Source organism: Ctenopharyngodon idella, chromosome 23 (assembly GCF_019924925.1).
Source record: "Ctenopharyngodon idella isolate HZGC_01 chromosome 23, HZGC01, whole genome shotgun sequence".
Lineage (NCBI taxonomy): Eukaryota > Metazoa > Chordata > Actinopteri > Cypriniformes > Xenocyprididae > Ctenopharyngodon > Ctenopharyngodon idella.
In genome coordinates this window covers 6709825-6953617 of record NC_067242.1, presented here as the reverse complement: position 1 = coordinate 6953617, position 243793 = coordinate 6709825, and the positions used below count along the sequence as shown (strand labels likewise).

At 35.6% G+C, this 243793-nt stretch overlaps 9 protein-coding genes, 10 long non-coding RNA genes and 5 gene segments (V, D, J or C); 11 read left to right on the top strand and 13 right to left on the bottom strand.

Annotated features, from left to right (window-relative positions):
• Positions 1-543: 543 nt before the first annotated feature.
• On the top strand, positions 544-26824 carry LOC127506036 (katanin-interacting protein). Of its 3 annotated transcripts, none has more exons than XM_051882139.1 (27): positions 544-634; positions 3672-3757; positions 5375-5568; positions 5651-5748; positions 5898-5999; positions 6965-7057; positions 7213-7432; positions 7908-8036; positions 8306-8472; positions 8591-8676; positions 9521-9608; positions 11184-11372; positions 11468-11605; positions 13428-14328; positions 15555-16277; positions 16759-16967; positions 17916-17994; positions 19176-19353; positions 19454-19619; positions 20007-20200; positions 20292-20356; positions 20569-20679; positions 21184-21323; positions 23499-23600; positions 24640-24800; positions 25672-25757; positions 25913-26824. In XM_051882139.1, exons 1-27 carry the CDS (start codon positions 623-625, stop codon positions 25969-25971), a joined length of 4776 nt encoding a protein of 1591 aa, XP_051738099.1. In that variant the 5' UTR covers positions 544-622; the 3' UTR covers positions 25972-26824. The 3 variants fall into 3 exon arrangements, with proteins under 3 accessions (XP_051738099.1, XP_051738098.1, XP_051738101.1); XM_051882138.1 differs by having other exon boundaries at positions 11163-11372; XM_051882141.1 differs by lacking the exons at positions 544-634; positions 3672-3757; positions 5375-5568 and having other exon boundaries at positions 5677-5748; positions 5835-5999; positions 11163-11372.
• A 310-nt stretch (positions 26825-27134) lies between these two features.
• On the bottom strand, positions 27135-30345 carry LOC127506073 (cytochrome c oxidase subunit 6B1). The gene is made up of 4 exons (XM_051882213.1): positions 30097-30345; positions 29346-29467; positions 27495-27595; positions 27135-27399 (listed from the first exon to the last, which is right to left on the bottom strand). The coding sequence occupies exons 2-4, from the start codon at positions 29449-29451 to the stop codon at positions 27346-27348; spliced, it is 261 nt and encodes an 86-aa protein (XP_051738173.1). The 5' UTR covers positions 29452-29467; positions 30097-30345; the 3' UTR covers positions 27135-27345.
• Positions 30346-33238: 2893 nt separating this feature from the next.
• Positions 33239-48158, bottom strand: fam234a (family with sequence similarity 234 member A). 4 transcript variants are annotated; one of them, XM_051882180.1, is made up of 12 exons: positions 48082-48158; positions 42420-42691; positions 42237-42344; positions 40994-41176; positions 39258-39403; positions 39032-39161; positions 38820-38946; positions 38585-38725; positions 38420-38501; positions 36552-36692; positions 36379-36466; positions 33239-34882 (listed from the first exon to the last, which is right to left on the bottom strand). In XM_051882180.1, exons 2-12 carry the CDS (start codon positions 42664-42666, stop codon positions 34644-34646), a joined length of 1632 nt encoding a protein of 543 aa, XP_051738140.1. In that variant the 5' UTR covers positions 42667-42691; positions 48082-48158; the 3' UTR covers positions 33239-34643. The 4 variants fall into 4 exon arrangements, with proteins under 4 accessions (XP_051738140.1, XP_051738143.1, XP_051738141.1 ...); XM_051882183.1 differs by having other exon boundaries at positions 48098-48128; XM_051882181.1 differs by having other exon boundaries at positions 47980-48100.
• Positions 48159-48628: 470 nt separating this feature from the next.
• luc7l (LUC7-like (S. cerevisiae)) lies at positions 48629-56910 on the top strand. 4 transcript variants are annotated; one of them, XM_051882199.1, is made up of 12 exons: positions 48667-48853; positions 49818-49884; positions 50142-50222; positions 52165-52259; positions 52345-52443; positions 52528-52638; positions 53893-54036; positions 54189-54365; positions 54448-54536; positions 54958-54987; positions 55865-56029; positions 56198-56910. In XM_051882199.1, exons 5-12 carry the CDS (start codon positions 52348-52350, stop codon positions 56319-56321), a joined length of 936 nt encoding a protein of 311 aa, XP_051738159.1. In that variant the 5' UTR covers positions 48667-48853; positions 49818-49884; positions 50142-50222; positions 52165-52259; positions 52345-52347; the 3' UTR covers positions 56322-56910. The 4 variants fall into 4 exon arrangements, with proteins under 4 accessions (XP_051738157.1, XP_051738156.1, XP_051738158.1 ...); XM_051882196.1 differs by lacking the exon at positions 50142-50222 and having other exon boundaries at positions 48648-48853; XM_051882198.1 differs by having other exon boundaries at positions 48660-48853; positions 49818-50222.
• A 668-nt stretch (positions 56911-57578) lies between these two features.
• Positions 57579-64956, top strand: stub1 (STIP1 homology and U-Box containing protein 1). The gene is given in 9 exon segments (XM_051882203.1): positions 57579-57846; positions 58282-58508; positions 59036-59234; positions 61109-61274; positions 61351-61429; positions 61520-61576; positions 61732-61848; positions 63907-64000; positions 64003-64956. Coding segments are annotated over 8 exon segments (855 nt in total). The 5' UTR covers positions 57579-57846; positions 58282-58394; the 3' UTR covers positions 64032-64956.
• A 3472-nt stretch (positions 64957-68428) lies between these two features.
• LOC127506492 (Ig lambda-3 chain C region-like) lies at positions 68429-90084 on the top strand. The segment is given in 3 exon segments: positions 68429-68470; positions 68557-68605; positions 89630-90084. Coding segments are annotated over 3 exon segments (408 nt in total).
• Positions 72660-76438, bottom strand: LOC127506076 (immunoglobulin kappa variable 1-8-like). The segment is given in 3 exon segments: positions 72660-73050; positions 76159-76264; positions 76375-76438. Coding segments are annotated over 3 exon segments (402 nt in total).
• Positions 77401-81890, bottom strand: LOC127506075 (Ig kappa chain V region 3381-like). The segment is given in 2 exon segments: positions 77401-78780; positions 81817-81890. Coding segments are annotated over 2 exon segments (378 nt in total).
• Positions 78318-81535, top strand: LOC127506096 (uncharacterized). The gene is made up of 2 exons (XR_007927904.1): positions 78318-78442; positions 81360-81535. It is a non-coding gene; the product is annotated as an uncharacterized LOC127506096 (long non-coding RNA).
• On the bottom strand, positions 87400-88397 carry LOC127506083 (uncharacterized). The gene is made up of 2 exons (XR_007927887.1): positions 87950-88397; positions 87400-87860 (listed from the first exon to the last, which is right to left on the bottom strand). It is a non-coding gene; the product is annotated as an uncharacterized LOC127506083 (long non-coding RNA).
• Positions 90085-92385: 2301 nt separating the features above from the next.
• Positions 92386-95024, top strand: LOC127506095 (uncharacterized). Its single transcript, XR_007927903.1, has 2 exons — positions 92386-93119; positions 94689-95024. It is a non-coding gene; the product is annotated as an uncharacterized LOC127506095 (long non-coding RNA).
• A 431-nt stretch (positions 95025-95455) lies between these two features.
• On the top strand, positions 95456-122438 carry LOC127506491 (Ig lambda-3 chain C region-like). The segment is given in 3 exon segments: positions 95456-95515; positions 120713-120764; positions 121984-122438. Coding segments are annotated over 3 exon segments (429 nt in total).
• LOC127506079 (uncharacterized) lies at positions 95522-97228 on the top strand. Its single transcript, XR_007927881.1, has 2 exons — positions 95522-95887; positions 97118-97228. It is a non-coding gene; the product is annotated as an uncharacterized LOC127506079 (long non-coding RNA).
• LOC127506077 (Ig kappa chain V region 3547-like) lies at positions 97880-102301 on the bottom strand. The segment is given in 3 exon segments: positions 97880-98439; positions 101946-102042; positions 102132-102301. Coding segments are annotated over 3 exon segments (393 nt in total).
• Positions 98448-101568, bottom strand: LOC127506082 (uncharacterized). Its single transcript, XR_007927886.1, has 3 exons — positions 101554-101568; positions 98641-101206; positions 98448-98530 (listed from the first exon to the last, which is right to left on the bottom strand). It is a non-coding gene; the product is annotated as an uncharacterized LOC127506082 (long non-coding RNA).
• zgc:153659 (uncharacterized protein LOC751695 homolog) lies at positions 102646-104098 on the top strand. The gene is given in 3 exon segments (XM_051882212.1): positions 102646-102890; positions 103148-103732; positions 103735-104098. Coding segments are annotated over 2 exon segments (438 nt in total). The 5' UTR covers positions 102646-102890; positions 103148-103404; the 3' UTR covers positions 103845-104098.
• Positions 105358-110762, bottom strand: LOC127506094 (uncharacterized). Its single transcript, XR_007927902.1, has 2 exons — positions 109886-110762; positions 105358-106537 (listed from the first exon to the last, which is right to left on the bottom strand). It is a non-coding gene; the product is annotated as an uncharacterized LOC127506094 (long non-coding RNA).
• On the top strand, positions 106689-108546 carry LOC127506087 (uncharacterized). The gene is made up of 3 exons (XR_007927897.1): positions 106689-107074; positions 107187-107370; positions 108318-108546. It is a non-coding gene; the product is annotated as an uncharacterized LOC127506087 (long non-coding RNA).
• Positions 112009-112794, bottom strand: LOC127506101 (uncharacterized). Its single transcript, XR_007927910.1, has 2 exons — positions 112486-112794; positions 112009-112381 (listed from the first exon to the last, which is right to left on the bottom strand). It is a non-coding gene; the product is annotated as an uncharacterized LOC127506101 (long non-coding RNA).
• Positions 112860-120484, bottom strand: LOC127506081 (uncharacterized). 4 transcript variants are annotated; one of them, XR_007927884.1, is made up of 4 exons: positions 119988-120473; positions 118790-119898; positions 113247-113410; positions 112860-113157 (listed from the first exon to the last, which is right to left on the bottom strand). It is a non-coding gene; the product is annotated as an uncharacterized LOC127506081 (long non-coding RNA). The 4 variants fall into 4 exon arrangements; XR_007927885.1 differs by lacking the exon at positions 118790-119898 and having other exon boundaries at positions 113247-114685; positions 119988-120484; XR_007927882.1 differs by lacking the exons at positions 118790-119898; positions 119988-120473 and adding an exon at positions 114775-115012 and having other exon boundaries at positions 113247-114685.
• On the bottom strand, positions 116556-117460 carry LOC127506090 (uncharacterized). The gene is made up of 2 exons (XR_007927899.1): positions 117190-117460; positions 116556-117079 (listed from the first exon to the last, which is right to left on the bottom strand). It is a non-coding gene; the product is annotated as an uncharacterized LOC127506090 (long non-coding RNA).
• A 4490-nt stretch (positions 122439-126928) lies between the features above and the next one.
• Positions 126929-155627, top strand: LOC127506437 (receptor-type tyrosine-protein phosphatase eta). 2 transcript variants are annotated; one of them, XM_051882922.1, is made up of 10 exons: positions 126929-128491; positions 130959-131765; positions 134131-134388; positions 136871-137143; positions 152935-153216; positions 153926-154189; positions 154301-154567; positions 154729-154826; positions 155125-155220; positions 155332-155627. In XM_051882922.1, the coding sequence occupies exons 1-9, from the start codon at positions 128461-128463 to the stop codon at positions 155206-155208; spliced, it is 2364 nt and encodes a 787-aa protein (XP_051738882.1). In that variant the 5' UTR covers positions 126929-128460; the 3' UTR covers positions 155209-155220; positions 155332-155627. The 2 variants fall into 2 exon arrangements, with proteins under 2 accessions (XP_051738882.1, XP_051738883.1); XM_051882923.1 differs by lacking the exons at positions 152935-153216; positions 153926-154189; positions 154301-154567; ... (1 more) ...; positions 155125-155220; positions 155332-155627 and adding exons at positions 137339-137620; positions 138810-139067; positions 139168-139434; positions 139607-139704; positions 139951-140726 and having other exon boundaries at positions 126931-128491.
• Positions 155628-160526: 4899 nt separating this feature from the next.
• Positions 160527-191973, bottom strand: gfod1 (glucose-fructose oxidoreductase domain containing 1). Its single transcript, XM_051882049.1, is given in 4 exon segments — positions 160527-165548; positions 165550-166169; positions 189608-189686; positions 189688-191973. Coding segments are annotated over 4 exon segments (1257 nt in total). The 5' UTR covers positions 189943-191973; the 3' UTR covers positions 160527-165245.
• Positions 191974-193011: 1038 nt separating this feature from the next.
• The window catches only part of slc12a7b (solute carrier family 12 member 7b), a 67999-nt gene continuing 17217 nt past the window's right edge, over positions 193012-243793 (bottom strand). For 3 of the 7 annotated variants that reach the window (XM_051882035.1, XM_051882037.1, XM_051882038.1), the window contains exons 2-26: positions 226162-226256; positions 225221-225352; positions 222402-222548; positions 221011-221065; positions 220675-220805; positions 218919-219160; positions 217739-217950; positions 216063-216227; positions 214750-214848; positions 214508-214565; positions 213910-214084; positions 212812-212930; positions 212637-212735; positions 210911-211030; positions 210665-210769; positions 207864-208032; positions 206458-206653; positions 206120-206286; positions 205900-206031; positions 204286-204393; positions 203691-203807; positions 202099-202274; positions 200424-200438; positions 198766-198899; positions 193012-197351 (exon numbers count right to left, since the gene is read on the bottom strand). In XM_051882035.1, the coding sequence (XP_051737995.1) occupies positions 197260-197351; positions 198766-198899; positions 200424-200438; positions 202099-202274; positions 203691-203807; positions 204286-204393; positions 205900-206031; positions 206120-206286; positions 206458-206653; positions 207864-208032; positions 210665-210769; positions 210911-211030; positions 212637-212735; positions 212812-212930; positions 213910-214084; positions 214508-214565; positions 214750-214848; positions 216063-216227; positions 217739-217950; positions 218919-219160; positions 220675-220805; positions 221011-221065; positions 222402-222548; positions 225221-225352; positions 226162-226256 (3260 nt within the window). In that variant the 3' untranslated portion in view covers positions 193012-197259. The remainder of the gene's footprint in view (positions 197352-198765; positions 198900-200423; positions 200439-202098; positions 202275-203690; positions 203808-204285; positions 204394-205899; positions 206032-206119; positions 206287-206457; positions 206654-207863; positions 208033-210664; positions 210770-210910; positions 211031-212636; positions 212736-212811; positions 212931-213909; positions 214085-214507; positions 214566-214749; positions 214849-216062; positions 216228-217738; positions 217951-218918; positions 219161-220674; positions 220806-221010; positions 221066-222401; positions 222549-225220; positions 225353-226161; positions 226257-243793) is intronic. The other 4 variants (XM_051882039.1, XM_051882041.1, XM_051882036.1 and 1 more) reach the window with 3 other exon arrangements.

Here is a 243793-nt window from a genome sequence, read left to right as displayed (position 1 = left end):
CATGTTATTTCAGGAATATTATTTTATTTGGTAATTAATTCATAAATAGTTTTTTCTGTGTCCTTGATTATATCCATCATGTTAGTATTTTGTTAAATCTATTTAAATAACAAAAGCCATTTCCTTTACGACATCTCCCTCCAGGAAGTGGAGGGAAAGCAACAAAAACAGTGAGTATTTTCAATGGATTTGATGAATTCTGTGGTATTTTTGGTAATTAATAGTGTAATTAATAATTAAATAGTATTTCAATATTTTTTAAAACTTTGGCGTTATATCCAATGTAAAGTCTATCCAAAAAGACAGTAAAAAAAACTATTTTCATTTGATGTACTACAGAATGTACATTTATCAAAACGGACAGTTGCGTTATTATTGAACAAGCAGTTTATATTGGCCTCAGTTGTGAGGGCGGATCTTCTAATGAGAGGGCGTATTGTGATTGGGCAGCGTCTCCGCTTCTGTGCTGTGATTGGTCAGTTACAAGCCCGCTGCAGTTGTGTGGGCGGGGTCTGTGTTCAGAGGACGCGCTGTGATTGGTCAGCGTCTCCTGGTTACAAGCCCTCACTGAACTCAACAACACAGACGCTCTAGCAAACAGAAGGGCGATTTCAGCTGAGAAATGTCATGGACTGTAAGTTGACAGCTTTTATTATCCAACTTGTTTATTTCAGGATGTTTATAAATGCATACCAGAGTGAATATGATATTTTTTGGCGTACAGTTTAATGGCGGAGAGGGTTTGCGTGTGCTGTTAGCAGAGAGGCTAGTTTTCCTCATGTGAACATCTGTATAACATCTGATCTGATCGGTATATGTGTTTGATAAATCTGTATAACTGATATAAGTCTAGGTTAGCTTTTGGAATACAGTATTTGATTCAGGTTCCATAATAAGCTTTGGAATCTGGTAAAAACAAAAGCTTTACATTGACAAAGCATTATTAAACATTACAGGTCTTTATATACACATACAGTACACACAATCAATAGAGGTAATAGAGTATTTAAAGTCATATAGTGTTAATTAGTAACTCTTCCATCTATGTAGTGTTAACTAGTGTCTTTTTTCTCTAGTATGGTTGAAATCTGTGCTGTTTGATTTCTTTTAGCAGTTTCTGCCTTATTGTTTACATTTTATTTCCATACAGGAACACTGTGTACTGAAAATAAAACTGAAAATAATAAACCAAAACTAAAACCATTTAAAATAAATAAACGTTAACAGAAATAAAATAGAAAAAAACTTAAAATTATTTTATTTCAGCTAACTGCCAAGGCAGGATTTCTCATTTTCAACTAGTTGATTTATTAAAAAAAATAAAACTAAAAAAAATAAAATAAAAATAAAACTATATAGAAATAAAAAAATAAAAAAAAACTATTAAAAATGACAAAACTCACAACAAAATTGCTACAACTTTAGCTAAAATGAAAAAAAAAGAAAAGAAAAAAAAATACATATATATATATATATATATATATATATATATAATTTTTATTAGTTTTTTTTCAAAAGTAGATATAGTTTTATTTTTATATATATATATATATATATATATATATATATAATATAATATAATATATAAACAATAATAGTATTTCAGTGATGATAAAATGCTAAAATAATACTGTTATTTCTGATTTATTTATAATAATTTGTTCTCTGACAGTTCGATCTAGTTATCATATTATATATTGTGTTATTAAATTATAGTGCTATTGTGTCAGGCTGAGATCTTTTAATGTGAGCCAATTTTGACGTGATGCACACATGTGTTTCAATAAATAATAATAATAATTTAATTTCCTTTGAAAAGGTCAGCTACAAAACAAGGTATTTAAAATAAATTCTTATTGTAGCTTTCCTGCTCAAAATATATTATTTATGCTAAAATCATGGTGATTCAGCACATGTTTGGTCAGATAGATCTGTTACAGTATGAGTACAGTGATTTTTACACTGATTTTACACTGCTGAATTGTGATTTGACGTGTCATGTGCAGTGGACAGCTGACAGAAACACACGAGCTGTGTATTGAAATAATGTTCTTTTCAATCAAAATCAAATCTCCTTGGTTTGTTGATTTAAATCTAATTTACGCTCTGTTTCCTTCTTTTCCCTGTCTTTTCCTTCTTCTCTTCTTGCTTCACTCTCGTCTCTAGTGTCCAGATGCTGTGATTGAAAAACAGTGCAGATTCTGTAAGAGTCATCATCTGTCTTTCTTCTTTCATGTCTGTCTCTCACGTCTTTTCTTGCTGGTTGCATGAAACAACATGCAGCATGACCAGTTCATGCTGATTCTATTTTAAATGAATCGTTCATCTCAGTCTCAAACTCATGGGTTATTGGTTTGATTCAGTCAAAACAAATCACTTACTGAATCAGTTGAAACGGTTTTTGACTTGCTTGAAACACATCAGTATTGATAGTTGTGGCGTGTAGTCATGGATATTGTAATATATCAGTGTTTTGTTTAACATATAATTGTGGGTTTGCTTCCTCAAACACTGCAAAAATAATTTTCTTACTTAGTAGTTTTGTCTTGTTTTTCATTACAAATATTGAATAATTCTTACATCAATATAAGAAGAAAAATGTCTTAACATATTAAGTCTTGTTTTCTGAAAAAAAATGTTTTAAAATTGAGTGAGTTTATGCTTAAAAAGAAAAAAAAATCTGCCAATGGGGTAAGAAAAATAATCGTTTCATTTTGAATAAGGTTGATTTTTCTGAACTCACTGGCAGATATTCATGGAAGCTTGTTTCCGCCACTGAATAAAAAATAAAAAAGGTAATTGCGACTTTTTATCTCACAATTCTGACTTTTTTTCTCGCAGTCGCGAGTTATAATGTCAGAATTGTGATATAAACTCACAAATGCGAGTTATAAAGTCCAATTTTGAGGAAACAAAGACTGACTTTTTTCTCAGAATTGAAGATTATCTTGCAATTCTGACTTTATAACTCGCAATTGCGTGTTACAAAGTCAGAATTGCAAAATATTAACTTAAATTCTGAGGGAAAAAAAGTCAGAATTGCAAAATATAAACTTAAATTCTGAGGAAAAAAAAGTCAGAATTGCAAAAAAAAGTCAGAATTGCGAGATAAACTTGCATTTCTCAGAAAGAAAGTCAGATTTGCGGCTTTATATCAGGCAATTCTGACTTTATAACACGCAATTGCGAGTTTATATCTCACACTAGTGAGAAAAGATGTCAGAATTGCGAGATATAAACTTGCACTTCTGAGAAAAAAAGTCAGAACCGTGAGCTAAAAAGTCGCAATTATCCTTTTTTTTATTCCGTGGCAGAAACAAGCTTCCATAGATATTTGTTCTTATTTTAAGCCTAAACTCTGAAAAAAATTTTCAGAAAACAAAACTCAATATCTGAAGTCATTTTGCATCTCAAGTAAATGTATCTTGATTTAAGAGTGTTTAGATATATTTATAATGGAAAACAAGACAAAAATACTGCGGAAGAAAATCTTTTTTGCAGTAAAAATACTAAAATAATCGTTAAATGAAACCAGAATCATTCCCATCCTAACTCTCCTCTTTCTGTCACATCTGTCTCTCTTATATATCACAAGCTCTTTGATCATCAAGCATGTCAGATTTTGCTCATTATCATACGTTGAGTCTGACTGAGAGTTTGTGTGTCTGCAGGAGCTCAAGAGGAGCAGGGGAGGAAAGCTGTCCTCCGCTGAGGAGAAGCTGGATGAATATTTAATCAACCTGCAGCACAAAAACAGGTTTGATGACACACCCGAACGCAAATGTACAAACACAGGTCAGATAACGCAAAAATAGGTTAACTGCATGAGCTCAGGTTGAGCGATATGGCTTCAATTACAAGCACAGCAGGAATCACACGCAGACACCGCTCGTGCATGTGAGGTTCTACAAGACTGGACGTGCTAATGAGCGGCTCTGATTGGCTGAAAACCTGCTGGAGTGAAACTCTAACTGGCCGTGGAAATTTGTAACGTTAAGTGACGTGTAGTCTTTGAACTCAGCTGCTAGTGAATATCTGACTGTCAGTGAGACCAAATCTTGCCTTTCTCCAGAACACGCATGATTCAGAGAGCCCGATTCTCTGCTGGGCCACTTTCAGATCTCAGCTTGTGTACTGGAGATGTCTGAATGATAAAAATGACTAATATTATTAGATTCATTACTAATACTGCTCTCTATTGTTTTTCTGCTTGTCTAGTTTGGCCAGTTATTCAGATTTCTGCTTGGTCTGCTGACATTTTCACTTGTCCTAACACCAAAAATGATACATTTAAATGTTTAATTTTATATCTAAGTTTACATTTAAATGTATAATTTTACATGCATTATTTAATATTTATTTTAAAATGTAAATATTATTAATTATTATTATTACATATGTTTTTACATATAATTTTTTCTCTCAAATGTTAAGGGTTTTTACCAAATAAATTTGGAAGAGAATTATGTGGTTGTTATAATTATACAGGAAATGCCCAAATATCAATAAATTCATAAAGTCTTTTGCTGGAAAAATGATGGCATGCATGACAAAACATTACAGATTGGTTTGTAATTTTTTGACAAAACCTCAACTGTTTTTTTTTTTAAAGGAAATTGATGGTTTTATTTGATCAAAAAGTGGCAATAAAAACATTTATAATGTTACATAAATTTTCTATTTCAAATAAATGCTGTTCTTTTGAACTTTCTATTCATCAAATAATCCTGAAAAAATAATTTTCCACAAAAATATGAAGCAGCACAACTGTTTTTAACATTGATAATAATCATAAATGTTTCTTGAGCAGCAAATCAGCATATTAGAATGATTTCTGAAGGATCATGTGACACTGAAGACTGGAGTAATGATGCTGAAAATTCAGCTTTGATCACTGGAATAAATTAGAGTTTACAATATATTCACACAGAAAACAGGTAATTGAAATTGTAATAATATTTCAAAATTTTCATGCATTTTCAAACATTTTTGATTGGCAGTGTAGCTGATAATTTAAAAACTTGACTTGCAGAAATTACTTTCAAATGTCACAAAAAACAAATGTTTGAGGCATAAAATCACATACATGTCATCAAAAATGTAAGATTTATTGCAGATCCAGTAGAGACAGGTGACGATAGATGGCCAGCTGGTTAAATGTAGTGTGAAATGCCTGAATAATTACATTAATAAACTTAAGTTAAAATAGAATAACATTTTAGACCCATCAGACCTGACCAATTAGAAACAATGTCTAGGACACTAAAGCACATCCACTGTTTAAGAACCCCTATTTTCCTGCCATTCTAACTTCTTCCACTCAAAAAAAATGTCGGACGATCAGCCAGTTTCATTGTTTAATTTTCCCTCTCAGGGCGTTGAGAAGACTGCAGAGGAAGGACCCCCGGCAGACGGAGTTGGAGCTTTTAGAGCAGGGTTTCAATCTGTACATCAACGGCGCTCATGTCAGCACCGCTAATGCGCCTCACAACAGCCGATCCAGCAGGAAAACTGCGCAGCCTCTAGCAGCGGCCCATCCGCCGACCCAAAGAAACACACGCACTGCAGGTAAACACTCACCCCACACTGATGAATGAGCGGAGGCTTCCTGTGACCTGCCGATTGAGATAAAGTGTCCGTGTTTACACAGATTCCTCCAGAGAGAGTGCAGAGAAGTGTTCAGTAGACCGACAGAAACCGAGGAGCCACACGGCACCTGAGAAAACACAGAGACGGCGATGGGTGCAGGTAATGGCTTGATTAGTGCTGTTTACTGATGCATCACTGTTACTATTAGTGATTTGAACAAACCTCAAACACTCATCCCACTCTAGATGTGCTACATTTTTCCTTCGCTTTCCTGGCACTGCATTTTAACTGCATGCACATTACTGTAGGAATCTGTGTACATCTGCACTGAGAAAGGAAGTAAAGCGAAGATTTCACCAGAGCACAGATACTCCGATGACTTTGAGCCGTACGAGAGCGTGGAAATGGAGGTGAGAATATGTGTGTGTGCCTATGATTATTCCAGTTTTCATCTCGGAAATAATGCTGCATACATAATTACATAATTACAAATTCTAAGCTTTGACTTCCAGCCTTAAAACAGCTAAAATGAGATATTCTTCAATATTCTGTGGTGACTTAATATAGTCAAGTATTTTCCTGTCATTATTGATGTAATTAATTATTTATTAATTCGAAGACATGAACAACTCTTAGTATATAGTAGTGGCCAAAAGTGATGTCCGGCCTAGGAAAATTGACATCTTCACCCTTTATTCAAATATTATTATAATATATTATTATTAAAGGTTTTGCAAACATATTGTGTAGTTTGGTGAATATTGTTTTATTTGTGACAGTGCAATAAAACGTGCTAAATTGTGTGGACATAATTTTCAGCCAGGCTGTCATACAAAGAAATTATGAAAAACAAGAGAGAACCAATGAAATATTAATAACTGATTATGTTGTAGTCAATGTATGCTTTTTTATTTTATTTTTTAGCTGTAGTTTTGTCAGATATATACCTTAACCAAATTTAGTGTTTTGTTCTTCCCTCATATAAAATATATATATATATATATATATAATATATTAAAAACAAATACCCCCTTCAGACATCACTTATGGCCACTACTGTATGTAGTAATTATGGTAATTCTGTCATGCAGCAGCACAAATATGGTAGTTTTGCATTTGTAATCAACAAATAATGAGCATCTGAAGAAAGACATGTGTTATTAGTGCATTGCATTGTGGGATACCATGTGCTCTGGTACATTTTGGCAAAAGTAGTGTGTTATTATATAGAAAACAAGCATACATTGTCCATTATACATACTACACAATTCTATCTTTCAAAAATATCAGGTCATATGCCATTCTGAACATTTTTCCATTTGTAAAAGCATTTTTCAATTTTTAATGTTGTATTCACCCTGTGTTCCTCTCTCAGTCTGCTCATGAAAGCAGTAAAGTGTCACATTCACTCGGTCAGAGGTCACGCGGTGAGCCGGACAGAGTTCTTCTGAATGCTGACCAGGTCAAGGTCAGTAGCAGATGTCACACACTCAGCCTTTTACCTTATACATGTTTCTCTTAAAAGGATAGTTCAGCCAAAAATGAATATTCTGTCATTATTGATATTGTTTTGTTGTGCTCTGTCTGCCTACACAATGCTTGACTAGTGTTTGTGTGTTTTAGGCACTGCGGCGCAGCCTGGAGGTGAGCGTCCGTCGCAGCAGTCGAGACTCGGCCGGAGAGGAGTCGGAGGAGGAATGGATCGAGGAACAGATCGAGAGAGAGGAGAGCAGCGACAGCCTCCCTGACCTCACACTTCCTGTCCAACCCACAAGCCAGCCATTTAGCAAGCAGCTTGGGCATGGTGACCTCATCATGCTGGAATTTGGCCCCTCGTCACAAGGTAATGATTTCTGACAGCGATCTCAGTGTAATTTTTCTTATATGCTTTAATATATATATATATATATATATATATATATATATAAAATTATTAAACAAAACAAGAAATATTACTGTTGTAATAATTATGTAATAATATAGTATTATTAAAACAGTAATATTTCTTGTTTTGTTTAATGATTATTTAATATTTAATATTTAAATTTATTTTGATATGTAATCATAACATTTTGGCCAAATGCAAAGCCCTACAAAAAACCTTAAAAAAAGTTCTTTAAAAAAGTTAAATTGCAATATTTATCCCCCCAAAAAATTGTAATTAGTTTTTTTCCCCCAAATTGTACGGCCCTAGTTTTGTTCTTGATTCCTGATAGACCAGACAAGTGTCTAACCTCTCTTCAAGTGAACTAACCCTCAAAACGAAGTTGTTAACCCAGTGGAAATAGTCCATATTTTCAATGAGTTTTTGTGTGCAGGTGGACGAAAGATCGAACACTCTCTCTCAGCTAAAAGAAAGGACAACATGGAGTCGTTCATCCCTACCAAACCAGTCACCGTGAGGAGACAGACCGAGAGAGCGTGTGAAAGCAGACAGGCGATGTCACGTAAGCACCACTCACACTTACTCATCAGTATATGCTTGCAAACATTAACAAATTATAGTGAAATATCAACATAAGGTGTGGGCCGCATTGCAGAAAACAGAGTCAGAGAAGTTTAGATGAAATATTATTCATCCAGTGATACAAATTATTAATAAAATGTAATTTAAATGGACTATTTTATCAAATATTTATGGTTTATTAAAGTTTAATAACATGTTAATGCTTAACCACTGGAGTCAATGCACAGAATATGATTTGTTTTCTTGTAGGGGCGTGCAGTCGTGTCGAGCGCCCCCTGTCTGCGGCTCGTAAGGTGCAGGAGGAGAGAGATTCAGACGAGACGGCTGCCGGAGTGTTTCAGGCCCTGCAGAGAGAAAACACACCGCTGCAAACACACCGGCAGAAAGGACAGGAGAGGAGTACGGCCCACACGCCGGTAGAGCTTCACTCACAGCACATTACTCTAAAATGCCTTGTCATATTCAGATGTAAACGATAGATTATATAGCCTAATTAAGATGACAGTGTGAAATGTCTGTCTGCATGTTTTTAAGGAGGAGGAGGAGGAAGATGATGATGATGATGACGATCAGTATCGGGTTACCAGAGCTATGCGGAGAATCGCTCTCATGGAACCCAGGTATACATTCCTCAAGCATACATAACAGACATCAGTATTGTCAAACTAGTCAAGCTTTAAGTTAGTTAAAGGGATAGTTCACCCAAAAATGAAAATTCTATCATCATTTACTCACCCTCAAGTTGTTCCAAACCTGTATAAATTTCTTTGGTCTGTTCAACACAAATGTAGATATTTTGAAGAAAGTTTGCAACTAGGCTGCTTTAGGCCCATTCACTTCCATAGTAGAAAAAAAATACTATGGAAGTCAATGGTGCCCCAAAACAGTTCAGTTTCCCACATTCTTCAAAATATCTTCCTTTGTGTTCAGCAGAACAAAGAAATTTGTACAGGTTTGGAACAACATGAGGGAGAGTTTTCATTTTTGGGTGAACTATCCCTTTAAGCTACTTTAAGTAACAAAATGCAGCTATATTACTAATTTGAAACTATTTAGGCGGGCAATATCTGGTGGCATGATTAAAAATAGCCAGAGCATGGCGTCTCAATATGTGTGACTGACAACATTAAATTTAACTATCATTCAAAAGTTTGGTAAGATTTTTAATGTTTTTGAAAGAAGTCTCTTCTGCTCACCAAGGCTGCATTTATTTGATCAAAAATACAGTAAAAACAGTAATAAAGTGAAATATTATTACAATTTAAAATAACTGTTTTGAATATATTTAAAAATATAATTTATTTCTGTGATTCAAAGCTGAATTTTCAGCATCATTATTCCAGTCTTCAGTGTCATGTGATTCTTCAGAAATCATTCTAAAATGGTGATTTTTGCTGCTCAAGAATCAAGTACAGCATTTATTTGAAATATAATCTTTTGTAACATTATAAATGTCTCTCTCAGGCAGCAGAAGTGTTTGTTAAAGGCTCTCGAGAAGATCGATGCTGACGATCAGTCTGATCTCACTGACAGCAGCAGCTTCACTCTCCCTGTGAGTATATCTGGTATCTGATTTAATATCTCAATATTTAGTATATTTAATATTTGGACCATGGTAATTGTTCTACCTGTATTGACCAAATTCAAAATTGTTATTAACGTAATTTACGTCAGGCAGTTATATGATCTTAGAAGTCCAGGCTTATCACATCAGAGATGGCAGAGAGAACAGTGACTCGCCGCCGGTTTTCAGTGAATTGTTCATTCCAGTGTGTGTTTCGCTTTAAAACACGAGCTCTGTCATATTCTGTCATTGTTTCTGAAGAGTGCGTGCCCTCAGGCATCTTACTGTGTGAAATACAGACTGAAAAGAGCATCAAAACATCCCACCGCTGTATGGACAGATGATACACAAACTACGATTCTTGGCTGGATAAAGCAAACCAGTGTCTTGCTAGTAAAGTTTTGATGGATGGGGGTTGTAATCAAGGTAAAGACGATTATAGTGATGTACAGGAATCGTACAGTAAACACGCGTTATTGATGCGCATACAAACCGTGTATGTGCGCTCTCGACGCACAGATCGCACATTGCATTTACGCACAGACACATTTCAGTACGTTCACGTTGTTTCCACACACATTCAGGATAATGTTTTTATCTGTCATGCGTATGTTGCTGTGTTTAGTAATTCTGAATGGAGCAGTGTACCGTAGAAGGTATATGCAGTCAGGTCAAGGCGGTTGGTTTAGGGTTTTTTTTTTCCATGTGGTTCTGTTCGGTATTGCAACTTGACTTGTTTGAACTGTAAACAAGCTGTTTGCTGTTGCACTGTACACATACTATACACTGTGAATTCTGAATGTTTTTTTCTTGGGTGTTTTGGTGTGCATAAATTTTTGAATTATATGGACTCGTATCATTTGGTTATTTGGTGTCATTTTGGAGTCTCCAAGTGTCCCTTTTGGAAAGACACCTAATTTTTCCTTTAAAAAAAGCTTGCAGAAATACAGTTTTGTTAGAATCACCTTTCAATCTGATAGTTTACTTTGCTGGATATAGCAAATGATGACAAAATAAACGCGTTAAACAAGAGAAATGATGTATGATTAATTTTACAGTAAGTATCGCACAAAATGGTGCGATCAATCATGATTAAAAACGTGATATTTTGACAGCCCTAATATATATCTATATCGTCCAGTCCTAATTATATAAATAATTTTATAGAAATATATATCTTTATTTAACTTTAATAAAAATTTAAAAGGTGTTTTTTTTTTTTTTTATCCCCCTCCCCCCAAAACCAATTGTTACAAATTAAATACAAATTTTTACTGCAAAATCAACAGTTAAAAAAATTACCACTTATTGTTTTTTTTTTTACTAAATGAAAACACAATTAGCATTTAAAATTATATTTACTTAAAGATACCAATATAAAAACATAAAACACAAAACATAAAAAAAATTATACAAAAAGTGCAATCTTCCTGTTAAAATGAAAGTATTCACAAGCGTGTAGAAGAACGAAACTCCAGCGTTTTGAGTAGTAATTGAGTCTTACGTTGAGTTCGAATTGTACGTTCTTTATTTCCATGACAGCAGAAGGACGTATCTCTGCAGGTGACGCCCACTCTTTATGTTACCATGGAGATCTTGTCCAACTGGGGTCACCCGGGTCAGGTCGGGCTCACAGAAGTTCAGTTCTTCTGCCCACAAAACCAAAAACTCTACGTGTCGCCGCATGACCTGGACATTCGAAACACGGACCAGCCTGGGAATCTCGCCTCCCTTGTCAACGGGAAAACTAAAGTGAGAATTCATGTACTTTACTACTGTAGCCCACTAATTAATAATAATTGATGCAAGAAATTAGCATGTATTCTATATCTGTTCTATGCGTTTAGACCACAAAAGAGCGTCACATGTGGACCTGTCCATTCCACCCGCCGGTCCAGCTGTATTTTATCATCAGGAATGTGGAACGATCTCCAGACTTCAACATCTCTCGGATCAAAATTTGGAATTATAACCACAGCATTAATGTAAGTACAGCCGAAAGTACAAACACCCAGAGCAGGACGATAAAACACTGGAACAGAAAGCAAGAGCAGCACGTCCTTCAATCCAAACGATTAATTCAGTCTTTATCAGCAAGAATGTTTGCTGACATTCTGCACTTAGAAAACACATGGTCATCAGGGAGCCAGCTAGTGTTCATTTCGTCAGCCATTTTGTGTCTTAGTCTTAGCTCTGTGTCAAATGTACTCTTTAGTTTTTGTCATATTTGGTCAACCTTTTTCTGTTGACTAAATGTCTGGCCCTTTTAATCACTATTATTTTGCTCAATAATAATTGTTGTTGTATTAGTCTACATTCCTAGTCTACAAGCATTACTATCACTATCATTCATAGTTAGAGTTTGAGGTTTGTTCAAATAACTAATCCTAAATATTAGACTTTGGCACATCCATCCATTCATCCGCCCATACATTCATCCGCCCATTCATCCACCCACCCATCCACCCATCCATCCATCCATTCATCCATCCATTCATCCACACCCACTCATTCATCCATTCATCCACCCATTCATCCATTCATCCACCCATTCATCCATTCATCCACCCACCCATTCAACCATTCATCCATCCACCCACCCATTCATCCATCCATCCACCCATCCATCCATCCATTCATTCATTCATCCATCCATCCATCCATCCATCCATCCGCCCACCCACCCATTCAACCATTCATCCTTCCATCCATCCATCCATCCATCCATCCATCCACCTATCCATCCATCCACCCATCCACCCATTCAACCATTCATCCACCCATTCAACCATTCATCCACCCACCCACCCATTCAACCATTCATCCATCCATCCATCCATCCATCCACCCATCCACCCATTCAACCATTCATCCACCCACCCACCCATTCAACCATTCATCCATCCACCCACCCATCCATCCACCCATCCACCCATCCATCCATTCATCCATCCATCCATCCATCCATCCATCCATCTACCCATCCACCCATCCATTCATCCATTCAAGTGGAAATCTTACCCTGCCAAATGAGGGCGTTTGAGAGAGAAACCTTGGGAAAAACTTGTCAAAAGCATGCTAAGGTGTTCTGAGTGCTTGTTAAGCTGTTGCTATGCAGTTGCTAGGGTGTTACTAGGGTGTTCTGGATGATTGTTTACTGGTCTGAGTCAAAAGAGTCTTTCAGTGTGTGTCTGTGGGATTTTTTTACCCGTTTTATTGTTCAACAAATAATGAAGATTTATTGTGTTCTGTTGTACTATTGTAAGATATTAATTCATACACAAAAAAAGAGTGTGTGTGTGTGTGTGTGTATGTAGAACAGTTGGAGATTAGCCATAGGGATTAGCTGAGTTTAGCTCCCCCACTCCAGTGCTCCGTCAGTCTGATCACGTCTACGGCACAGAAATGAAGCTTCAATGAAGCTCTTTTCACGTTCATTGATGTACAGATCCCCAGAGACTCAACGGTAGGGTGTGACTTGTATCCTTGTGTGAGTGTTGCTGTCATATTCCTGATGTATAGATGACCTTCCTGGAGCTCTTTGATTTCTTTCCTAGTCTACAGTATTTAGTGTTCGCTAAGTCAGCCATCACTATTACTATCACTTAGAGCTAGAGCATCTATCCATTTTCATCCATCCATCCATCCATCCATCCACATTAATTATTAAAGTCTAACAAACATGTGGAATGCATTTTCTTCTCCAGTAATGGTGTAAATATCATGATAATTATCTATAAATTCTATGCACATTGGTAACACTCACATTTAGGGATCCATTTGAATATTCATGTGTTTTCCCGACAGGATCTGGACGTAGGCGCTCGGCATGTTCGCTTGTATGTGAACAGCACTCTGGTTTTCGAGGGTCAGTTGGAGAAGGGTTGTGGTAACCAGGTCTTTGACTACAGCACCTCCATTGAACTCCAGGAACCACATCTCCCAGAGTGCACCTCTCCAAGCCCTGTCTCCTCAGGACACAGTCTGCAAGACTGCAGCCCACATGACCATGAGCCTCAGGAGTCAAATGCTGATTTCCTAATAGTAGAATCAAGCCAGGACAAATCAGACAGTGCCAATAAGCTAGTTAACCCTGGCAGCTGTGTGACGGCAATGCAAAGAGACTCTCTAGAAAGAGACTCGCCCCCTTTAGATCTCTCTTTACCCTCTGACCGGAAGGCCGGGATTCCACATGTGGAGGCGATGAAGACGGTGACCACGCAGCCATCCTCCAGTCGGATCCCACATTGGCTCCAGCCTGCAAATCGGAGCACAATGGATGAAGCCGAAGGGTCTCAGGAGCGAGAGCGACCTCCGTGGCTCCAACAGCAGAGTATATCCGAACACAAATCCAAACACTCAGTGCTACCTGAAATCTCGTGCAACCCTGTGCGTGCCTGCAAAGAGGCCTCGAGCCACAAGGGGACGCAGAGGACAGAGTCTGGTGAATTCAGCTCTGATTCGTTGGATTTGGACCCCGATTTGGGGCTGAATTATAGGTTAATGGCCAAACATGAGAGGGACCTGAGCATGGAGACAGAACAAGAATCACATATAGAGCAACACTTGAGTGATCGGTTGGACCAGGATTTGGATCTGTGGGATGAGCGGTTTGGGAGGGCGGAGCGACCCATCAGTGGCAGGAGAGGTTCAGCACGATCTATAAACAAAACACAACCGGACCGCAGCAGTGACTTCACCGCAACAGGTGCATTTCTCAAACTACACCAAAGCTACATCTGTATGCTACATATGCATTAGTCTCCTAGAGTAGTATGCAAGATTAGGGTTTGTGCTTCACAAATCATGCAGTGACTGGTGGATGGGTTTGTGGGCTGGACGATAAATTTATAATTGATCAAATAAATCTGCAATATTGATAATACAATTTTGAGTCATCTTTAGCCTATATTAAGACAGTCAGGTGTGCGTCACTAAATGTGCATGCAAGTCGGCACGTCTCAGGGTGAATAAGCGGTGCAGTTTCGTCTACTTATATTTCATCAAAATAAAAGTCTGCTTAATTATACCTTTAAGTACTGAGTAAAAATAATTAACTGCATGTACTTAATATAGGTTTAGGGTTAATTATGCACATTTTCTAGTTATTACTACAATAACTACATGTAACATGTAACAATGACACTAAAATACTGTTATGGAATATCATACAACCAAGATATTTTTTTCATCCATTTTATTTTCATCCGTTTTAATTGATACAGTATGCAAGTTATGTTGTGCAGCACCTTATTTGACCAAAAAATTCAGTTTTGTTTTGAATGAATTATTATATCTTCATTTAAATTGTTTTAAAAGATTGATTAAATTCTTAAAGTTTTATGACTTAATTTTATTTTTGATGATGAATTTGTATTAAATCATAAAACAGAATTTGGGGGGTGGGGCCTAAATTAAAAGGTAGCTATTCTGTTGTGTTTTTGTTATGTTTACATTAATTATATAGAGCTCTAACAATGTGGAATGCATTTTCTTCTCTAGTAATTATATGAAATTAACATTGTAATAACTATCAATAACTAATGAAATGGAAAAAAAATATTGATATTGACATTTTTGTAGAAAAATGTTGAGGAATGTTAGTTAGAAGCTTCTACAGCTTTACATATATATATATATATAATATATATATATATATTATAATAAACTGGTTTTATGGTGCACTTTATTCCAAAGATGAAAATATCTTTGTCTTTGTAATGTTTATAAATCCCACCCTTTAAATATATGTATATGTTTCACTTGGAAGTATGTCAGAAAACTAAATAAACAGTGCATACTAGAAATATGCAAATTGGAATGCAGCCAATCATAACTTCCTCGTGGATTTATGCACCTTTTTATGGCTAATGATTAGTCTTTCTGTACATTTATGACTGTTTTTTGTTCATCTGTTTGTTCTTGTTGCCGTAGAGGAAAGCAGCCCAGCATCCGGCCGTAACAGAAGACTCAAACCTCATTGGTGCGAACCGGATGACCCGTTAATGGAATCCTGGGACTCATTAACAAAGTTTAACCAGTGTCAGCGAGGGCGAATCTCCAACATGGGGTTGGAGGGCGATATTTTTGATGAGTTTGTTCAGCGCCAGTCCCGCCCGACACCCGTCTCCACCCGACGCTCCTCTGCACCAGCACAGCCTGATTTTGACGACCCTGAAGATGACCCTCGTGACCCTGATGAGGACTTTGAGATCCCGGTTCTCCCGCAAGGTCGCCACCTCGTCGTTAACATCCTATCCACGTGGGGCGACCGTCACTACGTCGGCCTCAACGGTATTGAGATCTTTTCCTCCACCGGTGAGCCGCTTAAACCGGTCCACATCACCGCTGACCCGCCTGATATCAACATCCTGCCGGCCTACGGGAAAGACCCACGTGTCGTTACCAACCTGATAGATGGCGTACACCGGACACAGGACGACATGCACCTCTGGCTGGCTCCGTTCACCCCGGGCCGCAGGCACATTATTGCAGTGGATCTGGGAGTGAAATGTTGCCTGGCAATGATCCGTGTTTGGAATTACAACAAGTCCAGAATACACTCGTTCAGAGGAGTAAGAGAAATGGAAATGTTTCTTGATGGACGTTGCATATTCCGAGGGGAGATCGCCAAAGCTTCTGGAACGCTCTCAGGAGGTATGGACAAAAAGATAATTGAAAGCAAAATGTTTGCAGATGAATTGCATTCCTGTAGCTCAAACAGAAGATTTGGCACTAGGAACAGCAAGGCCATGGGTTCAATTCCCAGAGAATGCATGAGCTGGTAAAATGAATATTTTGAATATAAATGTATGTAGTCACTCGGTGTGCAAGCATATGCTTCTAACATTATTTATATATTTATATATTTCTAATCTCGTGTCACCATTGCCCTTCGCAAAGTCCAAGCCTATTCAAGTCCATTCCTGATGTAATGCCAAATTTAGCATTTTAATGAATAGTATTTTTTACTATTTTGTCTTAGAGTCATAATAGAGTTATACTTCTATTTTGGCTGTGTTTAAAGTATCATATGGTGAGATCAGTATCGTGTGTCGAACCATATCGTGACATGAGTGTATTGTTTCACCCCTAATAAATGTAAACATGAACTTCATCTTGGTTTTGTTTTCTTCAGCACTGGATCAGTTCGGAGATACTATCCTGTTCACCACGGATGATGACATCCTGGAGGCCATGGCGCAGTTTGATGACACATTTGGGGGCGAGATGGAGATGGGCGGGCCGAGCGTCGAGGAAGAGGAGCTGCAGCGGCCACGAACGGCTGACGGTGAAGGAGAAGAGAGACCCTTCACACAGGCCGGGTTCAGGATGGAGGATACGCCGGTGTGTATCATATTACTTATGTAACATTTACACTATCGTTCAAAAGTTTGGAGGTTTTTTTTTTTTTTTACATTTGTTTAGCAAGGATGCATTAAATTAACCAAAAGTGACAGTAAAGATAAATAAAATGCTGTTCTTTTGAACTTTCTACTCATCAAAGAATCTTGAAGAAAAATTATAATAATCATAAATGTTTCTTGAGCAGCAAATCATCATATTAGAATGATTTCTGAAGGGTCATGTGACAGAGTAATGATGTAATGATGCTGAAAATTCAGCTTTGATCACAGTAATAAATTATATTTGAAAATATATTCACATAGAAAGCAGTTATTTTAAATTGTAGTAATATTTCACAATATTACAGTTTTTACTGTATTTTTGATCAAATAAATGCAGCCGTGGTGAGAATAAAAGACTATTTTCATAAACATTAAAAAATCTTACCAACCCCAAACTTTTGAACAATGGAGTATACAGTAACATTTATTGAAACCAAACTGTAAAAATGGCTTGTTTATAAAGTGATATGACAATTTAATCATAACCACGTTTAATCGAAACTCACTATAATTTTACTGTAAAAAATCAGTAATAATTTCACATTCTAAGAGGTTAGTGTGTCAAAAAGATCTTTTATAAGTGTGCCTGCAAGATGTAATCATTTTTCCAGAATTTCTGTGAAAAATCCATCAAAATTACAATGAAGCATAACTGAGGTTATTTACAAATAGAAGTTTTGAAGGTACAGGAACAAAAACAACCTTATCCTAAGAGTCAGAGACAGGAATGGCCTTGGACATAAAGATGCAATTGTTGCATGAATACCAAATACATGACATTTATGAATGGAGAAAATAAAATGTAGTATAAAAATAAAATAAATACCGTTTTAAATGCAGAATATATAAATGACACCATTAACATTTCAATTGTGTTTTGCTTCAGATGGATCTGGACCACATCCCTGCAGCTGAATCATGTGCTGATGCTGCAGAGCAGACAACTGGACTTCACACTGGCAGCAGTGAGTGAGGATCAGTGAATCACAATAATAAAGCACGAAATCCCTCACACAATGTCCTTCGAGAAAAAATCTACAAAAGTCTTTATTCAGGGGCCATAAAAATACAAAAGTGCTCAGTGCAAAGACAAAACATTTTCACATATCACATCATTAAAAATATAATGATGTAGAAATATAAAAACAAAATATATATATATATATATAGTGAAACCAAAAATTATTCAGACATTTTTGATATTTTTGATATATTTTTACTAGTGGGTACAGGACACTATAGTTCATTTATGTAAGTGAGGAGAGCAAAATAAAGTAAACTGTGACATATTATACCCAAAAATTCTTCATACAGTGGACTACCAGTAAAATGTATAAAAATTTGGAACCAAAAATGATTCAGACACTTTGACCTGACCATGTTTTGCTTAAGTGTTATCTGACATAATTAAGATTAATTTTTTCTGACAGTTTAACTCTGAGATCTTGTCATATTTTATTACCATTTTTTTAAACTAAAGTGAATAAACAAATATAATCCTCAAAATTAATTAAATGTATGTATGCATACACAAATTTAAAGAAAAATATGTATTTCAAAGTACATATAAGTACACTTTTGCACTTTTTTATGGCCTCTGGATAATAAATTTTGGAGCTTTTTTGACTGTATTCTTGTGTGCGGATCTTTTATCGTTGTGATCTTGGATTTATTTTTTGGATTTACGCACCACCAGAAACTGTAATAGTATTGTTTTTTGGACTGTGACCCGGCGCTACGCTTTTCCGTCTTTTCAAAGTACAACATTAAAAGTCCCCTCACACTTATAAAAGTATAACTGCTTTATATATAATATACGGTAATTAGAAAACACAAGATCAGAAACATGATTAGAAGAATTAACATTCAAAAGCTCTCAAGAGTATACATAAGAAATCATAAAAGGTTTCTCAAAACATCACAAAATAAATCATAAAATCAGTGGATGACTAAAGATCTGTAGGTTAACAAAAACATAATTTTCCCAAGTATGTTTTTCATGATCTATCTGGTGATATTAATTGTGCCGTGTTTATTTTCTGCATTTATGTCATGTAAAGCTGCTTTGGAATGATGTGTTTCATGAAAAGCACTTTACAAATAAATGTGAATTGAGTTGAACACTTAAACTCTGATGTGTTTGTAGTTCTGCAGGTGAATCTGATGTCGTCGTGGGGTGACCCTCACTATGTGGGATTGACGGGGTTAGAGGTCGTTGGTAAGGGCGGTGAGAGTATTGCTCTCGATGTCTCTATGGTAACAGCCTCACCCCGTGACCTCAATGACCTCCCTGAGTACAGCAATGACCTTCGAACTCTGGACAAGTCAGTGAATCTCCCCTTTCTCTCGCAGATGCGTTCTGTATATCACAATTAAAACGGAAAGTACTTGTGATTTAAACCCTTTTTTTTCCCTCTCTCTCAGGTTGTTTGATGGGATGAATATCACGACCGATGATAAACACATGTGGCTGATTCCCTTCACATCCGGCTCTGATCATACGCTCACCGTGAGGTTCGATCAGCCGCAGACGATCGCCGGATTCAGAATATGGAACTACAACAAATCACCTGAAGACTCTTACAGAGGGGTGAGAATAAAATCTGGGATTTGTTATTCAAGCAAGTTGTGGTACATTGTTCTGAAATGTGCAATTCAAGATTGTTTCAGCAGCTGTGTGAACTAGCTAGTGTTTTTAAAGGATCCCTATTATGTTATTTTAAAGGTTCCTAATTCTTACTGTGAGAAAGTATGTCAAACACATATCCACAGGGGGATGTAAAGTCTGAGACCACTTATTTTTGTATTTTAATTACAAATGCATATTCCGCATAACAATTTGTATTGAAAATTTACATTTTTTACTTTCACAAACAGCTATATTACACAATACATGAAAGTTAACATCTGAAAAAGCATAATAGTGGCACTTTAAGCACACAAACACACACATCACGTGCTCATGTGTGTCCTCCAGGTGAAGGTTGTGCACGTGTTCCTGGACGGAGCGTGCATCTCTCCTCTCGAGGGGTTTCTCATTCGCAAGGGTCCGGGGAATTGCCACTTCGACTTTGCACAGGAGGTTCTGTTCATAGACTACCTGCAGTCCAACATGAGCACTGCCGCCCTCACTGCCAGCAGCAAAAACACAGATGACACGCACACTCACTGGTACAGCAAGCTTTGGATATTATTACAGACATCTTTGCTTTAAAAAAAAAAAATAAGACAACTTATTCCCCAAGACAATGTGTGCTTTCAGGGGTGGGACCCGGAGAGATGAGTTGGCCAGTATGGATTATGAGGCTCCATTGAGGCCATGTGGATGTATCCTAACTTTTGCTCACTATATGATTCATTACAAATATCACTTCCTCACATTACATCTGTCCTGATGACAGTCTTTAAATGTGCTGTTGATTCAAGTGTTACAAGCAAAGTTAGTCATAAATGTATTATTTGTCATTACAAAAAGTATTTTCCATTGATCCATGCATTTGGAGTTTTGATGAGATTTTCCTTGACTGGATGTGTGTCAGTTATCTTCCAGTTGCAGTTGTTGACAACATGGGGCGACCCGTACTACATCGGCCTTAATGGACTGGAGTTCTATGACCAGAACAACCAGAAGATACCGCTCAGTGACAACAGTATCCTTATGAGCTCGTACACACGCACACACTTCTCTTCTGTTGAGCTGCTTTATTGTTGAATGAGTTCGTTTCATAACTGATGAACTGATCAACACTGAACTAATATGAGCTAAATAATGACACAGTTATCGTCTGTAGAGCTGCTGAAATTTAATTTGTTTCATAACTGATGAATTTTGGGTAACACTTTATTTTACAGTGCCCTTGTTACACATGTTACATGTACTTACTGTAGTAATAACAGTAAATTATGCATAATTACATGCAACTAACCTTAAACCAAACCTTAACCCTAGCCTTAATTATATAGTAAGTTGTTGTTAATTAATATTACTTAATAATTAACGAATTTTGCAACATTGAATATTTTCCTTTTAGCTGCTTTGCATGCTTTATATATGCATTGCTTTGCATTATATAAATGTAACTTGACACTGCTTAAGATTTAGACACTTATAACAGCTTAAATAATGTAATTTTCTTTAACAGTTTGTTGCGCAGACATCGCTGCGTTCCCCGACAGTGTGAATGTGTTAGATAACGTGTGCGGTGATGTCCGTACACCTGATAAACTGATAGATGGGATCAATAACACACATGATGGGCGACACATGTGGCTCGCTCCAGTGCTGCCTGGACTGGTGAGGACAAACTGTGTGAATCTGTGATCAGACACTCTTAGAAAGATAAAAGAGTTCAACGGGGTTCTATATAGAACTCTAGGGTTCTTGACTCAGTTTTAAAGAACGTTTTATGCTAAAAAGGTTCTATATGAGGGGAAATGTCTAAAATGAATGCATAATACTTTCGTGTTTAATGGGTTTCAATTTTTTCTAGTGATAAAGTATGTTTACAGGTCATAAAATGTAATCAAAATACAAACCCGATTCCAAAAAAGTTGGGACACTGTACAAATTGTGAATAAAAAAGGAATGCAATAATTTACAAATCTCGTAAACTTATATTTTATTCACAATAGAATATAGATAACATATCAAATGTTGAAAGTGACACATTTTGAAATGTCATGCCAAATATTAGGCTCATTTTGGATTTCATGAGAGCTACACATTCCAAAAAAGTTGGGAGAGGTAGTAATAAGAGGCCTGGAAAAGTTAAATGTACATAAGGAACAGCTGGAGGACCAATTTGCAACTTATTAGGTCAATTGGCAACATGATTGGGTATAAAAAGAGCCTCTCAGAGTGGCAGTGTCTCTCAGAAGTCAAGATGGGCAGAGGATCACCAATTCCCCCAATGCTGCGGCGAAAAATAGTGGAGCAATATCAGAAAGGAGTTTCTCAGAGAAAAATTGCAAAGAGTTTAAAGTTATCATCATCTACAGTGCATAATATCATCCAAAGATTCAGAGAATCTGAAACAATCTCTGTGCGTAAGGGTCAAGGCCGGAAAACCATACTGGATGCCCGTGATCTTCGGGACCTTAGACGGCACTGCATCACATACAGGAATGCTACTGTAATGGAAATCACAACATGGGCTCAGGAATACTTCCAGAAAACATTGTCGGTGAACACAATCCACCGTGCCATTCGCCGTTGCCGGCTAAAACTCTATAGGTCAAAAAAGAAGCCATATCTAAACATGATCCAGAAGCGCAGGCGTTTTCTCTGGGCCAAGGCTCATTTAAAATGGACTGTGGCAAAGTGGAAAACTGTTCTGTGGTCAGACGAATCAAAATTTGAAGTTCTTTTTGGAAAACTGGGACGCCATGTCATCCGGACTAAAGAGGACAAGGACAATCCAAGTTGTTATCAGCGCTCAGTTCAGAAGCCTGCATCTCTGATGGTATGGGGTTGCATGAGTGCGTGTGGCATGGGCAGCAAACACATCTGGAAAGGCACCATCAATGCTGAAAGGTATATCCAAGTTCTAGAACAACATATGCTCCCATCCAGACGTCGTCTCTATCAGGGAAGGCCTTGCATTTTCCAACATGACAGTGCCAGACCACATACTGCATCAATTACAACATCATGGCTGCGTAGAAGAAGGATCCGGGTACTGAAATGGCCAGCCTGCAGTCCAGATCTTTCACCCATAGAAAACATTTGGCGCATCATAAAGAGGACGATGCGACAAAGAAGACCTAAGACAGTTGAGCAACTAGAAGCCTGTATTAGACAAGAATGGGACAACATTCCTATTCGTAAACTTGAGCAACTTGTCTCCTCAGTCCCCAGACGTTTGCAGACTGTTATAAAAAGAAGAGGGGATGCCACACAGTGTTAAACATGGCCTTGTCCCAACTTTTTTGAGATGTGTTGATGCCATGAAATTTAAAATCAACTTATTTTTCCCTTAAAATGATACATTTTCTCAGTTTAAACATTTGATATGTCATCTATGTTGTATTCTGAATAAAATATTGAAATTTGAAACTTTCACATCATTGCATTCCTTTTTTATTCACAATTTGTACAGTGTCCCAACTTTTTTGGAATCGGGTTTGTAAATACTTGAAACAAAATTAAATAATTAAAACAAAATCCGTAAAATGATCCCATGATTTTAAGCCCTAAAAGATTCTATAGTGAATTCAGGGTGATTGGGACACTGTTCGCCATTGAGATGACTTGGAAAAAGTGTCCCAATCAACCTGAATTCACCCTATATGACAGAACCCTTTAAGGTTCTATAAAGAACCTTTTCTTCTAAGAGTGTAAATGTATTGGCTAAGCTTTACAAAACATCACATAGGAATCATCTGGAAGTTTCTGTGAATGGTGTGATTTATAGTAAAATGTGCTTGTGCCTTATTGTTACGTCCCCCTCTCTCATTTATGTCTCTTCAGGTGAACCGTGTCTATGTCATCTTTGACCAGCCAATGACTGTTTCCATGATTAAATTATGGAACTATTCCAAAACACCTCAACGAGGAGTCAAGGAATTTGGGGTAAAACACACACACACACACACACACACACACACACACACACACACACACACACACGTTTGTTTTTGTGAATTGTGGGGAGATATTTTCTATTGCTCTACACCAACCCTACACCTAAACCTACCCATCACAGGAAACTGTGCACATTTTTACTTTCTAAAAAAACACTCATTCTGTATGATTTAAAAGCCTTTTGAAAAATGGGGACATGAGGTAATGTGCTCATAAGTCACCCTCTCCTTGTAATACCTATGTCATACCCATGTCATTATACAAATTTGTGTCCTGATATGTCACAAAAACACACACACAACTCTAAAAGTTTATTTATGTGGCACTAAAGATGAGTTCAACTCTCAAAAGAAAGCAAATTGCTGTGTCATTAACATATTTTAATGCAAAATACTTTTAATATACTCTACCGTTCAAAAGTTTGGGGTCTAAGATTTTTTTAATGCTTTCGAGAGAAGTCTTTTCTGCTCACCAAGGCTGAATTACTTTGATAAAAAAAAGGTAATATTTTGAAATATTATTTCAATTTAAAATAACTGTTTTCTCCATGAATATATAGTAAACTGTAATTTATATCCTGTGATCAAAGCTGAATTTTCAGCATCATTACTCCAGTCTTCAGTGTCACATGATCCTTCAGAAATCATTCTAATATGATGATTTGCTGCTCAAGAAACATTTATGATTATTATCAATGTTGAAAACAGTTGAGCTGCTGCATATTTTTTGTGGAAACCGTAATAAAAAAAAAATCAGGATTCTTTGATGAATAGAAAGGTCAAAAGAACAGCATTTATTTGAAATAGAATCTTTTGTAACATTATAAATGCTACTTATTGTCACTTTTAATCAATTTAATGGTTCTTGCTTAATCAAAGATTCATTGCAGTATAAATGATCAGTGTGAGAACAGACCTTTACACAGAAATCTGTTTGTATGTTTGTTCATTCTGTTGTTTTTCTGTCTGTGTACAGTACTTTGTCTGTCTTGACCTGAGCTCACTGTCATGTGTGTTTGTTGATTTAGCTCCTAGTCGATGACCTGTTAGTCTATAATGGGATTTTAGAGTGTGTGAAAAGCATTTCTCGGGGAATTCTGCCAACCCTGGATCCCGTCGTTCCTTACCACACCATACTGTTCACAGACAACACGCGAATCACACACCGAGAGAAGAGCACAATTACCAGGTACAAACACAACAGTACTTTTTATGGTGCTTTTTTTGTTTTGAGTGATCTGAGGTCACATAAATAATGACAAAATGTTCATTTTTAGTTAAATTAACCCCTTCTGGGGTGTTTGAGTCATCATTGTGTAGATGCAATGTGGATCTTAAAAAAGTTCTCTATTGCATCAGGCTCTTGTAAGCTCTATTTTTAAGACTGCATGAGTTAAACACCCTCATAAATGCATTAAACACGCAGACAAACAGTTTAAGAAGAGCTCTTAATGACAAACCCAGACAGAACACACACACAACTGCTGTTGACTGACTCATTAATTGTTTGGCCTGATCGCTCTCTCTCATGCCCTGGGCATGATGCTAAACAGACCAGATGATGACTTGAGAAACTGTGCGTGCGTGTGTGTGTGTGGAAACTGTATGAGACTCTGTGATCACTCTTCATTCATCTGGCCAACAGTTTACTTTCAGGCTGCATTTTTGTTCCATGATGCATTTTGTGTTCATGTAAACAAGTGGCTCGCTGCATCCGAAATCACATACTGTATAGTAGGTACTACATTTGGTTTGAAACTTAATTTGCGGTAGTAATAAAAGTACATTTATAAAGAATGAAAGTGTGTGGTATAGATGTACTATATCCGTCATGTTGTCATTATCATGTGACCGACCTACCAATCACAAATGCTCTCCCATGGCCTCATAGTAGTGTCCATCATATACACACTTCAGAATCTCTACAGAAGACCTACTACTGTTTTATGAATACTCAGCTCACATACTGTTTTTCACCTACTATATAGTATGGAAGTATGTATATTCGGACGCAGCGCCCGTATCAGTCAAACTCATTGATGGGATGTCTGTCATTATAGCAACCATGTGGAGGACCAGGATGTGAAACTGACCAATGAGAATCAGATAATTCACCAGCACAAGAAGAAACAGACAGCTGACCCAGGTGTATATCATGTTCAACGAAGACATGCATGCACTTCTGTTGTTTTAGATTAAAGCTAATATGATGATTACCTCTTAAACCTACCATAAAAGAAAACTTTCAGTAAAAAAAATAATGTTTTAGTCTCAGAATGAATCATGAATGTTTAATTTCAGCTCTGCGGCCCAAAACCTGCATGACGGACGTACGGAAACACGGAAAGCAGCGATACTGAGAGCAAGACGGCAGGGGTTATGAAAGCAGGTTTCTTTTTCTTTTTCCCCTCTGGGAATATTTGGAAAACTCAGTGACCTCAACATAGAAACACACACTCCAAACTGTACGATAAAGCTCTAGATTTGTTTTTGCTATGATGTTGTTGTATTATACTTTAAGTGTTTTTAAAGTAAGTGTCCTTTCAACCATGTCTTGTGATTTTGGATTGAAGTTAATGCACAATGTACACCAGAACATTTCATGTCAGTTACACTTGAGATTATATGAATTTATAGCTTGTATGTCCTACAGCCATATTTGAAATATTTAAACAGACTAATTGTGTAGAAATTTCATAATATATCAGCAACATGAATTCAGATTTACACAATTTCTAAGTCTTTCACAGTTCATTCAAAACACTTTTAGAAATATTATGCAAATGCTGCCAGTTTACCTCATATTAAAGCCACTGTAAATATTATTAAATATCACATATCCCTTTATTGTTTGTCCTATTTTTGTTTTTGCTATGCAAAAGTAAATCAAGACTTGCAATTGAGAGAAAACATATAATTTTATCATTTACAGCAGTATAAACTGAGATTGAGGGCTGTAATACTTTCATAGCTACAGATTGTAATGCTGATTAATCCTAATCCTTGAGCAAACTGGACCTTCAATGGTGATTTTTCCATTAGAAACACAGTTTTCAACCTAATCTAAGTCTAGAGTGTTCTAGCAGTTGTTGTGTGGTTTGTTGATTAGAATAGGTGTGACATTGTTTTGTCACTCAAAAACTTGAGTTTAGACAAAAATGAATGGTTTATTAAATGTTACCTACATGCTTCTGACTTGCAGGATAATCCTGATCCACTGAGCCATTTATTTTGTCAACTTAAACGGGAAGTGACTGTCTGACCATCTAGTTTATAGAGCCTTTAACTCTTGAATCTTTGATGCCACTAACCTGGTGAACTTTGGCAAATCCAGTGATTTAGTTCTTCCTCAGTTCTCAGTGTATCAACACACTAATATGTACGATTGTTTGACTAGTGTTTTCTGTACAAAACAGACAGTTGTCTGGTGACTCCCATTGTTTTTTTTGGTGCAATATGCATTGGATGCCAAGCAAAACTTGTTGATGTATACAGGGACTCCATGAAGCACGCAACAACAGAATCACGTTTCAATGCCTGAGAGAATTTAATGCAGAATCTGCAACACTTTCATTTAAATAAGGAATGACATTAACAATCTGTCTCATCCTCCAGCCTGACAGGTGCATTTTTAAACGAACTTTGATAAGGCCCTGCTCGGCTGGGGTGAGACGATACCACAGACAGATGCGTTTCGGTTCCCCTGATGCAGTGTTTTGGAGACTGTGCGATCTTCAGATCTTCCCTGGGAACGTGCCGTCGTCCCTCTGAGAGTCCCATTTCTCGATCTGAGCGACACACCAAATATTGAGAGTAAATGGTCTTTATGCACAATTCTGCTGCTTATGCTTTGGACAGAAGTTGGGAGTGAGGGGATATTTACCCAGGAAAGAGGGCAGAGAGACTTGTAGACCCTCTTGTACCAGTCACATGGGGCTGTGTCCACACCTTTGGAATCCAGAGCTTTTTGGCATCGATAATAATCTATTAAAAAATAATAATTTGATTCTTTCATGTGGTCATGGTACCATGGTGAAGGCGAATCTCAAAAAAAGCATACAGCTTCCATTTAAAATGTGCTTATTTGTAATGAAAATAATAGGAAAAATGCAACAAATTTCAACAGTTCTAGGCCTCATTATCTTTATGCAAAATTTAATTTCCTTTTTTTTTCTCCTTTTGATTTTAGATTTTGATGGAAATTTTACTCGTATACACTATCGTTAAAATGTTTACAAAACATTAAAATTATTTAAAAACATAAACTATTGAAATTATTATGTTAAAAGTATTACAATTTAAAATTGTATTATATTGTATTATATTTTAAAATGTAATTTATATCCTGTGATCAAAGCTCAGTGTCACATGATCCTTCAGAAATCATTCTAATATGATGATTTGCTGCTCAAGAAACATTTCTGATTATTATTATCAGTGTTGCAAACAGTTGTGCTGCTTAATTATTTTGTGGAAACAGTGATATATTGATAGATTTTATATATATATATATATATATATATACACACACATATTAGGGCTGTCAAAGTTTGTGTTTACATAATATGTGTTTAAATCTCACAATTACGAGAAAAAAATATCTTGCAATTCTGATTATTTCTAGCAATTGTGAGTTTATACCCCGCAATTCTGACTTTATTTCTCGCAATTATGAGTTGATATAATTTATATTATAAATAAAAATATACGTTATATATAAATATAACCATTTTTTCCCTAAATACTTGCTTGTATTAAATAAATGCTTGTGTGTATATTTATATATACATAATAATTATACACAGTGCACACACATATTAGGTAAACAAACTTATTTTGGATACGATTAATCCCGATTGTTTGACAATACTAATTGTGAGATATAAACTTGTAATTGTGAGAAATAAAGTCAGAATTGCGAGTTAAAAACTCACAATTGCTAGAAATAGTCAGAATTGCGAGATATTTTTTTCTTACTTTTTTCTCACAATTGTGAGATAACTTGCAATTCTGACTCCTTTTCTCAGAACTGTGAGATAAAAACTTACAATTGCAATTTATAAAGTCCAATTCTGAGGAAAAAAAGACTTTTCTTAGAATTGTGAGTTTATATCTCACAATTCTGACTTTATAACACGCAACTTTGATGTTATATCACGCAAATTTGAGTTTATAGCTCTCAATTCTTACTTTATTTCACACAATTCTGACTTTATAACTCACAATTGCGACTTTATATCAGGCGATTCTGAGGTGGAAAAAAATCAGAATTGCTAGATCACAATTGCAATAAAATCAGAATTGTGAGATAAAAAGTTAATTAAATTAAAAAAGGCGGAAACAGCTTCTATACTTTCGAACGTAGAGTATGTTTCGAACAGAGTTTTATTAATCGTAAAAGTGTTTATAGAGTGCACATACAAGCGCTAGTGAACAAAAATCGCGTTAATCTAAGCACGTGACCATAGTAGTACGTCGCTCGAGCGCTTTCCGTTGGGATCCGAATCGACAAAACGTAAGTTGCACATTTTCTATATCATATATCACAAGTATATAACAACAAGTTTTGTTTAAAAACTCTTTTAAATACCGAAAACAATTCAAATTATTGACATAAATGTCGACCCACCTGAAACTCATTAAATAATTAGTACACTGACAATCGTGCCGCCACAGTACAAGTTTCAGCACACAGATACTCTGTATTTAATATGTCCTCCTGTATATGACTGACCCAGGTAATTCTGCCAGCAGTTTCTCGTCTGGTTCTGGTTCGGGAAGCGGGCATCGAATGGTGCCGTGCGGTACTTCTCCAGTTTCTGCTGAATGTCCTCTGCCATGACTTTCGCGCGGTCCCTTTAAGATATATGCAGATTCAGATAACTTTATTCTCATGAACAATACACTCCATCTATGACACCCTATAAAGACCAAAACGCCTGAAGATCCTCCTATAACTATCTCGATCGTAAATAAATGCATATATTCAACAACAGATGAATGATCGGTCACTCGCTGCGCAATCCAAAAGATAGGCTATTTCAGAAAAATGCCCATATATGTACATAAAGCTGCATCAGAATGTGCATTTCAGCATTAAAAAATAAAAAAACATTAGTCACGAGACTAATGTATTTATATATATATCATCTATATAATGAAAGGCCTATATAAATTACAGGAAATGCGTTCAGACAGCGTGCATATATGACAAATAGCAACGCTATATATACCTATACATTTCATTATTACAATAGCGCATCTAAGGTATTATGTTTCATTTATTATTCAATGTAAATGGATATTCGTTTTGTATTTTTAAATAAACCCGATGCTCTCGGCATTATGATCACCACACATTGGCCACACTTTCGCTTTTACAATGAGAATCAATATCTGATCTCACAGTGAATAATGTAGTTTTTTCAATAAAATGCGTTAAATTACCGCAAGCAATGAAAGCATTGTATGAAAATGTGTTTTACCTGTCTAAGGCGGCTGGCTGCTGAAAGTGACTTTTGTTCAGTGTCACACAATCCTTATCCACTTGCTTTGTGTGTGTGATAGTAAGTGCACTTGAGCGCTCGTGCAGTCCTTTACACACGGTATGGCGGACTCAGGTCACATTGAAACGACTGAGATGCGATAGGATGCGATGTACTTCACAAGACAAACACCAGGCGCCCCCATATGCTTAAATACATGTGTATTGTAAAGATACATACAGCAAATAAATGGCTTAATCATGTATTTATTGTATGTGAATTCATGTAACCTTCAGAAACACATCGTCATGTGGTCATAACCGGAAATAGCATCGTGCAGGTTAATATTTAACCAGTGGATTGATAATCAGCTGGAGATTTGTTTATGTTTGCATGGTTATTCTAAAGATCAATACCTTGACCTTTTGTCAATTCACTGGGGGTTTTATTTCAGCATCTTGTTTGCCTAAACATATATGGTTGGAATATCATTTTTGTTGTATGATACTGAAGAGATTATGTGGAGCAAAAGGTAAAAATAACATTAAAGAAGTCCATTAATAGCTAGAGCATCACATGCAGGGCCGTTTCTAGGAATTCAGGGGCCCCATACTGCTCTGGGCCTCTTAACTTTTTATAAATAAAAATGGAAAGATTTTTTGTTGGGCACACTGGACACCTTCAGTCATTCCCATCTTTAACCTCACTCTGTTAAATGGAAAGTATTTTGGCATGCAGCTCAGATGGTATTAAATGACAACACCACAATGACTGCCATATTCATACAATGCTGAGATACTTGCAAGTTAGCACAGTGAAAAGTGAGAATACTTTGGAGCATGTCCAGTAGGCTATATCATGTCATTACAATAACAATGCAATGTTTTGTTTACCATCACAACTTTTCCGTTCTCACATTCACGAGGAGATGCGTTTAATAGTCTGAGCTTACGCTAATTAGATTGAATTAAAAGTCTCGATAAACCCATCAGTGTCTCATAAACGAGCACCAGCGAAAGCTTGAAGAAATCAGTAATTAGCTTTCTGTATTTTTATCCTGAAAACACTTGCACTGTGGGTGCAGTTAACCGATACGAAGCATGTGACAGTGACCTGGCGCGCGGCGCGTGCACAGACACTAGAGCGCGTGAGCTATGCACACTTTCCTTCCGCGGGACGTGGACATGTGACACATTTTAAACATGCATGCTATGTACACGTCAGCTTTACTGACATTACTTTTTATTATAAATAACAAAATCTTCATACGTTTGAATACAGTAATGTTGTTGTATTAACTTTTATTAAATATTATTAATATAATTATTAATTGTATTCATTTATTTTTAATGGTATATAAAATGCAGTGTTGGTCGTATTCGTTATTATAGCGTATTGAATAATATAGCTTTTTTGAATAACCAAAAGAAGAAAATATTACTATGATGAAAGCTTGGCTTATGAATATTTAAAGGGTTAGTTCACCCAAAAATGAAAATTCTGTCATTAATTACTCACCCTCATGTCGTGCCACACCCGTAAGACCTTCGAAACACAAATTAAGATATTTTTGATGAAATCCGAGAGGTTTCTGACTCCAATTTAAACACCACATTTGAGGTCGAGAAAGGTACTAAAGACATTGTTAACAGTCGACGCGACTACAGTGGTTCAACCTAAGGATTAGTTCACTTTCCAATTAAAATTTCATGATAATTTACTCACGTCATCCAAGATGTTTATGTATTTCTTTCTTCAGTCGAAAAGAAATGAAGGTTTTTGAGGGAAAACATTCGCATTTTTCTCCTTATAGTGGACTTCAGTGGTCTCCAAACGGTTGAAGGTAAAAATTCTAAAGCTTCAAAGGGCTTTAAACGATACCAGACGAGGAATAAGGGTCTTATCTAGAGAAACGATCGGTCATTTTCTATTTTTTTTTTTAAATGTATATGCTTTATATAAACAAATGATCGCCTTCAAGTGGTTCCGCCAAAACAGCACTTCCGTATTCTTCAAAAAGCTTACGCTGTATGTCCTACGCCTTCCCTATTCAACTTACGGAACGAACGTGACGCCAGTTCCGTTTTTTTCCCGTAAGTTGAATAGGGAAGGTGTAGGACATACAGCGTAAGCTTTTTGAAGAATACGAAAGTGCGGTTTTGGCGGAACCACTTGAAGGCGATCATTTACTTATATAAAGTAAATACATTTTTTGAAAATGACCGATTGTTTCTCTAGATAAGACCCTTATTCCTCGTCTGGTATCGTTTAAAGCCCTTTAAAGCCTCACTGAAACTGTAATTTTTACCTTCAACCGTTTGGAGACCAGTGAAGTCCACTCTATGGAGAAAAAACCTCGAATGTTTTCCTCAAAAACCTTGATTTCTTTTCGACTGAAGAAAGAAGGACATGGACATCTTAGATGACATGGGGGTGAGTAATTTATCAGGAAATTTTAATGTTTTGAAGCGACAAGAATACTTTTTGTGCGCCAAAACAAAATAATGACTTTATTTAACAATATCTTCTCTTCTGTGTCATTCTCATATGATGTTTACATCCAGCGCTTCCAGGTCGCTGGCTCATTATTGGCCAGCTCCTGCGTCAGCATCACACGCATGCGTCGTGCTGCTCATGTGATCAGCTTTGGCCAATACTGAGCCGGCATTCGGACGTAAACACGGAAGCCTTCACAGTGCTTACTGCGTCACCTGCGTAAGGATAATGACAGGGAAGAGAAGAGATTGTTGAATGAAGTTATTTTTGTTTTGTTTTTGCACACAAAAAGTATTCTCGTCACTTCATAACATTAAGCTTGAACCACTGTCACATGACTATTTTAACAATGTCTTTACTACATCTCTGGACTTTAAATGTGGTAATTTTTCAATGGAAGATTAAAAAAAAACCTCTCGGATTCCATCAAAAACATCTTAATTTGTGTTCCGAAAGATGAACGGTGTGGAACGACATGAGGGTGAGTAATTAATGACAGACATTTAATTTTTGGGTGAACCCTTTAAGTTGGTGTGACCTAATATTCATGAGCTAAGCTTGAGCGTTTTGATTGAAGGAAATGAAATGTGTCTTAAATAACCATGAAATAAGAAATAATCCAGCATTAATGAATCAAAAACAGAAGCACTGAATGCATTCTATTTATTACACAGTGTTAACAATGCAATCAAATATAATATTCTCAATTAAAGACAGAAAACAGCAGACGTTAATTTTTTTTACCTGATCTACAGGTTTACAAAATCAAGGAACCTAAACCAATTAATAAAACTAATAATAAATCTCACTCTAATAAATACAAAGCATCAAGTTATCTGATTTATTTTAAACATGTTCATCTACTACAGCAGTATATAATCCACAGTGTTATCGTTTATTTGGCTTCTTTAGATTCATCTGGTTTTGGTGCAGCTGATCGTCCTGTTCTTCTGTGAATGTAGATGATGCACAGAAAACTGAAGACGACATAAAGCTCTGATTTTGCAACAATAAACTAAAGGTAAGATTCTGCTCATTTAAAAGAAGTGTCTTCATCCCTGCTTTAAATTAAACCCACATTTTGTAGATAAGATCCCAAACAGCAGATACTCATAACAGCACCTGTAGTGATTTTTCAGGTCCCTAGTTAAGGCACTAAATGTACAGCATTATGTGAGACATCACAGTGAGTTAACAAGAATCGCAAAGGTGCATTTTTAACAATAGCAGCAGAACACTTACAAACAAATGCACACAAACCAATTAAACCATCTAAACAAGACTCAAAGTCTTAAATAAACCCCCGTAAACTGCACTGCAAATATAATAATATTCATTTGTTTTCTCTTTTCGACAAACACAACGAAGTTAGGCTTGTTTTAGTGTTGTTTTGTGTGTATGAAACACAATGCGAACTCCTCCGCTATAGCTTTAAGCAAAACATCACTCCACTACGGCATGAAAGACTACAACGAAAACAGCACAAATGCTCTAAACATGAATCTCAGGTCCAGGTCATATTTCATACCTGAATCGTAAGAGGGAAAATTAAGTCTATTTTTAGGACAGTTATTATTTTTTTAATGGTGGCATCTAATTTCCAAGCAAATTCTTCATGACCTGGACTGTTCTATGAGATTCACCTTTATATGAAATCCCTGAAAATTCTGAATATAAACTTATCTCTTGATAGCCTTATGCAGAAATCTGAAATGCTTTACAGTAGTTTATGATTGTCATAAAGTAATACAGCATGACCCAAAAGCTTGTGTCCCTTCTAAATTAATACATTCTATTTAAATTCAATTGTATAGTATTGGGGGCAAAGCCTTGATGAGTTGGGTTAGTGTCTTGGGTCTTATTCTTAAGCACAGCTTTAATCGAGTCCAAGACTAGATCAGATTAACAGATATTCTAATTAAAATAGTCGAGACATAAGCTCTGTTTTGGATTTCAGGAGTGCAAGTTCTACATGCAGCCACTGGCTTTTGGCCTGTATGATCTTTGGATTGAAGATTAGTGTTTGAATATAAAATATATATCATTGTGTTTCAGAAAGGTGCATCACTGAAGCGCAGCCTGTAGAAAGCCTCCTTCACGGACTTCTCTGTGTCTTCAGAAATGGGTTCATCAGCTTCTACCCCCAGAACCCCGCTCTCCGACACGTCATCCTTTATCTTCCGCTTGGTCAGAATCACTGGCTCCATCTCACCTAATTCCACATGCTGCCGCCCGTCGGGTCCAGAAAGAACGAGGTAACAGGCGTGGCGACCTCGCTCCAACAGGGTTGCTAAACAAACACAGAGAGATGTTATTATTTTAACAGACCTGAATTACAACATGTTGCAATTTAGCTAAAGGTGCTGACAGTTACTTCAGCTGTTTTGCAAACCCAACACATTTTTGCCCTTCAGCAAATCCAAATGCACAAAATTTTACATTAAACAAAAATATAGCTGCAAGCAGTAATTAAGGGGCCAAGCACCAGAAGCAGAATGAGGAGCTAAAAATCAAGGCAGAACTGCACATATGAGGAAAGACATTTGGAAGTAAAATGGTTGAAAGCCCATAAATGCAATCATTTGTAATGTGACATAATTGCTTATTACTTTTATACGGTGCCAAGGAAAACTTATGCCAAGGAAAACTAACTTTACCGAGCTCTGAGAGCCCCCTAGTGGTCGGGAGCATTTCCGTTGTGTTGTGGCTCAATTTCGTTGTGTTGTGGCTTGTTTCTGTTGTGTTGTGGCTTGTTTCCATTGTGTTGTGGCTTTATTTCATTGTATTGTGAACTTATGTTTGCTTTTTTAATTTCGTTGTGTTGTGCACTACTGGGCCACCGTACTTTTGACCAACAGGTGGCGCTGACACCAAATTGATCTGGTGTGGTCAGTGTTGGGTGACAATTACACACAAAGTTTGGTGTCACTAATTAAATATATTGTGTCTATCGACATGAAATCCATAACTTTTTGATGATCTGACTTGAATTTGGTTAAAAAAAATCAAGACAAACGAAAAAGTTTGAAAAAGTAGTTTTAAAAAAAAAAAAATCTAATGGTGGACAGGAAGTGCGGCTGATTGTGGCAAAATTGGCATCTATGTTCTCGGCATGCCCCAAGGAATCTCTTAAGACCAGTTTCATTACACTATGCAAAATTAATAAAAAGCTAATAGCATTTTTGACCACAAGGTGGCGCTGTCTCTAAACTTTTTGAGTACCTTCAGTTCATGGTGGTTGTCATGACACACAAATTTGGTCTGAATATGGTAAAGCGTTGCAGAGATATAGCCTAACGTTCATTTTGGTGTGCTCTTCGTCGAATACATTCACACGTTATTCGAAAATGGTTTGACTAATCATGGTCTGAAGATGACATGGCTAAATTTTGGAAGCTACAGCCTAAGAGGAGTTTGAAAAAGTAGGTTTATTAGAGGAAAAATAATTTTGTTTTCTAGCCCTTATGGTTCAAAAATTATTAGTATAAATTTGGTGCAAATTTGGACAGTTGGTGGCGCTAGAGGGATTGGGGTAGAGACTCCAAAATTGCTGTGGTTAATGTTCAGACTATCCTCTATCTTTGTGCCAAATTTCATAACTTTTGTTCAATGGGCTGCCAATAGACTTCAAGAGTGGAAGAAGAAGAACACTAAATACAATAAGTGCCTACGCACCTTTTTTGGTGCTTGGCGTCTAATAAAGAGATGCAAGAAACCTTGACTTACATTATAAGATATAAGTAATTTTAAAAAATAAGTCTTGATGATGTTGTGAATAAGAGATACCCTTAAAAGAGAGAATGTTCTGTGCAGGATTTCTTCTTTCCAGCAACATTTGGGAGTATCGAGGATGCAGCAGGAATGATGACTGCATCTGAATATCAACAACAAACACAAACACATCAGTGTCTTATTTCTGCTGTTATGTGTATGTGTGTTTGTGTGTGTTACGCTCTTACTGTCTGGTTGCTCTGTCCCCAAAGCATGAACACTGAGTATGTGTTCAGCGTGAGGACCGATGCCGGACGAGGATTCGGAGTATCGTACAACAGATTCACCTTCCACAGGACGTCTCCAGAGTGTCCGCTGAGAACTATCACCTAAAACATGTATATAAAAGACGTCTCTTATGTTCACCAAAGCTGCATTTGTTTGATCGTAAGTACAGTAAAAAACATGAAATATTTTAACAATTTAAAATAACTGTTTTCTATTATAAAATGTAATTTATTCCTGTGATCGAAGCTGAATTTTCAGTATCATTACTCCAGTCTTCAGTGTCACATGATCCTTCAGAAATCATTCTAATATGATGATTTGCTGCTCAAGAAACATTTATGATTATTATCAGTGTTGAGAAAACTGTTGTGCTGCTTGATATTTTTGTGGAAAAGAACAGCATTTACTTTTATAACATTATAAATGTTTTCACTGTCACTAAAAGTATTAATTTCTTTAAAGAAATCTTACTGACCCCAAACTTTTGAATTGCAGTGTTCAAGTTTTTTTTTAGATATACAGTGGCAAGAAAAAGTATGTGAACCACTTGCAGAATCTGTGAAAATGTGCAAAATTTTAACAAATAAGAGAGATCATACAAAATGCATGTTATTTTTTATTTAGTACTGTCCTGAGTAAGATATTTTACATAAAAGATGTTTACATGTAATCCACAAGACAAAAAAATAGCTGAATTTATTAAAATGACCCAGTTCAGAAGTTTGTGAACCCTTGATTCTTAATACTGTGTGTGGTTACCTGGATGATCTACGACTGTTTTTTTGTTGTGTGATGGTTGTTTATGAGTCCCTTGTTTGTTCTGAGCAGTTAAACTGAGCACTGTTCTTCAGAGAAAATCTCCAGCTCCTGCAGATTCTTCAGTTTTTCAGCATCTTTTGCATATTTGAACCCTTTCCAGCAGTGACTGTATGATTTTGAGATCCGTCTTTTCACACTGAGGACAACTGAGGGACTCAAACACAACTATTAAAAAAGGTTCAAACATTCACTGATGCTTCAGAAGGAAACACGATGCATTAAGAGTCGGGGGGTGAAAACTTTTGAACAGGATGAAGAGGTCCAAATTTTTCTTATTTCACTTGAATATCATTTTTTTTCATTTAGTACTGCCCTTCGGAAGCAACAGAAAATACTTACGTTTCCCGGAAGACAAATTAAATACAATTTACCTTAATCTTCAATTTCCAAATGTTTTCACCCCCCCCATCTATTAATGCATCATGTTTTTTTCTGGAGCATCAGTGAATGTTTGAACCTTTTTTAATAGTTGTGTTTGAGTCCCTCAGTTGTCCTCAGTGTGAAAAGACGGATCTCAAAATCATTCAGTCACTGCTGGAAAGGGTTCAAATATGCAAAAGATGCTGGAAATCTGAAGAATCTGTAGGACCTGGAGATTTTTTCTGAAGAACAGAGCTCAGTTTAACTGCTCAGAACAAACAAGAGACTCATGAACAACCATCACACAACAAAAAACAGTCGTAGATGATCCAGGTAACCACACACAGTATTAAGAATCAATGGTTCACAAACTTATGAATGGGGTTATTTTAATAAATTCAGCTATTTTTTTTGTCTTGTGGATTATATGTAAACATCTTTTATGTAAAATATCTTACTCAGGACAGTACTAAATAAAAAATAACATGCATTTTGTATGATCTCTCTTATTTTGTTAAAATTACTAACATTTTCACAAATTCTGCAAGTGGTTCACATACTTTTTCTTGCCACTGTATGATTAAAACAAGGGATACCAGGTACTCATACACCTCTAATTATAATTATTAATACCAATTTGGTCACTCACTCTTTTGGTGTCATTGCCAACATCTTCCTCTATCATTATGTCTGGAATTCCATCTTTGTTGAATTGCCCAAATGTGGGTGCACTAGAAAAACACACACAGGAATGCATCAGTGTAACGCACGAAAACCTTCCACTGTTTTGTGTTGTTTGGAGTGGATACCACACCTCAGCAGAGCGCTGGTGTTGGTGGTCCATGCGATCTTCAGTTTGTCTGTGAGCAGCAGTGACACGCTGGAGTCCGTTTGGACCAGCAGTGATGGAGAACCACTGCCATGAACAACCGACACGCGCTTCAGGGAATCACACCTGCAGACAGGCGATCAGAAGGAGCCGATTATATAATGATGATTGGAAAACAAAGAAAGAGAGTGAAGAGGTTTTAGCCCACAACGCTTATTACTGATAGAGTGAGATGAGTCCAGTTTGACTGTCAGATTTTTCCTCCCAGCTTTTCTCTTTCTTCAGCGCAGATTTCAGGCCAGCCTGAGCCACCAGATATTGCAAACTGACCGCGTAGAGCCCAGTGTCTGTGGACAGAGAAACAAACTGTTGAGTTCAGGAGAATATAAAAGAGAAACAAAAAAAGAAGAGATGCTAAAACCAGCGACACACCATTGAGTAACAGCAGGTATTGAGCGCCACTGGCCGTTTTGAACGGCAGATGACCAAAAATCCCCTTCATGTCCACATCCACCCTCCCGATCTGATCACCTGACTTCCCTGAGAAAAACACTAGCTCGGTCTAAAGGAGGGAAGAGATTACCATCATCACAAAATATTCAGCAGAGGTGAGCACTAGAATGTTATTGTGTGTGTGTGTGTGTGTGTGTGTGTGTACCGGTATGGGTGTGAATGATGGAGCTTCAGGATAGTATGAAAGGATGGCAAAGTCCTCTGCTCCGTCAGCATTCAGATCCATAACGCTGATCAGCGGGAGAGTTCCATTCATCAAAGAAGAACGCGACTGCTGCCACATGATCAGACCTGATGGAGACAAAACATCTCAATGTTTACAACAAATGCACTTTGTAAGGTGGTGGTACCATGGTACTGAACGATTACCATATTCATACACTACTACTATTCAGAAATTGTGCTCGGAATTGTTTTTTTTTAATACTTAGCAAGGGCGCATTAAATTGATCAAAAGTTACACATTTATAATGTTACAAATTATTTCCATGACAAATAAGCATTCTATTCATCAAAGAATCTGTGAAAAATGTGTCACGGTTTCCACAAATATAAAGCAGCAGGACATGTTTCTTGAGCAGCAAATCATCATATTAGAATGATTTCTGAAGGATCATGTGACACTGAAGACTGGAGTAATGATGCTGAAAATTCAGCTTCGATCACAGGAATAAATTATGTTTTAAAATATATTCACATAGAAAACAGTTATTTTAAACTGTAATAATATTTCACAATATTACTATTTTTACTGTATTTTTGATCAAATAAATGCAGCCTTGGTGATCAGAAGATACCATTTTCAAACACATAAAAACAAATCGTACCGACCCCAAACTTTTTAACAGTAGTGTGTGTCATAATATTGACATGGTACTGGTTCAAATACATGGAGCCATACATATGTCCAGGGGCCTGTACCATGAAGCCGGATTAGCTGGCTAGCCAGTTAAGTTTCAGATTAGTTTGTGCCAATCCTGGGTTTTTAGGTACCATGAAAGTGACTTGGCTTTTAGCGGTGTTCATCACCATAGTAACTTACGCTTCACAGCTAACCTGCTCCGGGGCAGGTTATGTTCTGGGTAAGAGATCTCAAACCGAAATTGGACCAATCAGATGTGAGCAAAGTGACACTGACACATCCAACGCAATAAAGTCCCTCCCTCAGTTTCTCTTCCTCCAAATTAAAGGTCACTATGTAGTAAAAACAAATATTTAATGATGAAATTGTCTTGCTTTAATGATTTATATAATTATTTTATGATTTATATAATTATTATATGATCTATATTATTATTAATCCATTTCACACAAGCAATTTTAGTTTAACAATTATTAAGCATTTATTTAAAATAAATATTAATATATACAGATCATATGTAAGCTGTAGAATCAACAGATAACTCTTTAAAAATGACTACATAACCTTACATGTTTGAGTCTCTATTGCTATATATAATAAACTATATAAACACTGACAATTTTCACTTGCTCTGATAGATCAAGATAATTTCTTTTATTTGTTCTTTTTTATGGACAAGTTTCTTCTTTAGTGTAAATGCGTTTAAATTCTTCATTTTCTTCAGCAAAAGAGTTTTGAATCACGCTGGCTCTCTCGCGAGAAGTAAATCACAGTTTCTCTCTGTTGCAAGGCATGTGATTGGCTGTTTGCCACTGATGTCACGCATTCATGTGCACGTGCTCCACAAACTCAGGATCAAAGCCTGAGTTGACAGAGAAAGTTGATGATCAGCATCATGGTACCAACAAAGCCGGATTGGAGTGCTTTGGTTTTGTCAACTTGAAACTAATCCTATAACCCTGAGTTTGTTCAACTACCATCATGGTACAGGCCCCTGATCTCTGTAATAAATTCTGTACCGGACTGTTTGTCGACCGCCGTGAGATTGTCTGCGTGAGCAACCAGACATCCTGTTTCTTTACGTCCGAGCCCCTTTACGCCACACTCCACCCAATAAAATTCAGCAGCTAAAGGTCGTTTCCAAAGTGTCTTCCCATCAGTACCATCAACAGCCATTAAAACCACACACGGGATTGACAAATCTGAAAAAACAAACCATTACTTCAGGAAGCATAATACACAACATAGCAGCAGCCTTGAGTCCCTTATTAGGATTTTCCCTTATTATGACTTAAAGGGTTAGTTCACCCAAAAATGAAAATAATGTCATTAATTACTCACCCTCATGCCGTTCCACACCCGTAAGACCTTCATTCATCTTCAGAACACAAATTAAGATATTTTTGTTGAAATCCGATGGCTCTGTGAGGCCTGCATAGCCAGCAATGACATTTCCTCTCTCAAGATCCATTAATGTACTAAAAACATATTTAAATCAGTACAGTGGTTCAATATTAATATTATAAAGCGACGAGAATATTTTTGGTGCACCAAAAAAAACAAAATAACTTATATAGTGACTTATAGACTTATATAGTGATGGCCGATTTCAAAACACTGCTTCAGGAAGCTTCGGAGCGTTATGAATCAGTGTGTCGAATCAGCGGTTCGGAGTGCCAAAGTCACGTGATTTCAGCAGTTTGGTGGTTTGACACGCGATCCGAATCATGATTCGATACGCTGATTCATAACGCTCCGAAGCTTCCTGAAGCAGTGTTTTGAAATCGGCCATCACTAAATAAGTCGTTATTTTGTTTTTTTGGTGGACCAAAAATATTCTCGTCGCTTTATAATATTAATATTGAACCACTGTACTCACATGAACTGATTTAAATATGTTTTTAGTACCTTTATGGATCTTGAGAGAGGAAATGTCATTGCTGGCTATGGAGGCCTCACGGAGCCATCGGATTTAAACTAAAATATCTTAATTTGTGTTCCGAAGATTAACGAAGGTCTTACGGGTGTGGAACGGCATGAGGGTGAGGAATTAATGACATTATTTTCATTTTTGGGTGAACTAACCCTTTAAATTTGGGTCTGTTCCTCACATATAACTATACAAGCTTCTACTGAATTACTTTTAAGGTGCTTTTGTGGTGTTTTTAACATTTTTTTTAAATTATTATATAATAGATTCAGCTGTATTCTACAAAAGAAAACCAACAGCTAGTGAGTTTGTGCATGTGTGTTTAAGCTTACCTTTACTCAAACATGTGTTGCGGCTGGCATCAGCATCCTTGTACATGAAGAACACATCCAAGACTTTGTCTTCATTGGCGTCCTCAACAGACAAGAAATTATACGTGGCTGTAAGAGAGAAACACATTCAGAATCCTATCAGAAATTCATGAACATTACTACTGTATTTTTGACGTTGGTCACCTGCGGTAGGAAATGTGCGGTTCCAGGCGGGTGTGTATTGCGGCCGTACGGGGCAGGGAAGAATGAATGAAAAGGCGAAGACAACGAACAGGCACAGGAAGAGAGAGAGGAGGAATGCAGCTGTGCGCCAGCCTGTCAAGTGGGATAAGCCCAGCTTTCCTGCGCAGCTTTTCTCCTTAGACACGCCCCCTTCTGCCTCTCCACCCTTCAGAGGCTCCGCCTCAAAACCACGCCCATCATCTGCCATTTCAGACCAGCAGAACTCCACACCACTGGAAGACAGAAGCAGGTAAGGTAAGACACACACATCTGGTGATTACAAAAAAAAAGTTCAAATATTTAATCGTTTGAGAATACGAGAGCGATACAAGAAACTAGCAGAGTCGCCTGGGTCAACAGACGATTATAGAGTTATTTACACATTTATTGTCTATCACCAATGATAGAAATATTTCTTAGGTTAAAAGGCTCTCATACAGTACGAGATAACAATACACACATAACAACAATCCACAACTCACATTTCATTTTTAAAAACAAATATCTTTAAGATTTAAAAAAAAAAAAAACCCAGCAATTATGCATAATTGTATAACCCACACACAATCACTTAACCTTGTTTAAAATAGCTACTGCATTGGGCACAAAAGAATACCTGTAAGTCCTAGCCAAAGGAACTCTAATCCGGCAACCTGATGGAAGTAGCTGAAAAGCATCATAAAGAGGATGTGTACAATCTGTAATAATAGAAGCTGCTTTCCTCTTAACTGCCATATAATAAAGGTTTGAAAGGTGAAGCTGTGAGACCCCAGTAATCTTTGATGCCCTGCTTAATAATTCTTGATATTTTTTTTCTTATTTTCAGCTGAAAGTAAGCTATACCAAGAAACAATATTTAATGTCATGACTGATTCCACAAGTGACTGATACACTGTAGTCATAATGTCCTGTCTAACATTAAATCTTTTCAGCTGTCTCAGAAGAAATAAATGCGGATTAGCCTTCTTGTAGCAAAGGACAGTTGGCTGTCAATCACAGTACCCAAATATGTAAAGGATTCAACCTGTTCCACTTCCTGCCCCCCTAACCTAAGTGGTTCATAAAGTGAAGAAGAAATTTTGGATGAACTTTGGTCTTACTTATGTTCAGCTTTAGGGAACTGTCATGGAACCAGCCAACCATGGATTCAACAAATAGCCTGTATATAACCAGGGACTGCTTGTCTGTCATACAAGTCACCAAAGCCATGTCATCTGCGTATTTCAAAAGTGACATACCCTTAATTCCACACGTGATTTCATTTGTGTATATGGAAAATAGAATAGGTGACAAGTAGGGTTGCAAAGGGGTGGAAAGTTTACGGTAAATTTCCGGAAACTTTCCATGGGAACTTAACCTGGGGAATTTTGGAAATATTCCAATTTGGAAACTTAACAGGAATTTATGGGAATTAATTGGAAATTTTGGGAAGTTTATATAAATTTATAATATTTATATAAAATGTATCATATACAAACATAAATATAAACATTTTGTTTGGTCATAACATGAAATAACAGTTTTTTTTTTTCGCATTCAATTAATTCTAATTTAGTAAATATGTAAAATAAATATATATTTATTGCAGCAATTGTTATGTGTTATTTATTTCAGTATCCCAAGATCCTTCAGAAATCATTCTAATAATATGATTTGATACTCAGTTATTATCAATGTTGAAAACAGTTGTGCTGCTTAATATTTTTTTGGAACCTGTGATACTTTTTTTCAGGATTCATTGATGAATAAAAAGTTAAAAAGAACAGCATTTATTCAAAATAGAAATCTTTTCTAACAATATCACTTTAATATCACTTTTTATCAATTTCACACATCCGTGCTGAGGGGCGGAATGTTTCCGGTAAATTTCCGGAAACTTTCCGGAAACAGTTGTGCTGCTTAATATTTTTTTGGAACCTGTAATACTTTTTTCAGGATTCACTGATGAATAAAAAGTTAAAGAACTGCATTTATTTAAAATAGAAATCTTTTCTAACAATATCACTTTTTTTTTTGTTATCAATTTTACACATCCTTGCTGAATAAAAGTATTAATTTCTTTCAAAAAAAAAAAAAAAAAAGGAAAAAATTACTGACCCCAAAATTTTGAATGGTAGTGTATATTGTTACAAAAGATTTCTATTTTAAATAAATGCTGTTCTTTAAATTTTTATTCATCAAAAAATCCTAAAAAAAAGTATCACAGGTTATAAAAAATATTAAGCAGCACAACTGTTTCCAACATTGATAATTGAGTATCAAATTAACATATTAGAATGACTTCTGAAGGATCATGTGATGCTGAAAATTCAGCTTTGCATCACAGAAATAATTAATATTTTAATGTATATTAAAATAGAAAACCATTATTTTAAATTGTGGTTATATTTCACAATATTACTGTTTTTTCTGTATTTTTGATCAAATGTGCATGTTATGGGCTGGGGGAATGCACAGTACATGCAGGGGGTGTGGCCTCAATAGCCCTGCATTAAGTAGTGTGCTGTGTGAATGTCAGGGTAAAAATTCAACAGAAATTGCATTAAACCTGGTTGTTTTAACCAAAATTATATATTTTTTTTTAACTACATTTAAGTACCCTGTTATAGGCTAACCTGCAATTTTGCAAATTCCCTGTTTATTCCCATTAATTCCCGTTAATTCCCATGGAAAGTTTCCAGCTTTGAAAATTCACAGAATTTTGCAACCTTAGTGACAAGACACAACCTTGTGGAACTCCCGTATTTATAATAATACTACTAGATTTGTGGTCATACATTCTAACATATTGGGGTCTATTCATTAAAAAATCCTTAATCCATTGCACAAGAGTTAAATTAACTTGTAATCTTTGAAGACGGTCCAACAATAGATTAATATTGACTGTGTTGAAAGCAGATGTAAGATCCATAAATAATCCATAAATGTCTAGTGACAGTATCTAAAAGAGTTAGACAAGCATCTTCAACTCCCCGTTTCGACTTGTAGGCAAACTGGAGCGGGTCTAAACGCTGACCTACACTTTAACATTACCAGCACAAAAGGACATATATGAGCAAACTGAGTCATTAAGTAAGTCCAAGTTTCCCTCGCTGCTCCGGAAAAACATCTCCCAGTCAGTTGCTTCAAAACCCCCTCAGAGTTTCCACAGAGTCATTATTCCAAACCTGAATGGTCTTTGTTTGAATCTTATGTGATTTCAATCCCTGTCTGTATTTTGGCAACAATAATATTACATTATGATCTGAGAAGCCAAGGGGAGAGAGGGATTTAGAAATGTATGCACCTGGTATAATACCAAAACACTAATCCAGCGTTCTGTTCAAACGTGTTGCAACTGTAACACATTGTTCTAGCTGTGGAAGAAATGATCCAACATCACAGCTATTAAAATCTCAGAGCAAAAAGATAGGCTGATCAGCTGCTCTGGACACAGCGTTGTTATAACTGTCCGCAATACGTTCAGCTGCAAGGGCATTATCAGGGCCAGGAACATAGGCAAGAATCACAGTCACTTGAGTGAACGCATGAGGTAAATAGTAAGGTCGAAACGACATAATTTCGTAGTGTCGTGAGCAATCAGTCTCTCGCACCGTGAAATTAGTTGCCCATTTATCATTTACGGCCATGCAAAGACCGCCTCCGATAGACTTCCCTGTTTTCACAGTGTCCCGGTCATATCGTATAAAGGTAAATCCATCCAGCCTCAATGTAACATCTTCAGACAACCACGATTCAGTGAAGCAAAACAAACATGTTCTTTATCAACACGGACAATTCATCTAATTTGTTCCGTAGTGAGCGCACATTTGATAGAATAAAAGCAGGTAAAGGTAGCTTACTTCCACGTCTTCTCACCCGGTTTCTAATATCTTGTATTCCAGAGTACTGTGTACATTTACATAAACCCATTTAATCCATCAAATGTATATTTTGGCTTTTGTTCTAATCTTAAAATCAAGTTTAACGCTGCAGATAAATGTCTACACATCTACTTAAGCCCAAAATGGTATTTTAAATGATTTGTAAAATCTTAAAATGTCATTTTATTGTAAAACTACATCATAATCACTTAATTTTTTAGACTAGAGATGCACCGATACGAACATTTTGGTCGATACCGATAACCGATAATTTGTTGTATTTGAAAGCCGATAACCGATATATTGGCCGATAAATCTAAATCAACATTTTTATATAATTTTTGAGAGCCTGATTATAAAACAAAAGTCTCACCATTAAAAGCCATGCCCCAAGCACACAATTATAATGTTCTCATTATAATATCACGTAGCCTTTATGACTTGCGCTGAACATGTTGCACTCAACTGTATTTTCCTTTTTGAAGTGATTTCAATCATATTTCAAGCAATTCAAAACCATAATGGCGGACAGTGCGCATCTGAAGTGTCTCAGCTGAAGGAAATAATCTATTATTTATCAGCCAAGTTTTCTATTTGGGCCGATAACATTAAAAATGAACATATATCAGCCGATACCGATATGTTGGCCGATATATTGTGCATCCCTAATTTAGACTCTGAAAAAAATACAGAAAATTAATTTATAATTTAATACAAAATTCAGTATATTAAGCTTAATATTTGTGACTGTTACAGTCATATTTAATTTCAATCGGCACATACAGGATGTCTTTTTATTCTTCAAATATTGACCAAAAACAACATTAAAACCTTAAACACAATGACTGAAATATATTTCATATAGGTTAAAAATAAGGTTTGCATTGTTTTTCCAAGTCAGATATTTTGAGTCCAAATATGTGAAAACACACATCACTGAAGTGACTCAAAGAATTTTAAAGCATAAACCACACGGTTGTCACCGTACTTAAGGAAGCAAAAGAAGGGTAACTAATTGTGCTAGTTCACAGCTCCCTCCTACCTGAATTCAACTCTGTAAGTTCAGTGACAGCAGCCCTGATAACCATCAACATCACAATCTACTGCATCCTATGTAAACTCGTGCTCTTTTCAAACACAGCTAATCCTGTTTCCTTTCCCATCCAGAGTGTTCTGCGTCAGATAGAAGCTGTTGTTAAACATCCTAACAAAAACACAACAACAACAAAACCTCAGGCATGCTGCGGCACGCCGGTGGAACTAGAAGGGCCCGGGGCCAAACAAACACCCCCTTTCTGGAAAACTATCATTTGGATGGGGAAAAACATTTTAACCACAGTAGCAATGCACCACACACAAACTAATCACTTATACATACATAAACACACAATATAACAACATCATCTTATGCATTTTACAGATATAAAAGGTTTTTATATATGTATATGATGATTTTTAAAGCATAAAACACATCCTAAGCCTGTTGCATGGCATAAAATGACAACCACACATTAACTAAGTACAGCTTATTTAAGAGACAACTAACTCTTTTCACATTCATTAAATAAAATAGAAGGTTGTCTATCAGAAACAGACATTAACTCATGTTTTATACAGGTTAGAAGATTTGATAAGTTTGTCTTTTACATATAACTTACAATGATCTCTTTAACCTTTAATTAGCCAGCTGTACTTGTTGAACAAATAGAAACCGAGTAAATGAATTTGGAAAAACACACATTTGTCCGATCAAAACAAACCTGGTGAATGACAGACCTCTCGCTTCTCTTGTAGGTGAGCTGGTTTGACAACGACACTTCCGTGTACGGCAACTCAGCTGGGACAAAAAAAGCGATTTTATTCTAATGGATTGTTCTTGTATCTATAATATTTGCTTGAAAGACAAAAAGACAAATGTCATATGAAATCACATACTTTTTATAAAATTAATAGTATTATTAATATAATAGTACAGGTATTATTAAGTTTACACATTACACAGAAATGTAATTAATAAATGTAAATTGTGTTACACTGTCGTTTTAAAAAAAATATTTTAAAAAAATGCATTTAATAAAATAAGTTTTAAATAAATTAATTTCAACTTTTAGTTCAAACCGATCTTTGTAATTGCTGATTTAATAATTATGTTATTACTTTGTTACAAGTTTTTGTTATACATTTAAGTTGATTATTATTATTACGTAAAATCATTCATAATACATAATAATAGTAATAATAATAATAATAATAATAATAATAATATAGTATAATATACACTTGCGCTTTAAGATTGCGTAGCGCGCTCTGATTGGCCGCTCACTCATTTGAGTTCATTTGCTCGCTCGCTAGTGAAGAGTGCAGCGGAGGCGAAAGACGCAGGAGTGAAGCGTTTCGCAGATGATTTATGCTTTAATTTTTAGATTAAAACATCCATAACCCTTGTGAGGCGAGCGATTAATCGTGTCAGGATGTCGGCCCAGGCTCAGATGAGAGCTTTGCTGGATCAGCTGATGGGAACGTCGAGGGATGGTGAGTGTTAGCTGCGTGCTAACGGCTCTGAGAGGATTTCTGAAGGCCGCGCGCTCAGATTAGCCCAAACCAGAATATAATAACCAAGCCAAATATTTAAATTAACTTCTTAAGATATATATCACAGCCTTAAGGTTAGCTTAATGCAGCAGCATTTCCTCTTGAAACGCTTCAGTTTAATGTTTGTGTCCATAAAGGGGGTGTAGTGGTGTCATGGTTAGGTATGCTAAGCTAATGAAACAGCAGCCCCCTCTAATGACAAATGACACTAGTTTTTGAGAATGATTCATTTTTAGAAGAAATAGTCTTTATTCATCCTCTGATATCTGTATATGTAAACCCTATGTAATTGATAATGCTATTAACAATAGTAATATTATTATTTGTATTAGTGTTTGACAAATATGTCGTCGTAGGTAATTATTTAGCACTTTTGACTTTTTGAGCCTTTCTTGCTGTCAAAATGGCAAATATATATAAAGGTGATTTTTGGCCATTTTGACATCCTATTCAATGGGTAGTGCACATTTTCTGTTGTATAATATTTTTTGTGAATTGATTAATATTGTGGGGGGAAAAATCATGTATGCATTTATATTTTTCATCACAGGCCACCTTTTTAGTTATCAGCTACATGCATTACATTTCATTTAGTTTCCCTAAAAATGGATGCAAGCATTGAATCTGAAGGAGCACTGCCAAGAGGAAATATGGCTTTTTTCTTTTAGATTATGGGATATGATTTTGATCAGCTCAAGAGGATTTTAAGATGAGTAAACAACAGAAGGGACTTGAGCAGATGCACTTGAATTTGTTGAATTGAGTTTTACCGGCTGTAAGAAATCTCACCCTCCGTGTGAATGAAGCGACTGTCTTTGTGAATGCTGAGATGAATTCATATGCTTCCCGTACATTTGTTTCATACAGACTGAACAATTGTGGCCCCTTTATTCTATTCATTAAGGTTCAGTGTATGTTTGCCAGCCTACATCTGCAAGGGAGTTGCAGAAAAGCCTCATGTTCATCGAGCCGTGAGTCACCAATGCTTTTTAAAGCTGTTATGAATATGAAAAAACAATACTGTTTGCTTTCCAGCAGTAACTGTTTTACACATCACGCTAGTTGGTAACGTAAGAGTGAGCAGAGGGGATACGAAGCTTCTGCCCAGGCGTCTTTCCTCAAATCTGACTTAAGAAAAAAATAAAGAAATAAAGGAAAGAGAACTCAGATTCCTCGCCGACGTCTTCACTTTTATTCTTCTGTATCATTCCCAACTTCCTCATTACAGGTTTGGGCAAGAAAAGCTTTTCCCTTTAAACTTTTAGAGGCTCGGACCGCAGGAGGGGTTCTGAATGGGAGAGACCTCGCAGTGTGTATCAATTAACCTTTCACTTTAGTTTTCAATGTTTTTGTTTTTCTTTTTCAACTTGGTGAACTTGTTCAACATCTTGTATTGGTTGCTTTTAATATACACATTAGATTATCCAGCATTTCTGTATGTACTGATGAGGTATAATGCACTTAAAGTACAAGATGACTCTCTGAAACATCTTCGATCTGCTATCCCATACACTTTTGCACTCAATTGGCAGTTATAAAAGCTTAGATGCATGTAGGGCTGGGCGATATATTGAATATTCACAATATATTTGATACTTGTTTTCTCTGGCTCTATAATGTTTATTGACATCTTGAATAGTAATGCAGGGATTTTAACGGATTAGTTGACTTCAGAATTGAAATTCCCTGATAATTTACTCACCCCCATGTCATCTGAGATGTTTATGTCTCTTTCTTCAGTCGAAAAGAAATGAAGGTTTTTGAGGAAAACATTCCAGGATTTTTCTCCATATAGTGGACTTCACTGGGGTTCAACGGGTTGAAGGTTCAAATGTCAGTTTCAGTGCAGCTTCAAAGAGCTCTACACGATCCCAGACGAGGAATAAGGGTCTTATCTAGCGAAAGGATCGAATGATTATATACTTTTTAACCACGAATGCTCGTCTTGCACTGCTCTGCGATGCGCAATGCGTTACGTAATCACGTTGGAAAGGTCACGCGTGACGTAGGCGGAAGTACCGATCCAGTGTCTACAACGCGAACATGCAAAGACTAAGGCAAACGGCCTTTATAAAAAAAGGTAAAACAACGATGTCGGACGATTTTGAAGTTGGAGGAGAAAATGAGATGTTTTTCGCCCTACCGCGGTACTTCCGCCCATGTCACACGTGACCTTTCCAACGTCATTATGTAATGCGTGGCGCATCACAGCGCAGTGCAAAATGAGCATTTGTGGTTAAAGTATATCAGTTTTTAGATGGTTTCTCTAGATAAGACCCTTATTCCTCGTCTGGGATCATGTAGAGCTCTTTGAAGCTGCACTGAAACTGACATTTGGACCCGTTGGTCTCCATTGAAGTCTACTATATGGCGAAATCCTGGAATGTTTTCCTCAACCTTAATTTCTTTTCGACTGAAGAAAGAAAGACATAAACATCCTGGATGACGTGGGGGTGAGTAAATTATCAGAATTTTAATTCTGAAGTGAACTAATCCTTTGATGCTTTTATTTTAACCATTAAACATCCAAATGTTAGTGTCACTGATTTAAGCTTTATTTGCAAAAGCATCATTGAATTATGCAAGTTTGATTCCTTTCCAAATGATTTATTCATTCATTGTTCAGACTCTCTGTATGGTCTTTTTTTCATGTAATGTAATAAAATGCAATGCATTTTGTTTTATAAATAAAAAAAAAAAATCTTTCTTGTATTATTATTATTATTATTATTATTATTATTATTATTATTTTTTTTTTTTTATTGAATCACTTTTAACTAGATTACTGTAAACTTTTTAGAAGGCAAAAAATATCGTTTTTAAGCTGTCACCCAGCCCTAACTCACACTGTAGAGAGACACTGAACATCAGTCAGTCTATATCGTGACTGAACAGAATGACAGAGACTTTTTGGGTTGGTCCATGGTTAGATGCTACTGATATATTTTTAGACATTCACATTAAATAGCCAGTTAAAGAAACAGGCCTTGGGTCAGTGAAAGTTAAACTTCTCTAATCTACATGAACAAACAGCCTTTACTTGCCACTTTACTTTGGCATGTAGCAAAGATTATATCTGACACTGTCAAACACATGCTGTCCGCACTCAGATCTCATGATTTCACCGCAGGGACAGGCAGGTGTGTGACCCTTGGCCACAAAGTTAGCATTGTGTGTGTGTGTGAGAGAAACACACGAGCGACTGTGTGTGTGGTCTCATTCAGTGTCCATTATGTGCTGTGTCCTTACAGGAGATGAGTCGAGACAGCGGGTTAAATTCACAGACGAGCGCGTCTGCAAATCGCACCTGCTCAACTGCTGCCCTCATGACATTCTCTCTGGAACGGTGAGGGGGAAAAAACTAGTTATGACACTAAACTGTTTATTTATGCAGCATGTTGATTAAATTGTTGTCTTCTGTGTGTTTGTAGCGCATGGACCTTGGTGAATGCTCTAAGATCCATGATCTGGCGCTGAGAGCAGACTATGAGATTGCGTCTAAAGAGAGAGACCTCTTCTTTGAACTGGATGTAAGTGACTCGTTGAGTAGAGATCATCTGATAGTGAATTAGCAGCAAAGGCTTTTGTAAACGGAATTGGTGTGTGTTGTGTAGGCGGTGGATCACCTGGAATCATTTATTGCTGACTGCGACCGCAGGACTGAGTTGGCCAAGAAGCGTCTGGCTGAGACACAGGAAGAGATCAGCGCTGAAGTTGCTGCAAAGGTATGAAGTGTTTATATAGCACTGGGTGGATATCATGCAATGTTAAAATGTCAATTGGTAATCCAATAATAATATCCGAGTTTTAGGTCATTTAACTCTGAATTGATCCCTCTTTTCCTCAAAGTACTCTCTAAATATTCAAAGTGCAAGTAGACCAAATTTTTCTTCAAGCATGATACAGCCCGGCCTAAGATAGCTTTCATATTGGGAGATATTTGCATGCATCACGGAGCCGCCTTTTAAAAATGAATTGAATGCGTTTTACTTTCGATTTTGTGATCGCGCGTACTCTAAATTTGGGAGTGGCGGTGCTGAGTGTGCATTCTACAAGATAAGACATTTGTCAGACTGTTAAGCCCGGAACACACCAAGCCGACACCAACAAACTAGTGGCGACGGAAGCAGACTGCGGGGTTGGCTCACGTTGGCAGCGTCTGGGTCCAAAGTTGCCCTGACACACCAAACCATCGCTCGACGGCCAAGTAGCACATCCGTTCTGCGCCTGTGTAAGAAGAAATTTCTTTCCTTACCAGCAGGTGGCAGTAGCTGAACAGCCAATCAGAATGATCAGATGGTCCAACGAGCTCCAACGGCGATTCAACATGTCGAATCGGCCGGAAAAAAAAAAAGCCGACAAGGACCAACTTTAACACACTGAGAAAACTTAGTCGGCCGACGAACAAACTGGCCGACGGCCGACCGTCTGCTTGGTGTGTTCTGGGCTTTAGGCTTTGTTGTGCAATAAATCCTCCACCATGGTCTTGTCAGTCATCTTGTCACTTACTTATGATCAGTGAGATCATGATCACATGATCAGTGAACTCTGATTCCTGCTGCGCTACGTACGACTCTGCAACTTTTGTTAGATGAGCTGGATGGAATTGAAGTGACCCTTATCCAACTGAATTAAATGGTTTTTATTTCTGTAAAAAGCTAAACGATGTGTAATGTAAATGTAGCGATGGCATATTCTATCCTAATTTCACACTCTGCCATGGCAATATCACGAGACGGCTTTTCAACTCGATGAGAAATCTCGTCATACCCCATATATATACTTATTTATTTTTTTAGTAGTTATGATTTTTGTCAGCTCTACTTTTTACTTCTGTTTCTCAAGTTTTTTTTTTTTTTATTTAAAAAAAATCTTTTGTGTGTGACTGTCATGTCATGTGTTGAGTATTTGAGTCATGAGATTGTCTAAAGGGCACAGGGGGATGTGTGATATGTGTCTCATTTGTATTTGGTTGACAGGCAGAAAAGGTTCACGAGTTGAACGAGGAGATCGGGAAGCTGCTGGCGAAGGCTGAACAGCTCGGTGCTGAGGGAAATGTAGATGAAGCCCAGAAAGTTCTACAGGAGGTTGAGAAAGTCCGGACTAAGAAGAAGGATGCAGAGGTTTGACAACATATATTCTATTTATATTTTGTTAACTTGTTTCCCTGCACAAGCTGTCACATAATCTTACTCTATTGTGAGTTTGTAGTGCTTTCTGGATGTTCGTTTTCTCTTTAGGTTCATCATTTGGTCTGTATGGGTTTTTTTTACAGGAAGAGTACAGGAACTCTATGCCCGCCTCCAGTTTCCAGCAGCAGAAGTTGCGTGTCTGTGAGGTTTGCTCCGCCTACCTGGGTCTCCATGACAATGACCGGCGTCTCGCTGACCACTTTGGCGGCAAACTGCACCTGGGCTTCATCCAGATCAGAGAGAAGCTGGAGCAGCTGAAGGTAACGGGTCAGCCTAAATCAGGTGCTGCGGTGGTTGTTGGTTTAGAATAGTAAGTGACATTGCAGCATTTCTTCTCTACAGAAAACCGTGCAGGACAAACAGGAGAGGCGGAACCAGGAGCGACTGAAGAGGAGGGAAGAGCGGGAGAGAGAGGAGAGAATGAAAAAGCGGTGAGAATATTTGAATGTACCTTTCCATGTGAGATGCCTTATTTTAAGATGCCTTATTTTTGTGAAATACACTGTAGAATCTAAAGGTATACTAGTCTGGTTTTCTAATTAGTTTTTATATGATTTTTTATATGATTTATTTAAGTGTGGGGGTGTTTTTTTTTTTTTTTTTTTATATATAATATATATATATATATATATATATATATATATATATATATATATATATATATATATATATATATATATATATATATATATATATATATTATATATGTTTATGTTTATGTATATATATGTTTTTTTTATTTATTCAGTTAATGCACAATGTTTCCAAAATCAATAAATAGTCTTTTGAAATAATTGTGATCTCAGAGTAATGCCCAAAATCATTGTTATTCTTGTCTGGTTTTCTCTGTAGGACCAAGTCACGCAGCCGAGAACGCAAGAGGTCAGTTGCTCATTCACTTTACATTTATCTTCTTGCCAGCTTATATCTGTTATAATTAATACAAGAAGAAAACAAAACAAGCCCTGAGGGTAATGTTAGGATAATAATCAGGGTTCCAACAGTCATGGAAATCCTGGAAATATCAGGCCATTTCAAAATTGTGACTTTTTAAGCTTGTTAAATCCTGGGAATTAATAAAATCTTAAAGGTGCAGTGTGTGAATTTTAACGGCATCTAGCGGTGAGGTTGCGAATTGCAATATAGAGAAGCTACAGTGGCCGACACAGGACAAAATGTCATCATCTGAGACAACAGAGAGTAGCCAGTCAAGCAAATGCACTCTGTAGAGCAGTTTGTCCATTTAGGGCTACTGTAGAAACACGCCGGCGCAAAATGGTGACTTAACATGTAAGGGAACCCGCGGTGTATGAGATAGAAATGACTCATTCTAAGGTAATAAAAACATAACGGTTCATTATGTAAGGTCTTTATACACCACTGAAAACATAGTTATTATATTGCATTTGTCAATAGATCTTCCTCAAATTTACACATGGTATCTTTAAAACATTTTTATATGCTGTATTCTGTAGTATATTTTTCTATGCTCAGCTCTAAAATATCATTGGCTTTTGTGTTTAATCATTTATTTAGAACTTCCTGGCAAGTTGATTTTAAAGCAACTTGGGTTTTTTTTGGATGTTGTTTCAGATTAATTTAAAAACCAGTTCAATTTATGGAATGATCCAAAATCAGTCAAATTCAAAATAAAATCCATATCTATTAAATGCAATTGAAAAAAGATCATAGAGAATATTGAACATTTATCTAATCTTATGCATGTACCAGTTGTTAATGTGTCTCGTTCTGTTTGTAGGTCTCGTTCTCGTGACCGCGATCGAGAGCGCAGACGCAGGCGTTCCCGCTCCGCGTCACGAGAGAAGCGCCGTTCCCGTTCTCGCTCCAAAGAGCGCGACAGACGCCGGCGGCACCGATCTCGATCCAGATCCCACTCGCGGCACAGCCGAGAACACTCACACAAGTAACTATACTGAATGTTTCTTCTCTCTCGCTCTCTCGAAGCTTTGAAAAAATTTGGTTTGAATAATTCAAGTATAGTTTTTGCCATGGTGTCCAAAATCAAACAAGCAAACAAACCCTCCATTACCTTGTAGTAACAGGTGTGTGTGTGTGTGTGTGTGTGTGTTAGGTCTTCACGGGACCGTGATCGTGAGAGGGACAGCAAGCACAGTTCATCTGAGCGGAGATCAGACGGGCTGAACGGCAGGACAGAATCTCGCCGTCATGATGACAGAGAGGCTGGAGAGATCTGAATCATCTTACTCTACCATAACAAACACACACCGCTCATATACATATACCCACTTTTTTATTTATCATGTTTGCTTCGTCTGTAGTAAACTGCCCATGCCCAGTTTCATTAAAGTCTTTGTAGTCACTTATCTCAGTCCAGTGAGAATTGAACCCGTCTGATCCACTGTTCAGTGTCGAAATGACGTTTGTTTTTTGTTTTCTCTCAAAAGTATGTCCTGCCACTTTTTTTTTTTTTTTTTGCCCCTCCATAATGTCTGTTATTTTTTTGGAATTGGGTTTTTATTTTGTACTGTTTGTTCTGAATGGATGTGCATGTTTTGCACGAAGCTCATTCTACTTTGAAAGCTGTTCTGAGGTCAGTTAAAGCGCCCTTTCTTTAAATAGCTGCAGTATTTCCCCATAGAGAGAGACTGAGCTCATTCACGCTCTTTGTTTCAGTAGCAGAGGCGGAGGAGTTTACTAAATCTAAACAAGTGGATCCTTCATGGCATATTGTTTCAGAATTACTATGTACATGATCTTTTATAATGCTGTTTTGATTTCATGTTGTCCTTATCAAAGTGCATTAAATGGTTTTATGAATTTAAATGGTGTTTGTTATTAATGAGGGCTCTTATCCAGCTAATAAACTGAGGATGTGTAAGTTGCATTTCTCAGAAATAATTCAGTTGAATGCTTGTGTGTTTGGTATTCGGAAAGTTTTTTTTTTTTTTTTTGTGTCCTGTGAATTTGACATACAATAAACATTTAGAAATATTTTACATTATATTTTCAGCACAGTTATTGCCACTTTGATTCAAAATAGGGTCTGAAACTCTTAGACTTTGTGTGAGCATTACATATTTCGTTTTGGACATTTTTTGCTAAAATTAATTTAATTTAAAAGTGAGATAATGACATTGTTATATGATTTTAATTGTTGGATACAGACTAGAAGAAATCTGTGGAACAAACCAAAATTCCTATTTTTAGACGGAAAAGATTTTATGTTAGATTATAGTTCATCAAACATATGTCTAACAAAAAACGAGGGATTTTTTTCTTTTTCAGTTTATGTGAGTGATTGATATGACTACGCTAGTGTTCTGATTTATTTATAATCAAATTAAAATAATATAAATTATTATTATTATATTTTATAATAATCTATTATATATTTTATTGTTATATTTAATAATAATAATCAGTAATATTGTTTTTAATTAAATTTCTTCCCGTAGCCGACAGACGGCGTCATTACGCAGGCAACAAAATGTAGTTCGTCACCTCCGGTAACGTCACCGTGACGGCACAGTCAAAACAACCGAAACATGATGCTAGCGTCTCATACCCGCGAGTAAAATGTCGTGTTTTTAGCGATTGCCGATGAAATCGTCGGAGATTTGTCGTCTTAATGTCATGATCTTGTCGAACTATGAGTTTGGCAGTGTTTTCATCGATACAAGGGACCAAAAAGTGATCATAAAAGCACCAGTGTCGCTACCGGTTTGCTAACGACAGGCGTCAGTCCAGCAGTCAAACCCGGTACGCCTCAAATAATTCATATATTACATTTAAAATACTAAATGTAAAGTCAGATAGTGTTTATTCTCGTCAGTGGGCTCCATCAAACTGATTACAAGCTTGTGAAGCGCCTTTAGACGGACAGATGTGTCAGCCACATGTAGAGTTTCTCTTCTAATCACCATGAATTTTCATTTAATAATTAGTTTTACTAAATTTTGGTCATTCATTTTCGGTGTCGGTTAAATTGCATGAGTTGTATGTTCACAGTGGTGCTGGAGGGGTCAGGAATCATCTGACAGCTGTCAGGGGCTGGTCAGAGTCCAGATGTGTGTGTTATGTAGTCTATCTGTGATTTGTGTTATTGCACAATTATTGTCATTGCATTCTACATGTATGTAATGTGTGTGTTATTGTAGTCCTGTGTGTAATACGTGTTGTGGTTTGTCCCTGCAGCGTGAGAGGTTTGCAGGTATCTGGGTCCCCGGGACAGGCCGGTGCTCACCGAAGAAACGGGGAACAGGATCGGTAAGCAGGGGGGAGCGGCCACCGCAGAGCCCGTGGAGAAGATGGCGAGCAGCCCGGAGAAAAGCTCCTCCGCGCAGGAGCTCAAGGAGCAGGGCAACCGCCTGTTCCTCAGCCGCAAATACCAGGAGGCCGTGACCTGCTACAGCAAAGCCATTGTGAGTGGGGCAGGAGTTCCTCAGTTCACACCAAATATTCAAATATCAAATGTGCATATACATTTTAAAAGTTTGGGGTCAGTACGATTACTGGTCAAAAGTTTGGAATACTGGAAGATTTTTTTCTTGTTTTTTGAAAGAAATCTCATCTGCTCGCCAAGGCTGCATTTAATTGATCAAAAATACAGTAATATTGTGAAATATTATTACAGTTTTAAAAGAACTGTTTTTTATTGTAATAAATATTATTATCCGCATCATTACTCCAGTCTTCAGTGTCACATGATCCTTCAGAAATCATTTCAAGAGACTTCAAGTCAAGAGACGTCTTCTTTCTATTCATCAAAGAATCCTGAGAAAAAAATTTCACACAGTTTAGATTAAATTCATATGCACGTTTGATATTTCACTAAGTGGAGAATGTGTGGCTATTCCCAGAAAATACACATGATCTCCCTAGCAATACTAAGTTGTACAGTTTTACTCTGTGCGCTTTACTGATCATGTTGTTTCTGTGCTGTGTGTAGAACCGTAACCCCTCAGTGGCCGTGTACTACACTAACAGAGCACTATGCTACGTCAAGCTACAGCAACACGACAAGGCGCTGGCCGACTGTAAACACGCCCTCGAGCTCGACAGCCAATCAGTGAAGGCGCACTTTTTCCTGGGCCAGTGTCAGCTGGAGCTGGAGAATTATGAAGAGGCCATAGGCAATCTACAGAGAGGTACACACACACACACATATCTTGAAGTAGGAATTATTGAAGTAAGAATATTTTGATTTAAAGGGGTCATATGATGCTTTTGTTTGTTCTCTTTTTCCTTTTCTGTGTAATGTATCTATTGATGCATGAGCTGCAAAGTTACAAAGCTCATATTCTCCCACAAAGTGATTTATTCTATCTAACAGAGAACGCTGATCCAGACCAGCCAAAAAAATTTAGGAATCAGATTTATATATAAAGCCGTTCCTGAGCAGTATATCCCAAAATTTGCCACTTCCTGAACTTGGGAGAGTACAACGCCACTTACCACAGTAAAACGTTCTGCTCAAGTCGTTCTCGAACTGATATGGAAAAACCGACAACATCCTTAACTGTGTGTTTACAGTTGCCTAAAGGGTTAGTTCACCCAATAATGAAAATTTTGTCATTAATTACTCGCCCTCATGTCGTTCCACACCCGTAAGATCTTCGTTCATCTTCAGAACACAAATTAAGATATTTTTGATGAAATCCAAGAGGTTTTTTTTATCCTCAATAGAAAGCAACAAAATTACTACATTCAAGGTCCAGAGGAGTAGTAAAAACATCGTTAAAATAGTCAGTGTGACTGCAGTGGTTCAACCTTAATGTTTTGAAGCGAACGCTGGCTCATTATTGGCCGGCTCCTGTGTGAGCTTCACACGCATGCGTCATGCTGCTCATGTGACCAGTGCCGGCCAATACTGAGCCGGCGTTCTGATGTAGAACCTGGAAGCACTGACAGGGGAGAGACGAATTTGTTGAATAAAGTCGTTATTTTTGTTTTGTTTTTGCGCACAAAAAGTATTCTTGTCGCTTCATAACATTAAGGTTGAACCACTGCAGTCACATGACTGTTTTAACGATGTCTTTACTACATCTCTGGACTTTGAATGTGGTAATTTCATTGCTTTCAATGGAGAATAAAAAAAACCTCTCAGATTTCATCAAAAATATCTTAATTTGTGTTCTGAAGATGAACGAAGGTCTTACGGGTGTGGAACGACATGAGAGTGAGTAATAAATGACAGAAATTTCATTTTTGGATGAACTAACCCTTTAAAGCCTTGGAAGTTTGCGATTATGATAAGGGGTGTTATATTTCCAAAACACACTCAAGGTATTTGGCCAATCACAATGTACTAGGTTGGTCTACTGGCCAATCAGAGCACTCTGAGCTTTTGGGAAGAAGGGACTTTGTAGAAATCAGCGCATTTCAGACAGACTGGGATATAGAAGATGCAATAATGTAGAGTATGTGAGAAATATTGTGTTGTTTGAACATTAAAGCATGTTAACTTGTTCTATTACACCCAATAAACATATATATATATATATATATATGTGTGTTTTTATATATATATATATATATATATATATATAATATATAATAATGTACACATACACACATATAAGCCAAATTAATTTTATTTATTTAATTTTTCTCATTAATGGCACGCATGCATTATATTTCTTCAGTCTTTGTTGTATTTATGAACATTAATTTCCATTTAGTCTTTGTAAAAGGATGTTGTCCACAGTTTCATTGTCAAGTGTCAAGTGGTCAAGGGATAAGAAATTTTGAGTTCTCCAATATCTGTTTTAAAATGATAAACTTTGTTTGGTTTTATGTGACCTTTAGTGTCATTTGAAGCATATTTGTTTTATTATTTAATTCAGTCTCTAATATTGTAGATCTATATCTAATATCAGCTGATGTTTTGGTTATTGAACTAATGATATAAATAATTCTCCAGTATCTGTGCATCTAAAAACCTTCATAGAATTAATCCAGACATCTAAACAGACATCAAATGTGTTGAAATGCGGTGTGATGAAACTGCTCTTGTTTTCAGCCTATAACTTGGCGAAGGAACAGCGGCTGAATTTTGGAGACGATATCCCAAGTGCTCTTCGCATTGCCAAGAAAAAACGCTGGAACAGCATAGAAGAGAAACGAATCAGCCAGGAAAATGAGCTACATGCCTATCTCACCAAACTCATCCTGGCAGAGAAAGAGAGGTGAGAGGTCACGCTCGCGTCAGTCCGTGCAGTGATGATAGTGATGTAACGTCTGTCCGTCTTTATGTGTGTTCAGAGAGCTGGACGACAGCAGAGAGAAGACATCAGAGGACAGTCAGAACGGAGGCGAGATCAGCAAGATCAAATCCAAACACGTGAGACCCGCGCGTTTAAATATACAAACACCTCTGACGAGTCATGCATGATTGATGAACTGATGTCATTTCCTGTGCTGCTCTCTGCAGGATAAATATTTGATGGACATGGATGAGCTTTTCTCTCAAGTAGATGAAAAGAGGAAGGTATGAAGAAATCATTTCAAAATGACATTTTGACGATCACTCCGCACACACTGAAATATCATTGGTCCAAAATCCTGCTCCAAATAATTGTACATTAAACATCAGTGTGTTTGATTGGCTGTTCACTCTGATGTTGTGTAATATTACGTGTGCAGAAGCGAGAGATCCCAGATTACCTGTGCGGGAAGATCAGCTTTGAGCTCATGAGAGAGCCCTGCATTACTCCTAGCGGCATCACCTACGATCGCAAGGACATCGAGGAACATCTACAGGTCTGCACGCTAAAACACATTCACCAGTCATCAGCCGTCTTTGAGCTGCCAGGTCTTTGTTGTTGTTTGGCCTTTGTTTGTCCTATTATTGTCTGATTGAAAGTTGAAGTTTTGATTCACGGTCCGTAAGATGTTTGAAGTTTGAAGTGGGTGGAGCCGCTTTTACTAAAATCGCTATAACTCTATTTTCACCAAACTCAGCACACCTTAAATTGGCATGCAGTGTCTTTGTCTGAGGTGCCATGACTGTATATGAGGACATTGAAGTATCTCAAAAAACATGTCCGCCATCGGCCAATGATGTTTGAGCAGCTAGAATAGAATAGAATAATTTATTTGTCATTACACAGCTATGCAACGAAATTATGCTTCTCCTCAGTGGTACATCAACATAAAAACATGTATACAAACAAAATATAGACAAGAAGAACATAAAGTATAAATAATAAAATAAAATATAATCAATAAAAAAATTATATTAATTAAAACATTATTGCAGCTAAGGTTAACGGAGGCCGATCTGAATGAAACTCGCTGGACCTGTTTGACTTGCGACACTAGAGACCTGTGAAAAATTCAAAAGAAATCGGCCACCGGAGGGCGCCTTCGCATGTTTCACATGTGTAAAAGTTTTAAAAACGATATATTTCCTATGGTAAATTGCCTGTTTTGGCTGTAAATAGTCTTTTGTGGTTACATGCTCACTATATAAAACATAATAGCTTTTTACGCATGTGCTTAAAGGCCTTAAAGCGCTTGAACCACGATAATTGCTGCTCACAGCTATATTTAGTTTTTTATATTTTTTAGTTTATTTTCTATTTGAGATTTATTTCAGTTTCTGCTCTTTTCTATAAAATAATATAAATAAAAATCATATAGTGTAATCATATAGACAATTCTTAGTGTTATTTTAGTATTATTTATATACTATTATATTAATTATTAATATTTATCTATATTATTTCACTTTTTATATTAATGCTTGTTTAGGTTTTTGTAATTTTGTTGTGTTTATGGTTGTTTTTATTTGTTTTTGTTTCTTTAAAATGTTTCTGTTTAGTATTTTTTTTTTCCACATTTGGTAATTTTAATACTTCAACTTATTTTATTTCAGTTGTTTTCCATCTAGTAAATATATTGTATTTTATTTCAGGTAATGATAATGTTTTTAATAGCTTTACTTTTTGTTGATGATAACAACACCGACATTTTTAATGGACAAAGATGCTTTTTGCAGCCAGGTGGTGTCATTACACCTATAGATCTATTTTGTGTTTGCAAACAGCGATGATGTATTTTGTGGGCGGAGTCTAGCTGGTGGCAGAAAACAACAGTTCTGCAGTAGCAGTCTGTGGAAGCCACAGAATAAAGGAATAAAAAAAAGTTAATTTCAAGTTCAAATCTCACAATTCACATTTTTTTCTGGCAAATCTGAGTTTATATCTCACAGTTCTAAGAAGGAAAAACGTAATTGTGAGATATACTCGTAATTCTGACTTTTTTCCCCTCAGAATTGTGATATAAACTCACAATTGCGAGTTATAAAGTCTGAACTGGGAGATATAAACACGCAAATGCAAGAAAAAAAGTCAGAATTGTGAGATAAAAATGTTATAGGCTAAGTTTATAAGTTATCTATCTAAAAGGTTATAGGTTTAGATATTATTTCATGCTGTAACTGCTATGTATGTATGTCCCCTATGAACTGCATATGTGAATATTATGTAGGCTTCATGCTTTAATAGTAGACAAATCATTGCAGGTTTCATCAGTCCAGTCTGTGACTTGCAACATAAACGTCTGTGTTTAGCTTCAAAGGGCGTCTTCAACAACGCTACTCTATAAAAATAGAGACTGTATTTTTGTATAGCGATTCTGACATCCAAAGGCACAACAATTCAACACTTATTCTGTGGATTTTGCCCATTTTCCTCCACTTGTTACTGCTATTTTTCTGAAATGGGGTGGGACAAATCACTCTTTTTAAAATAGCCTTTAGCGATGGAAAAACAACAAAACTGCAGTTTTAATTTGATGTTCTCTCTCTCTCTGTAGCGTGTTGGCCATTTTGACCCAGTCACCCGCAGCCCGCTGACCCAAGATCAGCTGATCCCCAATCTGGCCATGAAGGAGGTGATTGACGCTTTCATCCAGAGAACGGCTGGGTGGAGGACTACTGAACACACACAAACACACACTCGAGCGGACTGCAGCAGAGTTTCCTCACGCCCAATCGAGTCCTCTTCTGTATGTTCATGCACTTTAATCAGTGGCGCTTTGCTGTGGAGCATCTCCCCCGCAGGAGTCACCTGACCCTCTTTCTCGCCCTCTGTCATTCAAACTCTTTCTGCTGTCCTTCCTTATCATACAGAATAATCCTGCAGGTTTTGTTCAGACACTTCCTTTCGATCTGAAACATGTTTCCTGCACATTATGATGCTGTAACCTCATCATTGAATGTTAAAAAGCAACATTATCGATGACACATCACTAATAATCACTCATGAAAGAGGAAACTGTGCATGCGAGCGTTGCGCAGGTTGGCGTGTGTGTTTGTTTTTAGAAGCATTCGCTATGAGATAATATGCAGAATGGATGCCATATATGCGAGTGTATAAAGTTCTAACATATGTAGAATGTTTCTAAGATGCTTCTCGAGCTTTGGGTTCTAGCAGGATGCCGATTATAACGTTTTTGTAACAAGCGTTTAATCCACAACCTATATTTAGACATTCATTCATCTGCCAATCAACGAAAACGAACTGAGAATCTGTGGCGTGCAGGTGACGTCATCATCGTTATGGTGTATTATTATTCGTTTAGTCTCACTGTGTGTCTGTGTGTTAGAGCGAGAGGTAAGTGATTATTTCACACTATTGATTTTGTTTTTCCCTTTTGGACCTTTGGGGAGTTTTCTGTTTCCTGGCACGAACACACACTTCCTGTTTAGTATCAGTATTTTCGCGGTCTGAGAGCCCTTGTTAGTCGCTGGACGTCACAGTTCCCGAACTGTCCGTCCGGCTCGGTTCAAATATTCCCGAAGTGTAATGAGTTTAGGTTGGATGCATGTTCAATAAATGTTATTTTGTTTCTTTTTGTAGCAAATGTGTTGAATCGAGTCTTATTCCTTCCAACAGAGTTAAAGTTACGACCCTAAATAAGACTTAAAGGTATAGTTCTCCCAAAAATTACAAATTTCTTTCTTCTGCTGAACACAAAAGAAAATATTTTGAAGAATGTTGATAACCAAACAGTTGATGGGACCAACTGACTTCCATAGTATGGAGAAAAAAATTACAATGGAAGTCAATAGGGTCCATCAACTGTTTGGTTACCCGTATTCTTCAAAATATCTTCTTCTGTGTTCAACAGAACAAAGAAATTAATACAGGTTTTGAACAACTTGAGGTTAAGTAAATGATGACAAAATTTTATTTTTTGGGTGAACTACCCCTTTAGTCAGCTTAGACGCCATATTGAATTTAAAGCAGATGAAAACTATTTTTTTTATTCATATACTTGTTGAACATGAATGGAAAGGCAAACGCAGATGAAAATGAGACTGTGAGGGATGGACTTGCAGTCTTTACAATGGCGCACACTATGTAAAGGTCCTAGATCACATAATTTTCACAACTTTCAAAACTATTTTATGGATATTTTTTGTGCGCTGCTTTTTTTTTTGTTTTTTTTGTTTTTTTTGGAAAGACGTTTCCTCATCGGAACAACTGATATGTTGTTAAAGCTGCAGTCCGTAGGTTTTGCCTCTTTGTCGCCATCTCTATTTGAAACCTGCAATTGCAGATATTTGTGGAATTATCATCTTTACGTGGATTGTGCCTCGGCACGGCTCCTCAGTGCGGACGAATCTCATGTTTTGAGGAGAATATGTGGCTGTCAGTCACCGCACCGGTGTGGATACTGTACAGGTACTTCGAAATCACAGATTGTAGTCTTGGAAGTATGACCAAAATAAGAATTTTCACTAGAAAATGTCATCTGAACAAGTAAGTAACAAATCTGCCAATTTTTGTTCTGACCAAATGAGGGAAAAAAAAGCATGACAATAAATCGCGCTACCAATGGTGATTAAATCTAACGATTGCTTATCTCATATCACATCAAACCGTGCAAATATTGCTATACTTTGTTCTCAAATTGTTAAAGTTAATATCAGCATTGCATGACTACGTGTATTTAGTGTGTATTAGCGTTACCTGTAGATTTCAATTTCTATACACTTTAATCTCTAATGTTAATTTTCATACCATACAATCCGCCATCAAAATAAGTTTAATTATTGCAGCTGCTGTGAGAAAAGGCTATAAATGATCCTCCACCTGCAGCATCCTCATGTGATATACCCTACTAGCTGGGACTCTTTCTTTATGTAAACAGAAGTGACGTAATGACGCAAAGACGAACGGCGGCATGCTCGAATTTCCCGCGGAAACCCACCAGTACCACTCGAATTTGAAACATTATTAAGCTTATCGTTGTGAATCGGGCTAAGGTAAGGAGTTTTGAACACTGGCTGGTATATGTACTTGCTCATAAATTGATTTTGGATCATTTTAAACCAAAAAAAGTTAAGGACTGTGGCTTTAAACAACAGTTCGATCCAATGAACGCACTGTACTTCTGTCCCTCACAGCCTCGTTTTCATTCCTCTCAAAAAATAAAATGGCACTACCCTGACTAAGATCTTTCAGAGTCTTGCGGATATACCTAATAATGACAATCTGTCATTATTTACTCTCTCTCATATGCATGTTCCAAACCTGTATGGTTTTCATTGCTTCTGCCTAATATTTAAAAATGTCTTAATTTTTGTTTTAACACATTCATTGTGGGACTAATGACCAACAGGGGGCAGCAAGAGACAATCCATCAGGAACAGAGAAGATAAAAGTTTGTAAATGTAAAACAAAGAGCTCTAAATATTTTATTTTATAGAATTTGCTTTTTTTGTGTGTGTGAGTGAAATATTATTTTTTAAAATTAGAGAAGACTGGAAAAGTTATGGAAATTCATTGACAAAAAGATGTGGAGAACCTAAATACTGTGAAGCAGGTTATAAGCTGGAAAGTATATGTGATGTTGTTGTTTTCACAACATCTTTTTAAAATAAGCCTTAAAAGAGATTGTGGATTTAATTACTTTCCATTACTTTAATTACTTTTTTCAATCTATTTTTTTCTGATCTGTGGTAGACGATGCTGTGAAAGATTGAATAATTTTACTGAACATGAACAAAGTCGTTTTTATTTGAATGGAGTTAAATTAAATTTTTCTATTTTCAATTGCCAAAATCTCGTTCGCGTACGCAATCTATGATCATTTGTGAAATGTGGAAATCATCATGTGGCCAATGATAAATTATTAGAAACAGAAATGAGTCCATCAGCTCCATTTTGTCTGGTTTCAGATGTGTTTGGTCTGCTGACGTGACTTGATGAAAGTTTATGAGAGAGAAACATTTGTAGAAGAATGTTTAGATCTGTGTGTTTGAAAACCTTCTGCTGATGAGTGTGTGTGAAAGTGTGTGAGCAGCTGCAGTATCAGTTCAGTCACTGTGACTCTGACTGACGGAGGTTTTTGTACGACTCTTTATCACTGTGTGAACACCCAGTTACTGTTGATGTAGTGGAAACTCTGACAGTAATAATGTCCAGCATCTTCAGTCTGGACTCCACTGATGGTCAGAGTGAAATCTCTCTTAGATGAATTACTGCCACTGAATCTAGATGGAGTTCCTGACTGGCGGCTGCTGGTCCAATAAATCAGGAGTTTAGGAGCTTCTCCAGGTTTCTGTAAGTACCAGGACACACAGGGTGTACCGCAGGCTGCATCAGTACTGAGTTTACAGCTCATCTCAACAGTTTCTCCTGGTTTAACAGTTTTCACTGCAGGAGTCTGAGTCGCTGTGATCTGAGCTCTACAGCCTGAAAAACAAATAACTTATCAGTCCATAAAGTATTATTTGACATTTTTAAGCTGTGCAAAAACTATATTTTTTAAATGAAATATTTCAAATACAGACTATTCACCTTGTAGTATAAAGCAGTATAAAAGTGTCCAGATGATGATGAAGGTCATGTTGATGAAGATTGTTGTGTGTGTCAGTGATGAAGTGTTAAACTCACAGCACTATAAACACTCTCAGAGCACTGAAGCATCTGATCAATATGCAAACACACTCCAGATCATTTACCTGAAGACAGCAGAAACACTGTTTTGTCATTTTGTTCATGCAGTATCTTTACTAATTAACCTCTTTTTACAGACACTCATGATTTACTTTGTTTTGCAGCTTCTTCCCACAATTTATTCAGCAATTTCATGTTAAGTTTGACACTGAAGCATTTAAATTCTGTCACAGACCAGGTCAGAGGTCAACAATCCATGACCATCTAAAAACTGATAAAGATGCCATTATAAAGTGAGTGAATAGAAGTGTTTAGTGTAAGTGACAGATGCATTTTTGGACTGAATATAAACCAATGATTTCAGCCTTCATGCAATAACAAGTATTTCATTTAAAGATGAATATTTAGTGTCTGTTTTCAGCTCAATCATGTTGATGTTGAGAAGATCTGCTGTTGAGTCTCATATCAGTGTGTGTGAGTGTCGTTCGTCTCTTTCTCTGCTGGAGTTTGTGTTCATTTGAGTGTGACGGAGGTTTTTGTACGACGCTTTCACTAGAATGAAGCACTGTGGTGGACTTTCGGTGGAGGAACTAAACTGACCATCAGTAAGTCTCTAAAATTCTCTAATGAAAGTGTATGATATTTTAATTCAATCATTTTATCTATATTTTTAGATTATTTCAGCAAACATTTGTCAACAAGATTATTATTTTATTAATTGCAGTATTTCATGGAATTATTTCATAATTTACTTACATTTTAGTTTCATATTGCTGCCATTTTTCATTTTACATCAATAATTTAACTTATTAGTAACATTTCATTGTATTTAATTGTATGGATGGCAGTATTTCATGATATATTCAATTTCTTGATATAATTTTGTCTATAATGGTAAATTTAACAAGTTTTTTTTTAAATGCATGACACAAAAGTTTGATAATACAGACAAAATAAATCTAGTTCTGTAGTCGTCATCATCAGACAAAGACATTTAGCTAATGAGCATTTTAAAATTAATCATTTAAACTATTAATTTTGCTGATGGATGTGATTGTCTTCACAGAATCATTTGAAAAAGATCAAAAAATCATATTTGAAACTTTGCTGAAAATTTCGATTGATTGCCGAAATAGAAATGTAGTCAAAATATATTCATCAATTTTCATGTGGACAATGTTTTTAAAAATCACACTGAGATTAAAATGTTCTGTAACTTACTAATTCTACAAAAAAGTGTTTTTCCCTTTATTTCACTATTGATTTTGACTAATAATTTTATAATTCATATTGTTTTTAAAAGTCTTTTTTTCTTTGTATTTTAATGTTCTGACTGCAGTACTTTAAAATCTATGAAATTATTTCTTGATCATTTTGTTTTTAATTCCTGGTAGTTTGAAAAATTAAGGTTTTTTAAATGCATGAAAACAACGATTGATAATACAGCCAATATAAATATAATTTTGTTGGGGTCATCAGACAAAAAGAAAGTAGTTAAAGAGCATTTTGTAAATTAATCATTTCAACAGTTTAAACTCAGATTTGATAACGTTTATAATTGTGATTGTCTGAATAGCAGAATATTTTAAAAATACAATTAATATTGAAATGATCATTAAATTTGTTTTCTAGATCTTATAACAACATCATAATATAATCATCAATGGACAATGATTTTCAAAATCATTCTGGGGATCATTTGAAATTGAACTTATAAATTTAAAGTTTAAATTTAAATTGTACAGATGTTCATGTCTGCATCTGTTGTAATGAATATTGATTTCGCTGAGGATATTTTAAAAGTACTTTAAAATATAAAATATATTTGTGGTTTATGTACAAAACCAGCATTTTTGAATTACAGTAAAGATGAAATGATTATATTTTTCACTGCATTATGTCTGTTCCAGTAAAGATTGTAGCTGCAGAGGTAAATATTTGATAAACTGTGCGCTGAAGACTGTGTTTGTGTGTGTTTGTGCAGCTGGTCCCGCAGTGAAGCCCTCCGTGTCTCTGCTGCCGCCCTCTTCTCTGCAGATCTCTGGAGACTCAGCCGCACTGCTCTGCCTGCTCAGCTCTTACTCTCCACAGGGGGCGACGGTGAGCTGGACGCTGGACGGGTCAGAGGTCACCGAGGGGGTTCAAACCAGCGCAGAGAGCGAGCGGGACGGACGCTACAGCCGCAGCAGCGTCCTGAGCCTCAGCAAAGCACGCTGGGAAGGCGCAGATCGCTTCGTCTGCAGAGTAAGACATGACGGAGCTGATCACGAGGCCTCGTTCCTCAAGAGCTCCGAGTGCTGATGTTTCTCCAGTCGAGACGAGCCGTATCTGAGCGTCCGGCAGGATTCACGGCAGTCACGTGATTTACAGCTCAATACTGAAGCAGTCTTTCAATGTGCTGCCATTGCTGTTCATTCAATAAAGCTTCTGAACGCGTTACATTTGTGTCCGACTGCATCATTGATCAGTGTGTCGTTCATTCAAAGTCCTGCACTAAAGTTTCAGCTGCTTTTGATTGATTGTAATAGTTGAGAACAGCTGCATTTAGCAGTAAATGTCAAATGAAGCTCTTGGGGTTTGAACATGGTCACTGGAGACGGAGCTGCTCTATTCTGAGAGGATCACAATCACTAAACCTGCCAATGCAAATGTGATTTTCACCTCAAGCTCACAGTTTCACTCTTTGATTGGTTCAACGCTCTGAACTGGAACACTTTCACTTCTGCTCATGAGAAATGAGTTATGAGTAATACATTTATAAACAGCTTTAGATGAAGGAGCTGCTTGAAAAACATCTTTATGTTACTGATACACCATGACTTTTGTGCAGTTTAATGTACAAAAACAAAACAACACATGGCACCATTATTGTTAGTTTGATTTCATATCAATTTACAGACTATGTTTTTTCAGATTTTGAGCATATTTGAGTCAAACCCGTCTGTCACAGGACAGATCACAGTCTAATAGAGCTGAATTCAGTCATAAGTCAGTTTTGAGCACATGTGTAGTTCCTGTGTTTGTCCTCTGTGTGTCAGTAGTGTGTGAAAGTGTGTGAGCAGCTGCAGTATCAGTTCAGTCACTGTGACTCTGACTGACGGAGGTTTTTGTACGACTCTTTATCACTGTGTGAACACCCAGTTACTGTTGATGTAGTGTGCACTCTGACAGTAATAATGTCCAGCATCTTCAGTCTGGACTCCACTGATGGTCAGAGTGAAATCTGTCCCACCTTGTTCTCCATTCCCACTGAATCGGCTTAAACTCTCATCATAGAGATCATTTACCCCAGTAATGATGAGTTTAGGAGCTTCTCCATGTTTCTGCTGATACCAAGCTAAACCCCAGCTAGTTATCCCAGTATCAGTTTTACACTCTATATTGGCGTTTTGTCCTTCAGAAACAGTCACAACTTCAGGCTGAGTCACAGTGATTCCTCTGGATGCTGTTGACAACAACATTAATGTGTTTAATCAGATGAAATGAACATTAAAGACTCAAAAATGACAAGCTTTCACGTCTGTTACCTGGAATAAAAGCTGCCAGAATCCAGATGAAGCTGCTGAAGAGATTCATGGTGTTTGTTGGTTTTGTACCGTGGTAAACAGCAGTGTGTTATAAAGTGTTTGAGTCTGAACGCTATAAACACTCGGAGCGCTGAAGCATGAGCCGATGCAAAGTGACTCTCTGAGAAAAACCCTCCATCAGTTTATTTCTCTCGTCATTGGCACATACAGAGAAAAACACAAACACAAAAACTCATTGAGGATCTGAGATTCTTGCAGGTGTTTTTATGATGTTTAATTTGTTTTTTTGTTTTGTTTTTTTACAGTAATTATGAGCTTTTATAAGCTGTCAGACTAGCAGTTCAAGTCTGAACATTCAGTAAATGTGCAGCAGTTTAAGACATTGAACTTGTCGTCTGCATGATCTGTTTGTTTGAATGTGTTTGGTGAAATTTATCACTCAGAAATGAAAATGTCCACATACACAAGTAAACAGAATTTTTGTGGCCTTACTTGTGGTTCATGCTAAAATGGCTCATGTTTTATAAGTTTGGAAATCTTTGTTACAAAGAGATAAAATTGCAATGTTTATGTGATGTGTTGTAATCAAATAATTATTTAATGAGAATTTTGCTAAATAGATTCATTATATATTGCTGATACTGACACTGAAAGTGCTGTTTTTTTGCAATCATAATTTTCTAATTATTTTAAACACAAACTAGAAGTTTATTGAAGTATGTTTTAAATTAAACAAGGTGTACCTCATTCATAGAAAGGTTGTTTAATTCCTTCTTAAATCATTATCCTTTCTCAACTGGTCAGTGAACAAGAAAATTCATAATCCCTTCACTTTTTAAATATAATGAATTTTTTTTATGATGATGCTGATAATGGTGGTGACAGGACATCACGTTTGTGTTTTTTTTTTTTTTTTTTTTTTTTAACTAGACCAGGGGTGCCCAACCCTGTTCCTGGAGATCCACCTACCTGCAAAGTTTAGCTCCAACCCTGAAAAACACACCTGAATCAGCTAATTAAGATCTTCAGGAGCACTTGATAATTACTGTACAGACAGGTAGGGGCTGGAGCTGAACTTGCAGGAAGGTAGATCTCCAGGAACAGGGTTGGGCACCCCTGAGCTAGACTGTGGACACTCCTAAGTCAGTTTTGAGCACATGTGTAGTTCCTGTGTTTGTCCTCTGTGTGTCAGTAGTGTGTGAAAGTGTGTGAGCAGCTGCAGTATCAGTTCAGTCACTGTGACTCTGACTGACGGAGGTTTTTGTACGACTCTTTATCACTGTGTGAACACATAATCAGCATTACAACCACCAAGCCAACTTGTTGTGCAGTGGTAACTCTGACAGTAATAATGTCCAGCATCTTCAGTCTGGACTCCACTGATGGTCAGAGTGAAATCACTGTTAGATCCACTGCCACTGAATCTAGATGGAGTTCCTGACTGGAGGAGGTTTGTTGCATAAATCAGGAGTTTAGGAGCTTCTCCAGGTTTCTGTAAGTACCAGGCTAAATAATAATAAGGACTACTGTAATACACATCTCTGCTGGTTTTACAGTTGATGTTCACAGTTTGTCCTGGTTGAGCTGCTGTCATTGAGGGACTCTGAGTGACGGTGATCTGTCCTCTACACTCTGAAACACACAACAAGAAGAAAATCAGCTCAAAACTTTGACAATATACTTGAAGAAATGAATTCATCTCAAACTTGTGCTCCACAAACCTTGAGCAAACGCTGTGAGAGTCCAGATGAAGATGATGATGAAGGTCATGTTGATGAAGATTGTTGTGTGTGTCAGTGATGAAGTGTTAAACTCACAGCACTATAAACACTCTCAGAGCACTGAAGCATCTGATCAATATGCAAATGAACTCATTCTGTATTTAAATGAGGCTCTAAATGAAGGTTCAGGAGGAGCTCGTTCATCTCATCCTGTCAATCACAACATCAAATATATCATGAAATTATCAAGATTCTGAAATAAGTTCATAGATAACTTTTTTTTGTTAATATTTATGTGCTATCCTCACTTCATTACTGTACTGCTATTTTATATTTATTTTTTGCTTTATACTTGAATTGAGTTTGCTTCATAATTGATGAAACTTGCAACATTAAAACTGTTATTTAACTAAACTGCATCAACACTGAACTAAACTGAGTTGAATAATGACACTATTGTCTTTTTAGAGCTGCTTTACAGCTGAAATTGTATTTGTTTCATAACTTCATAATTTTACAACTTTGAAGTTGACATGAAACAAACGTTGCACTCATATTTTTTCCCCTATTGTTGTGATATATATCCAAGTGAAATGGCTTCTGAAATGAACAAATGTAGGGCGGGGCTTGATTTTGTCTGTGGGGAATTGATTGGATGGTTGTGATTTGCTATTGGTGGATCTCATGTGAGTGACAAGTTGCCCCATTCTCATCTTCAGAGAAATGCATGTAGATTACAAGGCACATGAATTTAAAAAAATCACGATGTGCATTGATAAATCATTTATAATCAATACCGTATTATTCCATAAAAAAAACATAAATTGTCCGTTTTGATTTCATAGTGACTAAATGCAACAGATTGTGTTAGTTTTTGAGAACTTGGAATGAAAGTTTGGCAGGCAAGAGAGGAGCACCAGTAATGTGTAAAAAATATACTTTACAAATAGTGTGATGCATAACTATTACATTTAAACATTACATGTTTTATGTACCTTCATCTCAAATTGCTAAAAAATACCCTGTTTAAGGAAGAGTCAAAAGATTGAAAAAAGAAACAAGTGTAACGATTAGTCCAGACTGAAGGTGAGATAATGAACCCAAGTGCAGTTTATTGAAGAATGTGCACTTTCTCACATTAAAATCCACAATGTGAGAAAGTTCAAGAAACTTCTCAACATAATCCTCAAGACTCACTGCTGGGTTCATGGTGTGGGTCGTGTATTCTGTAACGATTAGTCCAGACTGAAGGTGAGAAGATGAACCCAAGTGCAGTTTATGGAAGTAAAGTGAGCAAACAAACAAAGAAACCATTAGACATAAACAGACTTGATGCGCAGACTTGACTATGAGCAGACTTGACTATGAGACTCACCGACAGCAGGGTTACATTAACAATACACGACAAAGTAACATGGGGAAGACAATGGCTTTAAATACAAGAACAAAGAGAACACATGACTATGGCAACCAATGAGCAAGTGACACAAGGAACATGAGAACCAATGACAGAACAGAACTGAAAACCACATGACCATAACCAACCAATGAGAACATGACACATAGACTAAGGGAGAACATGAGGAGCAAGGGAAGCATGACACAAACAAGCAACATATATCAAACTACAAAATAAAAGACATGAAATCATAAACATGAACACAAAACCAAAACATACGCGACAACAAGATAAATGTCAGACCGGGTCTCATCTTACTGGATGTTAAATGAAAATGCAGTATGATGTTCCTGAAACATTCTTTCAATCATTCAAACACCTGCTGTGAACAAGCATTGAAAGAAAGAGAAATAAGAACACAAACTACAACTTACTTCAGCCACAGCCTTAGATGAACTGAAGATAAAAGACATTAAATCTCTGAAGATCTCAGCAGAGGAGGATTAAACAACTCCAGCATTACCAGCTTCACTTATTACTAACCACACTGACTTTATTTCTGTCACACATCTACAGAAGCTCTTATTGAGAATCAACAGAGGTTTAGATGTTGATGTTTGGTTGAAAATGTTTAGTTTGAAGTCACCATTATGGTAATCAGTGTTTGCTTTAGTTGGGCTCTTCACCCTTGACTTTTGTTAAGTTACTTTTTTTTGCTGCGAAGCTGTAATGCTGTTTGTGGAGTTGTTTAATCAGATCTTCAGAGATTTGATGGTTTTTATCTTCAGTTGATTTCATCTAAGGCTGTGGCTGAAGAAAGTTGTAGTTTGTGTTCTCATTTCTCTTTCTTTCAGTGCTTGTTCACAGCAGGTGTTTGAATGATTGAAATAATGTTGATTTGTTAATCAAAATTAAGTTGAAAGAATGTTTGAGGAACATCATACCTTTTAAAATACGTTCCTCTAACGTCAAGAAAACTGGACATTTTTTATATTCCCAGAACCAACACTGAACATTTGGAGAACGTTCTTATAACAAAAATCTGTTTGCTGGGGAGACTCTGGCAGCGACACTGACGGACTTTGTCTAGTTGTTTCTCTCAACTAATGCTTTGATTTCTGACCTCAATATAAAAGAGCTTAATCTATAAAGGGGATTAATTTAGATAGTTTTATTTCAGATGCACGTGTGACGAATTTGTTTCAGATCCTCCTTTGAGCAGCTGCAGTATCAGTTCAGTCACTGTGACTCTGACTGACAGAGGTTTTTGTACGACTCTTTATCACTGTGTGAACACCCTGTTACTGTTGATGACATGTAAACTCTGGCAGTAATAATGTCCAGCATCTTCAGTCTGGACTCCTCTGATGGTCAGAGTGAAATCACTGTTAGATCCACTGCCTCTGAATCTAGATGGAGTTCCTGACTGGAGGATGCTTGCTCTATAAATCAGGAGTTTAGGAGCTTCTCCAGGTTTCTGTAAGAACCAGCCAAAACACTGTCCATCACACCAGGAGACTGGATCTCTGTTAAATTTACAGGTCACAGTGACTGATTGTCCAGTTTGAGAGAGCAGCTCTGAGGGAGTTTGAGTCACTGTCACCTGACCAACAGATTCTGACAAGAGAGAAAGATTAGAAATCACAAACACTTTTACAACCATATATCTTCACAACACACATAAAAATAACAAGTAAATAATGTATGTAATCTTGACTGACACAAACCTCGACATAATACTGCCAGCGTCCAGATCAATATGGTGCTGAAAGTCATTTTTGTTGGTTGTAGGTTCAGTTCTAGTGAAAAACAGTTGTTGATCATGTTTGATGTTTGACAGAGTTATAAACACATGCAGAGCACTGAAGCGTGTGTCGCTCATGTAAAACACTCTCTATGCAAACGCTTCAGGAGTAACAGATTTAAAGGGTTAGTTCACCCAAAAATGAAAATTCTGTCATTTATTACTCACCCTCATGCCGTTTCACACCAGTAAGACCTTCGTTGATCTTCGGAACACAAATTAAGATATTTTAGTTTAAATCCGATGGCTCCGTGAGGCCTTCATAGGGGAATGACATTTCCTCTCTCAAGATCCATTAATGTACTAAAAACATATTTAAATCAGTTCATGTGAGTACAGTGGTTCAATATTAATATTATAAAGCAACGAGAATATTTTTGGTGCGCCAAAAAAACAAAATAACGACTTATTTAGTGATGGCCGATTTCAAAACACTGCTTCATGAAGCATCGGATCATAAATGAATCAGTGTGTCGAATCTGCTGTTCGGAGCGCCAAAGTCACATGATTTCAGCCGTTTGGCAGTTTGACACATGATCCGAATCATGATTCGATACACTGATTAATTTATGATCCGATGCTTCATGAAGCAGTGTTTTGAAATCGGCCATCACTAAATAAGTCGTTATTTTGTTTTTTTGGCACACCAAAAATATTCTCGTCGCTTTATAATATTAATATTGAACCACTGTACTCACATGAACTGATTTAAATATGTTTTTAGTACATTAATGGATCTTGAGAGAGGAAATGTCATTGCTCCCTATGAAGGCCTCACTGAGCCATCAGATTTAAACAAAAATATCTTAATTTGTGTTCCGAAGATCAACGAAGGTCTTAAGGGTGTGGAACGGCATGAGGGTGAGTAATAAATGACAGAATTTTCATTTTTGGGTAAACTAACCCTTTAAGTTGGTTTAATGTGGTTTCATTGAGACTTCACAAAACATTTGACATGTTAATATAATCCTTTATTGATAAAGCAACATCAGATGAACAGGAGCGCTGTTTAATCCGAATATCAGACCGACATCACAATTACAAGTGTGATATTGCTTTTATACAACGGTTTAATGAACAAGAATCTATTATTGAGTTTTTATAGATTCTACATTTCAAAATCCAAAAAACACTTTTCTACATGTTTTTATTCTTAATAGATATTTTCAGTATTTCTGGTGTCACAGGATCATCAAACTCCTCTGAGGACGATGAACATCTGCTCTATTCTGAGAGAAACACAATCTCTCCACCTGATGATGAAATATGAGTTTAACTCGCTCAGATTCACTGTTTGACTTCAGTAAATGACACTGTTGAGGCAGTTTGTGTAATAAATCAGGAGTTCAGGAGCTTCTCCAGGTTTCTGTAAGTACCAGCTGAAGAAGTTTCTCCTGTTCCAGTTTCTCTCCATTGGAACAGAGGTTTGTTCATATTCATCAGTTTACACTGAGGTTTATCAGCTCATGTTATCATCAGATACCAGTTTGTACCTTCTCATAGTTTGGTGAACGAGTTTTCAATAAAAATTCAGTTAAAAGCACAAATTAATATTCTTATCTTGCTCTTTCTTATCAGAGGCTGTGATTGGTGCAGAGGAGGGAGAGGCGTGTCTGAACTGAACTGTTGATCAGGACTACAATTAAAACAGCAGCTAATATAAAACTCTTACTGTCTGCAGTATATAGTATGAATACAGTGTATAGTGTACAAATGACATGTTAGGATGAGATACTCAAATCAAATAACCATGGAGAATTATGAAAATTAACATCTATTATTAATAAAAGGCGGCAACTGAAATCACTCAGATCTCAAACGTGTGACTGATCTATAAGAGCACAAAATCTCTTTCTGACCTCTATAATTATTAAGAGTGGCAGATTAATTTAGATGATTTTATTTCAGATGTTTGTGTGACGATGTTGTTTCAGATCCTCCTTTGAGCAGCTGCAGTATCAGTTCAGTCACTGTGACTCTGACTGACGGAGGTTTTTGTACGACTCTTTATCACTGTGTGAACACCCAGTTACTGTTGATGACATGTGCACTCTGACAGTAATAATGTCCAGCATCTTCAGTCTGGACTCCACTGATGGTCAGAGTGAAATCACTGTTAGATCCACTGCCACTGAATCTAGATGGAGTTCCTGACTGACGGCTGCTTGCTCTATAAATCAGGAGTTTAGGAGCTTCTCCAGGTTTCTGTAAGTACCAGGCTAAAAAATCACCATTGTTCACATCTCTGCTGGTTTTACAGTTGATGTTCACAGTTTGTCCTGGTTGAGCTGCTGTCATTGAGGGACTCTGAGTGACGGTGATCTGTCCTCTACACTCTGAAACACACAACAAGAAGAAAATCAACTCAAAACTTTGACAATATACTTGAAGAAATGAATTGATCTCAAACTTGTGCTCCACAAACCTTGAGCAAACGCTGTGAGAGTCCAGATGAAGATGATGATGAAGGTCATGTTGATGAAGATTGTTGTGTGTGTCAGTGATGAAGTGTTAAACTCACAGCACTATAAACACTCTCAGAGCACTGAAGCATCTGATCAATATGCAAATGAACTCATTCTGTATTTAAATGAGGCTCTAAATGAAGGTTCAGGAGGATCTTGTTCATCTCACCCTGTCAATCACAACATCAAATATGTATCATGTAATCATGACATACCAATAAGTGTAAACTTTAAAAATGTAGCATAAAATTTAGAACAATTCAAACCACATGTGAAAAAACACTGCATGAAAATGAAATGTAGATGAAACTTATCATCATCTAAGCAAAATCATCTTGCACTACATGACTGTGCCACTAGAGGGCGGTGTGAACAGACAGACACACCACTGATGAACAGGAAATTTATTTGATGGGGCTCCAGTGTGTATTTAAATGGTTAAACCATAGACATAATAAATACATAGACGCCCTACTGGCTGCTTTGGACTGTTGCTGCCATACGTCAGCGAGTCCGCCATATTGTGCGGGGCAAGACTCCTCATTAAACAAATGGAAGTAAACGGGGAGCTGCGGCTTTTCTGGACAAAAAGCGCAATAAAGTTTACATTTCTTAACCGATTCCAACGGTTTATGATCTGCTTGGAGTACGAAAAAGGTTTTGTCTCCAATTACGATATTTTAGCTTTTTCCCTCGTGCCTTTAGCTTTTCCTCTTGAATCACATCACAGGATGTCACAGGACAATTTCAAGTGAATATGAAGATAATTTGCATCTCAAAACCTTATTAATCATTTAATTATCTATAGGCCTAAGCATTTCACAGATTTAAAGGAATTTATTTCGATTCAAATGGATTGCAACAAAATATAAAAGGATTGGGCTTAAAAGATTTCTTATCCTGTCGCTCTAGTGGACAACATTAAAAGCACAGCTTGCTCTACTTATAAGCCGATCATTAATAGATCCAGTAAAACATTTGAGATACAGCGGCAGAAAATTTTTATTACAATTACAGTACAATATAAATTGTATGTGGTTTTATTCTATAGCGTATTATTATTATTATTATTAGCCTATATTATTATAAATAGCCTAAACATACAATTGAGTATAAAAACAGTAAAATATAGTATAATGTAGTAGTAATATAATAATTATGAATAAAATAGCAGATAGTATATCATAAATTGTAAAAAAAAAATATAGTCAAAAAAAAAATAAAAATAGCAAATAAAATAGTGAATAGTACAATCATATAATAATATAAGTTGTATAATGAAATCATAATAATAGGCAGATGAGGTCTCTTGTAAATGCAGAGAACAGTCCACTGACAGGCTTTCTTCAGCCTTCCTTGAGGTTTGTGTTGTCCTGGTTCCACTGGCTAAACTGGGGAAAAAATATAAATGAGCCACGATTAGATCAATCAAATCACCTGCTCTTCGGAGATGAGTCGGTTTAGGTCTATCTGTAATTCTGACAGCCAAGGTCCTCTGGCTTCATTGCACGGAAGACTCACTTGCCATTTTGATTAGTTAATGATATAAACTCAGACTTCATAAGAATCATGTAAACTTTATATTATTTCTTATAAAGTCTCAGTTTTCATAGATAACTAGCATTGTCGTTAGCTTTTAATAGTCTGAATTTGGTGGTCAACTAGCTGTCAAAACAATGTTATAATGACCAAATACAACCAGAAACAACTGTTCAGACTTACATGTGAAAGGTAACTCTCCAATATGTGGTTTGGATTGTGTGATGATTTGTAAAACCTCAAAATAGTCAGGCATCTTTTCTTCAGTCCACTTATGAGAGTTACGGCACGTTGCCCCGCACAATATGGCGGCGCCATTGATGTGAGATCCAGTGACCAATAGGGCGTCTATGTACTTATGTCTATGAGTTAAACACTATATATTATAGCATTTTATGCAATTGCAGTCTGTTGATGGAGTGAATGCAGTGATCTCATCATTGAAACAACATTTCTGCACTCAAGAAATGCTTTCACCATAACTAACAATGCAAACACGATGTAAATACAGTAAGAGATTCATTGTGTAGTGTAAGAGCGTCACTGATTATAACAGGAGTTTCAGGAAGTGTCCAGATAAACTCACGCTGTGTGATCGACAGCTTCAGTTCCTCAGCTCTTTACTGTATAACTAAGATTAGGAAGAAAAAATAATAAAAGTACATGATCAAAAATATCAAAGACTTTAAAATATTGAGAGAGTGGAAATGAGGATAAATAAACCATAAATGATCTAAAAATGATGATAACATCAAAAGAATTTCTAATTATCTTAAGAAATACTGATGAAGCTCAACAAAGCTGATATTAAGATCATATTTGTGTTTCTGCACTGATGAGTGTGTGTGAAAGTGTGTGAGCAGCTGCAGTATCAGTTCAGTCACTGTGACTCTGACTGACGGAGGTTTTTGTACGACTCTTTATCACTGTGTGAACACATATTTACTGTTGATGTAGTGGTAACTCTGACAGTAATAATGTCCAGCATCTTCAGTCTGGACTCCACTGATGGTCAGAGTGAAATCACTGTTAGATCCACTGCCACTGAATCTAGATGGAGTTCCTGACTGGAGGGTGTTTGTTGCATATATGAGGAGTTTAGGAGCTTCTCCAGGTTTCTGTAAGTACCAGGCAAGACACTTTTTGCCACTACACCAGGAGACTGGATCACTGCTAGTTTTACAGGTCACAGTGACTGATTGTCCAGTTTGAGAGAGCAGCTCTGAGGGAGTTTGAGTCACTGTCACCTGACCAACAGATTCTGACAAGAGAGAAAGATTAGAAATCACAAACACTTTTACAGCCATATATCTTCACAACACACATAAAAATATCAAGTAAATAATGTATGTAATCTTGACTGACACAAACCTCGACATAATACTGCCAGCGTCCAGATCAATATGGTGATGAAAGTCATTTTTGTTGGTTGTAGGTTCAGTTCTAGTGAAAAACAGTTGTTGATCATGTTTGATGTTTGACAGAGTTATAAACACATTCAGAGCACTGAAGCGTTTGCATAGAGAGTGTGTTTTACATGAGCGACACACACTTCAGTGCTCTGCATGTGTTTATAACTCTGTCAAACATCAAACATGATCAACAACTGTTTTAAACCAACAAAAATGACTTGGTTTAAGACAGGTTTAAGTTGGTTTAATGTGGTTTCATTGAGATTTCACAAAACATTTCAAAATATTAATTGCTGCGGTCTATTTAAAAATGTTTAATTTGAATGAATGATTCTGTTTTAAAATTTGTTTTGAATGAATGATTCAGTGACTCATAAATACTTCACTTGTTTCATTACTGGATGAATCAGCATTTTTGAATGAATCTTTTGAAGGAATGATTTAATCAAATACATTTTACAAATACAAATAAATTTTTTAACAGTCATTGGTATAATCGATACAACCGTTATTTAAAGTTCCAAGTTACTTTCAAAACTATCGTTATATCTGAACTGTAAACTTTGATATCAATACTTCTGTGATAATTTGAATATTTGTAAAACAGAAATAATATTATGTTTTATGTTTTAGAAGTACCGGTGTATGGAGGACAAGAAATGACTCAAGTATAAATAAATGAATAAATACATAATGCATAAATAAATAAATAAATATAGAAATGCGTAAATAAATATATGAAGAAATAAATATAGAAATACATAAATACATACATAAATAAATAATTAAATGCTGAATTAAATAAATAAATAAATGCAGATGTGCATAAATGAATGAATACATAAATTTTGTCAAAAGTGTCATTTTTAATTGTGCTATTTTTGTACCATTTGTTATACTACATTTATTTATGTATTTCTACATTTATTTATTTTTACATTTATTTATTTCTGTATTTCTGTGTACGTATGTTAATAAGGTAGGCGGTCCTAACCTCTCTCAGTGCAGGATTGGTTAAACAGGATTGTTATCGTTACGGCTGTACTACTGTGGATACTAGTTCTGTTAAATATGGCGGGTTTTTTAAGCACCATTGATCATGCATCAAGCAACTATCTTCTGTTTCATTTGGAACGTGTAGTGGATGATTTAGTTCAGCTCAGAGCTGATATGGATGTGGACCTTGATCCAGCTGTGTTCGCCGGTCTTCAAGACGCAGCAGGCCAGCTTCACATGCGCTCAGAAACTGAGACGTCACCATACCTTTTACCTTATACCTAACTTTAGAACACTGCAAACTGCACACTTCATTAACTAAAACAACCTTTAATCATAAGAAAATGCCATCAGATAAAAAAACAACTTTACTTACTCGTTGATTCTGGTTTTCATCCTCCATGCTGAAATCTCCTTTAGCTGGTGGTGGTAGCTGTTTTTAATGTCTGATACTACTAATAACAACAACAACAACAGAACACAGTACATAATTATTGTTATTAAATGAAATATCTGGACATTTAACATTTATTTAGTAACATTACAGATTGATCTGAATAAACAGGGTAACTTTGGTGTATAAGACAGCAGGCTGTAGCTGTATTTTGTGCAAACGATATAAATCATAATGTGATTTTGTAGAAATTGTAATCAGGTGCTAAAAAAGAGTACCAATTAAAATGTCTTTACATAAAGGACCCAATCATGGAACAATGCACAGTACAAGTGCAGCGTTGAGCTTCTTGAGTCTGTTCAGTAAGGAGCGTTTTGATTGGTGGATTAAAAGCTCACTGCGATTGGCTAAACAGACCATCCTCCAAAAAAAGATATTTATGAATCTTATCCTGCCAGGAAGGTCTCAAAAACACCACACACAAATTCAAAGCAGTCCACACATATGTGACAATTTGCAAATGCAGATTCAACGATCTATAAATACATGTAACATCATTCATAAATGTGTGATGGGAATTAATTCAAGAACATGATATATACATATGTGTAAACATTTTAAATTTATTTAGGTAAGATGCATTTGTGTGAGCATTTGAGGAAATATTTATGCTTTTACTTGTGTATTTATGAATTGTGTTTTGAATTTACAGATTTTATAAACGTGAATTGTGCTGTGCATTTATGAATTTTGTTTTGTAAATGTATTATTTTTGAGGCTGATCTGGCTCCATATTCTCAATACTCCACTTTCGAGGCATGTTAATGGCTGCCAATTTCAGCTAAAGAAGCACGCAACATCTGGTAGGTGATGCTTGCTCACTCTCATTGGCTGTCGCGGGTATCCCGTCAGAGGCAGCCCGATCAAGAGTCCTAAATATCAAACATGTTTGAGATCGGGGACGCTCCGTCTCGATCAGAAGCAGTTAAATAATCGTAATGGCACCACACAATAGAGGATTTTTTGGACAAAAAAAAATGTTTGCGACAAGCCTTGAATCAGGTGGCCATCCGCGGGGTGCAAATTGGGCTCAAAATTGGGCTTAAAATCTTTAAATGTGTGGCCAGCCGTAGTGTTTAATGTTCTTTTGTCTGAGTTTTGTGAGGTCACCATTGTGCTGAAGAGAAGAGCCTGTGCTTCAGTCCAGCAGAGGAATGAAAGTCAGTGATGTTGTGTTGTGTTGCTTTATTTAAAGGCAGTAACTGTATAGTTGTTGATGCAGTGATAGTTATATCAGCTTGTGTGTGTGTGTGTGCTGTTGTTGGCTAATGGTTAACTGCAAGAGATTTACTTTTTTGCAGAGAATGTTATCTAGCAGAATCACTGAAGGAAAGAAGAAAGAAAGAGATGAGCAGAAACACAAGAACTACAACTGACTTCAGCCACAGCCTTAGATGAAATCAACTGAAGATAAAAGACATTAAATCTCTGAAGATCTGATCAAACAACTCCACAAACAGCATTACCAGCTTCACTTATTACTAACCAGACTGACTTTATTTCTGACATACATCTACAGAAGCTCTTATTGAGAATTAACAGAAGTTTAACTCTCATGTTTGTTTCAAACAAACAAACAAACAAACAAAAAAAGTTAAGCGGCCAACCAATGGAAACACCATTCACCATCATGGTAACCTCAAATGAAGTTTCTGTTTGTCTCTTTTTTTCTTCTTTCCTTCAGTGATTCTGCTTGATAACAGGCTTGTTAATGCTGAGATGACTCTATGAACATATATATTGTGGATCAGATAAGGTCCAGTTCTGGTTTATTTCTTTGCTCTTGGCTGACATGTGGCATTTCTATGGCCTGCTTGTGGCCCAGATCTGGCAAACAGGAGCGGTCCGCCCAAGTGCCATCATTCCTGCCACATGCGGCCCAGATCATGTGGCAGATGTGGGCTGGATCTGGGCAGGTAAACATTTGGCACCCTGTGCTGTCATGCATTTTATAATGTTTATTTTTTTTACTGTGCAGCTGCAGTATCAGTTCAGTCACTGTGACTCTGACTGACGGAGGTTTTTGTACGACTCTTTATCACTGTGTGAATGTTGCATCACCCGCACAACCACCATTAGGACCTCTTCTGCAATGAAGACTCAGACAGTAATAATGTCCAGCATCTTCAGTCTGGACTCCACTGATGGTCAGAGTGAAATCACTGTTAGATCCACTGCCACTGAATCTAGATGGAGTTCCTGACTGACGGGTGTTTGTATAATAAATGAGGAGTTTAGGAGTTTCTCCGAGTCTCTGTAAGTACCAGACAAAACGATCAGCCCCAGTATGTCTGAACACATCTCTGCTGGTTTTACAGTTGATGTTCACAGTTTGTCCTGGTTGAGCTGCTGTCATTGAGGGACTCTGAGTGACGGTGATCTGTCCTCTACACTCTGAAACACACAACAAGAAGAAAATCAACTCAAAACTTTGACAATATACTTGAAGAAATGAATTCATCTCAAACTTGTGCTCCACAAACCTTGAGCAAACGCTGTGAGAGTCCAGATGAAGATGATGATGAAGGTCATGTTGATGAAGATTGTTGTGTGTGTCAGTGATGAAGTGTTAAACTCACAGCACTATAAACACTCTCAGAGCACTGAAGCATCTGATCAATATGCAAATGAACTCATTCTGTATTTAAATGAGGCTCTAAATGAAGGTTCAGGAGGAGCTCGTTCATCTCATCCTGTCAATCACAACATCAAATATAAGTGTGAACTTTAAAAATGTAGCATAAAATTTAGAACAATTCAAACCACATGTGAAAAAAACACTGTTAAAATTAAATGTAGATGAAACTTATCATCATCTAAGCAAAATCACATGAGCAAAAGTGTTTTAGTGATCATCAGCTCGACTGTAATTCGGCTGCAGGTACGAGACCGCAGGTGATCACAGCTGTACTGATGACAGAAACCCTTCAACAGTTTCATTCATGTTATCTTGCACTACATCACTGTACCACTAGAGGGCGGTGTGAACAGAGAGACACACCACTGATGAACAGGAAGTTTATTCGATGGGGCTCCAGTGTGTATTTAAACGGTTAAACACAATATATTATAGCACTATATGCAATTGCGCCCAAAGTCACAAACAGGTACTGTAGTCCTGGCCTAAAGTCATTGGTTGAGCCAAAGGATACATACAGGTTGCCTAATATAGTGCCCTACAAATTGGATGTAACAGATTATATGTCCAATGTAAGACAAACTCTTGGTCTTCAGACAGCTTTAATGCACATGTACATCCTCTAGCATAATAGGATTAACTTGTAGCTTGAATTGTTATTGGGATCTTTACAGCTTTTAATCGTGTAGTAGACAATAGTAATACAATGGCCATGTGTCTTTTAAAATAAAATACGTGTCTTTAAGTATCTCTTTATGGAAGTATTATTCTATGTATATTAAAATAGACAGATAATATTGTCTCTTTCCTTCAATTGAACGGCAATACATTCAGTCACGTCTGGCAACTTGACAAATATGTTTTCAATAGTATAAAATGAATATTAATATAAAAATGAATGATCTGTAAGTATTTTGCAGATTACAGTTTTTTTTTTTGCAAAGTAATTATATTGGGCTTAATTAAACTTTATGAAACTATAATGAATTTAGGCCTATATGCATTTTTTATACTGCAGGTCAATCTATTGAACCATTTACAGACTTTCAAAAAGAGATCTGAGAGGATTTGTTGTCCTGTGGCTCCCTCTGTCCTTCATCATAAGCTGGGACATTATTTAATATAACTCCGACTGTATTCATCTGAAAGAAGAATGTCATATACACCTAGGATGGCTTGAGGGTGAGTAAATCATTGGGTAATTTTCATTTTTGGGTGAACTATCCCTTTAAAATAGCAGGCTAATATGAAACTCTTACTGTCTGCAGTAAAAATGACATGTTAGGATGAGATACTCAAATGAAACAACCATGGAGAATTATGAAAATTAACATCTATTATTTATAAAAGGCGGCAACTGAAATCACTCAGATCTCAAACGTGTCACTGATCTATAAGAGCACAAAATCTCTTTCTGACCTCTATAATTATTAAGAGTGGCAGATTAATTTAGATGATTTTATTTCAGATGTTTGTGTGACGATGTTGTTTCAGATCCTCCTTTGAGCAGCTGCAGTATCAGTTCAGTCACTGTGACTCTGACTGACGGAGGTTTTTGTACGACTCTTTATCACTGTGTGAACCACGGAATGCTCTCAGGCCAGTATAAACTCAGACAGTAATAATGTCCAGCATCTTCAGTCTGGACTCCACTGATGGTCAGAGTGAAATCACTGTTAGATCCACTGCCACTGAATCTAGATGGAGTTCCTGACTGACGGCTGCTTGATGCATAAATCAGGAGTTTAGGAGCTTCTCCAGGTTTCTGTAAGTACCAGCTGAAATAGTGTGTCCCAGAATAACTGTACACATCTCTGCTGGTTTTACAGTTGATGTTCACAGTTTGTCCTGGTTGAGCTGCTGTCATTGAGGGACTCTGAGTGACGGTGATCTGTCCTCTACACTCTGAAACACACAACAAGAAGAAAATCAACTCAAAACTTTGACAATATACTTGAAGAAATGAATTCATCTCAAACTTGTGCTCCTCAAACCTTGAGCAAACGCTGTGAGAGTCCAGATGAAGATGATGATGAAGGTCATGTTGATGAAGATTGTTGTGTGTGTCAGTGATGAAGTGTTAAACTCACAGCACTATAAACACTCTCAGAGCACTGAAGCATCTGATCAATATGCAAACACACTCCAGATCATTTCCCTGAAGACAGCAGAAACACTGTTTTGTCATTTAGTATCTTTGCTAATAAATTTCTATTGATCATTTTCAGAAACAGACACTCCTGATTTACTTCATGTTATTTTGGGTGGATCTTCTCCCTCTAAACACTGTTTTAATGATCAGTTTCATTCAGACTTTGATGCTGAGAGCATTTAATACCTGTGCTGCAGATTTGATATCATCATGATACTGTAGAACAGGTCAAAGGTCATCCAATAGAGAATGACCATCTAAATCTTGCTGAAGATTTCATTATAAAGCAGGTAATTAGAATTAGCAGAGTTTAAATCATGCTTGTTTGTGATTGTGATGAATGAATTGTCATGCAATAACAAGTATTTCTTTAAAAGATGAATATTTAGTGTCTCTTTTCAGCTCAATCATGTTGATGTTGAGAAGATCTGCTGTTGAGTCTCATATCAGTGTGTGTGAGTGTCGTTCGTCTTTTTCTCTGCTGGAGTTTGTGTTCATTTGAGTGTGACGGAGGTTTTTGTACAACGCTTTCACTAGAATGAAGCACTGTGGTGGACTTTCGGTGGAGGAACTAAACTGACCATCAGTAAGTCTCTAAAATTCTCTAAAAATGCTTAAAATTATTTATTTTTAGGATATAAGCAAGCATTTGACAACATAAATGTAAAATTAAAAATATGTTAAAGTGAAAAAAATATCTATTAATTGCTAAATGTCATGGTAAATGTAGTTGTTTCATTATTTTTTTTAAATTTGTCTGCTATTTTACAAATACATTTTATATTCAGTGATATTTCATTATGTTTATCTTTTTCCATTTCAGTTCATATTTCATAATTGTTTTTAAATACTGTTTTTCGTGTGTTACATGAGTAACTTCTGATATTATTATTTGCTAACATTCATTGTTTTTTTTCTTAAATATTGCAGTATTTTCTGACATATTCAATTATTTCTGATTATACATATTCTTGGTAAATTAAGGTTGATTAAGTTTTATTGAAATTTAAGTTTCCTAACGTGAACAACATAATTATAGTTTTGTATGCTTTGTCATCAGACAAAAGAAAAAGTTCATAATTTGAACCTAAATTTGCTGATATTTATGATTGTGTCTTAAGAATATTTATTAAAAAAAATAATGAAATGATCATTTAAGATTTTTCTCACTATAAATATTTAATTGTGAAAAATGCTTTTAAAATCAGTTTGAGGTTAAACTGTATTTTACTCAGAAAAGATCAAATACTATAAGAATTGCTGTATATCATGTCTGCTTTAGAGAACTGATTTACATTGAGAAATACATGATACATTTAGTAGTGAATATTGATTTCACTGAGAATATTTTCAAATGTAATTCAAGATATTTGTGGTTTATGAATGAAAGCAGTGATGTGGAGTTACTGTAAAGATGAAATGCTTGTGATTTTTTATGTCTGTTCCAGTGAAGATTGTAGCTGCAGATGTAAATATTTGATAAACTGTGCGCTGAAGACTGTGTTTGTGTGTGTTTGTGCAGCTGGTCCCGCAGTGAAGCCCTCCGTGTCTCTGCTGCCGCCCTCTTCTCTGCAGATCTCTGGAGACTCAGCCGCACTGCTCTGCCTGCTCAGCTCTTACTCTCCACAGGGGGCGACGGTGAGCTGGACGCTGGACGGGTCAGAGGTCACCGAGGGGGTTCAGACCAGCGCAGAGAGCGAGCGGGACGGACGCTACAGCCGCAGCAGCGTCCTGAGCCTCAGCAAAGCACGCTGGGAAGGCGCGGATCGCTTCGTCTGCAGAGTAAGACATGACGGAGCTGATCACGAGGCCTCGTTCCTCAAGAGCTCCGAGTGCTGATGTTTCTCCAGTCGAGACGAGCCGTATCTGAGCGTCCGGCAGGATTCACGGCAGTCACGTGATTTACAGCTCAATACTGAAGCAGTCTTTCAATGTGCTGCCATTGCTGTTCATTCAATAAAGCTTCTGAACGCGTTACATTTGTGTCCGACTGCATCATTGATCAGTGTGTCGTTCATTCAAAGTCCTGCACTAAAGTTTCAGCTGCTTTTGATTGATTGTAATAGTTGAGAACAGCTGCATTTAGCAGTAAATGTCAAATGAAGCTCTTGGGGTTTGAACATGGTCACTGGAGACGGAGCTGCTCTATTCTGAGAGGATCACAGTCACTAAACCTGCCAATGCAAATGTGATTTTCACCTCAAACTCACAGTTTCACTCTTTGATTGGTTCAACGCTCTGAACTGGAACACTTTCACTTCTGCTCATGAGAAATGAGTTATGAGTAATACATTTATAAACAGCTTTAGATGAAGGAGCTGCTTGAAAAACATCTTTATGTTACTGATACACCATGACTTTAGTGTAGTTTAATGTACAAAAACAAAACAACATATGAATCTACATATCAATTTACACACCCAGTTTTCTCTGAATCTGAGCATATTTGAGTCAAACCCGTCTGTCACAGGACAGATCACAGACTAATAGAGCTGATTTCAGTCATAAGTCAGTTTTGAGCACATGTGTAGTTCCTGTGTTTGTCCTCTGTGTGTCAGTAGTGTGTGAAAGTGTGTGAGCAGCTGCAGTATCAGTTCAGTCACTGTGACTCTGACTGACGGAGGTTTTTGTACGACTCTTTATCACTGTGTGAACACATTTTTACTGTTGATGTAGTGGTCACTCATACAGTAATAATGTCCAGCATCTTCAGTCTGGACTCCACTGATGGTCAGAGTGAAATCACTGTAAGATCCACTGCCACTGAATCTAGATGGAGTTCCTGACTGGAGGGTGCTTGCTAAATAAATCAGGAGTTTAGGAGCTTCTCCAGGTTTCTGTAAGTACCAGAATAAATAATATCCCAAAGCAATATGATAATACACATTACTGCTGGTTTTTCAGTTGATGTTCACAGTTTGTCCTGGTTGAGCTGCTGTCATTGAGGGACTCTGAGTGACGGTGATCTGTCCTCTACACTCTGAAACACACAACAAGAAGAAAATCAACTCAAAACTTTGACAATATACTTGAAGAAATGAATTCATCTCAAACTTGTGCTCCACAAACCTTGAGCAAACGCTGTGAGAGTCCAGATGAAGATGATGATGAAGGTCATGTTGATGAAGATTGTTGTGTGTGTCAGTGATGAAGTGTTAAACTCACAGCACTATAAACACTCTCAGAGCACTGAAGCATCTGATCAATATGCAAATGAACTCATTCTGTATTTAAATGAGGCTCTAAATGAAGGTTCAGGAGGAGCTCGTTCATCTCATCCTGTCAATCACAACATCAAATATAAGTGTGAACTTTAAAAATTCAAACCACATGTGAAAAAACACTGTGTGAAAATGAAGTGTAGATGAAACTTATCATCATCTAAGCAAAATCACATGAGCAAAAGTGCTTTAGTGATCATCAGCTCGACTGTAATTCGGCTGCAGGTACGAGACCGCAGGTGATCACAGCTGTACTGATGACAGAAACCCTTCAACAGTTTCATTCATGTTATCTTGCACTACATCACTGTGCCACTAGAGGGCGGTGTGAACAGAGAGACACACCACTGATGAACAGGAAATTTATTCGATGGGGCTCCAGTGTGTATTTAAACGGTTAAACACTATATATTATAGCACTATATGTAATTGCACCACCCAAAGTCACAAACAGGTACTGTAGTCCTGGCCTAAAGTCATTGGTTGAGCCAAAGGATACATACAGGTTGCCTAATATAGTGCCCTACAAATTGGCCGTAACAGGTTATATGGTCAATGTAAGACAAACTCTTGGTCTTTAGACAGCTTTAATGCACATGTACATCCTCTAGCATAATAGGATTAACTTGTAGCTTGAATTGTTATTGGGATCTTTACACACTTTTAATCGTGTAGTAGACGATACAGCAATGGCCATGTGTCTTTTAAAATGAAATATGTGTCTTTAAGAATCTCTTTATGGAAGTATTATTCTATGTATATTAAAATAGACAGATAATATTGTCTCTTTCCTTCAGTTGAACGGCAATACATTCAGTCACATCTGGAAACTTGACAAATGTGTTTTCAATAGTATAAAATGAATATTAATATAAACATGAATGATCTGTAAGTATTTTGCAGATTACAGTTTTTTTTTTTTTTGCAAAGTAATTATATTGGGCTTAATTAAACTTTATGAAACTATAATGAATTTAGGCCTATATGCATTTTTTATACTGCAGGTCAATCTATTGAACCATTTACAGACTTTCAAAAAGAGATCTGAGGTGATTTGTTGTCCTGTGGCTCCCTCTGTCCTTCATCATAAGCTGGGACGCCACTCTCTCGTGAACGTGCGTATGACAGCTAGCGGAAGCTAGAGATTACAGTTTATAAAGTTTTAAATATGGATATTTTTCTTACACAAACGCATCGCTTCGCTTCAGAAGGCCTTTATTAACCCCCCGGAGTCGTGTGGACTTCTTTTATAACGGATGGGTGCATTTTTTCTGTCTTTAGAATTTGACCCACCATCTACTCCCATTATAAAGCATGGATTAGCCTGGACATTTTTTTATATAACTCCGACTGTATTCATCTGAAAGAAGAATCTCATATACACCTAGGATGGCTTGAGGGTGAGTAAATCATGGGGTAATTTTCATTTTTGGGTGAACTATCCCTTTAAAACAGCAGCTAATATAAAACTCTTACTGTCTGCAGTATATAGTATGAATACAGTGTATAGTGTACAAATGACATGTTAGGATGGGATACTCAAATCAAATAACCATTATTATTAAAATTAACATCTATTATTTATAAAAGGCGGCAACTGAAAACACTCAGATCTCAAATGTGTGACTGATCTATAAGAGCACAAAATCTCTTTCTGACCTCTATAATTATTAAGAGTGGCAGATTAATTTATATGATTTTATTTCAGATGTTTGTGTGACGATGTTGTTTCAGATCCTCCTTTGAGCAGCTGCAGTATCAGTTCAGTCACTGTGACTCTGACTGACGGAGGTTTTTGTACGACTCTTTATCACTGTGTGAACACATCTTTACTGTTGATGTAGTGGTAACTCAGACAGTAATAATGTCCAGCATCTTCAGTCTGGACTCCACTGATGGTCAGAGTGAAATCACTGTTAGATCCACTGCCACTGAATCTAGATGGAGTTCCTGACTGGAGGGTGCTTGCATAATAAATCAGGAGTTTAGGAGCTTCTCCAGGTTTCTGTAAGTACCAGGCTAAAAAATGTCCATAAGAACTTTGATAATACACATTACTGCTGGTTTTACAGTTGATGTTCACAGTTTGTCCTGGTTGAGCTGCTGTCATTGAGGGACTCTGAGTGACGGTGATCTGTCCTCTACACTCTGAAACACACAACAAGAAGAAAATCAACTCAAAACTTTGACAATATACTTGAAGAAATGAATTGATATCAAACTTGTGCTCCACAAACCTTGAGCAAACGCTGTGAGAGTCCAGATGAAGATGATGATGAAGGTCATGTTGATGAAGATTGTTGTGTGTGTCAGTGATGAAGTGTTAAACTCACAGCACTATAAACACTCTCAGAGCACTGAAGCATCTGATCAATATGCAAACACACTCCAGATCATTTACCTGAAGACAGTCACTCATTAACAGACACAAAATACAATTGCTGAAGTGAACATCTAGTAAAAATCAGTCTTTTTCATATCATTCAATCTTCTAATAGACAAACGGTTAAAAATTGTATCATTCAATTTCTGAAAACATCTACAAGATCAACTTCAGTATATTAATCTGAATATCTGCTGTGAGACTCTGAGAATATTTTTTACTGTAGTTGGATTGAAACGTCACTGTTAATCCCCAAATTTGACACCAAATCCATGTGTGTTCCTGCAGTTTCTGAACAGACATGAGGATCATCACACACGAGTCTCTGTCAATCACTGAATCAACTGAGTTTGATTGTGAGTCGCGTCACACATGATAGAAACATCTTCACGTTGATAAATCTTTATAAAATAAATATAAAATATATGGTGACATGTTTTTGATGGTGGACAACAGCTGTTGGGTAATCTGGTCTTTAATTTTAAAATTAAATTTTATATCATTGTTAATTCTTCCATACATAGATATTTATATGAATTATATTCATTATGATCTGCTCTGAAATTGAGGAATGTGTTTATATGATGCTGATAATATCTGCTTTATGAGGGATGAACTTAATAAATCAATAGACTTATTAAACTGATCAAGCAGAACATGTTTATGATGCTGATGATGATTCAGTTTAGAAAGAAGAATAAGGATAAATCATAAATGCAGAAAATCAAAAAATGTGGTGAAGAATGGAAAAATATCAACTGAAGTGAAGATCAAAAGTGACTGAATTTCTACATAAAGGATGTAATAGGATAACAGGAGAAAAACATGTCTTCTAAAAAAAAAGGTTAAAACTGATTCATCTCAACAAAAGTGATGTTCAATAAGATCATATTGAGTCGTTTCTGCACTATTGAGTGTGTGAAAGTGTGTGAGCAGCTGCAGTATCAGTTCAGTCACTGTGACTCTGACTGACGGAGGTTTTTGTACGACTCTTTATCACTGTGTGAACACATATTTACTGTGGTAACTCTGACAGTAATAATGTCCAGCATCTTCAGTCTGGACTCCACTGATGGTCAGAGTGAAATCTGTCCCACCTTCTGCTCCATTCCCACTGAATCGACTTAAACTGCTATCATAAAGCACATCTACAGAACGAATGATGAGTTTAGGAGCTTCTCCATGTTTCTGCTGATACCAAGCTAAACCCCAGCTAGCTATCCCAGTATCAGTTTTACACTCTATATTGGCGTTTTGTCCTTCAGAAACAGTCACAACTTCAGGCTGAGTCACAGTGATTCCTCTGGATGCTGTTGACAACAACATTAATGTGTTTAATCAGATGAAATGAACATTAAAGACTCAAAAATGACAAGCTTTCACGTCTGTTACCTGGAATAAAAGCTGCCAGAATCCAGATGAAGCTGCTGAAGAGATTCATGGTGTTTGTTGGTTTTGTACCGTGGTAAACAGCAGTGTGTTATAAAGTGTTTGAGTCTGAACGCTATAAACACTCGGAGCGCTGAAGCATGAGCCGATGCAAAGTGACTCTCTGAGAAAAACCCTGCTGGAGTAAAACACACGTGAAAATGAGCACATGCAGATGAAACTGATCAGTTTTGAGGCTTTAAATGTGTTTTATTCTCATGATCCAACAGACGTGTGTTTTCACTTCTGTACAAGTTTATAAATCATTTCTGTTCATTCAGTCTCTGGTTCAGACTACAGGTTTCTGATGAATCAAATGACAGAGTATTTCTCTGTGAACTCCATGAGAGGTCAAAGGTCATTCCAGAGGTCACAGGTCAACAAAACTTGCTAAAAATGCTTTGAGAAATACACGATCATTTAGAAACTCACAATTAAGATGTGTGATGATCAGTACAGAGTCTTTCTGATTATATTATTTATTTAGATTTAATAGTTTTCATGCATCAAGAGACATTTAGAGATGATGAGGCTGTTTCTGTGAAAGTCACTTCAGTCCAATAATCATTATTTAATGTTGAGAAGATCTGCTGTTGAGTCTCATATCAGTGTGTGTGAGTGTCGTTCGTCTCTTTCTCTGCTGGAGTTTGTGTTCATTTGAGTGTGACGGAGGTTTTTGTACGACACTTTCACTAAAATGAAGCACTGTGGTGGACTTTCGGTGGAGGAACTGAACTGGTGATCAGAAGTAAGTATTCCTTAAATTATCTAAAAAAAAATGTATGATATTTTAATTAATTAGTTTTATTTTGTTTTTTGATTATTTCAGCAAGCATTTCTTAAAAAGATTCATATTCATTTATTAGAAAAATGTTATTTTTCATTTTACATGAATAATTTAACTTATTATTGGTCACATTTGATTGTATTTTAATGTATGGATGGCAGTATTTTATGATATATTCAATTATTTCTTGATGTATATAATTCTGTCTATAATTAATGGTAAATTTAACAATTAAGAGTTTTTAAAGTCATGACACCAAAGTTTAATAATACAGACAAAATAAATATAATTGTGTAAGCGTCATCATCAGACAAAGACAAATTTAGTTAATGAGCATTTTAAAAATCAGTCGTTTAAATTATTGAGTTTACTGATGATTATTGTTGTAAGTGTCTTAACAGAAAAAAATGTATAATTGAAACTGCTGAAAAGTATGATTGATTGTGAGTATCAAAAAATATATGAAGAATTTTAAAATATATATATAATTAATACTGAAATTATGGAAATTTGTTTTCCAAATCTTATGAAGAAATCACAGTATATTAATCATTTTTCATGTGGGCAATGTTTTAAAAAAATAGATTAAGATTAAAAAATTCTGTAACTTCTGAAAAAAATCATATGAATATATTTTTTCATTCATGTCATTATTTAAATTTTATAATTTCATATTGTTTTTAAATATAATTTTTAATTTTACATGAATAATTTAAAATCTTATTATTGCTAACATTTCGTTCATTTCATGTATTCACTGCAGTACTTTAAAATCTATTCAATTATTTCTTTATATATATACATAATTTTTTATGTAATTCTTGGTAAATTTAACAATTAAGAGTTTTTTGTCAAAATATTTTGACAAAATATTATTTTGTTGGGGTCATCAGACAAAAAGAAACTTAGTTGAAGAGCATTTTGAAAATTTGTCTTTTAAACTATTTAAAATATCAAATTTGAATCTGATGTTTATGATTGTGATCGTCTGTATAGCAGAATATTTTAATAATATTGAAATGATCATTTAAATTTGTTTTCTTATAACGACATCACAATATAATCATTAATTTACTTGGACAATGTTTTTCAAAATCATTCTGGGGATCATTTTAAAATTTAACTTATATTTGAAGTCAAATTATCATAATTTCTACAGTTGTTCATGTCTGTTTGTGTGTGTTTGTGCAGCTGGTCCCGCAGTGAAGCCCTCCGTGTCTCTGCTGCCGCCCTCTTCTCTGCAGATCTCTGGAGACTCAGCCGCACTGCTCTGCCTGCTCAGCTCTTACTCTCCACAGGGGGCGACGGTGAGCTGGACGCTGGACGGGTCAGAGGTCACCGAGGGGGTTCAGACCAGCGCAGAGAGCGAGCGGGACGGACGCTACAGCCGCAGCAGCGTCCTGAGCCTCAGCAAAGCACGCTGGGAAGGCGCGGATCGCTTCGTCTGCAGAGTAAGACATGACGGAGCTGATCAGGAGGCCTCGTTCCTCAAGAGCTCCGAGTGCTGATGTTTCTCCAGTCAAGACGAGCCGTATCTGAGCAGTCTTTCAATGTGCTGCCATTGCTGTTCATTCAATAAAGCTTCTGAACGCGTTACATTTGTGTCCGACTGCATCATTGATCAGTGTGTCGTTCATTCAAAGTCCTGCACTAAAGTTTCAGCTGCTTTTGATTGATTGTAATAGTTGAGAACAGCTGCATTTAGCAGTAAATGTCAAATGAAGCTCTTGGGGTTTGAACATGGTCACTGGAGACGGAGCTGCTCTATTCTGAGAGGATCACAATCACTAAACCTGCCAATGCAAATGTGATTTTCACCTCAAACTCACAGTTTCACTCTTTGATTGGTTCAGCGCTCTGAACTGGAACACTTTCACTTCTGCTCATGAGAAATGAGTTATGAGTAATACATTTATAAACAGCTTTAGATGAAGGAGCTGCTTGAGAAACATCTTTATGTTACTGATACACCATGACTTTAATGTTTAAAAACAACAACATATGGTGACATTATTGTTTGTTGATTTTATATGAATTTATACACTCTGGTTTCTCTGAATCTGAGCATATTAGAGTCAAACCCGTCTGTCACAGGACAGATCACAGTCTAATAGAGCTGATTTCACTCATAAGTCAGTTTTGAGCACATGTGTAGTTCCTGTGTTTGTCCTCTGTGTGTCAGTAGTGTGTGAAAGTGTGTGAGCAGCTGCAGTATCAGTTCAGTCACTGTGACTCTGACTGACGGAGGTTTTTGTACGACTTTTTATCACTGTGTGAACACATTTTTACTGTTGATGTAGTGGTAACTCTGACAGTAATAATGTCCAGCATCTTCAGTCTGGACTCCACTGATGGTCAGAGTGAAATCACTGTTAGATCCACTGCCACTGAATCTAGATGGAGTTCCTGACTGGAGGTAGCTTATTCCATAAATCAGGAGTTTAGGAGCTTCTCCAGGTTTCTGTAAGTACCAGCTAAGACACTGTTTGCCACTACAGCAACAGCCTGGATCTCTGCTAAATTTACAGGTCACAGTGACTGATTGTCCAGTTTGAGAGAGCAGCTCTGAGGGAGTTTGAGTCACTGTCACCTGACCAACAGATTCTGACAAGAGAGAAAGATTAGAAATTACAAACACTTTTACAACCATATATCTTCACAACACACATAAAAATAACAAGTAAATAATGTATGTAATCTTTACTGACACAAACCTCGACATAATACTGCCAGCGTCCAGATCAATATGGTGCTGAAAGTCATTTTTGTTGGTTGTAGGTTCAGTTCTAGTGAAAAACAGTTGTTGATCATGTTTGATGTTTGACAGAGTTATAAACACATGCAGAGCACTGAAGTGTGTGTCGCTCATGTAAAACACACTCTCTATGCAAACGCTTCAGGAGTGACAGGTTTAAGTTGGTTTAATGTGGTTTCATTGAGACTTCACAAAACATTTCATGAGTTCATATGTTAATATAATCCTCATAAAGCAGTATAATGAGCAAGAGCTCTGTTTAGTGTGAATGTCAGATCAACAGCACGACTGAGAATGTGATATGACTTTCATACAATAGTTCAGTAAACAAAAAGTTACTAATGAGTAATTTATTCTTTAGACTCAGTATTAAGAGAAGTTACTTTGTTTTCGGTCCAGTTGAAATGGTTCCAAACGAATATATTGCTGATCAACACATTCCTGAATAAATCAATGTTTGATTAGAGCGACACGATTCTAGATATATTGAGAATCACAATCTTCTTTTGTTTAAAATAGAAATTCTTCCACCATTCTGAACAGACAACTAAACAAAATAACATGCAATGTAGCCTACTAGAGGTTCTTACAAAATATGAATTTAAGACTTTGTATTATTTTGAATTATTTTTTTTTAAAAAAATGGTTTTGAATGAAATGATTCTCATAAATACTTCACTTGTTTCATTACTGGATGAATCAGCATTTTTGAACGAATCTCTTGAATGATTCAGTGACGAATGCATTTTTAACAGTCTCTTGTCTCCATCTACTGGTGTAACAATTTAATCGATACAATCGTTATTTGAAGCATCAAGTTACTTTCAAAAGTAACTTGTGATTTGCTCTATTTTAATCTCTACCGTTATATCTGAACTAGAGGTCTACAAAGAGGACCCGAGACCCGAGGACCCGGGACCCGACCCGGGACCCGTATGGATTTGGGTCTATATTTTAAATGGTCAGACGGGTCCGGGTCGGGTCCCAATGTATTACTTGGGTTCCCGGGTCTGTTTATCATTGTGTGTATACCCGAGCCGATCTGATTCGGAGATCACTTGGCCATGTTGGGAGTCAGTCAGCGTTTTTTTTGTAATTTGCAAAGTATGAGCCGGGAAATAAGGTGAAAAAAACACGAGCGACTCTAGCCATCAGAAGCAGAGCGGGCGGAGTTAAAGCAAGCGAACTGTGATCATCGAGTTTTCCTATTCCTATTGTGTGCAAACAAACTTCCAGTCTCAAAAACTGCTTGAAGCCTTGCACACTCGCATTTAAATATTTCAAATCATTAACAAAATCTGAGATGAACTATCACATGAATGTTTTCTATGACGCTCAAAATGCGTTTAAAAGCTTGTTTCAGGTTGCTCCAGCTAACGCGCATGTGCAGTCTCATGCGAGCGCACTTTCTTTCTCCTATTTTTATAATAATATTATGAATGAACCATCTTGTTATATCTAAAGTTTTGGTCAGACTCGGCTCAGAAAGCACAGAAATAATCACACATAAGTAATGCTAACGTCAGCGGCCATGTCACTGAACAAGCAATCGTTATTATAGTTCAAAAGGGCAAACAGTTGAAGTTATTTTATTATATGAGTTGACTCGAGATACAACAAAACGCAGAACTGCAAAGTCGCATTTGTCATCGTGACAGCAAGTGGACTTTTAAAGCTGGAATATTGAGTGGATTAAGCATTTCAATCGGCAAGAGAGGAATAACGGATGAACTTTCTTGGCAAGTGCATCACAGTCAGGTACAAGGGAGAAGGCTACTAACATTAGGTAAGACAAAACGTTTTATTTTCGCAACCTTTTTATTGACTTATTAATAGCAATTTGCTGTGGAATAGACCTATGTGCCGATCGGGTCCAGTCGGGTCTGTGTCTTCCCGGCCGGGTTCGGGTCCAGCTTTCAAATAATAGACGGGTCCGGGTAGTACATTTATGGCATTTCTCGGTTTTGCACGGGTCCGGGTCCAACTTTCAAAATAATAGTCGGGCCCGGGTCGGTTCCGTGTAGCACATTTACGGGTCTCTTCAGGTTCGGGTATGAATTTTTGGACCCGTGAAGACCTCTAATCTGAACTATAAACTTTGATCTCAGTCCTTCTGTGAGGATTTGAATATTTGTAAAACAGAAATATTTTGTAAAAAACAGTGATGGTGATCTGTCCTCTACACTCTGAATCACAATAAGAAGAAAATCATCAATTGTCATCAGCTGCGCTGAATGGATCTGTCCTTATGTTTTTGAAGTTTGGTTAAGGAAAAACATAAATTAAAATGATTGTGACAGTTGTGAAGGGAGAGGAGAATTCATACATACATAAGTTTTTTTTTTCTTTCACAAGAAAGTCCTTTGCATCCTTCATTTGTCTGAATCTCCAGGTTCTCTGTTAATTATGATAATTGAGCTGCGTATGAGTGACAGAAGCATCATGTCAAACTCTGTATTGGCAGAGGTCAGAGGTCATCTCAGAGGTCACAGGTTAAGTTGAAGATGTGACAGTGCTTGAAGGCTCTGAAAACACAATTTTACACCATAAATTAACATTTAGTAATTCCTTAGTTTATAGATATTTCTGTACCTTTATTGCTTCATGATTGGATTTTTTCACTCTTGAATATTATGAAAATGAAAGTGTTATTGATAATAAGCGGTAAGTAGGACAAACTGAAATCACTCAGATCTCAGTCATGTAACTGATCTATAAAAGCACAAAATCTCACAAACAGAACAATTTCAAAGTATAAGAGAAGAAAAGACACAAATAATAATAAGAATAAAACAATATAAGTGAGTCTGATAGAGCCATTGATGGACTTTTTGTCTAGTTGTTTCTCTCGACTAATACTTTGACTTCTGACCTCTGTGATTATTCAGAGAAACAGCTTAATTTAGATGATTTTATTTCAGATGTTTGTGTGATGATGTTGTTTCAGATCCTCCTTTGAGCAGCTGCAGTATCAGTTCAGTCACTGTGACTCTGACTGACGGAGGTTTTTGTACGACTCTTTATCACTGTGTGAACACATTTTTACTGTTGATATAGTGGTAACTCTGACAGTAATAATGTCCAGCATCTTCAGTCTGGACTCCACTGATGGTCAGAGTGAAATCACTGTTAGATCCACTGCCACTGAATCTAGATGGAGTTCCTGACTGGAGGGTGCTTGCATAATAAATCAGGAGTTTAGGAGCTTCTCCAGGTTTGTGTAAGTACCAGGCTAAAAAATGTCCATAAGAACTTTGATAATACACATTACTGCTGGTTTTACAGTTGATGTTCACAGTTTGTCCTGGTTGAGCTGCTGTCATTGAGGGACTCTGAGTGACGGTGATCTGTCCTCTACACTCTGAAACACACAACAAGAAGAAAATCAACTCAAAACTTTGACAATATACTTGAAGAAATGAATTGATCTCAAGCTTGTGCTCCACAAACCTTGAGCAAACGCTGTGAGAGTCCAGATGAAGATGATGATGAAGGTCATGTTGATGAAGATTGTTGTGTGTGTCAGTGATGAAGTGTTAAACTCACAGCACTATAAACACTCTCAGAGCACTGAAGCATCTGATCAATATGCAAACACACTCCAGATCATTTACCTGAAGACAGTCACTCATTAACAGACACAAAATACAATCAATTAAAGTGAAAACATCTAGTAAAAATCAGTCTTTTTCATGTCATTCAATCTTCTAATAGCCAAAGTGTTCAAATTTTATCATTCAATTAAATTCTGAATACATCTACAAGATCAACTTCAGTATATTAATCTGAATATCTGCTGTGAGACTCTGAGAATATTTTTTACTGTAGTTGGATTGAAACGTCACTGTTAATCCCCAAATTCGACACCAAATCCATGTGTGTTCCTGCAGTTTCTGAACAGACATGAGGATCATCACACACGAGTCTCTGTCAATCACTGAATCAACTGAGTTTGATTGTGAGTCGCGTCACACATGATAGAAACATCTTCACTTTTATGAATTCAGTTAGTAATTCAGTAATGATGATCTTCATAAAGCAGGTGAAGTCAGTGAATTTCTGCAGTGAGTTGATGTGATTGTTGTGAGACTCAGTTCATCTGTGTGAAGTTCAGTTATTGAAGCGTTCAGGAGGTTTTTGTTCAGTTGCTCTATTAGTTTGTTTCACTCTGGTTCACTTTCGGCAGCGGCACCAAACTGAATGTTGGCAGTAAGTAAATCATCAAATGATCATTTTAAAATTAAATTTATTTATTACGACTTTCCTAGCCTAAAAAATAAAGTTTATTTTAATAATATTTTTCTCACAATTGCTTTTTTTTTACTCTTTGGGGGAAATGGCCTTGAATGCGTCTTTCTCAGCAGATTCTTGTTTGTAACTGATGCTCAATGACAGCTGATGCTTTAATGCAGTGAAATTATTGCTTACAATGTCCCTCATCTGACACGTGAATGTTTGTTTCTCAGCTGAGCATCTCAGACTGAATAGAAATATTGTCTTCCTGCTGGATGACTCTGATGGCACTAGGAATGGGTTCCCTGCAATGAAAAAGTTTGTTGAAAGAATTGTAGAGTCTGGAAGTAGACGAGAACAGAGATCGTGTTTCTCTGGTCCAGTTCAGCAGAGATGTAGAGGTCCAATTCTATCTAAACTCACATGCAACAAAGGAAGACATTCTTAATGCTGTTAGTCGAATGACACACAAAGGAGGGAGACCCTCAATATGGGGGCAGCTCTCCAGTACATCAGAGACGAAGAATTTACTCCCTCCAGCGGCAGCAGACAGATGATCGGTGCGTCACAGATACTGATTCTGCTCAGCGGAGGAAGGTCATTTGACAGTGTTGATGCAGCAGCGTCCTCACTGAAAGAGCTGGGAGTCTTGACCTTCGCAATAGGATCGAGAGGCTCTGATTTCTCTGTGCTTCTCTCAGCCGTCACTCCTCCTAAAGTGAGCGTCCCGCCGCCCTCCAGTGCAGAGATCTCCTCTCTGAACACAGCGACACTGGTGTGTGTGGCCAACAAGGGCTTCCCGTCAGACTGGAGCCTGAGCTGAAGGTGGACGGGAGCAGCAGGTCTCAGGAGAGCAGCGCTGGGCTCCTGGAGAAGGACGGTCTGTACAGCTGGAGCAGCAGCAGGAGTGGATGGAGAGCGTCTCAGTGAGACACTGTGAGGACACACGGAGCGGCCAGCCTGTGTGAGGAGACGGCAGTGTTCAGAGGAGATCTGCTGCTCTTCTCACTCATGTCTCACATGGAGACCAACAGTGTGTTTCTCTGCAGCACATGAGGGACTCATTCATTCTCCACATCAGCTTCAGTCGCTTCATCTGCATCTGCTCTGCTTTCTGCCTTTCATGCAAGACTAGATGTGTGATTTTATTAAAATTCAGTCAATAAATAAAATACATAAAATAACATTATGTCTTAGTGTCCTTCTATATGTCATTTTTGTTTCAGGTCTTTCATTGGATCAGGGCTTTAGCTCATATTTCATAAATAAACTTCACTCAGTGGAGCATGAAAACACCTGCAGATACATGATGAAACAAGAACATGCGGACAAATTATGAACCTCACCGATACAGTGTTAGAAAAATAGAAGATAAAGAATGTAAGATTAAAGAATTTAGCATGTAAAAAAATGAAATGAAAGCTTTATGTTTAATTTAATATCCATGAAAATCTTCACAGTTGAGTGTGTGTGAAAGTGTGTGAGCAGCTGCAGTATCAGTTCAGTCACTGTGACTCTGACTGACGGAGGTTTTTGTACGACTCTTTATCACTGTGTGAACACATAGTCACCCGCACAATAACGACCACTTGTTCTGCAGTGGTAACTCTGACAGTAACCGCTTCGAACCGAACCGTTCCGAACCGCTGATTCGATACGCTGATTCATAACGCTCCGAATCTTCCTGAAGCAGTGTTTTGAAATCGGCCATCACTAAATAAATTGTTATTTTGTTTTTTTTGGCGCACCAAAAATATTCTCGTCGCTTTATAATATTAATATTGAACCACTGTACTCACATGAACTGATTTAAATATGTTTTTAGTACATTAATGGATCTTTAGAGAGGAAATGTCATTGCTGGCTATGGAGGCCTCACCGAGCCATCGGATTTCATCAAAAATATCTTAATTTGCGTTCCGAAGATGAACGAAGGTATTACGGGTGTGGAACGGCATGAGGGTGAGTAATAAATGACATTATTTTCATTTCAACACAGCAACAGCTTCTGATTCAGACAGTTTTATTTCGCTCTCATTAAAAGCATAAAAAAAAGCTTCCAACAAATGCACACTGCAAATTACTATTACATGCAGCACACCTGAACTTTGACACCACAAAAACAAACACTTTAGACCCATGAACGCCTCTCTCATCTACTGCGCGATCTAACAGTTTGACATGTCTGTCATTTGAAAGAATCACGTGGTGTCCTGAATAATTAAGAGACGGTGTCTTCTCATAGGATAAGAAAACTCAGTCTCATTAATAATTATGAGACACCGACGCATCATCGAAGTGGTTATAGTGCACCGCCAAGTCACGACCTGTGACGTGGACACGGTGTAGATTTTAAACATGGAAGACGAAAATAGCGGAAAAAATCTCAAAATTATATAGAAGTGGAACCTGCAAATTAACTTTTTTTTGTTGTTGCTTGGTCAAAAAAAAAAAAAAAAAAAAAAAAAGAAAGGAAAAAAAAAGAAAGAGAAAAAAAGAACATAATATAGGGCCATTTGTGAGTCCAGTGTGATAAGGTTTTTGTGTGGTCCCATTATTAGCAGCCATTTGAGACCCAAGTGGGCCCATATATTAAACATCTAAATGGGCCACTATGGACCCATCATGAGGGTGACATACACAGGGCCCATGTGTAGCTGTGACAAGTGACAGCTCATCAAAAACCCACATGGGACCCACAATGACATGTTGGCTGGGATTGGACTGATTGTGTTTGCCCATGTCTGACCCATTTGTGTTGCCCATTTGGGGCCCATGCACTCATTTCCCATTAGGACCCGCATATGGAGCCCATCTGTTTTTGTCCATGTGGGACCTACTTGACCCAAGTGGCCCCCATTTTAGGACCTTGACCACTTGGTACCCATGTAGCCCAAGCTTAGACCATGTGGGACCCACATATATATGTTGGCCAGGTATTGTGTCCATTTAAATAACCTCATTACAGGTTTAGTTCCTAAAATCATTTCCTTTCTCAGCTTGTCACTGAGCAAGAAAAATCACAATTCACTTCACTTATATACTCTTGTTTTTGATGATGATGCTGATGGAGGTGGACATTATCACATTTTTATTTTATTTATTTGTGCTGGACTGTGGACACTCATAAGTCAGTTTTGAGCACATGTGTAGTTCCTGTGTTTGTCCTCTGTGTGTCAGTAGTGTGTGAAAGTGTGTGAGCAGCTGCAGTATCAGTTCAGTCACTGTGACTCTGACTGACGGAGGTTTTTGTACGACTCTTTATCACTGTGTGAATGCTACATCACTCCTACAAGTACCATCATACTCTCTTGTGCAATGGTAACTCATACAGTAATAATGTCCAGCATCTTCAGTCTGGACTCCACTGATGGTCAGAGTGAAATCACTGTTAGATCCACTGCCACTGAATCTAGATGGAGTTCCTGACTGGAGGGTGTTTGCAAAATAAATCAGGAGTTTAGGAGCTTCTCCAGGTTTTTGTAAGTACCAGCTGAGAGCGTATATTGACCAAGAAGCACTGAACACATCTCTGCTGGATTTACAGTTGATGTTCACAGTTTGTCCTGGTTGAGCTGCTGTCATTGAGGGACTCTGAGTGACGGTGATCTGTCCTCTACACTCTGAAACACACAACAAGAAGAAAATCAACTCAAAACTTTGACAATATACTTGAAGAAATGAATTGATATCAAACTTGTGCTCCACAAACCTTGAGCAAACGCTGTGAGAGTCCAGATGAAGATGATGATGAAGGTCATGTTGATGAAGATTGTTGTGTGTGTCAGTGATGAAGTGTTAAACTCACAGCACTATAAACACTCTCAGAGCACTGAAGCATCTGATCAATATGCAAACACACTCCAGATCATTTACCTGAAGACAGCAGAAACACTGTTTTGTCATTTAGTATCTTTGCTAATAAATTTCTATTGATCATTTTCAGAAACAGACACTCATGATTTACTTCATGTTATTTTGGGTGGATCTTCTCCCTCTAAACACTGTTTTAATGATCAGTTTCATTCAGACTTTGATGCTGAGAGCATTTAATACCTGTGCTGCAGATTTGATATCATCATGATACTTTATAACAGGTCAAAGGTCATCCAATAGGGAATGACCATCTAAATATTGCTGAAGATTTCATTATAAAGCAGGTAATTAGAATTAGCAGAGTTTAAATCATGCTTGTTTGTGATTGTGATGAATGAATTTTCATGCAATAACAAGTATTTCTTTAAAAGATGAATATTTAGTGTCTCTTTTCAGCTCAATCATGTTGATGTTGAGAAGATCTGCTGTTGAGTCTCATATCAGTGTGTGTGAGTGTCGTTCGTCTCTTTCTCTGCTGGAGTTTGTGTTCATTTGAGTGTGACGGAGGTTTTTGTACGACGCTTTCACTAGAATGAAGCACTGTGGTGGACTTTCGGTGGAGGAACTAAACTGACCATCAGTAAGTCTCTAAAATTCTCTAAAAATGCTCAAAATGATTTATTTTTAGGCTATAAGCAAGCATTTGACAACATAAATGTAAAATTAAAAATATGTTAAAGTGAAAAAAATATCTATTAATTGCTAAATGTCATGGTAAATGTAGTTGTTTCATTATTTTTTTTAAATTTGTCTGCTATTTTACAAATACATTTTATATTCAGTGATATTTCATTATGTTTATCTTTTTCCATTTCAGTTCATATTTCATAATTGTTTTTAAATACTGTTTTTCGTGTGTTACATGAGTAACTTCTGATATTATTATTTGCTAACATTCATTTTCTTTCTTAAATATTGCAGTATTTTCTGACATATTCAATTATTTCTGAATATACATAATTTTGTCCATTATTCTTGGTAAATTAAGGCTGATTAAGTTTTATTGTAATTTAAGTTTCATAACATGAACAAAATAATTATAGTTTTGTATGCTTTGTCATCAGACAAAAGAAAAAGTTCATAATTTGAACCTAAATTTGCTGATATTTATGATTGTGTCTTAAGAATATTTATTAAAAAAAAATAATGAAATGATCATTTAAGATTTTTCTCACTATAAATATTTAATTGTGAAAAATGCTTTTAAAATCAGTTTGAGGTTAAACTGTATTTTACTCAGAAAAGATCAAATACTATAAGAATTGCTGTATATCATGTCTGCTTTAGAGAACTGATTTACATTGAGAAATACATGATACATTTAGTAGTGAATATTGATTTCACTGAGAATATTTTCAAATGTAATTCAAGATGTTTTTGGTTTATGAATGAAAGCAGTGATGTGGAGTTACTGTAAAGATGAAATGCTTGTGATTTTTTATGTCTGTTCCAGTGAAGATTGTAGCTGCAGATGTAAATATTTGATAAACTGTGCGCTGAAGACTGTGTTTGTGTGTGTTTGTGCAGCTGGTCCCGCAGTGAAGCCCTCCGTGTCTCTGCTGCCGCCCTCTTCTCTGCAGATCTCTGGAGACTCAGCTGCACTGCTCTGCCTGCTCAGCTCTTACTCTCCACAGGGGGCGACGGTGAGCTGGACGCTGGACGGGTCAGAGGTCACCGAGGGGGTTCAGACCAGCGCAGAGAGCGAGCGGGACGGACGCTACAGCCGCAGCAGCGTCCTGAGCCTCAGCAAAGCACGCTGGGAAGGCGCGGATCGCTTCGTCTGCAGAGTAAGACATGACGGAGCTGATCACGAGGCCTCGTTCCTCAAGAGCTCCGAGTGCTGATGTTTCTCCAGTAGAGACGAGCCGTATCTGAGCGTCCGGCAGGATTCACGGCAGTCACGTGATTTACAGCTCAATACTGAAGCAGTCTTTCAATGTGCTGCCATTGCTGTTCATTCAATAAAGCTTCTGAACGCGTTACATTTGTGTCCGACTGCATCATTGATCAGTGTGTCGTTCATTCAAAGTCCTGCACTAAAGTTTCAGCTGCTTTTGATTGATTGTAATAGTTGAGAACAGCTGCATTTAGCAGTAAATGTCAAATGAAGCTCTTGGGGTTTGAACATGGTCACTGGAGACGGAGCTGTTCTATTCTGAGAGGATCACAATCACTAAACCTGCCAATGCAAATGTGATTTTCACCTCAAACTCACAGTTTCACTCTTTGATTGGTTCAACGCTCTGAACTGGAACACTTTCACTTCTGCTCATGAGAAATGAGTTATGAGTAATACATTTATAAACAGCTTTAGATGAAGGAGCTGCTTGATAAACATCTTTATGTTACTGATACACCATGACTTTAGTGTAGTTTAATGTACAAAAACAAAACAACATATGGCACCATTATTGTTAGTTTGATTTCATATCAATTTACACACTCTGTTTTCTCAGATTCTGAGCATATTTGAGCAAAACCCATCTGTCACAGGACAGATCACAGTCTAATAGAGCTGATTTCGGTCATAAGTCAGTTTTGAGCACATGTGTAGTTCCTGTGTTTGTCCTCTGTGTGTCAGTAGTGTGTGAAAGTGTGTGAGCAGCTGCAGTATCAGTTCAGTCACTGTGACTCTGACTGACGGAGGTTTTTGTACGACTCTTTATCACTGTGTGAACACCCAGTTACTGTTGATGTAGTGTGCACTCTGACAGTAATAATGTCCAGCATCTTCAGTCTGGACTCCACTGATGGTCAGAGTGAAATCACTGTTAGATCCACTGCCACTGAATCTAGATGGAGTTCCTGACTGACGGCTGCTTGATGCATAAATCAGGAGTTTAGGAGCTTCTCCTGGTTTCTGTAAGTACCAGGACAAAACATAATAGCTCCAATCTCTATTGTAATGCACATCTCTGCTGGTTTTACAGTTGATGTTCACAGTTTGTCCTGGTTGAGCTGCTGTCATTGAGGGACTCTGAGTGACGGTGATCTGTCCTCTACACTCTGAAACACACAACAAGAAGAAAATCAACTCAAAACTTTGACAATATACTTGAAGAAATGAATTCATCTCAAACTTGTGCTCCACAAACCTTGAGCAAACGCTGTGAGAGTCCAGATGAAGATGATGATGAAGGTCATGTCGATGAAGATTGTTGTGTGTGTCAGTGATGAAGTGTTAAACTCACAGCACTATAAACACTCTCAGAGCACTGAAGCATCTGATCAATATGCAAATGAACTCATTCTGTATTTAAATGAGGCTCTAAATGAAGGTTCAGGAGGAGCTCGTTCATCTCATCCTGTCAATCACAACATCAAATATGTATCATGTAATCATGACATACCAGTAAGTGTAAACTTTAAAAATGTAGCATAAAATTTAGAACAATTCAAACCACATGTGAAAAAAACAGTGAAAATTAAATGTTGATGAAACTTATCATCATCTAAGCAAAATCACATGAGCAAAAGTGCTTTAGTGATCATCAGCTCGACTGTAATTCGGCTGCAGGTACGAGACCGCAGGTGATCACAGCTGTACTGATGACAGAAACCCTTCAACAGTTTCATTCATGTAATCTTGCACTACATCACTGTGCCACTAGAGGGCGGTGTGAACAGACAGACACACCACTGATGAACAGGAAATTTATTCGATGGGGCTCCAGTGTGTATTTAAACAGTTAAACACTATATATTATAGCACTATAAGTAATTGCGCCACCCAAAGTGACAAACAGGTACTGTAGTCCTGGCCTAAAGTCATTGGTTGAGCCAAAGGATACATACAGGTTGCCTAATATAGTGCCCTACAGATTGGATGTAACAGGTTATATGTCCAATGTAAGACAAACTCTTGGTCTTTAGACAGCTTTAATGCACATGTACATCCTCTAGCATAATAGGATTAACTTGTAGCTTGAATTGTTATTGGGATCTTTACAGCTTTTAATCGTGTAGTAAACGATACAGTTATACAATGGCCATGTGTCTTTTAAAATAAAATATGAGTCTTTAAGAATCTCTTCATGGAAGTATTATTCTAATATGTCTAATATGTATTATAATATGTATATTAAAATAGACAAATAATATTGTCTCTTTCCTTCAACTGGACGGCAATACATTCAGTCACATCTGGCAACTTGACAAATGTTTTCAATAGTATAAAATGAATATTATTATAAAAATGAATGATCTGTAAGTATTTTGGAGATTATAGTTTTTTTTTGCGAACTAATTATATTAGTTTAGCTTTATTAAACTTTATGAAACTATAATGAATTTAGGCCTATATGCATTATTTTATACTACAAGTCAATCTATTGAACCATTTACAGACTTTCAAAAAGAGATCTGAAAGGATTTGTTGTCCTGTGGCTCCCTCTGGTGGACAGCATTAGTATTGTGGCCTTCATCTCTGAATCCCATTCATATAAATGACTGATTTTTAAAAAAAAAAGTTCCTGAAACTCATCATGTTTACTCAGAAAGTCTTGTTGTCCATGTATATGAAGCTCTGTGAATTTTGGATTCAAACATTCAAACTGATGGAAACTGATAGAAAAAATAGATTTCTTATCCTGTGGTTCCCTCTAGTGGACAACATTAGTACAACATATTGTAGTTCGTCGGCCATTTTGAGTTGATAAAAACTTTTTTCGATCTCCTAAACCACTTGACTGATTCACACGAAATTTTGCATGTCATCTATAGACACTAATGACAAAAGTTATCAAAAGGATTTTAATTAGTCAAACCGTTTAGAAGATAGTTCATTTAGCCATGCTCAATACACTTATAAAACTATATCTTCTCAACAATCTGATGAATCCAAATTCTGTCGATAACTTGTTTGATGTCTTCAGGGTATCTAGATGATACATAGAAAAATTTGGGGTTAAATAGACAAATGGTCTAGGATGACACCTTCAGTGTTTGGACCTCTAATAATAATAGTCGTCTGAAAGCTCTAAAATTATGTTATTGACTTAAAATCTTCTCATCTGCTGCAGCCTCATATTTGTGAATGAACTTATTCAGTGTTTCTAGCACAAATCACTGTGACTCTGACTGACGGAGGTTTTTCACTCTTTATCACTGAACCAGGATAGAGGTTGATGATCCCAACTCTGATAGACGTCAGGACTGGTTTTACACGACATGGTAAATGTGTTTCCTAGATGAACAGATTTCACTGCAGGCGTCTGAGTCGCTTCATCAACTGATTTATTATTATTTTATAATGTTTCCTGAGATGCACTTATAATGTTAATATGATTTTTACATCAAATAATTGTCAAAATTTAGAAATAAATGTCTATTTCCTCCCTGATTTTAGTGCTCTGATTGTTTCATATGGAAACTTCTCGAATACTATCACTACATTTTTACTATTACAGCTGTCTAAATTAACGAATGGTGAAAAGTGTTGATTATTGCCTTATATTTAGATCTATTCCATCACAGGGAAGGTTGCAGTGATGAGAAACTGAGCAGATGACAGACAGTCTGTTGATGGAGTGAATGCAGTGATCTCGTCATTGAAACAACATTTCTGCACTCAAGAAATGCTTTCACCATAACTAACAATGAAAACACGATGTAAATACAGTAAGAGATTCATTGTGTAGTGTAAGAGCGTCACTGATTATAACAGGAGTTTCAGGAAGTGTCCAGATAAACTCACGCTGTGTGATCGACAGCTTCAGTTCCTCAGCTCTTTACTGTATAACTAAGATTAGGAAGAAAAAATAATAAAAGTACATGATCAAAAATATCAATGACTTTAAAATATTGAGAGAGTGGAAATGAGGATAAATAAACCATAAATGATCTAAAAATGATGATAACATCAAAAGATTTTCTAATTATCTTAAGAAATACTGATGAAGCTCAACAAAGCTGATATTAAGATCATATTTGTGTTTCTGCACTGTTGAGTGTGTGTGAAAGTGTGTGAGCAGCTGCAGTATCAGTTCAGTCACTGTGACTCTGACTGACGGAGGTTTTTGTACGACTCTTTATCACTGTGTGAACACCCTGTTACTGTTGATGTAGTGGAAACTCTGACAGTAATAATGTCCAGCATCTTCAGTCTGGACTCCACTGATGGTCAGAGTGAAATCACTGTTAGATCCACTGCCACTGAATCTAGATGGAGTTCCTGACTGGAGGCAGTTGGCCCAATAAATCAGGAGTTTAGGAGCTTCTCCAGGTTTCTGTAAGTACCAAGATAAATGATCATAACTACTCCATCTGTACACATCTCTGCTGGTTTTACAGTTGATGTTCACAGTTTGTCCTGGTTGAGCTGCTGTCATTGAGGGACTCTGAGTGACGGTGATCTGTCCTCTACACTCTGAAACACACAACAAGAAGAAAATCAACTCAAAACTTTGACAATATACTTGAAGAAATGAATTGATATCAAACTTGTGCTCCACAAACCTTGAGCAAACGCTGTGAGAGTCCAGATGAAGATGATGATGAAGGTCATGTTGATGAAGATTGTTGTGTGTGTCAGTGATGAAGTGTTAAACTCACAGCACTATAAACACTCTCAGAGCACTGAAGCATCTGATCAATATGCAAACACACTCCAGATCATTTACCTGAAGACAGTCACTCATTAACAGACACAAAATACAGTTACTGAAGTGAACATCTAGTAAATCATCAGTCTTTTTCATAAAATTGCATCATTCAATTCTGAAAACATCTACAAGATCAACTTTATTATATTAATCTGAATATCTGCTGTGAGACTCTGAGAATATTTTTTACTGTAGTTGGATTGAAACGTCACTGTTAATCCCCAAATTTATACCAAATCCATGTGTGTTCCTGCAGTTTCTGAACAGACATGAGGATCATCACACACGAGTCTCTGTCAATCACTGAATCAACTGAGTTTGATTGTGAGTCGCGTCACACATGATAGAAACATCTTCACTTTTATGAATCTTCATAAAATAAACGTAAAATATATGGTGACATGTTTTTGATGGTGGACAACAGCTGTTGGGTAATCTGGTCTTTAATTTTAAAATTAATTTTTATATCATTGTTAATTCTTCATAGATATTTATATCAATTATATTCATTATGATCTGCTCTGAAATTGAGGAATATCTTTATATGATGCTGATAATATCTGCTTTATGAGGGATGAACTTAATAAATCAATAGACTTATTAAACTGATCAAGCATAACATGTTTATGATGATGATGATGATTCAGTTTAGAAAGAAGAATAAGGATAAATCATAAATGCAGAAAATCAAAAAATGTGGTGAAGAATGGAAAAATATCAACTGAAGTGAAGATCAAAAGTGACTGAATTTCTACATAAAGGATGTAATAGGATAACAGGAGACATATGACTTCTAAAAAATCACAATCAAAAAGTTTAAAAACTGATTCAGCTCAACAAAAGTGATGTTCAGTAAGTTCATATTGAGTTGTTTCTGCACTATTGAGTGTGTGTGAAAGTGTGTGAGCAGCTGCAGTATCAGTTCAGTCACTGTGACTCTGACTGACGGAGGTTTTTGTACGACTCTTTATCACTGTGTGAACATCCAGCCATTGATCCAGTGGCTACCAAGACAGTAATAATGTCCAGCATCTTCAGTCTGGACTCCACTGATAGTCAGAGTGAAATCATTGTTAGATCCACTGCCACTGAATCTAGATGGAGTTGCAGCGTAGTAGCGATTTTTTACATGACGAATCAGGATATTAGGAGCTTCTCCAGGCTTCTGTAAGTACCAGAATAAATGATCTCCATTAAGCACATCTGTGGTTTTACAGTTGATGTTCACAGTTTGTCCTGGTTGAGCTGCTGTCATTGAGGGACTCTGAGTGACGGTGATCTGTCCTCTACACTCTGAAACACACAACAAGAAGAAAATCAACTCAAAACTTTGACAATATACTTGAAGAAATGAATTCATCTCAAACTTGTGCTCCACAAACCTTGAGCAAACGCTGTGAGAGTCCAGATGAAGATGATGATGAAGGTCATGTTGATGAAGATTGTTGTGTGTGTCAGTGATGAAGTGTTAAACTCACAGCACTATAAACACTCTCAGAGCACTGAAGCATCTGATCAATATGCAAATGAACTCATTCTGTATTTAAATGAGGCTCTAAATGAAGGTTCAGGAGGAGCTCGTTCATCTCATCCTGTCAATCACAACATCAAATAAGTGTGAACTTTAAAAATGTAGCATAAAATTTAGAACAATTCAAACCACATGTGAAAAAAACACTGTGTTAAAATTAAATGTAGACAAAACTTATCATCATTTAAGCAAAATCACATGAGCAAAAGTGCTTTAGTGATCATCAGCTCGACTGTAATTCGGCTGCAGGTACGAGACCGCAGGTGATCACAGCTGTACTGATGACAGAAACCCTTCAACAGTTTTATTCATGTCATCTTGCACTACATCACTGTGCCACTAGAGGGCGGTGTGAACAGACAGACACACCACTGATAAACAGGAAGTTTATTCGATGGGGCTCCAGTGTGTATTTAAACGGTTATACACTATATATTATAGCACTATATGTAATTGCGCCACCCAAAGTCACAAACAGGTACTGTAGTCCTGGCCTAAAGTCATTGGTTGAGCCAAAGGATACATACAGATTGCCTAATATAGTGCCCAACAAATTGGAAGTAACAGGTTATATGGTCAATGTAAGACAAACATTTGGTCTTTAGACAGCTTTAATGCACATGTACATCCTCTAGCATAATAGGATTAACTTGCAGCTTGAATTGTTATTGGGATCTTTACAGCTTTTAATCGTGTAGTAGACGATACAGCAATGGCCATGTGTCTTTTCAAATAAAATATGAGTCTTTAAGTATCTCTTTATGGAAGTATTATTCTATGTACTATATTAAAATAGACAGATAATATTGTCTCTTTCCTTCAGTTGAACGGCAATACATTCAGTCACGTCTGGAAACTTGACAAATATGTTTTCAATAGTATAAAATGAATATTAATATAAAAATGAATGATCTGTAAGTATTTTACAGATTACAGTTTTTTTTTTTTTTTGCAAAGTAATTATATTGGGCTTAATTAAACTTTATGAAACTATAATGAATTTAGGCCTATATGCATTTTTTATACTACAGGTCAATCTGTTGAATCATTTACAGACTTTCAAAAAGAGATCTGAGAGGATTTGTTGTCCTGTGGCTCCCTCTGTCCTTCATCATAAGCTGGGACGCCACTCTCTCGTGAACGTGCGTATGACAGCTAGCGGAAGCTAGAGATTACAGTTTATAAAGTTTTAAATATGGATGTTTTTCTTACACAAACGCATCGCTTCGCTTCAGAAGGCCTTTATTAACCCCCCGGAGTCGTGTGGACTTCTTTTATAACGGATGGGTGCATTTTTTCTGTCTTTAGAATTTGACCCACCATCTACTCCCATTATAAAGCATGGATTAGCCTGGACATTATTTAATATAACTCCGACTGTATTCATCTGAAAGAAGAATGTCATATACACCTAGGATGGCTTGAGGGTGAGTAAATCATGGGGTAATTTTCATTTTTGGGTGAACTATCACTTTAAAATAGCAGTCTAATATAAAACTCTTACTGTCTGCAGTAAAAATGACATGTTAGGATGAGATACTCAAATCAAATAACCATGGAGAATTATGAAAATTAACATCTATTATTTATAAAAGGCGGCAACTGAAATCACTCAGATCTCAAATGTGTGACTGATCTATAAGAGCACAAAATCTCTTTCTGACCTCTATAATTATTAAGAGTGGCAGATTAATTTAGATGATTTTATTTCAGATGTTTGTGTGACGATGTTGTTTCAGATCCTCCTTTGAGCAGCTGCAGTATCAGTTCAGTCACTGTGACTCTGACTGACGGAGGTTTTTGTACGACTCTTTATCACTGTGTGAACACATCTTTACTGTTGATGTAGTGGTCACTCATACAGTAATAATGTCCAGCATCTTCATTCTGGACTCCTCTGATGGTCAGAGTGAAATCTCTCCCAGATGATCTACTGCCACTGAATCTAGATGGAATCCCCGACCGCTGACTAATTGCTCCATAAATCAGGAGTTTAGGAGCTTCTCCAGGTTTTTTTAAGTACCAGCTAAGAAAATGGTGTCCATTGTGACAGCAGTTCACATCACTGTTAAATTTACAGGTCACAGTGACCGATTGTCCAGTTTGAGAGAGCAGCTCTGAGGGAGTTTGAGTCACTGTCACCTGACCAACAGATTCTGACAAGAGAGAAAGATTAGAAATCACAAACACTTTTACAACCATATATCTTCACAACACACATAAAAATAACAAGTAAATAATGTATGTAATCTTGACTGACACAAACCTCGACATAATACTGCCAGCGTCCAGATCAATATGGTGCTGAAAGTCATTTTTGTTGGTTGTAGGTTCAGTTCTAGTGAAAAACAGTTGTTGATCATGTTTGACAGTTATAAACACATGCAGAGCACTGAAGTGTGTGTCGCTCATGTAAAACACACTCTCTATGCAAACGCTTCAGTAGATTGTGAACAAGTTTAAGGAAACACAAAGACTTCAGTAAAAATTACTTTATATCAATAAAGGTTTTTTTCCCCCAAAAGAATCGCAGTTGAATAACCTCCCTTCCCAGAGGAGGAAAGAATATATATATATATATATATACCTTCCTTCCCAGAGGAGAAATGTTTTGGGGTCTGCTTGTGTTTCACTGCATGAATGACCGCCCAGAGCAGTTCCCTTTCGCTTTATCATCACGGGAGTAACGCTCAGAGACGGACAAACTCACATTCCATTCCATTCCAACGGAAAACACTTCAGTGTCCTCTGCCCGAGCCGAAGAAGCGCCGAGACACGCTTCAGTCCCGGTAAAAGGACATCGCGATCCGGAGAGAGAGTGAGAGAGCAATAAGAATGAACCCGTCTCTCGCTCCTCAGCCAGATCGCCACGCGAGCCCCACGATCACATTATGGGTGCTACCCCTCGCCCTGTTACAACGCAAGGGCAGAATGCTCTTCCCCAAACAAACAAAACAATACTGGTGTGTGTCCGACTCGGAGATGGAACGCGAACACGGAGACACACACCGTTTGCTTTGTTCAGCCATGACTTTCTCTTAAATATAATATATGTTTGTTCACTTCACTTGTCAGACAGAGTTGAAAAAGGAACAAGGGGAGAGAAAGTTCTGCGCACTGCCTGTCAAATTTAACTCCTAACAAAGTAATGAAGGAAGGAAAGAGTTTGAGCAGAGCTGCTTCACACACACTTCACAGTATGGTCTCTGAAGACAAAAGACCTTCCAATGCACCTGTGGCACATCTAATTATAGCCTCGCTTACGACGCATTCCAATGACGTCACGCAAGGCTATAAATATTTCATTGACCTTGTTTTACAAATATTCACAGCTGGTCACGACTAAAGACGTTCCCATAGCGCTGTATTAAGCGCAGCTTGTGGCCTTTGAAAGGGAACGTGAACAAGCAAACAGCTGAATTTGTTGAGATTTTGTGAAAATGTTTTGATTTACATGATCAAAAGAAAACTTTCTCTTTATATTTGTAGGATTATGAGTGTCTGTTGTTGAGTGTGTGTGATGGTGTTTGAGCAGAAAAATCAAATTCAAAGCTGTTTCCTCTCAATTGTGTCACAGTCACTTACAGCAGAGCAGAAATGAGAAATATTACAATTAAAAACAACTTCATGTGATTTTCCCTTATAATAACACTGGTGTGTGTGGCCAACAAGGGCTTCCCGTCAGACTGGAGCCTGAGCTGAAGGTGGACGGGAGCAGCAGGTCTCAGGAGAGCAGCGCCGGGCTCCTGGAGAAGGACGGTCTGTACAGCTGGAGCAGCATTCAATCATTCAATTTCTGAATACATCTACAAGATCAACTACATTAATCTGAATATCTGCTGTGAGACTCTGAGGATATTTTTTACTGTAGTTGGATTGAAACGTCACTGTTAATCCCCAAATTTACACCAAATCCATGTGTGTTCCTACAGTTTCTGAACAGACATGAGGATCATCACACACGAGTCTCTGTCAATCACTGAATCAACTGAGTTTGATTGTGAGTCGCGTCACACATGATAGAAACATCTTCACTTTTATGAATCTTTATAAAATAAATGTAAAAATATATGGTGACATGTTTTTGATGGTGGACAACAGCTGTTGGGTAATCTGGTCTTTAATTTTAAAATTAAATTTTATATCATTGTTAATTCTTCCATACATAGATATTTATATCAATTATATTCATTATGATCTGCTCTGAAATTGAGGAATGTGTTTATATGATGCTGATAATATCTGCTTTATGAGGGATGAACTTAATAAATCAATAGACTTATTAAACTGATCAAGCAGAACATGTTTATGATGATGATGATGATTCAGTTTAGAAAGAAGAATAAGGATAAATCATAAATGCAGAAAATCAAAAAATGTGGTGAAGAATGTAAAAATATCCACTGAAGTGAAGATCAAAAGTGACTGAATTTCTACATAAAGGATGTAATAGGATAACAGGAGACATATGACTTCTAAAAAATCACAATCAAAAAGTTTAAAAACTGATTCAGCTCAACAAAAGTGATGTTCAATAAGATCATATTGAGTCGTTTCTGCACTATTGAGTTTGTGTGAAAGTGTGTGAGCAGCTGCAGTATCAGTTCAGTCACTGTGACTCTGACTGACGGAGGTTTTTGTACGACTCTTTATCACTGTGTGAACACATAGCCATTGATCCAGTGGCTACCAAGACAGTAATAATGTCCAGCATCTTCAGTCTGGACTCCACTGATAGTCAGAGTGAAATCATTGTTAGATCCACTGCCACTGAATCTAGATGGAGTTGCAGCGTAGTGGCGATATTTTACATGACGAATCAGGATATTAGGAGCTTCTCCAGGCTTCTGTAAGTACCAGAATAAATGATCTCCATTAAGCACATCTGTGGTTTTACAGTTGATGTTCACAGTTTGTCCTGGTTGAGCTGCTGTCATTGAGGGACTCTGAGTGACGGTGATCTGTCCTCTACACTCTGAAACACACAACAAGAAGAAAATCAGCTCAAAACTTTGACAATATACTTGAAGAAATGAATTGATCTCAAACTTGTGCTCCACAAACCTTGAGCAAACGCTGTGAGAGTCCAGATGAAGATGATGATGAAGGTCATGTTGATGAAGATTGTTGTGTGTGTCAGTGATGAAGTGTTAAACTCACAGCACTATAAACACTCTCAGAGCACTGAAGCATCTGATCAATATGCAAACACACTCCAGATCATTTACCTGAAGACAGCAGAAACACTGTTTTGTCATTTAGTATCTTTGCTAATAAATTTCTATTGATCATTTTCAGAAACAGACACTCCTGATTTACTTCATGTTATTTTGGGTGGATTTTCTCCCTCTAAACACTGTTTTAATGATCAGTTTCATTCAGACTTTGATGCTGAGAGCATTTAATACCTGTGCTGCAGATTTGATATCATCATGATACTGTAGAACAGGTCAAAGGTCATCCAATAGAGAATGACCATCTAAATCTTGCTAAAGATTTCATTATAAAGCAGGTAAATAGAATTAGCAGAGTTAAAATCACACATTTGTAAATGTGATCAATGCATTTTAGGACTGACTATGAAACAAATGATTTCATCCTTCATGCAATAAAAAGTATTTCTGTAAAAGAAATCATTTAGTGTCTCTTTTCAGCTCAATCATGTTAATGTTGAGAAGATCTGCTGTTGAGTCTCATATCAGTGTGTGTGAGTGTCGTTCGTCTCTTTCTCTGCTGGAGTTTGTGTTCATTTGAGTGTGACGGAGGTTTTTGTACGACGCTTTCACTAGAATGAAGCACTGTGGTACACTTTCGGTGGAGGAACTGAACTGGTGATCAGAAGTAAGTATTCCTTATATTATCTAAAAAAAATGTATGATATTTTAATTAATTAGTTTTATTTTGTTTTTTGATTATTTCAGCAAACATTTGTTAAAAAGATTCATATTCATTGATTAGAAAAATGTTATTTTTCATTTTACATGAATAATTTAACTTATTATTGGTCACATTTGATTGTATTTTAATGTATGGATGGCAGTATTTTATGATATATTCAATTATTTCTTGATATATATAATTCTGTCTATAATTAATGGTAAATTTAACAATTAAGAGTTTTTAAAGTCATGACACCAAAGTTTAATAATACAGACAAAATAAATATAATTGTGTAAGCGTCATCATCAGACAAAGACAAATTTAGTTAATGAGCATTTTAAAAATCAGTCGTTTAAATTATTAAGTTGACTGATGATTATTGTTGTAAGTGTCTTAACAGAATTTAAAAAATGTATAATTGAAACTGCTGAAAATTATGATTGATTGTGAATATCAAAAAATATATGAAGAATTTTAATATATATATATATATATATATAATTAATACTGAAATTATGTAAATTTGTTTTCCAAATCTTATGAAGAAATCACAGTATATTAATCATTTTTCATGTGGACAATGTTTTAAAAAAATAGATTGAGATTAAAAAATTCTGTAACTTCTGAAAAAATCATATGAATATATTTTTTCATTCATGTCATTATTTAAATTTTATAATTTCATATTGTTTAATTTTTAATTTTACATGAATAATTTAAAATCTCATTATTGCTAACATGTCGTTCATTTCATGTATTCACTGCAGTACTTTAAAATCTATTCAATTATTTCTTGATATATACATAATTTGTTATGTAATTCTTGGTAAATTTAACAATTAAGAGTTTTTTGTCAAAATATTATTTTGTTGGGGTCATCAGACAAAAAGAAACTTAGTTGAAGAGCATTTTGAAAATTTGTCTTTTAAACTATTTAAAATATCAAATTTGAATCTGATGTTTATGATTGTGATCATCTGTATAGCAGAATATTGTAATAATATTGAAATGATCATTTAAATTTGTTTTCTTATGACAACATCACAATATAATCATTAATTTACTTGGACAATGTTTTTCAAAATCATTCTGGGGATCATTTTAAAATTTAACTTATATTTGAAGTCAAATTATCATAATTTCTACAGTTGTTCATGTCTGTTTGTGTGTGTTTGTGCAGCTGGTCCCGCAGTGAAGCCCTCCGTGTCTCTGCTGCCGCCCTCTTCTCTGCAGATCTCTGGAGACTCAGCCGCACTGCTCTGCCTGCTCAGCTCTTACTCTCCACAGGGGGCGACGGTGAGCTGGACGCTGGACGGGTCAGAGGTCACCGAGGGGGTTCAGACCAGCGCAGAGAGCGAGCGGGACGGACGCTACAGCCGCAGCAGCGTCCTGAGCCTCAGCAAAGCACGCTGGGAAGGCGCGGATCGCTTCATCTGCAGAGTAAGACATGACGGAGCTGATCACGAGGCCTCGTTCCTCAAGAGCTCCGAGTGCTGATGTTTCTCCAGTCGAGACGAGCCGTATCTGAGCGTCCGGCAGGATTCACGGCAGTCACGTGATTTACAGCTCAATACTGAAGCAGTCTTTCAATGTGCTGCCATTGCTGTTCATTCAATAAAGCTTCTGAACGCGTTACATTTGTGTCCGACTGCATCATTGATCAGTGTGTCGTTCATTCAAAGTCCTGCACTAAAGTTTCAGCTGCTTTTGATTGATTGTAATAGTTGAGAACAGCTGCATTTAGCAGTAAATGTCAAATGAAGCTCTTGGGGTTTGAACATGGTCACTGGAGACGGAGCTGCTCTATTCTGAGAGGATCACAATCACTAAACCTGCCAATGCAAATGTGATTTTCACCTCAAACTCACAGTTTCACTCTTTGATTGGTTCAACGCTCTGAACTGGAACACTTTCACTTCTGCTCATGAGAAATGAGTTATGAGTAATACATTTATAAACAGCTTTAGATGAAGGAGCTGCTTGAAAAACATCTTTATGTCACTGATACACCATGACATTAGTGTAGTTTAATGTACAAAATCGAAACAACACATGGTGCCATTATTGTTAGTTTGATTTCATATAAATTTACACACTCTGTTTTCTCAGATTCTGAGCATATTTGAGTCAAACCCGTCTGTCACAGGACAGATCACAGTCTAATAGAGCTGATTTCACTCATAAGTTAGTTTTGAGCACATGTGTAGTTCCTGTGTTTGTCCTCTGTGTGTCAGTAGAAGTCTGTAAATGTAAATCTAAATATTTTAGTGGTTAGAATTTGCTTTATGTGAATGAATGAGTGAAAATATGATTTTTATGAGTGAAAATATGATTTTTATGATGACAGATGACTGGAAAAGTCATGGCAATTCATTGATCAAAAGATGAGGAGAACCTACTATATTTCTATTTCATATAGCCAAAAACTTGTCATATGCCAATGATAAATTATTATCATAAACAGAAATAAGTCCATCAGGTCCATTTTGTCTGGTTTCAGATGTGTTTGGTCTGCTGACGTGACTTGGTGAAAGTTTAGGAGAGAGAAACATTTGTAGAAGAATGTTTAGATCTGTGTGTTTGAAAACCTTCTGCTGTTGAGTGTGTGTGAAAGTGTGTGAGCAGCTGCAGTATCAGTTCAGTCACTGTGACTCTGACTGACGGAGGTTTTTGTACGACTCTTTATCACTGTGTGAATGTTACATCACCCACACAATTACCATAAGAATCTGTTCTGCAATGAAGACTCAGACAGTAATAATGTCCAGCATCTTCAGTCTGGACTCCACTGATGGTCAGAGTGAAATCACTGTTAGATCCACTGCCACTGAATCTAGATGGAGTTCCTGACTGGAGGCTGTTTGCACTATAAATCAGGAGTTTAGGAGCTTCTCCAGGTTTCTGTAAGAACCAGTTTAAACCGTATATCCCAGAATAACTGACCACATCTCTGCTGGTTTTACAGTTGATGTTCACAGTTTGTCCTGGTTGAGCTGCTGTCATTGAGGGACTCTGAGTGACGGTGATCTGTCCTCTACACTCTGAAACACACAACAAGAAGAAAATCAACTCAAAACTTTGACAATATGCTTGAAGAAATGAATTGATATCAAACTTGTGCTCCACAAACCTTGAGCAAACGCTGTGAGAGTCCAGATGAAGATGATGATGAAGGTCATGTTGATGAAGATTGTTGTGTGTGTCAGTGATGAAGTGTTAAACTCACAGCACTATCAACACTCTCAGAGCACTGAAGCATCTGATCAATATGCAAATGTTTACATCTTTCATTTAAATTAGGTTCTAAAAGAAGGTTCAGATCATGACGAGCTTATTCATCTCATCCTGTCAGTCATATCATCAAATATATCATGTAATCATCATGATTCATAAAGTGTGAACTTTAAAAACTTAAAATAATCATAGATATGTTTTTTCATTCATATTGATGTGCTATCCTCACTTCATCACTATACCATTTTATAATATTTATTTTTTGCTTTATACTTGAATTGAGTTTGCTTCAGAACTGATGAACTTTGCAACATGAAAACTTATTTAACTAACTTGCATCAACTGAACTGAACTGAGCTGAAAAATGACACTTGCTTTACAGCTGAAATTATATTTGTTTCATAATTAATTGACATAATATTGTAACGTTAATCGACAAGAAAGTGAAGTTGCACTAGTCTTTTCTTCTATTGTAAAGTATATCCGAGTGAAACGGCTTCTGGAGCAAGAAGAAATGTAGGGAGTTTCTGTGAGTTTTTGAGAGTTTTTGCAATGGAATTTTGGCAGGCAAGAGAGAAGCAACATTAATGTTTAAAAATATGCATCACACTATTTGGAAAGTATGACCATAACTTTTAACCATTACACATTTTATGTACCTTCATCAAGCTTATCAAATTGCTAAAAAAAAAAAAAAATCCTGTTTGCAGATGGGTCAAAATGATACACGCTAAATGTCAGACTAGGTCTCATCTTTCAGGATGTTGAAAATGCAAATGAGGTGCACTAAAATGAGCTCTATATAACTGCATGTGATAAGATGCTATGATAAAAGCTGCTGTTTACTTCACTGGACAGGGATTCAACTGAATACTGAAGACATAGTAGACCAAATGTAGTAAAAGGTTCTGCCAGGCGCTTCATGTATAGAAACTTTTAGATCAGGGGTTTTCAGCCCTGCTAATTTTCCAAGTACACCTGAACACTTTTATTCGCAAAACTGAGGGTGCTTCTCAAACAGAAGGCTGTGACCTAGTAAGGCAGCATTTCTCGGCTGTCATGTCATCAAGCGCCACTGAAGGCCGTCTCAATCTGAAGAATCCTCAGAAGTCAGCCTTCGTTTTGCGCGATTATTCAGCTCATTTTGAAGGATGCATTAAGTGTATCATTCGTGTTAATCACCCACAATCCTTTGAAAAATTTTAATTCACAAAAAAAGACGAGTTGGCACTGAGCTTGTCTGAGTTCATAATGAAACGTAAGACAAAAACAATGTTTTCGGAAATGAAGGCCGTGACCGTGGTGGCGGGAACGTGTGTGATGTAGCCATGCGCACTTACTAGGCTGTGTCATTCTAGCTTTTAAAGCTGAAGAGGACTCTATGACACAGCCTCACTAGGATGCAGCCTTTCATTTGAGAACAACATTGTAATTTGGTAATTAAAACCACTATTGTTATAAGTCAAACATTGAAGCAGTGTTGAAGTTTATGTGATAATTAAGTGATTAATTAGGTTTTGTTGTCACCTAGCAAGTCGCCATTATTGTGATCAGTGTTTGCTCTAGCTGAGCTCTTGATCTTTCGCTTTTAGTTTTCTTTGTTCTCTGGCTGCTGTCACAGTGTGTTTATAAATCATTTCTTGTGGCAAAAAAGCTGAGATAAAATGAGATCAGGTTCTGTTGGCTAATAATGATGGTAATATAATTTGTACAGATGACAGCATTATCAAAAACTATCCCTGTTCACACAGATTCGCGAAAACAACTAAAAACACTGTATTACGCATACCAGACAAGTAGTTGGCGATGTCACTTAAAGAAAGACTATGCGGCTGCATTCTTTTACAAAACACTTGCATCAAATGTGCATGCCTATCCACCTTGTTTTTACGATTTACTGCACTTTGATATTATTCTCATTATTTCCCTATAGTGGCGAATAAACCGGAAGTCTTGCACATTCACAGAAAACACATTACTTCCACATTGAAAACTAAGGTGGATAGACTAAACATGTAATACGTCATAACCGTTTTTACAGATTCTTGTTTTTGCAGTTTACACAGAAATGACATTGGTGTTGTTTCCAAAAGTTTGCATTTTCCACTGAAACACCATTGTAGTGTAAATGAACGGCCGAAACGCATACAAAGTTTTATAATACATAGTACAAAACTCATCCATGACTCCCAGCAGCATGAATAAATTATTCAGATGAAATTTCTACAATTTTCTTTTATTCCTGGTATTTTCTATTATTTTTGCTGTTTTGTTGTGACATTAGTTGCTTGTTTTATCTGTTTATCTGAATATTTTGTTAATTGTCACCATTGTTGAGATTCATATGCTGATCCTTGATGTCTGTCTGTGTCTAAATTGTGAAGTTATAAACTTTATCCAAATAATATTTTCAAAAATAAATAAATAAATAAAAATCTTAAGACTCTTTGGTTTTTGCAATGCTGTTGAATCTCGTGCTGTATTTTCACAGAGTTGATAATGCAGTGCTTAAATATATTAATGACACAGTCTGAATTAATTAACATTTTACTACTTAATTAATTTTTTTTTTTTCCCATGTGAGACACAAGGTTGCAGGAGACAGGAGTTATCCAGGAGGAGGCCTGGAGACCCTGGTGTAGATGTTAATGTTTTACCAAATGTTTCATTTATGGTGATCAGTGTTTGCTTTAGTTGGGCTCTGTCCCTTGACGTTTCAACATTGCTTTTTCTTTGTCTACTGTAATTGTGTCTATAAGACAATTTCTATGATAAGAAAATCTGATTGAGTATTGATGGTTGTTTTATCATCTCACAGTCACCAGACTCACTGAACTCATTCAGAGTCTAAAGTTCTTATTATAGCTTTAAAACACTCTTGCAAGTTGTACTGTAAAAAAAGTTAGGGTTTTATTGTGAGTTTATAGCATTGGAAAACACTATTGGAAAATGCACTGTAAACAAACATCATAATGTATTTCTACAGTGCATTTGTACAATGAAGATACCAAGCATGCAATGCAGCATGAATAACTTATGCTGTAGAGATTTTTGATACATTTTATCTGTGCTGCTGAACTTATTTTTTGTTCACTTTTAGCAGTTTGTGTTGGTTTCCTTTTTATTATTTGTAGAGCATCACCACTGTTGTGTTTTGTATGTCTGTATTTTCTTATAAGCATCACCTAATGATGCACAATCTTGTGTTTCATGATAATGTTGTATTATTCAGATATTTATTTCAACAGTTGCTTTGTTATTGTGTAATCTCCATCTACAAGCAATTATGAATATGGAATAAGTTACTGCTGGATCTCCATGTTAAAATTAATCATTCATGCTCAAGCTAAAAATAGTTTGACTAAATTAAGAATATGAATATTCCATATTCTAGCTCATCACTGTTTTAACAAATGTTTTCATTTGAGACACTTCTGACTTGGTTAGATCAAGAATTCAAGAATGAATATACAATGTCCAAAATCCCAAGCAAATGGACACTAATCACCATTATGGTGACTTTGAAACAATGACAATTGATTTCTAACAGTGCACGGTTAAAGACAACTTCATAATGTGAATTCACAGTAAAACAAGAGCCGTAAATTACTGATATTAGCATCATTTTGTGTTGATTCACATTCATTTCTAAGAAAATATCCACACTGTAACAACAACTAAAATAAAAGTCAAGTGTCAAGAGCCCAACTGAAGCAAACACTTATTACTGTAAAGGTGACTTCAAAGAAAACTTAAATAAAACATCAACATCTAAACCTCTGTTGTTTCTCAATAAGAACTTCTGTAGACATCTGAGAGAAGTAAAGTCAATCTGGTTAGTAATAAGTGAAGCTGGTAGTGCTGTTTGTGGAGTTTAATCAGATCTTGATAGATTCAGTTGATTTCATCTGATGTAGCTGGAAGTCAGTTGTAGTTCTTGTGTTTCTGCTCATCTCTTTTTTCTGTTCTTGTTGTTCCTCTTTCCTTCAGTGATTCTGATTGTTGACAGCAGGTGTTCATCACAAATGCTCAATCACCACTCTGGTCTTGATTGGTCTTGGTCTTAGTCTTGTTCTTGGAGGTCTGGTCTTAAATTCACCTCTGACATTTTCACATGTTTCAGTTAGTCCAGCTTCAGTTAGTCCATAGTCCAGCTATTTGCAAATAATGTCAATGGAAATGTTGAGGTTTTCTATGCAAAGTCACTGTGTGAATAGGTTGTTGTTAGAGATCAGACTGCAGAGCACAGAATCAGAACAGGACGATCAGTGGACAGGAGAGTATTGCAGACAGAGTGAGTTGAGTCAATAAAGTATCTTAATCTGAAGAGTCTAGTTTGTCTGTGTAGTTTGTCCAGGTGTAGTACGTTTCCCATCGTGACCTGAGATTGATAACCAGCGAATCGTCAAGAAGCAGATGTGAGATGAGCACACTGTGGCTGCCACTTCTCCTAAGTAAGTCTGTAAACTAACAAAAGTCTTTACCTTTATAGCTAACAATGCATAACCCTATATTTGCTGAGAAGATACACATACACTACAGGTCAAAAGTTTGGAATAATTCAGTCTCTTCTGCTCACTAAGTCTGCATTTATTTGATCAAAATACAGTAAAAACAGTAATATTGTGAAATATGTTTACAATTTAAAAATGTATTCCTGTGATGCAAAACTACATTTCTCCAGTCTTCAGTGTCACATGATCCTTCAGAAATCATTCTAATATGATGATTTGCTGCTCAAGAAACATTTCTGATTATGTTGAAAACAGTTGTGCTGCATCACAGTTTTTAATGAAGCAGCACAAGTCTTAAAAGACTTATTTAAAAAACATAAAAAAATATGTTAATTATCCAAACGTTTGACCAGTAGTGTATATATAACACTTTTTTGAGGAATATTAAATATCAAGAGAATGTCTTGCATGTTTCTTAAGACTTTTGTAAGGTCCCAAGTACATTTATTAATTTACAATCATGTGTGGACAATTGTGCAACTGTTCCTCTTTGATTGCACTCTCATAGTTTGCATTTACATCCTCAAAAGCCTCCTGGAAAAACTCCCTGGCTTGTCTAAAGTTTGCATAACCAAGCATAAATAATGAGCTTTGTTCCTTATATTTGCATTTATTTATTTATTTATTATTATGTTTTGTAAGCTTAAAATGTGCTTTGTTGCAACTGTCTAATGCCAGTGCAGTAAGACAGTTTTCACTTTTATTGAAGATACAATCTCTGAACGTATTTCTAGATATTTTACCTGGATACGAAGACAAACTTACTTAACCCTTTGGTGCCCTTTGGTTACTTTTAACAAAATCATATTTATGTTTCAATTTTTTTAAGAAAAATTATGTCATCAAAATGCTATGACACTTGGTGACTTTTGTGGCACTTGCTATATGAACACAATTGTGGACATGATTCAAAAAGGTTAAATGGTCTTAAATAGTCACACTTGTATTCCTCGTGGTCACAAATAAGTGCCATAGAAATGAATTGGAAATATGAAAATACAGAGAATTTTTGAATGTATGAATTAATTGATTGTATTGTAAAAATTGTGGAACCAAATGATAAGAAACCTGATACAGTGGTGTTAAATCAAATTATTATTATGAGTTATTTAAATAAAGTGAAATAAAGTGAACAGCATCTATAAATCACTTTTTTAGTGTAAAATTCCCCCAAAATACAAATTATTAACTTGTTCCCCGCCAGTATTTTTGATAATTGTAACAAAACGTGCATGGCCGGCAGAATATTTTGTTGTATAAATATATACAGTATATCAGAAGGAAGAGCAGAGCTTCTCATTTTATACAAACAAAAACATTTTATTCAAGTTTCATGCATTCTTGAATGTGGGTGTTTCTTTAAAAAAAGCATCATTTTGAGCAAAAAGCTTAGAAATCGTGTTTTTTTAAAAGACTGTTGATTTATGTGCTCTTAAATGTTTGATGATTACGTTAGCTTACATGTGCATAAGCAATCTGCTATCTGCTTATTCTGGTTTAAGCAAATCTTCTTCTTCACTTGTTGTTGAATCCAGAGATGTTGTACTATTCCAGATGATGTGTAACAGTGGCCCTTAAAGTATAACAGTGAAAACATTAGTGATTGGCGTTTTGCACTGCTTCGAGAAGCTTTGAAACCTTTGCAAATCTTTCGTTTCAACTCTTGTTTAGGAGTGCGTATGAAACTGCTTGAAAAGTAACATGATTCCTGTAAACAAGGCTTTATTATGTCATAACGGCTTCAAAATGGTTCGACATTAGGGAACGGTCTCAGTGAACCCATGAACCAGTGTCTATATGATTTTTACCCAAACTCAGATCAGTTTTATAAAGTTGTAAACATTTGTGATGACATTTTTATAATAAAAAAGCGAAGAGAAGAGAATAGTTAATTGTCAGACTAGCCATACCCTTCATAAAACACCAAACAAGGCCAGCAAATTAATCAAAGATCACATCTTAAACAGACATTTCATATTTAATGGTATCTGATGATTTGTAGATTCCATTTAATAGATTATCCTTTCAAGAAAACATTTGCAATTGGTTTGCAAAAGATGCTTTCATTGCATTTACGAAGCTGTGCATCATTTTCAAAGCAGCTGGTCCAATTGATTTGGAGTTTTGAAAAGCTTAGTTTCTCCCATAACTAGGAAACATGGAAATCCAGAAAAACTCATCAATGGCGAGGAAGTGTTATTATGAATTACGTAAAATCTCATAAATGGTGGGGAAAGAGTTAAAAAAAAAAAACATTATTGAAAAAAGTTACACTTGAGGTATTCAGACATTTTTGATTGGGATGAGTGTGAGTGTGATCCCTAAATGAGGAGCACCAGAGGGTTAAGAGAAGTATTATTTTTGAGGTGTATGCAAACGTCATGACAACTTAATTGTTCACTTTCAGGCTCAGTCATATGGGCAGAGGAGGATTATTTTCATATTTCCCCCAATGCCACATGGGACAACTACAAGTTCCCTGAGCAAAATACCACATGGGATGAGGCCAGGGACCACTGCCAGAAATGTTTCAAAGAACTGACGACCATCACCAGTGGAAACGTCCACCTCATTGTGCGGAAGAATGCCTCTTTGAACTACTGGATCGGGCTCCGCAGGAGTTACAATGGCACCGTCCCATGGTCCAAATGGTCCAATGAGGATCCCGTTACATATCAGAATTGGTACCCTGGTCATCCTGTGCCAAATAAAGAAAAGAAAAAGATTTCTATATGTTTCTCAACTACAGAAACTCCACTGAGCACCCTAATAACTACCCCAACATCTACCCCAGTGACCTCAACACAAACCTCTACAGTAACTACTCCAATAACCTCTCCAGAGACATCTTCTAACAAAACAGATGGAATGTGTCCTATACTGATTGAGATCCTTGAATGCTTAAATATGGTATGTAATATGACATATAATGAACTAAAAGATGCAGTGCATAAGTACACATATGTGATACCCCAGTCTGTCACCCCTAACACCACAACATATAGCACCACCCCTCATGCCACCACATTTAGCACAGTCTTTAATACCGCAACAAATGGCACTACGACAGAGAGCACCACAGCCAGCAACTGCATCCTCGTAGAACAGCCGGATCCTGAAGTGTACATCGAGGATGCCTGCGTGGTCCTGCTCAGCTATGGCATGTGGAAAGAAGTAAAATGCAATGAAAGTCATCCCTTCGTCTGTTATGATGGTAAGGTCTTTGTTTTAGAGCAAAGTGTCGTGTTGTTAGTGCTACTGCAAGTCATATGATTTCAATAAATGAGGTTTTGTTACGTCATAACTGATAACTGATTCACTGCTGTGGGCAGATCTCTTGTGAAGCCGTGAATCACACAAATTCACTGAGAGATCGCCCCCCAGTGGTGAACCATTGAACTAATGTCTATGGTTTATGTCTGATTTCTGATCAGTTTTAAAAAAATTGTAGACCTTTAATGAGACATTTGTATGATTAAAAAGAATAACCGTAGTTAATACTAATAGTCTCTTATTGGCTTGTTTAGCTGAGCCATCCATAGAACAAGCAAAACAAGCCCTCAAAATTAATAAAAAAAATGCATATTATACAGACACTTAATATTTAATGATATTATATGATTAGTTAACTGCATTTGATAGATTATGCTATCAATAAAACATTTGCAACGGGTTTTTAAAAATTGTTTAAACCAGCATGTGTTGCTTTGAAACAGTGAATCATTTTGCAAAGCGGTTGGTTGCAGATAGAATAACATTCTCTAAAAGCATTCTATAAATTCTATAAACACAGTAAGTTTTTAACTTGGAAGAGATCAGTTAATCTGACAATAAGACTATTATTCTTTATCATCTGATCACATTTTCTCTTGATGTTCTTGCCATTACAAACAAAGTTAGAATAACAAGAGAAAAAACTAACATCAAAAGCTCAAGTCACACAAACACTAATCACCATAATGGTGAGTTCGAACAAAACATTTTCAACATCATCTAAATGTTAATTCTCATGTTAATTCTCAATAAGATTTTTTTTGTGTATGTCGATCTGGTTAGTAATTAGTGAAGCTGGTAATGCTGTTTGTTGAGTTGTTTAATGACATTTGAGCCTGATATCAATCAAACATTAGGCTTAGATATCAACACGATTTTCATTTTCAATCAAAATTTGACATCTGACTGACTTTGGAGTCTATGTCCAGTGCCTGTTGGAAATGTTAGGAAATAATGTTCTAACAATGTTAACAATTAACATTTTTAGAATATTAGACTGATATCTCTTTAATTCAGATTTTTCCGACTAAATCCGATACAGGTAAGACGTTTTGCAATGCGACCGCAGTCATTTCGGAATACATGCGATTTTTACGTCGCTCGAGATCAACAATCTTTATATGCCAATGAAAACATAGTTATGTATATTATATTGCATTTCTGTCAATAGATCCTTCTACATATTACACACTGGACCTTTATTGTCCTCCTTGTTTACTTCCGTATGACAGCACGCTCCGTGTGTTGTCAAATCCACGATTTATCGGCAGTTTCCATTGTTGCCGTGGGTTTAAGCAAAACCATGCAATATTTATCCTCTGGAACATGATTTTTACCTAGTTTTGAGAAGCAATTGGGTGGACTTTGTTGTAAAAACCTGGCAACCCTGTTTGTATTGTTCTTTTGCGCATGCGGGTCAACCATGATCACATCTGATAATGTCCACATTTAAAACTACAATGTGAACAGCTATACAAAAATTTTGATTTTTTGAGCAAAAATCAGAATTGAGCACTAAGGCTCGCAGTGTGAACGTAGACTATATTGTTGCCTGGGATTTGCACCGGCAGCAGCAATTCTGAATCAGCTAACACAACGGCGTCATTTAGGCACGGCATTTACAAACATCGACAACCGGTGAATGGAGGACAGCGTGATCGGTGCTGTGTTTGTTGTGTGTCATGGGTTTCGAGATGTCAGAGATTAAATGTAAATGCATAATTAATGCAATGAACAAGCAAAAAGTGGGGCCAAGAGATGCAGTGTTACATATCATCGAGGCTAAGAAAAGAACACAACCCCGCAGACAACATAAATTCCGTAATCTATTTTAACATGTTCCTGAAGTAAATATGCTTACATGGCTTTTTAAAAATGCCAGGTGCTGGTGTTTGTTTGCATTCGGCCAATCAATAAACACTTATGTCACTGATGTCATTCTGAAGTAGAAGTTAATTTAGTTCCCCCAAAAGGAGTTCATAGAACTAAAATCATTCACAGTTCCATGTAGTGTGAACACGCTATTGCCCATATTTGTAGGAACCATGATAGCCCCTATAGAAGAACCGTTTTTGGTTCCCCAAAACATACTTCTTTATTGGCATTGATGGTTCCATGATTACATTGCACAAAAGGTTCTTATACAGTGAAAAAATTTCTTTGCATTATTAAAATGTTCTTCACAGTTAGAACTTTTCACTGAAAGTTTCCTTGGGGAACCAAAAATGGCATAAAAATTAAAAGTAAAGGTTCCAAAAGTAGGTTTTAAGTTTTTGCTGATATACATTGTACTTATCTGTCCGTAGAACAATTTTTTGGACAAATAAACATTTCCAATGTGACCAAGAACACAGGCAATCTGAGCTGGAGTGAGGCTCCTGGAAACATCACTCACTACAGAGTGGAAATCACTGGGAACCAGACAAACCAGACATTTAACAATGAAACGACTAACCTGTATACAGAAATAAAGGATCTGGTCCCGGGAAATCTGTACAGTGTTCAGGTGTTTCCTGTGAAATGTGGCAGGGATCTCAAGCCGCAGAATATCTCCTTCTACACCAGTAAGTAAACTTGGACTTCAGTGTGCACAAGTACAGCACAAGTAATGTATAATGTAATCTATCCACTTCAGTTTGTTTTGTGATAATGACGAGCAGGTTGTGCATTATCTCACTTATTACATGGCTACTCAATCAATAAATAATTGCACAGACATGGAAATTATATATATATATATATATATATATATATATAAACATAATTCAACCTGCAATTATCAAGAAAATAGCCCATTGCAATGTTCAAAACAGTCAAGCAATATTAATACCAAATCCTTTGAAGGCACCATGGGCCTCATTTATAAAAGATACATATACGCACAGATTTCATCCATGCTAAAATCCACATTCAGATTTATAAAAACAGCCTTTGACGTGGAAAAGTGCACCACAACCACTGCGTTCATTCCGTAAGTAGAATAGGGAAGGCGTAGGACATACAGCGTAAGCTTTTTGAAGAATATGGAAAGCGGAAGCACGTGCAAGACGATCATTTGTGTTTATAAAGCATATACAGTTGTATTTTTTTTTCGAAAATGACTCTTATTCCTCGTCTGGTATCATTTAAAGCCCTTTGAAGCTGCACTGAAACTGTTATTTTGACCTTCAACCGTCTGGAGGCCATTGAAGTCCATTATAAGGAGAATAATCCTATAATGTTTTCATCAAAAACCTTAATTTCTTTTCGACTAAAGAAAGAAAGACATGAACATCTTAGATGACATGGGGGTGAGTAAATTATCAGGAAAATTTTATTTGAAATCCTTTTAATCCTTTAATCTACTAACTCCCCTGACTGCTTTGTTGGACAAAATGGCAGATTCGGCATTATGATTGGTTAGATCGCCTGTCAATCAAACTCCCGGCGAAGGGTCAATTGCAGATAATTAAAAATCTATGCACATCTTGCCGCTCTCCATTCTTCAGTAAAGCATTTGGCTGTTGACATGCTCTTGTTTATGTTAATGATATTAATGAAGTGTTGACAAGGCGGAGATCTGAAACCATTCAGCTGTGCACAATTTCAAGATCATTTGCGATTTATAGATTTCATAGTAACAGTATCGTTTACCTTCGTTCATCTTCAGAACACAAATTAAAATATTTTTGATGAAATCTGATGGCTCAGTGAGGCCTGCATTGACAGCAAGATAATTAACACTTTCAATGCCCAGAAAGCTACTAAAGATATATTTAAAACAGGTCATGTGACTACAGTGGTTCAACCTTAATGTCATGAAGTGACGAGAATACTTTTTGTGCATCAAAAAAACAACAAAATAACGACTTTATTCAACAATATCTTGTGATGGGCAATTTCAAAACACTGCTTCATGAAACTTCGAAGCTTTACGAATCTTTTGATTCGATTCAGTGTTTCAGAGCGTGTATCACACTACCAAAGTCATGTGATTTCAGTAAACGAGGCTTCATAAGTGTTTCAAAATTTCAATGGTTCACCACTGGGGGGCGTGACTTTGGCAGTTTGACGCACGCTCCAAACGACTGATTCGAAACAAAAGATTCGTAAAGCTTCGAAGCTTCATGAAGCAGTGTTTTGAAATTGACCATAACTAGATATTGTTGAATAAAGTCGTTATTTTGTTGTTTTGGTGCACAAAAAGTATTCTCGTCGCTTCAGAACATTAAAGTTGAACCATTTTAGTCTCACCAATGGTTTTAAATATGTCTTTAGTATTTTTCTGGGCGTTTGAAAGTGTTAATTATCTTTCAATGGAGGCCTCACTGAGCCATCGGATTTTATCAAAAATATCTTGATTTGTGTTCTGACGATGAACGAAGGTCTTACGGGTGAGAAACGACATTAATGACAGAATTCTAATTTTTGGGTGAACTAACCCTTTTATCTTATTTTAGAGGTCATCTATAGAAGGTTTACATGCATCCAAGGAAAAAAAAAAAACACTTTAAATTTCTCATATCAATTACAGCATCAGTGTCTAAAACAGCTTAATAAAACATTCTCCGAGCCCCTCCCTACTGAGAGATTACTCCGTTCTGATTGGTCAGATGGCCCCATCTGTTGTGATTGGTTGTCCGCTTACAGCAAGTGTCACAAACAAAACTCTATCTGAATTTCAGCTCTTCCATAGCACTTTATACACAGTGATACAAACAGTAACAATAAAGACCATATACTGGCATTATGCAAATTTGTTACAAACCTATAGATTTGAGCACACTGGAATTACTGACTCGTTTGCGGCAGTTCAGAATCAACTTTTAGGAGACAACAATCTTTTATCTTTGAAACTTTGCAGGCCTTTTGCATCCACATATTACATGAAATGTATAATGAAGCATAATGGGGTGCTTTAAGCCTTTAATACTGTAAATCCATATACCATTCTGCAGTCCTATGCCGTGGATTGTTTTTAATCAACACAATGCACAAAATGATTACTTTATTAGTTTTCAGTATGGTGACTGATGAGCAGAATGACCCTTGCTGTCTCTCTTTCAGAGCCATCTGCTGTTGAAAATCTGACAGTAGTGAGCGTGACGACTGACAGCATCTTACTCAACTGGAGTAAACCAGAAGGAGGCAGTGAATTCTATTCAGTAGAGTACAGGAAGCAGAATGAATCCTATACTCAACTAAAAAAAACCAAATGCAAGGACAGCAAAGAGTGCAATGTTACAGGTCTTTCTCCAGGATTTGAGTATAATTTCACGGTTAAAGCTGTAGTGAACGAGAATATTGAAGGAGAGTCAAGCAGCGTTTCTGATTACACCAGTAAGTGCAGAAAGTTTCATACTTGACTGTATCGTGAAAGAACATCAATAGCTATGTTTCCAGTTGCAAATGTAACTTCATTATGCGCAAAATTAGAATATCGCACTTTCAAAAGCAGTGCAACAAACTGATGTTGACTAAAATCACATGTTTTTGGTAGACTAACTGCTTTTGTGGGTATTATTTATTTTTCAGAGCCTTCAAAGGTTGTAAACCTAACATCAACAAATGATAAAAGCACAGACATTATAGCCTCTTGGAACCTTCTTGCTGGTAACCATTCAGGTTACCGCTACTGTCTTTATGAAGGCAGTGACTGTACTACCTTTGAGAATCGAACAAACTGCAGCATTACAACAAACGAAACAATACAAGAGTATGGAAAAACAGATGGCACCAGGTATTGCCTGTGTGTGGAAGCACTAACAAAGAATAACAGCCTATCAGGAGAAATGGTTGGAATCCCAGCATACACACGTGAGTCTCATGCTCAGTTATTACATTAAGTCAATTTCATATCATGCATATAAACTCTAACTGACACAAAGCTTAGTGTTTGTGATGAAGTTGAAAGTAAGTTGAAAATAAAAAAGGTAATTGAAACTTTTTATCTCACAATTCTGAATTTTTTTCTTGCAATTTTGAGTTTATATTGCACAGTTCACATTGCAGTTTGGACTTTATAATTTGTAGTTTTGAGTTTAAATCTCACAATTCTGAGAGAAAAAGTCACAAAAAGAGGTGAAATTACAATATTTTAAATTTTTATTCAAACTTTTTTTTTTCTCAGAATGGTGCGTTTATATCTCACAATTCAAACTTTATAACTTGCAGTTGTGAGATTATTTCGTACAATTCTGACTTTTTTCTTGCAAGTATATGTTTTGCGATTCAGACTTTATTTCTTACAATTTTGAGTTTATAATTTAGACTTTTTTCTCAGAATTGCTATTTTATATGTCATAATTCAGACTTTATAACTTGCAGTTGTGTTTAAATCCAATTTCTGGTAAAAAAAAAAAAAAAAAGTCAGAATTGCAAAATATAAACTTAAAATAAAAAAAGGTAATTATGACTTTTTTTAATCTCACAATTCAAACTTTTTTTCTCAGAATTGCTTGTTTATATCTCATAATTCAGATTTTATAACTTGCAGTTGTGAGTTTATATCGCACAATTCTGACTTTTTTCTCACAATTGCAAGTTTATATCTTGCGATCTGGACTTTATTTCTCACAATTTAGACTTTTTTTTCTCAGAATTGCTAGTTTATATCTCATAATTCGGACTTTATAACTCTTATAACTTGTGAGTTTAAATCTAATTTCAGTCAGAATTGCAAAATATAAACTTAAAAAAGGTAATTGGGACTTTTTATCTTAAAATTTGTTAGTTTATAACTAACAATTCTGAGACGTCTGAAATATAAACTCACGATTACAAGCAAAAAAGTCTTAATGTGCAAAATAAAAAGTCAAAATTACTTTTTTTTTTATTCTGTGGCGGAAACAAGCTTCTATAAACAACTGAAGAAGTTTTTAGGAGTGAAAAGTAGTCCAAATGACTGCTTGATTTTGTTCAAGCCAGCAATCAACAATGTTGTCGCCTATATTTCCTAAATTCTGACAGACTGCCTTTTTTCTTCTCTCTTTTTTTTTTCATGCAGTCCCGAATACTGTGAGCCTCTCTTTGGAAGCCAAAAGCAATTCCATAACAGCCAGCTGGACAATACATGGGAATTATGAAAAATTCAATGTGACAATTGAAACAACTCAAATCTCTCCAAACTATTTTATCTTTTCCATTACTAATAACTTGACTTACACTTTCGGGGGCCTGATGGCAGCAGTGAATTACACCGTTACAGTTGTCACTCTTAATGGTGACCTGAAAAGTAAACCTGCTACAAATTCAAAGTACACAGGTGAGTAATTAATACATTGCCATTTGTCTAGAAGCTTCAAATGACTATGTTTATCAGCTTTTCAGTTCAACTATATAACATCTCACTTATCAATCCACAGTCCCTGTTAGTCCTAGTTGGGTAAATGCCATCTCTGACAAAACTAACATAACTGTAACCTGGGGAGCTCCAGAAGACTCAAAGGATGCCTTGATTGAGTATTTTGTGCAGTGTCGTACTGATTTCTGGAAAGAAGTTTTTCATAACACAACAACTAATACAAGCATCAGCTTTACTCATTTAAAACCAGGAACAAAATATGACTTTAATGTCAGTGTTGTGGCTGGAAATTTGACGAGTTTGCCAGTCAACACTTCTACAAAAACAGGTAAAGAGACTACATTTTGTTTATGAAGCAAACATTTGGCTTTTTTATACATCTTTTGTGTATCATAACTATGATATTTTAACAAGTTATTAAAATGCTGAGACATGTCTTTGAGATTATGAGAATGTTTTTGAATATCTCTTGTTTTAAAACGGTCTCTGTTTGTTTCCAGAGCCTGAGAAGAGGACACTGATCCTCACAATGTTGTGCTCCTCTGAAACGCCACTTCAATGTGAAAAAAATGAAACTCAGACTGATCTATTAGATGAGGTGAAGAGATGTTCGACTTTACACTAACAGAATTATCATGAAATAAATGTACATTACAAATAAAGATGACAATTGCAGAAACCTTGATCGCTGCACAAGAGTTAGATTACGAATAATATTATAGAAGTCATTTGCACTATTGATAAATGCTTGTACGGATTATGTGAACCTCTTTTTTCTTGAAGGCTCAATTTAAAAACTAAAGATTCGAGTGAAATAAACTCAAATTTCCATTCTGTCTTTCAGCTGAACAAAACATTTAATAATGGATTTCACGACTTGGTCCACTGGAAGCTGAAGTGGGTGGAGAGGAAGGTGAACAATCCTTAAAGCAAACGCTGGGTTTATAAAAACAGCTGGATATCCAAGCAGTCACATTTATTGTGATTAATTTCTTAACAAATATTTGTAGGATTTATATTTAATGCTAACTCTCTGTCCTTTGAATCCCTATGGATATGATCATTAAGTCATAAAAACATACTGTATGTTTTTACATTAACTCATCAAGATAATTTCAGCTAATTTTTTGTATGCCATACAAGATTCTGCTCCATTTTAAGTTTAAAAAGTTTAAAAACTTAAGACAGCAAGTTGACTTTTTTTTTTTTTTTTTACAGTAGCTAACATGAAAAACTAATACTGAAATGTGTGATTTGTTTTGTTTTCTGATCGTGAATTCAGATTTTGTTGTTTAGCAGACACTTTTAAGCTTTTCTTAAAAGATGCTCTCAGTAGTTTGGGTTCTGATTCTCATTGGTTTTCAATTGCATTTTTTTTCTTTTTACAAAATGCAGACCTGTATAATGTGAATATTGTGGTGTGATGATAATTTGCTGTAGTCGAGGGAGCTATAATTCATTTGTGTAACACTGTAACATGTAATCATTTTTGTCAGTGACATTTGCTATAGCTACATGTGAATTGCAGTTTTCATTTTTTATGGTGGAAAATTTTTATTGTTACTATTTTAGATTATGGGGGGAATTGGTTTCATTATAAATAAAGCTATTCCATATCAATTTGACTGCTTCATTTCATTACATTAAACAAGTTCTCAGCATAATTACTTTCCTTCAGACTCGCTAAATAATATGCACTGCAAAAAGGGATTTTCTTACTTTCTGTCAAGTTTTCCAGTACAAATATCTAAAACTTCTTTAAACAACATACATCTCTCTGTTGTTGTAACGAAGGGTCGGCAGAGCGGGGATCCATTTGCAGCTTTATTAAGAATAGTAGATACACAGGTAGACAGGGGCAAAGGCAAGAACATAAATAGGGACAGGCAAGGGTCGAGGCGGGCGGCAGACAAACAGTATCGGGTCACAGGCAGAGATCAGGGCAGCCGGCAAACAAGCACAGTACAGTACACAGGCAAGGTTCAGGGCAGGCAGCAGAGAATCACAACGAATAAACAATCCAACGGAAACCAGGAAACAGTCCACAAGAAAACGCTTAGTAACGATCACCGGGGCAAATCAAGACTTCCCCAAAGGGTGTGTGTGTGTGTCTTAAATAGTCCAGGCAATGATCTGCAGGTGTGTGTGGCAATTGGTGATTGGTGTGGAGTGTGCATGTGATTGGAAGGGAGGATTATGGGAAATGGAGTCCAGGAACTGACAGGAACAGACAGTGATCATGACAGTTGTAATGCACACTCCCACCTTGTGGTCTATTGTGTGTACACATCAACACAGAAGACACAATCCACATACAAGGCAAAGTCATTATTGCATTGTTTTTCAATCACATCTTTTCAAAATGTACTATAAATAAAATATGAGGCTGCTAGCACAGAAATGTCTATATTCTCTATGACTGTTAAATAAAGTCCTTCATTTCAACATATATACATTCATTCATTATATGTATATACAGTACAATAAATACTGTACATGCATGCAGCAGATTTTAATATTCGCTCAAAATGCACTAAAATGCTGGGTTAAAAATAACCCAAGTTTTTTTGGATTAACTGTTTGCCCAACCTGCTGGCACAAAAACGGTGTGTTTTTGCTCACACCCAAATAGAGGCAAATTTGACAAGCTATAATAAATGATCTGTGGGGGATTTTGAGCTGAAACTTCACAGACACATTCTGGAGACACCAGAGACTTATATTACATTTTGTGAAAGGGGCATTATAGCCCCCCTTTGAATAAAACTGTCCATATTTAGTTTGTCCATATTTAACCCAACTTTGGTTGTTTTTCTCCCAGCAGTGTAGGAAATAATCCATGTTGTCCATAGAACTGGAGAGCTTTTGCTAAGCGGATATGTTTACCATCCAATGCGGATCATCTTGCAATGGTTTAGTCTGTGAGAATATATAGTAAATAAACATAATGGCTTCTCAATTGCAAAAGTATGTTTTTTAAGGACATCATTGTGAATGAGCATGTTGATGACTGCAGGAAATTCATGAGAATAAATGTGGAGCATGTCCAGGATTTCCTGAAGAGAAAATAATTTGCCTGTCATGCTGATTATGTGTATAGAGCAACACTGCAACAGCTTCGGAGCATGTAAATGACTTTTGTCCAGGAGACTTCACGTTGAAGAACAAAAAACAGAAACCAAACAAGATTTTTCAAGGGGTGAATCATAAGATACACTTCAAAAATGATGGTCAATGTGCACTAAATGTAAAATAACAGACCCAGAGCACATTTTACTGCTGAATCCCTTCTTTAATCAGTCTCCATCACTCACACACACCGTGTGTTTGCACGTGCTGCCCAGCAGGACGAGGATACAGTAGATATTCACATACACAGAGAACAAGCCATATCTTACATTGAAACGTTTCCAGTTGTAACATGTTTTTTTTCAAAAGTTCATGTTTGCAGATGAAGTATCGTCGACTTTTGTTCAGAAACAGGCGAGCTCAAGCATACAGTAATCACATTCGACTCCAGTTTGTCCGTGGAATAAACAGTTCTGATGATGACCAAACGTTCCTCTCACGTCTGCAGACTGACATTACAACAGCGTTTTCATTCTAAAGTTTATGTGATAATTAAGTGATTAATTAGGTTTTGTTGTCACCAGACAGTGTTTTGCTTTAGTTGACCTTTCTCTTTTAGTTTTCTTTGTTCTCTGGCTGCTGTCACAATGTGTTTATAAAACATTTATTGTGACGCAAAAAAAAAAAAAAAAAGCTGAGATAAAATGAGATTAGGTTCTGTTGGCTACAAATTATGGTAATATAATTTGTACAGATAACAACGTTATCAAAAACTATCCCCGTTCACACAGATTCACAAAAACGACTAAAAACACTGTATTACGCATACCAGACAAGTAGTTGGTGATGTAACTAAAAGAAAGCCGCGTAGGCTGCATTCTTTTACAGAACACTTGCATCAATTGCGCATGCCTTTCCACCTTGTTTTTACGATTTACTGCACTTTGATATTATTCTCATTATTTTCCTATAGTGGCAAATAAATCGGAAGTTTTGAGCATTCACAGAAAACACCTTACTTTCACATTGAAATAGACTAGGTGAATAGACTAAACACGATTTGCATTTTTGCAGAATACACAGAAATTATACTGGTGTTGTTTCCAAAGGTTTGCATTTTCCACTAAAACACCGTTGTCGTGTAAATGAACGGCCAAAATGCATAAAAAGTTTTCTAGTACATAGTACAAAGCTCATACATGACTCCCAGCATGCATAAATTATGCAGATGAAATTTCCTACAATTTTCTTTTATTCTTGGTATTTTATTTTTGCTGTTTTGTTGTGACATTAGTTGCTTGTTTTTGTGATGTTCAGAGTTTATCTGAATATTTTGTTGATTGTCACCACTGTTGAGATTCATATGCTGATCCTTGATGTCTGTCTGTGTCTAAATTGCGAAGTTATAAACTTTATCCAAATGATATTTAAAAAAAAAACAAAACAAAAAAAAACCTAAGACTCTTTGGTTTTTGCAATGCTGTTGAATCTTGTGCTGTATTTTCACAGAGTTGATAATGCAGTGCTTAAATGTATTATTGACACAGTCTGAATTAATCAACATTTTACTACTTAATTATTTTTGTCCCATGTGAGACACAAGGTTGCAGGAGACAGGAGTTATCCAGGAGCAGGCCTGAATACCCTGGTGTAGATTTTAATATTTTATCAAATGTTTCATTTGGCATCACTATTATGGTGATCAGTGTTTGCTTTAGTTGGGCTCTGTCCCTTCACTTTTCAACATTGCTTTTTCTTTGTCTACTGTAATTGTGTCTATAAGACATTTTCTATGATAAGAAAATCTGAGTATTGATGGTTGTTTTATCATCACATGAACTTAGACTCACTCAACTTTAGACTCATTGAACTGATTCAGAGTCTAAAGTTCTTATTATAGCTTTGAAACACTCTTGCAATTGTACTGTAAAAAAAAGCTAGGGCTTTATTGCAAGTTTATAGTACTGTCATCTTATTGTATTTCTACAATGCATATGTACAATGAAGATACCCAGCATGCAATGCAGCATGAATATCTCATTTTTGATACATTTTATCTGTGTTGCTGAACTTAATTTTGGTTCACTTTTAGCAGTTTGTGTTGGTTTCCTTTTTATTATTTGTTGAGCATCGCTATTGTTGTGTTTTGTATGTCTGTGCAGCATTAGGTGATGCTTATAAGAAAATACTGTCTTGTGTTCCATGCTAACGTTGTATTATTCAGATATGTATTTCAACAGTTGCTTCGTTATTGTGAAAACTCCATCTACAAGCAGTTATGAATATAAAATAAGTTACTGCAGCATCTTCATGTTAAAATTAATCATTCATGCTCAAGCTAAAAATAGTTTGACTACATTAACATGAATATTCCATATTCTAGCTCATCACTGTTTTAACAAATGTTTTCATTTGAGACACTTCTGACTTGGTTAGATCAAGAATTTAAAAATGAATATACAATGTCCAAAATCCCAAGCAAATGGACACTAATCACCATTATGGTGACTTTGAAACAATGACAGTGGTGAGAAATTGATTTCTAACAGTGCACGGTTAAAGACAACTTTAAAATGTGAATTCACAGTAAAACAAGAGTAGTAAATTACTGGGATATTAGCATCATTTTGTGTTGATTCACATTCATTTCTAAGAAAATGTCCACACTGTAACAACAACTAAAATAAAAGTCAAGGGTCAAGAGCCCAACTGAAGCAAACACTGATCACTGTAATGGTGACAAAGAAAACATTCAAGAAAACATCAACATCTAAACCTCTGTTATTTCTCAATAAGAACTTCTGTAGACATCTGACAGAAGTAAATTCAACCTGGTTAGTAATAAGTGAAGCTGGTAGTGCTGTTTGTGGAGTTTAACCAGATAGATTCAGTTGATTTCATCTGATGTAGCTGGAAGTCAGTTGTAGTTCTTGTCTTTCTGCTTGTCTCTTTTTTTCTGTTCTTGTTGTTCCTCTTTCCTTCAGTGATTCTGATTGTTGACAGCAGGTGTTCATCACTAATGCTCAATCACCACTCTGGTCTTGGTCTTAGTCTTGGAGTTTTGGTCTTAAAAACACCTCTGACATTTTCACGTTTCAGTTAGTCCAGCTTCAGTTAGTTCACAGTTAGCTATTTGCAAATAAGGTCAAAGGAAATGTTGAGGTTTTCTATGCAAAGTCACTGTGTGAATAGGTTGTTGTTAGAGATCAGACTGCAGAGCACAGAATCAGAACAGGACGATCAGTGGACAGGAGAGTATTGCAGACAGAGTGAGTTGAGTCAATAAAGTATCTTAATCTGAAGAGTCTAGTTTGTCTATGTGTAGTTTGTCCAGGTGTAGTACGTTTCCCATCGTGACCTGAGATTGATAACCAGCGAATCGTCAAGAAGCAGATGTGAGATGAACACACTGTGGCTGCCACTTCTCCTAAGTAAGTCTGTAAACTAACAGAAAGTCTTTACCTTACCTATACCTTTACCTTACGTTACCTATAGCTAACATGTGTAACCCTAAATTTGCTGAGAGGATACACACATACACTACAGGTCAAAAGTTTGCAATAATTCAGATAGTCTCTTCTGCTCACCAAGGCTGTAAAAACAGTAATATTGTGAAATATGTTTACAATTTAAAAATGTATTCCTGTGATGCAAAGCTAAATTACTCCAGTCTTCAGTGTCACATGATCCTTCAGAAATCATTCTAATATGCTGATTTGCTGCTCAAGAAACATTTATGATTATTATCAATGTTGAAAACGGTTGTGCTGCATCACATTTTTGAATGAAGCAGCACAAGTCTTAAAAGACTTATTTCAAAAACATAAAAAAATATTTTAATTATCCAAACACTTGACCGGTAGTGTATAACACTTTTTTGAGGAATATTAAATATCAAGAGAATGTCTTGCATGTTTCTTAAGACTTTTGTAAGGTTTCAAGTACATTTATTCTTTTACAATCATGTGTGGACTGTTCCTCTTTGATTGCACTCTCATTTACATCCTCAAAATCTTCCTGGAAAAGCTTCCTGGAAAAAAACCCTGGCTTGCCTAAAGTTTACATAACCAAGCCTAAATAATTAGCAGTATTCCTAATATTTGCATTGATTTCACAGTAACATGTATAAATAGTGGCAACTGTCTAATGCCAGTGCAGTAAGACAGCTTTCACTTTTATTGAAGATACAATCTCTCAATGTATTTCTAGATATTTTAACTGGATACGAAGACAAACTTACTTAACCCTTTGGTGCCCTTTGGTTACTTTTAACAAAAAAAATGTTTATATGTTTCGATTTTTTTTTAAGAAAAATTATGTCATCAAAATGCTATGACACTTGGTGACTTTTGTGGCACTTGCTATGTGAACACAATTGTGGACATGATTCAAAAAGGTTAAATGGTCTTAAATAGTCACACTTGTATTCCTCGTGGTCACAAATAAGCGAAATGAATGGAAAATATGAAAATACAGAGAATTTTTGTGGGGTACAATCTACAAATCGGCTACAATATAGGAAAAAAAGCACAGCAATGATGGGGTTAATTGAAAAAAATATTAGAAAAACGTATGAATTAATTGATTGTATTGTAAAAATTGTGGAACCAAATGATAAGAAACCTGATACAGTGGTGTTAAATTAAATTATTATTATGAATTATTTAAATAAAGTGAAATAAAGTGAACAGCATCTATAAATCACTTTTTTAGTGTAAAAAGCGGCAACATTTTTGATAATTGTAACAAAACTTTCATGGCTGCCAGAATATTTTGTTGTACAAATATATCAGAAGGAAGATCAGAACTTCTCGTTTTAAACAAACAAAAACATTTTATTCAAGTTTCATGCATTCTTGAATGTCGGTGTTTCTTTTAAAAAAGCAACATTTTGAGCAAAAAGCTTAGAAAATCGTGTTTTTGTCAAAGACTTTGTCCTGATGGGATTCAGAACGATGATCAAAACATAGATGGAGTAGATTGAGTCCATCAACACACCCAAAGCTTCACAGTCCTATACCTCTTATTTCATTCAGAAATGTTAGGCAGTTTTGATTTTTATGGTGTTGAATGTTTGATCATTACATTAGCTTACATGTGCCTTCTGGTTTACACAATACACAGATCTTCTTCTTTGCTTGTTTTTGAACCCAGAGATACTGTACTATTTCAGATGAGGTGTATTGAAAACATTAATGATTGGTGTTTTCGAAACATTGCTTCGAGATTTCAGTAAACAAGGCTTCATTACGTCATAACAGCTTCGAAAAGTTTCGTTATTTCAATCTCAGTGAACCCATGAACCAGTGTCTGTACGATTTTTACCTAAACTCAGATCAGTTTCATAAAGTTGTAGACATTTGTGATGACATTTGCATAATAAAAAAGAGAATAACGTAGTTAATTGCCTGACTAGCCGCACCATTCATAAAACAGCAAATTAATAAAAGATCACATCTTAAACAGACATTTCATATTTGATGGTATCTGATGATTTGTAGATTCCATTTAATAGATTATCCTTTCAAGAAAACATTTGCAATTGGTTTGCAAAAGGTGTTTTTTATGGCTGTTTTCATTGCTTTTACGAAACTGTGAATCATTTTCAAAGCAGCTGGTCCAACTGATTTGGAGTTTTGAAAAGCTTAGTTAGTAACTAGGAAACATGGAAATCCAGAAAAACTCATCAATGGCGAGGAAGTGTTATTATGAATTACATAAAATCTCATCAATGGTGGGGAAAGAGTTAAAAAACATTATTGAAAAAAGTTACATTTGAGGTATTCGGACATTTTTGACTGGGAGGAGTATGAGTTTGATCCCTAAATGAGGAGCACCAGAGGGTTAAGAGAAGTATTATTTTTGAGGTGTATGCAAACGTCATGACAACTTGAATTGTTCACATTCAGGCTCAGTCATATGGGCAGAGGAGGATTATTTTCATATTTCCCCCAATGCCACATGGGGCAACTACACTTTCCCTGAGCAAAATACCACATGGGATGAAGCCAGGGACCACTGCCAGAAATGCTTCAAAGAACTGACGACCATCACTAGTAGAAATGTCCACCTCATTGTGCAGGAGGACGCCTCTTTGGACTACTGGATTGGGCTCCACAGTTACAATGGTACATGGTCCAGATGGTCCAATGGGAAACCAGTTACTTATCAGAATTGGTACCCTGGTCATCCTGTGCCAAATAAAGAAAAGGAAATGATTGCTATATGTCCCTCAACTACAGAAACTCCACTGAGCACCCTAATAACTACCCCAATGCAAACCTCTACAGTAACTACTCCAGTAACCTCTACAGTGACTACTCCGGTAACCTTTCCAGTAACCTCTACAGTAACCTCTACAGTGACTATTCCAGTAACCTCTCCAGTAACCTCTCCAGTAACCTCTACCAAGACTACTCCAGTAACCTCTCCAGTAACCTCTACAGTAACTACTCCGCTAACCTCTCCAGAGTCATCTCATCCTGACATAATAGAAGATACATGTCCAATACTAACTGGAATCCTTGATTGCTTAAATATAACATATTATGATCTTGAAGATGTAGTGCATAATTGCACATGTGTGAAACCCCCGACTGTCACCCCTAAGACCACAACAGATTGCACCAGCCCTCATGCCACCACATTTAGCACCGTCTTTAGTACCACAACAACTGGCACCACAACAGAGAGCACCACGTCAGAGAGCACCACGTCAGAGAGCACCACATCAGAGAGCACCACATCAGAGAGCACCACATCAGAGAGCACCACGACAGAAAGCACCACAGCCAGCTTCTGCAAATTCGAACCCAAGCCAGATCCTGATGTGTACATCAAGGATGCTTGCGTGGTCCTGTTCAGCTATGGCATGTGGAAAGAAGTAAATTGCAGTGAAAGTCATCACTTCATCTGTTATGATGGTAAGGCCTTTGTTTTTGAGCACATCATATTGTTCGATTTATATTGTTGGCACTCTTGCTCTCAGACAAACATGGTTTGAACTGTTCACTGAAAGGTTCTAAACCTTTACTTTTAAGTGTAGTCAACCTGTAAGTTTCTGCCGATATACATTGTTGCACTTATCTGTCCGTAGAGCGCTTTTTTGGCGAAATATCCATTACCAATGTAACCACAAGAACGGGCGAACTGAGCTGGACTGAGGCACCTGGTAACATTACTCACTACAGAGTGATTGTCACTGGGAACCAGACAAACCAGACGCTGATCTGGCGAAAGGCACCTGGAAACATCACTCACTCCACAGTGGAAAACACTGGGAACCAGACGCTGAACTCGAGTGAGGCACCTGGAAGCACCACTCACTCCACAGTGGGAATCACTGGGAACCAGGCAATGAGCTCGAGTGAGGCACCTGGAAGCACCACTCACTCCACAGAGGGAATCACTGGGAACCCGACAAACCAGACATTTAATAATAAAACTTGGTTGTATATACACATAGAGAATCTGACACCAGGAAATCTGTACAGTGTTCAGGTGTTTCCTGTGAAATGTGGCAGGGATCTCAATCCGCAGAATATCTCCTTCTATACCAGTAAGTAGACTTGGACTTCAATGTGCTACAACTTTCAAAGTACAGCACAAGTAAGGGGTAATGTACAGTCTATCATAGGGCTGGACGATTATGACCTAAAATCAAAACCTCGATTAATTGAACATTTTACCTCAATCACGATTAGTGAATGATTATTTAGTTTTTTTGCCCTCATAGTTCACTTACAAGGTTTGTACTGTAAATATGCTTGACTATTAAAGGTGGGATATTTCTTTTCCTATTTAAAGAGTGATCTGACATAACAGCTCACTTTCAGCAGTTATTTTATCTATGGTTCCTAACATTTCTTACAGATTTCTGCTTGTTGTAAATCAGATAAAGATAAATTAGCAAAGTACCAGTACATAATGAGAGCGATTGCTTTTTTGAAAAAACATAATTCAATTTAACGCAATTTATGCTGCGTTCCAGGCAGGTTTTTGAGGCCGTAAGTCACAACCTCAAACCACGACTCATGACTTTGTAGCATTCCAGGCAAGTCGCGCCAAACTGCCTGAGCGCAAGGAATTGTGGTAGCTAGATGTAAACAAACCAGCATGGCAGGACCGTACGGGGCTTATGCTCATTTACAATCATTTCTATCGTTTCAGACACATAACATTGTAAAACATAATCATGTGTGTATTATTTATCATTATTATATTATTGTTAATTTGATTGCAATGTTATATTGTCCTAAAGTCTCACCGTGTACCACTTGCATAAACACCGCATCCGTAGGGGCTGCCATTGTTGTTTCGCGGGCTATGTGATGTCAGAGCGCAGTTTCAGTGCATTTTCATGGGTAGGAGGTTGGAAAAACACGGGTTATGGGTTTCCTGGAACGTGGCATTAGTCACAACGTCTCTCTGTTAATTGTGAAGCTGTGGGTTGTAAATAGTTACTTCAAAAGTAGAAAAATATATGCTATAATAACTTTTGAGTTTCTAAGCTACTTTAGTGATAAATCACAGGACAGCGCTGACGAGTTTCTGCGTTCCTCTCTGTGCGCCCGATCGTCACGTTTTGTACAGCTACTGCTTGTATGAGTTTTCGTGCCACAATGCAGCTGCGCGAGCGTGGTAGCTCGATATAATACACATCCGATCGTCTATCGCTTGAATGTCCAAACTGGCAAACCGTAAAACACATACAACTGACAAAGTTTAGTGAAGACGCAAAGCTCACTGCTCGCGCGCCGTAGTGTTGATTCCATGGACGGGGCGGAGTCACATGGCTACAAATGTGGTAGTATGTTTTTAAGGGGGAAGTATTAACATGATTAAAAAAACGAAATAACCGACATGGGAAAATTAAGTCGGTTAGAGGTTCTTAATTTTGGTTTCGATTACTTTTCGATTAATCGTCCAGCCTTAGTCCATCACCATGAGTTTATTTTCTGATAATGACCAGCTGACTGTACATTATCTCACTTATTACACGGCTACACACCCAATAAATAATTGCATGGATGTGATATATTGATGCGAGTTTAAATGGAATGCACCAGGTGCATTGGTAAGATTGACCAATGAGAAGAGAGCCGTATAATAATAAGGTGCACATTTTATGACTATTGTAAGATCTGGTATGTTTATATGAATTCATTTACATTTTACTTGTACTTATTTAAAGTGTCCCTATTATGCTATTTTCAAGGTTCTTAATTTTGTTTTAGAGGTCGCCTACAATAGGTTTACATGCATCCAAGGTTAAAAAACACTTTAATTTTCTCATAATATCCACTGCAGCATCAGCTCTTTTTTAGTGTCTGAAACAGTTCGATCAAGTATTCGGTCTCTCTAAACCCCTCCTTTCCAAGAGCCTGCTCTGCTCTGATTGGTCAAGTGCCCAGTCTGTTGTGATTGGTCTAGTGTGGAAAAAACAAACGCTTATTAGCATAACTGAATTTCAGCTCTTCCTCAGCACAGTGATATGAACAGTAATGTTGGTTTTACTGTATCAATTCCAGCACGAGTCCTCATCCTTTGGATGTGCTTTAAAGTGGATTCGTAGCACAGAAAACAGCGTCTTGACATGTCAACAATACAAACCAAACTCTTCTTTGAGGGCGGGGCAAAAGAGACGTTGTTTGCGGGCAGCCAATGAAAACCATTATGCAAATTGTTTCCAAACCTACATAGGCTCATGCAGAATGTAAGACTGACGATTCATTTCAGGTAGTTCAGGATCGCTTCTTTTTTTTTGGGAGACAATAATCTTTGATCTTTGAAACTTTTACATTCTCAAACAGCTATATTATACACTACATGAAAGGTAATATCCAAAAAAGCATAATGGGGCACTTTAACATATCTAAATAGCATTATGTAGACCTATGCAGTGGCTTGTTTGAACAACAATCAGTTTATTATTTTTCATCTTGGTGACTAATGAGCTGAGTGCTGTTCCTCTTTTAGTACCCTCTAGTGTGGAAAATCTGGCAGTAGTGAGCGTGACAACTGATACCGTCAGCCTCAATTGGAGTAAACCAGAAGGAGACTGTGACTTCTATCAAGTATCTGTCACAAACATGTTCAATAAATCAAAAAAGAATGAGAAATGTCTAAGTGAAGAGTGCACTATTACAGGGTCTAACTCCAGGAAACGAGTATGAATTCATAGTCAGAGCTACAGTGAACAAGACTATTTATGGTGTGCCGAACAACGTTTCTGATTACACCAGTAAGTGCAGAAGTGCTATCATGCTTGACTGTATCATCAATAGCTATGTTTCCAATTGCAAATGTAACTTTATTATGCGCAAAATTAGAATATTGCATAAAACATTTGAAATTGGCATTTCAGAACCATCAAACCAATACTTGAGATGTCCAGTTATCCAATCTTTTTTTTTTTTTTTTTTTTGTGCATTGAGGGATTTATTCAGTAAATGTGTTTCCATTGTAGTCTAGTCTTTTAATCAGATTTAAAAAAACAAAAACAAAAAAACAAAACAAAAACAAATTAAATGGACAAGGTTTTTATGCGCTTTTTTAAAATTCATGCACATCTTTGTTTCCACACAACATGTTTTTTTAGTGTGATAACCTAAAATTCATATAAAATGGATGGAAACATAGCTATTGTCAAAGTATCAAGTATTCCTGTGACCACAGCTTTCAAAAGCAGTGCAACAAACCGATGTTGACTAAAGCTCGATTGTTTTATAGACTGTCTTTTGCTGTATTTATTTTTCAGAGCCTTCAAAGGTTGTAAACCTAACATCAACAAATGATAAAAGCACAGCCATTATAGCCTCTTGGAACCTTCTTGCTGGGGACAATTCAGGTTACCGCTACTGTCTTTATGAAGGCAGTGACTGTACTACCTTTGAGAATCGAACAAACTGCAGCATTACAACAAACGAAACAATACAAGTGTATGGAAAAACAGATGGCACCAAGTATTGCCTGTGTGTGGAAGCACTAACAAAGAATAACAGCCTATCAGGAGAAATGGTTGGAATCCCAGCATACACACGTGAGTTTCATGCTCAGTTATTACATTAAGGCATTTCATATCATGCATTTAACTCCAACTGACACAAAGCTTAGTGTTTGTGATGAAGTTGAATGAAAGTTCATAGTTAAAGAACTATGAAAGCTTGTTTCCACCATGGAATAAACAATAAAAAAGGTACTTGAAACTTTTTATCTCACAATTCAGAATTTTTCAGAAAATTGTAGTTTAATTTGCAGTTTAAATCTCACTCATTTTTTTTTTAATCTCACAATTCAAACTTTTTTTTTCTCAGAATTGCTAGTTTATATCTCACAATTCGAACTTTGTAACTTGCAGTTGTGTTTAAATGTAATTTCTGAAAAAAAAAAAAAGTCAGAATAGCAAAATATAAACTTAAAATAAAAAAAAATAATTGCAGTTTTTTATCTTAAAATTGGGACTTTAGAGTTTATGACTCAATTCGGAGTAAAGACGTCTGAAATATAAACTCAAAATTGCAAGCAAAAAAGTCTTATTGTGTGAAATAAAAATTCACAATTACTTTTTTTTTTATTCTGTGGCGAAAACAAGCTTCCATAAACAACTGAAGGAGTTTTTAGGAGTGAAAAATATTTTGTTGTCCAAATGACTGCTTAGATTTTGTTCAAGCCAGTATTCAACAATAATGTACCATTTCCTAAATTCTAACAGACTGCCTGTTTTTTTCTCTCTCTTTTTTTTCATGCAGTCCCAAATACTGTGATCCTCTCTTTGGAAGCCAAAAGCAAATCCATAACAGCCAGCTGGACAATAAATGGGAAATATGAACAATTCAGTGTGACAATTGAAACAAATTCTATCTCTGCAGACAATTATAATCCGCAGACTGTCAATACCCACGACTTACATTGCAATTTCAGCAACCTGAAGGCAGGAGTGGAGTACAACGTTACAGTTGTCACTCTTAATGGTGAACTGAAAAGTGATCCTGTTAGAATGTCAACTTACACCAGTGAGTGATTATTAAATTGTGATTACTATTTTTCAGACCATTTGTCCACTAGCTTAAATTACTGTCAGCTTTTCATTTCAGCTATATAACATCTCACAAATTAATTCACAGAGCCTACTAGTCCTGGGTCAGCAAAGGCCACTTCTAAAAAAACTAACATAACTGTAAGCTGGGAAGAACCTGAGGATTCAAAGGGGGCCACGATTATGTATAAGGTGGACTATCATGCTCCTTTTTGGAATGACCATGAAAAAAAATATACAACTGATAGAGTGTACACCTTTCCTGATTTAAAATCAGGAACAAGATATAACTTTAGTGTCAGAGTTGTGGCAGGCAATAATGAGAGTGATCCAGTCTTTGCTTATGCAGTCACAGGTAAAGAGACGACATTTTGTTTGTTTATGAAGCAAACATTTGGCTTTGTTATTTACGTCTATTTTGTTTCATGATTATGATTTTTTAGCATGTTATTAAAATGATTTGCTTTGTTGAGCTGTATTTTTTTTCTTGTGTTTTAAAACTGTGTTTGTTTCCAGAGCCTGAGAAGATGACACTGACCCTCACAATGTTGTGCTCCTCTCAAACGCCACTTCAATGTGAAAAAAAAGAAACTCAGTCTGAGCTATTAACTAAGGTGAAGAGATGTTCAACTACATAATTATCATGGAATGAGTGTACACAAGAAATAAAGATGATGATTAAAGAAATACAATGATCAACCTGATCACTGCCCAACACTTTTTGATTGATTATTTATATGGAAATCAATACATTTGCACTATTATATTGATTACAAAAGCTTGTTTTAAAATTTAACAATATGTTTAAATTAAATCTTTTATCTTGAAGGCCCAATTTAAAGATATAACATATGACATGCAAATGACTAAAATCAGTTGGAAAAAAACTAAAATTTCCATTCTGTCTTTCAGCTGAATGGTACATTTGATGAAAAATTTCATGACAATGTCCACTGGAAGCTGAAGTGGGTGGAGAGGAAGAAGAACGATCCTTAAAGCAAAAACTAGGTACGTAATACCAGCTGGATATCCAAGCAGTCATATTTGTTGTTGTTAATATTTCTTAACAAGATTACAAATTTGTATTATTTATATTTAACTCTGACTCTCTTTTTACAGTAACAGTGTCCTTTGACAAATCCCTATGACGTGGCCCATACTGTAAAAAATGTGATCAATAAGTCATGGCAACATGTTTTTACATTACTTGTTTTACATAACTCATCAAAACAACTGAAGCAATTTCAGCTGTTTTTAAATGTTATACAAGATTCAACTCCATTTTAAGTCAGTTCAATATAATTTAAAGGGTTAGTTCACCCAAAAATGAAAACTATGTCATTAATTACTCGCTCTCATGTCGTTCCACACCCGTAAGACCTTCATTCATCTTCAGAACAAAATTTCAATTTTCTCTTTCAATGCCCAGAAAGCTACTAAAAATATATTTAAAACAGTTCATGTGACTACAGTGGTTCAACCTTAATATTATAAAGCAACGAGAATACTTTTTGTGCGCCAAAAATAACAAAATAGCGACTTTATTCAACAATATCTAGTGATGGGCGACTTCAAAACACTGAAGCTTCGAAGCTTTATGAATCATTTGTTTCGAATCAGTGGTTCGGAGCGCATATCAAACTGCCAAAGTCACGTGAACTATTGAAGTTTCAAAACACTTATGACGTAACGAAGCCTCATTTACTGAAATCATGGGATTTTGGCACTCTGAACCACTGATTTGAAACAAATGATTTGTAAAGCTTCAAAGCTTCAGTGTTTTGAAATCGCCCATCACTACATATTGTTGAATAAAGTCGCTATTTTGTCATTTTTGGCGCACAAAAAGTATTCTAGTTTCTTTATAATATTAAGGTTGAATCATTGTAGTCACATGAACTGTTTTAAATATGTTTTTAGTAGCTTTCTGGGCATTGAAAAAGGGAGTGTTATTGCTGGCGATGCAGGCCTTACTGAGCCATTGGATTTCATCAAAAATATCTTAATTTATGTTCCGAAGATGAATGAAGGTCTTACAGATGTGGAACGACATGAGGGTGAGTAATTAATGACATAGATTTCATTTTTGGGTGAACTAACCTTTTAAGTTGAAATTACAGCACTTGTACAGCCAATTTGATTATGCTTAAGTTTTTTAAGTTGACAATTTTTACAGAAACCAGAACAATCACTGAGATACTGAAATTTTGTTTTAGTTTGCAGTGCAAAAAAACTTTTTTTTCTGATCATGAAATGTGATTTTTTTTTAAATGCATTTAGCAGATGCTTTTATCCAAAGTGGCTTAGAAAAGAGGAACAAAAGCAATCTGTCAAAGAGCCAACAATATTTGTAATATACAATGCCAGGTTTATTAGACATCTAGATTATGAAACAAGCCAAAGAAGAGGAGGAATGCAGAGAAGAAACAGAAGATGTGTGTATGTGTGATCTGAGTAAAACTTATGTTGTAAGGACCAAATGTCCTCACAGGGATAGTAAAACCTGAAATCTTTGGCATTGTGGGGACATATTTTGGTCCCTATGAGGAAAACAGTTTATAAATCATACTGGATGGGATTTTTTCTTCTTCTTCTTTTGATAATGTAAAAATGCAGAAAGTTTGTGTTTAGGTGTAGGGGATAGAATATATGTTTTGTATGGTATAAAAATCATTATGTATATGGAAAGTCCCAATGTGTGTTTATATGTTTGTATTGGTTTAAAGGTGTGGGATGGTGAAGTGCTTGTCTTTAGCTTCTTGATGTTCTCAGTAGTTCGGGTTCAGATTCACATAGTTTTTCAGACTTGTAGGCCTATTTCATTTTTTTTTCTTGTCACAAAATGCAGACATATTCACTGTGATATTTGCTATAGTTGAGGGAGCTACATTTTTGTTAATGACATTAGAAGTTTGCTATAGCTTCATGTGATTTACATTTTTAATTTTCATGATGGATTATTGTAAACTATTTTGGATTTTTTGGGGGATTGGTTTTCTTTATAAATAAAGCATCACATGGCTTTATTTCACTACATTATACAACCATAAGTTCTCAGTATAATTATTTTCTTTCAGACATCTGATATTCATTCACATCTCCAACCACGTCCTCCCTAATAAGATGCACTGCAAAAAGGGGTTTTCTTAAGTGTTTTTGTCTTGTTTTCCAGTACAAATATCTTAACATTCGTAAAACAAGATTACTGGAGAAGCAAGAGATAGACCTACTAAGTTGTGTTTTCTAAAAAAAAAAATAGAAATAAATACAAATTAAAAACAAGACAATATCTGCCATTCATTGTCCTTTGAATTAAGTTTTTTTTTGACTATTCTGGCAGATATTTTTTTTCTTGCTTTAAACATTTTATTAACCAATCCTAAACTGTTGCCATCGTTTTGTCTATGAATTGTGTAATATAGATCCTGTAGGCCTATGTGTGGGCCATTTTAAACTGCTTTATACATAAGTAAATCAAAAATATGAAATGGGTTTTGACCTCTTCCACCTAAAGTGGAGTACTCATAATGGTGATTTTAAATTTTAAATTAACTAGGAATGAAAACAAGGCTGTGAGGAACTGGTGTGTTCAATGGATCGTACCGATTGTTCAGATGACGAAACGTCTCTCCGAAAAAAAATAAGTTGACAAAAACAGTTTTGAAAGTTGTGAGCTATGAGGTGATCTAGCACATTTACAAAGTTCGCGCCATTGAAAAGGCAGCTTCGTTTTCATCCTCGTTAGTTCTAAATTTCTGTGGTCAAGTACTGTGGTCAAGTTTACTTTATGCAGAATGTGGGTAAAATAGTCTGTGGGTTTTTCCATCCAATACAATGCATCTATACAATGTATCTAATTTGCATATTAATATGTTCTTGGGGCAACATGTAATGAAAAAAAGTGTAATAATGGGAGTAATAATTGGCAACATTTTCATAATAATATCTAATAATTAATAGGAATATTGATACATAATTTATTTCGCTATTCACTTGTTGTGTCTCCCAAAATGCCTGATAAACATGATTTAAGTCCTGTAGTACAGTGGACGTGTAAAATCGATGTTCTGTTTTGTAACAGAAAGTCATATTTTGATTAGAAACCCCGTAACATTTTCCTGAGATGTTGATTTATGACAAACAATTTGAAAATTATTCAGATGTAAATGATAATAACAAAATATATTTCCATAAGGGTGTTAAATTTGATCACTAAATCAATGTCAGTCATATTTAAAGACCAAGGAGAGGGAGTGTTCATGGTGAAACCTCCGAACATTTGGTATCTCTGCAAAGCCCTGAATGTGCTCATTACAAGACATCCAGACTTAAAACTGTGACATGTATGATATCAGAGAAAATCACTAAAATATAAAGTCCACCACAGAGGACAAAAGTCTATTCCTGGGTCCCAGGAGGATATATATATATATATACAGGTGCTGGTCATATAATTAGAATATCATCAAAAAGTTCATTTTTTTATTATAAATTATTTTTAAAAATGAAACTTTCATATATTCTAGATTCCCTACATGTAAAGTAAAACATTTCAAAAGTTTTTTTTTTTAAATTTTGATGATTAGAGCGTACAGCTCATGAAAGTCCAAAATCCAGTATTTCAAAATATTAGAATATTTCCTAAGATCAATCAAAAAATGGATTTGCAAAACAGAAAAGTTCAAGTTCTTTAAAGTATGTTCTTTTGTGCACTCAATACTTGATCGGCAGGACATATTACAGCAAATGACTTGCTCCTAGCACAAATTACTGCATCAGTGAAGTGTGGCATGGAAGTGATCAGCCTGTGGCACTGCTGAGGCACTATTGAGCCTTCAGATCATCTGTATGTTGTTGGATCGACTGTTTCTCATCTTTCTCTTGAAAATATCCCATAGATTCAGGTCAGGCATATTGGCTGGCCAATAAAGCACAGTAATATCATGGTCAGCAAACCACTTGGAAGTAGTTTTTGCACTGTGGGCAGGTGCTAAAGTTCTGCTGGAAAAGGAAATCAGCATCTCCATAAAGCTTGTCAGCAGATGGAAACATAAAGTGCTCCAAAATCTCCTGGAAGATGGCTGCATTGACTTTGCACTTGATAAAACACAATGGACCAACACCAGCAGACGTCACGCCCCCCCCAAATCATTACTGACTTCAGAAACTTCACACTAGACTTCAAGCAGCTTGGATTCTGTGCCTCTCCAGTCTTCCTTCAGACTCTGGGACCATGATTTCAACATGAAATGCAAAATTTACTTTTATCTGAAAAGAGGACTTTCGACCACTGTTCACTGTCCAGTTCTTTTTCTCCTTAGCCCAGGTAAGATGCTTCTGACATTGTTTCTGTTTCAGAAGTGGCTTGGTAGTCCTTTTCCTGAAGATGTCTGAGTGTGGTGACTCTTGATGCGCTGACTCCGGCTTCATTCTACTCATTGTGAAGCTCTCCCAAGTGTTTGAATCGGCTTTACTTGACAGTATTCTCAAGCTTGCGGTCATCCCTGTTGCTTGTGCACCTTTGCCTACCCAATTTCTTCCTTCCAGTCAACTTTGCATTTAATATGCTTTGATACATCACTCTGTAAACAGCCACCCCATTCAGTAATGACCTTCTGTGACTTACTCTCTTTGTGGAGGGTGTCAATGATTGTCTCCTGGACCATTGCCAAGTCAGCAGTCTTCCCCATTAGTGTGGTTTCAAAGAACAAAAGATACCCGGAATTTATACTGTAGGGATGATCATTTAATGAAACTCAAATGTAAATATTCTAATATTTTGAGATACTGGATTTTGGACTTTCATTAGCTGTACGCTCTAATCAACAAATTTAAAAAAAAAACTTTTGAAATGTTTTACTTTACATGTAGGGAATCTAGAATATATGAAAGTTTCATTTTTTAAAATAATTTACAATAAAAAAAATAACTTTTTGATGATATTCTAATTATATGACCAGCACCTGTATATATATATACACACACACACATACACAGTATATCATTGCTTACATTCGCAAAAGTCTTTCTACATTTTGCTGTTCAAGGACATTGCTGTTGGTTACTGTTGAAAATCACTTAACTCCAGAAGAGCAGAATTTGCATGTCAGAATATGCTGATTATTAAATTTGTTGAGCAATATTGCAACAGCTTTGGAGATTGTAAATGACTTTTGACCTGTAGACTTCATGTAGCAGCACAAACAGAAGAAACCATTCAAGATTAGCAGGGGATGAAACAGGACACACTTCAAAACTGATGGTCAATGTGCACTAAATGCATGTGAACAGAAAATAACAGACCCAGAGCACCATTTTACTGCTGAATCCCTTCTTTAATCAGTCTCCATCACTCACACACACCGTGTGTTTGCACATGCTGCCCAGCAGGACGAGGATACAGTAGATATTCACATACACAGAGAACAAGCCATATCTTACATTGAAACGTTTCCAGTTGTAACATGTTTTTTTTCAAAAGTTCATGTTTGCAGATGAAGTAATCACATTCGACTCCAGTTTGTCCGTGGAATAAACAGTTCTGATGATGACCAAACGTTCCTCTCACGTCTGCAGACTGACATTACATCAGCGTTTTCATTCTCAACATCACTGAGACTCACTGAAGTAACACTGAAAAATGAGTCTCGGAGAATCACACAGATTTTTATCGCCGTCAGTGATGCAATGAGAATATCTAAGGAATCTTCTGGGTTCAATACAAGTTTTTAACCTTCGTCTAAAGTCATTTCATTCAACTTAAAGGAATAGTTCGCCCAAAAACGAATATTCTGTCATCATTTTCTGACCCCAATGTTGTTCTAAACCTGTCAGACTTTCATCTGTGAGCAAAACAAGATATTTATACAGTATTTAGCAAATGCTGGCGACAGAGCTTTTACTGATCCCAGATCATTCCATTAAGACAAGTCTCATAGATGATGGAGAAAGTCTTTTAAAATGAATAAAAATCAAGCCCTTTTTTATTGCAGCCTTAATGTCTCACATCGTTCTTAGAAAAATCATCTCTAGAGGTCTAAGAAATCATAATGATCACATAAAATTCAAAATTATGACATACTAAGTCATAAATATGAGATTAAAAGTCGCAATTATGACATAATCCCCCGGTTTCACAGACAAGGCTTAAGCTAGTCCTGGACTAAAATGCATGTTTGAGCTGTTTGAACTGAAAGTAACTTGCACTGACATATCTTAACATATGTCAGAGCCATTGTTTTGTCTCAAGATGCACACCAGTAATGAGTTTTTCCAGGGTACGTTTATAAAAGCTACTTAAATGTCCTAATTGAACTAAGGCCTAATCCTGGTTTAGGCTAAGCGCTGTCTCTGAAACTGGACCAAAAAGTTGAAATTATGACTCAAAGTTATGTGACATTCTAAGTCTAAATTAAAAGAAAAAAACTTAATTATGACAAAAAGTCAATAATCAGATAAAGTTGAAACTGGCAAAGTCACAAATATGGCAAGTTAAAATGATAACAAAAAAGAATTATAATTATGACTTTTTGTCAATTTCATAAAATGTAATTTATATGATGGTCAAAATGATGACAAGTCAATTATGTTTATGTCATATTTATATTAAAAAAGTCATTATTTTATTAATTTTTTTTTACTTTCGTCATAATCATGACATTTTATGTCATCACTTTGACTTTCAATTTAAATTTTTTGTTTAATAATTATGGCTTAGTATCTCATAATTTTGACTTTTTGTTGTAATTTGACTTGTGTCAATTTTGATATTTCATAATTCCTAAAACATTTTTTTTTTCTTGTGTGGTGGAAATTGGCTTCCATACAGTGTAGCTTATGCTGCATTCATTTCATGTCATAATAACCATAATTACGAGATGACAACCCTTGAAAGCTTTTAACCTCCTCAGACTGTGAATTATCTGTGTCCACGGCGACATTCAGAATGACAAAATGGATCCATGTGCGGCTTTGATGTTGATCACACCTTATTTATTCAACCAAATCCAAATGATTCAGTTTCTTTGGCTTCTGGTTATGTAAATGTGATCTACCTCCTCATGTAAATTAAGTTTCATGATAATCAATATTTTTCAGTGGTTCACTTAAAATGATTATTCTATATTTTATGCCTCTTATTAAGTTTAGCAGTCAATTTAATAGCTTTATTGACATGTTGCTTTTGTGTTAGCTGTGAAAGCGGCCTGAGAGAGGATGATATTAAACATTCTCCTGTCCTACAGAGATGATTTTTCCTTGAAGAGACATTTCCATTACCTTGATCAAGTGTTCGGTGTTTAGTAGAGAGACTAATCACATTTCTGAGAGAAACCAGGACAGGTTTTGTTTGGGACTCTTAAACGTTGACATCACACTGTAGAAATGCATAAGCAAAGGCCTCTATTTCCGGTATCACAATTAATACACTTCCAGATTTAATATGAAACACTCAGGATAAAAAATAAATACCATTCATAAACTACACAGAGCATGTTTTTCCAGTAATGTACAGCAGGTCAATACACATTAAATACAGCCACGTACGATTCGACTCTACAGTCTTTCATCAGGAAGATGACACAGTGAGCAGCTGCACAGTGATGGACGACAGCCGACGCACGTCTACAGCGCATGCATCCAAGCCTTATATAGTGAACGGACTAAATAAAACCTTTTCTGTATGTTAATCATCATTTCCTACCTTTTTATAACAGTTTTATCAGCATCTCCAGCCTGCAAAGTTTACAACTGCATCAAACTAGAAACCTTAAACTAGAGATGCATTATTAAAATTGACCAATACAGGCATCGTATCTTTAGAGCGAAAGATCTCTAGCACCTTTAGCATGTCTGAAAGATATTTTGGTTTATATTTTTCAGGCTTAAAAAAATGACTATGCATTAACTAACCCTCAAGGAAGTGCAACGTTCAGCAACAGTCTAAAGCAGCTGTTCTCAACTGCGGGTAAAATCGAAAATTTGGTCTGAAGAGCGGAAAATAACAAATAAAAACAACAGTCAAATGGGCCTAACTTTTAAAAGGAAGGAGAAATGCGTCATTTTGTCATTCGTCCAATCAAACTTTACAATATTTCAGCACAAATTCATCTGTCATTTGGTAGAAAAGTATCAAATTAGACTGAAAATAAGGAAATGCGACCCAGATGTGTACATTTCTGATATTATTTATGCAAAAATGTTTTCCTATTTAGCTTTGCATATATTTGAGTCTAAACAGTTCATGATAATATTAATTTATTAATATTCTTAACATTACAAGTTTAGAGCAGTTTAGAATGGTTTCTGAAGGGTCATGTGACACTGAAGACTGGAGTAATGATGCTGAAAATTCAGCTTTGCATCACAGGAATAAATGATGTTTAAAAATATTTTAAAGTAGAAAATGGTTATTTTAAATTGTAATAATATTTCAGAATATTACTGATTTTGCTGTATTTTTGATCAAATAAATGCAGCCTTGGTGAGCAGAAGAAACCATTTTAAACCATTTTGACTGTTAGTTTATAATATTATCTCAGCATTTAATTGATTTTTGTTTATTTTCGGGTCACCACATGATTTCTAATATAAAATCTGGATCCTAAAGCAAAAACCAGCTGAGAAGCACTGATGGTGGATGTGACGCCCTCCTAAAACGCCTGTTCAGACCTGACTAAAACTGGTTTACAATTCAAAATCTTTCAGACTTACAGCAATAATGATCAAGATACCACACAAACATTGGGATTATAAATATACACGTCTGAAACATCTGACATTCTTTGTGTTTTGTCCAGAGCTCATAATACACAGCAAATCCTGTAGTTTACGGTGTTAGTGGAGATTTCATGCATTTGCAGTCATTGTTTTTACCACTGGAGTCCATGTGCACATTAAACACACTCACACTAGCATGCAAACACATGCCGACAGATGCCAGATGACCTTGTCTGGGTTGCACTTGTACGAATAAACAATCGGGACCTTCAAACAGAAGTCAGACTGAAAAGCAAAAGAGCATGTTTGTTTTTTTGCGCTATCCTCGAACTACAAACACGTCGCAGGAACAAAGGTGTTTCAGCGAAGCGTGGCATTGTTTGTTTTTCTTCCGACAGCAGATTTTTATTGCATACTTGACCAGCGTTTGGACACCAAAAGTCCCAGCAGCCGATGTTTGAACACAAGTCAAGCCCGTCAGCTGAAAGTTCAACTCAGGAGGCACAATGTTTCCTCCAGTTGCACGTCCTTAAGGTGAAGTATCCCGGTATTCCCAGAATCCAGCCTCTCTAAAGGCCTGTTCACAACAACACGAGTGTTCGGCACAAATGATTTTCGCGTGCAATTTGTCTGTTCAGACCAGTGCTGAATGAAATGCAGATTCACTCAATGACAGTAGGTGGCACTTTTAGAAAAGCAGAAATATTTTTCTTCGCAGTGCGATGGCAAGCAAATGTTTGCTCGTTTATTGCATCACATTTTTGCGCCAAATATTAATCTCGCTGTGAACAGGCTCGTACTTTTTAGAATTGAACACATTCATGTTTTAGCACAAAAATCATGCATTTTCATCTCAAATCTTTAACTCTTTCCCCGCCAGCATTTTTGCTAATTTTCACAAAAATTTCATGGCCCCCAGAATATCTTGCTGTATGAATATCTGAACATGCAATATATATATATATAACGAGCCGCGACGGCGACACGTGATGAATCTATTTTAGAAACGGTTTATTTCTACGATGACGTCTTTGTCAACACAAAGAATGGCAATGATAGTCTCAGGTAATGTTAAATAACAGAAAATTCTGGGTTTTTGCGAGGAAAGAGCTAAAAGCATATGCCATGGAAAAGAGATTACCAAACCTCTCTGAAAAAAAACATTGCATTGGTCTGAACAGTCGCATTAACAGCTACACCGAATTTTCGCATCAAACATTCGTCTTGCTGTGAACAGCGCCTTAACTCGTAACTCCAGCAAGAGATGATGTTTGGGACTATAATCCATTTCCAGTTGCGTCCATGCATGAGCCGCGTTAGCAGTACAGTGACATCCGGCTGCGTCGCATGGCCTCGCTGATCAGGTACGCAGGACTGACCTCCGGTTCTTCCGTCATCACGACGATGTTCTGCCACTCTCCACACTGATTCGATTTCTTGATCGTGTCTACGACGCAAAGAGCGTACAAACAGTCCTCAAAAGTCGCGGCCATCGTGAGCGGCCGTCCGTCCCAAGTGCGCCGGTCGTCTTGGTCCTGAAACGCCTGCCGTACGGCTTGAACCATGCAGATGGTGCCGGTGAGGTAGGGAGACGGGATGTCCCGGAAAGCCTTGTCAGGGGAGGGACGCGTCCCCTACCTGGGTTTTGTCCTTGAGAAGAAGCTCCTGACCGCATTCGCCATCGTTCTTCTGCCCATACAGGTCCGTCCCGCAAACCCTCAACCTTCCAGCCGTTCCCACGACCACAACCTCCTGTCGAAACTCGCCGGGGACGTTAAAGTTGAGTGTAACCGTGCAGCAAGTGCCTCCTTCTAGCACCATCTGGAAGGTGCAAAAGTCGTCGCTGGTGATCTGACGGATTCCTCGGATGTGGTCGGTCTGCTTGACGAAGGTCTTGAGGAAGCCGTGCACCTTCGCCGCCCGCCGGCCGGTCAGAAAAGTGAGTAAATCGATGATGTAACTGCCCACCGAATGCAGTCCGCCGCCACCCATCAGGTCGTCGCAGCTCCAGTTGTACTTCTTCCCGAGGAGGCTGCCGCCGTGAACCTGCGCCTCGCAGACCAGGAGTTCGCCGGCGTAACCCTCCTCCAGCAGCTCCTTCATGCGGACGAAGGCTGGGAGGAAACGCAGCACGTTACCCATGATGCTGAGCAGCTTCGGGTAGTACTGGGCTGCAGACATCATGCGGAAGGCGTCCAGCGGAGTCGCCGTCCGGTCACATATTACATTTTTTCCAATACCTAGAAAAGGAAATGAGAGTGTTAGATGTGTAGATGATAACAAAACAAACTCACCTAAAATAAATTGGAGTAAAAAACAATTTCTGTCTTTCTGCTTCAAAATTTCATGTTTAATTCAGTGTTGTCATTTCTTTATAATCATTTACTAGCAATTTCTGAGTTAAAATAGTTTCAAAGTAATTTTTTTCAGTATAGATGAAAAGAGATGATTTTTTTTGTGGAACAATCACATTAATAAACAGCTCTAATTACATGTTTCCTTTCATTTCAGTACCTCTACATACCAGCAGATGGCAGCAGATTCCCAAATATATAATTTAATGTGATGCTGGTTTCAAAACAATGAGAGAGGTTTGTGTATTTGGATCATACTACGTGTCTACTATATTAATAAAAAAATACAACTTTTATTAACTACAGTTAATAATGAATACAAATAGATCAAAATTAATACAAAAAGTCTCTTCTGCTCACGAAGGCTGCATTTCATTTATCAAAAATACAGTAAAAAATTGAAATATTATTACAATTTAAAATAGCTGCTTTCTATTTGAATATATTGTAAAGTGTAATTTATTCCTGTGATCAAATCTGAATTTTCAGCATCATTACTCCAGTCTTCAGTGTCACATGATCCTTCAGAAATCATTCTAATATGATGATTTGCTGATGAAGAAACATTTCTGATTCTTATCAGTTGAAAAGAGTTGTGATTTTTTTTTTTCAAACAGTAATTCAAATGCATGCATTCTAGTCAATCAGAATCAAGTATACAGACAGACTATGATATAATATTAACTAATAAAAATGCATATTCTTAAAGCTGAGATAAATGAGAGCATCAGGTGTCCAGTTCAGAGACGTTACTAGTCCAGTGAAACAGTGAATCGCTGCGTACCGTCGTCGCTCCTGTAGAGTCCCATCTGATGAATGACATTTTCCTGAGACTTACTGCACAATAAGCTAGCAGGCTAATCTCACATTAGCTCCCAACGGCAGGACCCGAGTCAGAAAATTAATCCACTGACCCATTTCTAGACATCCAGTGTGTGAGAAGAGAAAATAAATCTATGTTGGTTCAACAGCAGACACGATTCAGTGAACATGAAATAAAAAACGGCTTTTTACTTGCTCAATATACGCTCCTGGGCTATGATATTCCTCAGATGAAAAAAAAATAGTGTCTTCATGATCTTCCATTAAAAAAATAACTTGCTCTGCCTCTGAAACGTCTTTCCCTTTCAGATGATGTCATCAGTCCCTCTTAATTTTTTAGCCCCTCCCCTCCAACCTGACTCAGTTCTGGTACATAAGAGAGAGAGAGAGAGAGAGAGAGAGAGAGAGAGAGAGAGAGAGAGAGAGAGAGAGAGAGAGAGAGAGAGAGATCATTAGTGTGAGGATACTAAGGCTTTGCAATTCCTTCCTCTCTAGGGATCAGACCAGCATTAATCCACATTGTACCTGCACAACACACGCACACAAACACTGCATCCTATGTCATTATCCTCTCAACACACAATTATGCATCTTCTAGCTTAGAAACCCAGCAACCAACCAGAATACCCTAGCAACCACATAGCATTGCCCTGGCAACCACTCAAAACACCCAAACATCTAGTTCACATCGACAAGCCAAATTTATTTATTATAGCACTTTTCATAACACACATCGTTTCAAAGCAGCTTTACGGAAAATCACGATGTTTATAATGTTTCATGCGTTACAGTTGCATTTAGCAGATTAGAGCTGTGCGACATGACACAAACCATCTGAAAATCAAAAGAGACACTGGTGAAAATAAAAGCTGTATACAGTATTTTAATATCTTATATATCTAAAAGCTTCAAAAATCTAAAAATGATGACGAATGGTCTCGTTTATGGATTGTGAAGGAGGAGAAAATCTGTGGGATTGTGGTTGATTCTTCAGTCATGAATAATACAGAGACTGAGACTTCAAAGCTCTGAACTGACACACATCAGCATCTCTGTTTCTACAGTCACAGCTTCATCAAAACGACACTATAAAGGTTCCTCATTGGCATCGATGGCTCCATGAAGAACTTTAAACATCCATGGAAATGGTTCTTCTATGGCTTCGCTGTGAAAACCCTGTTTTAGAACCTTTAATTTTAAGAGTGTAATGTTTTAATAGAATAACACCTCAATATTTGTGTAAAAATGTTCTTGTACTCGTGTGCGTGTGTGTGTATTATCATTTTATGCACCTTTGATGCCAATTTAATTAGACCCAAATGAAAACATGAAGGATAAAAAGCCTATTCTTAATAAATGTCTTGTTTGCAAGTTAAAATATCTAACAATTTACGTGAGAAGCAACACTGTTTAAGATGTTAAAGGGGACCTCTAAAGCCCCTTGTACAAGATGTAATATAAGTCTCTGGTGTCTCCAGAATGTGTCTGTGAAGTTTCAGCTCAAAATCCCCCACAGATCATTTATTATAGCTTGTCAAATTTGCCCCTATTTGGGTGTGAGCAAAAACACGCCGTTTTTGTGTGTGTCCCTTTAAATGCAAATGAGCTCCACTTTCCAGAAGAGGGCGGAGCTTTAACAGCTCACGCTTCGGTCGCTCAACAACAACAAAGCTGGAGAATCTCACGCAGCCAAAATGAGGATTGTCAGTAACGGTGTTCAGCCTTACATTGTTCAAACCGGAGTCGACACTGATGGAGAGACTCAGGAAGAAGTTACAACTTTTAGATGTTTCTGAATGGTTAGTGGATGAATTTATGTAGTTGCTGTGGAGTTGATTCAACTCATCCACTAGCATGTGCCGTCATGTTAATCTTTTTTCGTTGAATTGACCCTCGTTTGTGAAGCAGTCCGGCATAAAATGACAGCATCAACAACACTCTACTACAACAACTCTTCCTCTTCTCTAAAGCAGCCCAACATGGCTTCACCCCTTTGTTGTGTGTTCTCAGGGGCGGGGTTTATGTAAATTTTAGGGTTAGTGATGTCACCAACCTGGGAAGAAGCTCGTTGTAGTTCCTACCAGCCGTTTGTTGTAGTTCTTAAACAGCGAATTCTCTAAAAGAAAATATCTCCCTTTGCATTGAACTTTGAGTGTCGTAACTTTGCAGATGTTGTTTATGCTCAAACAGCAACATTACACACAAACTAAAGTTAAAAAAGTGAAATCATTATCAACCACCCCTTTAAGACTCATAGATTGTGTTGAAGTGTATTTGTTCTTGCTGCACAGGCAGATTTTGCACTAATTTTTAACTTTACACTTAAAACATGAAAAGATCTGCCAGTGCAGCAAGACAAAATACAAGACCATCGATGAAAACAAATCTTACGCAGTGTTGCTTCTCAAGTAAAATTGTCTTGTTTTAATGATTTAACTGGAAAACAAGTCAAAAAAGACTAATTAAAAACATACTAAGAAGATATTTTTTGCAGTGCAGTCAATAAAAAACCTCCAGAAATGATGAGAAATTCAGACATGACTCTAAAACAGTATAATATATTTGCTTCACATTGAATATGGCATCAAATTTTGACTGGTAAGAATAAAATCTCTTATAATTATTCCAGCTGCATTATTTTCAATATTCTAGTTAGTGGATGTGCTTTAGTAATGTACAGATCAACTATTAATTTCTGAATAACTAAGAAAATAAATCGAAAGGCAAGATCTTTGTAATTTTTTGGATGTGTTGAAGCTGCTTTGCCTCATTGTTGAGTTCATAAACGCTCTTTTCCAGGCGCTGAGTTTAATTGGTGCGTTAGAGAGCAGAGGAGAGGAGATAATTACACTTCCATCATCCTAATGGAGATTTCTCACTGAGAGAGAGAGAGAGATGTTAAAAGGTGAAGCAAAAAACTGCACTACACAACAACTAATGATGAAACTCAAAGCAGCCGCTACGGGAAGCACAGAGAGAGGAACTGATGTCCGACAGCAATTAAGAGCAGACACAAACCGAGAGGTGAGAAGATGAGTGGAGCGGTTGGCTTTATTTTTATCTGTACACACAAAAACCCCCAGAGACAGACGATTTGTTCAGGTTTAGAGTCACAATTGACCCGGTTTACTGTCTTAAATGCATGTTCCTGGTCTCGCTGTGAATAATTCATCAGCGCACATTGTTGTCAAGGAAAACAAAAGTCTGTCTTCAAAATGTTTCATCAGATTGCTTCCGTTTTGGCTGACGTCATTTCGTACTCCTTGAATATTCTCTTTCACTCTGAAATATGACACAATATGAAAGTAAAATGGGTTATGAATGTCAAAGGATTCATATTTTCCAACAGTATGTTCAGGTTTACTGTATCAAATCTATTCTGTACGCTGTATTTAGTTCAGGGTTCAACAATAAAGAGATTTTCTGCTGGCCCGGTTTACTTGCCTTATCAACAGTTTCACTGGTCCAAACACAAACACACACACACATCTGACCCATTACCTCAGGGTCTAAAAAACATCCAAACTCAGAGAAGCAAGCGAGTAAAACAGGTCTGGCTATGTGTGCTGGAAACAGATTCCTCCAACGGCCTGATCTCACGTTTCCACTCCGTCTGAAGCGATGAATGGAGAGATAATATGTGTGTGTGTGTGAGAGAGTGTGTGTGAGTGTGTGATAGGATACAGCTGCATCTTTATGGCAGAGATCCGAGTGACCTCACACTCACATCAATCACAGCGAGAGGCTCGACGCTCCAGCACACAATATTCAAATACAGTCTCGGTCCGTGAACACAGACACAGACATGACAAACACACGCAGACATATTCACCTATTACTAAATATTACATCCATTGATAATTCATGTGTTTATACCCTCCAAATGTATCTAAATGTTTTTGTTAATTGAAATAAAATCTAAACATTAGATGAAAAATGTAAAACATTTTTTAGAAATGTTGCCATGACGGAAATAAATAAGAATTTAATAAAGTGCTAAAATTATTAAAACTAAAATTGAAATAAAAATAGAGCTAAATAGAATAAAACTAATAAAAAAATGACAAAAGCACATAATAAAATTACTAAACTAAAATTAAAAAGAAAAATATAAAAATAAAAGCTAGTTAAAAACATGAATAAATAGAATAATAATATATAAATAATAAATAATAATTTACTGATGTAAATTAAGGCACACTGTTTTCTCACTGTTTTTCACAAAATAAACATATTTAACATGTAAAATGCCACACTAATTTCTTCAATAACATTTCTTAATGATGATATATCATAAATATATGACACAAATATATCACTGAATCAGAGATTTGATTCACTGAAACAGACAGTTCGAACTGATTCACAGAAATGAATCAAACTTCCCAACTGATAGATATATAGATAGACAGATAGAACGATAGATAGTAAGAACGATAGAACGATATATAGATAGATAGAACGATAGAACAATAGATAGATAGATAGATAGATAGAAAGAACGATAGAATGATAGATAAATAGATAGTAAGAACGATAGATAGAACGATAGATAATAAGAACGATAGAACGATATATAGATAGATAGATAGAACGATAGAACAATAGAGTAGATAGTAAGAACGATACATAGGTAGATAGATAGATAGATAGTAAGAACGATAGATAAATGAACGATAGAATGATAGATAGATAGATAGATAGATAGATAGATAGATAGATAGAACAATAGATAGTAATAACGATAGAAAGACAGAACTATAGAACAATAGATAGAACGAACGAACGATAGACAGACAGACAGACAGACAGATAGATAGATAGATAGAATGAACAATAGAATGATAGATATATAGATAGATAGATAGATAGTAAGAACGATAGACAGAACGAACGATAGAACGATAGATAGATGATTGATAGATAGATAGACAGACAGATAGATAGATAGATAGATAGATAGATAGATAGTAAGAACGATAGATAGAATGAACGATAGAATGAACGTAGATAGTAGATAGATAGATAGATAGATAGATAGATAGAATGACGTAGATAAGAATGATAGATAGAACGATAGATAGAATGATAGATAGATAGACAGATAGATAGATAGATAGAACAATAGATAGATAGTTAGAACGATATATAGATAGTAAGAATGATAGAACAATAGTTAGAATGATAGAACAATAGAATGATAGATAGATAGTAAGAATGATAGAACAATAGATAGATAGTAAGAACGATAGAACGATAGAACGATAGAACGATAGATAGATAGATAGATGATAGATAGATAGATAGTAAGAATGATAGAACAATAGATCGATAGAACGATAGATAGAACGATAGATAGATAGATAGATAGATAGATAGATAGATAGATAGATAGATAGAACGATAGATAGAACGATAGATAGATAGATAGAGGCCAAATCTAATACAAACTGATCTCTAGTTCATTACTCATAACAGCAGAGAGACAGGACGCCACATCTATAACACACACGCGTGTCCCGTTTATTAATGCCTCACAATAGGTTTGATATGTCGTGTGTTCACCTGTGACAGACTGACACGATCTTTAAGATACAGACGTGGATGAGACTGAGAACATAAACACACTCCGACTGTAAGAGCATCAAATCACGACTGCAGCACAGAGAAAGACTTCTGACGGAGAGCCAGAGGCCATTTCAGGTGTTGAATTACAAATCCTGTGAGAGTCTAGGCCAGAACACACACACACACACACACACACACACACACACAACATCCTCTAACGTTCACTCACGAGTGCTCACAAACACTGATACATCTTAAACAGCAAAGAGAAAATACTGATTATCGTCATACAGATGCAAGAATACGTGTTTGTGCTCTGGTCTGTTTTTATAGTCAACATGAAATCAAAAACCACAATAACTGCAAACTCACATTCCCTTCTGAGTCCATGTGGACATCATCACATCAGGACCTGATCAATAAAAACCAAGGCAAATCCTACATTTCGAACATCCTTAATCAGAAACACATAGTAAAATGGGTTGCAAACTGCGCTTCATGTTGAACAGTAAGGTACTGTATACTGCAAATACTGTCACTTGTTGTGTGTCATATCTGAATAACATCTCAGTATACACTGAAAACACATTTCACTCAGAAATAGCTAGTAAATTTTCAAATACTTACAAAAGAAACAGCAAGTTGAAGTAGAAAGACTGAAATGGTATTTTCTAGAATAAAACAAACTCCAATAATCTTATTTACAACTCTGAAAAATATGTTTTTACAGTGTAGCACAGGGAAATTACAACCTGGAAATAAAACTGGTTACTCTTGCTTCACAATCCAAATAGTGGTAAAACAAACAACATGATTTACTAAAGGCCAGGCCTATAGGCATTTAGTTTAAAAGTTTATCTTATCAAACTTTGTTTCCTTAAATGTGCATGTATTTGAATTAGTTTGAATTTTACTTCATTACATTTAAATTCAAATTGCAAATCTGCATCCTGTTTGCCACATCAATTCAAATTCAGGAACTGAATCACAATTTAAAAGGCTTCTCAATTCAGTTCTGAATGGCACACAACCCGCTTTATATGCAGAAATATTTCCATTTATGCACTTGGCAGATGCTTTTATCCAAACCAGCTTCCACTGCATTGAAGGAATAGCCTTCATCAGTGTGCTATTATGCTATTGTGAACATGCTCTCCATCTACTTCCATCCGCCAAGGACAGAAAACCAGGAAGTTGCATAAAATGACTTGCCATCTGACGCTCTCAGCTGCACTTTTCACCAAACAAACACTGCTGCGTCCCGCTGTCCTGTCTCATGAAGAGTGTCGGACCCGTCACATACAGGAACTAAGAATTTTACAGTTTGGTACATGTGGGTTCATCGCAGCAAAACAATGAGCTGGTTGTTTCAGGTGATCATGTGACTGATGAATCAAGAGCTGTTTTGGCTTTTAAAAAGCTTGTGAAACATCATCTGATCATCTGCTGCTGCATTCGTGTCTTTGATTCATGAATTAACAGTTTCAGAACTGTTTAATGACATTAAAAGTCCAAAACATGTGCAAAAGCTGTGTTTTGTTGGAAATATAATGTGTAAATATAATTGTAAAAATATATAATAAAAATCCAAAATATATATGAAAATTATTATTTATAAAAATGTGTTATTTATAATAAATAAATAAATGTATGACAAATAAATAAATGCATAGTAAATAAAATATATAAATATACATAATATAAATATGATATAATATGAAATGATTATAATGATTATATGATTATATTATTCTCTCTATATATACTGTATGTATATTAATATTAAATATAAATTATTCATATGATTAATGATAAAAATGTATTAATTTTTAAAAGTAAATGTGACAAATATAAAAATATATATGAAATGGTAATTAAATATAATAAATAAATAATTGTATTTAAATAAATAAAATTCTCTCTCTATATACTGTATGTATATTAATATTATATATATATATATATATATATATATGTATGTATATAAATATTAAATATGTATAATATATATATATATATATATGATTAATGATAAAAACGTATTTTTTTTAAATAAATGTGACGTATATATATATATAAATAAATAAATATGAAATGATAATTATATATGTGTATATATATATATATATAAATAATAAATATATACATATATAAATATATAAATAAATTTATTTAAATAAATAAAATTCTCTCTCTCTCTCTCTATATATATATTGTATGTATATTAATATTAAATAAATATTATATATATATATATATATATATATATATATTTATATATATATATGATTAATGATAAAAATGTACATTGTGACAAATGTATATATACATATATATATATATATATATATATATATATATATATAAAATGATAATTATATATAATACAAAAAAATAATTGTATTTATTAATATATATATATATATATAAATATATATATATATATATATATATATATATATATATATATATATATATATATAATATTAGAATAATTTATTATAATAACCAAATTAAATTCACAACAAATAAATAAATAAATATAAAAATAGATATTATTAAAACATATGTAGTATATTATATTACACCAGTAATATTTAATAAATGTAATAGTCCAGGACTAAAGTGTTGCAAAGGCTGTTGTACAAGTGTTTCTAACTGTGTGTTATTGAGTCACGATAAATACTGACCAGAAAACAAGACACAAGTCACAGTGAGAAAGAGAAAGAAGACATTCCAGCCAGTTAGTTGGATGAATAGATGAGCCACAAACACACGCTGATAAACAAGAGTTTTCTGCTGACTGAAGCCAACATTAGCATTAGCATGTGAATGTGCTGTGATGGATGAGTCTGTCTCCAACACTGCAGCAATGTTTGTTCTGTGGATTCAGAGTCTTACACCAAACCAGCCGTACAAACTCCCGACACAACAACGTTCCTTTCTAAATTTGATCTCAACTGGAAGACTGTTTCTTGGGACAGTCATGATGCTAAAAAGAGGGACATTTTTGAGTCGACAAATGAAACAGCAAAAATAATGACTGTTTTCAAACAGGTTTTTCTGTTGGCAGAGCAAAATTTAACAGAAAAGCTGAACTTATTGTGCTGGAAATGTCAGTAACCCAAAGGTTTGGAGTTATTAGGAATGTTTTTGAAAGCTCTTCTGCTCACCAAGGCTACATTTACTTGATTAAAAATACAGTAAAATTGTGAAAAATTATTACAATTTAATATAACTGTTTTTTATTTGAATATCTTTTAAAATGGATTTTATTCCTGTGATGCAAAGCTGAATTTACTCCATTCTTCAGTGTCACATGATCCTTCAGAAATCATTCTAATATGATGATTTGCAGCAAAATGGGGATTTTAAAATCCTAATTATTCCAAATTTGTATATCTACACGTCTATATGTAGTCTCAGTGCAGACAAAAAGCGGTGAACTAGCAAGTCAACACCACATATAATTGCAAAATAGGATATAATACCTTCTAAAACATGATGTTTGTTGTTGCTGTGCTGTCATAAACTGCCTCCTCTTTCTCCTCCGCAGACGGAAAACTAAAGACATTGATCTGCAGTCGAAGTGCACCGAATGCTCCTCTCAGTCTCTATGGGCCAGTTAACCACAGCCTCACCTTCATCTTATTAAACCACACACAAAGTGCATTAAATCGACATGCTTACTGCAATAAAACATCAGCCAGACTTACAAAGGAGCCGTGCAGATTGCATTCATAAATCACTGGAGTGACACATAAATGTATTGTTATTCTAGACGTCCTTGTATTTCTTTTTCATGCAAATGCACGGACGCACAATTAGCCATCTCTAATTAATCTGTCGAAACAATTACAGGACATTCAGCGGGAATGAAAATGTTTGTTGTTGCCTCATGTTCTGGAGATAATAACTGAAGAACACGTCGCTGGCACGTGTACAGTGTCCGTCTGCGGACATAATGGCATCGCTGCGTCCCAGTGGACGGTTATTTGACTCCGTCATCTCTCGTCATGATGTAGTGCGCCTCGCTCTATTGTGTCTGGGTGAATTCCTCGTCATTGTGATTTTCTAAGCCAAACGCCTCAAGCTAATAAAGCGGGAAGGCAGGGTCCCCAGGCTCAGAGCCGAGAGAGGCATTCCCTTTCAGGACACGCTCCGTCACCCCTGTCCTGTCTGTGGAATCCAACGGACAAATGTGCATCATGTTTGGTTTGGTTTAGTTTATTTTGCACAAATATAAAATATAGATAAAACAAATAAATAATCATATATGTATGTATGTGTGTGTGTGTGTGTGTGTGTGTGTGTGTGTGTATATATATTATATATCATATTTGTTGTGCATTTTGGCATTTTTATTAGTAAAAAAAAATACATATATATAATATATAAAATTAAACATATATATAGATATATAGATATATAGACACACACACACACACACACACATATATATATATATATATATATATATATATAATACATATAAATATGAATATATGTGTATAATTATATATACATATATATAATTATACACATATTTCTTGTATATTTATATATATTTAAAAAATATATAAAAATATATTTAATATATATAATAATTTCAAATTATAATACAATTTATAACAATTCTACAAATTAATAAATAAAATAATTATAAACATTTTATATAAAATAATCTAAAAAATTATATAATTAATGATTATAATTTATGACAATTTTAATAAATAAAATGTTATTAAAATAAAATGTTTTGCAAATAAATAATAAAAATATGTGTAATAAAAATGTATATATATATATATATATATATATATATATATATATATACACACGTATATTTAATAAAAATGTAGTAAATAAGTAAAGTAAAAAATATAAATGCTATATATATATATATATTATTATATATATAAATAATTATATACATATATTTTTGTATATTTAAATATATTTAAAATAGATATAAATATATAAAACATTAAAATATTTCATATATATAATAATTTAGAATTATATTATAATTTATAATAATTCTACATATTTATAAATAAAATAATTATATACATTTTATAAAAAATAATATTAAAAATATATAAAAATATATATAATTAATGATAACAATTTTAATAAATAAAATAAATATTTTTTTTGCAAATATATATATATATATAAAATGTACGATAGATATTTATGATACAAAAATAAATAAATAAAAAATAAATATACACAAACAATTTATGTAAAAATAAATATATTATTATATAAATATATATATAATTTGGAATAATGTGCACAAATGAATTGTTCACAATAACACTAGGGGTTAGCTGCATAAACATAAACATTATGTTAAGATTGTGTCTTAAGAAGTAATCTGACAAACTAGCAGTTAGTTAGAGGTACTCAGTCTTACCTTTCGGTATCAAATTAGACCAATCTATGTTTTTATGTAACTAACATAAAGTTTTGAACAGTCTTGAAGAAAAATATTTGATGATTAACTTTTGCAGTTTATGCAACCGGCCACAGGAATGTAAACAGGGTCAACTGTGATTTGATGGTTCGCACTGAAAGATCTGCACGTTGGATCTTGTGTTTATGAGGCACAGAACCCGCGGCTCATGAATGGATCAGTCATGATGACTCCGCCCTGAATTCCTCCCTGGAATCCTAATCTCATTTCTTCCTGATATGATGATGACACAGCAGACTAAAGGACTGCAAGAGCTATGAATATCTGGATTATCTGATCCTGTGGAGATGCGTTATGACATGCACATTCATGGAAAAGTATCATTCCATTATTCTTTGATTCACGAATCAACAATAGCACTCCAGTGTCTGATTGTAATGTCTGTAATTGTTTTTAAGCAAAAGGGTAAAAGGCTGTGTTATATAGTAAATATATTCAGACTTCCAGAAGGTTTTTACCATCTTTAAATCCCACAGATTTGCACTAAAGGAGCATATCTACAATACTATAGAAATGAGAACATCAGTTTTACTAAACAGCCTGTAAACAACCACCCAGAACACCCTAACAACCGCCTAACAACGTCATTAAACACTCAGTATGAGCAAACACCGCTCTTCAGAAAATTTAAAGTGACTCTAAATCCAAAAACATCCAGTCAGTCAAACGAACAATTCTGAGTCAAATACGAGATGCATGTGATGGTGCACTGAAATGCATGTTTGTTATTATAGTAAAGATACTATATACTGTATATTAAAGGAAAATTCTGTCATTATTTACTCAAGCTCATGCTCTGAAGGATGTGCTGGTCTTTATTTTCTTTATTTTTTTAACGAACAGGGACATACTGGTTTAACCAGGATCTGACTCAAAAGTATGATTCACTGATTGATTCACTGAATGATTCACTCGTATGAACATGTAAAGGAGAGCCTAATCTTTTTAGTGAATAACAACTTCAATTTTACTCTTTTAACAACTTATATTTCTTCACGTAAATCTATCATGTAACTTTGGAGGAATTGGAATATGCATTATAAGTCATTTGCTTGGTATTTTCATTTTCAAATAACACCTTTAAACATTATTTAACCGCTAGACACAAAGCCAGTTTAATATTACATTGCTTTAGTGTTTCTAGTGTTATCAGTTCTTCAAAAGAGTTTATCTGTCACACTGTACATTTGACTAACACGTCTGTTTTCGTCGTATGCAAAGCCAAATGTTTGCATAGTTCAGCTGAAATGGCACTTTATCACATGCTAAAAACTTTTTTTAGCATGTGGAGGTCAAAGGTCACTGCGGGCAGCCTGAGTATGTTGTCATTTGATTGGCAGGTCTATTTCGGTTTTGTTCTCATTGTTTTCTTTCTCTTTTCTCGGAGCTGCTGAGACTGTAGGAGTCAAACCTTCATTACTGAACTTAATTGCAAAGCGCTTCAGCACTGAAATTGTCGGGAGTGAGCCTTTTGGCTAAATCAACCAGAAGGTTTTTCTTCCAGGTCTTACTATATTTGGTGCAAAACCAGACAGTATATTTTAGACATGTCTGGAAAGTTTGTACAAATGTGATATCTCATTCAGACTATGCTACTCATACTAGTTTCGCTGGCAAACATAGACACTCTTTTACATAAAATTGCAATGTGAATCAGTATTTATTTCTGAGATGATGCTGAATAAAACCTGGAACATGTAAATGCATGTAAATGAGGTCATGTGACCACAAAGTAGCGTAGTATTGGAACGTTTGGCTTTGTTTGGAATGGAATACTAGATACTAACTGAATACTGTGCGTTATTTAGTAAGTATCAAGCTAGTATTCCATTCCAAAACTTTCTAAATATTTAAAAAATAGAATGTGAAACAATGTTGTTGTCACATGACCTCATTTACATGCGGAACTTCATATACTGTGCCTAGTATACATGCTGCATGCTGTTATAGTGCAAGAAAGAGGGGCATAAAGGGACATTTAGTCATAAAATGACTAAAAATCATAAAAAAAATTAAATTAAATTAAATAATTCATGAAAAATCATAAAATTAAATTAAATAATTCATAAAAATTAAAAATAATAATATAATAAAATAAAAAAAATCATTAAATTAAATTAAAATTCATAATTCATAAAATAAAATAAAATAAAAATAGTCTTTTTCAATTTTTGCTTAACTTCCATAAAAGGGAGTGCAGTGAAAAGGAAGGATGTTATCAGACATTGTGGTTTGACCTTCTTGCCTTATTAAGTCAATGACAGCATCCTGAAAGTCTGCACTTCACATTACCGCCGTTGCCCCTGAACACTTCCTGTTTCTCATTTCCTGTGACATCACACCATGTTACCAGGATGGTAGAGCAACTTTTAACCATGTAAAGGTAGCAGAAGTCCACCCACACGCAGACCCTTCTCCAGGCTCTGAGGACAGGATGTAGTCACAAACCACAGGAAGTGAGAGTGCACGTGGCTTCTCTACACATGAACCTGGCATCTTGTGCTTTCAATGACTTTACAAAGACTGTTTTACCATGTATTTATGTGTTTTTACACTGACTAGATTATTGTGTCAACATCAGTGTTATGTTAGCATCACTGAGACACTGTTAGTTTTATTAATAGTTTGAGTTCATTTTTATTTTTTATAATTTCTGTTTTCAATTTAATTTTAGTTGAAGTTTTAGTATATGTGTTGTATGTTTTTGGCATTTTTATTAATTTAATTTAATGTTATTATTTTATTTTATTTTATTTTATTTTATTTTAACCCAAATTTCATGCTTTCCATCTTAATTTTTCTGGATTCTATTTTAATGGTTTAATTAAATTTCAATAACAAAAAAAAGATGTCTAATCAATTGAATGCATAAAATGTAACAATTTAATAATTTATTTCAATTTTTTTTTTTACAATACTAGGGCCCTATGAAATGTTTTTTTCAGAAATTCTGTGAAATTCTGTTCTGTTTATTTATGATTAAATACAAAATACAAATTTATTATGAAAAGTTTTCAATAAGTCTAGTTAAAGTTTTTGTAATTTTGTTGTTTGTTTTGGTATTTTATTTTGTTTTATATATATATATATATATATATATACACATATCATTATAAACTAGTTTCAGTTATTTTTTAAACTAGATGAAAATGAGAAATGTTGCCTTGGCTGAAATAAAATTAAAGTTAAAAAAATATATATATATTTTATTTTAATTTATTTCAGTTAATGTTTATTTAATTTAAAGTAACAGAATTTTTTAATGTAACAGATTTTTAATTTATATAAAAAAAAAAAAGTAATTTATTTGAGCCATTAAAATGTAATCCAGAAAAAAAAAAGGGGAAAAAAATGGAATTTGGGGGGGAAAAAAATTCAAAGTGCCCTAAAAAAATTAATTTCTGATAAACTTTTTAAAAATTATTGTTAAATTTTATATGTTTTTGGATTTCAAGTAATTAGACATGCTTTCTGATTGCTAAAATTTAATTAAAGAATTAATGTTTTCAATGGTTTTAGTTTGACCTCACGTGAATATGGAGACACAGACAGACATGTGGATCATGATTAACATTCAGTCTGAACTAAATAAAAGTCAAAGTTCCTATTTTGCATGATAACATTTCCAGAGACAAGAATGTAAATATTTCTGTTGATGATCAAACACCTGAAAAACAAATGCTAGTGTAAAATAACATCATAATCGTCCAGCATTTGCTACAAACAATCGATTTTTACTAACAATCAAACATCTGCAAAGTTTAAGGTAGAATTACCATTGTGTTCCCTTATAAAACATCTTCCGAGTGCCAGGCAATGGAGATATCAAGTAAGAATATAAACACACTTCACCTCGTCAAAAAAAGGCGAAAAAGACTTTATTTACTGTGTGTCACGAGCTCAAACGCATTAAGCACAGACGTGTCAACACTACTGCAGTGGAGAAATGAACATCAGTGTGAGTTTAGTCATGCTTATAGAGACGGATAAACAGCGTATGAAGAGCGAGAGGCTCGCGCAGACGGTCTCGTCCGTCCACACATATGCTCAGGAATGCTCACTTGTCAGGGCTCAGAGAAAGCAGGCTGAAAGAGCCTCGCCGAGCGATTCATCTGAGCGAACAAAGAGAATTTCACAGGACTCAGAGAGCGTTTCTCTCGCAGTCACTCTCCCAGCAGACATTAGCATGTAAATGGTGGTCCAGAAGGCTTAAGGTGGCGGGCCGGGGGACTCCCGAAACAAGTGGCGGTATTCAGCGGAAGCATGGGAACGGGGCCGCCGCGCCGGAGTCTCCGGGGACTCGCTGACCGTATAGACCATACGCACATGAGGTCTTGCTGTGAAGGACTGAAAGGCCTCATTAAGGTGTTCAGTAATTTGAGATTTATCGTATCATAATACACACAGAAACTCAAAGCTCTTCACAACAACATGTCAAAATAAAAGTTTGGTTTAACTTGAAGAAATTGTGACAGAAATATATTACTATTGTATAGTAGAATGTACTTATTAAATATGAACTCTTCGATGTTCGAAATTTTAACAGTAAACCTTTTTTGTGCAGCAAAAAAATAAAGGGAACTGTCGCATTTTCATTTGATTACATTTTAAAAAATGTATGACATTTTTCATGTTTTATGCCTTCATTTGATAATAAACTGGTATTAAAACATTAATCCAGAAAAACATACAGATTTTCTGAAAAAATAAAATGTCATAGGGCTCAATTATTGTAAAAATGTTAATAAATTATTAAATTGCTAAAGTTTTATGAAGTCATTTGATTAGACATGCTATTCAATTAATTAAAACGGAATCCAGAAAATTTAAAACAAAATGGAATTTGGAAAAAATAAATAAATTTCATAGGGCCCTAAAAAGTAATTTATTAAACTTTTAAGAAATTGTATAAAAAAAAAAAAAAAAAAAAAAAGTTTATTGATTTTAATTAATTAGACATGCTTTTTGATTGTTCACATGTATTTGAATCATTAAAATGTAATCCAGAAAAATCAAAATGGAATCCAGAAAAATTTAAATGGAAAAAATAGAATTTGGGAAAAATGTATTAATTTCATATAGTGCTCTAAATTTTAATGTGTTCAACTTTTAATAAATTGTTGTAAATTGTGTAAGATGATTTTAATTAAATTAGACATGATTTTAAAATTTATTAGAACCATTACAACGAAAACCAGAAAAAAAAAAAAGAAAAAAAAAAAAAAAATAGAATTTGAGAAAAATAAAATGTATTTCATAGTGCCCTAAAAAAATACTTTTAAACTTTTAATACATTGTTGTTATTGATTTTAATTAATTAGACATGCTTTTTGATTGTTCAAATTTATTTGAACCATTAAAACATCTAGAAAAATTCAAATGGAAAAAACAGAATTTGGGAAAAATAAAAAAGAATTTCATAATGTCCTAAAATTTAATCTGTTAAACTTTTAATAAATTGTTGTTAAATTGTAAAAGTTTCTTGATTTTAATTAATTAGACATGCTTTTAAAATTTATTTTAACTCAACAACAGAAAAACTAAAATGGAAAAAATTAAATTAGGGAAAAATAAATGAATTTCAAAATTACTTATTGTTAAACGTTTAATAAATTGATGTTAAACTGCATAAGATTACAATTAATTAGACATGTTTTGATTGCTAAAATGTAAATTTAACCATTAAAATGTAATCTAGAAAAATTAAAATGGAAAAAACGGAATTTGGGGAAAAAAACTGTGCTGTTAAATCGATTAATCACGATTAATCGCATCTAACATAAACGTTTGTTTACATAATATATGTGTGTGTATATATTATTACATTTATGTATAAATATGTCTTTATATATACACATATATTATGTAAACAAACTTTTATGTTAGATGCGATTAATCGTGATTAATCGATTTGACAGCACTAGAAAAAATAAAATGGAATATGGGGAAGAAAAATACAGGAATGTAACAGGGCCCTACATACACACTGCTGCCACATCCTTAGCCTTTTGGACAGTATAATGAGTCCCGTACTGTACTTCATCAGAGACTCACTCAGGATCTCGTCTATTCTTAGCCGCTCCCTCCAGTTCATGAAGATGAGCAAGCGTCTGTTTGAGCCGGTGGACTGCAGCCAGTCTGCCATCCGATACTCCGCAGGACCGCCGGCTCACCGGCTGACCCACACACACAATCACATCAGACGCGGCAAATCACAACTAAAGGACACACTGACCGCGCCAGTATCATCTGCTCCATCAGTCAGTTTCCACAGCGCCTCTTTAATCCCAACAACAACAACACGACACTTTCCTGAGCTTGAGCTTGTGACTATATTATAAACTAGTGATGTCTGCCAGTGCAGAACTCACCGCCAGATGTTGACGTGTTTGTTGTTGTTTGTAACATGCACAATCCGTTCAAAAGTTGTCCAATGTCACGTTTAATCCTCAAAGACCAAACCTTTGGGACTTTTATGGAAAGATGTATTTCTGATGCTGCACTGATCGAAAGAACAAGACTATACAACATTACAAAACGAACTGCACGTCTATCCCTCACAGCCTCATTTTCATTCATGTCAGATTATAAATAATAACCCCTTAGCAAGCAATAATAAAGGCCTAAAGGGAATACATATTGTCGAATGTGAGACTCAGGACAGATAGTGACTGTAGAGACGATAATGGATTCTGAGACGCTGTTTCTTTAAACCACACAGTGACAGGGACAGCAGGGACACGCACTGGAAATGCTAATGTATTCCACTGGAGTCGAGTGGCAAATCACCGCTAGAGCTCCACTTTCATAATCCGCCGCTCGTGAAATGCTAAGCGCCAGAAGAGGCCCTGAAAATCAGAGGACCTGATGGAGGACAGCGCTGCCACATTATTCAGCAGCCAAAATGGAGGACGATTATAAACACAACTCAGACTTGCAATCGCTCATTGTCTTATTATTTTCTTCAGACTAAAGATGCCGTATGTGTGCACAAGTTCCCATAAAATGCATAATAATAATACTTTTTTTATCATAAATTAAAATTACAAATCTGAATCCAGTGCAAACTTAGAGTTGAAATGCATGAAAAATACATGGAAAAAATACAGTAAATACACTTTCAAAAAATGTTTTCTTAATTTATAGTAAATTTTTATTTTTAATAATTTTATTTAGAGAAAATAATAATAATATTAATAATAATTATCAGTATTATTATTGTTATTATAGTCAAATATTATAACAAAATGTTTGGCCAAATTGTGCAGCCGTACAAACAATCACATCATACAGCTTTTTTAAAATAATAATAATAATAATTATTACCATTATCATTATTATAATCACTGTTATTATTATTATTATTATTATTATTATAGTCAATTTGATAATAATCACAACATTTTTGGCCAAATTCTGCAGCGCTACAAACAAGCACAGCAAACCTGGAGCTTTTTTTTAAATAATAATAATAATTAAATTATTAATGAATATCATTATATTATTATCATTGTTCTAATAATAATAATTATTGCTATTATTATTATCATTATTATAGTCAATTTGATATATAATCACAAAATCTTTGGCCAAATTGTGCAGCACTACAAACAAGCACAGCAAACCTGGAGCTTTTTTAAAATAATAATAATAATTAAATTAATAATGATAATTATTATTATTATCATTGTTATAATAATAATAATAATAATAATCATAATCATAATAATAATAATTATTATTATTATTATTATAGTAAATTTACTTTCAAAAATGTTTTCTTAATTTATAGTAAAATATTATCATTGTTATATTAATAATAATAATTATTATTATTATTAGTATTATTATTATTATTAATAATAATATAACAATGATAATATTTTACTATAAATTAAGAAAACATTTTTGAAAGTGAATTGACTATAATAATAATTATTATTATTATTATGATTATTATTATTATTATTATTATTATTATTATTATAGTCAATTTGATATATAATCACAAAATTTTGGGCCAAATTGTGCATCGCTACAAACAAGCACATCAAATCTGGAGCTTTTTTAAAGTAATAATAATAATTAAGTTAATAATAATTATAATTATTATCATTGTTATAATAATAATAATAATAATAATAATAATTATTATTATTATTAGTATTTGTATTATTATAGTCAATTTGATATATAATCACAAAATCTTTGGCTAAATTGTGCAGTGCTACAAACAAGTACAGTAAACATGTACTTATTTGTAAAAATAATAATAATAATAATAATAATAATAAAACCATTTTAAATTGCAATCACAATTAGATTTCCTCCCCCAAATTGTGCAGCCCTAAGATGACTAGGATAAAATGCCTTAAAAAAAATGCCGTAACTCTCCGCTGAAATGCAGCCCTGCAGGACAGACAAGAACGCTGTCATGTGACCTAGCGTATCACATGCATTTGCAATCAAGCAGCATCAGGCTGTTGTTGAGTGACTTTAAAAGCATTTCTGTCACTTCATCATTCCAAACTCCCGTCCAGATCACATTCCAGCTCGTTATCCTTATCGACGCACAGAGTAAACAAGCAGAGCGTGAGGTGATAACCGTCACCCACACCTTCAAAAGAGGAAGTGAGGTTTCAAATTAGTTTCAAAATTAGAAATAACTGCTTTTGTATGCTCTAATGCAGCTGCTGATAATGCTTCTGATCATTAAGAGATTGATCACAACAACCTGGAAAGTGTGCTAGGAAGGCAGAAAGCTTACATGTGTGCACCAAAATAGATCCTCTGTCCTTGCTTTAACATGATCTTAATGAGAAAAACAGCAGAAAAATCAATCATCTTCTTAAATGGATTAACTGGAACACATTGACACAAGCACAACTTCAATATTTGCCCTAAAGTACATGTTTACTCAGAGCTGAACACTCGCAATGCTCTTTTACCTCGTTTACTGACACATTTCACAACTTAACCAGAGTAAACTTTGAGTGCTAACTAATCCTACAACACAACAGGCCAGAGAAACCTTGTCTATTCGAGTTTACACGAAGGCTTTTAAAAGCACAATGTAAACATGTTCTATTATCAGCATGTGGAAACTCGTGTGACGCGATTTTATAATCGACAGATAAACAGTCTTCAGATTATGAGCTTCTTATCATGATAAATCACGGCTAGTGTACAGTCTGCATGATGTGAATGTGACTAACCTGACTTGAGCTGAGGTCACGTGACCTGACGAGAATCACAACACTGTTATAGGTAGGAGGAAATACATCAACAATATTTCTCTCATTTACTAGAAACCACCTACAACACAATGCTATTTCTAAATGCAATGCTAAATAAAAGTATTTCAGCATGGAGAGACGAAGGAGAGAGGATAATACTCCTATCTGTCGATGGTTCCCGTCTGAGGTTATTTTGGGGTCATGATCCTGATCCCCAGAGATGAATAATTCTCACAGGTTATTTCTGACTGTTATTGGACACCTGCACACGTCAGCCTGCCCGACTCTACTGACTAAACAACAGACGCCAACCAAAACACGAGTGAGCGACGGACAAAAACACAGGCCTGAGATGTTGTGAAGATCCTAAAGCACTAGTTTTGACCTCTAGAAGATCTCTGTCTCAGAGATGAACATATGAATTACTACTTAGTACTTCCTCAGAGGACAATATTTTTGCTCAGAGATGCTCTTTCAAAGCTCAGGAGACTTACGAGTGAAAACTGAAATCCTTAGCATTGACTTTGCCTCAGATGTTTCTCCTGAAATATCTTTGGAGAATTAAACACAAATGAGTCACTAGTCATCATCCAGTAAGAGTCTTTTTACACTGAATGTAATGACATTGTAATAAAGCGACAGTTCAGTCTTTGTTGGAATGAAACTTCTGGATATAAATATGACCTTCAGTCTGCACAAACACTGTGTGTTTCTCAATGGAGCTTTACTGACCAGAAAAGACAATTATGATGCAATGGCTGGTGATGCAAGTCAGTCTGTGTTCTGATGTAGTCATATATTAAAGCCACACCTAACCTGACAAGATTTGACACGCGTTCTGCTTATGAGAACCGTCAGAAGAACATTGAGCTATTCATCCAAATGAAGCGTATTAGATACATTTCACATGCTGTGAAGGCTAAAATAAAATATTATCAAAACATCTATGAAATCTATATGGCAGACTGTTTCCACCACAAAATAAAAAAAAATATTGCAACTTTTACCACACAATTCAGACTTTTTTCCTCACAATTGCAAGTTTACATCACGCAATTTAGATGATTCTCAGAATTCTGAGTTTACATCTCGCAATTTTGACACGTTTCTCGGAATTCTGAGTTTACATCTCACAATTATGACACGATTCTTGGAATTCTGAGTTTACATCTCACAATTTTGACACGTTTCTCGGAATTCTGAGTTTACATCTCGCAATTATGACACGATTCTTGGAATTCTGATTTTACATCTCGCAATTATGACACGATTCTTGGAATTCTGAGTTTACATCTCACAATTTTGACACGTTTCTCGGAATTCTGAGTTTACATCTCGCAATTATGACACGATTCTTGGAATTCTGATTTTACATCTCGCAATTATGACACGATTCTTGGAATTCCAAGTTTACATCTCACAATTTTGACACGTTTCTCGGAATTCTGAGTTTGACACGCTTCTCGAAATTCTGAGTTTACATCTCACAATTATGACACGATTCTTGGAATTCTGATTTTACATCTCGCAATTATGACACGATTCTTGGAATTCTGAGTTTACATCTCGCAATTTTGACACGTTTCTCAGAATTCTGAGTTTACATCTTGTAATTTTGATGTTTCTCGGAATTCTGAGTTTACATCTCACAATTTTGACACAATTCTCGGAATTCTGAGTTTACATCTCGCAATTATGACACGCTTCTCGGAATTCTGAGTTTACATCTTGTAATTTTGATGTTTCTCGGAATTCTCAGTTTACATCTCGCAATTTTGACATTTCTCGGAATTCTGAGTTAACATCTCGCGATTGTTTTTCTTTGTTTGTTTTTCTTGTCTCCACCATAGAATAATAATAATAAAAAATACAAAAAAGGTAATTGCAACTTTATCTCACAATTCTGACTTTTCCTCGAGGAATTGGAAGTTTTCATCTTGTTGAAGTTTATTGTTCGCATTTCTGAGATATAAAAATGAATACACTTTTTTCCTCAGAATTGCAATTCTACTTAGAATTTTGAGGTGATATCTTGCAACTGCAAGTTATAAAAATCGCTGACTTTTTTCTCAATTTCAAGCTTTGAAAACTGAGAGAAAACTGTCTGAATTGTCAGATATGAACTCAGAATTGGGGAGTCAGAATTGTGAGATAAATAGTGGCCATATATATTTTTTTACAAAACAAGCTTCCATACATCTCTGAGTCTCACTCACCCAGTGTCTTGACGGCGATCTGTCGCGTGAGCGGCGGCGGCAGGTTGATGCACACCAGATCCACATCCGGATGCAGCAGGCACGTCATCGATCCGGTTAGTGTAGAAGGGCACGTTCATGTCGCGCGCGAGCTCCTCCGCCTCCTCCTGCGTGCGACCCCACAGCGCCTTCACCGAGAAGCCCTCGTTCTTCAGCAGAGGGATGATGACCCGGGCCGTCAGACTCGTGCCGAACACACCCACCCCGGGCAACATGACGGCTGACCGCTGATGCTCACACACCTGAGGCGGGTGACCCGGCGGGTGCAGGTTCGAACCCGAGCAGGGTGCATCCATGAACTACGACCATTGCGCCTTCGGGTTACTCCTCCCTGTGTTAAATCTACTGTGAATTAGAGTAATCAATAACTATTCATTCAAAAGAGAAAGGTGATAAGGATTCATCTTCCTCATCATCATCATCATGATCATCCACCTGCACACAGCGACCCGCGTCTGCGCATCTGTAAACGCTCCCTTGACTGAATATACACGCGATGATTTAATATTATATTCACAAATGGATTTGTATCCGCTTCGGTATCTGTGCGACGCGCAACACTCGCGTCGCGTCCACTCTGTATCATCCAAGAGGTCAATACGCGCGCGTCACGATCCCGTAGTGGTGCAAAAGAAATCCAAATAACATTTCTAAAACGCGTCTCCGAGCAGCGTTAGTGTCTCCGCACCTCTCGCTATCAATATTGCGATCATCTACTGCGGCCGGTGCGGAGTTCCGCCCTCCCTGTTAACCCCTTCACAACCGGAGAGAGAATCCACCAATCCTACTATGGCGAAGGCTTGGTGCGTGAATATTAATTACGCAGCGTGACGTTGGATAAAGAAGACTTTCTGATTGGCTGGCAGGCAGGTGGGCGCTGGGTAAGCTGGCGAATCATACAGCGGTGAAGGCGTGGTTCATGAATATTAATTACGTTACGTAATAGGACGCCGAGAGGGTTACCAAGCAACGTCGTAATGGTTAAACGCTTAATATTCATAAGCAAAGCCTGCGCGGTAGTAGGATTGGAGAATAATGTTTGATCACAGCGGGAGACAGTGACTGCAGTGAACGGAAACACAATAACCCAGTGAGAAGATGACAAATGAATCACTGCGAGGTTAAAAATCATTTAATAAATGCCATAGAAGACACCCAGGAGATAATAGAGCAACAAAAGGTCAAAGTGAAAGAATTTGTTGTTGTAAAAAAAAATACATTTTAATAATAAATATAATAATATTTATGTGTATATAGAATATTTAAGCTGTTTATCTTATCTAAGAATAGTTTGTTTAATAAGTGAATGTCATATTATGATATTTCACAGGCTGCTTAAGAATAAAATATCACAAGCACTACTGCATCATTGTTTCCAAAGGAAACACAAACCTCCTCATCATCATGTGTTAAAATTTGTTCAGAGCATGAGTCAATATTCAGATGGAAAATACAGTAGCAGTGAGTCAATAACTGCCTTGTTTCTGCTGCTGTGGTTTTTCCTAAACTTGCTTATGGCAGAATGGAGGAGGATGATTGATCACTGATTCAGAAACACATTATGCTACACTTTGACCTACGACCCTTCTGATCACATCTCAAAAATGCATGTAAAAAGTGTTTAGATTATGCAGTATATACGCTCTTTTGAACCCACTGTGTGAGTATGTGTTGTCAAATGACTTTCCACACAGAAGTTTGTCTCTCGTAATGATTTAATCAGACGCTCGTGTCTCTGATCTGATCATGTGACGTGCATGTGATCACAGATCCTAAAACACCCTGGAATGTGGGAGAGGAGTATGATCATATCACAGCAAATCTCCTTGGCTAATATGTTATTTGTAATAATTATTTCTACTAATAATTCTTGTTGAGGTGAAGATTTGCTTCATATTCTAATGGAATCATATTTTGGAATGAATCCTAAAAGCATTAAATAACTATTCTTTAAGAATATGGTGTGTTTGTAAGTGAAGGGCAGGATTCTCATCGTTTATTCATGTATCCTGAAACCAAATATTGATTTTTGGCTGAAGGTTCATGACCTCAGACTGTCACACCTCAGTGAATGCATTTGAATAGAAAATAACTGTTCGTTTACTGAACCAAGACAGTAAAACAGGTCTGTATCTGCAGCTGCTGAACTCACTCTCTCATCATGATTCAGTTTATCAGTGTCAAAATTTGACTTTGACTTTAAGGTCACTTTTAAGGCGCCACCTGGTGTTGGATACATGCAAACCACGCTTCCCATATATTGTATATCAGTTCTTTTCCTTCTTACTTCCTTAAATATTAGCAATTGCATGTTAAAGTAACAAAGGCATTGTTTATATATTTATTTGGTCATATATATATATATATATATATATATATATATGTCAAACCAAAAATTATTCAGACATTTTTGATATATTTTTTCTAGTGGGTTCAGGACACTATAGTTCATTTCTGTAAGTGAGGAGAGCAAAATAAAGTAAACTGTGACATATTATACCCAAAAATTATTCATACAGTGGACTACCAGTAAAACTGATAAAAATTTGGGACCAAAAATTATTCAGACACTTTGACCTGACCATGTTTTTGCTTAAGTGTTATCTGACATAATTAAGATTAATTTTTTTCTGACACAGTTTAACTCTGAGATCTTGTCATATTTTATTACCATTTTTTTTAAACTATAGTGAATAAACTGTATTAATGAATGAAATGTTCAAGGTTTCTGAATACATTTTGGTTTGACTGTATATATATATATATATATATATATATATATATATATATATATATATAGTACCGGTCAAAAATGTGGAAATATTAATGTGGTTTTTTTAATGTTGTCAAAAGAAGTCTCTTCTACTCACCAAGGTTGCATTTATTTGATAAAAAATACAGTAAAAAATTTGAAATATTATTACAATTTATAACAACTGTTTCCTATTGTAATATATTTAAAACTGTAATTTATTTCTGTGATCAAAGCTGAATTTTCAGCATCATTACTCCAGTCTTCAGTGTCACATGATCCTTCAGAAATCATTCTAATATGATGATTCGTTGCTCAAGAAATATTTATGATTATTATCAATGTATATATATATATATATATATATATATATATATATAAGTATATGATATATATGAAAACTGTATAGTTTAAGGGCTGTAACTGCTCAATTTAATTTAATTGAGCTAATACTCAAACTCACAAAAAAGTTTAAAATAGTTTTAGAGGAGTTTAGCATGTCAGGGGTTGAAATTTCTCATCTCTCCACCTACACTGAAACATTCCACTCTTGCATCATTCCTGGATCTACTTCCTCAGTAGAAAAGAAATGAAATGAATCAGAACACATCCAAATGATGTAGCACTTTTATTTAAATTACTCAGAGGCACGAATTTCACTTAAAGGGAGATCCTTCACTACACAGCCACGAGTAACGTCCTACCAGAGTCTGTGACGCTCGCCGCTGACGGATCACAGCGCACATTTCCACAGGTTCTCATGGAGCAGATCTCAGATCAGTTTATAACCTTCAGCAAACAGCACTGAGCACGAAACCTGATCTGAGAGCAGCTTCATGGAGAAAACACTCACCTCACAGACATTCACACAATCAATGCATTCAGATCACACACACACACACACACACACACACACACACACACACACACACACACACACACCTGTGGTCTTCTTTCAAGCAGATGGGGATTTGAAATGACAGATGATTCTTATTTAAAAAAAGAAAATAAAACACAAGCATGACCCATCGTACAACACTGAACACGAGTGAAACCATCACACACTGTGAGGTAGAAGACATTGAGTGACCGACGAACAGACCCAGACAGAAGATGCAGCCTTTCACATTTTCTCTGCTGATTTTGGAGAAAAACATGGATTTAAACGTATAAAATGTGTTAAACTCAGCTGAAATTACTCAGAAAACTATCAATATACACATTTACCAACAGAATTCAAAAGTCTGAGACCACATTGAAAATCTGTAATTTTCAAAATGAAATGTAAACATGGAAACAAAGTTTTAGGACTTTAAATATGTTAAACAATGTTGTGATGTAAACTACAGTATATTAAAAATAATATATATAATTGTTTTATATATATATATATATATATATATATATATATATATATTAATATAAATAAATTGTATATATAAAATGTAGTATTTTATATATACATATAATATAAATTTAATAAAAAATAAAATTTTATTTATTTGTATTAATATATATATATATATATATATATATATATAAACAACTGTATATATTATTTTTTATATATAATATAGAAATAATATATATATATATATATATATATATATATATAATATAAATAAAAAAAAAATTATATATATATAGCACAGTACTTCAACATGACTAGTCAAAAGTAGGTAAATAAGTGACATTGAATTGATCATGTGACTCTTCATACAGACATTCAGATTTTCTTATTGAAGCTCAAGATGCTGTTTTGAAGATCTCAGATCACACAAAGCAAAAGAGACGAACCAAATGCGAAGTCATATTCATTTCTCAGTTCTATTTTTTCTAAACTGCAATGCTGATAATATCATTTGTAATGGAAAAATTTAATAAATGCAAAACAGCTGTATTTTCACCAGTGATCTCAGAGTTTTGTAATATATATATATATATATATATATATATATATATATATATATATTTAGAATTTCTGAGTGGGTCTGTCTTAAACACACTACACAAGGAACTCCCAGTTTTGGTTTAGAGAGTGATTCAACCAGCTATCATCATCATCATCATCCTCTGCTCTTCAGCGGTTGTTTTATTCTGGTATTTTGATCAACACATCTATCAGAGAGGTTATTCATACCTCATCACAGATGAAAACCTTAGTGTATCTTTGGTGTCTTGAAGGACAAAGAAAAGAAAATCTGTAACTGTACGAATGTATGAATCCATTCAATAACCTCCAGGTCCTTTTGATGAAAAAAAAAAAAAAAATCCGGACAATTTCCAGTTTACAAAGAAGTCAGATGGAAAACGATGGCATGTTGAATGAGTAAAATAAAAGACCACATAAAATAAACAATTTAAAAAGCAATTTTACACAATATCCCCGTCCTAACCTTCACGATTCCTCCTAAAGGGAAACACATTCACCACAGCTGAGCAGTGCAGAAACTACATCCTCAAATAACACAAGAGAAATGATCTATGTCACAACACACTGTAGAAAAATACAGTAATAATGTCCTGGTAACAAACACTGCACCGCTAACAGGGGTCTGAAAGAAACTGTCAGGATATGAACACTGAGATGGACCCTCAAACCCTGACGCTGCTGATCATCATGATGGAAACAAACCGGCTGAATGAGCTTCAGCCCACAGTGTTTGACCTCACGCAGTTTCTTAGCGGGTATTTTTGGCACACATCTTCCTCTGACTCTGAATCATCAGAATCACACAATCTACACCAGCGTTCAAAGGTCTGGTATGATTTTAAAGCCTCAACAAAGCTGCATTTATTTGATCAAAAATACAGTAAAAATAGTGAAATATTTTTACAATGTAAAATATCTCTTTTCTATGTGAATATATGTTAAACTGTAATTTATTCCTGTGATTCAAAGCTGAATTTTCAGCATCATTACTGCAGTCTTCAGTGTCACATGACCCTTCAGAAATCATTCTAATATGCTGATTTGCTGCTCAACAAACATTTATGATTAATAAGAACAGCATTTATTTGAGATAGAAATCTTTTGTAACATTATAAACATTGTCACTTTTGATCAATTTAATGCATCTTTGCTGAATAAAAGTATTATTTTCTTTAAAAAAAATAATCATATTAACCCCAAACGTTTGAACAGTAGTGCATGTGTTACATGTGACACCGTGTCCGAACCAAGTTCAACAAAATCACAGCCAATCAAAATGTATTAGCTGTTTAATATGCAGTGATTTTGGACCAATGAGGCGCATCACGCCCGGTCAGGACACGGTGTGTAAGAACAAAAACAGGAAAAATAAAACATCGCAAATGACTGTAAAAAAACAAAACAAACTGACACAGTAAAATACTGTTTTCCATTGAAACAGTAATATACCGTAAAAACAATGCATTCTGGGTAATATTTGTCGTTTTCGACTAATAAACAACTAATAATATTACCCAGAATGCATTGTTTTTACGGTATATTACTGTTTCAATGGAAAAAAGTATTTTACTTTAGTAGTAATTAGTATTGTTTTTTACAGTTATTTTTTAAAGTGTTGGTAAAACTGCTCTGTGATTTAAACACAATCATTCCTAAACCTCGTAAAGGTGAAGTGTGTAATTTCTAAAAATAATGACTAATGTAAAAACACTCCTCCCATCTGCTATTGGTCAAAGACAGGTAGCCCCGCCCCCACCGTCACTCCATTGGTTGAGCCAATACCTCTACCAGACTGCCATTTCCTCCAGAAATAACACACTTCACCTTCAAAATGTTGAACTTGATAATACAGTAGATTGCTGTAGCTAACTTGACGGTTTGCTCTAAATTTCGTTCCAGCTAATGAGAAAACATGTTTATTGCTGAGAGAAAAAGATTGTGCAGTGCTGGTTCTGATCATCAGCAAATGTTGTGCTGGACGGGTCAGCCGTGCCTTTTGCTTTTATCATATACAATAAAAAAAAGTGCAAATACAGCTGAAATCCTCCTGACTAAACAGATTTCAGTGATTCATGCCGAGATGGAGCCAAAACCAAACCTCAGTACTCAATAATGAGAGCAGCGCCGGGCAAACGTTATGGCTTTTCTCCTCCAACGCTGTTCGCTTTAAACATTTCAACTCTTATAACACAAATCCCTGGTAAGTGGATGTCACGTTCGGCCAGTGATGCCTTCATAAAAAATATTTTAAATTATTGCACATTTCATATCATTAAGTCAGTAACGTCATCGGACACATTCAGCATCTGTGCTCTGCATCACTATCGGTCGCGAGAAAATTAGCCAACGTGAAAAACTCAAACATTCCCTTGATATCAGAAACGGATATGGATTAGCCGAACGGCGCAGGATGTTATTTTGGGTATCAAGCGACAATTTGAATCGCAGCTAGTGTACGCAAATAAAAGAAGCAATGCAGGTTGACGATGGAGACGTGGCAGATGGACTTTATGAATGAATGGATATTAAACAGGCATTAGCAACAGACTCGCGTGTTTAGCTTTATAAAACGCTCCTACTTTTGCGCAAACATTGCAAAGCTGAAGCCATCGGATCGTACGCGCCTCGAAAAGTCTTCGACCAAATGTTGCACAATAAACACATAAAAACTAGCATTGTACGAACAAATAAAAGAAAACGATAAAACAGTCATAAATTAAAGTGTCGGTATCGTCTTGCTGCTTTCATAGGTGCTTCACGTTGAGTCTCTTCAGGAGGGTCACGAATGTCACTGTCCCGTAATAAACATGCAGCCGGACGTGATGCTGCTGTAAAACCCTCCGCTAGGATTTCCATGACGCCCGGCGATGCTGTGGGAAAAATAATGGACAGAATTCCTGCCGGTGGGGCGTCCAGCCGCAGTCCACTTTAGGAGTATATGGTGATGACCTCTCGACCTCCGCCGCGCACCAACAGGACCCGGTTGAGACCCTCCATCATGACCTCTAGAAACTCCATGTCTGAGACGCATCGGTCAAGGATAAACATGTAATCCATGATAATGCTGCAAATAATGCTTCTGGGAAGACTCCTGTGTATATAGTGATTTAAATAAAGCAATAATCTTCTCAAGGTCGTGGATTACAGTGATTTTACCACAGTAAACCGGTGACATGACATGAAGATTAACGGCTAAAATCCTGGTAAGCATGATTAAAAATGACAAATGTAGAGGCGCATTGTTTTTGTAAAACTGTAATGTTCAAAAAATACTTATATTTTGAATTATAATAATAATCAATAATGAGTTTAAATAAAATAATAAAAAATAAAGAACCCTTCCTCCAGTAATACACTTAATTAGTTTTAGGCCATTTGTAGTTGGCATAATTACATAGAATTTAAAGAACTATTTCTATAAACTGCATTAAATATACCACTGCATTTAGTTGTTTAAAACTTAAAATCTTTTATATATACACATATACTGTATGCTATTTATATATATATAGACCCTGGACCACAAAACCAGTCATAAGGGTCAATTTTTTGAAACTGAGATGTATAATAAATATAATAAATAAGCTTTCCATTGAATTTATGGTTTTTTAGGACAATATTTGTTTGAGATACAACTATTTGAAAATCTGGAATCTGAGGGTGCAAAAAAACTAAATATTGAGAAAATCGCCTTTAAAGTTGTCCAGATGAAGTCCTTAGCAATGCATATCCACTCACAAAAATACATTTTTGATATATTTACAGTAGGAAATTTACAAAATATCTTCATGGAACATGATCTTTACTTAATATCCTAATGATTTTTGGCATAAAGGAAAAATTGATAATTTTGACCCAATGTATCGTTGGCTACTGCTACAAATAAAACATTTTCTGAAATGTTTCACAACAACTAATCAGTGTTGTTCTAGTATAATTTATATTCTATAATAGTTGCAATTTTTTGTAATTTTGTTGTGTGCTTTTGTCATTTTTATTTTTTTATTTCAGTTATTTCCAGTTAGTAATTTTAGTGCTTCAGCTCAAAGCAACATTTTGCTTAATTTTCCATTTAATTTCTTATATTTTTATATACTTCCATTTAAATTTATTTTTAGCTTTATTACAATTAAAGGGATAGTTCACCCAAAAATGAAAAATCTGTCATCATTTACTCACCCTCAAGTTGTTCTAAACCTGTATGAGTTTCTTTCTTCTGCAGAAGAATGTCGCAACCAGGCAGTTTCTGGCCCCCATTGACTTCCATAGAATTTTTTTCATACTATGGAAGTCAATGGGGACCAACATCTTGAAGGTGAGTAAATGATGACAGAATTTTTGTTCCTTTAACAAAAATGTCTCTAATCTGATTTTTGATATGAAACTGTTTCTCAGACGTCACACAGACTGTAGGTGTAGTGTGTATGAGGATACAGTTCTCATCGCCGCCCCTGTTCCTCGGCGGTCCGGGCATGTTGAGCAGGACCAGATGTGCCCCCTGAGACTTGTTGACCACCACTTCATTCAGTTTGACAGCTGTGTGCATGCAGCGCACGTTCGACTGGTTCCTGTTTCACACAGTCATGTGATGATGGACAAAAAAATACAAGTCAGTGTGACCAAATCATATTATAACAGTTTCAAATTACTGCCAACTTTTGTTTAGCTCTGTACTGCTGACTTAATGCTTTAGTTATTGTTTACTGTGACATCTGGGCTCAAATGCAAATATATCTATTATCACAGTGATGTTTGATTCTGATTGGTCAATGTTGTCATTCTGTGGTTGAATATTTGTGTATAATGATGTTAAACTGAAAACAGATCAGTGTTGAGCAATGTGTGCTGTAAGCTTTGCAAAGCTCTTGAATATGGCAAGAAACATTTTCTCTGTAATTCAAGCATCGCTTATATTAAATATTAGTGATATAATAAAGCCCTTTTGAGGTTAGTGTGCATAACATCAAGACTGGACATGCACAGCATATGAACATGCCTTAATAAAGCATAAATGAGGACATCACAAATACAGTTGAATCAAAACTTGTGCTCCTCAGCGCCACCTGGTGCCACTATGAACTACTACATAAATTAATAAATAATGCAAATAATAATAATGACGCACTTTGTAGTAAAAATATCATGATAAAAAATTAAATTAAAAGTTTTACTGTATATAAAAAATGTAAATAATGCAAATAATAATAATAATTATGTCACTCTATTAACTGTAGTAAATATACCACAATAAAAAATTAAATAAATTAAACGAGTTTTACTGTATATAAAAATATAAATAATAATAATAACAATAATGTCACTCTATTAACTGTAGTAAATGCCACAATAAAAAAATAAAAAAAATCACTAAATATATAAATTATATATATATATATATATATATATATATATATATATATATACATATATATAATGCTAATAATAATAATAATGGCACTTTATTAACTAGTAAATATACCACAATAAATACATAAATAAAAGTTACTTTATATAAAAATATAAATAATGCAAATAATAATAATAATGTCACTCTATTAACTGTAGTAAATATACCACAATAAAAAACTAAATAAAAAATAAATAAATAAATTATATATATAAATGCCACTTTATTAACTAGTAAATATACCACAATAAATAAAAACAGTAAATATGTTTTACTGTATATAGAAAATATAAATAATGTTATTATTATTACTTGCATTATTATTATTATTACTACATGCATTATTATTATTATTATTATTATTATTATTTATATTTAATTTATTATTATTATTAAATAATATCCAAATATTCAATGCAATTAAAAGATGATCTGAGGCACAACAGGTGAAGGTGAAGCACAAGTTTTCTTGCACGTTGCAACAAATGAGATCCATCATGCTGAACTCCTGCAGCTCTCAGGACGAGCAGTGATGGACACGAGGGAATGCTGGGATATAAACGCACATGCTGAAGCTCATACACACGAATATGCTTGAATAATCCAGCGTGCCGGAGGGTTTGAGACGGGACGGCTAATACACATGAAGACAGACACAGCTACAGTACAGAGAAATGTGACTTACAGACTCTCCCATTCGCTAGAAGGAGGAAAACAGGACAGAACAACAGAGACAGGCTTAGATGATTCCTCAGCTAAACACCCACACTGAAACATCAACACTTCACAGCTCTCACATTACTGCATTTATAAGCTTTACGTTATATTTCCAAAGAAAGTAATAAGAATAATATGAATTCATGACAAAAATAAAATAAAATAAAATAAAGCTGTCACAGAAATCTCTCAGAGCATTTTTATTACTTTTTATTAGAAATAGTGTAAGTTGTGTTTGTGTGTCTAGCATGTTTTTAATAGGAAAATGTGAGTTTTAACAAAAATGATGTTCCTGATAGACTTTAACCTTGAGGTAATATTTTTTTAAAAAAAGTAATAAGAAAAATAGGAAATTCTTGACAAAAAGCTATAAATAAATATTAAATAAATATATAAAAAATAAATATAATATGATATAAATAAATACAATATAATATAAATAAATAAAATGCTGTAATAAAAATATTTCAGAGCACTTTTATTGGAAATATCGTCTAATCTGTTGACAGGTTTTCGTCTAGCATCTTTTGTGAGATTATTCTTCCCAAATAAATCATGGAAATGATTAATAATAATAATAATAATAATAATAATAATAATAATAATAAGATAATATTATGTAGCAATAATAAATATTTACAATTTTTATAATATTGTATACTACAAAAATTAAAACGTATTCATATTTTAAATTAATAATATAATATAATATAATATTTAAATGTGTTTTATCATTTATATAAATATTTTTATTCATTCTTTATATATATTTATAGTTTACACTAAAATTAATATAACAAAAACTAAAATAGTATATTAATATATTACATTAATAATAATAATAATAATAATAATAAATATAAAAATTAATATTTATAAACAATAATATATATTTATAATATTATAATACAATATAATTTAATATAATATAATAATATAATAAAAAACTTTAAAACTTTATATTAATATATTAAATTAATATTATTAAAATATAATATAATATAAATAAATGTTTATTTTTTTGTAGTGTTTGTTGTACTTCCTTTAATTTATGTTGATTTAAAAACAAATAAATTACTAAATGACAGTAATGAGAATAACCATGTTGTATTACATTAAAGTCATGCAAATGACAAAAACTCTAAAGTAAAATTCCTGCATGTATTACAATAATGAGCTTAAAATGTCATGAAAATAATGTCAATGCAAAATCTCACAATGGTCCTAAAATTATTATTATTTTCTTTATGCAAAAAATAACTGTGAAACATGATCTACACATGTTTTTGTGAGAGTCACCTATTAAATCATTAGTATGCATTAACAGAAGTCGTATAATTATGACTATTATATCAAAATGATAAAACATGTCAGATATGAATGTATGAAGACACAGAGACAGACAGATGATGAGAGCGTGACCGCTGCACATGATGACACACTGTGGTCATGCCGTACTGCAGGTACACCAGCACACACATCACACACACACACACACACACACACACCATGCAGACTGTGTCCTTTAAACACCCAGAAGTCTCTGGGCTTGTGTTTGCTCATGCATCCCAGTCAAACTTTCATCTGAGCATTTGAAGAATTAAAGCACACGTTACAGTGATGTTTGACGTGTTTTCACTCACGGTTTCATGTTGAAAAGGTCACGCACGGCCACGTTAGCGTTGGGCTCTCGGTTGCGGTTGCGCTCCGTGAAGAACTTCTCTTTGGTCCAGGTCATGTGAACTCGCTCCGGCGTCGCGTCGGCCTTGTCGTTCAGCACCGCGTGAGACGCCGTGTTTCTGTCGTGGATCAGCTGGGCCTGTGCCGTTACAATCAAAAATTAAAATAATAAATGACTAAATAATCACTAAATGACTTATTTTAATCTAAAAAAATATCCCAGGATGAACAAATGCATCTATATCAAAGATATTAAAATGTGTTTTTCAGATGCACTAAAGAGCACAAAATGAAAGATGATAAAGTATTATAAATTTCTCTGGACATTATGAGATCTATATTCAAAGAAAAGCATGTCAGATTAATGTTTTAGTTTGTCTTCTACATACATGCAAATATATTAGTCTGTAATATGATGACTGCTAACATGCAATATGAACCATTCATGAAAACAAGAATGGAAGAATGGAATATATATTTGAATAAAATATTTATATCAATAATATATATATATATATAAATATATATATAATAAAAAAATATTAAAATATTTTTATTATTTATATAGATATTTTTATTCATTCTTTATATATTTATTAACAGTTTACAATAAAAACAATATAACAATATAATAATATATCAACATATTTTTATTAAAATATATTTTAATAATATTAATTTAATATATGAATATACTATTTTATAGTATATTCATATATTAAATCAATATTATTAAAATAATATAATATAATATAATATATAAAATATTAAAATATTTTATTATGTATATAAATATTTGTATTCATTATATATTAATAGTTTACACTAAAAATAATACAACAAAAAATAAAATAGTATTTTAATATATTAAATTAATAAAAACAATAATAAAAGATAATAATTCAACAATATGTAGTAATAAATATATAAACAATCATATTTATAAACAATAATAAATATTTATAATACTATAATACAACATAATTGAATATAATATAATAATATAACACAAACTTTAAAACATTATTTTAATATATTAAATAAATGATTAATATAATAATAATAATAATAATAATAATAATAAGATAATATTTTGTAGCAATTTTATAATAAATATAATAATAATATATAATATAATACATATTTAGAATGGTTATAATATTGTATACTACAAATATTAAAACATTCATATATTAAATTAATAATATAATAAATATTTTTATTATTTATATAATTATTTTTTAATCATTCTTTATATATCTATTAATAGTTAACACTAAATTCAGAATAAAAGACAGAATAAAAGGAAAGCAGGGTCATTCACGATCACGTGGGTCACAAGCGCTCACAGATGTTCGTGCATGAAGTGTCTGACACATGCATGATGGGAAGAGGTTTCTGAAGGGAGGAGCACACCGTGACAGCTACAGAGCCAATGCTAAAGCTAACTCTACGCACACATAAACCAGTGTGAAACACGTCAGCAGTCTAGATGTGTCTTCTGGCTCTGCACTTGCAGGTGTTTAATCCAGACGGAGGTCTTTGAATTCACTACCTCATCTTGTTTATCCTCATCTAGTTGGCTGTTCTGGTTATTGACGCCTGAGCCGTGGGCTCCGCTCTGGTTCTTCCTCCGAATGGAGCTACGCGATTCGTCCGTGATGCTTTGAATCTGAGGTGCGTTTCCCCGATAGTAGCAGAAATGAAAGAGGGACCACAAGTCACAAAGCTGTACTCATGTGCCACAGCCGCCGGCCTGAGTGCTTCTACATCATTAACCACAGCAATTCAGATGCTTTCTGAATCTCATGAAGAAATGTCACAGCAAAATTAAAATTAAGAAACCATATTTTTCCTATTTTTGACATTATTTTCATGACTATTAAGTGCAACAATTGTCATTTTTGTAATGCAAAATAGCGATTTTTCCCCATATTATAGTTGCCTACTGACATTGGTATACAAAATATAGGATGAAAATAAAGTTTTTTTGATTTTAGAGTGAAATATGTACATATCTGGACATTTCTTGGTAGTTTTGTTGAGATTCACTCATGTACAGTAGTATTAATGCAGATCCTGAAGTGAATCTGGTCACTGCAGACTCATTCAGCACGATGCTGTTGTACACTGATGGAGTGAAACATCACCTCTCGCTCGCGCTCCGTCCTCGACAGCTGCATCTGCTTCAGCATCTGTGAGCGCTGCTCCATCACCAGAGTCTTCTCATAGGTGAACGCTGAAATGTCGCTGTCGTGCTGGAGTCGCAGAAACACAGAGAAAAACAGCCTCAGTTACACCAGGATCAACACGAACATAAAGATGATCAAAAAACTATCACACACACACTAAAAAAACTCAAAAGGCTGTGTTAAAGTTAATAAATTATGACAGAATTATTACTATTGCATAATAAAATATTAATATGTTAAAAATAAATATATGTAAAAATATATATTTTATATTACAACATGTAAATAATATTTTAGATATTACAATAATATATGCTAAATAAATTATTAATAACAACAAGATAATTCAATATTAGGTAGCAATAATACTTATAATAATTACATTATAAAATAATATAACAAAAATATGACATTATATTAATATATTAAAGAATAATAATAACAATAATAAAACATAATTCAACATTAAGTAGCGATAATAAATATTTATAATTATATAATATAATATAATAAAATAACACAAAATTTTAAAACATTATATGAATATATTAAATAAATGATTAATAATAATATTAATAATGAGATAATTCAATATTATGTATCAATAATATTTTGAATGACTATAATATAGTATAATACAAAATTAAAATATATTATATTATAATATAATAATAACACAAAAGTTTAAAACATATTAATATATTAAATAATAATAATAATAATAATATAATTCAATATTATGTAATAATAATAAATAATTATAATAACATGCAAATTAAAACATTTTATTCATATATTAAATAAATGATTAATAATAAGAAGATAATTCAATATTATGTATCCATAATAAATATTTAGAATGATTATAATAAAGTATAATACAAAATTAAAACATTATATTCATATTTTAAATTATTTAATACTATTAAAACTATAATATATTATACTATACTATAATATAATATAATAATAACACAAAAGTTTAAAACATTATATTAAATAAATTAATAATAGAAATATAATTCAATATTATGCAACAATAAATAATTATGATATAACACAAACGTTTAAAACATTATATTAATATATTAAATAAATGATTAATAATAAGAAGATAATTCAAAATTATGTATCAATAATAAATGTTAAGAATGATTATAATGTAGTATAATACAAATATTAAAACATTATATTCACATATTAAATTATTTAATACTTTTAAATAAATAATATAATAATAACACAAAAGTTCAAAACATTATATTAAAATATTAAATAATTAATAATAATAATAATAATAAGATAATTTGTGTCAATAATAAATATTTATAATGATTATAATATATTATATTAAAAACAATTAAAACGTATTCATATATTAAATTAATTAATACTATTAAAAATATAATATAATATAATATAATTTTTGTTTTCAGCATGTTTATTAAATCACAGTTCAGATCACAATAAATGACACACACACACACACACACGCAAATCATGCAGTCCTACAGCACAGCAAAACCAATTTTAGATCTTGGTGTCAAGAAAACAGCATCTGTATCTTCTCACCATTTCCACCACCTCCACCTCAGCGTTCAGACGGAGGTGATAGAGGAACATCTGCAGGTCTTTCTTCATCTGGATGCTGTTGTCGTCTAACTGAGCCACGGTGAAAATGCGCATCTTACACTTCCTCCACACCTGAGAGACACGGACACAGAAGAGCATGAAAAGTTGTACTGACACTTTTTGGTCAGGAAGTCAGGATAAAGTTCATTCTGGGCCGTACCTTGTGCTGTCGCAGTAAAAACGGCAGCAGCATCAACAAGCCGCCGTCATGAACGATCCACCACACGTCGATGGTTCCTTCACTGAGACGCTCCTGATGAGGGAAACTGTCCACATTTTTGGCCACCAGCAGAGCCTGATGGGCGGCAGTCGTCTCTCGGACCGTCTCTGAGGAGAGAAACGACAAACAGGCTCTAAAGATCTTACTGGCATGTTGTTGTTCCTTTATAAATATGTTCACATTTCAGGGATGATTTTTATTTTCTTTTTCTCTCCATTATTTATACACTTATATGCAACTTCCTCAGTTAAACACTGGACGTAGAGTCAGACTCAGACCTATGAAGCTCTTCCAGGACTGAGGGTCGTTGGACTGTCTCCAGTTCCCGGGCCAAGCCATCAGAACAGAGTTGTGCTTCATTCCTCCGAGCCCGGCGGACTGGACGAGGTGAGAGATGCCGTCGCGCAGGTTGGACGACACCACGACGTGGCAGAAGCCCTTCGTCTTCTCTGCCGCCATGGTGGATTTTATGTTCTACAGTTGTAAATAAATTAAGAAAATAATATGTGAACAAAATGCCTCATATCTGATATCATTCAGAGACATGAAAACATGGATTTTGATTTTTGACCAGTTCTCCCCGTGGCCACTAGGTGTCAGCATGATTTTAATGATTGAGTCCTGCTGTGGAACAACCTGATGCTCAGTTTATCTGAGGACATACACTGCCTTGACATTTAGTAATTGACTGTTTGTACTGTGTGTGTTTCAAATCAAGTGTTTATCGCTTTACATAAGAGTGAATCTCCAATTAGAGGAACTTCTGTGCTCTAGGATGATTTTAAAGAGAAAATACTTTCACGAAAACAATCAGTGATTTTTGTTCGAATTATAATAGCTTTACAAACTAACACAAATTCAATTTAATTATGTTCAATTCAATTTAATTATGTAGCAATAATAAATGTTTATGATTATAATATAGTATAACAAAATATTAAAACATTATATTCATATATTAATATAATATTGTGATTATGTATTATTATTGTGTGTTTTTAGTTAATTCTTTCTAATTTTTAAGAGTGCTGAAAAGTTAAAATGGCCAGAATCGCTCAACTCAGAATCTATAAATAAATGAAAAATACATTCATAAAAAGTGTGATTCTTCAATAAAATGAACTTTTTGTCCCCTTTTGTTAAAATACGTTTATAAAAATGTGATTATGGTTTTAAAGGGTACATAATATGTATTGTAACTTATTATAATAATAACTATTATTATTGTGTCTTTTTAAAATTTAGTTCTTCCTCATTTTTAGGTGCCTTTAGGTGTCAATTTCTCTATTTCTATGCCCAGAAACTAAAAGAAAGTTGGTAACACTTTAGATTTGTATTATCTAACATTAACAAAGATAAATAAATACTGTAACAAATGCATAGCTCATTGTTAGTTAATGCTAATGTTCTTACTAACGTTAACTAATGGGACAAACTTATTGTAAAATATCACTAATCAGTTTAAAATAAATGTATAAAAATGTTAAAATCATGAGAATCATAATTTAAATGTAATTTCTATACCCAATACTGTCCACATGAGGCTTATCTAACACACACACACACACACACACACACACACACACACACACACACACACCATGTTCTCCCTATATAGTGACCTTGAGCTTGGGAAAGGTGTTTTATAAATAAAACTCATTATTATTATTATTCATCATCATACCTGTTCTGCTCGTTTGGCCTCGGTCTCTCTGGTGAGGTACGTCCCCTCCAGCACCGAGCCCACGATGGTCAGACCTTTGCCGGCTTTCAGCTGTGTGGTGAAGGACAGAAGACGAGGGTGTTTCACCGAGAGCTCAGAGTCCAGATTGAGCAGCACCAGCAGCTGAGGTCTGGAGAACATCAGGAACGGAGTAAATCAGGGGCAGATACACCATCACACAGGCTTTCATGAGCTATATGACAGCTTATTTCTGCTTATACTTCACTCTGAGCCTGCTTATATAATTACCTACAACTTTTCATAGTACAACGCATATGAAATGTGCTGTTGATCATGTGTTTTAATGCATTATTTAAAGCGTTAGTTCACCCAAAAATGAAATTTCTGTCATTAATTACTCACCCTCATGTTGTTCCACATCAGTAAGACCTTTGTTCATCTTCAGAACACAAATTAAGATATTTTTGATGAAATCCGATGGCTCAGTGAGGCCTGCATTGACAGCCAGACAATTAACACTTTTAATGCCCAGAAAGCTACTAAAGACATATTTAAAACAGGTCATGTGACTACAGTGGTTCAACCTTAATGTCATGAAGTGACGAGAATACTTTTTGTGCGCCAAAAAAAACAAAATAACGACTTTATGACAATATCTAGTGATGGGCGATTTCAAAACACTGCTTCATGAAGCTTTACGGATCTTTTGTTTCGAATCAGGGATTCGGAGCGCCAAAGTCACGTGATTTCAGTAAACGAGGCTTCGTTATGTCATAAGTGTTTAGAAATTTCAGTGGTTCACCACTGGGGGGCGTGACTTTGGCAGTTTGATAACCACTGATTCGAATCAAAAGATTCATAAAGCTTCGAAGCTTCAGTGTTTTGAAATCGCCCATCACTAGATATTGTTGAATAAAGTCATTATTTTGTTTTTTTGGTGCAAAAAAGTATTTTCGTCGCTTTATTACATTAAGGTTGAACCACTGTAGTCACATGACCTGTTTTAAATACGTCTTTAGTAGCTTTCTGGGCATTGAAAGTATTAATTATATTGCTGGCAATGGAGGCCTCACTGAGCCATCGGATTTTATCAAAAATATCTTAATTTTTGTTCTGAAGATGAACGAAGGTCTTACTGGTGTGAAACGACATGAGGGTGAGTAATTAATGACAGAATTTTCATTTTTGGGTGAACTAACCCTTTAAAGTATAACAGTGTAAATAGTGTATTAGTGCATAACCCTGGTTACAATTATTGACAAAAACAACTGACTAAAAGGTGAACTGAATATATCATAATGCACTAAAAAAGAAAGGATTCTCCGTTCTCAAATCAAACTGTGGAGGTTTTTCCAGCTCGGGATTAAAGGATTACGCAGGACTATCAGAGGTGTGATGCTTTCAGGTGAATGATGTCAATGTGAGGCTAGAAGTCAAGAGCTCAGGATATCTGCCATTATCATTAATGATGATTTACTCTTTACTGAACCCCGCAGAAGTTGTATAAATCAAATCCACTAAAATTAATTCCAACGGGGGTTATTCTAGAGCAGCTGGGAAGTCGTGAGCAATGTTTCATTGAGATATTATTATAGGTTTTATTTATATTTTCCATTTTTATCTTAATTTTTGTTAAAGTTTATCTTTGTTGTATGTTTTTGACATTATTATTTTCTTTTTAATATCTCTATATAGTTTTTATTCCATTTATGATTATTTATTTATTTAGGGCATCAAGTTAAACTTGTAACCCTGGCCATAAGACATGATGGACAGACTCTCATCATGTCTATCAAAGGAACTAAAGAGGCTTAGACACGGGAAAAACACGGAAGACCGGTAACAGATATTGTCTACCGGCTCACAGATGTCAAAGAGCAAAATACAGATCCATTTCTCCTGCCGTAGATTAGACCGCCGTGACGAGGAATGAACAGGTTTGACCTGATTCCTGAAAGACGCCTGAAGTTTCATCGCATCTCATTGTATGCAGGTTATTTAATCCATGAAAGATTACTGAGAGCTCTGGGAAAAATCCAATACTGATTCCCTCCGGATTATGACACTGAAGTGCAGGGTGAAGGATAGAAAGAAAGCCGGAATAGAAATGTGTTGACTGCTAGATATTTTGCTTTATACTTGCTTTTAATTCACTGAATTTTCCAAAACACAATAACCTTTAATACATTTTATATAATACATATTGTGATAAACACATGATAAGCACTACTGTTCAAAGGTTAGAAATAAGATTTTTAATTTAAAAGTTTAAGATTTTTTACTTTTATGCTCACCAAGGCTGCATTTATTTAATTAAAAATAAAGTAAAAACAGCAATATTTTAAAATATTTTTACAATTTAAAACAGCTGTTTTCTATGTGAATATATAGTAAAGTGTAATTTATTCCTGTGATCAAAGCTGAATTTTCAGCATCATTACTCCAGTCTTCAGTGTCACATGATCCTTCAGAAATCATTCTGATATGATGATTTGTTGCTCAAGAAACATTTATGATTATTATAAATGTTTAAAACTGTTGTGCTGCTTCATATTTTTGTTTTCAAAAGTCCTTGATGAATAGAAAGTTCAAAAGAACGGCATTATTTGAAATAGAAATCTTTTGTAACATTATAAATGTCTTTACTGTCACGTTTGACCTATTTAATGCATCTTTGCTGAACAAAAGTATTAAAGTTCTTTAAAAAAATCCCAAACTTTTGAACAGTATGATTTTGGACATGCAGCCCAGGTGAGGATTTATTGGTTTATGTAAAAGTGCTTGTGTATTTTGATCCTCACCTCCAGTTTTTGGTGTGTGGCGGAGCCTCCTCCAACCGAATGAGAGCGAAGCGGGCCGCATTGAGGGACAGACCGCGGATTCCGTCGCCCCACTCCTTCTCGGCCCTGAACACAGATGTAAAAAATCACTGTGAGGGAGTTTTAACATACAATGACTCACCGCAGACAATCACTCAGTCAAAGTAATCAGCTTAACATCTGCACTGACTCACGGCGTGGGCTGTAATGCGCTTCTGCAGCTCTTACCCGCGGTATTCGATGTATTTGTAGATGCATCCGGCGATGAGCATGGCCACCAGAGCGTAGTACCAGGAGGATATGAACATCAGAGCCAGACACAAACTCATCCCGAGAAACGAAAGAGTCCTGATGAATGAGAACATTTTAAATAAATCAATAATAATAAAAAATAAATCACTTAGATACATATTAGATGGTTGAAATGGAAATGAAATAACCTGAGAATCATGTATCCTAACGTATAAAATAGCAACATCTGAGCAATGAAATTGTTCCTCAGTGTAATATTATACATAACCCTTCAGAATGTGCAAAGTCATTGTACTTCAGTTCAGTGCATTTAAAGTCCCCAGAATGTGTCTGTGAAGTTTCAGCTCAAAATCCCCCACAGATCATTTATTATAGCTTGTTAAATTTGCCCCTATTTGGGTGTGAGAAAAACACGCCGTTTTTGTGTGTGTCCCTTTAAATGCAAATGAGCTGCTGCTCCAGAAGAGGGTGGAGCTTTAACAGCTCACGCTTCGGTCGCTCAACAACAACAAAGCTGGAGAATCTCACGCAGTCAAAATGAGGATTGTCAGTAACGGTGTTCAGCCTTACATTGTTCAAACCGGAGTCGACACTGATGGAGAGACTCAGGAAGAAGTTACAACTTTTAGACGTTTCTGAACGGTCAGTGGATAAATGTATGTAGTTGCTGTGGAGTTGATTCAACTCATCGACTAGCATGTGCCGTCATGATAATCTTTTTTCATTGAATTGACCCTCGTTTGTGAAGCAGTCCGGCGTAAAATGACGGCATGACAACAACACTCTACTACAACAACTCTTCCTCTTCTCTAAAGCAGCCCAACATGGCCTCACCCCTTTGTTGCGTGTTCTCGGGGGCGGGGTTTATGTAAATTTTAGGGTTAGTGGTCGAAGAAGCTTGTTGTAGTCCCTACCATCCATTTGTTGTAGTCCTTAAACAGCAATTTCTGTAAAAGAAAATATCTCCCTTTGCATTGAACTTTGAGCGTCGTAACTTTGCAGATGTTGTTTATGCTCAAACAGCAACATTACACACTAACTAAAGTTAAAAAAGTGAAATCATTATCAACGAGAAAGTTAGTGTGGATCTTGACATTATCCATCAGGTATTGATTTGTGAAAAAAAAAGTACTAATAGACAGTAAAAAAAAAATCAGTATATATATACATATAAATGCACACTACTGTTCAAAAGGTTGGGGTCAGTAAGATTTTTTTTTAAAGAAATTAATATTTTTATTAATCAAGGATGCATTAAATTGATCAAAAGTGACAGTAAAGACATTTATAATGTTACAAACAATTCTATTTCAAATAAATGCTGCTCTTTTGAACTTTCTATTCATCAAAAAATCCTGAAAACAAAAAAATATGTCACGGTTTCCACAAAAATATGATATATGTTTCTTGAGCAGCAAATCATCATATTAGAATGATTTCTGAAGGATCATGTGACACTGAAGACTGGAGTAATGATGCTGAAAATTCAGCTTTGATCACAGAAATAAATTACATTTTACAATATATTCACATAGAAAACAGCTGTTTTAAATTGTAATAATATTTCACATTTCTTACTGTAGTTTTAATAAAACTACAAATAAATGCAGCCTTGGTGAGCATATAAGAGACTTCCTTCAGAAATATAAAAAAATCGTACCGACCCTAAACTCAGATATGATTTCAGACTGAAGGGTCTCACCAGTGGTAGTATTTGAAGCGCGGTCTCCAGTTGGGCGTCCTCAGCAGCGTCTGGAGAGCACAGGCCAGATTGACGAACAGATAACACATGAGAAAGAACCTGACGAGAGAGACACAGTCAAACACACTGTCTGTCACCACAGTGAAGGAGAAGTGACATCAGACGTGAGACTTACATTGACAGGATGGGCGCCACAGCGTCAAGAGATGCGATGAGAATCCCACTCTCACAGATCAGAGCCGTCAGAAGAAGAGCCCACGTCGGCTCTCCGTTGGCTTTGCCATGACCAAACACCTAAGAGATGGTCAGATGAGAGTCAGAGCGCTATATGACTGTATATGAGGATGCTGATGTGTCGAATAATATGCGGTGAATGATTCAAAAGATGAAATACCACAAAAAAAACATAATTCAACAGCTATTGTTACTAAAATAAACCATGGTGATCTAGCATTAACAAGCACTGTCATCAACACAACATCAACAGTTTGAAGGAAATACCATTTTAATTCACATATTCATAATGAATTTATCATTTTTATTTATGATTTTCTAATAGAAACTAAAATGCTCCTGTCCATGATTCAAAATTCAATGGTAAAAACTGTTTTGTTATTACATAAAACTAAAACTTTTAAAAATCAACTTCATTCATTGAAATAAAGCTAAAATAAAATATAAATATTAGATGAAAGAGATTAAGTATAAAATTAGTAAAACCGAAATACTTAAAGTAATAAACAAAAACTAATAAAAATGACAAAAGCATAACAAAATGAAAATATTCTATAATACTCTATAAATAATTGTAAAATAACACTGGTTAGAGTTGGTAAATTCAATTAATTTCTGTGAATTTTCAATTCAAACTGTTTGTTTCAATTAATCGGCTCAAAAACTGATTTATTAAAAGGATAGTTCACCCAAAAATGAAAATTTTGTCATCATTTACCCTCATGTTGTTCCAAAACTGTACGAGTTTCTTTCTTCTGTTGAACACAAAATAAGTTGACGGTAGCCATTGACTTTCATAGTATTATTTTTCCTACTATGGAAGTCAGTGTTTGGTTCCCAACATTCTTCACTCTATCTTCTTTTATGTTCAACAGAAGGAAGAAACTTCTACAGGTTTGGAACAACATGAGGGTGAGTAAATGATGATGAAATTTTCATTTTTGGGTGAACTTTCCCTTTAAGTATGAAATTTGAAAAGCTATTATTGAGCTGCGGCACGTTGAATCTGACGTGTTCGTAGTGCAGACCGTCACCATACCTCAAGGAAGGGCACTATGCCGTCTCGAGCGATGGCCTGCAGCAGCCGGGGGGCGCCGGTGAGACTCTGAAGACCCGCCCCACAGCAGGAGAAGAAAGAGCCAATCACGATCACCCAGGGGGAGGGCCAGGACAGCGTGCCAATCACCAAGTTTCCTTTCACAGAGTCTCCAAACCTAATGAACAGGATTCATATTATATATGTAATATCTATTACATATAAAATAATAATGTGCATATGTTTAGTTATATATATTTAGTATATTTATACATACATATTTATTATATAATCAAAATATTTCTCTCAGGCTTTCATGATTTTTTTACTATGAATCTTGGGAGGAAACATAACTGCTGCTTATCTTTGGAACAGCTTTTGCGTATCTATGCCCTAAAATACTGTCTAGGTATTTTGGGATTTTCCTGTGATATAATCACAACACAGGACGACCCTTGGGATATTTCACATAAAGAGTTCTTTGAATTCTCATAAACAGGCATTGCACAGAAACCGACCGTTATTTTAAAGTAGATTTCCTGTATGTTTATTCAGGAAAATGAGGATTATGAGAGGAAAACGAGGAGCAGAAAGCACTCACTTGTCTCGGAGCACCACACCGTCGATGCAGGCGCCAAACAACACGACGCAGGACAGATCTGAGTTACACTGTTAAGAAAACGATCCTCCCAGAGGAAGAGAGACGGACAAACAGCATCTCGAGTTACACTTTCTCTCATAGAGACACGATACTAATGATTCAGTGTAGTGTGATTCTGAAACAGTGCAATGGATTTAAAGGAACTTTGGAAAGGGAAGGTTTTTTAAGGGAAGTAAGGATACAGATGATGGTGGTGGTTAAGATGGCGAGGATGGTTCCGATGGGAATGGACCTCTGAGCGTCTCTCAGATCCCCGGATCGGTTGGATCCAGCCATGATTCCTGCACAACAGAGGAGGTGTGGGTTTTATAAAATCAAGCCAAAATAAAATTCTTAACATTCAGAGGAGAAAAACCTAAATTATAAAGAAAAATGTTGAAGTACTTGTGAATGTGTGATTTAACGGAGCGATAAATGACAAAAATTCACATTGTCTCTGATTCAATATTCAATAATAGTGTTGATTTGATAACAAAAACTAATTCTAAAACTATTAAAAATAAGTTTCATTATATAAAATAAAAATGTTTATAAAGATAGATTATAAATAGATGAAAAACTCATTGAAACTAAAATAAAATGTAATAAAAAGTTTGTTAAAATGAAGAAAAATAAAAAAAGCACATAACAAAATTACTAAAACTAAAATTTAAAATACAAAAATGAAATCTGATTCAAAAATATTACCTCAAATATTATAATAGTATATCAATAATACTAGTTAGAGTTAGTAAATTCTGTGAATTTCCAGTTCAATATAAACTATTAACACTATTTTCAAAAATGATCACTTTTCATGCATTACAATTTTTGTGAAAATATTCTATTATATAAACAAATTTTAGCTTTATTATTTTAAGTAGATGTTTTTCTGTATTTTGTAACAATAAAACATGTAAATGTTCAGTTACACCTTATTTTAAGGTGACGTATTTACATTTTTCTTACTCAAGTAAGTACTGAGTAATATTAATTAACTACATGTACTTACTATAGAGTTACGGTTAGGGTTTGGTTTAGGGTTAGTTACTTGTAATTATGCATAATTTACTGTTATTACTATAGTAAGTACATGTAGTAACATGTAACTACATCACCTGAATGTTACCAAATGTTCCTCTGAAAACACAATAAAATCAACATTTAAAGCCATTTCAGAGCAGATACATGAATACTGAGATGTATGTATTATATCACCCAGCTCTAATGTTCAAAGCAAACAAGAGGGTCTTTTCCAAAAGCTCAATCCATGTTATTGCACTGAGGTCATGTCCTGATACTGCAGCGCTGCGTGAAACGCTATCGCTCTGTTTACAGAGAGTTCACATGCGCTCCTGCTGAGCTCAATGTGAATCTGAGAGCACTAGATAAGACAGATCACCGTTCACGCTCATGACCAGATCAGACCAGTCTAGTTACATCAGAACAGCAAAGAGAGGAGAAGGAGGAAGCTATGAACGTAACAGTGATGTAAAGAGCATGAATGTGTTCGTACCCGTGACCGAGGGGAAGTAGATTCCCACCAGCAGTGTGAAGAAGGTGGTGATGTCATTGACTACATACGGCATGTACTGGTCCTGAGAGGAAGGGGTCGCCGGCACCGACGGCAGGGCTTTCTCCACCATCATACCAGCAGGGCCGTAGCTGCCCCACATGTTCTCTGTGCAAATACAAGAAAATAAAGCACTAAAGGTCAAAATTCAGTCTCATTCAGACATGAAATGTCTCATATAATATTCCATTTCTTTGCCCACTACATTAAGATCAACATTAAGACTATAAAACACAAGCGCTGTGCTAGTTTGATCAAGAAATGAGGACAAATTGACATGGAACAAGCTGTAAAACATCACTTGAATGTACTGTACTGACCTACTTACACAAAACTCCAGGCCAGACACTGTAATGCTGCGTGAAAACAATTATTTCTGCTCACTTTGACATCAGTGTGGAGATATTAATGTCAGGCCTGGCCTGTTAAATCCAGCAGAATCCAGTCTGGAGCAGCAGACATCATCAATGACATTCAGAAGGGCCTCAGCGGCTTCATGATCAATAACCCCATCTATTCTGACGGGCTTTAGATGAATACACCAGCGTTTGACAATGATCAGAGGAGATATTACAAACACTTGAACTCTTGCCCTGTTCTGTAACTCTATAGTAAAGACTGTTGGGGTCAGAGGTCAATTTAATACTCTAACGCACAGGTTTTCAATGTGTAAAAAATGATTTTTCAAAGATGTAAATAAAACATATTATTGATAAAAGATGTTAATAAAAGATTATTGGTGCATGTTTAACAGGAAAATACTATTTCAGTCTTTCTACTTAAAAAAAAAATCACATAATTACAAAGAAAAAATAATAATTTGTGAAACTTACTAGCAATTTCTGAGTGAAAAATGTTTCAAAGTAAATATTTGACCAATTCATTTCATTGTAGGTGTTTGTAAAAAATTGGAGAGGGTTTTTATTATATACAAAATGCTTTTTATGGCTTTCAAAGTTAATATGTACACTTAAGATATTAATAAAATTGTATTTTTTTCCACATTGACTAAATGTAATAATATTTTAATCTGCTTTTGAAAAACTGGTCAGAAATAATGACATTAATTGCATTTATTTTTTTGTCATTTTTGTCATTTTGTTTTTCTTTTTTCTATGTAAACTTAATATAAATTATATATTTTTAAGATAATATAATGACATTAGTTTAATATTTTGAAACAATTATTATTATTTTTTTGTCATCACATCTTTCTCAGACAGTAAAATGTTTTTTATATATGAAAATATATATAATTGGGGGTGTTTAGCATCAAAAAGTTTGAAAACCCTGCTCTAACACACATGTTACACGTCTGAATGAGTTTGAACAGTTAATAAACATTTAGAACACTTTCTAAAAAGCAACTAACAGTAAAAGCAAGCTGAGGTTGAAATGACAACGGCACATGCAACTTCAGTAATGTGACTTATTCCCAAGTGCATATTCAAGATTGCAATGACAAAATCTTCTTTTTTCTTGGAATAACTGATGAATCTTGCACGATAAGATCAAGAACATGTTTTTACTGTATACAAGAAAGTGTAGAAGGATCATTGTGACTTAATTTACTCAAACCCATCCTTGTTGAATGTTCAAAGCAAAAATGGTCATCTCACCTGAAATGACTCCGCTGGTGAGGCCGGGAATGCCCTGGATCTCTGTGACGTTATTGAGGTTGAAGTATTCATTGCAGCTGGCGTTGAGCTCCGGCCCTTCACAGAAGAGAGACCAAAGCTTCGTGGTCACGGTCACGTTGTCTATTATTTCTGTCTTCATGCACTTGTCAAAGCCGTGGTTCTGCAGGGTGCGGTTGCCCAACAAACAGACCCTGGAGAGGACAAAAGAGCGTTTAAAACATGAGTTGCAAATTTAAATCAGAGTTTATTGTCAGGAGGGTTGCGGTGATTGAGAAAGCCTGTGAAGCAAACACTGCTGCGGATGACTGTGGTTCAACAAAACGCACTGAGAGCTGCCCAGTGCTGCTACAAACTATAGTTTAAATGCTGTAAAACATACAGTACATGAGGCTCCAGCATTTCCAAGCAATAGAGGGTAATATTTGGGTTATGGAAGAAAAAAATCCCATTTTTCTCCAAAGAGAAATTTTCTGATTTTCAAATCCTTTTTATCCATATCAAAGTGCACTGAAATAAACATGCTAAATAAAATAAAATAAAATAAAATAAAATAAAATAAAATAAAATAAAATAAAATAAAATAAAATAAAATAAAATAAAATAAAATAAAATAAAATAATTAAAAGGCAAGTGGTTGCACACAATAATACTAATTGTTTTTTAGTAGATTCAACTAAATTATTTTGTGTACAGTTTCCACCTTATAAACTTATAAATGTATACTAATATACATTTTAAAAATTAATACATGTTTACATTACATATACTTTTAGTATATGAAATTTATTCAAAGCTTATATAAATTTAGTAAACTCAGAAAATTATTTATGCACAATAACAACATGAAAATATAACTGGAAATTATGGAAATAAACTCTTCTAAACTTTCCCTTTACTCAAAAAATAAGTCCAGATGGTTATTCATGTGGTCACAAACACAAAAATTAAAATCAGTTAACTTCAAATTTAAGTAAATGAAACAAAAATGTTCAAGAATTGTGTTGCTTTAACTCATTTTAGATAAGAAAAAGCTGCATTTTTTGTTTTTGTTTTTTTGAGTGTTTATAATGAGCTGGTTGGTTTGGGTTAAAGCTTAGAACTCTTTATTGAAGATTAAGGCTGCTGAATAAGTGATTCCTGTCGCATACTATATACTTACGGGAAAACCGGAGGTTCAAAGATGGTTTTGATGACGCCAGCATAGATGGCCAGGATGGACAGCACCACACAAGCCAGGAAAACCAGTGCAAGCTTGTTGACGTACTTCACACCGACGAACACCACCACAGCCATGAGCGTCAGACAGCACGTGCCGTACACACGCATGTTATTCAGCATGGCCTCGGCCTCCAGCGCCTTCTCCTCCGCCTTAAAGATGGCAGCGCTGGGCACGATGTAGGTCTGTAGCACAACACAGAATGAAGATGGTCATTTTATATTATGGGAGAAAATAAAGAGGAAATAATGGGAACAGCATTGCTAAATGTCACCAGGCATATGTCAAGTGCTAGGACAGATAAGAGTTAAAGCAGGGATTTCAATCTTTACATGAACACGGACCCCATCCTAAAACTTAAAATGCAGCTATATATTCTCATGTATACCCAACTAACAAAGAACATTTTGGTAATATTCCCATCGAGTTACATCAAAACAACCAGTGATTTAAATGTTTTAAAATGTTTCTTTAAGTAAACATTCCATTTGATCATTATGGGAATGTTACATTTGAATGTTCTCTGGATGTTCTGAAACATGAAGTAACATTTAAAACTGTTACATTAATGTCCAATTAAAACAACATTCCATGAACGATATATAGATAATGTTTTTGCACTAACGTTTTGAGAACATTGTTGAAGACCAGATAACTTTGAACAAACATTCTATTAACGTTACTGGATGTTTGTTCATAACTTCTGCTAACTGGATAAAGACCCAGTTCATAGGGGTGTGATGAGATCTTGCGCCACGAGATTTCTCGTCGAGGTGAAAAGCTCTCGCGATGTTGCCGTAATGAAGTGTGAAGGTGAAATCAGGATAGAATTAGCCACCACTATGTTTACATTACGCCTCCACTGTCGTTTTGCTTTTTACAGAAATAAAAAACATTTAATTCAGTTGGATAACGGTCGCTTCAATCTCATCCTGCTCATCCAACACGAGCAGCAGAGTCATATGTCGAGTTCACTGATCACATGACGAGAGTAAGTGACGAGATGACTGACGAGACTATGGCGGGGGATTCGTTGCACAACAGAGCCTAAGCGTTATTCAGATCCTAAAACTGTTATTCGTTTTTATTTATAGTTTTTATTTCTATGATCAATTTGTGGAAAGGAGTTCAGTTAGGAGGTCAAAAGTTGTAGAAGCTCATAATTCATGTACAGAAACCAGTCAGTTGAGTTTTACAGTGCTTGAGTATTGTTGTCTTTTACAGCATATGATAATTCATACTCAGAAAGTAGAAATGAAATGACATTCATTACAAGATAATTAGTTAAAACATTTCACGTATGTATTTCGTCATTGAGGATTTCTTAAAAATACTGTGTAAAAATCTCATTCTTGTGAACTCAATCTCGTGTCTCATCTCATCTTGTGAGCTAACGGTCTTGTCACACCCCTACTAATTCATTCTGTGAAATTACTTTAACTTTATTTTTGCAAAATAAACACTTTCATACTCACAAATCTAGTCTAAAAACACATTTAAATCACCAAAATATTCACAATGTTGCTTATTGTTATATAAAAACATATATATAAACATGGCATCATTCCTCAATTTAAACTCTAAAGTTATTCTTAGACGATGCTTACGTCCTAGTGGCTATAATTACCAGTTTCTACAATCTCCGCTCTCTGGATTTTCTGGACCTAATCTGACCTTTAATTGTACACACAAGCCTCACCAGGAAGATCTCGATGGTACCGAGGATGTACATGGCCCCGGCGAACGTGGTACCCAAATAGAAACACAGTCCCACAGCACCTCCAAACTCAGGGCCCAGAGACCGAGAGATCATGTAGTAAGAGCCTCCAGCTGGGGAAAAACATCATCAAACATTATTAAATGTGACACAGGACGACAAGCCCTCGAAGGGTAGACGGGAGGACATGCATTCAGCAGTGCATTTCTACTAAAAAACCATTGGTATAATAACAATAAACACCATGCTGCTCTGGTTTTGAGGTTTAAATGTCATTTCATTTTTAAATACATGTCGATAATACAATAACTGTAATACCTGGAACAACACCGTTTGTAGCAATGGCACTCATTGATATGGCTGTCAACATTGTCTGAAAAAAAAAAAAAAAGGTTCACAAAACAATTATTAGTTCAAGTAAATACGGTCAAAGAAACTAAATCAATAAAGATAACAATGTGCAGTACAGTAATGATGTTCTCCTTTTCTTTTTCCAGGAACATTTAGTTCTGTTAAAGGTCATCTGCATCTGGGCGTTATGCAATACGGCCCTTGTGTTTGAGTGTCCTTGAGAGCTGAACGTCCACACTAAATCCCTGCGTCTCTGTACTCTGAAAAGCCACTGGACTAAAGCCAATTAGCGTCCACGAACCTCCAGCAGGCTTAGCGTTTGAAATAAAGAGGTTTGTATGAAGGAGATTGAGTGATCTTTACTAGCCAAATACAGACACAAAGAGCTGCCATTACTCCTGCCATTTTTATCAACATACACTTCAATGCTGTTTCTGATTATGCTCAGATTAATAAATGTATTTTAATGTTACATTTATACTCTTATTATGTACGATATGAGGGGATTTTTAATATATAATGTATAGGTGTATATTATATATTAAAAATATGAAAAATCTGCCCTTAAATTTACCATGAAATGCATCGGTGCACATTGTAATCAATCCTCCATGTAATAACTTGCTCAACTTCTATAACAGATAACTTTACTTTCAGACTTTTTCAACATTTGTCACATAGAAAAACTTTTCACCATCCAATCAATTCCTGATTGATGCTATCAAGTCCTTTCCTGCACTTTTCATCCCTGTTTTACTCAAAAATGAGGCACATTAAGATAGAAAAACAAGTTTTGAGCAATGGATTGATATTGATTTAACTTTTCAAAGCGAGGAAGTAAATATGTGATTCCAACATGAGGTTCAATGTCTCTCTATCTGACATTTATCTCTAATAAACATCATTTAAAGTGTCAGGTCTTGATGGTTCCTGTAAGAGCGCTATGATGATAGAGTGAAACACAATCACCGGAAACGTATAATGACATAGTAAGTAAAGGTTGAGGTGAATTAGACGCTTGATCTCATTGTCTGATGTGGTTTATAAATAAGCATTGGTGTTAAAGACTTCTAAGCACAGGATATTACACATGTGTGAGTTCAGACGAAAGAGGAAGGAGGCTAAACTTAACCGGCAGGATCAACGGACTGAACTGATCGACAGTAGTTCTCTCATGACATTGTAAATTATTCTTCTAAGGCAGCATCCTAACTCAAATGAGTGTCTTATCTGGGACACACTATCTAGGGAGCAAAATCAGATACTTTATAAAATGATCATTTCAACAAGCAAAAGATAATTTAATGCTTCCTCAGTCACCAGTCTACAGTGGAAATGGTTTGATCAGGTGGACTTACACACGAGCAGCACATGGACACTATGATAAAGGATTCCAAGATTCCCGCCGTTCCCACGATCCATGTCATTCGCAGGAAGAGAATCACTCCCAGGATATTCTGCAGGCAGGGCAGGTAGACGCCGATAAACGTCCCCATCTGTGGACTCTGGATAGAAAGACAACACACAAAAAAAGACAGAATGAGAAACTTTACAATAAATGCATGCTGAAAATGATTGTGCATGCATGCAATAATTCGGCTAAAAATATTGAGCTTGGAATATAAAAAAACCTGAAAGGTTTTTATACTCTAATGCAACAAAGAACTTTTTATTCTTTAGTTCTGTATAGATTTTATTTCAGTTTAAGTACTTCAAGTTAAACTAAATGAAAATGAGAAATGTTGCCTTGGAAACTAGCTGAAAAACAACAACAACAAAAAGGTATTTTATATTTTATTATATTTCAGTTAATGTTTATTATTTAGTAACAAAAATGCTTTGATGCTTTATAGAACCTAGAATCAAAACATGGATCTGAAGAACCTGTAATGAAACATCAAAAACATAAAAAAACTGTTTTTAATCTCCAAATAACCATATAGAAGCTCTGTATGGTTACAAAAAATGGTTCTTGATAAAAAGAGATTTCTGATTTAACAAAATCTGCATTAACATTTTGGATCATATTTAATTCTGAAACAAACCGAGATGAGGAAACATTAACCGTAATATGACCAGATTTATAACTCGTCCACAAGTGCTGTGCATCTTAATGGACATTTAATGTTTCACTGGAAGCTTTTAACTGTAATAGAGGCATAATCCATGTTATCCATTCAGATCGTAAATCATCCAATACTGAGATTCACACTCCAGTGGCTGAGATTCAGTCTTTCCTCCCAAATCAAGCTTCAGTCTTGATACAAAACAAATTATAACCAGCTTTTGCACAAACGCATATACTAATAAACACATACCGCAGTGAGATGAGCGCTCTCGACGCTGTTCCCGCTGGAATCGGCTGAGTCACATACACTATATGGATGAACTTTAGTAATTAACTCTAGAATCAAATAAAAACTCAAGAGGTTCCTAGATATTTCCTCATGCAATTGATCAAAATTTCGCGTCTTCACAAGATGGCTTGAACAGTGTCACGCAGTCCAAGCATGTGAAGCCAGTCGTCTCAGGACTAATAAGAGCGTGTCGCCTTTGCCCCGTGGCCCGTTTCACCAATCACAGATGCCCAGAGACGAGGAGACTGGCTGGGGACGGTGGTTTTGTGGGTATTGCCTGGCCATTGCTTAAACATTTTTACTTACTGGCAGCAATAACCACGAGAACTCAAAATGCAGATGCCCTCTGGGCTTGAAATGGAAAACAAAGAAAAGAGTTGCATTTGTGCATATTAATAAATCTTTGCATAAGGCTAAAGACTGATCATAGATGTCATAATATTTTTTCAAGTGAATAAAAATGAGGCTGAGAGAGAGAAAACAGTCTGTCTGTACTGTCAGGGCATTTCAACCCAAGTTTTCTGGAGTTAAATAAAATATGACATCTATTCATATTAAAATGTATTGCCTGGTCATGAAAATAAAGGGGGTTTTCACTTTGATGTCATACAAAAAAACAGTGTAGGATTTACTTTAAAGGATTAGTTGACTTCAGAATTCAAATTTCCTGATAATTTACTCACCCCCATGTCATCCGAGATATTTATGTCATCCTTTCTTCAGTCAAAAAGTAATGAAGGCTTTTGAGGAAAACATTCCAGGATTTTTCTCCATAAAGTGGACTTCACTGGAGTTCAACGGGTTGAAGGTCCAAATGTCAGTTTCAGTGCAGCTTCAAAGAGCTCTACATGATCCCAGACGAGGAATAAGAGTCTTATCTAGAGAAACCATTGGTTATTTTCTAAAAAAAAATAAAAATTATATACTTTTTAATCACAAATGCTTGTCTTGCATAAGACCCTTATTCCTCGTCTGGGATCGTGTAGAGCTCTTTGAAGCTGCACTGAAACTGACATTTGAAACTTCAACCCGTTGAACCCCAGTGAAGTCCACTATATGGATCCTGGGATATTTTCCTCAAAAACCTTTATTTCTTTTCAACTGGAGAAAGAAAGACATAAACATCTTGGATGACATGAGGGTGAGTAAATTATCAGGAAATTTGAATTCTGAAGTGAACTAATCCTTTTATAAAACAATTTTCACTCAGAAATTGCTAGTAAATCTCACAAATAATTAATAAGAAATGACAAGTAACACAATGAATTAAACGTGAATTTTTTAAGTAGAAAGACTGAAATAGTATGTCTTGTAAAAGAGAGTACTCCAATAATCGTTAAAAAACTTCAAAAAATCTTTTTTTTTTTTTTAACAGTGTAGAAGAACCATTTTTTGTTCCACAAAGAGCCATTTTTAAGTGTGAAGAACATTTTAAAAATCTAAAGAACCTTTTTCCACTATAAAGAACCTTTTGCGGTTCCGTGGATGTTAAAGGTTCTTCACAGAACCATCGATGCCAATAAAGAACTTTTATTTTTAAGAGAGTGGAACAATGGAACTATGAGAACTTCAGGTAATTTCCGACTCGCTTCTGTAATCAGACATTCCAAACAATCTGACCTGTATTAATTTCCTGTCGTATTTTCAACAAAGGCTGAAAGAATGTAGAGAATGTGTGTCTGATTTGTTTTAGATTACAGGACACAGACTTCAAACATCATTCTGAAAGCTCTGCTTCTTTCATTCTGGTAACTTCATGTCTACAGATAAAATTGATGTTTTAGGTATTTGATAAAAGTGTAATGTTCTCAGCATGTTACCTTGACTGTTTTCTTCTTGGCACCTTCATCCTCATCGGCCTCCTCATGCTCTCTGACGCCCTGCGTGAGGTTTGTGTAGTTGGCCAGCTTGCTGAGCAGCGAAGACACCATGGGATTGCTGTCCATCTCCTCCTGAAAGTGTAAAGGTCATGTGTTTGATGGAGAACCGCAGTATTCCAAACCGGCAAACACAAACAACTCCTTTCAAACCTCTACAATGTCTCGAACGGTAAAAATAAATGCAGAGACCAAAGTCAAAGGACGTAATAACAGGTTTGTCTGTCCGAAATCATAAAATTATACAAAAATAAACGTCATGACCCATGAATTACTTTATTTGTGATCATAAACATGAAACGAGAATGTGGAAAACATAGGCTTGATGTCAACTGAGAATAAACACCAAGTTTGTTCAGATATAAATAATCTCACAAAAAATAATCTGGGTCAAAATCAAAAGAAGGGAAAAAATATATATTTTACTTATATGCCAGATTTTTGGCTATTAATATTTTTTGGAATTATTACATTCCAGTATTCCAGTTCAGTATTTATTTAAGTAATGCAAAAAAAAAAAAAAAAAAAAAAAAAAAAAAAAAAACACATTATAGTAGTATTTATTGTAAAATGAAAAATATTAATATATATATTAAAATATATAATAAGTATTTTAATTAGTATTAAAAATTAGAGAATGTAATGAGAATCAGCTTTGAGAAAAATGAAAATTTAATAGCACAAAAGTAAAATGTCTAGATTGATTACTGATAAAAATGTGAGGATAAATATGCAAAATTGTGGCATATGCAAAAATAAAAATAAAAATCACAGTCCTGAAATAATTATTAATCTTATTTTTTGTACTGTTAATCAAAGAACATGCAGCAATGTTCAATCATATTGAAATATAAACATTTAAAACTGAAGTTTAAAGATAGTACCTCAAAAAGTGCCATGTTTTTGCCATCATATAGAGTTCCCTTATAATCATCTGTGTTATGGATGAACGGACTGCTTTCCCTTGGGGTTCCATCACCTGTATTAGACAGATAGATAGATGGATAGAAAGAAAGATGGATAGAGCAACAGAACAGAGAGAAAAGACATGATTACAGCTGATTTCCACTAAAACTCTGTTTGCTTCCAGAACTCAGAGGTGTTTATCATCTGTTATCTTTTGGGTAAATTAGGAAAAAATAGACTTGACTTCCTATCCACTGCTGTAGGTCAGAAATAATGATTTTCCTATAATTAGAGCATGATGGCGATCAATATCCTCCCGGGGTTCCACGGTTCACCGGTCAACCTCTGACGTTCAGAGCAGACGATGGCATATGGTGTCCTGTCATGAAGAGCTTCAGTGAAACGCTTATAAAACCTGAAACGTATAGCTTAAAACATGCAATTACTTGGAAGTGGACGTCGCTCACCCACTGATCCGCCTGGGTTTGTGGTTATATATAGATGTTAAATTGCAGTGATTTTAAATAAACATCTGGACTGCGCTGGATTTATTTTCAGATTACTTCGCTTTATTCATTTGCTCAGACCTATCATTTCAGCGCAGATTTAGAGAGACACTGTTTTTAGAGTTTCTTAGCTTAAACTAAACAATTTTCACTCAGATATTGCTAGTAAATTTTATAAATAATTATGAAGAAATGGCAAGTAACACATTGAATTCTACATGAAATTTTGAAGTAGAAAGACTGAAACAGACTTAGAAGGAAAGGTTCTATATAGAATTTTAAGGGTTCCGTCAGGTGCTTCATGTACAGAACCTTTTAGATGTTCCCATTATTGGATCATTTTATGGATTTTGTTTTAATTAATTTTTTATTTTAATTAAATTTATGAATTAAACAGCTCATAAACATACTTCATCACTAGAAAAACACTGAAACAACCTTAACATGAAAGTAATATGAAACGATTTAAGACATTCCATCTTAAATAGAACCTTTTTGGCATAAAATTGAGTCAAGAACCCTAGGGTTCTATATAGAACCTTTTCTTCTAAGAGTAAAATAGTATTTTCTTGTTTATCCTACTTTAACAATCTTCACAATCGTTTTTTTTTTTTTTTTTTTTACAGCGCAATGGTACAAGATACTAAGTTAAATATGTTTGAACTGTTTAACTTTGTAAACAACAAAGTCCAAGAGTATGTTTAATGGTAAACTTTTGGAAACCTGCCGGCAACTACAAATGTGACCAGCTTGAACATCCATCAAAATTTGTGTATGATTATGCAATAAAACCACAAGATGCTCTAATGTGGATGTGGACCTTTTCTTACAGCTTGAAACAATAGTGCATTTGCAAACTGGTCTGAAACTAGTCCAGATTGTTTGGTGCACATTTATGCTTTGCGTCCAAAGTACTCAAAGTGATGCCAAATTCACAGCTCACTCTGAATGCGCCTGAATACACGGATGCATCTGACAAACACTTTTATTCAAAGCATCTTTAAGTGCATTCAAAATACAACCTGAATTCCAAAAATGTTGGGACGTTTTTTAAATTTGAATAAAATGAAAACTAAAAGACTTACAAATCACATGAGCCAATATTTTATTCACAATAGAACAAATGTTTAAACAGAGAAATTTTACACTTTTATCCACTAAATGAGCTCATTTCAAATTGATGCCTGCAGGTCTCAAAAGGTCACAATCCGCCGTGCCATCTGCAGATGCCAACTAAAGTTCTATCATGCAAAAAGGAAGCCATATGTGAATATGGTCCAGAAGCGCCGTCATGTCCTGTGGGCCAAGGCTCATTTAAAATAGACTGTTTCAAAGTGGAAAAGTGTTCTGTGGTCAGATGAGTCCAAATTTGACATTTTTGTTGGAAATCACTGACGCTGTGTCCTCCAGGCTAAAGAGGAGGGAGACCTTCCAGCGTTCAGTTCAAAAACCAGCATCTCTGATGGTATGGGGGTCCATAAGTGCATACGGTATGGGCAGCTTGCATGTTTTGGAAAGCACTATGAATGCTGAAAGGTATGCAAAGGTTTTAGAGCAACATATGTTCCCCTCCAGACGACGTCTATTTCAGGGAAGGCCTTGTGTATTCAGCATGACAATGCAAAACCACATACTGCAGCTATTACAACAGCATGGCTTCGTCGTAGAAGAGTCCGGGTGCTGAATTGGCCTGCCTGCAGTCCAGATCTTTCACCTATAGAGAAAAATACGCCAATGACGACCACAAACTCTTCAGCAGCTAGAAACCTATATCAGGCAAGAATGGGACCAAATTCCAACACCAAAACTCCAGAAACTCATAACCTCAATGCCTAGACATCTTCACACTGTTCTGAAAAGAAGAGGAGATGCTACACCATGGTAAACATGCCTCCGTCCCAACTATTTTGAGACCTGTAGCAGATGTCAAATTTGAAATGAGCTCATTTTGTGCATAAAATTGTAAAATTTCTCAGTGTAAACATTTGTTATGTTATCTATGTTGAATAAAATATTGGCTCATGTGATTTGAAAGTCTTTTAGTTTTCATTTTATTCAAATTTAAAAAACATCCCAACATTTCCGGAATTCAGGTTGTACACATTTAATCAGTTCTACAGTACAAAACATCCTGGCTAAGATGGTAAGAGCATGACTGACGTGTTTAACTATGCACAGTATCAAAGCAACTGTAAAAGATACAAGCCCAAAAACAACAACTGAACAGCACCAAATCTCAAGAGATTGCATTGAGACACCTGATATCCCAAATACCACACAATTCAACAGAAACAAAAGCATTTCAGACCATATGTACCTTTAGATTCAAAGGGTTTTGTGACACTCTTTGTTATCTTTTGAACCGTTTTAGGTAAATGGTCGACTTTAGACATTCTACTAACTACCAGTAACTTTGCAGCTACATATCAACTGGCAGTCATTAGAGTATTAGTAGACTGTCTGATTAATATCTGCGATTACTGTATTTTGATACTCCTCAACAGAAAATATCTTTGCAACTACATGTCAACAAACCACGCTTTCACCGCAGGAACTTTCCCAGGAATTAGGGACTTTGGGATGGTGTTCGGTGTGTTTCGACTGCTGGAACCAGGGTCTAAATGAAGTTCCGGGTAAAAATTTCCCCCTTCAGAAAGTCCCTGCTCACGAGGTAGTACTTTTTCAAAGTTCAGGAACTTTCAGGGGTGGGACTTGGGTGCTGAACATGCTGATTGGTTCATGCAGCATTTTATTTCAGCCACCATTTTAAAAATCTGTAGGGGTGATTACAGTATGAGTTGTTTGCTAATCAAATCAATAATGAAGTTTTAAAACTACGACCGTTGGACCGAAAACGAGGTTCAGGCTTTATTAAGCTTATATGCGGAGGACGAAATCCAGCAGGAAATGGAAAGACACACGCAGTCCTACATCGTCACCAGACTACTATTCACGGTACTTTAGACCGCGATGGAAACGCAGACAGCAACAGGTCTTTGGGGAAAAAGTTCCTGGAACAAATTGTTCCAGGTAATTTCAGTGGAAACAAGGCTTTATTCTACTAACCTACTGTTTACTACAGTCTACTAATACTCCAATGAGAGTTAGTTGACATGTAGTTGCAAAGTATAGTTATTAGAATATCAAAGTTGACCATTGAAATAAAGTGTAACCCTGTTTTGGAAATGTAAAGCAACTCTTTTTGTGTTTAGAACTGCAGCTGCTGTTATAATCAATAAGTCAATGAAAAAGCGAACTGAAATGCAGTTTTCAACATATTTTACTACATTAAATGATCATTACTATATTCAACAATGCTGTTCACATTCACACCTATGACTGCAGACACTTGATACAGTATGGCAAATCTCAAGAGACGTGATCCACTTTCATCAGAATGACCCAGATTACAGATATGCTTATATCACTGCAGACGTCACAGTCCTTCATTCAACTGTTCAGAAGCAACACAGTGTGCTCCCTTCATCCAGCGATGGAAACACACGGAGAATGAATGAGAGAGCAAAATGGAAAGCAGGAAAACAGTGAATAAACAGATGGACATTTGGCTCCAGGCGCAAAAAAAAAACGCCAAATGTTTTCTTTGTTTGATGGGAGATTCTCAACTGCAAGTTCGTAATCAGTAATCATTAAACCAAGAACATTCTTAAACCAAGAAAAAGTAAGAAAATTAGAGCTATTATAGCTATTTGCCAAACACACCATGCCAATCTGCCACATTCACAGCCTATTTACACATGGATAAACTGTGCAAAATCTCCCAAACTCTAGAGCAACACTGGTTGATGACTCAGGAGAGTTTTATAGTCCCATTACAGTCAGTCTCAGCTTAAACCATGGCAGAACTAGAGGCTATGATGGTACCAGCCAAAATTACCAACAAGATCATCAAGTTCATCCAATCAGCAGCGACGCACTGCATGTCCTTAGCTTAAGACGATTCCTTTTCTAGGCATGACAGTGGTGACGCTCTGAAGCGAGTGTTTACAAACACTCTAATTGTAGACATCATGGAAGTCAAAGATCAAATATAGCAATAATCTCATCGAGAATTGAGCCTCCTTAACTCCTGAGACTAAAACGGATACTGCTGATCAATGATGGATTATCAATTGATCCTGATAAAAGTGACCTTTCTTTTTTAAATGACAGCATCAGAGGAAATCATGCCTTTAGTACCACACAAACATTTATTTAATGGTCACTATTACTGTCGTTCATAGTAGTGTTAGTGATCTACACAAACCTCCAAGTTGTTCTGCAGTATTTGTATTTCACACATTATCTGAGGAATCATTCATCTCTCTTGTTGAGGTGCCGTTACTTTACTAAGCGATCAGACACACAATTTTCACCTACTACATGATAAAACAGGTGAAAAATCCCTGAGGGGACCGGAGACGTATTTTTTACATAGCTGAAGAAAAAAAACACACATTAAAAACGAAAATAAAATAAAATAAAATAGAAAAATAAAACAGAATAGAAAAATAATAAAACCGAATATAACAAAATAAGATAAAATAACACAAAACAGAAAACAATAACATAATAAAATAATTATAAATAATAAAATAAAATAAAAGACAGAATAAATAAATAACAAAGAACAACAAAATTAAAATAAAATAAAAAATAAAACTGAATAAAATTCACAAAATAAAAATAATAAAATAAAAAGTTAAAAATAATAAAATAAAATAAAAAGCCAAATACAGAAATAATAACGGAATAAAATAAAGTATACAATAAAATTGAATAAAATTCACAAAAAAATAAAATTAAATAGTTAAAATTAATTAAATGAAATAAAATAAATAAAATAAATAATAACAAAATATAAAATAAAACTGAACAAAATTCACAAAATAAAAATAGTAGAATAAAATACTTATAAAATAAAATAGTAAAATAAAATAAAATAAAATAAAATAAAATAACAACCTGCACTAACAGCTTGTAATCACCCAGCAATGCTGCGGTGGATCTGATCCGACCCTCAAGCACTTGAGTTCACCAACCAGACTCGGTCAGATGACACAGCTTAGGGTTTTTTATTGTAATTAACAAAGAACAGACAACAACTCCACCTGAACATCACCCCATCCACCGGAGAGAGACGGTGCAAATGAGAAAAGCTGATGCACAGGTGCTCAATATAGAAACAAACCTTTTTTTACCCTTCACACATAAGGACTTATATCAATTGTTTCCTTTCCAGGAACAACATAGTTGGAGTTTGCAAAAACTAAGAACGTTCTTTTCAACCTTTTACAACAGATGCACAAAGGATGAAATGAGCATGTCAGGTGGACATTAACAGGTACCGTGAATCACGGTCTCTATGGTAATAAATGGCCACATACTCTATTTATATCTGTTAAGCTCTCTCTCGTTCTGATCTTTAAGCGGCCTACGGTAGCTATGTTTTACACCGGCTGACTGTGCAAGAGACGGAGGCAGAAAGAGTCACTCCAATCCTTTTATCCAACGCGGATGTCAAGCAATTAGAAGGCCCAAAGTCTGGCAAAGTAAATAAGCCAAGTGTAAACGTCTACAACACATGATAGCCTTCAAAATGACATCAATGACGTCAACATTAAATGCCAAAATATCTTGTTGAAGTTGCTTTAGAAGTTTTTATGTATTCGAGTAAGAACAAAATATCTCATTCTAGATGGTTGCGAAGTTTCATCGGAAATGAAGACTAGCTCAATGCAACTAGTCACAAATGTTACCTAACGTCAGTTTAGAAAAGGTTGTTCTGGCTGAAAGCATTAAAATGGCAAAATATCTCATTCTAGTTGATTATGAAGTTCTGGAACAGCAATTTCATATCTACTGAAGAAAGAAATAAGGACTAACTCAATAAACCTAATCCCGTCATATCCTTCAAAATGCACTTCTTGCATTTTACCTCAAGATGAATCACTGTAATCCTCATTAAAATGACAAAATACCTCATTCTAGCTGATGTTGATTTTCTGGACCTTCACATTCAAATGAAAACCAGGGTATATTCAACATTAAAACAACAACATATCTTCTACCTAAGATGTTCAACTGAACTAAAAACGAGAGTTAGCTCATCACAACCTTCAAAAAGTCACTTAAAATCAGTTTATACACACTATGCTGGATCTATATTAACATTAAAACACTAATAACCCAATTCCAAGTAGTTTACACCAACATCCACGGGTATCACAAGCCAGAGAGCGTGAATCCAGGGTGCCGAGCCTCACGCAGAGCACTTACCCCGCGGACGGGAGCTCGACCCCGGCTCCATGCTGATGATGGAGAGAGAGGGTGAGATGGGGTCTGCCGAGGGTCCCTGGAGAGACGCGCTCAATGGGGGTCTCCGGTGTCCCCTGCTGCCTGAGGTACAGACGCCGCTAAACTATAGTGTGCTCTGATGATCAGAGCCTGTGACGGTGCCAATAAAACACAGAGACATCAGTCCCTGAGCGCCTGATCCCTGATCTAAACCACTCACCCAGACACGGGGGAGGAGCGGAGAGACGGAGAGAGAGAGTGAGGGATAAAGAGAAAGGTAGGAAAGTGATTGATGGAGACAGAGACTGAGAGAGAGACGGCATTCCATCACAATACAGCTACAGGTCAGAATGACTGTAAACGCATCCGAAAAACAATTTCTAAACAATTTCACTTTCTAGAAGGCATATTCGATAAAACAGAGTGAGAAAAATGACACACGCTGGTACTGTGTTGGGTTACAACTCGATGACCGTAATTTATCATACTAAAGTAACAAAAATGTCTCTAAAAATAAAAAAAATGATGTGAACGAATGAATAATAGTTACAATAATAAAACAATAATATTATATAATTTTATTATTAATCTCATATAAATAAAAAAGTAATAATAATAACAACAATATCATATAATTCTAATATATTATTATTAACAAAACAACAATAATAGTAACAATAATGAAAAAACAATAAGTCAATTTTATTAATAATATTAATAAAATAATAATAATTACTATTATTATAGCTAATAATATTAGCTATATAATTTTATTAAAATAACAATATGATGTGAATGAATGAATAAACTTTTTAAACAAAATAATTCATTATATATTACATTAAACAAATTATTAAATGCATTAAAACATTTATTTATTTATTAATGAAAATTGTTGATGCATAGCATGCTCATAATCTTTTATTTAAATCAACATTAAGATTTTAGGTTAAAATGTTTCATAAAGTTTTTGAAGTTTTTCATTATTTTAGCCATCTTTTTGCCTTATAAACTTCATTTTAAATGGTTTTAATACGTGCATATTAAATGCATATTCATAAATGCATATTTATATAAAAAATATATATATTATATAAAATACCATACATAAAATAGCTATATATATATATATATATATATATTAAAAAAATAGATAAAAAATGATGAAAAACTTATTTTCATGAAAATTTATGTCTGTAATATTGCATTTTTATTTTTTTTATTTTTTTTTTAAAAAAGTAATAAGGCACTTGAGGTGGAGTTATATTGTGAATATAGAGTGTGTGTCCATGAACATCCTTTAGCAGTGACCACAGTCAAAATACAGCACAGTTTCTCGTATCTTACTGCTTTATTGCAGGAACTGACATTATGACTCCATATTAATTGCTGGTCGTCTAGTGGCTCTTCATCAGCATGTGAACTGGGCAGTAATCACTTAACCAGATTAACCAAATCCTGTCCTTTTTATAAAACGTAGCAGGACCTGAGGAAAGGAGGCCCACGCAGGACAGAAACTTCCCATTTACGACACTGACCTAAAAATGAGGGAGGATGCAAGCTTTAGTGTACTTAGGAAATGGACACGAACCCCTGTTTAAATCCAAACAATGACAAAAAAAGTGAAATCTTCACAATGTGTGATTAAAAAGTCACTTAAATTTAAAATAAAACATTTTTCTGCGGGTTCGTCCTCGTTCGAGGTGGTCAAACACCAGCTCTCTCATGCTGTAAGCCATTAAAGCCTTCAGGTAAAAGGAGCGCTGCTTACGTAACAGAGCATGCTGGGATTGCGGGGGCCGTGAGCAGGGGGAGGGGTGTGCTGGGCGGGTTCAGCGATCACAGACAATCAAGACCAATTATCACACAAACCCCAGTGAGACTCCAGCTTTATGAGTGTGAACCGCTGCACTTCATCAAGCTTTGAAATTACATCTCAACACTGCATCAGTACAAAAATAATCACATCAAATCAGGATTGAAAACATGTTTGATTACATTTTTGAAAAATGATCACCAAAACTGCCAACAAAAAGAAATTCTGTCTATGTGTGTGGAAATAAATCCTCCTAAAGGGGTCATACTGATATAATAATAATAATTATTATTGTTATTAATATTATTGAATCTAATATCTATAAATAGATATAAATAATAGATAATTTTATCACTACTAAAATAATAATAACAACAAAAAATATTATTATTATTTGTAGAATATGAGCCCTTCAGGAGGATCAAGACAGATTTAAAGCCTGCGATTCTTTGAAAATAATCATGGCGAAACACATGCTGTAGTCTGAAGCTCAGTACTGAGGTTTCGATTTCTGTCTAACAGTCATTATTTCTGTCTGTCACAAGCTCTTCATATATCACACACTCACTTCCTCTGACCCTGAAGAAAATAAAGAACTGGGATGTTATTTCATACAACAACACAGTGTCCATTATAAGAACACAAATCACAAACAGGCCTATAAATAAATTCAGCAAATCATCAAAACCATAGAGATTAACAGCAATTCTACAGTATGCATTTTAACTGGCATCAAACCAAACTATAACTTAAATAGGGAGGGAGGCCTAAAGTGTGTGCAAAAAGACGTAACATCATTATCTCTATAAATATTTATTAACAAAAGCAAGGTTTCTCCAGCAGAGGGGGTCAGTAAGTCAATGAGGAATGATGGATGTGCTTTAAATCAGTCTCTCCTACTGTGTTACCTGAACATGGACTGTGTTCAGAATAGCATTAAACCATACTAATCATACTACTGCTGTAGTATATAGTATGTATAGCATGCACAGCATGCAGATTGTCTGTATGCATGATGATAAAATGTGCTTGACTTCACCTTCCGCTTCCGGTGTAATGAATGAACCGGAAGTGGTATCTTTTTCTAGACTAGAATATTTGATTAAAAATGCAAAACACCATTTAAATTGTCCATATAACAAGTATATATAAAAGTATACCTGAAGATATACACTCCTGCATAATTGTCTGTTCATTCACGATTGCTAATTGAGTTTCTCTACTCGACTCCAGCAGCTGTTTTTCCAGCCTGTGATTTCTGTGCGTCAGCCAGAGCTGTTAAAGTGAAGGAGCAATTACATCTTGATGCAATGGCAGCGGTGAATCAGCGCAGCGCAGCGCAGCGGGGAATAACAAGCACAGATTAAACCCACGTTTGAAAGGAGAGTGGCTACTGGTGGAGAGGACGAAATTACAAAGAACACAACGTGTTCCCTAAAAAGTGATTTAGCGAGTTGAGGTCTTGCTCTAGCTGTTTTCAGTGTCTAGATGTGACAGTCGGTTAACTTTACATGCATCACGGATACTCCTGTCAACAAAAACGCTTTCTGCACGAATGGATACTACAGATTAGATTACAGCAGACGTGACACAGCAGGACTAAGTGGCGTTTTGCATGAAGGTCTGTTCCAAAACAAACGTTAGAGAAACCTGTTCTGATTAGGGTTGGGAATCATTCAGGAATCAGATACTTGTTATAAAACTAAAATTTTGATTCCTCTTATCGATTCCTTTGTGTACATTTTGATATGACTTTAAACCACTGAAGCGCAAGAAGACAAAACGTGCGCACAGAAAGCCGCCTCTCATACTTAAAGGGTTAGTTCACCTAAAAATGAAAATAATGTCATTTATTACTCACCCTCATGTCATTCTACACCCGTAAATAAAGACTTTTCAACCATATCTATATGGGCTGATTTCAAAACACTGCTTCATGTGAATTAGTGATTCGGATCTCCTATCAAACGGCTGAACTGCTGAAACCACGTGACTTTGGCGCTCCGAATCACTGATTTGATTCGTAAAGCTCCGAAGCAGTGTTTTGAAATCGGCCCAGATAGATATTGTTGAAATTTTTTTTTTGCCGCACAAAAAGTATTCTTGTCGCTTTATAATATTAAGATAGAACCACTGAACTCACATGAACTGTTTTAAATATGTTTTTAGTACCTTTATGGATCTTGAAAGTTTGAATGGCTTTGCTCTCAATTGCCTCACTGAGCCATCTGATTTCATCAACAATATCTTAATTTGTGTTTGGAAGATGAACGAAGGTCTTACGGGTGTAGAGCGACATGAGGGTGAGTAATAAATGACAGTATTTTCATTTTTGGGTGAACTAACCCTTTAATGTGTGATACTGAACTGATACCGAGTTCCCTTCCACGTCTTTTTGAACTTGAATCGACAAATACACACAAAAATATGTCAAAATATCCTTGTCAACACAGTTGGTTATGTCTTAAGTGAATGCAAACAGTTGACAAAAACGCATGTGTGTCGGTAGCCTATATTGGATCCGTGCAGCTCGTAAAGTGACAGCAGCCTAATATTCCTGCTGCCGTCTCTAACATTAATCAAACAAAAGACAAAGAGAAAATTCCCTCGCTGTTTTTGACTGAATAACCTTTGTAAGTATATTTGAAGAATTTGGTTCCAAAACGCGATATTTTCAAAAAAATTGAGTTTCCGCCAAAATCAGTATTGTATCTGGTCGGTGTTGAAAAGTCATTTATTAATTTTGTGCAAAATGCGATATCCGTCGTGTTATTCTGCCATGTTTTCTCCCTTTCTTTCCAAAACGCGACAAACGGCAGTCTCCCTTCTCTGCAGAATGCGATATATCCGCTCAACCAATCACAGCGCACCATGCCACGCACTGTAAACAGTAATGGCGGCGCTCTGAATTCACCCGGCATCCTAGTTTTCCTTATCTGCTTTGTACTTTGTGATCAACAAAAACAGAAAAATTAATAATTTTGACGGCATTGATGAACCTGTGGTGGTTTCTGCGGTGGGGAAGAAACACAAGTCATCGAAATCTAATCATTTACGTGAGGAGATTAAGAAGACGAGGCACTCGAGTTGGGAGGATGAAAAATGCTGGCTGTTGCTTGTTCCACGACAGCATCAAACTTCTGTCACGGTCCGCAAAACTGAATCATGAACAGTTTTTAAAAGCCGTTTTTAATACCAATGTACTCTGTAAATGTGTTTATTTTAACCGTGCAGAGGCGCCAGATACTCTTTAATCAGTAATGACAAACGGAAACATAATTCATTTATAACATTAACAAGATGACTCATTGAATTCATTTTGGGAGCGACAGCTGAATGTATTTTTAGTCAAATGCCTGTATATAAGATTAGTATCGGCAAAGTTCAGAGGCTGTCATATATGTGAATCAACTTACTTTGTTGTGTATTTTCAATATGATTTCAATTTCAATTTTCGGCGCAAGAAATCACAGGGAAAGAGGTATGAGCTTCGATTCATTCAAGTTGCCGGATCTTGCTAGGAAAAAAAAACAGCAAACAAGAACACCCCGTAATAAACTGAGATAAATCCAAATGCTTTATATTGAAAACAAGACAAAAAATATCACATCCCACACCTGCCTACTTTATTAACTGCATAAACTGGATCATTTTATGAGCCAAGCCCAAACAACAAAGCCCAAAAATGCTTGTAATATGAGCTTGGCTCATAAAGTGATCCAGTTTATGGAGTTAATACAGTGTGCAGGTGTGGGACATGATATTTTGGTCTTATTTTCAATATAAAGCATTATAATAAGTGGACATGGCAACATGTCAAGAGTGAGCCTTACAAACAGAAACAAAACACAACACCTCTGTAGATGGTGGTTTAGATAAAATGGCAGAACATAACGAATCTTTGGTCGCTTTAATATTAATTTGGTCAAAAATAGCGGATACAAACACGTGAGATATTGCTATGGTTACCAAGCTGTCAATCAGCGCAGTTTCGGGAGGGAGTAATGTTCCGTACACACACGGAACGATATGGTTTTTAACCATAAAAACATTTTCATCACTTGAAATAAACGTTAACTGAAATAAAATATAAAAAAAAAACCTTAAACTTATTTTTTTTTTATCCAGCTGCCAAAGCAAGTTAAAGCAGTTAAAGTAGTTGAGCCATTATCAGTCATTAAGTCATTATCTACACAACAAGCTACTCAAAAAGAGAAATGTCAGTGTTTGTCTAAACATAAAGCATTCTGAATTAACCTGCATGATGTGTTGATGTGCATGACATTCAGTGTGTCTTATCATTAGAGTTTATAAGGCTGATTGTGCAAATGCACATAACTTTAAGGTTACTTCAGGCCATTTGCTTCTTAGGAAGTTGCCAGCCTGTTGAAAAAAAGTCCTCCATGTTTGGCCATTGCTTTCTCAGACTTTTAGGCTGTAAAAATGAATGATCGCAAAGAAAGATCTTCAGAGGAATTAAAGCTGGGAAAGTGGCCGGTAAAGGATGTGGAGCCGGCAGGTCAGTGCTCAATGTGTCACACACAGGGAAACACACACAGGTTCTTATCGGCCACAGCACATGGTTAGCAGACCTCGGTCTGCCAGGAAACAGGAAGTGCAAGGTTCTGAATGACAACAAACCAGCAAGAAATGTGCGCAACAATCCTGACAGAAACTACCAATGCATTTTACTCAGGATGCACTAGTTATCACCTTGATATTACAGAAATGACTCACACAAAAATGAAATCTCTCGTTACTTATTTATCTTAATGTCATTCCAAATCCATATGTTGTTATTGTTTCCCGTGAAATGTTTTTCCTCAGTATTTTTGTCCTGTTTACAAATATCTAAACATTCTTAAATCAAGATCCATTTGCTAGAGAAGCAAAACGACCATCGTATTTTCTGAAAAATGTATCAAAATGAAGTGAGTTTTTGATTAAAAACAAGAAAATAATATTTGATAATGGGGTTGGAAAAATAGTCTTTTTTTTTTTTTACCTAATTGGCAGATATTTTTTCTTGTTTTAAGCATAACCTTAATTTTGAGTCAAGTAAATGTAATTTTGCTTCAAGTAAATGTATATTCATTCTAAAAAAAAAAAAAACTATAAAAAATAAAAATAGGGCACAATGTACTGTTAATATGAAGGAAGGAAAAATTGAATTACGCATTACATTATGTTGTGTTTTAGGGTTAAAGGAAATTTCCATAAACTTAACGGAAAATGTCCTGGCAGAAAATTACCAGAACTTTTTCCATTTTTCTACAGATTTTATTTCTTACAGTGTTGATTTATGAATGTTTAGATATTTGTACTGGAAAACAAGACAAAAATACTAAGTAAGAAATCATTTTCTGCAGTGAAAAAACACCAAAAATCATCATAAAAGCATTATAATTCAATCCATATGACTCAAAGTGCTATATTTCTATTCTAGTTTTATGTAAAGATGGAACAGGCTTAAATTTAAGTCATTATTCACAGCATGAGTTTGAAAATGCAGAGATCTGAGAGTTTTTCTAATAACCTAGCCTACATTTTGATCTGTTCCTCATATAAACCTGCTGTACAGCTTTAAAAGATATACAATTTTAAAAAATAACAATGAAATGACATGTGTGTGATTAAATAATATGAGAATTTTCACTTTTGTGTGAACTATCCCTTTAAGTAAAGCAGGCAGATATGTAAGGAACAATGGGGAATTATTAAGAAATCCAAAACATACAGTACAGCGGGTGCTGGTTTATCTGATGTACGAAATGTACGACAGTGAAGAGGAATGCACGGCGTCTGGGTTCGTTCTCTCATGCAAACGCAGCTGAAAGCAGTGATGTTGTGTAAAGAGGGTGTGGTGTGAACACTGACACAAACACACAGGAGGATTTCTACATCTGGTTGGCGTTACAGTCGCCAGTGGTCGAGGGGGAGAAAAATGACATGGAACATGACGTCATGGGAAGCCATGCTGGAAAACAAAAAATTACAAAACACATCCTAGAAAGTCCTTGCTGAATCATGAGGAAGGTCTGTAAGAGGCCTCGTACAACCAACAGACACTGAAAGAAATTAACCTCAGTGAATGTGCAGGAATATCCATGAACTTATTAATCAAATAAAACCAGGCCTTCGCTTGATTAATAACATTGCCTCTGCCACATTACAGTTCAAGTTCAAGCCACGCTGGTGCAATGGTATAAACTGATATCTTGTAACTTTTAAACCATGGTAGATAAATTTGCATGGAAATCAGTGGTGAGGACTGTTTTACATTATTTACATGTGAAATTGACAGAAGAACATGGAGTATTATGAAAATATTGAGTCCCATGTTTTTGGGTCATTGACGAATAAGGTTTTTAAAAATGTAAAAAAACACATAATGGAGATATAGTTCATTTTGAAGTTTTATTAAGTGTTAACAATGAGATTATGTGGGTTTTATTTATAATTAACACTGCTTTTGTCATTTTTTACAAGATGGACAAAATTTGTCCACAAAAAAGTCATTCGATTTAACAAAAATTTCGGTTTTACCGAATGACACTTTTTGGTTATACCGAATGACGATATTTTTTTAAAACAATGCTAACAGGCTGATATCTAGCGAGCAAAAGGTCAATCAAACATTTTATATTTAGTACAAGTTTTTAAAATATTACAACATTTTCCATGTTTTATAGCGGTTGTACCGAATGACCTGATGTTTCGGGACATGCGTATGAGAAAGTGAAAACATGAATTTTTCAAATAGTTAAGAGATTTAGTTACTTTGCTTCATGACCATGTGGTCCTTTGCAGGCGTCTGAATGATGTCACATCCTGTCACATGATACTGACCTCATGACTTGAACCAAAACGGTCCCTTTATATTGGTTACTCCAAATGAAATTCACTTCTCCGGACATTCTTTCTCATAACAAAGCAACGACTTCTACACTTAATTTTAATACTATTTTCCACTATGTTGATATATGATGTTATAAAATCATGCCAGAATAAAAAAATATATACATTTATTACATTTTAATATATTTTAATCACAAATGAACTGGTTGTAGTGACTTTGGATGGTTAAACCAAATGACATTTTGACACTTCAAAATCTTTAAAATACCTTTATATGTAGCAAAATATAATTAAAACCTTTTGGATTCAATAAAAGAGATCTAGTTGTACTACCTTACATACTTTGGATATCATATCTTGCTGTTTTATTATTATTAAGGACAAAAACAATGACCCGTCACGTCATTGACCCTTTAGGCACAATGTGGAAGTTTATTGTTTACAATTTCCCGTGCAACACAGCTTGTCCAATCAAAATTTAGAGGTCTGAACAACATACAGCATCCTCTGAGCTTGTTGTTCCTCAGTTTTCTTCCGTAATCAGTCTCAGTCTGACACAAACGATCATCTCTTCAGAAAGCAGAAATTCAGAGCGCACTCCCGTGGTTTCGTAACCGATCGTTGACACAGAAAGACGAAGCCTCCCTCATTACACACACCGTGCATTAGAACTGACCTTTAAAGATGAGTTCACACAACCATCAACCACTTCATATCCATATTATTCGACATAAATGAAATACTTCTAAAATCCTCCCTATGCATTAAACAAACACTGCCGTCTGTACTTCTGCATTTCTACAGCACCTAAAATGTGAGTTGTGCAAAAAAGTCCATGCAATAAAGAGGTTTTACAGGGTGGAATCATGAATCACAGCCTGAAATCATCATAAATTATATTTTAGGACCCACTAACAATGGTTATCATGGGCACAAGGTGCTGTGCTGTTTAAATACGCAATAGGATGTGGATGACTTTAATAATCATCTTGCTTGGCGCTGTCGAATCAGCAAAAAACTACATGGGAAATGTGATTCGAAAATCCCCTAAACCTGCTGATATCAGTTTCATAAAACATCACACATGCACATGCTTGCATTGTTTTCTTGCATTTAACGTTTAATAAAACGACTGGTCACCTCCTTAAGTTTATATAACTGTATTTATTCTCGCTGAGCTGAATGCTTTGAGTAGATAAAGTACATGCTGAGAGGGTTTACAGTTGTTATTCAATTTCAGGTTGCCTTTTTCATGGGTGGAGATCTGGAATAATTGGATACAGATGTCAGCCGCAGTGCTGTATCCTAGTAATATGTAATCAAGCAGAAACGCAGGGAGTGAGAGCGTCCTTATCTCTAAGGAGGCACTTGTGGTTACGACAAGGACTGGCGACTCTATATGGACACCGTGGCCCGTGACCTTCATCTGTAAAGTCCAAAATGAAATACAGACAAAGAACAGCTCCAGATATTATGGTGAATGTGAAGGGTGGAGTCTTAAACTCCCACCGGCGGGAACCAACAGGAAGCAAGCAACATGACAAATCAATAGCACTGACTGGAATCTGAGTCCGTGTTCATCTCACAGGAGAGACGGGGAAGAAAAACAGCCGTTGCACAACACAGAAAACTGCCCGCTTACATAACCCTTAATATGCATTCAGTTCCTCTACTGAGCCTGTAAAATTTGGGCCGTAATTGTAAGCCAGGGTAGCAATTAGCAGGAGAAAAGCCATCGGCTGGTGCACGACATGTAACAACAGTTCGTTTCTGGAGAGATTCATTAGAGATGAACTCAATGACCTGTGATCGTTACAAGCTGCAGTTTATAACTGAGAGGTAAAAACAAAAGAAAAATGTCATTGTTTTCCAGCCAATATTTAATATGCATCTCAATATTTGCTCTAAAATGACTTTTTTCCCAAACAGAGGAATAATTTTTTCAATCTGCATATACGCAAATATATTCAAAAATGTTTAATGCTTTAAGTAAAATATTGTTTAAAATAATCCATGCCTGTTTTCAATGTTTTTTTTTTTTTTCACTAAATGAACACAAGAATTATATTTTATCTTTTTCATTCACAGCAATTTAATAATGCATATAAATAAGTAAGTAATTTTAACTAGGTT

Excerpts from the sequence above, each read along its gene's own strand:
- LOC127506036 (XM_051882138.1), top strand. Across the intron at positions 5,569-5,650 it reads AAGAAACACACGCACTGCAG|ATTCCTCCAGAGAGAGTGCA; the intron begins GTAAACACTCAC and ends GTGTTTACACAG. Across the intron at positions 17,995-19,175 it reads TGGACTTCACACTGGCAGCA|TTCTGCAGGTGAATCTGATG; the intron begins GTGAGTGAGGAT and ends ATGTGTTTGTAG.
- LOC127506073 (XM_051882213.1), bottom strand. The coding sequence starts at position 29,451 with ATGGCAGAGGACATTCAGCAGAAACTGGAGAAGTACCGCACGGCACCA. Across the intron at positions 27,596-29,345 it reads CTGCTGGCAGAATTACCTGG|ATTATTATCGATGCCAAAAA; the intron begins GTCAGTCATATA and ends ATTTTTTAATAG. Across the intron at positions 27,400-27,494 it reads CTCTCTGCCCTCTTTCCTGG|ATCGAGAAATGGGACTCTCA; the intron begins GTAAATATCCCC and ends TGTGTCGCTCAG.
- fam234a (XM_051882180.1), bottom strand. The coding sequence starts at position 42,666 with ATGGCAGATGATGGGCGTGGTTTTGAGGCGGAGCCTCTGAAGGGTGGA. Across the intron at positions 38,726-38,819 it reads GGACTCATCTCACTCTATCA|GTGTGATTCCCTGAAGCGCG; the intron begins GTAATAAGCGTT and ends GCCTGTCTGCAG. Across the intron at positions 36,467-36,551 it reads GGGGACAGAGCAACCAGACA|ATGCAGTCATCATTCCTGCT; the intron begins GTAAGAGCGTAA and ends GTTGATATTCAG.
- luc7l (XM_051882196.1), top strand. Across the intron at positions 52,444-52,527 it reads ACCTCTTCTTTGAACTGGAT|GCGGTGGATCACCTGGAATC; the intron begins GTAAGTGACTCG and ends TGTGTTGTGTAG. Across the intron at positions 54,537-54,957 it reads GAGGAGAGAATGAAAAAGCG|GACCAAGTCACGCAGCCGAG; the intron begins GTGAGAATATTT and ends TTTTCTCTGTAG.
- LOC127506437 (XM_051882922.1), top strand. The coding sequence starts at position 128,461 with ATGAGCACACTGTGGCTGCCACTTCTCCTAA. Across the intron at positions 128,492-130,958 it reads GTGGCTGCCACTTCTCCTAA|GCTCAGTCATATGGGCAGAG; the intron begins GTAAGTCTGTAA and ends GTTCACTTTCAG. Across the intron at positions 134,389-136,870 it reads GAATATCTCCTTCTACACCA|AGCCATCTGCTGTTGAAAAT; the intron begins GTAAGTAAACTT and ends TCTCTCTTTCAG.